General features: G+C 39.4%; 13 protein-coding genes and 2 pseudogenes across 14 annotated transcripts; 6 read left to right on the plus strand and 9 right to left on the minus strand.

Annotated features, from left to right (window-relative positions):
* Positions 1-1,524: 1,524 nt before the first annotated feature.
* Positions 1,525-9,725, minus strand: LOC125268127. The gene is made up of 2 exons (XM_048190237.1): positions 9,616-9,725; positions 1,525-2,328 (listed from the first exon to the last, which is right to left on the minus strand). The coding sequence occupies exon 2, from the start codon at positions 2,315-2,317 to the stop codon at positions 1,634-1,636; it is 684 nt and encodes a 227-aa protein (XP_048046194.1). The 5' UTR covers positions 2,318-2,328; positions 9,616-9,725; the 3' UTR covers positions 1,525-1,633.
* Positions 9,726-14,061: 4,336 nt separating this feature from the next.
* LOC125268126 (protein FAM181A-like) lies at positions 14,062-16,432 on the plus strand. Its single transcript, XM_048190236.1, has one exon. It carries the CDS (start codon positions 15,567-15,569, stop codon positions 16,296-16,298), a length of 732 nt encoding a protein of 243 aa, XP_048046193.1. The 5' UTR covers positions 14,062-15,566; the 3' UTR covers positions 16,299-16,432.
* Positions 16,433-17,987: 1,555 nt separating this feature from the next.
* Positions 17,988-29,678, minus strand: asb2b (ankyrin repeat and SOCS box containing 2b). 2 transcript variants are annotated; one of them, XM_048190204.1, is made up of 8 exons: positions 29,418-29,678; positions 28,487-28,623; positions 28,072-28,227; positions 25,658-25,903; positions 24,293-24,464; positions 21,303-21,834; positions 19,004-19,157; positions 17,988-18,332 (listed from the first exon to the last, which is right to left on the minus strand). In XM_048190204.1, the coding sequence occupies exons 1-8, from the start codon at positions 29,540-29,542 to the stop codon at positions 18,136-18,138; spliced, it is 1,719 nt and encodes a 572-aa protein (XP_048046161.1). In that variant the 5' UTR covers positions 29,543-29,678; the 3' UTR covers positions 17,988-18,135. The 2 variants fall into 2 exon arrangements, with proteins under 2 accessions (XP_048046161.1, XP_048046162.1); XM_048190205.1 differs by lacking the exon at positions 29,418-29,678 and adding an exon at positions 29,291-29,413.
* Positions 29,679-36,307: 6,629 nt separating this feature from the next.
* si:ch1073-416d2.4 (coiled-coil domain-containing protein 42 homolog) lies at positions 36,308-44,047 on the plus strand. Its single transcript, XM_048190227.1, has 9 exons — positions 36,308-36,549; positions 36,649-36,694; positions 38,062-38,238; positions 40,041-40,198; positions 40,294-40,376; positions 40,689-40,858; positions 40,949-41,059; positions 42,916-43,032; positions 43,122-44,047. The coding sequence occupies exons 1-9, from the start codon at positions 36,446-36,448 to the stop codon at positions 43,266-43,268; spliced, it is 1,113 nt and encodes a 370-aa protein (XP_048046184.1). The 5' UTR covers positions 36,308-36,445; the 3' UTR covers positions 43,269-44,047.
* On the minus strand, positions 43,759-56,425 carry ddx24 (DEAD (Asp-Glu-Ala-Asp) box helicase 24). Its single transcript, XM_048190190.1, is given in 10 exon segments — positions 43,759-45,029; positions 45,116-45,245; positions 49,482-49,670; positions 49,743-49,818; positions 51,489-52,001; positions 52,647-52,800; positions 54,109-54,558; positions 55,703-55,865; positions 55,867-56,256; positions 56,258-56,425. Coding segments are annotated over 10 exon segments (2,454 nt in total). The 5' UTR covers positions 56,420-56,425; the 3' UTR covers positions 43,759-44,802.
* Positions 56,426-73,764: 17,339 nt separating this feature from the next.
* LOC125268108 (nuclear factor 7, ovary-like) lies at positions 73,765-78,871 on the plus strand. The gene is made up of 6 exons (XM_048190216.1): positions 73,765-74,380; positions 76,168-76,263; positions 76,499-76,729; positions 76,807-76,829; positions 76,911-77,029; positions 78,013-78,871. The coding sequence occupies exons 1-6, from the start codon at positions 73,979-73,981 to the stop codon at positions 78,504-78,506; spliced, it is 1,365 nt and encodes a 454-aa protein (XP_048046173.1). The 5' UTR covers positions 73,765-73,978; the 3' UTR covers positions 78,507-78,871.
* A 5,722-nt stretch (positions 78,872-84,593) lies between these two features.
* On the minus strand, positions 84,594-87,016 carry LOC125268102 (annotated as a pseudogene).
* Positions 87,017-92,215: 5,199 nt separating this feature from the next.
* On the plus strand, positions 92,216-116,556 carry LOC125268111 (nuclear factor 7, brain-like). Its single transcript, XM_048190218.1, has 7 exons — positions 92,216-92,394; positions 112,671-113,018; positions 114,282-114,377; positions 114,613-114,843; positions 114,921-114,943; positions 115,025-115,143; positions 115,773-116,556. The coding sequence occupies exons 1-7, from the start codon at positions 92,341-92,343 to the stop codon at positions 116,237-116,239; spliced, it is 1,338 nt and encodes a 445-aa protein (XP_048046175.1). The 5' UTR covers positions 92,216-92,340; the 3' UTR covers positions 116,240-116,556.
* A 5,960-nt stretch (positions 116,557-122,516) lies between these two features.
* Positions 122,517-138,793, plus strand: LOC125268107 (nuclear factor 7, ovary-like). The gene is made up of 6 exons (XM_048190215.1): positions 122,517-123,160; positions 130,596-130,691; positions 130,927-131,157; positions 131,235-131,257; positions 131,339-131,457; positions 136,557-138,793. Exons 1-6 carry the CDS (start codon positions 122,759-122,761, stop codon positions 137,057-137,059), a joined length of 1,374 nt encoding a protein of 457 aa, XP_048046172.1. The 5' UTR covers positions 122,517-122,758; the 3' UTR covers positions 137,060-138,793.
* Positions 138,794-148,572: 9,779 nt separating this feature from the next.
* Positions 148,573-160,132, minus strand: vash1 (vasohibin 1). Its single transcript, XM_048190223.1, is given in 9 exon segments — positions 148,573-148,933; positions 149,008-149,117; positions 153,713-154,094; positions 154,834-154,908; positions 155,781-155,837; positions 157,140-157,159; positions 157,161-157,229; positions 158,873-159,250; positions 159,891-160,132. Coding segments are annotated over 9 exon segments (1,161 nt in total). The 5' UTR covers positions 159,897-160,132; the 3' UTR covers positions 148,573-148,869.
* A 5,428-nt stretch (positions 160,133-165,560) lies between these two features.
* On the plus strand, positions 165,561-181,770 carry LOC125268101 (gamma-aminobutyric acid receptor subunit rho-1). The gene is made up of 10 exons (XM_048190212.1): positions 165,561-166,051; positions 173,132-173,182; positions 173,480-173,586; positions 174,433-174,500; positions 174,746-174,969; positions 176,116-176,198; positions 176,363-176,503; positions 179,348-179,500; positions 180,588-180,784; positions 181,283-181,770. The coding sequence occupies exons 1-10, from the start codon at positions 165,936-165,938 to the stop codon at positions 181,577-181,579; spliced, it is 1,437 nt and encodes a 478-aa protein (XP_048046169.1). The 5' UTR covers positions 165,561-165,935; the 3' UTR covers positions 181,580-181,770.
* A 5,572-nt stretch (positions 181,771-187,342) lies between these two features.
* fam98b (family with sequence similarity 98 member B) lies at positions 187,343-195,132 on the minus strand. The gene is made up of 8 exons (XM_048190228.1): positions 194,920-195,132; positions 192,240-192,388; positions 192,000-192,128; positions 191,754-191,926; positions 189,532-189,612; positions 189,294-189,410; positions 187,849-188,016; positions 187,343-187,761 (listed from the first exon to the last, which is right to left on the minus strand). Exons 1-8 carry the CDS (start codon positions 194,955-194,957, stop codon positions 187,534-187,536), a joined length of 1,083 nt encoding a protein of 360 aa, XP_048046185.1. The 5' UTR covers positions 194,958-195,132; the 3' UTR covers positions 187,343-187,533.
* A 6,572-nt stretch (positions 195,133-201,704) lies between these two features.
* spred1 (sprouty related EVH1 domain containing 1) lies at positions 201,705-233,710 on the minus strand. Its single transcript, XM_048190219.1, has 6 exons — positions 232,854-233,710; positions 215,834-216,014; positions 212,187-212,355; positions 208,143-208,192; positions 205,820-205,963; positions 201,705-204,428 (listed from the first exon to the last, which is right to left on the minus strand). The coding sequence occupies exons 1-6, from the start codon at positions 232,880-232,882 to the stop codon at positions 203,796-203,798; spliced, it is 1,206 nt and encodes a 401-aa protein (XP_048046176.1). The 5' UTR covers positions 232,883-233,710; the 3' UTR covers positions 201,705-203,795.
* A 37,428-nt stretch (positions 233,711-271,138) lies between these two features.
* Positions 271,139-273,672, minus strand: LOC125268090 (macrophage-expressed gene 1 protein-like). Its single transcript, XM_048190199.1, has 2 exons — positions 273,223-273,672; positions 271,139-272,764 (listed from the first exon to the last, which is right to left on the minus strand). Exons 1-2 carry the CDS (start codon positions 273,670-273,672, stop codon positions 271,139-271,141), a joined length of 2,076 nt encoding a protein of 691 aa, XP_048046156.1.
* Positions 273,673-284,222: 10,550 nt separating this feature from the next.
* Positions 284,223-284,339, minus strand: LOC125269426 (annotated as a pseudogene).
* Positions 284,340-288,358: the final 4,019 nt, after the last annotated feature.

Genomic DNA, 288,358 nt, shown 5'->3' on the forward strand with positions numbered 1-288,358 from the left:
CATCTTGTTTACGTTATATACTAATGAGTGTGTGTCATGTCAGGATAACAACTTTTTAATCAAATTCTCAGATGATACAGCAATATTGAGTTTACTGCACAAGAACACCACACCTCTGCAGTATTTTGATGAAGTTTCGAGGTTTGTTGGATGGTGTGATATCAATTCCTTGATTTTAAATGGAAAAAAGACTGTTGAGATGATCTTCGACCCCAGATCTGTGGGGGACCATAGCCCTGTAATAATACATGGAAATATTATTGAACAGGTTTCATCATATAAATACTTGGGCGTTTATATTGACAGTTCATTATGTTGGTCCTCCCGCATTGACAGTTTGTGTTCTAGATTGCAGAAAAGGCTATATTTTTTGCGAAGATTAAAAATATTTGGGGTAAATCAGAAGATTTTATTTTTGTTTTATCAGTCTGTTTGTGAGAGTTTGATAAGATATGGAATAACAGTATGATATGGAAACCTGACTGTCCAATCAAAATCAAAACTTGTACGACTTGTACACACGGCTCTAAAAATTGTTGGGTGTGACGAGAAACGATCTATACAGGAGCTGTATGAGATATCTATTTTAAGACAAGCTAAGAAAATTGTTGCTGATGACACACATATTTTACGTGAGGATTTTAAGATGTTACCCTCTGGGAGACGATTGAGGATTTTGAAGTGCAAATCAAATCGCTACAAAAATTATTTTGTGCCAACTGCAGTCAAACTATTTAATAGGGAATTGCTTAAATGAAAGAACAGGTTGGGTGTTGTTGGTTTATCTGGCTTGTGGTTATTAGTAAATTATTATGTTTGTACTGTTCATGTGAGTTTAATGTTGTACTGGCTTTGTCATGGTTGTCCAAGATGAATTTCCTAGCAATGGTACAATAAAGTATATTCAGTTCAATATTTCTACAGTCAACTGTGGTGATAGTACTGCGATTAATACTTGTTTTGGTGTTTGTTTGTTTTTTTGTTTTGGTTTTTTATCCTCTTTTCTTTATTTGTTCCTCCTTTTCTTTATGTTCTTAAAAATCTATCTTAACAGTCAACTTTTTTTTCTCTTCTCATAGATGACATTGGATGTATTGTTGATGCATTATGTGTTGTATGCAAAGTTGTATTTCATTAATGTCATCTCTGACTTCTTTACAAAAAAAAGCAGTCAGTAACGTTTCTTGGTAGCATTTGTCGGTGTATTACTGAGTGCAAATAAAGGTGACAGTCACAATGGACCCGGTTTCTGACCTGGAGCTTCACAGGCAAGTCCTTTTGACGTGGTGTTTGATTTTCTGCACTCCTTTTTTAATTGGAATAATAATATCACGCATCAAAAAAAGTGTTTTAAACATTGGTTTGAGTCTGATATTGTCATGCTGTATAATGGAAACACTCGCTGGAAGCAGGGCTTAAAGACTCTTTTGCTCTCTCTGATGTGCACAAATATGTGCCAGTTTTAAATGACCGTTCTGCAGAGAATTCATCATGGTATTGATGATTTTACACACAATTTAAACATTTACAGGTGCACTTTTCTGTTTATTCAAATAATATCATGTAAATACATTCAAACTAGAAGTAACATGACAATGGCAGAGTCTTGGCTAATCTTTTTTATAATTCTGCTCTACATGTTTTCAGATATGATGGAGACATAGGCTTCCACTTCACTCAGAATGTCATTGTAGGAGTCACAGAGCGGCCTCAGAACAGACAGGGCTTCTTCCACTAACTGTACGGCTTCATCCAGGCTCTTTTCTCCTGATCCACACAGAAGCTCAGTGATTCTTGCGCTGCTCTGCACTAGATCTCCCAGAGCAAGTGACAGCACAGGCTGAGGATCGTTCTGTTTCACTGGAGGCATGACACTCCCCAGAACACTGTTTGCCAGTCGAATGGTGACTACAGGACCGCAGACGTTCCCCAAGAGTCCCATGGTCTTCTGATGCAGATCCTTTATCAGCTCAGCCTTGTCCTTCAGAGACATTCCAGAGAAAGTAATCTGGTTATAAAGATCAGGTTTCTCCTTTTGGACATGTTTGTTCTCCTTCTCAGAAACGTCCAGGATCTGGAACATAACATCTCTTACCCTGGCAAAGTTTTCCTCAATGCTTTCCCTTTCATTTGCTTTGACTGCAGGAGAAGGGCTTTGATTCAGGTGAGTGTTGAGTATCTCTAACAGTCTGTTGGTGATGTTGAAGTATTTGAGCACATAGTGGTGGAGGGTCTGCGTGGACCTTATCAGTTCTTCTTTCTTGAGCTCGTCTTGCCCGCCGAAGAACATGGACAGATTTCTGATGCGACACAGCATTCTGATGCCTTCTGTTGGTCAAGAGGAAAGCACTTGCATTTAGCAGCACATTAACACAACATTTATCTGTTGCTTCCTGAATACAGCACACCATCTTATGTTAACTACTGCTTTAAAGACACTTTGATTAAAAGTTGTTTGAAAGCAAAATGGTTTTGAACTTCTGCAGTGAAAATAAGTTTCATTTTAAACAGAAAAAACAAGGAGTCTTTGTTTAATTTCTGTAAACAGTTTATTTCATTGAATTCAGAGAGACTGTAGCAGACAGATATAGATACAGCATTTAACAAACACCTGCAAGATATGAATGCATGTCTTTTATCTGAATATATAAAATATAACACTCATGACAAAAATACAACTACAGTGGTGAAATTGGAAAAACTTGCATATTTTGCTCATGGCACGCTTTTTAACATAACTGAAACAGGGATCTTTCTACATTTTCTGTTCATAGTTTAATGTCTTATTTGTCTTACTGTTCAGAAATATCTAATCAAAAAACAACACAAAACTGCCAGAGAATAAGAAAAGCCATGTATCACTTGTTAATGATTACTCAGATACGACTGTGGAGGTTACTGTTGTCTTATTGACTCCTCTCAAGTCTTAACCTGACATCCGTTATGCTGTCCTGATATTTTTCAGACACTGGCCTGAATTCTTTCAAAACCTCGTCATACTCTTTCAGGGCTCTCTCAAGTTCATCACACTCCATTGCTCCTAGAATGGCACTAATAATCATATCAATCCCTGCAAATAACAACCCAACTACTACTGTGGCTAAAGCTGTTGTTTTAATTAAACCAAATGTCAATCTCATGTTTGTCAGAATTCTTTCATTTTTAATTAGCCAACCAACTGCAAGAACGGCAGCAGAGCCCCCGACACCACAAACTGGACGAATATATCCTGAGACTCGATGATAGTCACGAGCAGAGAGAGACATGTTCTTAAGTTTCTTATAAAGTGTCGGTTCCAGCATCGCCTTCAGCTTCTCGTCAATCTTCTCCACTTCTGCCTGGATCTCACGTATGCGTTCAATGATGACGTCACAGTTCTCCTTCACGGTTGCTTTCTCGTTCAGCTTGATCGGCCTGAAGGACAAGCCTAAGTGCTCCTTGAGAGCCTCAATGAGTTGGTTGGTGGCTCTGAAGTTGTTTTTCATTAATTCTTGAATCTCTTGACTTTTGCGGATAAGCCTTTCCCTTTTTTCGGGGTTTCCAGGGAAGAAGATATCACTCCAAGACATTTTTCTTTATATTAGGGTCTTGAAATAAAAAGAGAAACAGTTATTTAGGAATTTCACCAAACACTGGCATGTTATTGTGATAAATATCAATTAATAAGACTCATAAGAAGAATTAAAAAGACTCCAGTACTACAGGGATCAATGGGGCTAGAATACATACTGTTACTTTTGGAGTAAAATAGCCCAAGCTTTAAAAGATTTATTTTAAACGAAAAAATTGTCAATCTATTTGATAATTCATAGCCAAGGTTTATTTGTTTGTACCTTTAAATTTTTCTTTTATTATTTGTTGTATTTTTTTCTCTTTCCATCCTTCTTTGTTTGTATATTTTTTTGCTGTTATTCTGTCTTTGTAATCTGTTAGAATTTTCGAATAAAACATTTTAATCAAAAAATAAATAAATAAGGGCTAGGTTTACTAAACAGGGCAATTCTCAAAAAGTGCAGATGGGTGTGAAAATTTCTGCCGGTGATATACTGACAAGGCGCGCACATACATAGAACACACATGCAAAATCTCAGTTCCATAATGACCAACAAGTCATGAATTGAGAAATTAACTTTTTCTTGAGCTTTTGATATATAAGAGTTAATCGTACTGTAAGAATATCCTGTAAGTTTAAGAACTGAAAACTTCATTGTTAGTCCAATAAAAGCTTTCATTGACACCAGACCCAGAGAACGACTGATCCTGGAATGTGTCTATAGATAGATGAAACTTAGCCTCCACAGAAGAAATCAATGCTTACTTCATCGTTATAGTGTTAGCCCCGCCCACTGGTGTGTTAGTGAGATGAGGAGGAGAGAAGAGCGATACAGGACTAAAATAACATTACCTTTCAAAGGATCCTAATGCAGGAATATGGTTATTTATTTTCAACAATGTGAATGTCTCAGTTGAGCTTTATTTATTTGTATTCGGTTCATTTCACTGTAGATTCTTTGGTAAATCAATCGCATTTCGGCGCAAACAGACTTTTACGATATGGACTCGACAGTAATGCAACAACATGTCAGTAACTGTGTTCATTCTAATGCCTGATCTGATATTAATGATTCATGTACAGTCAGATGATCTTTGTCTGTGTGTCAGTAAATCAAACCAGTGACTAAACGCTCAACTTCACCTTGTTTCTCTTAGTAGGATGAAAATAATCTGTTATTTAAATGGTGATTAAATTATATAAAGAAAGCGACCAAAGAACGCTCCCTTTACAATCACTGGAGCTGTTAATCAAACAGCATGAGTTTATCAGTGACTGAATTCTGGACTCACGCCAAAAAACTCCTGTTTTATTCAACAAATCTCTTAGTTACATCGAGTTTGCACTGTTAGTTATGATGAAAACATTCATTAGTGTGCAGAAACTGAGTTGCAATGACTACAATGACCATCAATGACTACAATGTTCATCACTGCAACCTTCCATGCCATTATCTAAATATAATACCATAGATCTAAATGTAATGCAACACTTTTCATAATTAGTCAACCTTGAGAGCTATAATAGTAAAATCGTGCTAAAAGTTTTTGATAGAGTAATAATTAGGTATTTCATATGCAAAGATGTCAGCCAATCACAGCAGTGGGCGTTTACACTGAAGTTTCACAGCAGACACGCCCCTTAAAACAGAGCGTTCAAATCAGAGGATAAAATCGAGCCCGATCACACAAAAACACGCCATAAAGTGCGTATCATATGCACACGAAAATCTGCGTACCATACGCACGCCAAAACTCATTTTGGCGTATATATTCTACGAGATTACAAACTCGTACTATTGATACGTATTCTCATGTGATCGTGTTGATAAAATCAGAGTAGAAAAATGTCTTTTATTTCTAACTTATAACCATTTTGGATGTAAAAAGCATTCTAACATTATAAGTGCATCCCAGGAAACATTATAAAACAATGAAGTTCATGACCCCTTTAAGACATGCTTTTTCTGGGCATTAAATAATGGTGCAAATCTGACCCCAAGACTCCATGCATGGACACATTAACCATACGGACAACTGCGCATCACACAAGGAATGTAATGCGTTCTCAAATATCTTTCTAGCGACAATCTGATATCAGTGGATGTTCACTCTATCTTTCCACACAATATGAATAACACATTATCATTTTTTTTTTCCTTTTACACTAACAGAGAGCTAACCCTTACCCCAAAAGAGCCACAGAGTTTAGTTCCAACCCTGCTCCAAAACACATACCTGCCATTTTCAAATAAGCCTGAAGGACTTGATTAGTTGGGTCAGGTGTGTTTAATTAGAGTTGATGTTGATCTCTGCAGGACTGTGGATCTCCATTAACAGAGTTTCACTGAGGTGAAAATGCTTCGATCATGAATGTGTAAACTGCACTTTCATGTACTTTGCAGCAGGTGGCACACAAGAAACAGGGCAGTGTGTGGACAAGTGAGGTCTGCTTTACATTCAAAACCCTTACAAAATTATATAGACAATAATAGTGTTTATTGGAAAGAAGTGTAACACTTTAGTTTATGGTCCAATTCTTACTATTTTACATCAGCTATTTATTAATAATTGTAAATACCATATTAATGTCTTATTCTGTATCCCCTAATACCCAATACCTAACCTAACCCCTTAACAACTACCTACTAACCATTAATAAACAGTAATTAGGAGTTTGAGGCAAAGTCATACTTAATAATGAGGATTGGACCCTATTCTAAAGTGTGACCTCTTGTTGTCCTGTATCAAAAAAAATAAATAAATAAGACGAGTGAATAAAGTGAAAATACGAGTGAAGCAGCTGAAAATAACAACTCAAAAAAAAAAAAAAATGGACCCACTTTATATTAAGTGGCCTTAACTACTATGCAATTACATTTAAATTTATAATTTGATACAAATGCACTTATTGTGTACATGCATGTTTTTACATCGTACTTATATTTTAAAAACAACAACTGCATGTAATTAAATCTGTAATTAATTTCTGTAATTACATTTATAATTACACTGTTGACCCATCCCTTTACCCTTACCCCTACCCTTAAACCTACCCATACCACCAAAGCTCTCCCTAACCTTACCCGGACCCCACCTCAATAGCTGCAAATGTGTTTTGCAATTCAATATGAACCCAATAAGTACATTGTACTTATTTTTGATGTAAGTACATAGTAGTTAAGGCCACTTAATATAAAGTGGGACCATAAAATTTTCTGACTTTGAAGTGGTTAATGGTTTGGATTTATAGGATGTCAATAATCTGATAGCATTGCAATATCAAACTTGATGAAAGAAACCTATTAGTGGATAGTTGTTTGTGATTGGCTAGTTTTAGTGAATTGCAAGTGCCAACAGAGGCATTACATACAATAAGGTGAATGCAGACATTGTTTACAAAAAAAAAAAAAAATGTTTTTGACCAAGTCTGACTCATATTTCAGGACAGTCATTGTTGAAGCATTTCAGTCAGTTGAAAATCTTTGGTGTTTTAAGCTCAAAACACTGTTTGGCTTTACAGTACATGACTATGTCATACATGATTTGTATGCATTGTAACATGTATGTAATTTTCACAGATTACAATGAAGAGGTAATGATTGAGGCACAGACCTCAAAACCTAGTGTGTTTGGTAACACTTCAGCATGGGGAAAACATATTCACTATTAATTATGACTTTTGCCTCAAGAAACTGCTAATTACTGCTTATTAATAGTTAGTAAGGTAGTAAAGTTTAGGTATGGGTTAGGATTAAGAGATGTAGAATAAGGCATTATTGTGTGCTTTTTGCTTTATATGTACTAATAAACAGACAATATGCAAGCTAATAAACAATTAGTTAAAAGTATGAATTGTTCCCCATACTTGAAAAATGTACACTTCCATTGTAACGAAGGCGGGACTCAGGTAGGGATCCAAATGCAAAGCTTTATCTACAGTGAGCGTTGTCATACAGGCAGGGTCAAACGGGAGCAAACGGGAACAACAAGGAACAGGCAGAATCGTAGTCAGGGTGCAGGCGATGGTCAGGACAGGCAGCAACGGGTCAACAAACAGGAAACAGGCAGGAACGGTAACACAGGACAGGCAGACAGGATATAACGCTTGGTAATGCAACACAGGGAAAACAAGACCTAGCAGTGAGGTGGTGTGTGTATGAGTCTTTTATAGTCCGTGTAATGAGCTGCAGCTGGGTGTGGTGATTAGTGATTAGTGTGAAGTGTGTGCAGGTGAGTGGCAGAGAGGATGATGGGAGATGTAGTCCGGGAACTGACAGGAACAGACGGTGATCATGACATCCATAATGTACTTAAAGTGCTTTATTTTCATGCACAAATTTTGTACTAAAAATTCTTCTTTAGTACTTCTTAAAGGTGCCCTAGAATTAAATATTGAATTTATATCGGCTTAGTTAAATAACAAGAGTTCAGTACATGGAAAAGACATACACTGAGTTTCAAACTCCATTGTTTCCTCCTTCTTATATAAATCTCATTTGTTTAAAAGACCTCCGAAGAACAGGCAAATCTCAACATAACACAGACTGTTACGTAACAGTCGGGGTGTACGCCCCCAATATTTGCATATGCCAGCCCATGATCGAGGCATTACACAAGGGCAAAATGTCTGGATGTGTATAGCTGAATCATCAGACTAGGTAAGCAAGCAAGAACAATAGCGAAAAATGGCAGATGGAGCAATAATAACTGACATGATCCATGATAACATGATATTTTTAGTGATATTTGTGAATTGTCTTTCTAAATGTTTCGTTAGCATGTTGCTAATGTACTGTTAAATGTGGTTAAAGTTACCATCGTTTCTTACTGTATTCACAGAGACAAGAGAGCCGTCGCTATTTTCATTTTTAAACACTTGCAGTCTGTATAATTCATAAACACAACTTCATTCTTTATAAATCTCTCAAACAGGGTGTAATGTTAGCTTTAGCCACGCAGCACAGCCTCAAACTCATTCAGAATCAAATGTAAACATCCAAATAAATACTATACTCACATGATCCTATCCATGCACGCAGCATGCATGACGAACATCTTGTAAAGATCCATTTTGAGGGTTATATTAGCTGTGTGAACTTTGTGTTTGCTGTTTAAGGCAAGCGTGAGCTCCGGGGTTGGGGAGCACGAGATTTAAAGGGGCCGCAACCTATATATCGGTGCATAGTTAATGATGCCCCAAAATAGGCAGTTAAAAAAATGAATTAAAAAAAATCTATGGGGTATTTTGAGCTGAAACTTCACAGACACATTCAGGGGACACCTTAGACTTATATTACATCTTTTAAAAAGAAGTTCTAGGGCACCTTTAATATAATCTTAAGAACGTCCAAGAATCTTCGAAGAAGTGTGCTATTTTGAGAACCCATGAATGTGGTGCTCTTGAACCTATCTAGTGTGTTCAAGTGGTAACTAAATACTTTTTTTAAATACAAAAATAGTATATTAAAAGCACATTTTAGTTCATATTCATGGGGTCTCAAAATAGCACAGTTGAGTACACTTAGATGTTCTTAAGATTGTCTTAAGAAGTACTAAAAAAGAATTTTAGTATATTAAGTACAAAATTACTGTGTGAAAATAGAGCACTTTAAGTACATTATGGAAGCATACTTTTTTTTTTCATCTCCAGGCTGCATTGGTCCTGCTTTATATGTTCTATTAACTTTGCTTTAGATATAGAATATATTTAAATCTGTCTTGTAACAAAAAAACGGAAAAAAAGGAAAAATGTTTGTGGTTAGCACTGGTAGACTTCACACACCTATGCATTTGATTAAATCCTAATGAATCTACACATTGTAAAGCATTCAACACTGATGTAATCATTAAACCATCATATTGTTTTATGTCCAATCCTGCGATAAGACCTGCATTCACATCTATAAAAGACCATAACCACTGTAGTCTCCAAATATCTGTTCTGCTGCACAGCCAGAGAGTGTTACTTACTGCAGTGTGCTGTTCTCAGCTTTAAAACACTTGATTTCAAGTAGGATAAAAATGAACTCAAATGCTATAAATAAATTTGTTCTTGCCTACCTGTTTTTATTTTCAAGGTCTGAAGTTTGTCTGAGGTGATTGTGATGTCTGCTGGAGGAAGATTCAGATCCTTTAGCTGCAGCTGCTTTACTGAACAGAAAGAAGCTGCTGCAAAGCTTTTATATTGCAACATTTTCAATATCACTTTCAGGATGACTGTTAATTAGAAACTGAAACTGATTTAGCTCACAAGAAGAAATTTGATTTTGCACATTCCTGCCCCTTACTGTCCATGACAAGAACTGTATATAAATAGATATCCAGTATGAAAGACGATGCTTCCAGCACAGCTCATGCACATTCTTACTCGCTGATAAACTGTAACTGGCCTGTGCAGGGGCAAAGAAGAGCAAACACCTGTTACAAGAACATACAGAGTTTTTCAGAAACTGAAAATGAAAGTAAGTAAACATCTTATGTAATTCTAGGGGGAGCGGGGACCAAGATCATCCTCATGACCCAAAAACATACCTGATATTTCTGCAGCAAAACTCTAAACTGACCCTGCTCTGAACTGGACAAAACCGGTAAATCAAGGGACTCAATCTGTTGGGACAAGGAAGGACCCCCTCCACACTATGGGACTGGACTGTGGAAACTACTGACTTATCTTCAACGACTCCCGCCGGCAAACTGACTATATGAACCTCCTTTAAATTACCCACCATAGTTGTAGGGTGAACGTCACATCCACTGTGCCAGCGTTCACCACAAGAACATAAATTACCTAGAATTATACACTTACCAAAGCACAACTTTGAAGATGATCCTGACCCCATGGTTCAAAATATTGAAAACAACTGTTGACACCACTGAACCTGTATCCACTAAGCAGGACAACCACATGGACATGAGGAGATCAAAAGGGAAACTGAGCTATGTGCGCCTACCTTACTTGAGTCAATTTCTTCCCCACCCAGGCTGTGACTCCACAACCTGGTGGGAACTAGTTTTCTGATGGAACTTTTGTTGATGTCGCAGCATTTCTCTCAATTCGCCCAACTTTGACTGCTGTGACGACCTAGCAATTCCCTAGTACTTAATATTAAATGCCATATGCTAGTGGATCTGACTGACTATGTCCACCCCCATCCCCCCCAGGCATCCCCTCTTGTTCCCATCAAACTGCTTCACCATGAACCTCTAATAATGTAGCAGTAGGCTGGCCACAAACCAACTGCACTCAAGGCACTATCAGCATGATGCACGACAAATTGGTCCCGGAACAAGGTTTCTGCATTAGGGATAACATACGGCACCCAGTTCATAACCCTTTCCAAAAGGCCCATAAGTGCAAGAGAAAATTCTAACAGTCTCAGGTGGCACCTTGAAGCGACCTTAAATAATATGACATTTAGCCCCTGGAATGCGAATTTTACCAGGGAACCCAACCAAAAACACGGATTTTACTGCCCGGAACACAATTTTTACTGGGGGACCCCTCTGAAATGTGAATGGGTTAGTTTTGAGTAGCAATTGGGTGGGTTTTGTTGTGAAAACCTGGCAACGCTTACTATAACGTTACAAGCCCTTGTAAAATCTATAGATGAAATTCAAACATAATCTTCATACAGTAATTACACTATATTGCCAAAAGTATTGGGACACTCCTCCAAATCATTGAATTCAGGTGTTTCAATCACTTCCATGGCCACAGGTGTATAAAATCAAGCACATAGGCATGCAGACTGCTTCTACAAACATTTGTGAACGAATGGGTCACTCTCAAGAGCTCAGTGAATTCAAACTTTCTGCAGAGTCAATAGCTACAGACCTCCAAACTTCGTGTGGCTTTCAGATTAGCTCAAGAACAGTACGTAGAGAGCTTCATGGAATGGGTTTCCATTCCCGAGCAGCTGCATCCAAGCCTTACATCATCAAGTGCAATGCAAAGCGTCGGATGCAGTGGTGTAAAGCACGCCGTCACTGGACTCTAGAGAGGAGATGTGTTCTCTGGAGTGACCAATCACGTTTCTCTGTCTGGCAATCTGATGGACGAGTCTGGATTTGGCGGTTGCCTGACTGCATTGTGCCAAGTGTAAAGTTTGGTGGAGGGAGATTATGATGTGGGGTTGTTTTTCAGAGGTTGGGCTTGAACCCTTAGTTCCAGTGAAAGGAACTCTTAATGCTTCAGCATACCAAGACATTTTGGACAATTTCATGCTCTCAACTTTATGGGAACAGTTTGGGGATGGCCCCTTCCTGTTCCAACATGACTGCGCACCAGTGCACAAAGCAAGGTCCATAAAGACATGAATGAGTGAGTTTGGTGTGGAGGAACTTGACTGTCCTGCACAGAGTCCTGACCTCAACCCGACAGAACACCTTTGGGATGAATTAGAGCAGAGACTGTGAGCCAGACCTTCTCGCCAACATCAGTGCCTGACCTCACAAATGTGCTTCTAGAAGAATGGTCAAAAATTCCCATAAACACACTCCTAAACCTTTTGGAAAGTCTTCCCAGAAGAAGCTGAAGCTGTTATAGCTGCAAAGGGTGGGCCAACTCCATATCAAACCCTACGGATTAAGAATGGGATGTCATTAAAGTTCATGTGCACGTAAAGGCAGGCGTCCCAAAACTTTTGGCAATTTAGTGTAAATGTACACAACTTACGGCATATAAGAAAACAGATATTTAGCTATAATGAAAACATAATACAGAAATCCTATCTTCTGATCTATTGTGAAAGATTGTAATTTGTAAATGCTGTTTTTTTCCACCACTAGCAGATGACACTTTACATTTTTGTTTGTTTGTTTTTGTACAGTTTTAGATGAAGACTGCTCTCTGAGTGTGGCCAAACATGCAGCACTCATATGAATTAATGAAAACATAGACAAATATATCATAAAAGAATTAAACTCCTTCTACATGACAGTGTTTAAAGTAAGCGTATCCATGCAGTAGCACAATATCTTAAAGCAGTGTTTCTGTAATATGAGCTCATGTGCCTGTTGTCAGTCCATCAGTTCAGTCATCCATCTTTTTCAGGCTGTCAGAGAGATGTTTGTGAGGCCGTGCTCTTCATCTCTCCTTTCACAGGCACTTCAAAAGAGCACAGCTTTTGTTTCACTGGGCTTTTCAGATGGACCTTAGAGAAGCAGAAGAAAAGCAGCATTCGAGGAAGAGGAGCAGACAAAACTAACAGCAGGTCCTGCAGCTTTTTGACTTCATTCTCCACAACGATGGACTTTTCCAGTCATTCCTGATCTACTGGATAAGGATTAAAGACAGGGATTTTACTCACAATTTCTAACCTATAAAAAATCTTGACATAACTAGAAAAATATATTCATTATAAAATGCCCATGGGGCTTCAGTAAAGGGTCTGTTCAGCCAAAAAACTAATCATGAAAAAATTATTTCATTCCAAACCTCTATGATTTTCATTCATCTGCTGAACATAAGCGAAGATATTTTGATGAATGTTGGTAAACAAACAGTTTTGGTTCCCATTGACTCCCATTATGTGGACAAAAAAGTATAATGGATATCAAATGGGAAATGAAACTGTTTGATTACCAACATTCTTCAAAATATCTTTTATGTTAAAAAGAAAGTCAAATGGTTTTGGAACGACAGGGGAGTAAATGATGACAGAATGATCAGTTTTGGGTGAACAGACCCTTTAATTTACATGACAATTAGGCTTCCTCATTTACCCAAGGGTCTTCCAGTCAGTGATGAACAATGACACTATTGTCTTTCTAGAGCTGCTTTACAGCAGAACTGAATTCTGTTTACAGCGCTGATCATTATTTTCCTGTTTATTACTGTGAAGCTGCTTTGAAACAATCTGTACTGAATAAAGTGCCATAGAATACAGCTGACTTGACAGTGGGATCCTGAGACCCCGGTTATAAAAGGCACAAATGATCAGATTTGATCCTTAATTCCATAGAGTTCATCCTACATCAAAAGTGAGGAACAAATTAGGCAAATAAAGGCAAAAACTAGCATGAAAATGAAATGTTTTTATGTCTATGGCTTTTTGAGCTTATATATACCAATAATGAATTTCATGAATTTCACCAATAATGAATCATTTTTTTGTTGTTGAATGATCTTCTTATATATATATAATATATATGTTTATATATATACATACATATATGTATATATATAAACATTAAATTTCTTTTTAATAAATGTTCACCTTTTGATTATTATTGTTGCCTTTAGTAATTATATGTTTGATTTTTAATTTCCAACATATTTTGGGTTCATTTTAAGCAAGCAATACAGTAATTTTTAAACAATAGTTGGTTCAAATTAAAATTTACAAACATTTAACCCAACCGCTGGGTTAAAACTTGGGTTGTTTTTAATGCAGTATTTTTTTAGAGTGTGTGTGTGTATGTATATATACACTTCTTCCTCTGAACCATTGAACCATAAGAGGTTCACATTGTGCTTGAATCTAAGATGAACTGTGAGTTATAAAGTTATAAAGTGGGATGCATTTTAAAATGTTTAATTTGTTCATAGAAACATTTTGGAAATTGTTATACGTCCACATTTAGGATCACTCTATGCATGTCTTTATAAATCAGGCCATGGTTTCTTTAAAAAAAAAAACAAAGACTTTTAAGTTGTTTTATATCTTAATGCTTGTTTTGTCTTATTTTAAATCATGTAAAATGCCTTAAGTTGGCTGGGAAACCACTGATCCACAGGTTTTGAGGATTGTTTGTTGTCATGACAGTTACTCTCGGCCTGACAGAAGTTGAAGTGCACACTTATGACTGTCATATGATCTAATCATCATAGCTCTGCACAGGACAGATGTCATTCTCAGGCCGTGGCTGACATGGGAATGTTTGGCGGATGCCACTCAATCCCTGCGACCAGAGCAAGGTTTGGGTTCGACGGCTCTCCCGTCTGAAGGTCCTCTGACGGGACAGGACGTGTCTCGACAGGACAGGATAGGTAGCCTTGCTCTCTTTCCCCCTCTCAATGAGGGACGGAGCTCAATTAGCATTTCACAAGCCCCTTTTTCCTTTTCTATTGCGGCCTTCCCCGCGGTGCCCGTGCTTTTTGCGGGGATTGTCCTGTTTCTGGCCCTTGTTGCCGTTGGCAGGGTGACAGTATTCGAGTGTGCAAACTTGTGCTATTGTCCCCGAGCCAGAAGGAGCCATGGAGACCCCACTAATATGACACAGGAAAATGTTTGCTGATGGCAATTCTATGGGCTTTGTCTACCTCTTTCTCTTTCATGACGACTCGATTTAAGTCTCCGAATGTTTGACTACAAATGCGAGAGTGCTATCCGGCTCCTCCGCCTTTGTCCCGTGAGGTTTGAATGAGTAATTCAGCTTTTGTGTGGCTCGATTGAGGGGGCAAACAGAAAGACAAGATTCTTGAGCGCTCAAGCCCCCTTTCCATGGTTATGCGCACATCTCTTTAGTGCTGCTCCCCCGAGCCCGCGGCTCCCAACATCAGTCTAAGGTAAAGACGGCGGCTTCGGATCAGGACGGTTAAAAGTGAGCCGAGCCGAGCTTCAGCGGCGGAGCGTGGCGCGACACCCTCGCTTGACCGTCTCTTTAGAAACTCTGTCAAATCAAAAACAGATTGCGCCTGAGGGGAATCCACTGACCGTTTCTACGGCGAAATATTGCATCTGCTTGCTATTTTCCCTTGGGGATTTCCATGACAACAATTTGGGGTGGCAAAGAATCCGACACCGGGGATCTCGGTGGCTCATTGTGAGGAAAGTGAGGTCGCTGATTGGCTCGAGGGAAGCACCATAACTACACCGAGTCTATAGTCATTGAGCTTCTTTGAGTGCTCGGGCTATTATAGAGGCCAGGCGAGCTGGACATCACTTCAGCAGCTTTTGTGTGCAAGCATGGAAAAGGGTTGATGCAAAACGCCTTGGATTCATTATTTGGACTGTTTCCCTCTAGGAATGTAACAGGAGTGAGGATGTAGAGCGCTGAGGTCCTGCTGAATGAGCGCGATGGCGAACTCTGACAGCGAGGTGAAGACGCTTCTGAACTTCGTCAACCTGGCATCGAGCGACATCAAGGCGGCGCTGGACAGATCTGCGCCCTGCAGACGCTCCGTGGACCACCGCAAATACCTGCAGAAGCAGCTGAAGCGCTTCTCGCACAGATACTCCAAGGTGCCCCGCTGCCATTCGCACAGAACAAGCGACCCCACGTGTGCTAAAGCAGGCGTGTTCGCGCGCGACGGCCCGAGCGGAAACGGGACAGAAGCGCGTCTAGCGACGGATCTGAGCCCGAATTCCGAGGACGACGCGCGGGCGGGCCACGTGCCCATGCGCAAGCGGCAGCTCCCGGCATCATTCTGGAAGGAACCGCAGTGCTCCTCGGGCAGCCGAGAGTGTCTGGAGCACTTCCTTAAAAACAACGCGAACGGGACTGTAAATGTCAGATCTCATGGCGAGAGAAGGAAGATGATTCATGATAACCCGCTGCTCTCGAGTAACGCGGAGCCGCCGAGGAGGAGCGCAGCGTGCGCGTGCTGCCCTCTTCAGTATCACGCGCTGCACAGCCGCTTCCTGCTCCCGCACGCGGACGCGGCGTACAGGAACAAAACGACTGAGACGCACAGCTTCATCGACGGACTTCACAATAACAGCTCACATGTGGTTATCAAGCCGATTCCCACGAAGCCAGCGATCTCCTCCTCCATTTTCAGCGTGTTCGGCTTTATTTAGTGTAGAGGACTACTAACCTTCAGGACTACTTCACTTCAGGTTCATGTTTTAACCGATTAATGACACGTTATGCACATGAACGAGCAGTTTTAAGCACTTAAAAGTACAGATGTAGCAAGAATAACACACACATGCATCTTTTATTGGCTTTTGTGAAGGACATCGAGATGGACAGTTTCTGTATGATCTCAGCATTTCAACAAATCATTCTGTTCTCTTGACAGCAGGTGATTTTATTTCATGTGTTTTCATTTAACAGTCTAAATCACGCCATTTCTCTGTTCCAGATTCACAGCATGATTTCACTGTGATGTAGAGATCAGTATTTATTATTATCTTTTAGTTCAGATGTTGTTCTGTCACACTAATTAATTAAGCCTGGTCATAATCCAGGTCTTGTGCTAAATTAGCTCATTAAAGCTCTTGACTGCTTTACTCTCTGCTCATTAAAGACACTGACTCACTCAAAGCAGCACATGAAGTATGGAGAGCACTTTATTCTGTGCTCATACTCTGTTTTTAGATAGTAAAACTGCATAAAAATGTGTATCAAACACACACACTTATAAAATAAAACATAAAATTGTGTATCAAACACACACTTCAAGATCATAAATTAAAAGTTATAAATAATCAACCTGAAGACAAAACACTCAATCCACAATAGAACAATTAATCTCACATCACTTGTTATTAAAGGGTTAGTTCACCTAAAAATGAAATTTCTGTCATTTATTACTCACCCTCATGTCATTCCACACCCGTAAGACCTTCGTTCATCTTCAGAACACAAAGATATTTTTGATGAAATCCGAGAGGTAGCTATCCCAGCAAACACTGGTGTGACGACAATAGTCTGGCCAAAAATTGTCACGGTAGGACAACATAAATTGGTAAAAATATGTAACATTTCCTAAAAATGCATTCAGATATGTTTGTACATGTCTACAGTTCTCCAGGGTAGCATGTATAATTGTTACTTTGACTTTTAGCTACATCTAGTTCAATATATAATTAATTAATTAATTAATTAATTAATTAATAAGATAACGTCAAACACGTCCTTTCAAATTTAATTTTGGAAGTATTTTTCAACCATGAAGTAACATGTCGGAGGTTCGTCTTTTCAACGGTCATTCAACATCCAAATGTTTATAATCAACTTTCAAGGTCCAGAAAGGTACTAAATACATCATTAAAACAGTCATGTGACTGCAGCGGTTCAACCTTAATGTTATGAAGAGACGAGAATACTTTCTGTGTGCAAAAACAAAAATAACGTCTTTATTCAACAATCTCTTCTGTGTCATTCTCATACGTTGTTTACGTTCAGCCCTTCCAAGTTCTATGTCAGACTCATTATTGGCCGGCTCCTGCGTCAGTATCACATGCAAGCATCGTGCTGATCACATGATCAGTTTTGGCCAATACTGAGCCGGCATTCGGATGTAAACATGGAAGCCTTCACTATGCTTACTGTGTAAGGATAAGGACAGGGAAGAGAAGATATTGATGAATAAAGTTATTTTTGTTTTGTTTTTGAGCACAAAATGTATTCTCATCTCTTCATAACATTAAGGTTGATCCACTGCAGTCACATGACTGTTTCAATGATGTCTTTAGTACCTTTCTGGACCTTGAAAGTGTTGATTATATTGCTGTCTATGGACGAGTCATATACCTCTCGCATTTCATCAAAAATATCTTAATTTGTGTTCTGAAGATTAATGAAGGTCTTACGGGTGTGGAACGACATGAGGGTGAGTAATTGTTGACTGAAATTTAATTTTGGGATGAACTAACCCTTTAAATACCCAGCAGAAATCTTATTTCAGCATTAATGATTGGCAGAAAGCAGTGTGTGTCCATGAGAGCACAGGTGAGGTGTTGTGTTGTGGTCGGAGCCGGTTCTGGAGCTCAGGTATCGCAGCATCGGCCCCGGCAGCGGCAGTGAGTCCACAGACCGTGGTCTCCGCGTCCCCAGCTGCTCTCGCACCTTCAGCCGGCACAGGTGCATCAGGGACCGAGGAGACGCTGGAAAGAAAGTGATTAGTTCAGAAACAGCCTTGTGCAACTCAACATCGTTCCCACTATAACTGACCGTGAGAAGCTTCAGATCAACAAAAGCCAAATAGATCAGATGAAAACTGAAAATCATGATTCCTAACTGAAATTGTCTTCTATGTAAGGAAAGCATGAAAGACAAACATAATTTATCCTATAGATAACACTTTAATGTTTAACAAATGAGACCTTATTGTAATGTATTAACTAGCATGAACTAACCATGAGCAATACATGTGTTACTGTATTAATTAATCTTTGTTAACATTAAAGGAAATACAGTTGTTCATTGTTTGTTCATGTTAGTTCACAGTGCATTAACTAATGTTAACAGGATTTTAATAATGTATTAGTAAATGTTGAAATTAACATTAACAAAGAATAATAAATGCTGCATTAGTGCAGTTCATCATTAGTTCATAATGTAGTTAACTAATGAACCTTATTGTAAAGTGTTACCGATATTATAAAAGTGTCACTGTCTCTTTAAATTTTTGTGGTTGAACTGCTCCCTCAGGCGAATAGTTACAGGTGAGAGAAAGAAATATGTGTGCATGTGTGTCATTCTACTGCTTGTAGTTTTACTGGCAAATGTGTCGAGGTTCAAAATGCAAATCGATCTGAAGTCGCGCTGCACTCACATGTTTTCTCCTTGATGCTCGGCCACTCCGGTGTGTCCCGGAGGAGCTCCGTGATTCTGCTGCACAGCTGAACGTTTCCCACACGGTCCAGCAGCAGATCAATGATGCGAGCGGCTGAATGTCTCCAGCAGGAGGACGAGATCCAGTCGCAGAACTGACAGTGAACAGAAGTTAGAAGCTTCATTTCTACAACACAATATTTCATAGAAGACTGACAGGAATAAACAGGAAAATAACAGAATCAATAGGACTGTCATGACTGATTAATCGTCTTTTGTGTGGTTATTCGTACAAATCACAATTATTTTAGATAACTGCATTTATTGTGCCTTTCAGTCACATTTTGCCATCCAAATCTGGGAAATTTAAGTGCTTAAAGAAATGCCATCAAACACGCAATATTTCGTTTCTCCATTTCCAGTGTGAGAGAAGCAGAAGTCATAATCTGACGGGGAGTAAAGAATATTACAAAAATTATTATAAAAATATAAATTTTCACAGCAATAAAGTAAATCACATAGACCTATTTTATTTTAATTTCTATAATTATTTTAATTTTTTTTTTTTATTACTATATACGATTCCAAATTATTTGTATGACAATTAATAGTCAGCATAAAATTCATGATCGTGGCAGGCCTAAGAAGTTTTGTTTTTCCAAAGTTTTGTTCTCATCTGATGACAAACTATAATCAGGTGTAAAGATAATGATTATTGCCAATAATTGGTCTAAAATATCTATGGAAGTTTGTTTCAGCCACAAAATAAAAAAGGTAATTGCGACTTTTTATCTGACTTTATAACTCATAATTGCGAATTTAAATCTCACAATTCTGAGAAAAAAAGTCATAATTGTGAAATTTAAACTCGCAATTGCGAGACATACAGTCAGAATTGTGTTATATAATATAACACCGATCAGGCATAACATTATGAGCACCTTCCTAATATTGTGTTAGACCCCCTTTTGCTGCCAAAACAGCCCTGACCCATCGAGGCATGGACTCCTCTAGACCCTGAAGGTGTGCTGTGGTATCTGCACCAAGATGTTAGCAGCAGATCCTTTAAGTCCTGTAAGTTGTGAGTTGGAGCCTCCATGGATCGGACTTGTCTGTTCAACACATCCCACAGATGCTCGATTGGATTGAGATCTGGGGAATTTGGAGTCCAAGTCAACACCTCAAACTCGTTGTTGTGCTCCTCAAACCATTCCTGAACCATTTTTGCTTTGTGGCAGGAGCATTATCCTGCTGAAAGAGACCACAGCCACCAGGGAATACCGTTTCCATGAAAGGGTGTACATGGTCTGCAACAATGCTTAGGTAGGTGGTACGTGTCAAAGTAACATCCACATGGATGGCAGGACCCAAGGTTTCCCAGCAGAACATTGCACAAAGCATCACACTGCCTCCGCCGGCTTTCCTTTTTCCCATAGTGCATCCTGGTGCCATGTGTTCCCCAGGTAAGAGACACACACACACCCGGAAAAAGAAAATGTGATTCATCAGACCAGGCCACCTTCTTCCATTGCTCCGTGGTCCAGTTCTGATGCTCACGTGTCCACTGTTGGCTCTTTCGGCGGTGGACAGGGGTCAGCATGGGCACCCTGACTGGTCTGCAGCTATGCAGCTCCATACACAACAAACTGTGATGCACTGTGTATTCTGACACCGTTCTATCAGAACCAGCATTAACTTCTGAGCAATCTTGAGCTACAGTAGCTTGTCTGTTGGATCGGACCACACGGACCAGCCTTCGCTCCAAACGTGCATCAATGAGCCTTGGCCGCCCATGACCCTGTCGCTGGTTCACCACTGTTCCTTCCTTGAAGTACTTTTGATAGATACTGACCACTGCAGACCGGGAACACCCCAAGAGCTGCAGTTTTGGAGATGCTCTGACCCAGTCGTCTAGCCATCACAATTTGGCCCTTGTCAAACTCGCTCAAATCCTTACGCTTGCCCATTTTTCCTGCTTCTAACATCAACTTTGAGGACAAAATGTTCACTTGCTGCCTAATATATCCACCCACTAACAGGTGCCATGATGAAGAGATGATCAGTGTTATTCACTTCACCTGTCAGTGCTCATAATATTATGCCTGATTGGTGTATATATATGTGTAATTCTGAGTTTTTATCACAAAATTCTGACTTGCGAGAATTGCGAGATAAAAAGTCAGAAATGCGAGATATAAACTGACTTTTTTCTCCGAATTGTGAGTTTATATCTCAAAAAAGTTTTTTTATTTTTATTCAGTGGCGGAAACAAGCCTCCATATACCTGACTGGAGCAGTACCTGTAAATCTGGTTTGGCAAGGCTCGTGTTGAAGTGTGTGTCCTCTTCACACTGATGTCTGTGGCATGTGAAGCAGGTCTGAGCGTCACAGCCGTGGTCCAGCAGACACCGCAGGATGTCCAGGTGATGTGTGTACATCAGCACCGCGGGGAAGCTGACGATCAGGCCCGGCGGGCGAGCGTCCACACGGGCTCCGTGCTCCAGCAGCAGCGCCACGCTCTTCACACAGCCCTGATGCGCCGCCAACAGCAGCGGGGCGAACGGGTCTATGTTGGGATCGGCTCCGGCATTCAGCAGGACCTCAACCGCCTGCGCGTTCCTGGCAGCAACGGCGCAGTACAGAGCCGTGACGCGGCGGTCCTGGAACGCGGACGAGCGCTGCTGCGAGAGTCTGCTGTTGACGTCACACCCGGCCTCGATCAGCAGACGCATGATGTTCTGATGGTTGTGCTCCGCGGCCAGATGGAGCGGTGAGATGCCGCTCTGCCGTAACCGCATCCGGCTGCTGATCGGCAGCAATAGGGAAACAATCCTATAGAAAAGACATGGAGCACACCGATTTTAAAGCTTAATCTTACAAACAGTCATTCTTTAAATCATCAAGACTAGACATGCGCCGATATTCGGTATATCACGATGATGAATATGCACGATATTGTTACCGTGGGCACCTCAAAATACCGTGAATAATTATTTATTAAGGATTATTCAAATTTTTTTATTACATTTTAAGAATACCAACCGTATAAAATCCACAACAAAACAAAAACCCAACGTGCATGAGAAGCACATGGCGGAACGAGTGAAGGAGACGCACTGAATGAAAGTGCACGTTCACTCTCTGACAGCAGAGGGCGCTAATGGAACTGCAGAAATGCAGCGGTTACCCCGAAAAACCCATAAACAGCTGCGATACTACAGTATTTAAAATGCTTCAAACAGCCATTCAATTGTTTTTTTTGTATTCGCAATGTTGTTCATCACAGCACCAAATACATAATACTTAAAAACTTAATAGGCTATTTATTTTCAAACTTAAACATTTTTATATTTTAATCTGGAAATGCCCTAATGATTCAAACATGCCCTAATGATTATAAATGTTCGGATTATTGTTCAGTCATACTTGATGACCTTCATTAGCTTCATTACTTAACATGTTAATTCATTATTACCAAACTGACAATGAAAAAAATACTTTTATTATAGCATTTATTAGCATTTAAAACAGCATTTATTAATCTTAGTTAATGTTAATTTCTAGTTAATGTGTATTAACATTACTAAAATCAAAAGTTGTAATTATTATTTAATGGACCAAAAACTAACAATGATCAGTTGTATTTTTAACTAATATTAAACAACAAAACACCTTCTGTAACAAACATAACAAATTCTTAATCTTAGTTAATGCATTAACTAACGTTAAATAATGAGACCTTATATAGTGTAACCTGTTGATCTTTATAATTCTTTTACACTTTAATCTGTTTGAAACATTTTACTTTATAATTTGTGTACTGCGTTATTGTATTTATATGTTCAGAGTTCTTTTTGTTATGAGAAAAAGAATTCTTAAACCAATGACAACACTTTTTTGCAACTTATTTCAATATCGTGATAATACCGTATACCGTGATAAAAGCTTAAGCAATTATTGCATGCCTAAGACACTATTAAGCTTCTTAATTTTGTGTTCTGGTCATTTTGATTATCTTTTTACTGAAAATGCTAGTTGAAGTTAGGATAGTTCACCCAAAAATGAAAATTATCCCAAGATTTACTCACCCTCAAGCCACCCTATGACTTTCTTTTTTTTTAGCCAAACACAATCATAGTAATATTACAAATATTCTGGCTCGTCCAAGCTTTGAAGCCCAAAAAAAGTGCATCATCCATCATAAAAATAATCCATGTCTCCGGGGGGTTAATAAAGGCCTTCTGAAGCAAATCAATGCATTTGTGTAAAACAAATATCCTTTTTTAAAACTTTATAATGTCATTGTGTACTACGTCATGGAAGTTAACGCTTTTTGGACGTACGTCAAATGTGTATGGCTGTCACAACGGAAGCTCCTTATTTTACTTTATAAAGATTTAAATAAGGATATTTGTCTTAAACAAAAGCATTGATTTGCTTCAGAAGGCCTTTATTAACCCCCCGGAGCTGTGTAGATTATGTTTATGATCGATGGATGCACTTTTTTGGATTTCAAAACTGCATCCTTCAATCACTCCCATTATAAAGCTTGGAAGAGCCAGGATATATTTAATATAACTCTGATTGTGTTTGGTTGAAAGAAGAAAGTCATATACACCTAGGATGGCTTGAGGGTGAGTAAATCATGGGATAATTTTTGGGTGAACTATCCCTTTTAATGTTAAAACTCACAAACTTTGCTCACACTGGGTAACTACTTCCCAAATTTTTTCCACCTTGTCACATTTGTGGTGTTTCTCAGTCAAAAATGACCAGCCTACAAAAAAAACTGACTATTATTCTGTTATTGCCACATATTGGATTCAATTGTTTGATCAGCTTGTTTTCTTTCAGCATGTTTTGTATTTCTTTTCGGAGCTGATTGATCGTAGGCCTCATTGATCTGAGCTCATGCTCCTCAGTTTAAGTGAATAAGCTCGAGTGAACTTACATAAACTCAATCAGGCCTGCGATCAATCAGCTCCAAAAGGAAACACAAAACCTGTGCTGAAAGAAAACAAGTTGATCAAAAGATTGAAGCAAATATTTGATGATAATGTAGCATAATGAGAGATTTATAAGCGATTTAAAAAGCTGGTCATTTTTGATCCAGGAACACCAAATTAGGTGAAGGATTTTGAGTGCAAAGCTGTGATGAATGACAGTTCGCTGTGTTTGTCTCAGCTGTTGTCAGCCGCAGCTGTTGAGCAGCACATGGCGTTTGCTGCAGGACACTGATCATTTGTGTAGTTTTCTAGGCCTGTATCTGTTGATTAGACTGAATTCTCACTCCTCGTGTCCATGCTGGCTGGCGATGTGCAGTGGCAGAAGGCCGGCGTTAGAGGCTTTGTTGGCGTCGGCGTGATGTTGGAGCAGAAGCTTCACGGTTTCTCTGTGACCGTGTCTGCAGGCTTCGGTTAGAGCCGTGTTTCCATCACACGTCTGGAGGTTCACGCCAGCACCTGATGGGACAAACACAGAAGCCATGCTTTAATATCTTGAAATAAATGTCTTATGAACTCAAATGATTTTCTGTTCTGTGAATCAGTTTACCACGGTGATAATTACAGTACTATCCTGTCCTGTTATTTTTTTGTGATTATTCTGAGTCTTTGTTAGCTATCATATTCATTTGTTAATGTAGATGGTAGAATATTCATTTTAAAATCTTTCCATGATTATTTTGATACTTATTAAATGTTTGCTCTCTGCTCATAAAATGTAACTTTTTATGAAGAGAGTATAAAAGAGTCAAAATAATCTTAAACTTCATGAGGTCAAAATAATTATTATATAAGCTGTTATATATATAATTTTATTGTTTTTGCGGTTATGCCAAAAAGTATGGTGAATATTTAGCTTATATTAAACTGTAACTGTTCATTTGGGACTAAACTGTGATGTTATTGATAAATTTACAATGACCTTAAATTAAAGAAAAATATTAGGTTGATATTAACTGTCTAACTGTCTACTACTATTCTATTTAACAGATTCTATTTATTTTTCACCCAAAATGAAAATAATGTCATTAATTACTCACCCTCATGTCGTTCCACAAGACCTTCATTCATCTTCAGAACACAAATTAAGATATTTTTGATGAAATCCGATGGCTCAGTGAGGCCTGCATTGACAGCAAGACAATTAACACTTTCTATGCCCAGAAAGCTACTAAAAACATATTTAAAACAGTTCATGTGATTATAGTAGTTCTACCTTAATATTATAAAGTGACGAGAATACTTTTTGTGCGCCAAAAAAAAAAATTCGTAAAGCTCCGAAGAAGTGTTTTGAAATCAGCCCATCACTTTATTGTTGAAAAGTTGTTATTTTGTTTTTTTTTTTGGCACACAAAAATATTCTTGTTGCTTTATAATATTAATATTGAATATTGCTGTACTCACATGAACTGATTTAAATGTGTTTTTAGTAACTTTATGGATCTTCTAAGAGGAAGTTGTGAATGCAGGCCTCAATGAGCCATCGGATTTAAATCAAAATAACTTAATTTGAGTTCTGAAGATGAATGAAGGTCTTACAGGTGTGGACCAACATGAGGGTGAGTAATTAATGACATTATTTTCATTTTTGGGTGAACTAACCTTTAAGTCACTGGATTTTAGAGAGAATCCAAACACATAACGTTCGGTACCGTTCTGGATCAGGTAAGCAAGTGCTTCCGTCCTTCCGTGTCGTGCGGCTTCTATTGTGGGTGTGACGTCATCAGCGTTACGGGCGTCTATGGCGGCTCTGGCCTTCAGGAGCATCTGGCAGAGCAGGACGTTGTCCCGTCTCGCGGCTTCATGCAGTGCGGTCCAGCCGCGGTGACAGCGCTGATTCACTGCCGCTCCGGACGCCAGCAGCAGCTTCACCGCGCCGATGCTCTCCTGCTCACACGCTGAACATGACCACACATGATGGACAAACATTCAGACACATTTACACCAGTGCTGGTCTGACATGAGGAGGAAAATCCCACATTTGTTCTATTGTTTTTTAATGTGAAGTTCAAAAACATGTTCCAGTTACACTTAATGTTGACATTTTTCAGGTTAAATAACGAGGAAATTAGGAAGGAAGAACGAGGAAAGAAAAGGAGGAAAGGAAGGAAGAAAAGAAAGCATGCAAAGCAAGACAAGAAATTAAGAGAAGCAAGGAAAAGAAGCATGGAAAGGAAAAGAGGAAAGGAAGCAAAGAAAGTGTGCAAAGGAAGACAGGAAAGGAAAAGGAGGAAAGGAAGAGAGGACAAAGGCGATGAAAAGAAGAGAGGAAAAGAATTGAGGAAAGGAAGAGAGGAAAAAAAGAGGAAAGACAGAGAGACAGGAAGCAATGAAAGGAAACGAAAGGAATAGAGGAAAGAAAGCGATGAAATGAAGAGAGGAAAGGAAGTGAGGTAAGGAAGCAATGAAAGAAAGTGCAAATGAAGACAGATAAGGAAACAAGGAAAGGAAGAGAAGATAAAAAAGTGATGAAAAGAGGAAAAGAAGTGAGGAAAGAGAGGAAAGAAAAAGGAAAGAAAGAGAAGAAAGAAAGCAAGGAAAGGAAACAAAAGGAAGAGAGGAAAGAAAGTGATAAAAGAAAGAAAGGTAAGGAAATGAGGTAAGGATGCAAGGAAAAGAAGAGAGGAAAGGAAGAGAGGAAAAAGTGAGGTAACGAATAAAGAAAGCGAGGAAAGTAAGAGAGGAAAGGATGTGACGAAGGGAAATGAAAGGAAGCAAGAAAAGGAAATGAAGCAAAACAAAAAGAAATGAGGAAAGAGAGGAAAGGCAATGAAAGAAAGTGAAGAAAGAAAGAGGAAAGCAAGCGAGGAAAGGAAATGTAAGGAAACGTGGAAAGGAAGAGAAGAAATAAGTGTGCAAAAGAAGACAGGAAAGGAAGAGAGGATAAAAAGCGATGAAAAGAAGAGAGGAAAGGAAGTGAGAAAAGGAAGAGAGGAAAAAGGAAGAGAGGAAAGAAAGCAAGGAAAGGAAGAGATTAAAGAAAGCGAGGAAAGAAAGAGGAAAAGATGAGAGGAAAAAGCAAGGAAAGGAAGAGAAGAAAGAAAGCAAAGAAAGGAAATGAGGAAAGGAAACAACAGGAAGCGAGGAAAGGAAAGGAAAGGAAAGGAAAGGAAAGGAAAGGAAAGGAAAGGAAAGGAAAGGAAAGGAAAGGAAAGGAAAGAAAGGAAGAGGAAATGAGGAAAGGAAAGGAAAGGAAAGGAAAGGAAAGGAAAGGAAGTGGAGAAAGGAAGAGGAAATGAAGAGAGGAAAGGAAATGAAAGGAAGCGAAGAAAGGAAAAAAATGAAAGGAAGTGAGGAAAGGAAAAGAAAAGAAAAAAGAAAGCGAGGAAAAGAAGAGAGGAAAGAAAATGAAAGGAAGCAAGGAAATGAAACAAAAGGAAACAAAAGGAAGTGAGGAAAAGAAATGAGGGAAGGAAGTGTGCGAAGGAAGACAGGAAAGGAAGAGAGGATAAAAAGCGATGAAAAGAAGAGAGGAAAGGAAGTGAGAAAAGGAAGAGAGGAAAGGAAAGGAAGAGAGGAATGAAAGCAAGGAAAGGAAGAGATAAAAGAAAGCGAGGAAAGAAAGAGAGGAAAAGATGAGAGGAAAAAGCAAGGAAAGGAAGAGAAGAAAGAAAGCAAAGAAAGGAAATGAGGAAAGGAAACAACAGGAAGCGAGGAAAGGAAAGGAAAGGAAAGGAAAGGAAAGGAAAGGAAAGGAAAGGAAAGGAAAGGAAAGGAAAGGAAAGGAAAGGAAGTGGAGAAAGGAAGAGGAAATGAAGAGAAGGAAAGGAAATGAAAGGAAGCGAAGAAAGGAAAAAAAATGAAAGGAAGTGAGGAAAGGAAAAGAAAAGAAAAAAGAAAGCGAGGAAAAGAAGAGAGGAAAGAAAATGAAAGGAAGCAAGGAAATGAAACAAAAGGAAACAAAAGGAAGTGAGGAAAAGAAATGAGGGAAGGAAGTAAGGAAAGGAAGAGAAGAAAGGAAGCAAGGAAAAAGAGAGGAAAAGATGCACAAATAAGAAATAAGATTTACTCTGGATTATCCCTAAGGAACGGCGACACACAGATAAAATTATGTGAATGAACGCACCTTTATAAAGAGGCGTCTCTTTGTTTTTGTTGCAGATATCCGGGTCGGCACCTGCTTCCAGAAGAATCCTCACACAGTCCAGGTGTCGTCCTTGAACCGCGAGCATCAGAGCCGTCTGTTCCTGAAGCGTGCGTTTGTCCACACACACACCACGAGCTGCACACACACACACACACACACACACACACTTCATTAATCAGAGCATGACCAACCATCACAAAACTCTCAGGATTACTGACCAATAATGACTAGCACAATAAAACACTTAAGAGCCGAGCCAAAACACTAGAGTGACTCAACCTGTTCAACAAGTGCATGGGTTTGTTTTGTGAAAGATTCCTCAGAAAGATTTGTGACAAAACAAGCCCTTCAAGCCCGTCTGTACGACACTGATTGAGTTTGACTTCACTCTGACCTTTCAGCAGCGCTTGAACACAGAGCGTCTGCCCGCAGAGAGCGGCTTCATGCAGAGCTGTCCAGTCATCTGCGTCACTCGCCGACGCCAGTTCACTCACACGCTGCACATCACCTCTCCTCACCGCAGAGATCACTCTGAGGAGCAGCACCAGGAAGAGAGAGATGTGCATAAACAATCAGCCATGTGATGGGGATGACCGGGGCTAGTTGTCACACATAAATGTTTGTTTTCTCCAGCAGTGCTTTTTAGAAATGTCTTAAATTTAAATATTGAATTCTATCCTCCAATATGTGAATATGTGAATTCTGTCCTCCAAACTAAATTTACAGTATAATCATAGTTTTATAATATCTGGTGAGCATCAAGTAAACAAAATTAACACTCAATGACATTAAGCCAAGAGCCTCCATATAATGAAGGCAGATTTTAATGCTTTATCTGTGTTGGTTTTGGCCAAAATAAGTTTTTTTGTATCTTTTTCCTTTTTGCATGTTTCATTAATTGTATTTCCTAGTCATTTTACTGTTCACATTTAGTCAAATATCCCTGGATATGGATTTTAACAGCAGGTTCCATTGTGACAACTTACCCCATAGGAAAAATGACTCGCTATAGCAATCTCTATGTGAACGTTTCTGAAGAAAAATGTCAAAAATCATCACCTTCTGAGAAATACTGACGGGAATGAGTGTGACAACTAGCCCCGGTCTCTCCAAAAGGTCAATAGACAGTGAGATTTGAAAGCAGAAGTAACAAAACACCCGATTTAAAATGACAGCTGAAGATCATGCAGATACAAACCTGTCACACATGTCTGTCATATTGTGATTTGACACATATGAACTGAACCATTTGAGCCTTTTCTGTTCATGCACAAACTGCCATGGTAAACAAACACACACACACACACACGGACTGAAGGACTCACTCTGACGGCTCGATGTCTCGGTCAGCTGCGCGTCCACATGATGAGCTTTTCTGCGGCGACGAGTTTCGTTTGGTGCCGTTTGTTCGAAATAAGGAGATATATTCAGCATAAGTGAATCGTGTCATTGTGCTGTCGTGTTATTGTCACACAGCGCGCGTGGACAGACAAAGGCGCGCGCGCGTGTGCGTGAGTGGACGCCAGTGAACACACACTCGAGCGCTCAGCTGTGTGTATGTGTGTGTGTGTGTGCGCTCAGCTGTTCATTCGCTGGTTTAATTTTAGGATCGTCTTGACACGTGATGACTAGAGTTTACCTTATTTGACTACTCACTCAACCAGCTCAGATAATGACAGATAATAGCAGAGCTGGCTTACAGTGGAATTACTGAGAAATGAGGGAAAATTGGTTGATCAGATGTCGAGCTGCTCTGGAGGGAAATGCTCGCGGTCTTTTGTTTAGATTCCTCTGAAAGAAAAGGAGAAGGAAATGCTACATGAGAACTGACACTTCCAGTTCAACAGAGGGTCAGATTCAGGGTTCCACATTAATGACTCTCACAGTTATGCAGTGATAAGACTATACCTGTTTGATGTCTCACTATCTGTCACTGTCATGCATCAGATGATGGCACTATTGCACGTGAACCTGTTTGCTTGTTACATATTTAGGCAAACAGGTTTTCTGCATATTATGCATACGTAACATATTATTAGGATGGATATGCATGTTTTAAAAAATCATAATGTCATAATAATGAGAAAATGATCCAGAAACTGTGGGTTTAATATCATGCATAGGTTTGCACACTTCTCAACATCTCATGCGTGTGTCTGATGTTCATATCTGCAGCTCAAGCACTGATGCCTTTTATGGACACGATGGACTCTGTTTAGCTTCACTTCCACTCACACTCATTACAGCAGTGTTTATAAAGTGCCAGGACATTATTCATCGCTGTCACTGATCACATTCCCACTACAGACACACGGGTATTTGTTAATCTAATACTGAAAATGATACGGCTCTTTATCTGACTTCAGTCTACATCAGTTTGTCATGAAAACTCTTTCTGTGCACTTCAGAGTTACGTATTAAAGACCTTTTAGCTTTTTTTGAGTTGGCGTATTTATTATGGGATTGTTTTTTATTGCGTGGCTGAGAATTATCAGACATTTTGTTATATGTAAACAGCACAAATCTGTCTGATATATGTATATCTGTCAAAACTAGCATGTATTCAGCAGAAGATATTTGAGTAAAAGTACAGATTGCTTACAGTAAAAATGACTCCATTACATGTTACAAGTCACCACATATGACTTGAGTAAAAGTCTTAAAGTGTACTTAAGTTTTTCTGAATGTTGGCTCAGAGGTGCACTAGTCCTCGACACCTGAGAGATAATAAGAAACAAAATAAAACTGAACACCTCAATACTACAATAAATCAAGGTTGACACAACAGCCTCTTAGATCTATCATGTCTCAGTTAAGCTCAAGTGCTCAAAAAGGTCATAAGTACACTAATATCCTTCATAAAGGTATTGCCAATATAGCGGATCAATAAAATAATGTAAGTAAAATGAAATAGTCAAAGTCTATGTGCTGGTTTAGGCCTCATCACTGGCTGCGGTCATGACCTTGTCTTCTAAATCAAACACCTGCGATTGGACCCGTATTCACATAAAGTATCCTTGTTGACAAGTTTGGGTGAGTAAAGGCAAAACACACATGATGTAGTGCCTTCAATGCCCTTAGATGGCGATATATCACTTCTTTATATAGAAACAAACTGCTGCAGAATAAGTTAGGTGTCATGAAAAATGTAATTTGTAATTGCATGACTCATTACAAATGTATTGGAGTAAAAAGTACATTTACTTGTTCAAATATGTAGTAAAGAGTAACAGTTGCTAATATCTTTGATACTCAGTACAACTACAAAGTAGCCAAAAAGATACTTAAGAATAGTAACTAATTACATTTGCTCAAATATTTACAGCATTTACTCTTGTGAACAATTAAAAAATGAACTTTAAAAGAAAGTCTATAATGAAACACACGTACTGTATGAAAGATATCCATAAAAAAACAGAAAAGAGACATTCCTTTTAAAACACTACAAAACACAATAGTTGCGTCCCAAATGGCACACTATACACTATGTACTTGTGCACTACGCACTCATCCATGTAGTGCGTGAATTATATAAGGTTATTTTGTCATTACACATCAGACATCCTTCTTCTCCACTACGTAATTAAAGCTGCGACAGTTGAGTGCATGAAGTGTCCAATATTTTCTGTTAATTTAGTGCATCATCCGGGTATTTAAAGTGCACTTTTTCTTTTTGGAATTTTCAGTATGAACGCACTACTTGCACTATTTATACTTAAAAACATCATAGAATAGTGCATAAGTACGCGAATTGGTACGCACCTAATGTATAATTCAAAATGCAACTGAAAAATCTATATGAAAATTCGGTAACACTTTACTTGAAGGGGTGTGCATAAGACTGACATGACACCTTCATAATCTTGACATGACACGTGTCATGAATATGAAGGAGGTTTTATGCATGTTTATGACAACTGTCATTAAATGTCATTCGCTCAATTATGTCATTTTTAATGCAAAGATGACATTGTTTGAGATGTCTTTGTTACGACAACTTGACATAAACCAATACATCATAACCTGTCAGTGTCTTTGTCATGACAACTTGACATTAGCAAAACATCATAACCTGTCATAAACATGACATAGCAGATTAATTATCAAACTTAAAAAACTACTTAGCTTTATGGGTTAACATTACATTACATTATTTTGGTAACACTTCAGTATAGGGAACACATATATAAACGATTAACTATGACTTTTCCCTCAATAAACTGCTTATTATAGTTAATTGTTAGGTTTAGGTATTGGGTAGGATTAAGAATGTAGAATAAGATCATGCAGAATAAGGCATTAATATGTGCTTTATAAGTACTAATAAACAGCCAATATTTTAGCCATATGAATGCTAATAGTAATAAGCAACTAGTTAAAAGACCCTAAAATAAAGTGTTACCATTATTTTATAACAGTGTCATATTTTTTACGAAATTTGAAATTGTCTATTATCTGACCTTCTGTTGGAGGAAACTTAAAAAAACAAAAAAACAAAAACAAAAAAAAACATGAAATGAAAAATAGTCATGACGATTTTATAAAATTATTTGTCAGAGTATTGTCACTTAATGACATTTTAATGACAAGTTCAATTTGTACCACTGTACTTGAGCTCAAGATACATATTCATGACACTGTTATAATGGCCTCATGTCAAAACCAACCACATGACAGTTTAATGCAATGTTAACCCATAAAGCTAAATGATGTCAAGTTGTCATGACAAAGACACTGACAGGTTATGATGTGTTGGTTTATGTCAAGTTGTCATAACTCGGACATCTCAAACAATGTCATCTTTGCATTAAAAATGACATAACTGAGCGAATGACATTTAATGACAGTTGTCATAAACATTCATAAAACCTCCTTCATATTCATGACACGTGTCATGTCAAGATTATGAAGGTGTCATGTCAGTCTTATGCACACCCCTTCAAGTAAAGTGTTACCGAAAATTCTTTCATATTTCAAATACTCGTGTTAGACAAGTCCGTGGTTTTCCCCCAGAATTGGGCTACTTTTACACTGTTACCGTGGGTTGTTGTTTTTCATGTCTGCGGGTTAAAGAGACCCCACATAACATGATATTTAGCCTCTGAAATGCGAATTTTACTAGGGGAACCCCACCAAAAATGTGGATTTTACATCCCGGAATGTGATTTTTATCGGGAGAGCCCCTCTGAAATGCAATAGTTTTGAGTAGCAATTGAGTGGGTTTTGTTGTATAACCTGGCAACCCTGGTGTTAGCAGCACCGATTACCTCATGCAGACTCACTGAAACTGCTCAGAAATTGTTTAGCCTTTTATGTTCAAACTGGAGTCAGACAGTGAATAAAGAAGTAACAACATGTAGAATGCAACAGGACGTTTCTGAATGGTTAGTTGATGAATTTATGTAGCTGATGTGGAGTTAACTATGTTAAAGTCATTGATTAGCATATTCTGTCTCGATAATCTATAAATCGCTCGTGTGGGAACTGTTGTAAGATCCTGCAGAGGCAGAGAATATATGCTGCATGAAGATAGAACAGGTATAGTTTAGTTTAATTACAGTTATAACTTGTCATGTTGTCATCTTGCTTTTATGACATGCTATTGCATTTGTGTTACATACTGTATTGCAATAACATGCCCTCACCCCCTTTGTGGCGTGTTCTCAAGGGCGGGGTTTATGATGTCACTAACCCAGGAAGAAGCTTGTTGTAGTCCCTACCAGCCGTTTGTTGTAGTCCTTAAAAAGCCATTTCTGTAAAAGAAAATATCTCCCTTTGCATTGAACTTTGAGCGTTGTAACTTTGCAGATGTTGTTTATGCTCAAACAGCAACATTACACACTAACTAAAGTTAAAAAAGTGAAATCATAATCAAGCAAACATTTAACACGATACTTTGGACCCAAGCTCAATGCAATCACTGAAACTGAACTGGGAGCATCTGTGAATTCCAACAGGAATAATAACAGGAGCAGAAGATCAGAAGATCAGTGAGAGTGAAGCTTGAAAACAGACGGTTCTGAGCTTCAGATCAATGCATAACATCAGCCTTTGGCACAAAACTGCAGATTTAAACTTTGCTAAAGAGCATGAAAAGAAACCTGATGAATATTGGGATCACATTCCAAGAGTGATCAAAGAATGATAAGGAAAGATGACATCTATGAACAGGAACGATCATCCAAAATGTTTAGACGGAATTGTGAAAGGTAGTATTTGTGCACACAAAGCAGATTTACATTTACAAGATAACTATTATTAATTTGAGTTGTTAATTTTAACCTGACAGGACTCCCTGTATGTTTATAGCATTAGTTTCTAATGCTATTTTATCAATCTCTAGAGCAAGTGTTAGTTCAGGCAGGTCACGTAGGCATAGCTCAGCTGTTCAATCTCTCCAATCACAGTGATTCTCCTATCAAGGTACGTGTATATACAAGCCACTATTACTCACTGTAAGCTTAGCCACCCTCCTACATATTCCATATAGCTGCACATTCTGCACCTTTGCTGTTTGTTGTTTTTCTTCTCTGTCTGTTTCAGATCACTGCATCAAGATAAGACTTCCAAGCAGTCCTCAAACATCATCTCTTTCACCACCTCCACGCATATCTTTATGCTAATCTAATCTTTATTGTAAAGCTGAACCCCCATACGGAACCATACCGGCAAACCAAAAGTTATAAATTATAACAATTAAAAACATTGTAACATTTTGTCACTAAACTTTATGAAATTCTGTTTATTACCAAATCTTATATTGTGATGTAGGCCTACATTTTTGTTTTCTTTTTTGTGCCTTTTTACATAAAATGGCTGACAAGATAACTTTCAATCAGAAGCTTGACAGAAGAAGAATATTCCAGCAATGATCCAAATCACACAAGTTTCTGAAGAAGAAGAAAGTATGTCGACTTCAGAGTGAAGACTTCACAATGACTTGACTGATTTCAATCTGACTTTTATTCTCACATAGCCAGACATTCAGACTGACGGCTGAAGGTCTGGACTCTATCGCAGCTTTCATTGGCCAAGGATCGCCCAAGAGGACGTTTGACTGACATGTAACACAGCCAATCAGAGTTTTGTTCCGCATCATGCTTAAGGGCGTGAAAATGTAAAGTTGATGTCCCTACAATAACAGACTGGTGTGCATCTAAAGAATTATTTATTCAAGAACGTTGTGCAAGTTTACTGCAACAATGGAGCCTCAAACTTCACATACTTTTGAAAATCCAGCGTTTAGTTGATCCAGGTGACCGCTCATTGTCACAGTTGTAAACAATGGCATTCTTTTTCCATGAGGGGGTTTGGCATCACGGCATTTGTTTCCAGGTGGACTGTTAAAGAACGCAACACACATATCTGCCGGACATCCTGTAAAATTCAACCAACCAGATGATGACTTCAAAACTCCTGAAGTGTTTCCAGTTAAGTGCGGTGTTGTGGTTTTCCCGCGGAATTGGGCTACTTTTCCACTGTTGCCACGGGTTGTTTTTCATGTCCGCTGGTTGAAGCAACCCCAAATAACATGATATTTAACCCCTGGAATGCAAATTTTACCAGAGGAACCCCACCAAATACACAGATTTTATCCCCTGGACCCCCCATGGGATAGTTTTGGGTTAGTTTTGACTAGAAATTGGGCTGGTTTTGTTGTGAACACCTGGCAAACCTGTTCAAGTGTGCCATATGCATCAGACATTCAGCCAGCGGCCTGTGGGCGTGACGTCTGAGGCTGAGACTATCCGACCTTTGACCTCTTTTAAAGTGAGATGTGGAGCAGCTGAAAGCAGCACCAGAGAACTGAGATACAGCTGGAGAAACAACAGATCTGAGTAATCTCTGTTCCTGTATGTTTAACATAGTAAATCTAAACTCTTCATGTTTTTCTTTACATAAGCAGATGTTGTACTGTTCAGCATTGAAGTAAGGTTTGTGAATCATGAGTAGTCCTTTTCACTTCTGCTGAATACTGATGATCTGCAAGTTTATTCACTCATGAACTAAAAGCCACAACTTTAAATTGAATTCAAGCGAGGTGCATTTTATTTTCTGTGAAGCAAATAAAATACAACTTGGATAAAGATGCATGTTTGGTCTGTGTTGATATGTAGTTCACTTGATTTTAATCAGTGACACGAGTGTCTCAGCAGCGCCCCGCTGTGGACGCGGCAGGATCTGTAACTACACCGAAGGGAGAACAAACACTTCCGCTCAGTTACCATGACACCAGCGGAGCGTCTTGTTGTGTTTCTGAGCAACAGGAGAAGCGATTTCATCGGAACAAACACGGCTCTAACACGGCTTATTCCCATCACTCTGTTTGCCTGCATTTCTCTATAAAGCACTCATGGATTCCGCGTCTCCACCTGTTCTGAGAACAGACGCAGATCTAAAGCTGAAAGTAGAAAACAGAAAGAAGAACGTGTTTGTAACGCAGTTAGAGGAGCACAGGTACAGATGCATGCATACTTCATTGTGTTTTTGCCATTGTAACCAAGTTATAAAGCTAATTCACTGCAGCGCCTTGTCTGTTAATGTTGTTTTTGACAGAGAGCAGAAGGATGAGCATATAAAGCACATCCCTGTAATAACTCAGGTGTGTATCAGAGCCACAGATACAGATACAGCACACATTCACACGGGGAATAACTTTACTCTGAAATCACTTTCACTCAGAAATAGCTCACACATAATTACAAACAAACGTTAAAGGATTAGTTCACTTTCAAATTAAAATTTCCTGATAATTTACTCACCCTCATGTCATCCAAGATGTTCATGTCGTTCTTTCTTCAGTCGAAAAGAAATTAAGGTTTTTGAGGAAAACATTGCAGGATTTTTCTCCTTATAGTGGACTTCACTGGACTCCAAACAGTTGAAGGTCAAAATTACAGTTTCAGTGCAGCTTCAAAGAGTTTTAAACGATACGAGGAATAAGGGTCTTATATAGAGAAACCATCGCTCATTTTCTAAAAAAAAAAAAAAATATTAAAAATTATATACATTTTAACCATAAATGCTCGTCTTGAACTAGTTCTCTTCTTCTTCTTCTCTATTTGAATTCCAGCAGTGTAGACACTGCTAAGTGTATTACTGCCCTCCACAGGTCAAAGTTTGAACTAACTGTTATATACTTGCACTAGCATATTGTATATGACAATTTAGTTCAAACTAGTTCAAAGCTAGTTCAAGATGAGCATTTATGGATAAAACTAAGAAAATGAGTGATGGTTTCTCTAGATAAGACCCTTATTCCTCGTCTGGGATCGTTTAAAGCCCTTTGAAGCTGCACTGAAACTGTAATTTTGACCTTCAACCGTTTGGAGGCCAGTGAAGTCCACTATATGGAGAAAAATCCTGGAATGTTTTCATCAAAAACCTTAATTTCTTTTCGACTGAAGAAAGAAGGACATGAACATCTTGGATGACATGAGGGTGAGTAAATTATCAGGAAATTTTAATTTGAAAGTGAACTAATCCTTTAAGTAACACATTGGCTTACACTGTATTTTAAGGTGTGTTACAGTGTAATTATACATGTAAGCAGTGAGTAATATTAATTAACTACATGCACTTACTATATGGTTAGGGTTAGTTGCTTGTAATTATGCGTACTTTACTGAAATTATTACAGTAATGTAAAATGTGACAACAACACTGTACAATATGTTATCATACATTGAAACATGACATTTTTAAGTAGAAAGACTAAAATAGTGTTTTCTTGTAAAACATACTCCAGTAATCTTAGTTTTATTTACAGTGTAGTGTGAAATGAATGTGCTAGTCCAGGGGTGTCCAAACAGAGTTCAGCTCATAGCCTCATCACACCTGCCTGGAAGTTTCTAGTCTGCCTATAAGAGCTTGTTTAGCTGGATCAGGTGTGCTTAATTGGGATTGAACTCTGCAGGACAGACTCCTCGAGACGGGCATGTGTGATGTGATTGATGTGATGTGATGCAGGGCTCCAGCGGGCTCCTCGAGACGGGTGTGAACACGCTGCAGTCCACACTGGTCCTGAAGAAGCGCGTGGAGGTGGACGAGCTGAACGCACAGCTGATGGACAAACGGCAGCAGGTTCACGACTGCATGAAGATCCTGCGGGAGAGACGAGCTCAGCTACAGCAGAGACAGACGGAGGTGAGCGGAGATCCGCCTCTGACAGCTCAGGGTTCCCCAAACTTCTTCACATGTTTAGGACAGTAGGGTTCAGCAGGCGTTTGAAATCACTGCAGTATAGAGTGCACTGGTGCTGCCCACTTGGTTCTGGAAGAATTTTTTTCCATTAAAGTTACAAGAAATTTTGCAATAAAATATCCAAAAACCACTAGGCCAGTGTTATATATTTTGTTCACATTGAGTACTCCAATATCCCAAATGTTTGCAACTATTTGTAAACTGTGAGAAAATTGCAATTTTACCCAAGGCTCCGGGACGTGTGAGGAGTCGCCTGTCAATTGCGTCATATGTTACCCTCGGTTTCCGGTTCGATTTTGTATAAACCATGGAAACACCAAAGACGTTTTAATATTTACATGTTTTAATAGACAAGGGAACAACTGATTTGATATATTTATAGACAGAAAACTAATTATTGTTATATAGCTCAACACGTTTAAATCTAATTTTCTTGATTTTTTGCGAGTACCATGCTTTACCATGCCTCAGAGAAAAACACTATTTTGTGAAGTAGCTAACATAGCATAATCAGATGCAGCTTTATTTTTAGTAACAGTAATACAGCATTTTCTCCATCATACAATACGTTTTTAAATTAATTGCATGCCATTTATCAACACAAGCCATCCAGTATTTAATATGATATTGTAAAATCGATCTATCTTACTGCAGTGTGTAACAGTGTCTCACAGCAGCCGCCGAGTGAACGCACAGAGTAACGTTATAACATCATTTTAACACACTCAAATGTATCTAATATGATAAACAGAGCTGTGTTACCTCATACTCATGACCGGAAAAGCGGAAGCAGTGCCGGCGACTGTGTAAGTTAATAAAAGTAAATAAAAGTTCTGCTGCTCGTGAGGCGTGTGTTGATCAATCGCTCCAGCTTCTCGTTCAGCTCCACAACACTCACTCCTGCTCTGCTTCACACTACAGTAACGTTAATAATCACATCCATGAACATGATTTCTTCCCTAGTCCTATCCCTATTCTTTTGCACTGTCCGTTGAGGTGTCCCAAGATTCCGCTCTCAAAATTGGCATCATCAAACTACGCCTTTGTTTTCAATAGGCTTCTAGCAACCTCTAGCGGACAAAATTTTTACATACTGCACCTTTAATTTCTCCCTTGGAGATTTAAAAATAGTCTTTGTTAAAGCGTTATAAGCCATGAACCAAACCAAGCAGCTACGAGGAGAATCAGCAACACAAACTTTGATTTGAAGCAAAATAGTAGGTCTGTTTGAAAACTGGACAAAAATACTGTGAACGGCTTTAGTGAGGGAAAGAACTACAATCCCATGAAGCATTGCATAATCAAATTAAAAACAATGGAGAAATATAAAACTGCCCATTGAAAAATGTTGATTATATAAAAACAATATATTTTAAGTTTATTGCAATATATTATATATAAAGTATACACACACACACACATTTTTAGTACTTTGAGGCCCCGTTTACACTAGTGCATTTTTGTTTTAAAATGCATAAATACGGTTACACCTGTCATTTACACTACTCTGGCATTTTCGACCCTCGAAAATTACTTTTGAAAATGCTGCAGACCCCATTTTAGTTTGAAAACGCCGGAGTTGCGTTTCAGTGTAAACGGACCAAAACAGAGACCATGATGGCATGGCTGCGCACGTTTCCTCTGTGTATCCCTTGACGACCGTGTAAAGAATAACATATATGGCACATTAGTGGATGAAACTGCTGTTCGATCATGTTTGTTTGAGAGTATGTCTCCTCACACAGACAAAACACAGGGCAGCAAAATTTGACAAATTTGTGGAGGAGAACGAGGTGAAACGTCGCCGTGCGCTGAAGAAATTCCAGATGGAGAAACAGCAGAATGAACTGAAGGAAAAGGAGAAAACTGAACTGTCCACACAACTCCAGGACTTACAGGCAAGGTAATATATAAAGACTTTACAGCCGTACAAGAACCAGAGCACACACAAAACCCTCATGAAGTGTTAATTCATCATCTGTTTTCTCTATTCAACAGGCGAATGTATTTAAAAGAGCGAGTGAACAAGTACAAGATATTTGAGGAGTTTCTGATGAAGACTCTTGATTTACTTCCAGACAGTAAGAACATTTGGACAGAAACAAGCTTTTATTTAGTTTATAGCCCCCTTTACACCAAGAACAATAACTATAACGATAAAGATATAGTTTTAAAAATCGTTCTAAATATAAAAGAATAGCCACACCACAACTATAACGATAACGAAACAGAGAAACGATATTATCAGAATCACTTTCAGAGTGATGTTATTCCACGATAAAAAGAGCTCAAGCATTTAAAGCTACAAACTGCAACACTTATAATAAACAGGATGCTAATATAGTTATCGTTCTTGGTGTGAACAGGCCTTTAGTCTCATCTTCCCTGTGCAGACTATCTAGGGTACAGGACGGACCTGGTGATGCCGATCATCAGACGCTACGAGACGCTGAGCATCAGCCGACAGGATCTCCTGCAGCAGTTAAACAGCTTGATGGACGAGCTGAAGACGAGCCAGAACCAGCTGGAAGCCCTCAAACACCAGCACAACACGTATAAACTGGTACAGTCAGAACATTACGGGCTCGTTACAGCGGCTCACTGGAGCCTTACACACGCGTGATGTAATGATGTGTTTTTGTCTTTGAGGCAGACGACCAACCAGGAGCTGTCCGAACGACAGATGCAGCTGGATCAGATGAATGAGAAGAACAAGCAGCTGGAAATGACGCTTCAGATGCACATGGCCCAGTCCAGAGACCAGGTCTGAACCCTCACAGCAAAACCTCTGTCTGAATACTAGAGCAGCGGCTCCCAACACTGGTCCTGGAGCCCAACGCTGTCCCTCTGGAGTCTTCATTAACGAGCTGATGAGTTTGATTAGGGACACGTGCTGGAGCTCCAGGACCACGATTAGAGCCGCTGCTCTAGAAGGTTGTGTGAAGGTTAAGGCAGATCCGTTTGCATGATGTTTGACATGCACACTGATAACTCACAAACATCAGCTTACTGGATTAACCCATCGTCCCGGTTTACACACAAACCAATGACACGGCAACACAAGTAAACCACATTTACTAGAATTTACTAATAATCAGGTTATTCCCTGGTAATGACGACAGAACCTAATCATTCGTGTATCTGACTCCATTTGTTATGCGAGATGTGATATTAAATAAGCAGTATTTTGTCTGAAATTAGCACATTTTTATCATTTTTGGGTGCAGAAAGAGTACATTTCCTACTGCCAGCTCTGTCTGGATGAGCTTCAATCCGCAGTAAAGACGCTTTCCTGTCACGCATCAAACTTCACTGAGCCACAGAACGCTGGTTAAAGGATTAGTTCACTTCAGAATTATAATTTCCTGATTTTTCTCCATATAGTGGACTTCACTGGGGTTCAACGGGTTGAAGGTCCAAATGTCAGTTTCAGTGCAGCTTCAAAGAGCTCTACATGATCCCAGACGAGGAATAAGAGTCTTATCTAGAGAAACCATCGGCCATTTTCTAAAAAAATAAAATAAAACATATATACTTTTTAACTACAAATGCTCATCTTGCACTGCTCTGTGATGAGCCACGCATTACGTAATTTCTTTGGAAAGGTCACGCCTAGTCTGCAGTAGGGAGAAAAACTCCACCTCATTTTCTCCTCTCTCCAGAAAGACATGAACATCTTGGATGACATGGGGGTGAGTAAATTATCAGGAAATTATAATTCTGAAGTGAACTAATCCTTTAATGTGTTTACATGAACGAGAAATCCAGCCTAGTCCGTCGGTTTATGCTGAAGCCCTTTATAAAGAAAAAAGGGTTAACGCATTTACATGATCACATGCACTCTTGGTTTATTAATCATAATGGGGTTAAGAAGATGCATGTAAATGTAATCAATGACTGTATATCCTGCAGAATGAAAACCTGCAGCAGTTAAATCTGTCAATCATCACATCACTTCATGAAGCAGGTTGTTCTGTGAAACTCGTGTTGCTGTCCTGATGCAGCCACGAGTCCTGCTCAAACTCATGAAAGACCCCATGCTAAACACGCTTGTGACCAATGAGAGGACAGTTTACTGACCTGTGTTAACACTAGTGTTCTCTTGTGAAAGCAAGAATGAATTCAGTTCATTGTCAGTAGTGCAGTGATGTATGAAGCACCGCTCACACAGACGTCCCTTTCACACCAATCAGCTTCTGTTGTTCAGCGCAGCAAATTCTCATTATTGACGTGAACATGAGAGAAATCTGCATGGTGAACATTTTCACCCTCATGTGAAACTCATGATGATCGTGTGGATTCTGATTGGAATGACTGGATTTCAAATCAAAATTTTACTGAGCAACAGTAAATGTGACTAGCCACTGTTAAAAGTTTGGTCCCGAGTTACGGATTCTGAAGAGTTTTAACATGTTTCAAGTTGCAGCTCGAGTCTGTATCCCATCGGTCTCGCTCCCACTTCAGTTTAACTACTGTCACATATAAGTGCAAGGAGGTGAAAGTGAATATAGAAATACAGTAAACTGAATTAAATGAGTTGTTTCCATGCTTCTAGCCATCTTAAGCAGGGCAGGTTTAGTCTGTTTGTATCGTTCATGTCTGTGATGGGTTGTTTTGTAGGTGGAGGAAGCAGGGAACATCCTGATAGCCGTGAGAAACCTTGGAGAGCAGTGTTACCTGAGCCACTACGGCCCTCTGGACAGCATGGACACGGTCACCATGATGGACATGATAAAGGTGCCGGTGCTTCAGTGACATTTAACCCACGGCACATAATCAGAAACTCAATCGCAAACATGTGTTTCTTTCTTCACATGCTTTCAAAGGAGTTTATTGTGGAGAAAGCAGACCTGGAGAGAAGAGCCACGAGACTCACAGACAACAGCGCTGCCACAGCCAAGAAAAACCTTTCCGGAAGAATCCAGCCAAAGAGCCGCAGCAGCAGATCCACTGCCAGGAAGACGCCGCAGTAGATCCATGCTGTCGCAACGAGAGCGTGTGTCTGAGTTCAGTACCAGCATTTGGGTTTAGATACGAATGACATTGCTTAACTTTTTCCCCATCATTGAATTTTCCAGCAATCAAGTTATACAGTAGGAGGCGCTATTATGCATCTTCTAGTACAAACTTTCCAGATCAAAACACAGGCGAAGAAGCAGAAACAAACGATAGATGCATTGCTGAAGCACATGTAAAATAACGTGATCATCAAACATTAAGCAGCATATAAATCAAAACTGCCTGACGTTACTCAATGAAATGAAGCATGAAGAGGAAACGACTGTGAAGCTTTGAGGTGTTGATGGACGTCTCCATCGGTTTGATCATCTCTGAATACCATCCAGACAAAGACTTTGACTAAAACTTGATTTTCTCAGCTTTTTGTTCAAAATGTTGCTTTTTATGAAGCTTACTCACATTCAAGTGTTGATAAAAAAGGCATGAAGTTAGAATAAAACATGGTTTTGTTTAAAAGCAGAGGCTCTGTTTTTTTATTGCACGTTCAGATATTAATACATCAAAATATTCTGGGGGTCATGAAACGTCTGTGAAAATGATAAAAAATGCTGTCAACTTTTTCAAAAATGTAAGCAGGGAAAGAGTTAACAGAGTCAACGTGAAACAGTTAAATGTTTCTGATGGTTCCTGCTGTTTGTGAACTTTGAAACTAAACTTTTGCTGAATAAATAAGAGACTGTTAGAGATGCTGTGCATTAAACTCAAAATGTGCATTAAAGAGATTATCAAATGATCCCATTCACGTTTTTATTATGCAACATAAACTGCTTTATCAGTAATTCATTGAAATCATTTCAGTAGTTATTGTGTGACGGTTCAGCTGAAACACTGCGTCATTATCGAGGATTAGTTTGACTAAATACTGAAGCACAAGTTTATGAGCCTCTTCAGCCTTTAACCGTCTCAGAACAAAGTCAATCATACGGGTTTGAAACGACATGAGAGTAAAACGTGTGAGGATGTTTTAAGTGAAACACTTCATCTATTAGAATGGATGTCTGGATAGGTGAAATGCCCAAAATGAGAAAATCTGATAGAATAAACAAAAAATAATTAAAATAGAGAAATATTAAGGGACATAAATGAACAATTCCCCTCAAAAGATCAATAAACTCCATCTATCCAATGATTTAAACTTTCTTTCCCTTTAAAACTGGTCTTACAGGTCAGGAAAGATCTTTAGTTCATTATTTATAAACACAATCAGTTCTGTTCACAATACATTTTTAACGGCAGTCATTTACAGATGAACGGATCAGGATCAGTCCACTGAGGTTAGAAACCACTAGACATAAAACACTGACGTTACATCCATAAAGACGCATTAAACGTGTGCCATAACAGACATGGTGTCGTCTCAGACCGTCACTGGAGCGCTGTGTTGTTCACTGCCTGCTTTCTGAAAGTGTTAAGATGTTTTAAATGTCCCATCCTTTGGTAACTGTCCATTTCCTCTTTCCTTACAAATGTACCAGCAGGACTCTGGTGTCACCGCTGCTGCGTGCCGGTCTGTCTGCCACGGCTCACGCTGGCCAGTGCCGTGTCCGCTGTGGAGATGGGCAGCTGAGGCAGGTGTAGTTTACCCATCTGTGTCGGGTACTTGGTCTTCATCTGGTTTCTGAAGACCGGCTGAGAGATCAGGTGCTTCAGCTGCTTCTTCAGGCCTTTCATCAGCCTCTGCTGCTCTCGGTCCTCATCCTCACCTTTACCACCTCCTGTAATGAACAAACCAAAGGTCACAGGGTGAAAGGTCACACTGTAAAAACTGCTCACGACACTTTAAAAGCCATAAAGCTCGTACCCATCAGCAGTTCATCGTCCACGTCGATCTCCATGGCCTCGGACGCTTGTCTGACCCAGGAGTTGTGCTGCTGCTCTCGGCTGTGGAAGAACTCCATCTTCTCGATCTTCCTGGCCAGATTCACTCGCTCCTGTTGGAGATAAACCAGCTTGTGAAGCCTTGCACTACAACACCACAAGTGCTCTAAGAACGCTAATGGACGAACTAGAGGTCACATGGGAATTAAAGTCAACATGAAACTAGGGCTGGACGATATGCCCAAAATTTATATCACGATATAATTCTTAATTTCAGTCGATACGATATAATTCCGATATCGATATGAACTATATAATAGCCTCAGAAAAACTGCCAAGAACGGCCACAACGTTTTTGTTGTTTCAACGTCAAGAAACAACAAAAACACATTGCTGGGGCAGGGACATTGTTGAGTGTTGATGACACTAGGGGTGCAATGGTTCAAATTGCTCATGGTTCGGTTCATATCACGGTTTTAGGGTCACGGTTTTGGTACAGTTCGGTACCGAACCGTACCGAAACCGTGACCCTAAAAATAAGACTACTGTCAAATAAAAAAAAAAGAAAATAAGAACAAACGATCAAACTACAAGCAAATAAGTACATCACAAATAAGTACAATAAAGCAAATATTCAAATAAAATAAACAGTGCTTTTCAGGTTTTTCAGGTATCTAACAGTAGTTTTCAGGTACAGAAAATGGATAAAGTAATCAAATATAAAATAACACTGCATATTATCTTTACTGTATAAAATAAATAAAGATGAATCATTATTGGAGTTACAAAAACTATTCAGTCAAGAGCAGTGAGTGATTTCTTTGTTATTTGTTGTTTGATTTAACATTAAAAACAGGCAGCAGGAATAGTTTTTTTCCCTTTAAGACATGCACGATCCAGTACATATACTGTTACACATGTGCCTTTCTTTCTCGACTAATATACGTTCACTTAAGACATAACCGACTATGTTTGCTAGGATACTCGCCAAGACGGGCATGTTGACTTAATTTTTGTATGAATTTGTCCGCCGAAGCGCAAGACTTGAAAGAGAAGTCAGTATTTGCGCGCTGTCTGAAATAAGCGTGTGCGCTTCTTCTCACAGCGCGTGCGAGTTCTCTTTCGCGTCTTGTTCTTGAAGGTTTAAATCAGCAAAGCTTAAATGAGTTTAGTTTAAACAGATAGCATCGTGTGCTGTTCAGGTCTCACCTGCGCTCGCGCGCTATCAACACCCGGGTGATGACGGCGTAAATGACTGGACATTAGAGCAGAGAGCACTAGCTGTTAACAGTTTACAAAGAGTGACTGTTTTGTCCACGCTTTTTGATTATCGTTGTTGTAACGTTTTGCGCATCCATCGACTGAAACATACATTATCTGAACTCTGTCTGTTTTCCATGTTGCTATTTTAAACAAACCATATTAATGCTGAGCACTGGCTGATGGCTGAGTGTCTCTGTGGTGTACGTCATCACGCCAATGGCCAATCGCGTTCTGCTCTTTCTAACGGCTGCGCCTCAAGTCAGTGAGAAATGTTGTAATGTATATATCGAAATACCGGAAATGTGTTTAAAAATCATATCACCGTTATCGAAAAAAATTATATCGCGATATATATTGATATTGAATTATTGTCCAGCCCTACATGAAACAGAAATTTTAATCTTTTTCCTCCATATTGTTCTGTATATCTAAGGATAACGGCTTTTGGAACAAGAACAAATGTAGGGCGGGGCTTGATTTTGTCCATGGGGAATTGATTGGATGGTGGTGGTTTGCTATTGGTGGATCTCACGTGAGTGACAATGCCCTCGTCATCAGAGAAGAGAAGAGAAGAGAAGAGAAGAGAAGAGAAGAGAAGAGAAGAGATTCTGATTCAAGATTACGAGGAACATGAATTTCAGCAATACTCCATAAAAAAAAAAAAAATTTTAAAAAGTCACTTTTGATCTCATGGTGACTAAGAATTAAAATGCAAAATACTAGATTGCCATTGTTAATTATTGTGAAACGGTGCTATTGGACTTCAGATATGCAACTTAGTCAGCATGAAATGAAAATGAATAATTCATATTTATTATGGAATATTGCATTTGTTTCTACATGATTTATCGGTGCACAACATTGTTGTTTAAAATTCATGTTCCTCGTAATCTTGAATCAGAATATCTTCCTCTCCCTTTTGCAGCATCTCTTCTCTTCTCTGATGATGAGGGCGGGGCAACCTGTCACTCACATAAGATCCACCAATAGCAAACCACAACCATCCAATCAATTCCCCACAGACAAAAATCAAGCCCCGCCCCACATTTGTTCTTGTTCCAGAAGCAGGCAAATGGGAACAAAGATGATATTTGGTACAATGGCGGATGCAGAAAGTGGAAGACAGGTGGGCCTCTAAAAGTGTGGGTAGGCTGGAATAATTCGCATCACTCCATGTTTTCCAACCGGCTTAATTTAGAAGAAGAAGAAAAGAAAAGGGGGTCTCTTCTCAAGCCCCCGCACAAGCTGTGTTTGTGATGTTGAGTTGGGAGAGGCGTGACGTGTGAAAGGGCCGTTTGGAAGGTTGCTTTATTTTTTAAATTCTGCTAGCCTAGGTGCCACTAGTGTCGCAGAAACAACATACTTCAACTTTAAGCACTAAAGCACCGGCTCTAATTGCGCAGTGCATTCAAATGTGAGCGGCAGCCATGTGAAAAAATGAAAAGAAAAATAAAACAAGAAAGGGAGGTGCAGGCGCGATTACTTGCAATTTTACCTGACAAAAGCAGTAACAACTTAAAATACTCCGTCATTTTTGGTCAGAGATAAGAGTAATGCATCATTTGAAAGGTCTACTTTTATTTCTGTAAACTCCCAATAACAACAAAATGTTGTGCTTTTGTAAAATAATGAAAACAAACATGATGCGCTTTCTGCAGTTTCTGTGCACTTGAATGAGTCATAAAAAATGAACCGAAACTCAATGTACACTTGCCTCAGACATGAGAAATATATCTACAGAAAGCTTGAAATATCTACTTTTAAATGAAATTAAAATTGAAAAATACTCTCTGCTTGTGTAATCTGTGTGAAAGGTGCATTTCTCTGAATAGGCACGTCCACTATACTGTGGAGTCCGCATCATCACCATCTTTGCAGCAAACACTGTCTCAGAAAACACTAGTTTATTAATAAACAATTAAAATGTCTCCTTGCTAATTTTTCATATCATTATCATTACATAATGCGTGTGCTTGAGCGTGGAAAAGGCTATATTACGCCTACATATATATATATTAAATGCTCGTTATGGTTTAATATTCTCCTCAGTATATAATTAAGTAATTACATAAATGTAAATGTGTGATTAATTGACTAATGGCTTAAATGAATGACTAACAGTCGACTAGGAAAATCTTTAGTCGGGGGCAGCCCTATGTATGTCCCTGGATCAGACAGGGTGGCCAAGCTGTCAATCTGGGGTACGTTTCTCAAAAGCATCGTTATCCAACTAACACCGCAAGTTCCGTCGTTACTTACATAGTTCAACGATTTGGTGTTTCTCGAAACCATAGTTCAAATGAACATTGCATCGTAAACTTGTGTGGTTGGAGCGACAGCTCGAGCTGTGGTTAGAAGCATAGTGTCCTGTTTTTATGACATGTGGACCTAATAAATCATTATCTTGAGCAAAATAAGCAAGATGACATTAAGTACAATGTTTTGTTTAGAATATATACAAATATTTATATATTTTAGTTTGTCAAGATATTTTAAGCATAGTTTTTGAAGAGTGCACATGTGCGTACGTGCTCTAGAACGTCAGTACAAGCATTTGACTTAATCTGGAAATAAAGCAAAATAACTGAGGAAAATGAGAATTAGTCCTCAGATGCCAGGTCAGTAATTTATAGTAAAATTTATTAGCATTAATTTGACATACAAACAGATTCATTTAAAGATGTTATTACTCCACCACCTGCGTGACGTCATTCACCAACATGGCTGAATGACAAGTTTGCGACAATACGGTTTCGGGAAACAGTCGTGACGAGCTAGTTGATTTGTACAACGATGCATCATATTATGGTAGTGAAGCAGCGAGTTACATCATTGTACAGGAAACCACCCCTGGGTGTGGCCCGGGCCCATCCTTAGATCCGCCCCTGATTTGGTATAATCTCATTCTGCAGACATTTGGCCTGCTCTAGTTTACTTCATTGCAAAAACACCCTGAAGACAAACATGTGTCAAAGCAAGTGTACAATGAGATGTTTTAATTGAGACTCTATTTGCTCCCATGTTGACCTCACACGTGTTGCTTTTGTGCATGAGTGCGTGTGTGTAATAACTGCGGCCCAGCGTACTTTAATGGCAGCCATGCACTTCTCCTGCACTGGAAACACGGGCAGATCTTCACTCTTGTCCAGGGTTCTGCAGATCTTCTTGTAGTTCATCAGGTCATCAGGGCCGATCAGGAGCAGACTGAGACCCTCTTTAGTGGCTCGGGCCGTCCGGCCGCTGCGGTGGACGTACGTCTCAGACGTGCGAGGAACCTAAAGGGGTGACAGGAAGATTACGAGATGCTCTGTGATATCAGAGCTCCACAGACGTTGACTGCTCCGTACCTGATAGTGAATCACATGCTGAACGTTGGGAATGTCCAGCCCTCGAGCGGCGACGTCAGTGGTGAGCAGGACACAACTGAGAGAGGAGAAAGAGTCAGTCACACACCCAAATACAAGAGCTGAATCCCAAATGACACACTGTGCACTCAACCATCTAGTGTATGAGGTGTAGAGGTTATTTTGTTATATTAAAGGGATAGTTCAGCCAAAAATGAAAATGTTGTCATCATTTGCTCACCCTCATGTTGTTCCAAACCTGTATGAGTTTCTTTCTTCTGCTGAACACGAAGGAAGATATTTTGAAGAATGTCAGTAACCAAACAGTTGATGGACCCCACTTGACTTCCATAGTATTTTTTTTTCCTACATTGAAGTCAAAGGCTACCGTCAGCTGACTGGTTACCAACATTCTTCAAAATATCTATCATCTTTTGTTCTCAACAGAAGAAAGAAACTCATACAGGTTTGTAACAATTTGAGGGTAAATGACAGAATTTAGATTTTTGGGTGAACTGTCCCTTTAAGAGTGGTGATTCTGGGCTAAAAACCAAACATTTAGGATGCACTTAGAAATGAAAATGACTTTTTGTTTTTAAAAATATTTAAAAATAGCTTTTTGTAAAATTGTATTTATATTAGACATTAATCAATTTCATGAATTTTAGTGATGCACCAAAATTATTTTTAACTGAAACCTAAATTAAAATTTTGATTTGGTCAAAAACCAAAACAGAAAAGGGAAAAAAAAGTTTATTTAATAATTAATTATTCAAACGTATTTAATAATTAACACTTTAATAAAAAAAAAAAAGGTTGTACAAACATTTAAATTGCAAATGAGGTAGTTTTATATCAACCTTCTAATACTTTTCTCCAATCTGTGGTTGAAATATAAACATTTAAACAGTGGCCGTCATAAACTCTTGTTTTCATGACAGATTTATTTACAAATTTATTAAATACTGCAGAAAAGGTAGAGTACAAATATAATGTATATGTAATATACTGCTTATTCAACAAATCACTCCTCTCTACAGTTATTTTTCTAGCTGACTATCGAGTTTGAATGTCTTCTGAGGTAAATGTAATGTTATGTGACAAGCCGTTTTATTGACATTTTTCTGCGGTTGAAACACTGATGGATCACGAGACATGATTCATTTCAGTAAGTTGTTCTGTATCTTTCAACATTTCTTCTGATGTTCATTCATGTTTATTTGCTGCTGTAACTAGTAGTACAAAAGAGACGATCGGTTCAACTGAGCCACCACAGTGATCTGTCAGCACACATTAAACAGACACAAAAACACATTTATTGACTGAATTTAGTGATGACGAAACTGAATTTAGAAACTGACAGAATTTGACCGTTTTGATAATTTGTTTTAAATCAAAGGTATGAAATCACAAATATTGAGATAATTGGATGGCAGGCGCTACAAATAATACTTAGTGATGTTTTGTTTTTGAAAAACAGCACAGACTAAAAGATAGACTCTTGGGTTTAAGAATCAATATCAGTACCAATTAAAATCGAGACATCGCTATTGTTAACAGCATTAACCATTTCGGCCAAAACCGAAAATTGCTGTTTTGGCCAAAAACGCTGAATATCTAAAACATCAGTGCATCATCTGTGTATTTAAAGTGCAGTATTTCTTGTTGGGATGAACACTGTTAACACTCCAGAACGGCAGTAAACAGTGCACAAGCAGGTTAAGTGGGACACTGGGTCGTTTCTCTCACCTGTCCTTCTCTGCGAAGCGCTCCAGGTTCTTCAGCCGCTGTTTCTGGTGCATGTTCGCATGCAGAGGCAAAGGACTGCAGTCCAGGATCTGCAGAAGAGCGTTTAGCCTCTTGATGCAGTCGATGCTGTTGGCGAACACCATGCTGCGGCCCGGATACTGCAGCAGGAAGTAGTACAGGAACAGGTCCTTGTCCTCCTTGGTGCAGTTGATCCGGGTCTCCGTCAGCGTCTCCACCGTGGCTTCCTTGCGTGTCAGGTCGATGACTTTGGGTTTGTCTTTAATGCCCACCTTCTCCATCAGGAGCTGCAGTTTGCTGCGCTGCTCTATCTTCGTGCGCTTCTTCTGCTGTATGCGCAGCGGCAGGCTGTGCACCATGGTCAGCGTGGCCGAGAACACGAACGTCTGCCGCTTGGGGTTGAACTGGGACGTGTTGAGCATCTCAAGCAGATTCTCCAGCTCTGCAAAGTGGCCCTTCTCCACCATGCGGTCGGCCTCGTCGATCACCAGACACCTGATGATGATGATGAAGGCAACAACAGCTCAGCAATACATCAAATATAAGCCATATTATCTTTGCTGACCTTATAAAATACTGTGAATGTCACATTAATGATAAAAGTTTCACTTATGAAGACAGTAAGCCAATCTCACGAGCAGAAGAGCATCAAAGGTTTCTATTTACAATGCGTTTAGCAGGATTGTAACCAATCACAGACATGTCTGTTGAGACCAAACAGAGGTGTTTAAATTCTTCAGATTACTCAAAACACTGGAGTTTTTGTACATCACACTCAATGATTCAGTTCTACATGCTCAAAATCATTTCTAATAACAATTATAACAATAACAATATGTAAACGATGTAAATAAGAGGTTCATTGAGCAGTATAGACAACTTCACTGATGATAAGCGGTGTTTTGGCAAGAGTGTGAACTCAAGCTGAAGTGATTGACAGCTTACTGCTTGCTTTGTTTAGAATGGTTTTATTTCTCATGCTGCTCGATACACACTGCCAAGTCTCTGGATTGACAATCTTATTTAATTGAGGGATTAAATCTGTAAATGTGATGACTGACATCTAGAGCAATAATAGTGATATATACATTGAATCTTGTCCAAATGTGTAGTAATATATTGATATCTGTCTGTTAGTACCGCAGCTGTCGCAGGTTCTGCAGGTGAGCTTGTTTCTCTTTAATCATCTCCCACAAGCGTCCCGGTGTGGCGATGACGATCTCGGGCCGCCGCATCAACATCCGCTGCTGCTTCTGCGTCGCCATCCCACCAACCACGATCGCCGTCTTAATACCTGCTCCACATCAAATCACATTATCACATCACATCTCATCATAACATTCCAACATCACATCATCCCATCCCAACCATCATCACATCACCTCATCACACCACATCCAGTGGTTCGCATAGACTTTACTTGGACGGCCGCCCAGGTATATTAACGGCCGCCCAAGTATATTTAGAGACACATTTTTGCTTTTACTATTTTTATTATCTTATACTTTTGTATCCGTCTGAGATAATGAAACCATCCACGATCACATAACTAGTGGAAAATCTCCCCTCGCCCTATGCATTTCGGACCTGTTCGTTTTGTTCACGTGAGAACTGTCTATTTAGTCCTGCTGACATTCCCACGTGCGCTGCTGCTGCAGACAGAGACGAGGTGGATATTTCACAAAGACAGGGCTCTAATGTCATAAAAAGTCTTCAATACATTAAATGGTACAACAAACGTCTTTTAAAAATGAAGACTTCTTATATTTTGAGGATGGAAAAACATAAATTGCGATACAGTCCACTGATTATTGAACTTCTTTTAAATATGTCTTTACTACCTTTCTGGCCATCTGAAAGTGTTAATTATCTTGCTGTCAATGCAGACCTTACATCGGATTTCATCAAAAATATCTTAATTTGTGTTCTGAAGATGAACGAAGGTATTACGGGTGTGGAACGAGAGTAATTAATGACAGAATTTCATTTTTGGGTGAACTAAAATATGTAATGATAACATATGTAATTAAAGTTAATTTCAATTAAAAAAAAATAATAATAAATAAAAAAAATCACATAAGTTGTTTGTCACATGTAGTAGACCATTTTTGTGCCGTGGATAGGGGGAGGATTTTCCACCTGGGCTACCACGGCAAGTATATTTCAAACCTGTGGGAAGCACTGACATCCCATGCCCACATCATCCCATCCCATCCCATCACCACACCATCACCATATCCCATTACATCACCACATCACATCACATCCAATCCAATCCATCACATCACCTCCCACCCCTACATCATCACATCCCATCCATCATCACATCGCAGCCCATCCCACCCCAGACACTTTCACCCAAAGCTTGCAAGGTAATTCTGACATTATAGCTGCTTTTATTGCAAATGCTGTGGATATTTCAGCAGTTTGCTTCATACGTTCAGTTTAACAGAATTAGGTTAAAGAGGATTACCTTTATCATTCAACTGAACCGTACAGATGCTTTTTGGACACTTTCATTATGTTCATGCTCCTTTAATGCACATCTTCGACTGAATGAGTTTTCTAGCATATAAATATATATAAATGAAGCCTCACTGACCTGTGAAGCGAGCCACGGCATCGATGTGGTGTTTGACCTGAACGGCCAGCTCTCTGGTGGGGGTCAGGATCAGGCCGAGCAGCGGCTGCTTCTGCGGTTCATTTTCTGCACAGGCATCCGGTCCAGCTTCATCAGGAGGGTTACAGTCCTCTCCCCCTCCATCCTGTGGTTCATCATCGTCACCTTCAGCGTCCCGCGGCTCATCATCCTCTCCATCATCATCCTCTCCGCCTCCATCCCGCGGCTCATCATGCTCTCCGTCATCATCCCGCGGCTCATCGCTCGTCTCTTGCGCAGGACTCGTGTCCTTCGGCAGGTACAGACTCTCCACACGTGGCTCTGCGTCATCAGGGCTCCTGAGTTCATCTGTCAGCTTGTGACTCGACGCTTCCTTCCATTCCAGAATCATGTGGATCATTGGAATACCGAAACACAGGGTCTTCCCGCTGCCTGCAGTCAGTAAGGACATGAGCTGAGAATCAATGACTGTGAACGACATGATGAACTGCTACGGTCTGCGACACGTGTGTGTGGTTGCCATGTTGTAGCGAGGGTTACAGCAGGTCACATGATATGAGAAATGATTTGTCACAAACACTCAACACTGATGTAGCATAATTAGGTCATTGACAAATAAAGCTTCAAAAAGCATGTTTAAAAATCTTTTCAAAAGTGATGTAATGCATATTTTGAGCCATGAACAAGGTTTAAAGTTTCAGTTGTTAAATAAAATTTTAAACTGTCAGGCAGTAGCTGCAGTACAAACAAATAGTTATTACAACAGTTATTGTACCACCTGACATGGAAAGTGTACCAACCTACCCATACTTGATTAGCAGTTTTTACCAGTATTTGAGAGAGATCTACAAACCTTTTCACTCTGCCACAAGTATCATTTGGGGTCCTCTAGATGATGCATTATCATGTTCACTGTTATTACCTTGTCAGCTCATAATAAAAGAGTCATGTTAGCAGATGAGCCACCCTGACATTTGAGAATATACAAACTGGACAAATGGTTTTTTTTTTTTTTTTCAATTATCTCAACAGCTTTAAAACTACTGATATTTATAAAATGTGTTTATATGAAAGGTTTCAAACCTAAAATGACACCATAGTATTTAGTTTTTAATTTCTTTACGGGTGTGGAACGACATGATGTTGAGTAATTAATGACATTATTTTCATTTTTGGGTGAACTAACCCTTTAAATAGTTCTCATCTGTTCATTTGTTCGGACAGTTGCACCACCTGACATTTTGGGAGTTTAAGATAACAAAACATAAAATACTATGTATTATTTAAATGTACTAAAAACTAATTCAAACTAAATAGGTTTAATAGTATAAAGTGATATATGTCCTGAATTTATCAGATTATTTTTAAAGGAAATAATGCACTTGGACACAAAAACATGCACGTCATGTCACTGACCCAATTATGAGATATTTGACTTATTTCCTAATTATGCAATAAAATGTCAAAATTATGGTGACATTTTATGTCAATTTTGACTTTTTATGTCATAATTAAGCTTTGCCAAGGCATGATTTTTTCCTGGTGTGACAGGATCAGGATCAGGATGTGTACTCACCGGTCTCGGCCGCTCCCAGCACGTCCAGTCGGTCTCTGATGGCCGGCGGGAGCGCCAGTGCCTGGATCGGAGTCGGCGCTGAGAACCCAAGTTCACTGAGAGCTTTTAAAACCGGCGCAGGTACGAACAGGTCCTTCCACGCCGACACGTCTGTTCCCGAACCCTCCGGATCCACGACAGGCTGCACTGCTCCAGTTCCGGCTCTTCTTCTTAGACTCAGCCGGAGCGTCTGCCTTGCCTGCAAGTGTCGTCTTCTTCTGCTGCTGCTTCTTCTTCTTCTTCTTCTTGGATATTTTTTGTTGTGTTTCTGGAGTCACGTCAGAAGACTCGTCCTGTGAGATCTGATCCTCCAAACCACTGTCTTCCACAGTTTCATCCTGGGATTCCTCATCTCGTTTGTTCTTCTTCTGCCTCTTGTTCTTCTTTTCATCAGGTATTTCTTCAGCGTCAGACTGCAGCTCCTCTTCAGCTTCTATCTCGCTGGCTTTTCTCTTCTTTTTCTTCTTCTTCTTGTCTTTCCGTGATGTTTCCCCCACAGCGACGGCCCTTTCAGGGCTCCACCAGGGAATAATCGGTCAGTTCCTCGAAACACACTAGGCCGTCGAGACCCTCTTCCGAGAACAGACCGGGATCCATATTCACCGCCTTCCACTCACCTCTCACCACGATCCCTCTCTTGGAGGAGATCAGGCGCCCACGAGACTTCTTCACCTTCATCTTCTGCTGGAGAGAGAGAGATGGAGACAGAAAGGACAGTAATGTAACACGGTACAGTCACGGTAATACCACAGTACCGCCATATGTGTGCATCCGTAGATTTTGTCGAAGTATCTTTATATTTACATGGTAATAAAAAGAGTTACGCAAAAACAACAAGGCATTATCATAACAAGGCATTATCATAAAATGTTCCACATCATTTTAAGGTGTTCTTGTTACAGTGTTGAAGTACTGAATAATGATTAATGACTTGTAGGCTACTTACAATAGGGTTAGGATTAAGATTAGGGTTAGTTACAGGTAATTAATGTATAGCATGCCAATTACTATAGAAACTACATGTAACGTGTAACAAGGAGACTGTAAAATAAAGTATTATTCATTTAAGCGCTGAGTAATATTAATAAACAACATACTTACAGAGTTAGGGTTATCGCAATAGTTGCTAGTAATTATGCATAATTTATTGTTATTACTATAGTAAGTTCACGTAAAATATATAACAAGGACACTGTAAAAAAGCGTTAAAAAGCTATGCAGAAAACAAGGTAATATCATTGTATTTGTTCTTGTAGCGCATTAAGTGTCACTGAATGTTTTCTGACAATCTTCGACTTCGGCGATCTACAACACGCACAATAGCGTTCACTTCGACACAAACTATTACATTAGACAAACATTCTCTGATAAAATGCGATTCGAATATTTTACAACATTCGTTTTACAGGTAAACAGGTAAATCTTACATGTATTTGTCTGTGTTTTGTTACGCATCCACTGCTCACACACATGCACAGCACGAGGGCGCCGCCATGATGGAGATGACGTCAGCGCGAAACCGCCAATCAGCGAGACTCTCGTCAGCGCGCGTAGGAAGAACCTCAACAAAGTGAATAAAATAAATTTTATATATAATTAATTACATGTATACATGTAAGATTTACCTGTTTACCTTTAAAACGAATATATATATATATATACATGCAAATGCAACAAAAACTCACGCATAAAAATTTTACTTTTACAAACACATTGCAGATGTTTTATTAAAAGTAAAGTCTATCCAAACTGAGCATCCAATACCATTAAATATTAATTGTCTGTGTAATATGTGTTCTTTTATGAAGTTTTAGCTCAGCTAAACAGGCCAAATAACTATCATTTATTTTAATTATGCAAATGCCATTAAAGCGTCTGTACATGTAATAAAAAAAACGATCAGAGATCAGGTCAAACCAACCACTGATCTAAATGACATTTATATAAATCATTAGGTAAAACCAGACATATAAAGATCACCTCCAGCTCTGCTTCACGTGTCTTTATGTTGTGAAGGAAAGACTATATTGAAAGGGACTAAAATCTGCACTGAATTTTATCAAGTAAACATAAGAATAACTTTGATATTGTTACTGGACTGAAGCAGCTCAGGTTTATTTGATTATCCATCTTTTTTTTTTTTTTTTTAGAAAAATCATGATGATCATCAGGGTTTTGAGGAAGGTTTATTTGTTAATTTCTCAATCATCATTGTATTGCATTGCATTATAAATTTTAAAACTACTACATACTTTTCTGAGGTAAATGTGATATTATGTAACATTGCTCTCAATCTGTTTTATTGTCCTCTTTATTGATTGATCATGCACATTCATTTCAGTAAGTTGTTCTGTATCTTCTCATGTCCATTGTTCTCATGTTCTCATGTGCTGTAACTGGTAAAGAGGAACTGATAGGAAGAGACATGCTGATAGAAATAATGGAACCATACAAAAAAAAAAAAAAAAAAAAAAAATGATCAAACTGCACATGCTGTTCCTCCTGTGTGGATTGACTCATTAACAAAAAAAGTTGTTAGTTCTCTCGGCTTTAAATATTAAGTTGATTATACTAATCGATCGAAAATTTCACTTTATCCTCTTGTTTGAGTTATCACAAACTTTTTAAAATCTTAAATAGTTTAATATACTATAAAAACAGAGTTTCCCAAACCAAATGTTTACAGTGTTTTAATGAATTGTTTCCTGGCCATCATTTTTCAGAAAGCCCCACAACTGAGGTAAAAAAAACTTTTCATGTTTGCAATAACTCTTGCAATAATTCGATATAATGCATGGTCTTCTCTTCACACAAAACTTTATATCAGAACAGGATTGCTCTATGTTATTTTGATTGTGGATTTTAGAGAGAAAAAACTGTCCCACAAAGGTTATTTCGGCGAGTGCTGTATATTGGTTTCAATTCTGTTCAAACGTTGTCTTGTGAAAAACCTCACACTGTTGTTTGCTGATACTGTCTGTCCAGGACACAAAAACTGGAGTTTGTTTTGTCTTTTTGCCTTGTCTCACTTTGGGCATGACGGTTGATTGTTAACCACCACTAACTATTTAACGCTGCAGTCCGCGATTTTTTGAAACCTGCAATTGCAGTCATATGCGGAACAGATATCTGTACGTGCGTTGTGCCTCGGCACAGCTCGTCAGCGCGGATGAATCTAATGCTTGCTGTCAGTCACCGCACCAGCTTTAAGTACTCAAACACTCCACCTACAAATCTGATACATTGTTAAAAAAAAAAAAAAAAAAAAATGCTGTAAAATTTACAGTAACTTATTGGCAATTTTGGTCTCCAGCAAGCCTGTAAATTAACAAGAGTACTGTAATACAGCTCAACTTGAAAAACTGCAAATCAAGAGCTGCTGTGAATTTACATGTAAAATTTTAGTCCGATGATGATGAAAATGATGAAGAGTTTCAATGACAAAAGGATTTATTAAACAAACAAAACTCAGATTAGTGTTTTTACTGAATACTTGAACAAATAAACTTTGTACAAATAAAGAGCAATAAATAGAATAGTATTATTATTGTGAATAATAATAATAATAATCTTCATTGTTCTTTAGTGTTTGATTCGAGGTTTTATAACATTATGTCTAAGGGGAAGTTTTAATGCAAGTTTTGTTACATAAAACTTTCCCCTGAAGAAATGTTGTTCTTTGAACCACACGTGATCATAAACTTCACCCTCTTCCAACACTTAAAGAGATTGGAAGAGATTGACTTATTATTTCTCTTTTTTTCTTTTTTTTTTTTTTTTTTTTATTAATGCCATAAACCAACAATACAGATATATTCTTTCAAAGTAAAAATGCACAGCAACTAAAATAAAATGAAATAACAACAATGCCAGAGGACAAGAACAAAATTATAACAAACAAAAGGAAAAGGGTGCTACTTTATACATCATATCTGCTTACAATGTAATAAGCTTGAATTGCCTTTTTACTTTTACAATTACACAAAACAGAATAATAAAGCTTGAAATCATTTTTAAGCAAATAAATAAAAAAATGTCTTGGAGTCAGACCAAGGAGGCTTCGTGAAACCCTGAAGCAGTTGAAGCAAATGTGCCGTAAAGGCAGGAACACACCAAGCCGACGCCGACGAACTAGTGGCGAAAGCAGACTGTGGGGTTGGCTCATGTCGGCAGCGTCTGTGTCCAAAGTTGCCCTGCCACACCAAATCGACGCTAAACAGCCGACAGCCAAGTAGCACGTCACGCCTGTTTCACACATAATCCGTCTGCAGTGCGTATGCGTTGCGTATTTTTTTACGCACCCATGTTAACGGATTAGAGCGTTCACACTGCACGCGGTTGCGGTCCGTCATTGCGTTCCAGGAGCGGTGCGTCTGCAGCAGTGCAGCGATCGTTTACGTACCGAGTGTGGGCAAAATGAACATGGATTGACCTGAAATTGTAAAAAAAAAAGGAATTTATGCACATTTAAACTACTTTGTACATTTAGTACATTACATAAAGATTTTTTTTTTTTTTTTAAGATTTAACGCCATGCCAGCAACAAGCTATATTCATGCCAAAAGGAAACATTTCAATTTCACAGTTCAGTTGTATCATTTCAAAACAATTATTTTATTTTAAAAAAATGAACAGTGTTTACTTGCATAATGCGATCAAGATATGTTTTTCCCCATCGTTGGAGGGAAACTCGCATCCCAGCAGGCAATGACGTGACAGGCGGACCTAAACCAACCTATTCGAAAACAAGGTGACATGGACAGGGCCGGATTAACATAAGGGCTAGGTGGGGCTGAAGCCCCAGGGCCCGCGGGTAGAGGGGGCCCGTGATTGGCTGGAGGAAATGAGATTGACAAGTCATAGGTGGTTGATTTGTGTATAATAAAATAACAAGAAAAAATGATTGGAAAATGTGCCTGACTGATAAATCACCGTCCAATCAAAATCACTTTACAATTCGCGCCATGACATCGGGAAACGCCTCTTTGTTATGCTATTGCATGTAGACTAGAAAATGGGAAGTTGGCCTTTATTGCTTGTTCAGCCTCGCTGGTGTTCAAAATGATAAACAAAAGTGATAGTGGTGCGCAAAAAAGGAAAAATAAGCTTGAAAGGGAAAAAAGGGATGCTAATCTTACAGCAAAAATTCCAAAACTAACTAACTACTTCGCTTCACATAAAACATCCAAGCCAGCGGAAGACCCCGCGTGCAGCGGCAGCTCACAATTATCTTCACCCACCGACACCGTCGCCGATCTGCGTGCTTTACACGTTGAAGAAGGTGAGATAGCAGCTGCAGCAAGTTATTATTCTTATAACGAGTTAAGCCCTATTCGGATGGTAATTGTTTCTCATGAAAACATAAGGTGTTTTCAACATTTACAGGGACGAGTCGATTGATTTTATTGCCGTTTGAATTCAGAATGTCAGTGTTTTTCTCAAATCATCATCACCCGTGTAAAAATCCCGAATTAACTTTCCTACTGTTTTTTGACGAACACCAATGTCGTGTGACTTGTCTCCACTATCTGCCTTTGAAGCACATTCTATCAGTTGTTGTTCTGGTGCCTCCATCCGTACAACTCGACCTCGACACATTCACATCACATGTTAATAGTGATGGCCGATTTCGAAACACTGCTTCATGAAGCTCCGAAGCTTCATGAATCTTTTTGTTTCGAATCAGTGATTCGGAGCGTGTATCAAACTGCCAAAGTCACGTGATTTTAGTAAACGAGGCTTCATTACGTCATCACTGTTTCGAAACAGTTCGAAATTTCAATGGTTCACCGATAGAGGGCGATGATAAAGTGAACCCATGAATCATGCAGATTCACTGAGAACTATTGAACAAGTGTCTAGGGCTTTACCCTATGGTTTTACCTGATCTCCGATCAGTTTTATACAGTTGTAGATGTTTTAATTATACATTAGAATAATTAAAATGAATAATGGTAGTTATTAATCTCTTATTGGCCTGTTTAGCTTGAGCCATGGAACAGAGAAACAAGCCTTTAAAATTGATAAAAGAACACAAATTATACAGACACTCTATATTTAATCTTATTAGATGATTAGTTAATTCCATTTAATTGATTTTGCTTTCAATAAAACTTTTGCAATACATTTGTTAAAGTGTATTTTTAATGCATGTTTGGCCTGAGTTTTGTTGCATTTGCACTGCTCTGACCACTAGGTGTCACCGTGGAGACGGGTGTCAGATTGTTTCGAAGCCTCGAATCATTACGGCACTTTTGATTCAGCTGCTTCAAGTGTTTCATGAAGCCTCGATCTGCCCATCACTACATGTTAACACAGCGGTAGAGTTGCTCACGGGACACCGCACTTATTTGCAATCACAAAAGTTCTTCATTTGCATGTGCTTTAAAGCCCTGCCAGTTAAACACGTCATTCGTGTGCTGTTCTGAGATGCGCTTTTTCTGACCTCATAACGTTACACCCGAAGCGTGCACACACACTTAAGCCTGTCAAACAGCACCTGACTACTGGACTTCATCGTTCGCGTCTGATTGCGCTATAATACTGTCAAATACACAAAAGGTTTAACTTACATAAACACAGTTGGCTTATGTGAGTTGAGAAAATCGGACGCGTGCAGGTCTTAAAGTGACAGCATCCTAATAGTTAGCATGCGGACCCTTGTCCTTAAAGGGATAGTTCACCCAAAAATTAAAATCCTGTCATCACATACTCACTTTCAAGTTGTTTTAAACCTGAATGAGTTTATTTCTTCTGTTGAACACAAAAGAAAATATTTTAAAGAAGGTTGGTAACCAGACAGTTGACGGCACCCACTGACTTTTTTCCTACTATGGAAGTCAATGGGTGCCGTCAACTGTCTGGTTACCAACATGTAACATGTAAGTAATGACAATTTTCATTTTTGGGTGAACTATCTCTTTAAAGTATTCATGGTAAAGTAATCATTGAGGAAGTATGACTGAAGTATGACAAATGTTTTTGCTGCTTTTTGCAACCTGTTTGTTTGGAGTTCATATCTGGAGTTAATGCATTTGTTTTTAATGTGTTAAATAGCATGGAATATTTAGTGTGCTTGTGCTTATATAAAATGATTTGATAAAATGAGATTTGTAAAAATATCAAAATAACAATAAAAAAAAAATATTGTGGTACAACACACTGTGGCATGGCAATCAGATGAAAGGGGGCCCTTGGTGTTGCTATAGCCCCAGGGCCCAATGTGTTCTTAATCCGGGCCTGGACATGGATGACACTCGTCTCATCGTTGAGGTGGAAAAACATAAAATTCTGTATGACCCGCAGAATGTATTGTACAAAGATTTGAATGCGAAGGAAAAGGGAAGCAGTTTCGTCGGCTGTTGGTGTCGACAGTAAGTTTTCAAATCTTTGTGTCATGTTTAGGTGTACTAAACTACTCCAGCAGCTGTCAATATATAAGCGTAATGAATATAACATTACGCACTGCAAACGTGTGCTGTGTGAAAGCACAATGGCCGCTTCCTGCTTCAGCGACACATACGCACTGCATACGGACCGCACACGCACTGCAGACGGATTATGTGTGAAACAGGCGTCAGTTCTGCGTCTGCGTGAGATGAAATTCCTTTCCGAACAGAGGGCGGCAGTAGCTGAACAGCCAATCAGAATGATCAGATGGCCCAACAAGCTCCTGCGCCTATTCAACATGTCGAATCGGCCGAAAAAAAGCTGACGAGGACCAACTTCAGCCGACACACTGAGAAAACTTAGTCGGCCGATGAAGAAAAACTGCCCGACGGCCGACCGTCGGCTTAAGCCGAGTTCAGACTGCACGATTTTCAAAGTAGTCGGGTCACTGTTCTTTTCACACTGCATGACTATCTTGGCCAGCATTCAGTCGCCGCTGTGTTCAAACTGCACGATGGATCGGCGACAGAAGGTTTCACACTGCATGACTTTACAATAGGAAGAATCGCCGACAACTCTGTCTGGCACGCAAACTACGTTTCACAACCAAACACACGCGAGACGTGACAAGGAAACAACGCGATATCACGCGTGCAGGACCGGAGTTATTATTATTATTATTATTATTAAAAACGCTAGCCCGCAATAAGCTTGCAATACGAGTTGCCTGTGCGCTGATTTGCAGCGAAAACAAGAAAAAGAAAAGAAGAATATGGAGGAGGAAATGGTTGGGGAGACTGTGGATTGTGTGTTCTGCAACGAGAGTTGGAGGTAAATAAATAACTTTTCAATGTGCTGCTGTTGATGGTCAAGCAAATGTTTGTTTTTTGTTTCCGTTTGATAGAATTGTAATGTTTATGTGAATGAAGCCATGCTTGCTGATGTTGTGGTCTATAACTCCTCCCCGAACTCTCCGCTGCTCTGTATCTTGCTCTCTCATTGGCTGTCGGTCATCACCGATGTAGTTTTCAGTCAGAACACTTTTCACACAGCAGGATTTTGAATCGCCGACAGGTCCAGATATTTAGCATGCCAAATATCTCACGGGCGTCGGCGATTCTCTCAGATCGCGTCTTTGCTCATTCACACTGCGTGATTGTCACTCGCGTGAACGAGCACCGATTTGCCTGTGATTTCGGGCATTTGTCGGCGATTTCTCAAAACCTGTCGGCGAGCCTAAATCGGGGCTAAAATCATGCAGTCTGAACTCGGCATTAGTGTGTTACTGCCTTAATGTGACGAGGCTTCGAACCAATCTGACACCTGTCTCCACGGTGACCCCTAGTGGTCAGAAAAATGTAAATGCAAAACTCAGGCCAAACATGCACAAAAACACCTTTTACAAATCTATTGCAAATGTTTTATTGAAAGTAAAATGTATTAAATGCAATTAACTAATCATCTAATAAGATATAAGTATCTGTTTTCAAGGCTTGTTTTGTTTGTTCCATGGCACAAGCTAAACAGGCCAAAAAGAGATTAATAACTACCATTATTCATTTTAATTTTTCTAATTTTTGATTAAAACATCTACAAATGTATAAAACTGATCAGAGATCAGGTAAAACCATAGAGTAAAGCCCACTTATTCAATTGTTCTCCGTGAATCTGCATGATTCATGGGTTCACTTTATGAAATGTTTCGAAACAGTGATGACGTAGTGAATCCTCATTTAATGAAATCACGTGACTTTGGCAATTTGACGCATCCTCCAAATCACTGCTTCAATTCATAAAGCTTCGGAGCTGGTTTCCTGAAGGGAAGTTTAATTGTCGTCTAAGAGACTTTATGGACTATGCCTTAATTTTGTGTGGTTCATCTTTCACTGTGGGGGAACCCATAGAATTTTTGGGGGGGAGGGCCAACTTCAACAAGCTCCGGTGGCAGCGGAGCTTGTACTGTTACAAGGTTCTTTGCCTTCCACCCTGATTATTGTGACCCCAATAGTCTCTTCACTTCCAAACCCAGTAATTCCCTCACCAGAGCCTGTTCACGTGATGGCTGCATCGGAGTCCGTTCCTGTATTTGCAGCCATTCCAGAACCTCGTCTCGTCTCAGCAGATCTTCCAGAGCCCTCAGCCGAGATAGCTGCCACGCCTGAGCCCTCGGAGATTGCAGCGTTGGCCATTATGGCCACAGCCATTTGGTGCGTGTGGGCTGCGCACACATCAGCTCCAGTTCCAGAGCCTGCTCCAGTCCATTAGTCCGCTCCAGAGCCCGCACCAGTCCATGAATCTGCTCCTGAGCTTGCTTCAATCTATGAGTCCATTCCTGAGTCCACCTCTGTCCTTGAGTCCAGTCCAGTGTCTGTCCCAGTCCTAGAATCCAGCCTCATGGTCATCTCTGAGTTTCCTGTCTGTCTTGACACGAGTATGGAAGTGGTCTCTGAGTTTCCTGCCTGCCTCGACACAGGCCCGTCGCCAAGGGGGGGGCATTAGGGGGCAGTGCCCCCCCAGATGACAAAACGTGCCCCCCTAATAGTCATCCAGCAAACTTCCGATTGAGAGCAAAAACCTTATCTGTGAATCTGGCTATTTACTTATTCCAGAACGAAATGTCTTCAGCAGCATTTAGCTCATAGGAAAACTCTCTCTACAACGGTAACTTTAAATAACACATTGTCTTCAGAAATATGATATAGAAATTAGGCGGAGTGTGTGTGGGCCGGCGATGGACTTGAGACTATTTTCTCACTCAAACCACTGCCTACCTGCTGCTGCTTCTGATTGCTTGTAGAGGGAACTGCACATAACTACCGGTCTAGGATCAGTTAATATTAGCATATTGGCGAAACATATTTGGCAAACGATCCATTGCGCCTCTGTGTTTGCGCTCTGAAGAACGACAATACTTTACAACGTATTCTTGGAGCGTTGAGCATTGTAGCTAGCTAATCACGAAACAATCTGTTGATTTCTGGAACGAATTATAATGAGGGAATATTTGCCAGCGTCTACAACTCAAAATCCACTCACCGCTCAAAACGAGTTCAACTACCTCTGACTTGTCATTGCGTTCCAGAAATCAACAGATTTTGGTTAACAAACAATTATGTAAATTGTTATGTAATTATGCAGTCAGTTTAATTCATTGTTACAGAACTTCTTGAGATCGCAATGAACTAAGATGAGCGAGATTTTTTACTGATTATAAAGAGAGCTCCTTTTCCGCACTCTCTGCCAAATCCCGTGTGCGTAATCTGTTAAAATTAACAGTGGTTTGTGAACGTAAACACTTTATTGACAAATAATAATTTATCAGCAGTGTTTATGTTGGAATATGTAGGTTGTGCTGTGACAAGTAAGTTAAAGCTATTTCGAGGAAATCTGTTTAAATATGTTTTTAAATGGGAATCGCATCTCTATACCCTGGAGTTGGTTCACCCTCCGTCTGATCAGATAATTAATATATAACGCATTATTACACAAAACGGAACTCGAAACATAATTAGGCCGTATTTATTAATGACTATCACTCGGAGACCTGCCGCCTTCAACTATTTTTAATGTTGAGTACACTCAAAAGTCTTTGTTACACTTAAATATGCTACAGATGTAGGCTAGCCTATTTATTGCTATTTTGGTATGTATCATTTTTATTATTGTGCTGTTCGAGGAATTGAAAAGCTTTTGTGCCTCGTGTTTGCAAAGTATATTGCCATAATGCAAAGGGGTTTCGTTTTTGGTGTAGTTTGATCTAATTAGGATCGACTATCTTGTGTTTTTGTAATATAGAACTTTATTTCATTATAGAAGTCTATTTCATTAATAATAAATATGGGACATTATTATTTTGGCGAATGACTGTTTCTCAGATTATAAAAATGTGTGCCCCCCTATGGAAACCGAATGCCCCCCCATTCTATATGTTCTGGCGACGGCCCTGCCTCGACATGACTGCAGAGGTTGTACCAGAACTGTGTTTGTCCGGACACAACCGTTACTGTTACATGTGCCCTGGGTCCGTGTTCTACTTACTTCATATAGACTCCATTTCCCACAATTCCCCACCTAGGAACCAATCATGCACTCACACCTGTTTCCCGTCAGTGACCCTTTATAAGCTGCACTCACTCACACACACACTAGCCCTGCGTTCCAATGTCCATACTATCCATCCTAAATAGTATGTGAGATTAAAATAAGTGTGTCCCAAAGCATAGTATGTTGAAAAGAGTATGCCAGAAGTCCCCGGATGGTCTACTATTTCCGGTAGATTTTCGAAGTGTGGATCCATGCACACTATAAAGGCTAATATTGCCCACAACCCATTGCGCATTGGATGAGGATTCAGTTCAGAACTACAAACACGAGTAAAAAGTGTTAAAAAACTACAAAACATGGCGGATATACGCGATCGACGCTGAGAGATTTGAGTGACTAATAATCAGTTTAACCTGATAGAAAATATATATTTAATGTTACCCGTGTTATTTTTCATCTGCAAATACCAATGTGGACTTTTATAAAGATCCGAATGACCATTAACTTTTAAATGCATCATTATGCATTAATATGAGGAGAGTTCTCCACATGAAAGACTCGCGACTGCAGATCAACGTGCAGCATTTCTCTCCGATACGGTAGGAAATTAACTAAATTAAATGTGGAGGATGTAAGATGATTGACAGGCCAGTTTACGGTGACAGGATGCGACAGAGAGAAAAGACGCGATTGTATGACGTGTTAGTATGTCCCAAAGCTTGTCTACTCTTTTGCTACACACTCAAAAGTAAGTACTTTTTGTTCACAGAAAGAGTACATACTTTTAGGGCGTAGTATAAGTAGGCGAATTGGAACGCAGCATAGGGCTGCGTCCGAAATCGCATACTTCCCTACTATATAGTATGTGAAAAACAGTATGCGAGGCGAGTAGTATGTCCGAATTCATAGTATTCGAAAAACAGTAGGCGAGAAGTACCCGGATGACCTACTGCTTCCGCCCGAATTCTGTAGTAGGCATTCGATGGACGCTGCGCTATCCCGTGATGCCACAGGAGAGGATTCTTCATATTCGAAAAAATGGCGGAAAGCGGCGATATGCAGCTCATTCAAGTCCTTAAGTACCTCAGGGAAAAACGGTGTTTATTGTGGTTAAATTGTACTTGTTTAACATTATGTAAGTAAACGGCTGACTTATTGAAAGTTTAAACAATGTAATGAGAAGATTAAGAGTCGGCTGTAAAAAGATGTTTAGCCTAATCATTATTACTGACAGCACATCAAGCTAACGAACAGGTCGAGATAACATCCGCTTGTTAACACTGTTTTATTTAACGGAGACGTTCGTTGTTAAGCAGTTTAATGAGATTAGAAAACTTAACGGACAGCAACATTCAGGCGGCAGTAGTTTATAGGGCTCACAGTTTGTAGTTTTTTTTTAGAATATGTATTATTATCATTGTATTTATTTGTAACGTTATATATTGTATATAATATTTAGGCCATGTTGTGTATTTCTCTCGCCCTCTTTGTCTATCTACACATTATTTATTTATATATAATGTATTCAAGTTTGTTTATTGATTCATGTCTTTTGTTTCTCGTGTATTTTTATATGCATTCAACAATAAATTACTTAATTTCGTTGCTTCAAATCAGCCTCTGTCGTGATATTCACAGATGTATTTTTATTCTGAGGTAAAATTTCCTAGCTAAATAGGTGATTATACTTTGACATATTTAAATTTTCGCGCTGTTGTGAGGACGCATGACAAGTGACAACATTAACATGGCGGATGTAGTACGTCCGAATTCCATTCATACTATTACTACCCATATTCATACTATATAGAACGTACTGTTTTAACGGTCGGGAAGTACGTTCAAATTCAAATGTAGTACCTACTCATGTAGTATGCGATTTCGGACGCAGCCTAGCTGTGTCCCAATTCAGGGTCCGCGCACTTCGAAGTGCATGAAAGGGGTGGGGTTTTGGAGTGGAGGGTTGCCAGGTCTGCGTAACAAAACCATCCCAAATGTTGTGTAATCACAGCACAAGTGTAAAAGTATCCCAATCCCAGACATGGCAACAATGAGCCGAGCGTCGTTACATGGCTGTCGGCTGTGTGACAGACAGCTGACAGTTGACGTTTATGTGTGCATTTTAAAGTTTATGACTTTCATTGGGTTTTGACATGCTTCACTGCCGGCGACGACGGGACACTGGACCAAAATATGTATGGTTAAACTATGTAATGTTAGTTTTATATAATTCGCAATAGTTAACCTTGTTTGTTTTTTTTTATATTAAATTATGTTAAATTTATGTTAACTGTGAAAATATATACATTCATATTTCTACATTTATTCTGTATTTAAGTCTGAATTTAAAGTACAGTACTTCAGGATTTTATTCAACTGCACTCCATCTCAGAGACAAATACTGTATTTATGAAAACCAGATATTACAGTTTGATTTAGATATTGGTGAACACGGGGCATTGCTTACATTTATGTGAATTCACACAGAACTCCTGTCGTCACTGGCGCGCAATGAACTGTGGGATAGTGTCAGGGACGGACGGGGACTAAAAAACGGCCCTGGACTTTGACTAGGCCCGGCCCAAAGCAATCGGCATGCGGAAACTCGACAACAACAACAATAACGCCTGGCATGAGTGTCACAAGACTTTAATTGTGGCTCATGATACTATACCATCCAAATTATAGCAATAGCACTGATGTTGACTAGATGTTGTGTTAAAAGCATATTAGATTATCTTGAATACTCTTATAGCAGGGGTCTCAAACTCAAATTGTCGAGGGGCCGTTTCTGTGATTGACACCTCATAGGAGGGCCATATTATCCTTCAAGTGCAAGAAAGCGCAACATTTCAGAAAATTTACTTTCCTTTGCATTATTTCTCATTTAGCCTACTTCAAATTTCATTAGGCCTACTAAAATATTTTTTATACCTATACTATAAATATCTTATTTACCATACTAAATGTAAACAGCAGTGTCTCTCTCATTGTTACAGAGTGTAATATAATTATATAATACTATTACTAATATAATACTATTAATTGAAATAGTCTGGTGCGACTTCTCACATCCAACAAGATATATGGAATAAAAAATCAGTAATTTAGGAACAAAACCAGCAACACTTGTGGCGTGGAGGGGTCAGAAATAAACAAAAAAATTGGAGCTATATATCAACTTTATTTTGCCAAAAAAATAAAAATCTCTCATTGTTACATACATTATTAGTTTTTAACATCTAGTGGAGGTATTTTCCCTTACTTTATGTTAGCTTAAATAACATTAAAATCTTGCACTGAACAACACTGTACTGAACAAATACAATCCCTGAACACATTTGTACACTCTTCTTTTTCTTGACAGACACCTGCAGCGCTTGTGCTCACACAGCTGGGCCACATTTGTCCAAGATGCCGTTTGAGCATCGGTAACGTTTAATGGCTGCATCGGACGCGTTTCGGTGGTTTAAATCGGCGCTCATGACTTAAAGTCGAGTGCTTTTACTGTAATTTAGGCAAGCGCGCTCATAATAGAAGCGATTGAGAGCGCGGCTCATGGTTGCATAGCAACGACAGACGCCACTGGAGCGAAAGCGCATTGGAAAGGAGAATGCGGCGCGATATGTGAATGCCCCATAGAACGGCGACTTTTTCTTTGTATATCAGACAGGTAGCAACTAGAGAATAATAATAATAATAATAATAATAATAATAATAATAATAATAATTTAGCGGGCCGGATTATGTTTTATTTTTTAGATCAGTTGCGGGCCGGGTAGAGGGGTGGGCGGGCCGGCAGTTTGAGACCACTGATCTAACGTCTTTGCTGCTTACTTGGCGGCCACGGCCAGTGCAGCTGGCATCCAACTTAAAGGTGCATTGCTGCCACCTACAGTACTGGAGTGTGAAACAGATTAGTGGGGGGAAAAACAGATGATGACTGCGTGCGTGGCGGGTGGTGGGCCGGCCCGCCGGCCGTCCTGGAGTACCGGCCGTTCTGTGATTCTCCAGATCACACAGATGGCCAGTCCGCCCCTGGATAGTGTAGACCGCGAAGTGTCTTGAAATCGGTGCTTCATTCCACTGGGAAACGGAGAGGGTGCACTTGAAGTCGCTCTCGAATTACGTCATCCCTCCTCGCGCCGCGGTGAATCGCACTTCAAAGTCCGCTTTCCCCCCACTTTTCCAACAGAATACAGTGCATAAAATGTGTCGATATAAATATTATTTAAATGTCACTTTGTCAATGAAACAGCCTAATTTCTGTACAGCTTATTTTTGTGATGTAAGTTAAAAATGAAATGCATAAGTTATACATTATGTTTGTAAAGTAATTTATTTGTAAATGAGCCAGAGTAATTTCTAATTACTATAATTTCTGTTCGATCATTTTTTTACGCATGTTCACGTCTGTAAATAAGAGAATTGTTCTGTTCATTGTTTATTTCTTTTATGCAACTTATAATTTTACATGAAACATTTTACATATACAACATATACAATCATTTTTTCATCATGTAAATTAAATATTTTTACATTAAAATAGGCTACATCGTTCTATACATTACATAAAGTACCTTTACAACTGTTTACAACAGAACTTAGGTTGAACATCATAAACAACGACTGAGATGGAGTGCAGTTGAATAAAATCCTAAAGTACTGTACTTTAAATTCAGACTTAAATACAGAGTAAATGTATAAATATGAATGTATATAGTTTCACAGTTAACATAAATTTAACATAAAAAGCAAACAAGGTTAACTAGTTGCTAATGATATAAAACTAACATTACATAGTTTAACCATACATATTTTGGTCCAGTGTCCCGTCGTCGCCGGCAGTGAAGCATGTCATGATGTCAAAACCCAATGAAAGTCATAAACTTTAAAATGCACACATAAACGTCAACTGTCAGCTGTCTGTCACACAACCGACATGTAACGACGCTCGGCTCATTGTTGCCAAGTCTGGGATTGGGATACTTTTACACTTGTGCTGTGATTACACTAGCATACTTTTGCGATGGTTTTGTTGCGCAGACCTGGCAACCCTCCACTCCAAAACCCCACCCCTTTCATGCACTTCGAAGTGCGCGGACCCTGAATTGGGACACAGCTAGCGTGGCTGCGTCCGAAAACTGGAAAATGCTGCCTTCTGAGGACACATTTCAAGGTAGTAAGGCATCAAGGCACGTCCGAATCCAATGTTAGCTTCACTTCCTGTCTCACACTGAAACTCAAAGCTCTTCACTACATCCCGTCAAAATAAAAGACCGTTTTTTAACTCAAAGAAATTGACTGAAATATATTATGATTGTAAAATAGAATGTACTTCTCAAAATAATAATAATAATAATAATAATAATAATGCCATTTATTTAAATATTATGTAAGGAATATAATTTTTGTCCATGCTTTAATTTAGTAAATCTCTGTTGTGCAGCACTTTGCCAAAACTTTAAAGAATAAAAAGTTAATTTCATTAACATAATTTTTGATAATATATTTGTATTAAATAATAAAAGCCAGAAGAACTAAGTCAAACTAGAATTTCTGAATTTTAATAAATTATTAAATACAAAGTTGTTAATCTAATCCATAATCATTTATTAAATTTACTTGATTGTTTTTGATTATTGAAATCTGAATAGACAAAACAAACACTTTCATTAATTTATTGGTCATTTTAACTGATGATAAAAATAATAATTGATTTTTTAATACCGTATACCATGATACCGCGATATTTGCTGAGACGGTTATCATACCATGGAAATCTCATACCATTACAACCCTAGTCTGTTCCTCGTCTTTTTTTGTTTTTTGTTTGGCTTTTGGCAAAAATTAAAGCGAATAGTTTGCCATCATTATTTAATAGACTAATGGGTCTCTAATTTTCTAAATACAGAGTATTTTTGCTTGGCTTTGGAATTAATGTAATAACTCCTTGTCTTAAAGAAATAGGAAATTCCCCCTTTTCAACAGATTTTATGAAGACGGCTAACAAAAAGGGAGCTAACTTATCTCGAAACTAACAAGTCCATCATTACCTGGAGAACGATTATCTTTAAGGTTGCCAATACGCTCTTTAACTTCATCCAATTTTAATTCACAATCACAAAACAACTTGAGATCATCATCAATAACTTTGGCCTTGTCTAGAACACTATCCAGAAAGTCATTCAGATCAGGAGATACAAAATTGGAAGTATACAGGTGTTTATAAAACTGAGTAACAAACTTTGATATTTTTTTTTTCCATCCTCTATGACTGTATTATTAATTAACAATTTACTTATAGAAGTCAATTCGCCATTTATTTTCTCCAAATTAAAGAAATACTTAGTCTTTTTTCCCCCTGTTCCAACCATTTATGCCTTGATCTGATAAAAGCACCCTCTGCTTTTTCTTGATAAATGTTATCCAATTGTACTTGTAATGATGATATATCCATCAGTTCTAATGCAAGTTTTGTTAAACTTTAACCTGAGGAAATCCTGATCTTGTTATGTGAAACGTAATCATAAACTCCACCCTCTTCCTCTTCCAACACTTACCAGGAAGAGACTGACTCATTATTTCTCTTTTCTGTCATACTGACTCTCTTCTCTCTTGACAAAAGCAGTAAAGAATCAGTGATCAGTGGAGAATGAAGAGAAACACCTTCAAGAAGGATTTCTGAGACATTTGTTTCTGAACAGACAGCAGATCGTTGTGATTCTCAAGGTGATTCATTTTTAAAACCGTCGTTCAGAAAGTGAAAGTAAAGTTTATATTGCTGGAGCTCAAACAGTGAAAATGGCTTCACTAAATGTTTCTGCTGAAGATCTTTCTTGTCCCGTGTGCTGTGAAATCTTCAAGACTCCTGTTCTTTTATCGTGTAGTCACAGTGTCTGTAAAGAGTGTCTTCAACAGTTCTGGAGAACCAAGAAAACTCAGGAGTGTCCTGTCTGCAGGAGAAGATCCTCAAAAACTGAACCTCCTCTTAATCTTGTGTTAAAAAACTTGTGTGAGTTGGTCCTGACAGAGAGAAATGAGACGCGTTCACCAGGATCTGAGGAGATCTGCAGTTTACACAGTGAGAAACTCAAACTCTTCTGTTTGGAGGACAAACAGCCTGTGTGTGTAGTGTGTATTAATTCACAAAAACACGACAATCACAAATTCAGACCCATCAGTGAAGTGGTTTCATCATATAAGGTAAGACAAATGACTCTTCTTTCACATGTAAGTGAAAGTCAATGTGACATGAGAAGGCCAAGAATGGTAACCCAATACTCGAAAATTGTCCTCTTCATTTCACCTATCCAGTTAGTGCACACATTAGGTGTATAGTAAGTAGTGAACACACACATGAAGCAGTGGGCAGCAATTTTTTGCTGTGGTGCCCCGGGGAGCAACTGGTAGTAAGTTGTTTCCTTCAGGTTAACAGTCTGACTCTCTGAACATTAGGCCACAATTTCCCTTCACAACTTTACTTTACTCTGACTTGCAAAGAACAGTAATTATTCATAAACACAGATATCACATTCATGCATTGTGATGGGATTTTGACACACTTTTCTTTCCAGAACTGATTTAGTTCAGCAACATTGGAGGATTTTCAATCATGAACTGCCTGTTTAAAGGTGCTAAAGAGGATGTTTTGTTTTATACATTTTTGCAATATTACTTGAAACTGTCTTTACTAACTGATAAAAGACTATTTATTAGGTGCACTGAAAGTAATAATATTAATATACATCATCTGTGCACGAGGTAGGGCCTTAAAAACATCAGCCAATCGTTTACGCGATCATCGTGTAAACGATTGGCCCTCTGGCTTGTCAATCACTGCCATGACGATCCATGTGAGAGACGCGCGGCTGTGCTCTCCAGTAACTTTCCACATTCCACAGGCGCCGCATGCAATGTTTTTGTCAGGAGACAGGAGTAACAACTGCAGATTATGAGTTACCTGCGGTGAGTCCGACATAATGAATCCACGGCTTTAAGTCACGCACACACTTAACGATTGTAAGGCTGATTATGAATGTAAATTGATACTTATGACTGATCGCGCTCAAATGCGTCCAGTCAGAGCCAGTTGCTTTCAGTCTGCGATTACAGTCGGTGTTCAAATTCCATGTGAAAGTATATAAATCTGCTTCCGGAGCAGGAAACTATCGCTGTATGTTGAGCATAGTCAGAATGTTTTAGTCGGTAAAAGTGTGCCCGGCTTAATAACACAGTGAATGCCGGTGGTAAACACTCGTGTTTCCGATACTCGTGCACGAGTTTTGGGAGGCGTTCCCTCTAAATGAGCTGTGAAGGAGGGGGGTTGTTCTTACCCATGCGCTCATTTCAAAAACTTCAGTCGACAAAAAGAACCTCTTTAGCACCTTTAAGGTCCTGCTACATCATTTCACTGGATTCAATTCAGGATGTTATTTCTTTTGGGAGACAATAACTTAATTTATCAGGCGCTTTCAACTTTACAACGTTGCAAACCATTTACATTCACAGACCAGCTATATTACACACTGCATGAAAGCATAATAGGGGCACTTTAAGACCTTTTAACAAACTTCATGCTGTTGAAAAAGTCCAATTTAAGTGTGATTTGATTGAACAGGGCTGCAGTGATCAGGACTGGTTGAGTTTAGTTCAGCTGAACCACATTATAAACACAATTTTTAGAGATTTGAGGAATTAGTAATTATGTGGGGCAAATACATTTTCACACAGATGTAGATAATGTTGGATAACATTTTTTGCTTTAATAAATAACATTGTCTTTTACAAACTGTTCTTTGTGTTTTCTCAGGCTGCCTTTGTTTTATATCAGGTTTTAATTTCTGAATTAATTTAGTTTGAGATGTTCACAAAAACAGAAGAAATCAGGATGAGGGCAAATACTTTTTCACAGCATTATATGATCATATCACTGTATTCTCTTCTTCTCTTCACTGTAATCTGGTGTTTTATTTGTTTTTGTTCAATTCTAGGAGGAGCTCAATACAGCACTGAAGTCCTTACAAGAGAAACTTCAACACAATGAAGAAATGAAAGGAGAGTTTGAGAAAACAGTTCAACACATCAAGGTGAGGAAACAGAATCAAGAGTAATTTTCATTACAGCTGTAGGATCACTATATACAGTTATGATCTGATATATTTAATATAATGGATTCCAGTTTATTATTTCTGTAAATGACGAGCAGCGATCTGCTTCTGGATCCGTTATATGTCGGTATCTGAGTTTATCTCTGATATGAATGATGTGAAGTGTTGATGTGTGTCGATTGAGATGATTGAAGTGAATGTGATTTGATTTCAGTCTCAAGCTGAGCACACAGAGCGTCAGATTAAACAGCAGTTTGAGAAGCTTCATCAGTTTCTCAGAGATGAAGAAGAAGCTACAATCACTGCACTGAGGGAGGAAGAGGAGCAGAAGAAGCAGATGATGAAGGAGAAGCTGGAGGAGATGAACAGACACATCTCAGCTCTTTCACACACAATCAAAGACATGGAGGAGATGATGAAAGCCAGTGACGTCTGCTTTCTGAAGGTCTGATTTCAGATCATTGGTTGATCATTGGTTCATTGATTGAGTTCTTGATGATAAATGGTGTGTTTGTTCTGCAGGAGTTTCCAGTCTCAAAGGAAAGGTGAGTGATCTGCTCCTGTCTCTGGTCTCTCTGGTTCTGATCCAAAGCCACTGCAGTTCTGACTCCTGAATGTTCTTCCAGAGTCCAGAGCTCACAGCCGGATGCACAGATGGCTTCTGGAGCTTTGATTCATGTGCCGCGTTACTTGGGCAACCTGCCGTTCAGAGTCTGGAAGAAGATGCAGGACATCGTCCAGAACAGTGAGTCTGACTGCAGAAGATCTGAGCTCTCACACACACACTGGAAATGATGGATGGGTGGAGAGATAAAGGAGCTTCATGACACAAACTGATAGATAGATAGATAGATAGATAGATAGATAGATAGATGATTGTTGTTGTTTGATGGTTGTTACGATTACAAGATTTACTCTCATAATAATAATATTAACTATGTACATTTCCTGAAGAAAATGTGAGTGGTGCTTACAGTGGCAAAAATCAGTTCTTACAGAGCCTGTTAGCCTCTTCAAATGTGATAACCCACATATTTCTACAAAATCCTTGCTCAGCTATGACCCGTCAAAGTTTGTCCCAATACAAAGTCTATATAACATTGTTCACACAATCGCTGATAACAGTCACACCTCTCCTCAATAATCCACACGATTTGACGCCTCATTCATAAATGAAATGAGTAAAATGAGCCCACCCCCTTGTCTTCTTCTGACAATCTGGAGCATTTGACGCCTCATTCATGGTCAATGACAATCGGTGCAGGACGAGTTACACGCTGAAGTTTGTACAGAAGAATAAATAATATATAAATAATAATCCACAGAATAGTGATCATGTGCTTCAGCTTTCAGACCAACAGTGAGTGAAACTCAACAGACAGTGAGAATAAACTGATTTAAATCAACACAGACTATAAGAGCCGATAACATGAAGATGATCAGATGCTGCTGAAGATCAGACACACACTTACAGTTTTTCATCTACAGCAGAAATCTCAACAGATCTCATTGATTTATTGTGATTTTAATTGATGGACACAAATGTCTGAATCACACATTTAATGTTTGTAGTTGATGATAAAATGAGTGTGAAACTAATAACAGCACTGACAGTGATCAGAGGAACATGTGTTTGATCAACAGTGTCATAATTCATAATAATCTGTGTTGGTTCACTCTTGATCATTATATGAACAATAAAAGCATCTGTTGATTGTGTCTCATCAGCTCCTGTGATTCTGGATCCAAACACTGCGAATCCACTTCTCGTCCTGTCTGATGATCTGACCAGTGTGAGATTCAGCGAGAACAATCAACCTCTTCCTGATAATCCAGAGAGATTTGACTCTTATCTCTGTGTTCTGGGTTCAGAGGGTTTTAACTCAGGAACACACTGCTGGGATGTGGAGGTTAAAGAGAGTTTAGTCTGGAGTCTTGGAGTAACTACAGCATCAAACCAGAGGAAGGGATGGATTTTCTTCAGCACTGATGTCTGGAGTGTGTCGTACAGATGGAATCCAGGTTCAGGTTTTCTTGTCAAACAGAAGCTTGATCGTGTGAGAGTGAATCTGGACTATGACAGAGGAACGGTGTCATTCTCTGATCCTGTAACTAACAAACATCTACACACATTCACACACACCTTCACTCACACACTCTTTCCATTCTTCTGGTGTAATGTTTCTTCCACTCTGAGGATCTTACCGGTCAATAGTCAGTAATCGTTACTCCTGTAGGTCTGGATCTTCCTGCTTTCATCATGTTTCCAATATTTAATCCAGATCACATGAGTAAGAGTGCTGTTGATCTGAATATCAGTACGGTGCCTGTGATTGGGCCGTGATGATCACATGACTGATATCAGCACTACAGCAACACTCACACTCTCATATTTCACATCAACAGATCAATAAACAAAAGTTTATTTAATTAGATTAGAAGAAGTTTAAAAAGCACTTTACACAATTAGATCAATTATTAGACAATTTTAAGATAATAACCATTTATCTGATTGTTATTTCAGTGAAGTTTGTCACTTTGCTAATTTTCACATAAATACATAATAAATATTTTGTTTTAAACTGAACCTAATTCTACACAGTTTCAATGAATTTGTAAATGAATAAATGTTTATTTCAGTTTAAATGATTGTTCATTTAATTTCATGGATGTAAATGATGAACACTTACAAACTCTTGATTAGTGCTGTTTACGGATCTGATCCTTAAAGGTCCCGTTTTTCGTGGTTTTTTGAAGTTTTGATTGTGTTTATAGTGTGCAATATAACATGTGTTCATGTTTCGCGTGTAAAAAAACACAGTATTTTTCACATAATTTACTTATCTGTATACCACTGTTTCCACTGTCATAAAAACGGGCTGATGACTTCCTTGTTCTATGAAGTCCCTCCTTCAGAAATACGTAACGAGTTCTGATTGTGCCAGCGGTTCCTGTGTTGTGATTCGACAGCAGTTTAGCGCATCTTGCCCGGAAAGGTCACGCCTCTTACCATAACGTGGAGATGCACGCGCTCAGTGTTAGGGTAAAATTAAAGACATGTTTACAATATCAATTTGAGCCGGAATCAGACCCGGTGATTCGACGACACGGCGACAAACACACTCTACAAACGCAACTCTTGTGTATTCCTGTGGGCGGAGGTTAGTCAAAAAACTGTTTTAGTGACGTCATTAAAGAAGGAAGTAGAGGGATGTAGTCCAAACTGGCCGTTCGATGTAGGCGACTTCTGTTAAATAAAATATCTCGCTTGGCATTGAACTTTGAGCTTTACAATTTTACAGATTTTATTTATACTCTAACAACAACATTACACACTAACTAAAGTTTGAAACATGGGATCACGAAGAACGGGACCTTTAAAAACTAAAAGTCAATGTTTCTGGGATTCACTGAAACTCTGACAAAGACTGAGTTTGATAATCCATATTTTAAAAAGTTTTAACATTTTTGAGTTACACACAGACATCAGGAATCAGCGTATGAATATGAACAATGTTGATCAACACAACGCTTCATACTGCAGTGCATGCTGGGTACGAGCTGGAACAAATCTCACCCATTACTCCCAGCATGCATTGCGGTGATAACAAATTATGCACCTGGAATGTCCCACTATTTTCTTTTATTCTTCCTCTTTACTTTTATTTTAGCTGTTGTTTTGTTGACTGTCGTAGCTTGTTCTGTGATGTTCAGAGTTGATCTGTTTATCTGAATATTCTGTTGATGGTCAGCGTTGTTGATGTTTGTATGTTGAGTGTTTATTTCTGTAAAAAACAATGAAGACGCTCCTCACTCTCTTCCATTGTAGAAAAGTGAAGCTGCCAATGTCCCAATATGACGATGACATCTTGTGCTGATTCTGTGCAGTAGTGAGCATGAAGTGGAGTCGTGCGCTATAAAGGCCCCGATCACACTCCCACAGAATCATTTTGTATATTTTACTGCAGAACAACTCATTATGTTGGTGTAAAATTAACAGTTATGGAAAGTATGGAAAAGTTAAAGCTCCAGTCTCATTCTGAAAAAAGTCGGCTGGTGCCTCAGTGAGTACTTCACTCAGAGAAGCTGTCAATCATGACGTCACATCCCTGTTTTATAGCATCAAATAACTTTAAAAAAAAAAAAAAAAAAAAAAAAAAAAAATGAACACTTGAACTTCAGTGTGATTTACATGAAATGACAGAAACCATCTTGGGAATTTTTTTTTAAGTGTAATTTAATTGTTTAGTTTGTCCCACATCCCATTTAATTACATGGAGAGGGCGGGGTTTAGGTTTATGACCTATACTGGGACCAACCACCTGGGGGCGATCAAGACGCTTTGGCTTCACTTTTCAGGACTGGTGTGGCTTGTGTGGTTTATGTCTAAGTGTCTCAATGCCTAGTTGAAAATTCCTGCATTAAAAACATTTCAGCACATTTGAGAAATAAACTCTATTTAACTAATAGTGCTAATGCGATTCAGTTTTCTGATGAAACTTATTTTTATTTATTTATTTATTACCATTTCACAGAACCTGAATTTCATTATTGATTATTTTGAATAATTAGTGTTTGAACCAGTTAATGCAGTGAATGAGATTCATAAATATTCTGATCTGTTCAGATCTCAATCTGTTTCTTCTTCAGTCTCTTTCTGTAACAATACACAAGTTGGTTCAAAAGAATGAATACTTAGCTTTGGATATAAAGCTGAAGTTATACTGTCTCAGAGGTCACTCCTAAACTTCTCCCTGGTTCTTTAGTGCAATAAAATCTGTCTTTGTGTAAGCTGTGTTTGCATTTACCTGCTTAGAAATAGCTTGAATTGAACAGGAACCGCCTGTTCTGTTTCTAAACAAGTAAATGTTTGAATTATTTGCAGTAAAAATTTGCAATATCTGCAGTAAAATGAACCACATTAATTCATTTTACTGCAGCTTTTTTGAGATTTATGGCATTGTTCCACTTCATACACCTATGAAAAAATCATTACTAATAAGTAGAAAAAAGAAAAAAAAAAAAATCAATGGCCAGTTCTTATAGGGGACGTCCCATACTATATGCACACCTCAAGTTATATTTTGATGAACAAACATTAATTTCTGTAGCATATTGTGCACTGATGAAACGTTCTTAATAAGAGCAGCAATGTGAATTTAGTCAGTTATCATTTCATGTTGACTTCAAATGTTGCTTGTAATGAGTAACTGAGCAAGTCTGTCAAGAGTTAAAAAATATATAAAACCTAAAAACCCAAAGGGGCGAGTGCTGCATTCACTGAAGAACCACTGAACCCTGTCTGCTGATTTACATGCTCATATTATCATAGACTGTATAAGCACACTGCAAAAAATCATCTTCTTCCTCAGAATATGTGTCTTGATTTCAGCACAAATATCTAAACATCCTTAAATTAAGATACATTTACTGGAGAAGAAAAATGACTGAAGATATTAAGTCTTGTTTTCTGTTAAACTGAAAGAAATAAAGTGGGTTTTTGCTTAAAAGAAGAACAAATATGTGCCCACTGGCAGATAATTATTATTTAAGCATAAACTCACTTCATTTTGATACATTTTGTCAGAAAACAAAACTTAATATTTGAAGTCATTTTGCTTCAGTAAATGTATCTTGATTTAAGAATTTTTAGATATTTGTGCTGAAAAACAAGGAGGAGAATAATTTTTCTGATCAAAGGCACTACGGACGAGCCTGTACATTAGTCTACTAGTAGAGTTAAAGGCTAACTGCACTGTATTTACAGATTAAATGTGAAATGAATATAAATATGATGCATGTTTCTAATGGTTTGAGGTGTGAGTGAGCAGAGGATCCTCTTCATGTCGAATCTCTCACACCCTGATCTGGTATCCATTCAGGGGTGAGTTTCCCGAAAGCATCGTTGGTGAACCATGGTCGTAAGTCCCATTGAACTCTATTGGTAACGACGGAACTTGCGACCATAGTTCGCTTTGGGAAACGCACCCCAGATGCGCTGCCGGCCCCGCTCTCTTCTCCACTGACAGCCTGTGGAAACAGCGCCACCTAGTGTTAGAACAGCTAGAGTTTCTGATGGTGTGTAGTGAGAGATCTGTAGGGGGGTAGACCAGGTACAGTTGGTACACTTTTTGCTTTCACCGTTACCACACCAAAATTATGGGACTGAAAAGAAGTGAAACGAAGTAATTTTTCATATGACATTTCTTTTACTTGTCTACTAAAATATTATTAATTATTAACATCCATAAGTAGGTCATATTTTTCACAATTAGCTCATAAACACAAGAAGCTTTTTTGTTCCAACTGTACCCATGTCGAAAACAGTCAGGTACAGTTGAAACAGTACCCTAGTACAGTTGAGACACCCATCCGGAATGCTGTAAAGCTGCCTAACCAATTCACTACAAATGTAAAATACCTTTAAAAATGAGAATTTAACAGTTTTTATTTCCATTTAGTATTTTATTTTATTATTTTGTTTAGTTAAAAGTAGTCCATTTGTAAAACATTGTGCAGTAATGGCAAACAGTGATACAATATTTAATTTTAGGCCATAAATGTAATATTAACAGTTGAAAAGTTGAGTAACAGTAAAAAACATTGAACAATTGCAAACAGCAATAATAAAACAGATGAAATCTATTAATTTTAATAGATTAATAGATCTTAATAGAACTTACATCGTGCAACTAAACTGCATGGGCCACAATAGGATTCTATGGTGTGGACGTGTCTCAACTGTACCCCGCTGACCACCTTGAACATTTCTCTAGATTTTACGATGACCTTGTATGACACAAAGTCATGCAATATGTCAGTGTTTAGAGCACAAAATAAGGTTTACGAAAATGTAAGTTAACTTTAACAGTCACGTAAGGATGAGAAGCTATTCAATGTGGAAGCGACGTGGTGAAGTGAAAAAATTACCTTAGAAAAAAACTTTCGCCGATATCTTCGGACTGGAGAAGCGCATGTACTTCAAATTTCACACGATTGAAGAGGGCGCTAATATGCATGTGCTAAGAAAATTTCACAGATCAGACTTGTTGCGAACGCAAGTTATTTAAGGTGTTTCACCTGTACCCTATAACCAACTGTACCTGGTCTACCCCATATCCTTCCTCTAGAGGGCGACGGAGGAGCAGCTTTACCGATCTGAAACACAACAGTAATAACTCTCATAACAGAAAATCAATCAGTTTATTGAAACTAACAATTCTTTTGTTAAGAATAATATTTGATCAGGCATTTATGGCTCATATTGTCTGATTATGTGAGAATATGAAGGAAAAACAGCTAAATTTTGTTCTGATTTATTTATGGACAAAAAAGATGAAATTCTGATGCTTGTAATGTAAATGAATGAGATGTTTATAACAGTATAGCAGATACTGCCATAAAATGCATATAAATATCAATATCTGTCAATAATATGTCTTAGTTAGATGATATTTAAATCCTTAGTTTTGTAACGACTGAGACAAATCAGACACAATTATTTGTATATTTAACAACTAATTGTTTGAAACTCACTTTGGGGTCTGTCCCCATCCCCAGAGAGATCAGTCTGTACAGGGGCCTCAGTTACAAGTTTTATTACGCTGAAGTATGTATGGAAGAACAGAGACAAAGAGACACATAGTCCTCAAAACAGACTTTCCTGCATTTCACGAGTTTGTGTGCCCATATAATCTTAGCGTAAGTGGTAAACAGATTTGGCTTGCTGTCTGCTATAGAGGGGCTCGGAAAGAATATCCTACTCGAGCTCCGATTGCCCCCCTATAACAGGCAAAAAATAAGTACAAAAGGAGGAGAAGGGGAGGAGGAGGGATGCCAAAAGAACTAACGACGGGAAGAGGTAAGATGCTGGTTTTATACCTCTGTATTAATTGGAAGATTAGATGGGCGTACTCCTCCCGAAATTACGTTTATTAACTTCAATTCATGAGTTTGTGTGCCCATATAATCTTAGCGTAAGTGGTAAACAGATTTGGCTTGCTGTCTGCTATAGAGGGGCTCGGAAAGAATATCCTACTCGAGCTCCGATTGCCCCCCAAAAATATAAATGCACAATTTAGACAGCAAGCGAGAATTATAGGATTTGAACGGATCATGATTATTGAAGGAATCAGCATGTGAATTATTTCAATAATCCAGAAGACCCCCCAAAATTGGAGAAAAGAAGGAATGGAAGATGGCACTGCAGTGGTAGTATTGAGGTAGGTAGGTCACTGTTTCAGCCGTTTTAAGTTAGGTGAGGCGCTGTGGCAGAGGCAAGGGATCAAGTGGAGCACTGCAGTGGCAGCATATGACCAGAACGGAGGAAAGTCAGGCATTTAGCTAAAAGATCAATGGTTAGAGGTTGCCTAGAATCAGGACGAGTGGGGTTGGTTTTTTGAATTCCTTTGATAAGGAGTGTGATCTGAGGGTTTGTTATGGCAGGGCATGGATGGCCATAGATTAGTTTATAGAAAAATTGAATGCCGCTAAGATAAACTTTGATAGTACTGGGTTGGATGGACTTAATCTGGTTGAGATATGAGATGAATGAAGACACTGAAAGGAGGGAAAAGTTGGGAAAAGGCTGGTTGTAGGAGGAATGGAATTGTTTGAAAGCTCTCCAAGCTGTCCAGTAGGATTGTAATGTTCTGGGTGAGATGGCGTGGAATATTGAATCAAGGGATGAGATGTGGAGATGTTTGAGAGGGTGAGTTACAGGAATATCAAGTCTGAATAAGGAGGAACTGGGGTTGGGTCTGGGTCCGCCTCCGGGGCTAATGCTCTGAATTTCTGAAACAGAAAACGAGAGAGTGCGTCAGCGATTTGGTTTTGGTGGCCTGGAATATGAACGGCTTTGAAGATGAACTGATTACAAGCGGATAACCAGGTAAGGCATCTCAAGAGGGGCATGATTTTAGGGGAATTTGACCGGCCTTTATTAATGCAGTGAACAGTGGCCAGATTATCACAGTGGAATTCTATGCTTTTAGAAGACCATTCGTGACCCCACAAAAAAGCAGCTATGACGACTGGATATAACTCAAAAAGAGCTGAGGATGCGGCACGTTGATTTGACTCAGAGAGCTCAGGAGGCCAGGTTGAAGCAAACCAATGACTCTTGTAAAAACCTCCAAAGCCAACTGAGGGAGCAGCATCTGTAAACAGAGGGAGATCACTAGAATGAGATTGAATGTCCTCGTAAAAGAAAGTAAGGCCATTCCATTGTTTAAGAAACATGATCCATAGATTCAGATCGGCGAGACAAGATGGGGTTAGAGATATGGTATTATCCAATTCCTGAATAGAAGATGCAAGAGACAGCAAGTGGGAGATGAAGAGGCGTCCTTGAGGCACTATACGCATGGCGTAGTTTAAGTGGCCTAGCAGGGATAGCAAATCTCGTTTGCTGCACTGAGGTGCTTCCAGCAGATTGGATGAGATGGCGATTATCCTGTCTATTTTGTCTTTGGGAAGGGAGGCTTGGAATTTAACAGAGTCAAGGTTAATTCCAAGGGATTCTAGGGATGTGGTAGGGCCTGATGTTTTCTCTGGGGACAGTGGAACTCCCAATTTAGAAAAAAATTTCCTGAACTGTGGAGAGGTGAGCAGCTGGAGGAAAGAAGTTTGGGGAAATGGTGAGAAAGTCATCCAGAAGATGCACCAGGTAAGGGACTGCGTAGTTGTTTTGCAGGATCCAGCAAAGTGCTTCTGACAGCATGTCAAAAATTTTGGGACTACTTTTGCAGCCAAAAGTTAAACGCACTGAAAAATAGAATTTTCCTTTCCAGCGAATGCCAAAAAGGTGCCAGAAATCTGGATGAATGGGCATGACTTTGAATGCTGAAGTGATGTCAACTTTTGCCAACCAGGCTCCGTAACCTGCATTTTTGATTAGATTGATGGCTTGGTCTATGTTATGGTAGCACAAGGAGAATTCTTCTAGCGGGATGAGGCTGTTAATACTTGGATGAGTGCTGTTATGTGGAGCAGAGAGATCAATGATCATTCGTTTTTTCCCTGAAAATTTCCTTGTGGCTACACCGATGGGACTAATCCGAAACAATTTGAAAGGCGGGGAATCAAAGGGGCCAATCATAAATCCAGACTCTAGCTCTTTGGCTATTAGGGTGTCAACTGCTTCAGGTTCGGCTATTGCAGACTGTAGGTTTTTGCAAATAAGGCTAGTGGTAGGCAAGCTTTCCAAACCAGGATTAAAACCTTCCTTTAAACCTGCAAGTAGATACTGTGTGAAGTTTTGGTCTGGGTGATGCACCAGTTTGTGCGCTAAAGAGGAGACAATGATAGGAGAAGAAAGATACTTTTTCAATTCTTTATTGGAGTTTGCTGAGGAGCGATAGACAGGGCATACAGAGCAAGCATGAGCTCCACCACAGAAATTACACACATGAAGATATTTGCAGCGTTGTCTAGTACAGCCAAACTGATTGAAATTATTACATACTTGTCTGCCTGAAGTGAACCTGAAATTGCGGCTTTTGGAATCGCCCCTGGACTGTGGTACGTAAGATGTGGAATTTACAAATTGAGAAGTGCCTGGATTATGGCCCAGATTGCTTGGAGGGGCAGGATTGAAAAGGGGGCACGTGGACGGCTCATGAGTGGCGGAATTACACAAAACGCAAGAGACGCTACGGCAACCCAGAAAAACCTTATTGTACAGCTCAAGATCGAGAGCTCCCCAATAAGGACATTGATTCCACTGGGTGACTCGAGCTGCGCATTTGGCTGAAAAAGCCTGTAATAAGTGTAGAAATGGGTACCGCCGAAGGAGTGAGACAGTTCGGCTATGATGGTTAAAAAAAATCATTCAGCTCTTTGCGCCTTGAGGGGAAGACCGAACAAATAATTGCTGTATATCTTCCAAAAGCGATACAAAATTCAGCCATGGTCAGTATACGATTTGATTTGGGACCACAGTCAAGGGTGCGATAGGGTTCACTTATTGACATAGAGGGGAGGAGAGAAGAGAGATCAATGTCCGCACCTGCTAAAATCTGGGAGCGTAGATGGGTGGAGACGGGTGGTGGATCCATGGCAACGGCATTGGAAGGAACTGGAAGAGCAGATGCAGTTGAGAGTGTATATGTTGGGAGGCGAGTAACAGTTGAAGCAGTAGCTGGATGGAATAAGGCCGGAGAATAGATTGCTTGGGGAGGCACACTTGGATCGGCTCCGACAGCGGATGAGAAAGGAAAGGGAGGGGGGGGGGCAGGACCGTTTGCGGAGGCGGCCTCACGCTTGGGTCTGCTCCAATAGCGGATGAGAAAGGAATTGGAGGGGGGGGCAGGACCGTTTGCGGAGGCAGCCTCAAATTATTTATTCCATGGCTAGATGAATTAAACTGAGACTGAAAGACAGGAGGAAGAGAAATGTTGGAAGTGTGAACAGAGGAAGACTCACCTGTGGGCGGAGGAATGGTAACAGTAACGGTCGGAGAGGACGCAGAACTATTACGAGCGGCCGCGATAGACCGGCTGGAATGAGTGGCGGACGAGGAAGCGGCGCCCGCGGCTGCCGCTGCTGATGCGGGCTGAAACTGAGGCGGGTTGGAGGCAAACCGTATAGATCGAGCCGCTGTTTGCTGGGAGGATGCGGAGAGTTTTGGTGCGAGCGCACGAGCAGATCGTGAAGCTGCACTTTTGTATTCCTCCGGGAGAAATGGATACCCGCGTTGGATAACGCTTGCCTGAGCGCGTTGACGGACCATTTCTCTACCGGAGGGACAGAAGGGGTAGCTGCTGAAGAGGATGATGATATATGATGATGATGAAGGATGAGATGCATCACGGCGAAGATCGGCCGAGCCCCGTGATGATCTAGATGGAGGAGGAGAAATTGGTCTTCTTGAGTGAGGTGTGTTGAGCTGGCTTGTGGAACGATGAGACCGGCGACCTGGGCGATCAACAGGTGAAATATGATGTGAAGGAGGATCCAACCTGTTTGGTGAAAAACGTGCAGGAGTTTCTGGCACATTAGAAAGCTCGTCGTCGGAGGGAAACAGTTCGATTTCCTGGAAGTCAGTCATGATGCGGTTTGGGCGGGCCAAATGCCAAAAGAACTAACGACGGGAAGAGGTAAGATGCTGGTTTTATACCTCTGTATTAATTGGAAGATTAGATGGGCGTACTCCTCCTGAAATTACGTTTATTAACTTCACTAATATAAAGATGAACCAATCTATAAATGAACATGCATCCCATGACATTATTATAACTGTCCTGCAAACTGTTGTGTGCATGATATCTGTTTTATGCATATTTTATGATAAGAACCAATGGTTAACGTAAACCAACATATCTAAGTTTGGTGTCGACGAGTTTGTATTTTGAAGATTTAAATTATTGTGTATATGATTCCTGTGCCACATATTATTATTACAAGAATCTTTAATAGTTTCTTCAAATCAGCTCAGCCAGTTTAATCAAGCTCACAGACAAGAGCCATAAGCTCCCCCAAAAAAGGAAGTTTCCGCTACAGACATTCCACTTTGCTCATTGGTCAGGTCCACCAGAAGAGGTGTGGCTCCTCCCAGACCTTAAGAGGAGACGCACAACTTCGCCTCGCTCACTTCGCCTCTTCTTTGGACGACTGAAGAGATCCCCTCTGCTGCAGACCTCTTCAGGCCAAGGCCTTTGACCCAGCCATGTGCTCATCTATGAGAGAGTGAAAGAACTCTTTCCCCACTAAGATTAAACTAACCATGCAAGTTTGTTATCGCTTCTTCATTCAACACAGAAGACATTGATTACAACTTCAATACCATCGGACTGAATTCTCAGGACTTTCTACGGCAGCAATATATCCAGACGCTCTTCAAAAAGGCCGAGGTCTAATGCAAGTATCGTACGATATATTAAACTGCTGCTAGTTAGATAAAGTTGTGAACCTCATTTGTTACAAGGGTGTTTTTATGATGAATACTGATGATTCTTACCCTGGTTTTTGGTTTCTTCATAGCTCCTGCTGTTTCCCACTTCCGGTTTCACTCTATCATTTATCATTTTACCCATTTATGTGTGTGTGTGTGTGTGTGTATGTATGTTTGTGTTTGTTAGTTAGCTATGTGTTCGTGATTTAGTTAATAAAACTTGTGCACAATACATATTTGGTTCTGACTCTCTGTCTGCAATAGATTGCCTCTTAAATGATCAGATCTCATTACCAGCTCTGTAAATGCTTATTACAAAGTACTGTAAAACCTAAGACAGAATCATTTTTCTGTGGCCATGAAAAATACCATTCTCTTAGAATTAATTAATAATCAATACCGAGTGTTCACAGGATGAACTGAGTTATTGATTGTAATTAATCTGATTAACTGATTCAAATATTCATAATTAATCAGAATTAACAATCATAGTGAGTTATGAATAATTATTAATATTTCCCCTTTCAGTTAATATCACTACAGTTTTATGATCAAAGCTCTGTAGTTTTCAAATATATAATGCAATACAATACAATGATGATTGAAAATGAACAAATAAACCTTCCTCAAAAGCCTGATGATCATATTGATTCTCATGATTTTCCTATAAAATGATGTCTGGATAATCAAGTAAAGCTGAGCTGCTTCAGTCCAGTAAGTGTTCAGATGTGCAGAAACAGCAGGTGATGGCGGTGTGCAGCAGTGCAGCGGCTTCTCAGTTACCGGCTCGTGTGCTACAAATCCCTTTATTAACAACAACACGAGAAACTGTGTGGTAAAGTAGAGTTTATCTGGACTTCTTAAACTCAATCATCTCTACACAGTGATTAAACCGGAGCTTAAAGCAGCGTTGGGCAGGATAAGGCTTCAGAGCACAGGAATTGATGCGCATGAAGACAGAAGAGGGGGAAGAGGGCTGTATCAGAAACCCTGCTGAATGGAGAGGTGTGGTGTCCTCTGAAGGCATCAAGAGCATCACCGACTACAGCAGGAAAGATGTTGTATGCCCTCAGGATCCAACTCTTCCTGATTCCCTGAATACATTTTATCCAGCTTTGAGACTTCAGTCAATTCCTCTCCCTGATCCGGACTCACACTCCATCCAGGTGAGCTGCCTTTAGTGTGTCCTCTGAGGATGTGAGAAGGACACTGCTGAGCATTAACACACGTGAAGCTGCAGGCCCGGATAACATCCCAGGAAGGGTCCTGAGAGACTGTGCTTATGAACTTGCTGGGGTGCTGACTGACATCTTTAACACCTCACTCTCCCAGGCTGTGGTGTCAGTGTGTCTCAAGACATCTACTATCATCCTCATTCCCAAAAGCTCGGCCGTGATGTGCAGGAATGACTACCGTCCAGTGGCTCTCACTCCGATAATCATGAAATGCTTTGAAGGGCTGGTTATGGCCACATGAAGGAGACCATTGACATTAATGTGGACCTTCATCAGTATCCTTACAGGGAGAACCGGTCTGCATCAGACGCAGTTTCATCGGTCATCCTCTCTGCTCTCACCCATCTGGAGAACAGCGACTCTTATGTCAGGATGATCTTTCTGGACTTCAGCTCTGCCTTTAATACGATTGTCCCGCAGACTCTAGTCAATAAACTGCTGCTGCTAGATTGAAACCATCACTTTGTAACTGGATCCTGGACTTTTAATGAACAGGCCACAGACTGTTAAAGTCCATGGCATTGCATCTTCGTCTATCATCCTCAACACCATCTCCCCCCAGGGATGTGTCCGGATCCCCTGCTGTACACGCTATTAACACACGACTGCTCGGCTAAATATCTGGGAAATCATATTGTGTAGTTTGCTGATGACACGGCTGTGGAGGGATTGATATCCCACAACGATGAGTCCTTCTACAGGTTGTAGACTTTAGGAGGAGAGGTTACAGCCCCTCTTCATCAGAGGAGTGGCTGTGGAAATGTTCTCCAGTTTCAAGTATCTTGAGGTACACATTTCCAATGACTGGGTCATTAACACATCCAGCATTATAAAAAAGTCCCACCAACACCTGTATTTTCTCAGGAGGTTGAAGCGGGCTGGTCTCAGCACTCTGGTTCTGCTTGCATTTTACCAGTGTGTGTTGGAGAGACACTCTCCTTTTCCATCAGTGTCTGGTACAGGAACTGTTCTGCTGCTGACAAGAAGGAGCTGCGGAGGGTGGTCAAATCTGCCCAAAATATGGAGATTGTCCTCACTGCAGAACACAAGATCCAGGGGGTGGGGTTGGATCTAGATCCAACTCCTCCCACTTTACATATACCTTAACCTACCCGACTCCACCCCTTGGATCTCGAGTGTTCTGCAGTGAGGGGCTACTGAAAAAATGACTCACAGCAGCCTCCCCTCCATTGAGGACATTTACACCAGCAGGAGCAAAGCGTCCTGAATTATGAAGGATCACACACACCAAATGAACTGTTTGACCCTCTCCCCGTACTGTAAAAACTGCAAAACAGGAGCAGCTGTGAATTTACATGTAATGTTTTAGTCCGATGATGATGATGATGATGATGATGATGAAGGGTTTCAAAACAGTTTATATAACAAAAGGATTTATTAAAAAAAACAAAACTCAGATTAGTCTTTTCACTGGATACTTGGACAAATAAACTATGCAAATAAATAAATAATAAATAAATAAAACACAAAGTATTTTTATTGTCAATATTTGCATTTTTTTTCATTGTTCATTAGTGTTTGATTCAAGGATTTATATTATATTTAAGAAGCTTTCCAATGCATGTTTTTTTTTTTTTTTTTTTTTTTACCCTTAACTTTAACCTGTTTATCTTGTTCTGTGAACCACACCTGATCATAAACTCCACCCTCTTCCAACACTTACCAGGAAGAGACTGACTCATTATTTCTCTTTTCTGCCACACTGACTCTCTTCTCTCTTGACAAAAGCAATAAAGCAATAATCAGCGATCAGTGGAGAATGAAGAGAAACACTTTCAAGAAGGATTTTTGAGTCATTTGTTTCTGAACAGACAGCAGATCGTTGTGATTCTCAAGGTGATTCATTTTTAAAACCGTCGTTCAGAAAGTGAAAGTAAAGTTTATATTGCTGGAGCTCAAACAGTGAAAATGGCTTCAATAAATGTTTCTGCTGAAGATCTTTCTTGTCCCGTGTGCTGTGAAATCTTCAAGACTCCTGTTGTTTTATCATGTAGTCACAGTGTCTGTAAAGAGTGTCTTCAACAGTTCTGGAGGATCCAAGAAAACTCAGGAGTGTCCTGTCTGCAGGAGGAAGATCCTCAAGAAGAACATCCTCCAATTAATCTTGTGTTAAAAAACTTGTGTGAGTTGGTCCTGACGGAGAGAAGGTCTGAGGAGATCTGCAGTTTACACAGTGAGAAAGTCGAAACTCTTCTGTCTGGAGGACAAACAGCCTACTGTGTTTAGTGGGCAGAGATTCACATAAACACGTCAGTCACACATTCAGACCCATCTGTGAAGTGGTTTCATCATATAAGGTAAGACAAATGTCTCTTGTTCCACATGTATAAAGTAAAGTGATGTGAAGGCCAAAAATGGTAACCCATACTCAGATTTTGTCCTTTGCACTAATGTAAATTACTGATGTAACATTAAAGTTTGTAAAACAAATCTTGCTCCATCATTCATCATTACTCAGAGTAGTAAGAACAACAGACGATCTGCATTAATGGACACAGTTTTAGGTAATAGTGGGACACAGATGATTTGCAGAAGTATTTCAGTAAGACAGTGATAATGTGAGTTAGAGAGACAATATATATATATATATATATATATATATATATATATATATATATAACACAAAACTATGTATTTTGAACACCCAGTAGAAAATATATACATCAATAATTAATCATACTTGATTCTGACGAGCTTGTTGGTCCAAATAAAGTGGGTACTGTCCCATCTTTAATTGTGTTTTGTAAATCCCATTTAGACCTCACTGAGATTTGAGAAGAAGGTTATTCTGCTGTTGTATCGCTGTGGTAATTTTAACCAATTAGTAACTATGGGTGAAAACACATTTTCACAAAGGTGCAGACAATGTTGGATAACTTTTTTGCTTCAATAAATAACTTCTTTATTAACGTCTTTTAAAAACTGTACTTTGTGTTTTCTCAGGCTGCCTTTGTTTTAATTTCTGAATCAAGTTAGTATGAGATGTTCACAAAAACAGAAGAAATCAGGATGAGGGCAAATACTTTTTCACAGCATTATATGATCATATCACTGTATTCTCTTCTTCTCTTCACTGTAATCTGGTGTTTGATGTGTTTTTGTTCAATTCTAGGAGGAGCTCAATACAGCACTGAAGTCCTTACAAGAGAAACTTCAACACAATGAAGAAATGAAAGGAGAGTTTGAGAAAACAGTTCAACACATCAAGGTGAGGAAAGAGTCAAGAGTCATTTTCATTACAGCTGTAGGATCACTATATACAGTTATGATCTGATATATTTAATATGATGGATTCCAGTTTATTATTTCTGTAAATGACGAGCAGCAATCTGCTTCTGGATCCGTTATATGTCGGTATCCGAGTTTATCTCTGATATGAATGATGTGAAGTGTTGATGTGTGTCGATTGAGATGATTGAAGTGAATGTGATTTGATTTCAGTCTCAAGCTGAGCTCACAGAGCGTCAGATTAAACAGCAGTTTGAGGAGCTTCATCAGTTTCTCAGAGATGAAGAAGAAGCTACAATCACTGCACTGAGGGAGGAAGATGAGCAGAAGAAGCAGATGATGAAGGAGAAGCTGGAGGAGATGAACAGACACATCTCAGCTCTTTCACACACAATCAAAGACATGGAGGAGATGATGAAAGCCAATGACGTCTGCTTTCTGAAGGTCTGATTTCAGATCATTGGTTGATCATTGGTTCATTGACTGAGTTCTTGATGATAAATGGTGTGTTTGTTCTCCAGGAGTTTCCAGTCTCAAAGGAAAGGTGAGTGATCTGCTCCTGTCTCTGGTCTCTCTGGTTCTGATCCAAAGCCACTGCAGTTCTGACTCCTGAATGTTCTTCCAGAGTCCAGAGCTCACAGCCGGATCCACAGATGGCTTCTGGAGCTTTGATTCATGTGCCGCGTTACTTGGGCAACCTGCCGTTCAGAGTCTGGAAGAAGATGCAGGACATCGTCCAAAACAGTGAGTCTGACTGCAGAAGATCTGAGCTCTCACACACACACTGGAAATGATGGATGGGTGGAGAGATAAAGGTGCTTCATGACACAAACACAACAGACAGTGAGAATAAACTGATTTAAATCAACACAGACTATAAGAGCCGATAACATGAAGATGATCAGATGCTGCTGAAGATCAGACACATACTTACAGTTCCCTTTCGTGGGAACTATCGACGCTACGTCAGTGACGTGATGGGAATCCTCTGCATTTTTGTGTTCGTGAAGCACTATTGTATCTAACCAATGAGAGAACGCGACGTCAGAGGCGGGTGACGTCACGGACCGGAACCTACAAAGCATGCCCGGAAACAAAGAACGCTAGCTTCTGTTGTCTTCAGTAAGCGCTATTTGTATCTTGTCTGTCTTATTTACTGTTGTTTGTCTACCATATATATAAAATGACGGAAAGCCAGCGTTTCACTAAGTGTGCACCTCCTTGCCCGCGATTCATCGTGGCGGGGGATACACATGAGATGTGTGTGAAGTGCCTGGGAGTTGAGCACGCACAGGCAGCTCTCGAGGGGGCTGTCTGTGTGCACTGTGAGAGGCTCACTCTCAGGACGCTGCGCTCACGCCGGGCGCTCTTTGAGGAGGGCGCGGCGGCGAGTGTTCCCGCGGGTCTGGTCCCACTGCTGCCGAGGCACAGCGAAGGCTGCACTCGTGGGGTTCACAAATGGATCTAGTAGAGGGGGGAGAGACGGGCTCTGCCTTATCGCTCCCCTTACCTGCTAGATCTAATGTCTCTCCGTTGGTGGTGGAAGCACGCGCTGCGGTTTCTTCCCCCCAAAGGGAGGCACCGACACTGAATATATCTTCCTCCGAGGAGGTTGATGTTGAAGGTGTTGAAGGTGTCGAGGATGGAGATGAGGGACCGTCACCCTCATCTCCAGCCCATGAGGAGCTTATGGATGTAGTGACCCGGGCAGTGGAAAAACTGAAAATAAGCTGGCCCGCGGAGGAAAGTGTTCCAAAAATAAAAAGCAAGCTAGATGAACGCTTCCTCCCAGCTAGGTCACTACCCCAGCGTCGGGGACTGCCGTTCTTTCCCGACCTCCACATCGAGGTGTCGAGGTCGTGGAATAGACCTGTGCAGTACCGTGTCTTCAGCCCACAAACGACAATGTACAGCAATATCACGGGGCTGAAGCAACACGGTTATGGGGCGATGCCTCGGGTTGAGGAGACGCTTGCGAGCTATCTCTCGCCCGAGTCTGCATCGTCCCTGAAATCCCCGACGTTGCCCACCAAACCACTAAAGCAAACATCGAGTCTGGTGGGCAAGGCTTATTCGGCAGCGGGTCAGGCTGCGGCATGTCTGCACACAATGTCCATACTGCAGGCATACCAAGCTGATCTGCTGGGGGAGATTGATGAGACTGGGGAGGCTACTTTTGAGACAATTCAAGAGTTGAGAAAAGCCACAGATCTAGCTCTCCGTGCCACCAAGGAGACGGCCAAGTCAGTAGGCCGCTCTATGGCAGCCCTGGTGGCCACGGAGAGACATCTGTGGCTCAATCTTGCAGACATCAAGGATAAAGATAAACATATCCTTATGGATGCGCCACTTTCCTCCGAGGGCCTGTTCGGCGACGCAGTTGCTACTGTCGTCGACAGGTTCGAGGAGGCGAAAAAACAGAAAGCGGCGTTCCAAAGATTCCTCCCCGAAAATCTCATCCCCCTGAGGCTGCTGGGCGGGAGCAGCCTCACCCGACAGCCGGCTCCTCGGGACACAGGTCCCAGCAAAAGGCTAGTGTGGCCGCCCGTGCTCCCCCGCGGAAAGCTTGTGGACCGGTGCACGCTGTACAGCAGAAGCCTTCTGGGGGTAGGGCGGATCTGAGGACCGTCATTATTTCACGGAAGGCTTCCCAAAAGAAATCCTGACGTTCATGGGTCAGGGTTTCTGAGGGCAGTCCCCTCCGAAGGGGTTCGACGATTGATATCTATCGTTCCCCATCGGTGCCCTCAGGGGGCTGTTCTGCCAACCCTGCCACCCAGTGTGCGACAGGGCGCAGCAGTCCCCGTCGATCCTTCGAGAAGGATCGGCCAGCACGTGATTCGCTTATCTGCCGGTGCGCCGCGCCAGATAAACGAGCCAAGTGCTCAAAAAACACCAGAGACCAGTCTCGAGAGGCTGGTTCCCTTAGTAGAATTTTTGGGGGAATGGAAACGTCTTCCGAATATTTCGAAATGGGTGCTGCTCATGGTAGAACAGGGCTACAGAATTCAGTTCGGTTTTCGTCCGCCCAGGTTCAGTGGAGTGATTCACACAGTGGTAGCTCCAGAGCAGTCTCTGGTAATGGAACAAGAGGTTACGACGCTTTTGCAAAAAGGGGCTATAGAACGGGTTCCCTCTCCCAGCAAAATGTCAGGCTTTTACAGCCGCTACTTCATTGTTCCAAAGAAGGATGGGGGGTTGCGTCCGATCATAGATCTACGTATACTAAATCGATCTGTAAAGAGGTTGAAGTTCAAAATGCTTACACTCAAATAGATTATTCCACAGATCAGATCCGAGGACTGGTTTGTGGCGATAGATCTGAAGGACGCATATTTTCACATATCCATCCATCCTTCTCACAGGAAGTTCCTCAGGTTTGCTTTCGGGGGCGAAGCATACCAATACAAGGTTCTTCCCTTCGGCCTATCATTATCACCCGCACGTTCACGAAGTGCGTGGATGCAGCCTTGGCTCCTCTGAGACTCCAGGGCATCCGCGTGCTGAACTATATCGACGATTGGTTGATTTTAGCTCAAACAGAACGTCTGGCAGCTCAACATCGAGATGTTGTGCTGTCGCACATGAAGAGGCTTGGGCTGAGGCTCAATGCCAAGAAAAGTGTGTTGGTTCCGAGTCAGGTTGCCAACTATCTCGGGGTAATCTGGGATTCGATCACGATGCGGGCGCAATTGTCTCCCGCTCGTGTGACGTCCATTCTCGGGGCTGTGAATGGGGTGAAGTTAGGCCGGTCACTCACTGTAAAACAGTTTCAGAGACTGTTGGGTCTGATGGCAGCTGCGTCCAACGTTATCACTTTTGGCCTTCTGCACATGAGACCCTTACAGTGGTGGCTCAGGACCAAGGGGTTTTCTCCGAGGGAAAATCCTTTTCGAATGATCAAAGTCACGCGGCCATGCCTTCGTGCTCTGGTCATGTGGAAAAAGCCTTGGTTCCTGTCCCAGGGACCCGTGTTGGGAACTTCATGTCGTAGCGTAATGCTTACGACAGATGCGTCCCTCACGGGCTGGGGAGCGATCATGAGTGGTCGCTCAGCTCAAGGTCTTTGGGAGGTACACCAGGTCTCCTGGCACATAAATCGGCTGGAGATGCTGGCAGTGTTTCAGGCTCTGAAGCACTTCCTCCCCGACCTGAGGGGCCACCATGTGTTGATTCAGACAGACAACACTACGGTGGTCTCCTACATAAATCACCAAGGGGGATTGCGGTCTCGTCCACTATGCAAATTAGTCAGTCGCATCCTCCTGTGGACCCAAGGGAAATTACTCTCGCTGAGGGCGGCGTATATTCTGGGGTATTTGAATATGGGGGCGGACGCTCTGTCGAGGCAGAGCGCGAGTCTGGGCGAATGGAAGCTTCACTCCGAGGTAGTGGAGCTTATATGGAAAACATTCGGTCGAGCGGAAGTCGATCTCTTTGCCACAGAGGAGTCAACTCAATGCCCTCTGTGGTACTCTCTGAGGCATCCAGCTCCTCTGGGGTTGGATGCCATGATACAGACGTGGCCGAGGCGGCGCCTGTATGCTTTTCCCCCAGTCTCTCTGCTCCCGGGAGTTCTGGACAAAGTCCGTCAGGAAGGGGTGGACTTAATATTGGTGGCTCCTTTCTGGCCAACGAGAATATGGTTTGCGGACCTAGTATCGCTTCTTCACGGCTCTCCTCTGGAGCTTCCAGTCAGACAGGATCTCCTGTCCCAAGCGGGCGGCATGATCTTACATCCCCGTCCAGGAATGTGGAAACTGTGGGCCTGGCCTCTGAGGGGGCAAGGCTCATAGAATCTGGTCTCCCAACCGAGGTTGTGGAGACCATCCTTCAGTCCAGGGCTCCATCTACAAGGAAGCTTTATATGTATAAGTGGAAGGTGTTCTCTACATGGTGTAGTCATCATAGGTTGGACCCAGTCCATTCATCTATCAGCTGTGTGCTTCAATTCCTTCAAGAAAAACTTTCAGAAGGTTTAACTCATTCCACGCTAAAAGTGTATGTTGCTGCTATTTCAGCCTATCATGTTCCTATGGGTGGTGTCTCGGTAGGTCGAGACCCCTTAGTCATTCGCTTCCTTCGTGGCGCACTCAGGCTGAGGCCTTCAGTACGCCCAAAATCTCCGACCTGGGATTTAGCCATTGTGTTACAGGGGTTGGCTGAGGCGCCCTTTGAACCTTTGGAAGATGTGTCAGATAAAATGCTTACATTGAAGACTGTGTTTTTACTGGCCATTTCATCTTTGAAAAGGATAGGGGACCTTCAAGCTCTTTCGGTTTTACCATCATGTTTAGAGTTTGCACCAGGCATGGTTAAGGCCTTTCTACATACAAGGCCTGGTTACATTCCTAAGGTCCCCACTAGGGTCCCAGGTCCTATCGTTTTGGAGGCTTTTTATCCCCCTCTGTTCATTAAACCGGATCAGGAAAGACTTAATCTGCTGTGCCCTGTGAGGGCATTGGACGCATATGTTCACAGAGCTGCCCTGTGGAGAAAATCAGACCAACTATTTGTATGTTACGGGTCCCCGAGTCGAGGGGACCCAGCGTCCAAGCAGAGGATGAGTAAATGGGTGGTTGAGGCCATCGCATTGACTTATAAAGCCCTAGGGCACCCGTGCCCTTTGGATGTCAGGGCACACTCAACGAGAGGTATGGCTGCTTCAAGAGCTCATATGTCAGGGGTTTCCTTGGCTGATATTTGTGGTGCTGCTGGATGGTCATCCCAGCACACCTTCATCAGATTTTATAATCTTAATGTGAGTAGAACTCCAGGTGCTTTGGTTTTACAAGATAGTAGCCAGGCACTCGGAGGCACAGCGTAGTTGGGACAGCGTTCCCATCACGTCACTGACGTAGCGTCGATAGTTCCCACGAAAGGGAACGTCTTGGGTTACGAGTGTAACCCTTGTTCCCTGAGTAAGGGAACGAGACGCTACGTCACGTTGCCGTACCTCCAGCATGCCTGGAGCGCTTACTTCAGACATATCACAGAAGCTAGCGTTCTTTGTTTCCGGGCATGCTTTGTAGGTTCCGGTCCGTGACGTCACCCGCCTCTGACGTCGCGTTCTCTCATTGGTTAGATACAATAGTGCTTCACGAACACAAAAATGCAGAGGATTCCCATCACGTCACTGACGTAGCGTCTCGTTCCCTTACTCAGGGAACAAGGGTTACACTCGTAACCCAAGACGTTTTTCATCTACAGCAGAAATCTCAACAGATCTCATTGATTTATTGTGATTTTAATTGATGGACACAAATGTCTGAATCACACATTTAATGTTTGTAGTTGATGATAAAATGAGTGTGAAACTAATAACAGCACTGACAGTGATCAGAGGAACATGTGTTTGATCAACAGTGTCATAATTCATAATAATCTGTGTTGGTTCACTCTTGATCATTATATTAACAATAAAAGCATCTGTTGATTGTGTCTCATCAGCTCCTGTGATTCTGGATCCAAACACTGCAGAACCACATCTCGTCCTGTCTGATGATCTGACCAGTGTGAGATTCAGCGAGAACAAACAACCTCTTCCTGATAATCCAGAGAGATTTGACCGGTGTGCCTGTGCTCTGGCTTCAGAGGGTTTTAACTCAGGAACACACTGCTGGGATGTGGAGGTTAAAGGGAGTTTAGTCTGGAGTCTTGGAGTAACTACAGCATCAAAACAGAGGAAGGGACCTGATTTCTTCAACACTGATGCCTGGAGTGTGGAATATAGTCAGTACGGATGGACTTTAGGTTCTGGTTTTCGTGTCAATCAGGATCTTGATCGTGTGAGAGTGAATCTGGACTATGACAGAGGAAGGGTGTCATTCTCTGATCCTGTAACTAACACACATCTACACACATTCACACACACCTTCACTCACACACTCTTTCCATTCTTAAGGTGTGTTTCTTCCTCTCTGAGGATCTTACCGGTCAATAGTCAGTAATCGTTACTCCTGTAGGTCTGGATCTTCCTGCTTTCATCATGTTTCCAATATTTAGTCCAGATCACATGAGTAAGAGTGCTGTTGATCAGTACGGTGGCTGTGATTGGGCCGTGATGATCACATGACTGATATCAGCACTACAGCAACACTCACACTCTCATTCTCATATTTCATATCAACAGATCAATAAACAACAAGTTAATTTCATTAGAGTTTAGAAGTTTAAAAAGCACTTTTTAAGAGAATAACCATTTACCTGATTATTATTTCAGTGAAGTTTGTCACTTTGCTAATTTTCACATAATTACATAATATATTTTGTTTTAAACTGAACTTAATTCTACTCAGTTTCAGTGAATTTGTAAATGAATAAATGTTTATTTCAGTTTAAATGATTGTTTGTTCATTTAATTTCATGGATGTAAATGATGAACACTTACAAACTCTTGATTAGTGCTGTTTACGGATCTGATCCTTAAAGTCAATGTGTTACATTTTGCACCAGTATCAATTCTGAATGGTACCTTCTGAGACAGAATTTCAATGTCTGCTGTCCATTTATCATCACTGTGCTCATGTGTTTGTGTGATATTTATGCTCAGCATCTCCTCATCTTCTGTTTCTGATTGCAGTTGCACACTGACTGTGTTTACCGATCTTTTTCGGCATACTGCCACCCAGTGGTTCGGTTTGTGACAGTATGAGCATACAGAGCCTTTTGCTGGACATTTTCCTTGATTCCACTTATGTTGTGGGTCTTTGCCGCAACTTGGACAGTTTTTTGGTCGGTTTACATGCATTTCTTTCTGCACAAATTTTGCCTGATTTTTCTGAAAGGTTTTCTTGTTTGCAGTTTGGTATTTCGTTTTCACCTTTACTGCTTGCACTTGAGATTCTTCTTCTCTGACAATTTTAATTTGCCTCTGTGACAGTTCAAACTGCTGGGTGATTTCAATTGCTTTTGGTAGCGTTAAATCTTCCCTTTTGTCTAACAGTCTCTCTTGGACGCGCTTTTCTCTGACACCCGCTATTATCGCATCGATCAACATATCATCTGGATCGCCATACTCGCAATCCATGAGCAGGAGTCTCAAATCCTTCACAAAGTGATCAAAACCTTCCGTGACTCCTTGTTTTCTTTGTTTAAAACGGTGTCTGGCTATTCTCTTATTTTCCCTCGGCCTTATATAGTTGGCGAACTTGTCCAGGACTTTAGACGGGTCATCTTTCTCACCTTCGCCCCACTGCTCACCGATCCACGTGCCCAGCCAGCCTGCACATTGCTTTGCTGTTTGCTCCGATAGCGGGCCGTCGAAGACGAATGTGACGTGGCTCCGAAATCTTTCAAACTCTTGGTACAAATCTGGAGCATCCCAGTCGATCTTAGGGTGATCAAACTGTGATGATGTCATACTTTGCTTATTATCTGTTCCTGACAGACTTCTGACACCATGTAAAATAATGCGACTGACACAGAGCTTCAGTAAGGAGACATACTCAGTTTACTGGGTACTGCAGTGCATATACAAAGTAGGAGGAGTCATAGCATCGACTATGGAGGCCGGAGTGCCACTTAAAGAAACATTGTCAAAATGACAATACATTACATAAACCAGTTTTATTGATTGCAATAAAGACGAAGCTATTGGGACTGTTTAAAAATGCCGTGTCTGTAATTAGACACACACACACACACATTTTTTCCCCAGCACTTTAAATGTTATTTTTAATGCGATGACCACAAACATAATTTGTTCATCCTTCTGAGATTGTCCCCATTGTAAAACCGAACGTTTAAAAATGTAGGAAATTTAACATTTGATAAAAAACACTTATTTAAAAATAAAAAAGACAGTAATTAGCACTTTAACCAGCAGGTGGCGGCAAAGTAGCATTTATTTGCGCACATATCAGCCATTTCCTCTAAACGTTTTTCACTTCGTTTTTGACTAAATATTAAACATTATAAAATAACTAGGCTTGAAAAAACATTTTGTCAATGTGAAGTATGAAACACTCACAAAATCTTATGAAAAACAATAACTTTTATTGTGAATTAATTACACAGAAAGCGAGCACCGCGCTCTCCCTTTTTAATCACAGCAGATGTCAGCCAGAGCAGCGCAAGATCAATGATTTCTGCACACTTGTGAAAACACACATTTTATTCAATTAATCTAACTAAAGTGCACAATAAATATTTAATTTTTGAAGCTTTTTTCACATAAAAGTGTGAAAACTAATGGTCGAATTGAATTTAGCCGAGGAGGAACATTGAGGTACGTCTTTATTTATTTATTTTCTTATTTTATTCAAAGAATGTATGCCAGGCTAATTGATGATTTATGTTTATACTAGAAAAACAAAAAGTGCTTACTTTAGGCCATGTAGCTCGGGGACATTGTAACAAATGCTACAACTGACCCTGATGTTCCAGCCATGATAAAATCTTGTATGCTAGCTTACCACACCTAAATTAGCATAGGTTGTTCATGTTAATTTTTTTTTAATCAATAACCTAGAGATAAAATGTATGTAAGTTTAAATTCACAGTCATCTAAACTATAGACAGCAGAAGAAAAATACTGTACATCCAAAAAGTTACTTTTACATTTACTTTCATTACACAAAAATCATTACCAATAAGTATAAAAAAAAAATCAATGGCCAGTTCTTATAGGGGACGTCCCATACTATATGCACACCTCATGTGAAATAATTTTACTGCAGCGTTTTGGAGAAATGTCACATCATTACACTTCAGAGGCCTATAAAGACCTCATATTTTCCATCCATCACATGAGCTCTAAACATTGTGGTCAATGCAATGAAAAACAGCACCACATATTAATAGCAGTGAACAAATTACACTTTCACCAGTGAAATGAGGCTTGGGGAAGGCTAGAGTGAATCAGTGGTAAACGTGAGTGCACATGAACACAGTCGAACGTACAGCCTTGCAAAGTATACTTAATTTGACTTGTATACATACACAGGTGTTCAAGTTACAACCCATGTACATGTCTTTATGTTCTTTCATGCTGGAGTTGTACAAACTTTCTAAACTCTTTGCACAATCTCTTGTCTTTGTAGGCCTCTATTGTCGCTGTAGCTTGCATGTGTTCTGGTCTGTTGTGAATCGTGAATCGATGGCCCCAGGGCACGGTTTCCACCTGGAGGATAAATGATTTACTGCAACAACAACAAAAATTAAATACGCATGTGAGACCTGCATGTACAAAGTACTCGTGGTTACAAAAATCCAGCGGTGCGCGTACAGTACAAGCATACTATTCTGATAACGAAATCTGTGTTGTGTGCACTGTATGCTGATCCTCGCGTACATGTAAAATGTGAAGTACACTTTGGGCTTAATTTCCATTGCTGAGTTCACCCGACATCACAGTTCTGTGAGAATATAGGTGAGATTTCTGGCACTAGAGAAGGTTTCTGAACCACTCTAATGTTCTCTATATACGCTCAGATCTGATGAAGAACATTAAACTCTTTGTGCTTCTGATTTACATTTAATACAGTTAGAAAAAAAATGTCATAAAAGTTAAAAAATGCAACTGGGAATCAAGTGAATGTCACTCAGTGTAAAAGTGAAGTAAACCATGTTCAGTGTTTTCTGTAGTAAACCGGTCTAGAGTTCTTGATGGTTTCAGGTGAAGCATCACACAATCTGTCAGATCAGACATAGGAGTCACGACATCTGACCTCAACACTTCTCTCGCTTTTAATAACTTTAACTATATATAATTATGAGCAGTTTATACATGTGTATACATATACTAGTTCTTATTATTGTTTGAGTTCTCGTCTGACACTGTAAATCATCAGAGTCACATGTGACGGAAACGGATTTCATTTGACAAAAGAATTTATTGTACATTTCAATTTCAAGTGTCACAAAAGTGTATGAATGATATTCCAGTGGAGAGGAAACATCTGTTAATCACACGCAGAGAATAAAGTCATTAAATTACGAGAAAAAAGTCATTAGATTATGAGAACAAATTCGTTAAATTATGAGAAAAAAAGTCGTTAAATTTCGAGAAAAAAAGTCGAGATAAAATGTTGAGAATAAAGTCATTAATTAATGAGTTTATTCTCAACATTTTATCTCAACCTTTTCTCGAAATTTAACAAGTTTTTTCTCATAATTTAACGAGTTTATTCTCAACATTTTATTTCGACTTTTTTCTCAAAATGTAATGAGTTTTTTCTCGTAATTTAACAACTTTAATCTCAAGATGGTTTTATTTTTGTATTATTGCTTGGCCCTAATCCTCTTCCGTACTCAGGAGACCCCAGTCAAAAAAATGATTTTTGTAACAAAATAACTGTTTTTTTTTTGTTTTTTTTTTTTAAATAAATGTAATTTTAATCTGTTTATTACTGCACTTAACATTTGTGCAGTTTGTGGAGGATTTATGATATCTTTTAAATTTATGTAAATAAATTACAAAATGTTTTTTTTTTTTAAATATGTTTTTATACAAAAACAGCTTTTTATGTAAAACTCACTTTATAAAAGACCCACATCCAGACGCCATGTCATCTGGACTAAAGAGGACAAGGACAACCCAAGTTGTTATCAGCGCTCAGTTCAGAAGCCTGCATCTCTGATGGTATGGGGTTGCATGAGTGCGTGTGGCATGGGCAGCTTACACATCTGGAAAGGCACCATCAATGCTGAAAGGTATATCCAAGTTCTAGAACAACATATGCTCCCATCCAGACGTCGTCTCTTTCAGGGAAGACCTTGCATTTTCCAACATGACAATGCCAGACCACATACTGCATAAATTACAACATCATGGCTGCGTATTAGAAGGATCAGGGTACTGAAATGGCCAGCCTGCAGTCCAGATCTTTCACCCATAGAAAACATTTGGCACCTCATAAAGAGGAAGATGCGACAAAGAAGACCTAAGACAGTTGAGCAACTAGAAGCCTGTATTAGACAAGAATGGGACAACATTCCTATTCCTAAACTTGAGCAACTTGTCTCCTCAGTCCCAAGACGTTTGCAAACGGTTATAAATAGAAGAGGGGATGCCACACAGTGGTAAACATGGCTTTGTCCCAACTTTTTTGAGATGTGTTGATGCCATGAAATTTAAAATCAACTTATTTTTCCCTTAAAATGATACATTTTCTCAGTTTAAACATTTGATATGTCATTTATGCTGTATTCTGAATAAAATATTGAAATTTTAAACTTCCACATCATTGCATTCTGTTTTTATTCACAATTTGTACAGTGTCCCAACTTTTTTGGAATCAGGTTTGTAGATGAACCTACTATCATCCTCATTCCCAAAAACTCAGCCGTGATGTGCAGGAATGACTACCATCCAGCGGCTCTCACTCCGATAATCATGAAATGCTTTGAATGGCTGGTTATGGCCACATGAAGGAGACCATTGGCATTAATGTGGACCTCCATCAGTATCCTTACAGGGAGAACCGGTCGAGTAGCATCTGCCTGCACAACCGGAGGCAGCATTTTTAGGACCGCATTTCTAGGACCCTAGATGTTTAGATACAACGCCACCTACCAAATTACAGGACCAGTGACCGCATGTTTTTCTGGAAGATGGACGATATTCAGAGTGTGAGTATCAAATATGAATCAATTTTTATTTGTTTAACATTAAAAACAATTGTGATGCATTTAATTGCGAAGTGAAGTGATCGTGAGTTGCTAAATAGTCTTGAATGCACTTTATAGCCATCATATATTAGCTTCTAATGTTGTAAAATGAATTTGTTAGCATATTCATTTAACAAAACTGTAGCACGATTGGCAAGCTTGTGTTGACTTAGTGATATGGTATGATTATTAATCCTAGCCAGTACAATAACCTATAGCACTTTGTTGTAAATTCTTGTTAGTCACTCAATGTTTTTCCATTTTAAGTAAGTTAAAATAATCTCAATGTTTTAACTGTCACATGCGTGCTCACTGTCAGCCTGCCCATGTCAAAAAATACTATAGTAAATACTATAGTGTTTTTGAGCCATACTATAGTAAATTGTAGTATACTGTATAAATTATAGTATTTACAACACTTTGTTAATGAATGCTACAGTGTAACAGTTCTGTCACATTAGTCCCAGTAGATTACCTAATGTTATAGCTAACCCAATCAGTAGGGGGCGATCTGGAGTCTGAGTTGGCTGACTGCCTAAAAGGGCTAGAGAAGAAGTATTGGGCAGGAAGTAGTGTGCTAAGCACATTGGCCCTGCGTTCCATTCGGAAGGGCTCATCCCTGTGCCCTAATCCCTTCAAAGGGTTTACCCTCCGGAGTGAGAGCTTCGAAGGGATGAAGGGTGTAGGGATCAAAAAAACTCTTCTTTTGGAACGCACTTCAGCGTCATCTTAACGAGACAATCAAAGAGGATAGATTGTGCAAGCTGCACCCTTTGTTTAACGTTAGTTTATTTATTTATTTACTTTAGGTTTATCGCATGTAGGCTATATTGTATCTATGCATTTTAAACATTTGAATGGACTGATAAAGGGAGCTGTAAAGTATATTTGTTGAAGTACAATGTCGTTTTGACCATAATAATGTACCAAATCTAACTCGTATAAATATTACAGTAGTATAGAAAAATACTATACATACATAGTTAAACTCTGAGTTACATAGTTAAACTCTGAGCCTCCTGTACCCATTCTGTGATGTCAAACTTCCCTGTGCAAAGGATCATGGGGGCCCGAAGTGTCCATCAGTTGTTCCCTTCGAAATCCTTCATTCCGAAGGGCCCTTTGAAGTGGCCAGTTTTGAGCACTTCGGTTTGGAACGACCCTTCAATATGGCGGCCATGATTATTTTCACTCCGAAGTGCCCTTCGGAGGGCGATATATCCCGTTTGGAACGCACCGTGGATGTCTTCTCACCTTTGTTTGCTGTCCTTTGTTGGTGCCCTGATTTGAGGAACAACTTGTTCCTATTCTCAAATCAGGGGCGTTTCCTCCGAGTAGGCAAGGGAGGCAGTGCCTCCTCAAAAAAATAGGATGAGAAAATAATCCATATTACATATAAAACAACACAAATATTACAAATTATGACATTAAAAAGAACGCAAGGCACGCGTATTTCTTAAGGAACACTGCCCAACAGCGATACCCGCAGGTAAAGTTACACAGAGGAGTCATGCTTTACAGTCTATGGAGTCATGCCTCCCTTTCCTCTCATAGGAAACCATATAAAATCATCAGACCCCCGGCGTGCGGTGGGTTTTGTGGGGGGTAATTGAGAATGAATGGAGGAAAGTCACGTGAGAGGAGGCAACGTCTCCATCGCGCTATGATTGGATGTAATTGGTTATGATTGGATATGATTGGTTTGTGCGATAAATCCCGCCTCTTGTTGGCCTGCGCGTTTCGCACGTAGGTTTGACTGAACAAGTGATGGCGTCAATCGGAAGACTAATTGAAAAGTAAGTAAACAGATCACAGTTAGATATCACCGCTTTATGTCACGTCAAAATCAAACTTGAAATGGACTGAAAGCATGATGACTGCGGGGGTTTTAGTGCAATCAGTTTGGTGAAATTAAAAATGCAATTCGTGTCTGTGACAGACGGTGTTTACAGAGCATGACTGATGATCCAAAATATCCTAGGTTGACAATTAAAAAGAAAAACCGCAATACATAAATAAAATATATTGTTTAAATTATTATTGCCTTTAGTTATTATTTTGGAATTAATGTAGAAATGCTTAAAACACTAACTTGATGAGATTGACTTGTTTTGATAAATAGAATATTACATTGTTAATGTAAAATTACAACATAGAATTGTATTTTGTTTCTTTTTTTCTTTTTTTGATGTACTGTAAAGTAATGTTCATTTAACAAGGAAGATGTGTCAACTTAAAGAGTAATGCACATTAATTTACATTGATTCATAAAAAAAAAAAAAAAATGTGCCTCCTCATTTCAGAACACCACTGCACGCCACTGTCTCAAATGTAAGAAAGCATCTGTCTATGTATGTATGTATGTATGTAGGATCTGTAAATATGATTTTGTTAAGGCTTAGCATCAGACACATGTTTGTTTATTGTTTGTTTATATGCAGAGGGTTTCTTGTGTGCAAGGATCAGCTCAATTTCAAACAGGACCTAGACCAAAGGGACTAATTGTCTTCGTTCATCTAACAACCATCTGCTAACCATCTCATTGACTGTGGTCAACGACTGATGAATTTGCTGATATGGATTTATTTCACTTCACTTAAGGACTTTTGTCTCACACATTCACCTCTGAAGACTGATCTGTGGCTGGATACTACTTATTGCTGTACCTATGAACTGATGGACTTTCCAACTGATGGTGTTTCTTAGACTGTGGTGCTGGAATAGACTTGTTGATGCTGATGTATTGCTCGCAATATGCATTGAATACACATGGGTCGTAGAAAGGTAGCAGTCTGTGTGATCCCTCAGTTTATTTATGTAGCATCAAAAAGTTAGGTGTTACAACAGCATACTGTAGTATTAACTACAGTGAACTGATAAACTGTAATAAATACTGTAATATACTTTAGTTTTTACTACAGTAAATTGTAGTGTATATTGTAGTATAATATACCTTGTAGAAAAATTACCACAACAAATTCAAGTACTTTACTTTTGTATGGTTAAAAAATATATATATATATATTAGTAATTACTATAAATTACTTTACTATTTTTTTCACCGGGGGATGTTTACCCTACAATACATGTTATGAGCATGTCTCTTCATGTTGACATTTTTTTTATAATGTTTATTGAGGCATTTGACATTTTAATAGTCAGACGTAACAGAGAGGCCATCATAATAATTGACTGTTAAAATACCACGTGTTATATTGTGTCATGTACTGTGTTCTCTATAAGTGATTTCAGTGCAGGCAATATATGACAAAAGAATAATAAATAAATTGGTCAAGTACTAGGCTTAGGCCTAATTTATGTCTGTTTATTTATATGAAATGAACTTAAAATGTTTTATTTGACCAATTGGACTCTCTCTTTTTCAAGAAACACATAACAATCCAAGAAGGGAGATCCTTTCCTGGACTATAGAGATGCACCACATGCTGCAAGGAGTTCCTCTGCCTGCAGTTCTGCTTTGTTTCACCCAACAAAGTTGAGCAAAGTGAAATCCCATTTGGAGAGCCATTTCAAACACACAGTTCTCTATATAACATTTGCAAACATTATTTTGGGAAATGCAGTGTTATGATTAATTTAATTTGACCTCAATTCCTAGATCTGTGTATTTTACAATGAACAACTTTCTTTTGATAGACCATCATATATGGCCTGGCTGGGCTGCAGAATTTGTCTGTGCAGGATGCTGAGGAGGCCTTCTTCTCTGTTCCGGATTATCATCACAGGTAAGAGTAGAACATTTTTTTTTTTTTACACAGTGTTCAATGTATCATTTTTTTTAAGCATTAACAGCATTTCTGTTAACCCAGCAGTGATTATGTTATCCATTTACTATTTCAGTGATGTGGAAGAATTTAATAGAGTGATAGAGAAATAACTGAGAAAAGAGGGGAGGACATCCATCCATTGGTGCTGCTTGTAATGACTCATCACTCGACATGGGATCCATTTAGCAAGCTTTAATAAAGTACTCGTGGTCGTACAGGCAGGGGTCAGAACCAGCAAACACAGCAATGGAGAACAGGCAGAATCGTAGTCAGGAACAAGCAGGAGATCAGGGTCACAGGCAAGAATCACAGTCCAAGGAACAGGCAGAGGGTCAATAGGTAGGCAGCAATGGGTCGAGGAACGATAAACAGACAAATATGGCAACGGGAAATCAAACAGGGTATAAACGCTCAGTAATGACAGCCGGGGCAATGATCAAGACTTCGTTGAGTCTGTGTATGATGGCCGCTTAAATAACAGTACAAACTAGCTGCAGCTGAAGGGTGATCAGAGTCCAAGGAACGGGGCTTGTGGGAAATGTAGTGTGAGTCAGTATAGGTGAGTGAATGGATGCGTGTGTGTCAGTATTCTGGGGATGGAGCCCTCTGCTGGCCAGTGGAGGGAATCACGGGGTTCATCTCCGTGACACTGCTGCATACTTCACAATCTGTGCGTTAAATATTTAAAGGTCAGGAAAAGTCATGTCAATAACATGTTATTTCTATTCTATATTTCTTGTGTCTCTCTCTCTCATTCATTCATTCATTCATTCTGTTCAGATGGGCTTTATTACATGAAAGTTTTATTTTCTTGAGAACCTTTGTTCCCACAGCATCAAAATAAATTTTTTATCAAAATAAATTGTAAGTTTTCCTGTAGCTCAGTGGTTAGAGCATGGCACTAGCAATGCCAAGATCATGGGTTCGATCCCAGGGATTGCACATACTCAGATACAAATGTATAGTATAATGCAATGTAAGTTACTTTGGATAAAAGCATCTGCCAAATATGTAAATGTAAATTGTTTCCAAATCTTTGAACAGTATGCAATAACAGTAATATAATTATTTTTGTATCATATATAATGTGTGTGCTCTGTCGTCACTAAGATCTTTTAAATATGAAATTTAAAATTAGAGTTGAACAAGTTCAACTAAATGTTCCTTATTTCATTCTCTCTCTCTCTCTCTCTCTCTCTCTCTCTCTCTCTCTCTCTCTCTCTCTCTCTCTCAGGAGTCAGTGAAGATGTTGTCGCTAAAGTTCTTTCTGTGTGGTTCACGTCACGAACAAATTTGTTTTTGTGTGTTTAACTGTTGTAATATATTATTTTATAAAAATATACACAATCTTAAATCTACCCCCAGAGTCATCCTTGTGTTTTCCCTCTGTACTTGAAAATGTGGTTGATCTGACGGAAAAGGCTATACCATGATTCCTTATTTATTTTACTTAATGAATTATTATATTATGCTAGTTAGTTACAATAATTACTCAACATTCAGCTCTTAGCAACCAGTTTTAATTGCAAGAATGAAAGTAGTAATTGGGTGGAAATAGTGCCTTGGTGGCACTTTTCGGTTCTCCAATACTAGAGTCCTGGAAATGCGGTCCTGGCACTGCGGTTCTCCGATTCAGTAGGTGGCACTGTCACAAAAAAACTAGGGTCCTAGGAATGCGGTCCTGAAAGTGCAGCCTCCGGTATTGCAGACGGATAATATTGAACCGGTCTTTCATCGGTCATCCTCTCTGCTCTCACCCATCTGGAGAACAGGGACTCTTATGTTGGGTTCTGCTAACATTTTACTGGTGTGTGTTGGAGAGACACTCTCCTTTTCCATCACTGTCTGGTACGGGAACTGTTCTGCTGCTGACAAGAAGGAGCTGCAGAGGGTGGTCAAATCTGCCCAAAAAATTACTCCATGCAGTATATTATTTATTTTTTATATAGTACACTGCTGGACCCGAGTACATATGTCATTCTCATGTGTCAACATAACAATAAAATACCTTGAACAAGAGCAGCTGTTTTTACCTTTTAGTCCAGTGATGATGAATTCAAAATGGTTTAAATAAAATGATTTATTAAACAAACAAAACTCAGATTAGTCTTTTCACTGGAAACTATGTATAAATAAAAATAAATAAATAAAATAGTATTTTTATTGTCAATATTTGCTTTTTTCACTGTTCTTTAGTGTTTGATTCAAGGTTTTTTTTTAGCATTATAATAAAGCAAGTTTCAGTGCAAGTTTTGTTAAACTTTAACCTGAAAAAATCCTGATGTTGTTCTTTGAACCAAAGGTAATCATAAACTTTTCCAACACTCACCAGGAAGAGACTGACTTATTATTTCTCTTTTCTGTCATACTGACTCTCTTCTCTCTTGACAAAAGCAATAAAGAATCAGCGATCAGTGGAGAATGAAGAGAAACACTTTCAAGAAGGATTTTTGAAACATTTGTTTCTGAACAGACAGCAGATTGTTGTGATTCTCAAGGTGATTCATTTTTAAAACCGTCGTTCAGAAAGTGAAAGTAAAGTTTATATTGCTGGAGCTCAAACAGTGAAAATGGCTGAAGATCCCGTGAGATTGTCCCGTGTGCTGTGAAATCTTCAAGACTCCTGTTATTTTATCATGTAGTCACAGTGTCTGTAAAGAGTGTCTTCAACAGTTCTGGAGAACCAAGAAAACTCAGGAGTGTCCTGTCTGCAGGAGGAGATCCTCAAAAGAGTTTCCTCCAATTAATCTTGTGTTAAAAAACTTATGTGAGTCGTTCCTGATGGAGAGAAATGAGACGCGTTCATCAGGATCTGAGGAGATCTGCAGTTTACACAGTGAGAAACTCAAACTCTTCTGTCTGGAGGACAAACAGCCTGTGTGTTTAGTGTGCAGAGATTCACAGAAACACGTCAGTCACACATTCAGACCCATCAGTGAAGTGGTCTCATCATATAAGGTAAGACAAATGACTCTTGTTTCACATGTAATTGAAAGTCAATGTGACATGTGAAGGCCAAGAATGGTAACCCAATACTCGGAAATTGTCCTCTTCATTTCACCTCTCCAGTTAGTGCACACATTAGGTGTATAGTAAGTAGTGAACACACACATGAAGCAGTGGGCAGCTATTTTTGCTGTGGAGCAAATGGGAGTAAGTTGTTTACTTCAGGTTACCAGTCTGACTCTCTGAACATTAGACCACAATTTCCCTTCACAACTTTACTTTACTCTGACTTGCAAAGAACAGTAATTATTCATAAACACAGATATCACATTCATGCACTCAATATTTCTCTCTGCCATTTTACTCAACTTCATATTTACTGTGTTGTTAAAAAGTATTTGCCCCATCCTGATGTCTTCTGTTTTTGTGTCTCATACTAATTCAAATCATTTTAAATTTAAATTTTAAAACCTGAGAAAATAAAGAATAAAGTTTTTAACACATATCACCCATGTGAAAAACTAATAACTGCAGCCGAATGCTTGTGATAACTGGAGATCAGTCTTTCACAGTGCTGTGGGGGATTTTGACCCAATTTCTTTCCAGAACTGATTTAGTTCAGCAACACTGGAGGATTTTCAAGCATGAACTGCCTGTTTAAGGTCCTGCGACATAATCTCAATGGGGTTCAAGTCAGGACGTTATTTCTTTTGGGAGACAATAACTTTATTTATCATACGCTTTCGATTTTACAACTTTGCAAACCATTTACATTCACAGACAGCTATATTACACACTGCATGAAAGGTAATATTTGAAAAAGCATAATGGGGTCACTTTAAGACCTTTTAACAAACTTCATGCTGTTGAAAAAGTCCTATTTAAGTGTGATTTGATTGAACAGGGCTGCAGTGATCAGGACTGGTTGTGTTTAGTCCAGCTGAACTACATTATAAATACAGTTTCAGAGATTTGAGGAATTAGTAACTATGAGAGCAAACACATTTTCACACAGATGCAGATAATATTGGATAAGTTATTTTCCTTCAATAAATAACATTGTGTTTTAAAAACTGTTCTTTGTGTTTTCTCAGGCTGCCTTTGTTTTATAGCAGGTTTTAATTTCTGAATCAATTTAGTATGAGATGTTCATAAAAACAGAAGAAATCAGGATGAGGGCAAATACTTTTCCACAGCATTATATGATCATATCACTGTATTCTCTTCTTCTCTTCACTGTAATCTGGTGTTTTATGTGTTTTTGTTCAATTCTAGGAGGAGCTCAATACAGCACTGAAGTCCTTACAAGAGAAACTTCAACACAATGAAGAAATGAAAGGAGAGTTTGAGAAAACAGTTCAACACATCAAGGTGAGGAAACAGAATCGAGAGTCATTTTCATTACAGCTGTAGGATCACTATATACAGTTATGATCTGATATATTTAATATAATGGATTCCATTTTATTATTTCTGTAAATGATGAGCAGCGAACTGCTTCTGGATCTGTTATATGTCGGTATCCGAGTTTATCTATGATATGAATGATGTGAAGTGTTGATGTGTGTCGATTGAGATGATTGAAGTGAATGTGATTTGATTTCAGTCTCAAGCTGAGCACACAGAGCGTCAGATTAAACAGCAGTTTGAGAAGCTTCATCAGTTTCTCAGAGATGAAGAAGAAGCTACAATCACTGCACTGAGGGAGGAAGAGGAGCAGAAGAAGCAGATGATGAAGGAAAAGCTGGAGGAGATGAACAGACACATCTCAGCTCTTTCACACACAATCAAAGACATGGAGGAGATGATGAAAGCCAATGACGTCTGCTTTCTGAAGGTCTGATTTCAGATCATTGGTTGATCATTGGTTCATTGATTGAGTTCTTGATGATAAATGGTGTGTTTGTTCTGCAGGAGTTTCCAGTCTCAAAGGAAAGGTGAGTGATCTGCTCCTGTCTCTGGTCTCTCTGGTTCTGATCCAAAGCCACTGCAGTTCTGACTCCTGAATGTTCTTCCAGAGTCCAGAGCTCACAGCCGGATCCACAGATGGCTTCTGGAGCTTTGATTCATGTGCCGCGTTACTTGGGCAACCTGCAGTTCAGAGTCTGGAAGAAGATGCAGGACATCGTCCAAAACAGTGAGTCTGACTGCAGAAGATCTGAGCTCTCACACACACACTGGAAATGATGGATGAGTGGAGAGATAAAGGTGCTTCATGACACAAACTGATAGATATAATAATATATACCAAAATAATACCTTTATTTTATATAGTGTCTTTAAAAGTGGCTTTCTCAAAGCGCTTTACAAGAAAACATAACAGAGAAAACAACACGTTTAAATACAAAAAAATACACATCAAAGAAATAGAAAAAATAAAATGATTAATCAAGTAAAAGCAATCCTAATATAGAATGTTTTGAGAAGAGATTTAAAAGTCACTAATGTATTTGCTTCCCTGATGTCAGCTGGGACAGAGTTCCAAAGCTTAGGAGCATAATAAGAAAATGCTCTATCACCCCTGGAGCGAAGCTGTGTCTTAGGAACAATTGAATTAACGATTTTAATTGATGGACACAAATGTCTGAATCACACATTTAATGTTTGTAGTTGATGATAAAATGAGTGTGAAACTAATAACAGCACTGACAGTGATCAGAGGAACATGTGTTTGATCAACAGTGTCATAATTCTTAATAATCTGTGTTGGGTCACTCTTGATCATTATATGAACAATAAAAGCATCTGTTGATTGTGTCTCATCAGCTCCTGTGATTCTGGATCCAAACACTGCGAATCCATATCTCGTCCTGTCTGATGATCTGACCAGTGTGAGAAACAGCGAGAACAAACAACCTCTTCCTGATAATCCAGAGAGATTTGACATCTATCCCTGTGCTCTGGGTTCAGAGGGTTTTAACTCAGGAACACACTGCTGGGATGTGGAGGTTAAAGGAGTAACTACAGCAACAAACCAGAGGAAGGAACATGTTTTCTTCAACACTGATGTCTGGAGTGTGACGTACGGATATATTGTTGGTTCTAGTTTTCGTGTCAATCAGGATCTTGATTGTGTGAGAGTGAATTTGGACTATGACAGAGGAACGGTGTCATTCTCTGATCCTGTAACTAACACACATCTACACACATTCACACACACCTTCACTCACACACTCTTTCCATTCTTCTGGTGTTGTGACTCTCTGAGGATCTTACCGGTCAATAGTCAGTAATCGTTACTCCTGTAGGTCTGGATCTTCCTGCTTTCATCATGTTTCCAATATTTAATCCAGATCACATGAGTAAGAGTGCTGTTGATCTGAATATCAGTACGGTGGCTGTGATTGGGCTGTGATGATCACATGACTGATAGCACTACAGCAACACTCACACTCTCATATTTCATATCAACAGATCAATAAACAACAAGTTTATTTAATTAGAGTTTAGATGAAGTTTAAAAAACATTTTACACAATAAGACCAATTATTAGACCATTTTAGAATACCCACTATGGTAACACTTTACAATAAGGTTGTATTAGTTAACATTAGTTAATGCATTAGTTAACATTAAATATAAGTCTAAGAATAAATAATTCTTGATCCAACTCGTGACTCATGATCCGTTCTTGCTTATGAAATTTCTCTGTACTGTACAATACGTGTTGGTAGCCATTAAAGAAAATGTAGTTTCATATATATGTTTAAATAGTCCTATGTTATGTTTTAAATTCATTTACTTGATTATGAAAAGTGAACACCATGAGTAAGATGCATCATAAGATGCGCAATATATCGGGAGTCATGGAGTGGGTCAGACATGATTTTGACCACTTCATTAAGTTTTGTTTTATAGAAAGCCTCTCTTTAAAGTGAATTTCGTTTTGTAAAAATTGTATCTTAATTTTAATCAATGTTTCATCAACCAATTGCCTGGATTTAATAAATAAGAAGCAAATATAGCAGACAATATAATCATGACAGGCGCGGGCGCATGAACTGGAGCGCGTCTTATAGGCTAAATGAACCGAAACTCAGCATATAGGCTGCTTGCCTCGCAGACATGAGAAAGCTCGCATGCTCTGACACACACACACACACACACACACCAGAGAAAAATCTTTGCAGGTCCTATGAGAGAGAGAGCTTCCTCGGATGAAAACCAGTGAGCTCAATTATAGTAATGCGGCATTTTTTTTGCCAGTAACGGTAACGGCGTTGTAATGGGAGAAAAAGTAATTTGTTTGATTACTCGTTACTGAAAAAAGTAACAGCGTTAGTAACGCCGTTTATTTATAATGCAGTTATTCCCATCACTGGTGGTGGCCAGCCATGGGGTTGTACATCATATCTCTACATCTGGACTGCCGGTTCATGCCCGGGTCCGTCATTTAGATCCAGTGAAACTTGCAGTTGCCAAGGCCAAGTTTGCTAACATGGAAAAACTGGGTATAGTACAATGCTCTGACAGTCCTTGGGCCTCGCCCCTCCACATAGTCCCCAAAGCGGATGGCGGTTACCACCCATGTGGAGATTATCGTCGACTCAATGACATCACCACACCTGACCGATACCCAGTTCCACACATTCAGGATTTTTTGGCCCGACTGGCTGGGAAAACTATTTTTTCGAAAGTGGACCTTATTCAAGGTTACCATCAGGTGCCAGTCTTCAAGGAGGACATCCCAAAAACAGCTGTGATAACACCATTTGGGCTTTTTTAATTTTTGCGGATGCCTTTTGGGCTCAAAAATGCAGCGCAAACCTTTCAGTGCATGATGGACTCCATCCTACCAGACCTGGATTTTTTATTTGTGTACTTGGATGACATTTTAGTCGCCAGTGCCTCCAGAAGAGAGCACCTGACTCATCTACAATTGCTGTTTGCTCGCCTTGGCCAACATGGCTTGATAATTAACCCCGCCAAGTGTCAGTTTGGTCTGGCTGCTATTGACTTTCTTGGTCACCGGATCACAAGCGGCACAAGGGGCAGTTCCCCTACCAGACAAAGTCGATGCTATTACAAAGTTCCCTGTTCCCCACACAACCAAAGCACTGCAAGAGTTTTTGGGATGGTGAATTTCTATCACCGTTTCATTCCTCGAGCAGCTGAGCTCATGCACCCTTTTTACAGGGCCCTCAAAGGGATTATCTGGTCAGAGGAGATGACTAAGTCATTTGAGGATGCTAAACTCGCCTTAGCACAGGCAACCATGCTGTCTCATCCAATTCCAGATGCCCCCATTGCTATCACTACTGATGACTCAGATTGTGCGGTGGGTGCTGTACACGAACAGCTGGTAGATGGTGTTTGGCAATCCCTTGCATTTTTCAGTTGGCAGCTCCGCCCAAATGAGCAGAAGTACAGCACTTTTGACAGAGAGTTGCTTGTGCTCTACCTGGCAGTAAGACACTTTCGTTTCTTTTTGGAGGGACGTGTTTTCACAGCATTTGTGGATCATAAACCCTTGATTTATGCTATGTCCAAAGTTTCTGAGCCCTGGTCATCACGACAACAACGTCACCTGACCTTCATATTCGAGTTCACAACGGATATCAAGCACATCGATGGAAAAAGCAACGTCATGAAAGATAGGGCTGGGGGATATATCGCATGTGATTGTCACGCGCATTTTGTCAGTAAAGCCAGTTCCCTGATTATCGCTAAATCGCCATCACCTGCTTTCAAATGGAGCGGCATTTAATAGACAGAGCCGTAGTTCACTGACAAGCCACGCAATATCGCGATACTGCGTGTATCAGAGCCGTTTTTGACAAGGTCCACAGTTTGTCACACCCTGGACGGAAAGCTTCACAGAAACTGATCTTGTCAAAGTTTGTGTGGCGTGGATTGAAAAAGGATGTTCAGATCTGGGTTTCAGCATGTGTGGCATGTCAGCGGGCTAAAGTGCAAAGACACATCAAAGCGCCACTGGAAACTTTTGAGGTACCAGAACGACGCTTTGATCATGTTAACATTGACCTGGTTGGTCCACTGCCACCCTCCGTGGGGTTTACTCACCTTCTGACTATGGTGGATCAAACCACCAGGTGGCCGGAAGCAGTACCATTGGCCTCAACGACAATGGCGGATTTAGCCTTCTTCGACACTTGGATTGCGCGTTTCGCACTCCATCTGACATATCTTCTGACCGTGGCCCTCAATTTACTTCTGAGTTGTGGACGGAGGTGGCTCGAATCCTAGGTGTGCAGCTTCACCATACTACCACCTTTCACCCACAGGCCAATGGGCTATGTGAACGATTTCATTGCTCTCTCAAAACTGCACTGAAGGCCAGTCTGACAGATGACAGATGGATTGAGCGGCTACCCTGGGTCCTCCTGGGCCTGGAAACGGCTCCCAAGGAGGATCTACAAACTTCCTCTGCAGAGTTGGTGTACGGTCAGACTCTGACCGGACTCCCGGGAGATTTCATTCCAGACAGCACAAGGCCCTGTAGTCTATCTTCTGAACACTCTGCCCTCCTGGACAGAATCAATACTTTCAAACCTGTTCCTACCTCTCAGCATGGACTGGCGGTAGCTTGGATGCCTAAAGACCTCTCTGCGGCTGAGTTTGTTTTCATCCGTCATGATGCTCACCGACATTCTTTGCGGCCTCCGTACGATGGCCCATTTCGAGTTCTGAAGGCTGGAGTCAAAACTTTCCTGGTCGACGTCGGTGGCCATCCAGAACGAGTCACTGTTGATCGACTTAAACCAGCTCATGGAGAGCTAGGTCAGCCGATAGTTCCTGTGCTGGCTCCTAGGAGGGGTCGTCCAGCCACCAACAAGGGGACAGACCCCAGGGAGAAATCTCAAGCTGTCAAAGAGGTTCAACCTGCTGCAGACTCAAGTCACTGCACGTGTTCAGGGAGACAAGTTCGAGCTCCAAGCAAGCTGATGTTGCCCGTGTGGGTGAATTCTGGGGGGGCCTGTGTAGGGGCACAATAGCAATAGATACAAGCAATCCACACATCACTGATCCATAATTGACACATCACCGGCATACACACACACATGCATATAAGTTACAGCATTGTTGGACATTCAGCAGATCAACAGCCTTGAGCAAACCATCAGTTTAGTTTTAACAGGCCCTTCTTTAAAAGGGGTAAGGATACTCAATGTATCAAATAATGAGACTAAGTTTGATACTTGCATGTCTCTCCAAGTTGAATTAAAACTGTCCTGATGCAATTTGTGGAGGCTTCTGTTGAACCTTTGCTGATATTGTCTTGATGAAAGAGAACCAGTTGGATTCAGAGGATCTTTGGTGAATGGAAGGTCTAGGCCGAGGCCTGGCACAAGCTTGAGGTTCCTTAGAAGCTTCTAGCTTCTTAAAGCGTCATGTTGACGTCAGCATTTGTCAGTACAAGGGAAGAAGAGGAGGAAGAGCAGGAAGAGAAGAGTTTGATCTTGTGATCAGTGAATATAAGGGGTGAAGATGTCACACCCTCTTAAGGTGTCTGAGCCAATAAGGAGTTTCCCATTCAGAGGGAAGTTTTACGAGTCTTTGTTCTGTAGCAAGATATTAGCATAAGACACTGGATTGGATGAATGAGAGAATAACCTTCTAGATTCTTAGAATACTAACATGTCACAAAGTTAGTAACATGTAACATAAATTACCAAATAGGAAATGAAAGTTGGAGTCCGTAGATACCAAACATGCTGCCAATGTGATCTCAGTCAACTATACATTTGCAACTATGGAACATTAATACCAAAATAGTTCAAAAGAGAGAATTAATACATAGAAGAAAGCCTATAAAAGGAAAGTCATGAGATGGGAAAATTGGATACATGTTTATACATTTCCCAAGTGGTTATATAGAGAATACATAGGATTAAGAGAGTTTATTTGTCCTTCTCAGGAAGAATGAGTCACTAGTCTCTACAGAATTCTTCCGGATCATAAAAGTACCATATATCTGTAACAGGACACCTAGGTTGGCCTGGGATGCTGGTTGCAGTTTTAGGGGGATGGGTTCACAAAACTTTGATAAAGTGAGTTCATAGGTAATTCATTAAATATATTGAATAATTTTGTGTGCCTGATTGGTCCAGACACTACATAGCTTATAAGCTACAACGTTACATTAAAAAATATATTTAAAACAAGGCACCATCTCTCTTGTGGGTATTCTGTGATTGTTTCGGATCAGCCCTAAAACGTGATATATAGCATTGAAGTAGCCTTATGTAATATAAATAAAATCTGCTGAAGTTTTTCATAGTGTCTTGACTTGGTGCCATGATGGATATTGAAATCTTGTTATTTATTTTTTTAATTTTAAACAGTATAGATTACTTTGTGGTAATGCAACATTTGTGAACACAATTGTGTATGTCAGGCCATAAATATCCAAAAAAATATGCATTGCTTGCTTTGGTGTTGCCACCCCTCATAGACCTCATGCCACTCCTTTGCCACCCTATAAATAATTTTCTAGATCCACCCCTGATGTGAACCCCCATCACTCTAGTCAATAAACTGCTGCTGCTTGGATTGAAACCATCACCATCATTAACACGGTCAGCATTATAAAAAAGATAACAACACCTGTATTTTCTCAGGAGGTTAAAGCGGGCTGGTCTCAGCACTCCGGTTCTGCTAACATTTTACCGGTGTGTGTGGTGGAGAAACACTCTCCTTTTCCATCACTGTCTGGTACAGGAATTGTTCTGCTGCTGACAAGAAGGAGCTGCAGAGGGTGGTCAAATCTGCCCAAAAAATGACTCCCCTCCACTGAGGACATTTACACCAACAGGAGCAGAAGCAGAGCGTCCTGTATTATGAAGAATCACACCCACCCGGCAAACGAACTGTTCGACCCTCTTCCCTGCTTTGTCATAATGTTGCTCTGGTTTAATACGATAATATGATACACTGCTAGTACAATACGTTATTTTAGATTTAGACCATTAAAATATTGCATAATTGTATATTACTTATTTTTTATAAGTACATGTTTCATTCTCATGTGACAACATGTACAGAATGACAATAAAATACCTTGAACCTTCCTACCTATATGGTAAAAAAAATTGCTGTAAAATTTACAGTAACGTACTGGCAATTTTGGTCACCAGCAAGCCTGTAAATTAACAAGAGTACTGTAAATCAACTTCAACTGTACTGTACTGTACTACAAAGAGCAGCTGTGAATTTACGTTTCAGTCCAATGATGAAGAGTTTCAAAATGGTGTAAATAACAAAAGGATTTATTAAACAAACAAAACTCAGATTAGTCTTTTCACTGAATACTTGAACAAATAAACTTTGTACAAATAAAGAAGAATAATTTAAACAAAAATAAAGTATCTGAGTATTTTTATTGTCAATATTTGTGCTTTTTCATTGTTCATTAGTGTTTGATTCAAGGTTTTATAGCATTATACTTGAAAAAGTTTCAGTGCAAGTTTTGTTAAACTTTACCCTGAAGAAATCATGATGTTCTGTGAACCACACATGATCATAAACTCCACCCACACTTACAACACTTACCAGGAAGAGACTGACTTATTATTTCTCTTTTCTGTCATACTGACTCTCTTCTCTCTTGACAAAAGCAATAAAGAATCAGCGATCAGTGGAGAATGAAGAGAAACACTTTCAAGAAGGATTTTTGAGACATTTGTTTCTGAACAGACAGCAGATCGTTGTGATTCTCAAGGTGATTCATTTTGAACTGTCGTTCAGAAAGTGAAAGTAAAGTTTATACTGCTGGAGCTCAAACAGTGAAAATGGCTTCACTAAATGTTTCTGCTGAAGATCTTTCTTGTCCCGTGTGCTGTGAAATCTTCAAGACTCCTGTTCTTTTATCATGTAGTCACAGTGTCTGTAAAGAGTGTCTTCAACAGTTCTGGAGGATCAAGAAAACTCAGGAGTGTCCTGTCTGCAGGAGGAGATCCTCAAGAGAACATCCTCCAATTAATCTTGTGTTAAAAAACTTGTGTGAGTTGGCCCTGACGGAGAGAAATGAGACGAGTTCATCAGGATCTGAGGAGATCTGCAGTTTACACAGTGAGAAACTCAAACTCTTCTGTCTGGAGGACAAACAACCTGCGTGTTTAGTGTGCAGAGATTCACAGAAACACGTCAGTCACACATTCAGACCCATCAGTGAAGTGGTCTCATCATATAAGGTAAGACAAATGACTCTTGTTTCACATGTAAGTGAAGTGAGGTGAAGGCCAAGTATAGTAACCCATACTCAGAATTACTGCACATCTAGGACTTTTGAGTAGTGAACATACACACACAGAGCAGTGGGCAGAGATTCACTGTGGCACCCGATGAGTGATTGAGGTTCAGTCATTTCCTGCCGAGATTGAGAATTGACCCCGCGTCCTTCGGGTTACCAGTCTGACTCTCTAACCGTTAGGTCACAACTTCCCATCATGACTTCCCTTTACTTCGACTTGTAAAGAACAATAATTAGTCATAAACACAGATATCACATTCAAGCACTCTGGCATTTTACTCAACTTCATATGACATTTGCATCTATATTTAAAACTTTATTAACTATCAAAGGAAGGCCCCTCATTCACTGCCATTATAAAGCTTGGAAGAGCCAGGATATTTTTAAAATAACTCAGATTGTGTTTGTAGTCATATACACCTTGGATGGCTTGAGGGTGAGTAAATCATGGGGTAAATTTTCATTTTTGGGTGACCATTAACACCTATCACCCAAAAACTAACTAATTCCCCCCTTTAGCAGCAATAACTGCAGCCGAATGCTTGTGATAACTGGAGATCAGTCTTTCACAGCGCTGTGGGGGATTTTGACCCACTTTTCTTTGCAGAACTGCTTTAGTTCAGCCACACTGGAGTGGATTCAAGCATGAACTGCCTGTTTAAGGTCCTGCCACATCATTTTAATTGGGTTCAAGTCAGGACTTTCCAAAACTTTGAGTTTTTTGAGCTGTTCAGAGGTGGATTTACTCCTTTGCTTTGAATCATCGACTCGCTGCTTGAGCTCATCCGAAGATTCAGTCTCTCTAACCCCTCCTTTCCAAGAGGCCCATTCTGATGAGAATGGTATAGCTGCAGCTAGTGATGTGTCGTTCATGAACTACTCATTCGTTTTGAACAAATCTTTAATGTGACACAGGAACGAGTTGTCTCAGAGAGTGATTCATTTACAGATAACAGAAATGATTAAAGGAAACAGAAATGATTAGTTCTCCTCTCGAGTCGTTCATTCATCAAGTCCCACACCCATAGGAAGGGCTGTGCAGTCTGTACCTGAAAAAAGAAATTATGAGTTCACCTCTCGAGTCTTCAGGTTCGAGCCAGTCGTTCATCACATCACAGCCCCATAGGCTGAAGACAGAAACATAAATGATCATCAGTTCATCTCTTGAGTCTTCAGTTCTGAGTCCTTCATTCTTTTTTCATGTGACGTGGCAGCCGTATTGGATACAGAAATTAGTTAATAATTCAGAACCTTCCTTACAAACAGCAGCGTAGTTCATTTTTTTAGTTTAGTTTAGTGTTTTGTTTCTTAGCTAGTATAATAATTGATTTTCCTATGAAGACTGGACATATTGGTCTAATATTTGTATAAAAAGATTGGTCAGAAGGGACATAGTGGCATAACATAAATGTTTATTGCACATATCTTTTGACAATTATGATAATTCTTAAAATATAATACAACATACAGTCAATAGTAAGATGTATGTAGAATGTAAAGAATGTAATGTTGTATTTGTTGCGAGACACTGAGGAAACGGTCACACAACAAACATACGAAAGACTCGAAAGGATCTGAAGACTCGAAAGATGAACTAATCATTTCTGTTTCCGCTACTGCACCCCACAGCTGATTTTAAAGATATTAATAGTCATGTCAACCACAGAGCTGATTTCCTACAATGCTATGCTACAACAAATTCGAAACCTACCCTACACCCTTAATCAGTGAAATTGACTGCAAAGGCGGGATTTGCGCTAAATAGTGTGCTAAAAATAATGGCAGTTCAGGAGATAAGCAGATCGTGTGATATGAGATCACTGAGCGGGCCGTCCATAACTTCGCAACTGGGCCTCACTGGACATTGGCACATTTTTAGTTGCACCCAGCGTCATATTTAATTATATAAGCATATTTATTTATATAGCATATTTTATAACTTTTTTGTTCTACTATCAACTAGAAACAATGTTTAATTTCCAAACATTTATTTTGAAATGTAAGTCAATGACAGTTAAGCCAGAGCAAATAGCAAAAGTCTTTGCACTTGGAGACCCTGCCCCCTTTTGGAGGTTCTGCCCCATTTTGTAGATCTCCAGTCTGCAGTTATACCTACTTGGATGTGATTGGTCTACTCTGCTCTGATTGGCCAGATGGCCCAGTCTGTTGTGATTGGTCGACTGCTTGCAGCGCCTGTTGGAAACGAAACGCCTATCACCATAACTGTACTTGAGCTCCTGAGGCCTCAGCGATCGTACACACTGTAAAGACAGTAATAACGGCATCGATTATACCATATCAATCCGAGTGCGAGTCCAATAATATAACCTTAAAAGAACTAGTTATTCAACCCGAACCTCCATCGCAAGGATGACTTGAGCAGGACTTTTCTCAGTGACAGGCTACTCAGTTTGACGTTCATCATGAGATGTTGTAACTGTAATTCCTCACCATCAGCATTAACAAGTGTAGGTCCATCAACAAACTGATGTGTATATTTAATGCAGCGCACATGTTGGAATTGCATCATTAACAATAACAGTGTATACTGAATGACTAATGTAACATTAAAGTTTGTAAAACAAATCTTGCTCCATCCTTTATCATTACTCAGAGTAGTAAGAACGACAGAAAATCTGCATTAATGGACACACATTTAGGTAATAGTGGGCCACAGCTGATTAGCAGAACTATTTCATTAAGACAGTAATAATGTGAGTTAGCCGGAGACCTACACAATATAAAAACAAAACTATGTATTCTGAACATATATATATATATATATATATATATATATATATATATATATATATATATATATATATATATATATATATATATACTGTATACTGTACTTACGGGATGTGATTCTGAGGAGCAAGTTGGTCCAAATAAAGTGGGTACTGTCCCATCTTTGATGAATAAGCATTTTGTTAATCCCATTTAGACCTTGCAGAGATTTGAGAAGCAATTGTCAGAAGATTATACTGCTGTTGTATCGTTGTGGTAATTTTAACCACTGACTCTTTACATCCTCATCCTTTGGAAGTGTTTACAAAGAGAATTTTCTTTTGCAGAGCAGAAAACAGCATCTTCTTGACATGTACACAACACGAAGAGCTACAGTGTTTGAAGGTCAGAGTACACGTTGTTCGCAGGCAGCCAATGAAGACCATAGGCCGGCATTATTCAAATGTGTAACCATCTTACGTATGCAGGTCACGAAAGTGAGACTGGAATTCCTGACAACTCGTTTAGGTGGTTCAGTGATGATTCTTTCTTTTGAGAGACAATAGCTTTATTAATTCTGCACTTTCAGCTTCACACCTTTGCAGATTGTTTATATTCTCTTCGCTCTCTAAGGCAGAAGTATTCAAACTCATTTCCAATCACCCTACTACCTGTCCGTTTGATCCTATCCCCACTCATCTTCTTCAGGCCATCTCTTCTTTAATTGTACCTGCACTCACTCACATTATTAATACTTCTCTTCACACTGGTACATTTCCCACAACATTTAAGTAGGATAGGATTACCCCAATGCTCAAGAAACCCACTCTAAATCCAGCACTTTTAGAAAACTACAGACTGGTCTCCCTTCTTCCATTCATTGCAAAGACACTTGAGAGAGTTTTGTTCAACAAACTGTCTACTTATCTCACACAGAACAACCTCCTTGACAACAACCAGTCTGGTTTCAAGAGTGGCCACTCAACCGAGACTGCCTTGCTCTCAGTTACTGAAGCCCTGAGACTGGCACAAGCAACTTCAAAATCATCAGTACTCATCTTGCTGGATCTGTCTGCTGCTTTTGACACAGTTAACCACCAGATCCTCCTGTCAACCCTTTTGATAAAGGGCATCTCATGAACCACACTCTAGTGGTTCAAGTCTTATCTCTCAGGTAGGTCCTTCAGGGTATCTTAGAGGGCTGAGGTGTCTTAGTCACATCATCTTGTTACTGGGGTACCTCAGGGCTCAGTGCTTGGACCACTTCTCTTCTCCATCTACATGTCATCATTAGGATCTGTCATTCATAAACATGTTTTTTCCTATCACTGCTATGCTGATGACACACAACTCTACCTCTCATTCCAACCAGATGATCCAACGGTTGCTGCTCGTATTGCAGCCTGCCTGACAGCCATTTCTGCCAGGATGAAGGACCACCACCTTCAACTCAACCTTGCAAAGGCAGAACTGCTTGTGGTCGGTGCCAATCCAACACTTCAACATAACCTCTCCATCCTCTCCAACCTCTCCATTCTCTAATACATAAAATATGTAAGCTTGACCAGAGTTCTTGTGGGGAGAAGAATTTATTGAAGGTAGTAGTGTAGTACAGTTCTTCAGCATCGATGTCAGCATCTCAGCCTTCAAAATATCTTAACTCAAAGTTCTGTCTGTGGGACAGAACTTTATACATGAAGACAAAAGGGCTACAAACAAAAGAAAAGTGTTAGGACCTCCCACAGGAGATCAATCTACCCTGCAATCTACTCTGAGCAATGCTGTTTCTTTGTCATTCACACCGATCAGTTTCTGTGGGCCATACGTCTGTATGGGCCATTTGGTTCACACCTTTACAAACACAGAGTTGATTGCATCTGAGGCACAGTCACAATGTAAATGCATCTAACTAAAGATAATGAAAATACACATAATCTTTCACCAGGAACCTTGGAGTTGTGATGGATGATCGTTTAAGCTTCACAGATCATATTGCGACAATGGCCCGGTCCTGCAGATTTGCCTTGTACAACATTAGGAAGATTGGACCCTTCCTATCAGAGTATTCCACACAAATTCTCGTCCAAGGTATTGTTCTATCCAGACTGGACTATTATAATGCTCTCTTGGCAGGCCTTCCAGCATGCGCTGTCAAGCCTCTACAACTGATCCAGAATGCGGCAGCAAGAGTGGTCTTTAATGAGCCGAAGAGAGCACACGGCACACCTCTCTTCATCAGTTTGCACTGGCTGCCAATAGCCGCTCCCAACAAAATCAAGGCTCTAATGTTTGCCTACAAGACAACCACTGGCTCTGCACCACAATACATAAACTCACTACGTAAGAGTTATGCGCCTTCCAGAAGCTTGCGTTCTGCAAGTGAACAGCACCTTGTTGTAAGAATTAACTCGGATCAATTATAACTCAAAGGTAATTAAATTACAGTGAATAAGAACCAAATTAAACTGTAAATGATTCAGAATTAATATTTAACACTTTATCAATTATTTGTCCACCGAAAAATTGAGGTAAGGGTATTTCACCAATTCTGGACAATATTATCCCGTGGCCAAGGGTAATAATATAAAGTTATGATTACTGATATGAGCCAGGTAGCAAAATCTAGAAAGTTTAAGGCAGTAATTTGTCAAGCACACAGCACAAGACACTTGTATATATGAAAAATCAAACAAGACTTTATTGAATTACTCTAATACACACAAACTAATCTAATGAAAAAACAACAAGTCCCAATTGTCTAGCTTTAAACAATATTCTTTGACCATAACCTGAGATAATTAATATACTAGCAATTCAACCATAGTTTTGTTTGCTTAATAAAAATTGCACCAGCTCAGCAAAATTAAGAGGCTGCGTTACTTGCGTTTGGATGCTCCTGTAAGCATGTGTTCCCTTCGTGACATAGTTGACGAAATCTTTGCGGTGCTGCTCTGCTGGAGGTCGTTCAAGAGTTCTGTGGGACAGCATTCGATGTTGAGTGGAGTTATTGGCTTTGCAGGAAGGAATCTTCAGATGTCGGTTGCCGGTTACGTGTTGTTTCTCTGCGTCTCAATGATTTGCTGGAAACAACGGACTTGGAGCGAGTTTTCTTCTGCAAAGTTCAATGAAGGTTCTTGCAGGAAGGTGATGAGTTTTAATGAGCTTTTGAAGAGGTTTTAACGTGCAAGTAGGACAATGGTCAGTCCGCACGGGTCAGCAAAACCAAGGCTAAAAGCGCAGACGCAAGCAAAGACGAAGAACAATGCGGGGCATTGAGTTTTGAACGGTTTGTTGGTTCCACCCTTTCAAGTGTTTCCACCAGTCTGGTGTGGTTTTGGGCGGGTCCTACGCCCAGTTCTCCTGTTCTTGTATGTAATTAGTAGGGATGGGAAGATTAACCGATATGTATCGATACGCGGTCATGCGCGTGCACGATGCGAGTGCATCGGTAGAGCAGCAGAGGATGAATGAAATTTTGGAAGCATATCGAGATGCATCGGTTTTTGCGAGATGCATTGGTTTTTCTGAGATACAGCTTATCCTTTTAATACAGAATGTATTTCTTTATTTATTAACAAGTGTTGTCAACCTGTTTTTTTGCGCATAATTTAATCGACCTACATAAAGTAGGCCTAAGCAACGGACTTGCGGATGTGTGTACACTACAACTCAATGTATCAGCTGCACGGATGAAGCCAGTGATGCGCCCAAAGGTAGTTGTCAGGAAGCGCAAGGAGTAAGCAAAACAAACATGTCGGACGCCGAGATAATTTATCCTCCACTGAATTTTAAATCTAAAATTTGGGAACACTATGGATTTTACAAGAAAGACGGACGACTTGACAAGACTGATGCAATTTCTATAAAATACACGGGCAGTACGACTAATCTGATATCTCACTTGAAAAGCCAGTTTGTAAAAAAAGTATTGGTTTTACTTGGTTAATAAATAATCAAACTAATTCAATGGCACCGCATCCTCTTTCACATCACCACATAATCTTGATCTAATTAGCTAGTGCTGAATTATCGCATCGTATCGTGATATGGGTGTGAATCGTATCGTATTGCATCGCAAAATGGCACACGTATCGTTAATATATCGGATCGTATACTTTTGTATCGAGATGCGTATCGGATCAGCATTATACCTTAGACGCCCAACCCTAGTAATTAGCATAATGTCCTTACGGTCTTTTGTGTCCAAACTTTATGGAGTTTGGTCAGCACTTCGAAGAAATAAGTTTATAATAAGGTGGGTTGAATCTCTTTGATCTTTGGGATGTGAAGTTGTGTTAATTTGGTGGGCTTTGTTAATGAATAATCCTACATTGTGGTGGATACAAAATCACTCTCACTGACCTTCTTCTGGTCTGTTCCCGGCTGGTGGAATGACATGCCTAGCTCTATCGGTGCAGCTGAGTCTTTAGCCATTTTCAAAAAACTGTTAAAGACTTATCTTCTTCGTCAACATTTGACACAGGAATATTAACACTTACTTTTTCTTTTTTTTCTTTCTATTTTCTCTCTCTATTTAATAATAATAATCATTATATGATCATTATATAATTATATGATCATATCACTGTATTCTCTTCTTCTCTTCACTGTAATCTGGAGTTTTTTGTATTTTTGTTCAATTCTAGGAGGAGCTCAATACAGCACTGAAGTCCTTACAAGATAAACTTCAACAAAATGAAAACATTAAAGGAGAGTTTGAGAAAACAGTTCAACACATCAAGGTGAGGAAACAGAATCAAGAGTCATTTTCATTACAGCTGTAGGATCACTATATACAGTTATGATCTGATATATTTAATATAATGGATTCCAGTTTATTATTTCTGTAAATGACGAGCAGCGATCTGCTTCTGGATCCGTTATATGTCGGTATCCGAGTTTATCTCTGATATGAATGATGTGAAGTGTTGATGTGTGTCGATTGAGATGATTGAAGTGAATGTGATTTGATTTCAGTCTCAAGTTGAGCACACAGAGCGTCAGATTAAACAGCAGTTTGAGAAGCTTCATCAGTTTCTCAGAGATGAAGAAGAAGCTACAATCACTGCACTGAGGGAGGAAGAGGAGCAGAAGAAGCAGATGATGAAGGAGAAGCTGGAGGAGATGAACAGACACATCTCAGCTCTTTCACACACAATCAAAGACATGGAGGAGATGATGAAAGCCAATGACGTCTGCTTTCTGAAGGTCTGATTTCAGATCATTGTTTGATCATTGGTTCACTGGTTGAGTTCTTGATGATAAATGGTGTGTTTGTTCTACAGAAGTTTCCAGTCTCAATGGAAAGGTGAGTGATTTGCTCCTGTCTCTGGTCTCTCTGGTTCTGATCCAAAGCCACTGCAGTTCTGACTCCTGAATGTTCTTCCAGAGTCCAGAGCTCACAGCCGGATCCACAGATGGCTTCTGGAGCTTTGATTCATGTGCCGCGTTACTTGGGCAACCTGCCGTTTAGAGTCTGGAAGAAGATGCAGGACATTGTCCAAAACAGTGAGTCTGACTGCTGAAGACCTGAGCTCTCACACATATACTGGAAATGATGGATGGGTGGAGAGTTGAAGGTGCTTCATGACTTTACCAGCTCACAAGGTGCATAAAAGCAGACAATATTAAAAGTGCAAAAAGGAAACCAACAACACTTGTGGTAAGAGGAACTTTAATAAACTCTAAAAATTACCAACATGTTTCAGCATAAGAGCCTTCTTCAGGGTATTCAACAGACACAATGCATGAACATTTTAAGAAAACTTACATACTGAGTTACTAATACAAAGAAAATTAACAAAAGCTGACAAGCTCCTCTCAAGACATCACACTAATTGGTTAAAAGGTTAATGATCAAAATGAAACAAACACCCAATCAGAAAACATCCTCATCAAATCGGCATGTTTTACCATTTTCTACATTATAAAAAAATAAGTCATCAAACAAGGTCACATCTACCATTTAAAAAACAAAAACAACAACAATCATACAATAAACAATATCAAATAAACTCTTTAAGGCAAAGCTATGTTGGTAATATTTAGAGTTTATTAAAGCCTCCCTTACCACAAGTGTTGCTGAATTACCTTTTGCACTTTTTATATTTTAATTTTTGTCAGTTGGATTTTGAATGGTTTTGGCTCATTTGAACATTCCGTCAATGACAGTCTGTGGGATTTTTCAGAGTTTTGATAATCATTTTTAGGAAAACCGTAAATCTGATCATTTATAAAAGTTAAAGTAACCTGAGTCAGAATGGTCTGAAGGTCTGAGCAGAGTTTGGTGGTTGTTAGTTACCATTAGAACATTTAGACTCATAATAATAATAATAATTTCTCAAGCCAACATAATTAGTTAGTTAATAAGTGAAACACAACAGACAGTAAGAATAAACTATTTTAAAGCAATAAAATGAAGATGATCAGATGTTGCTGAAGATCAGACACACACTTACAGTTCCCTTTTCAAAAGGGAACTCGCACTGCGTCTTGAGACGCTTTGGGGAATGCCTCCGCGTGACTGGTATCTGAAGCATTTGTTAAATCACAGCAATCCTATTGGTTGCCGGCAGCCTACGACATCATACTATTGCAACCAGGAAGTATGTAAGGAGCGCCTAGAGAACATGTCATCCTTGAATCATGTCATCCTTTTTGTCTTCAGGGACTGTTTATTTGAAGCGCGTTGTTCAAATGAAGGTAAAAATGGCTTGTTAAACATTTCAAGCTGTGTGCATGATCCATGTCATTAATATTTGTCACACATTACTTGTGCGTTCTTTGTTAGAGCATGCATGCTCAGTTCTTGAAGGAGCTGTTGGCGTGCATTGTGAGCTCCGCTCTCATTTGTCTCTCTTCTCGTGGGAAGAGGTACAGGCTTCTGGGAACAGTGGCTCAGGTCCTGCTTGTGCTGAGGCGGAGAGGAGACTGAGATCATAAGACTCACAGAGGTAGCTCGCTGAAGAGTTTGAAAGAGGTGTTAATCTTTCGCATGCTTCAGCGGCTGATGAGAGTGTTTTGCTGAGTGAGGATGCATTTTCTCTTGCATCTTCAGGATCAGCAGACAGTACTCTGTTGGTTAACATGCAAAAAGAGCAAAAGATGGCTGTTGAGGGCAAAGAAGGCAAGACATCTGCGTGCTTGCAGCCGCTCTGCGTGCTTCATGCAGACTTCAGCTGTTATGAGAGTGCGTTATTGAAGAGACCACTCATGCAAGTTTGAAAACACAAACGGTTTCTTTCCGGCCATAACCCTCCGTCTTCTGTGAGCTCTCCATTCTTTCCTGATCTCCACACTGAGATCGAGAGGGTATGCGCTCATAATATCAGGCTTGAGGCTGGGCCATTGATGAGTTGTTCCATTATTGGAACCCTTCTGAGAGTCTGGCGCTGGGCTTGGTAGTGAGTGCATCCTTTCAGGCTGTAAAAGTATGGCAGGTCCCATTTACATTAAAGCCTCCACTCTTTGAAGTCACAGGTTGAGCTTTGTAGATCGCCTCACCTTCCCATTATTAGGGAAGGTTATCGTGACACCCTTACTATGTGCCTCCTCTCCTCTAAGACTAATTTTTAGGTCAAATCTCCAGTCAAATCTCCAGGTCCATCTCTTAGTCAAATCTCCAGGTCCCAGGAGTTTAACTTTATTGACAAGCAACAAAGTGAGATGCCAGCTCCACATCTGAATCTCTCTAGCCAGGGCACAGTTTTTATAATTTTTTCTTATCTGTTAAAACAGTGTAAGTTATTTTCCATGATCTCATTTACAGGTGCTCTCCTCCCTTTCTCTTCCTGGATTCTCCCAAATACTCCCCAACATTTTTACCTCAGTCACTTCACCAATTAAACTGCAGGTGTTGCTTATGCAAGAGATAATTCTCTTTGTAAGTGTGGCTGACTGCCAACTAGTCTACATCTTTTTACTTAATATCTCGTGGTGGAATTCTGCCAATTAATGGTCAACCCTTTCTCATAGGCAAAATGAAACATTGTATCAAAAACAATCAACACTCCCCAGAGGCAAGAAGCCTTCACATGACACCCTTAATAATGATCTTATTAATTTCACATCCTCTTGTTGTCTGGTGGAAAACTACCAGCAAAATATGCTTAGTGGCCAAGCTAACTTCTCAGATACATCTGACCCTTACAGTCACGTAGGCCAAGAGGCCTCAAAACTCTTCTGGCTTTTATAGTAAGCAAACTAATTCTACAATTGTTTTCTATAAGATAGATAAAATACTCTGTCAGTACCATTAAGAACGAATATCACCTATAGTGAATGGCTTGGCTGCCTCTCAATTGGAGATTCGTTTTGAAACCAAGGCTGCCGCTCATCTGAGCTCCAGATCATTTATATTTTAAGTGGCCTCTGGGGGCCACCTTGATAATCATTCTGTTCTGAGTGAGTTGTCTTCCTCTTGTTTAGAGGGACTTTCTAAAAAACCTGAAGCCACCACTCTACTAAGCTCCAGACAAGATCATGATTTCAAGTGTATGTCACTCTGTAGAGTGGTTTCCTCTTGCTAAGGGAGTGTAAGGCACTATGCTGAAGCCTCCGCTCCCCCAAGCTCCAGTTATATCATGACTCTGTGGGCCGCCTTGACAATCACCATGTGGCAAGTGAACTAGCTTCCTCTCGCCTGAGAGTCACTACGTTAAAGCCGCTATTCTAATGAGCTCTAGGTAGATGATGTCTTAAGTGTTGGCCTATTGTAAGGCCACCCCGACAACCACCCTGTGGTGAGTGTGTTGGCTTCCTCTCATTTAGAGAGGATTATTCTGAAGTCACTGCTTCACAGAGCTCCAGGTGGACAGTTGTCCTGTAGTGAATGAGTCGGCCTCCTCTTTCCTTGAAAGTTATTAGAAAGTTGTCACTCCACTGAGCTCCAAGAAGGTCATGAATGAGTGTTGTTAGGCTTCCTCTCATTTAGAGAGTAAATAGCACTATACTGGAGCCTCTGCTTTCTGGAGCTTTGGTTAGTATCAATATCTAGCTTGTGGCCTTTTAGAGCAGGCTCTTCTGTGAAAGCTCCTTAATTGTAACCATCAATTTGTGGGGCTGAGTGTCCTAGACCTCTTCTGTGGAACTTCATTACTCCAGAGCTTACCTCAGACAGCAACCCGTGTTAGAGCGAGAGTCATTATTTGTTCAGGTCTCCACCCTTAAGCTTTGTATCAAGTCAAGCTGATATTAATTCCCCTTGCTCAGGGTCCTCTTAGAGCGCTTAGCTCCCAGAGCTCTGTGCCCCTTGTGTTTACACCAATGATGCTCAGGTCAAGCAGACTAAGTACTCCTCCTATTCAGGATGGCTGCGTTGAGTACGCTCCCTTAGAGCTCAAGCATTAGCCCTGAGTACATGCCCATGATATTCTGGAGTAATAGGCTCTATTTTGAGGCCTCTTGACAGTCTGGTTGCATGAGATCCCCCTGGTGGCTATCTCTGTTAGACTAGTATCCAAGTAGTTGGCCCTCCTCAGACCACCTTGATGGTGATTCTCTGGGTCGAGCTACATTCCTAGTACTTCTAGCTAGTTTGAGTGTCCTGGCTCCCCAGAGTAAACAGATTAAATTCATGTTGCAGGCTCTGTAGGAGCCTCCCTGATTCTAGCCCCAGAGCTTGGTTGATACTCTACTTGGTCGAGATAGGTCCAGGGTTGAGCAGATTGACTCCCCTCGTTTGCAAGGGTTGGAAAGCGCTATGCTCCCCAGGATACCCGTCTCTTTGTCTGGTGTGAGCTGGTTACTGCCTTTTCTGCAGTTTCTCTCATCTTGTTACCTCTCATGAAGCAAGTATGGCAAGACCAGATTAGCCTCCCTGGTGGTTCTGGGGGATGACACAATTTCCCCCTAAAAGTGACTAGCCAGGGCTCCTTTCAGCCCCTGACCATATTCCCTTAAAGGAACCCTTCCAAGTGAAGATGCTGGTTCCAAGCCCTTGAGCGGCCTTTTGACAAGTCCTTCTCTTACTACATGAAGGTACTTCCTAATTGAGGCTTGAAAGCTCAGGCAGTGGCTGTAGGGAATACTGTCACTGACAGGCTAGTTTGTGACCAGAAGGGGTGAATGGTTTTTGGCATTTCTGTTGAAACTGCCATTATTTGTGCTTAGTCAGCAATTTCTTGGCATGCACTCCCCTCAGCATGGCGGCATGGGTATTTTGTTCCCCAAAGCGTCTCAGGACACAGTGCGAGTTCCAATTCGAAAGGGAACGTCTCGGTTATGACTGTAACCCTGGTTCCCTGAGAACAGGGAACGAGACACTGCGTCCTGAGATGCTTTGTGGATCTCAGGTAACATGGTTACAGTTTTAACCTGAGACGTTTTTTCATCTACAGCATAAATCTCTACAGATCTCATTGATTTATTGTTATTTTAACTATTCCAAAGTGTCATTTTCTCTTGATGGCCACAAATGTCTGAATCACATATTTAATGTTTGCAGTTGATGATAAAAATGAGTGTGAAACTAATAACAGCACTGACAGTGATCAGAGGAACATGTGTTTGATCAACAGTGTCATAATTCATAATAATCTGTGTTGGGTTCACTCTTGATCATTATGTGAACATCAGAATAAAAGCATCTGTTGATTGTGTCTCATCAGCTCCTGTGATTCTGGATCCAAACACTGCTTATCCATATCTCGTCCTGTCTGATGATCTGACCAGTGTGAGAAACAGCGGGAACAAACAACCTCTTCCTGATAATCCAGAGAGATTTGACAGGTCTCTCTGTGTTCTGGGTTCAGAGGGTTTTAACTCAGGAACACACTGCTGGGATGTGGAGGTTAAAGAGAGTCAATACTGGAGTCTTGGAGTAACTACAGCATCAAACCAGAGGAAGGGATATGATTTCTTCAACACTGATGTCTGGAGAGTGTCGTACAGACTGTCTTCAGGTTTTTGTGTTAAACAGAAGCTTGATCGTGTGAGAGTGAATCTGGACTATGACAGAGGAACGGTGTCATTCTCTGATCCTGTAACTAACACACATCTACACACATTCACACACACCTTCACTCACACACTCTTTCCATTCTTCTGGTGTAATGGGTCTTTCTCTCTGAGGATCTTACCAGTAAATAGTCAGCAAACGTTACTCCTGTAGGTCTGGATCTTCCTGCTTTCATCATGTTTCCAATATTTAATCCAGATTACATGACTAAGAGTTGATCTGAATATCAGTACGGTGGCTGTGATTGGACCATGACTGATATCAGCACTATAGCAACTTTCTAACACTCTCACATTTCATATCAACGGATAAATAAACAAGAAGTTTATTTAATCAGGGTATAGAAGTTTATAAAGCACTTTACACAATAAGTTATTAAACAATTTTAGGATAATAACAATTTACCTGATAATTATTTCAGTGAAGTTTGTCACTTTGCTAATTTTCACATAATGGCCTAGACTATAATTTTTCTAGAAACTAAATCTAATTCTACACATGCACAATTTCAATAAATTTGTAAACGAATAATTGTTTATTTCAGTTTAAATGATCATTTGTTCACTTAAGTTCATGGATGTAAACAATAAACACTTGATTAGTGGCGTTTACGGATCTGATTCTAAAAAACAAAGAGTCAATGGGTCTCATTCACTAATAATTCCGTACACTATTTGTATACGCACATTTGAAGTTCACACGAAAACTTTCTTCCTAATTAACAACACATGCGTACGCACATATTTTATAAACATCGTTTTAATGTTGATGAATTCGGAATATTCTAAATTAGTGACAGAGTGCCTGAGGTAAGTAATTTACATAAAACACGCACAAACCATATCTATATAGGGCATTCCACACTCCCTTTTCTTTCGCCACTCTCAGCAAACATGACGCTCTCTAAAGACACATTCTCGCCTGAGAGCAGCGGAGCGAGATCTTCAAGCAATGCCAAGAGTGCCATCCTCAAAGCAATTTGAAACGCAATAAACACATTTTATACAGACATTACAGACCTCTGATTAGCTAGCTGTACATGCGCATATCTGCACCTTTATGCAGAGATACTTTGCAGCTTGAGCTATGATGCAGCTTTTATTAGTTTAGACATATATATGATGAAATATAACCTATTTAAGGTCTATAATTTTAAAATTTCATAGTAACATGTTTATAAGGTCACCAAGAGTGTGTAATTTTTCTTACGAGCGGTTTTATTTCCTACATTTCAGTTGCTACAGAGACATCAAGAATCAGCATATGAATCTGAACAATGGTGACAATCAACAGCGTGCATGCTGGGTACCAGCTGGTACAAAACTCACCCATGGCATGCATTGCAATGTGAATAAATTATGCAACTTGTTTTGTTGACTGTGTCATAGTTCTGTGATGTTCAGAGTTGATCTGTTTATCTGAATGTTGATTGTCACTATTCTTAAGGTTTGTATGAGTGTTGATGTCTAAGAGTGTCTCAATGTCTAGTTTAAAATTACTGAATTAAAATAACATTTCAGCACATTTGAGAAATAATCTCTGTTTAAATAATAGTGCTGATATGATTCAATCAGCTTTCTGATGAAACTTATTTTTATTACATTTTTTTTTACCGTTTTATAGAACCTAAATTTTATTATTGTTTGTTTTGAATAATTAGTGTTTGAACCAGTTAAATTAGAGTTTATTCTGTCATAAATAGTCATAAATATTCTGATCTGTTCCAAACTGCCGGCTGCTAGTGTTTTTAGTAAAATTCTCTTGCAATTGTTGAAAAATAAATTATTTAACAGAAGTCAAGGGTCAAGAGCCCAAATAAATAAAACATCAACATTTAAACCTCTGTTAATTCTCAACAAGAGCTTCTGTAGATGTATGACAGAAATAAAATCAACTGGTCAGTAATAAGTGAAGCTGGTAAAGCTGTTTGTGGAGTTATTTAATCAGATCTTGAGAGATTTAATGTATTTTATCTTCAGTTGATTTAATCTAAGGCTGTGGCTGAAGTCAGGTGTAGTTTCTGTTCTTGTTGTTTCTCTTTTCTTCAGTGATTCATTTTGTTAACAGCAGGTGTTCATTACTAAAGCTCAATCATCCCTTGATTTGTTCATTTAACTCTTGTTCATTTGTTTGATTGTGGTTGGAGGGCACTGGTTTAGGGTGCTGTTTGGGACAATCCCTGCGTTCCATTCAGAAGGGCTCATCCCTAAGCCCTAATCCCTTCAAAGGGTTTACCCTCCGGAGTGAGAGCTTTGAAGTGATGAAACTCTTTTTTTGGAACGCACTTCTGTGTCATCTTAACGAGACAATCAAGGAGGCACCTTCATCGCACATTTTGTACGCTTCAGCCTTCACCTGATACTGCTATTTGTTTTGTGTTACCCAGTTTTCCATCTGCAACATCTCTGTGTGACGACGCTTGGCAGTCTGCCTTTGTTGGACTTTTTTCAGAACTGTTAATAAACTCTGTTTGATTGCTCCTTCACTTCTGGGTCATCTGCTGCACACAACACAAGGCCTTTTACGTTAAATATAATGCATTGAGTGCATGTATTTGAAACATTTGAATGGATTGATAAAGGCAGCTGTTAAGTATTTTTGTTGAAGTACAATGTCGTTTTGACCATAATAGTGTACCAAATCTAACTCGTATAAATATTACAGTAGTATAGAAAAATACTAAAAATACTAAGAAAAAAAAAAAAAAAAAAAAAAAAAAAAAAAAAAAAAAAAAATCGAACTCCGAGCCTCCTGTACCCATTCTGTGATGCCAAACAACTTCCCTAGGAAGTTGCAAAGGATCATGGGGGCCCGACGTGTCCAACAGTTGTACCCTTCGAAATCCTTCATTCTGAACGACCCTTCAATATGGTGGCCATGATTGTTTTCACTCTGAAGTCCCCTTCAGAGATCGACATATCCCGTTTGGAATGCACACGAGGGCCATTGTTTCACAATCATCTCTTCTTCTATCTTCCATCTGTACAGCACAATCACTCCCTCTGCTGCCTGACAACATCTACTGCACTGTAACTTCACTGTATCTGTGATGGAAAGAGATTCTTTGCTCTGACTGCAACAAAAACTTTACCTCCAGGAAATGTTTAAAATTTGATATTGTTCTTTTACTTCCACACATACTCTAATTCAGATGGACTACAGTATCATGTAACAGGTTAGTACATGATCAGGTGATGATTTCTGTGTTGATGATGTAATCATCATGTAGTCTCTGAACTCACTGATCTCATCCAGTTTTTAACTCCTTATTAAGAGTACGTTTACACGACAATGATATGCTTCCGCGTACAGGTAATACCATTGTCAAAACAATCCCCATTCATATGAATCCATGAAAATTACTAAAAATGCTATATTCTGCTGGCAGGCCATTAGATGGTGATGAAACACTATAGACTGAACATGTAATACGCATGTGCATGATGCCATCTTTTTCACAAATTCACATTTTTGTTGTTTACACGGAGACCATTTTCAAAAACTTGCACTTTGAAACCTGTTTTCAAAAGTTTGCATTTTCAGGCCATCAAAACACCGTTGTCATGTAAATGAACAGACAAAACGCATAAATAGGGACACAAGGGGTAAAACCAGCATGGGGCAAAATACACATATCATTTATACAAACACTTTAGATAAAATTATGTTTTAATGTCTATGTTAATACTTGTTCAAACTTGTTCACTTTAGCAAAGTTTGCATTGCTATTTTCTGTTTATTTTGATAAATAAAAAGAATGTATTTTTGTTCAAAAAATATACTGTCATTAAAATATGTTCATTTTAAAATTACAGAAACAAAATTATTTTAAAAAGTAAAGATTCTGAAAGCATCAAATGAGATCACATAATTTAATGAAGCTTTAGAGTAGTAACAAATAAATGTATTTTATTATGATATAATATTTTTTTCCATATTCTTCTGTTATTGAAAAACTGTTGCTTTAATTACCATGAACAAAACTGAAAATCACTAAGACGACCTTAATTGTCTAAAAAAAATATAGACAATAATTTTATCAATTCTCACTTGCTACTTAAATCTACAACATTTTTTAAAACATTAAATATTAGATCAAATTAGCACATAATCAACTTTTCGTTGCTGTCCGGGTTCACGTCAAGGATCAGCCAAATTTCCATGTGCATCTTGAAAAGCAGATGTTAAGAAAATTACTGAGTTGAATTTGTGACATCTAGTGGTTTCAAAGAGAATAAAGTCAAATGCGCCTTTTACCCCTTTTAGTGACAATGGAGGCCTACATAGATGAGAGGCTGTGTGAAGAGTTTAGAAAGTACCCTCATTTGTACAACTAACTGGGTGCATACATGAGCATATGCTTAAAAAATTATATTGTTCTACTAACTAATGTAGTCTCACACTGTGTGAGTGAATTTAACCATTTCAGTACAGATCACTTGGTTGTAGTATAAAACAGTCAATAAATTCTGTTGTTTTCAGCCAATAATTCAGTTGAGTTGGTTAAAAAGAATGAACAAGCAGCTTTGGATATAGAGGTGAAGTTAAATCCTGATTCAGCATTCACTAAAATTCTCCCTGGTTCTTTACAGTGCAATAAAATCTGCCTTTGTGTATGTGTTTGCATTTACTTGGTTAGAAATAGCTTGAATTGAACAGGAACCATCACCAGGGCCGCGTTATCCTAATGGGCAACATGGGCTGCAGCCCAGGGCCCCGAACACTGGGGGGGCCCCAAGACAATCCTCTTTTGCGTTTTAAAACGCATTGTCGTCACACCCGAAGGCGCAGCGGACACGCACGCAGGAATACAACCAGGACAGTAGCGTAGCGTCTGGGTATGCACGTTGGTTGCCCGCTATTACGGGCTCAACACCAAGGTATACTTCGGACGTTCGCATCGCGCAATTTTCGTCATCAGGAGGGTTCGCGGACGTCCGCGTGCAGCCCAATTTTTGTGATGGCACGGACCGTATGTGTACTGTACAATAGCCCATGCGAAAGTGAATTGAGTGCTTGAAAACAAAAGTCCACTAGATAGTGCAGTGCACATGCCGAACGCATCTTTCCACAGCCAAATACTTTTAAATGCTCGCACGCGCGTCTGTGCGCGAGACAGAAGCTGTGTACATATGTTCATAAAAAGTATAATAGAAATAATGTTGTCAAAAACTTGCTAAAGCCTATCTATGTTAAATGTTACTACTAAAATCATTAAGAAGCTGAATAAATGGACAAAGAAAGGGTTCATGCCATGTCTTAACGAAGATTTGACCGTCATTTTTAAAGTGGCTTTCTGAAACTTATGCATGCAGTAATGCCAGTAGTACAGAACTTTAAATGAGTCATATTGGTTTTCTGGAAAAAAAAAAAAAAACAAACAAACAAAAAAAAAAAGGCTACGTCTGCACATTTTAAGATACTGCACGAGATGTGAATAAATGTAACTCGTACACTCGTTGGAGTGGATACTTTTTATTCAACGAAATAATGCACATAAAACGTGATGGAAATTGCGTGATGGATTCCAAAGCCAGAGTCGAATCGGTCGAATTTAAACTGGGACTTGTTAAAAAGCCTTTTTTTAATTTTAATTTTAATTTTTTTACATTTTATAGATCGGCAATGCAAAGTCATAACGATGGAGGAGCGCATATGATCCTACTGTAGTAGGCAACTGTTGTTGTCAGTCCTAGAAATGTTTTTACTATTTTTGTCTGCATGTTTTAAATTGATAATATCTTATTAAAATCTTGGGACTCATTCGCATAAGACGCGCGATTATGGATGTCCAGGGGGAGGGGGGCCTTTGCGTTCGTTAGCCCAGGGCCCCGTGAAGGCTTAACGTGGCACTGACCATCACTATCAAACATTGTTTGTATACTCAAGCTCCACTCCTTGGCTTGATGACGTTTACTTTGTTATCCTTATTTATACGTGCAGTGTCTTTGACAGTTGTGTATTACTTTGAATAATTTTATTTCTTTAAAGGACACATTTTCAAGACTATTTTATTTAGATGTGTATACAGCATAATTATTTGCAAAAAGCACATAAATTAAAGTTTAGTGTTTCTAAATAACTCTTTTTGAATGATAGCTAAATGCTTTTGTTACTCTCACTACATACTGTACTACAGAATTAGTTATTCTTGCATATAATGTCCCATAGCCTACCTCATATGAAACCATTTCACTGCAGCACTTTAGAGATTTATGACATTATTTCACTTTATACACCTATAAAAACCTCATTACTAATAAGTAGGGAAAGGGAAAAAAGAAAAAAGAAAAAAAAAAAGCCAGTTCTTATAGTATACGTCACATATTATATTTCAGTCAGGATCACTTAAGTCAAAAATTACAAGAGACAAAATTTAGTCAATTTTTTATTGGCATATTTTGCTAAAGTTACAATTTGGCGGTATGGCTCTGTTCTAAATTCCCCATCCTTTCATGAGCTCCATGAAAGCCAAGACCGGGAACAGCAGTAGCTTCTGGGGACAACCTCCCATTTTTTAACTGGGACAGCAGCAGAAAATCCTCCTAGTGAGAACAGAGCATGCATCAATGACAACAGAATGACACTGATTAAGTTAAACACAAGTTTAAGGAGGAGCTGGGGAGGAGGTGGGTTGCAAGCAGCGTGCAGTGGAAGCAGCCAAGCAGGCAGAGAGACGGAAGCTGCGTTTAAGTAATGCACCTTATTTTAGAGTTGCCAATGGAGTCCATAGAAATTGGATCAGCTGATAGCAGAGCTTGACTACGAGGCCTGCCTGAACTAACGCTGACACTTAATGCATGTGAAAACGTTTTACTGCAGCATTTTGGAGATATATGACATTTTTCAACTTCAGAGGCCTATGAAGAACTAATTTTTTAATCAGCAGAGAGGGGAAAAAAAAAAAAAAAAAAAGGATCAATGGCCAGTTCTTATAGGGGACGTCCCATACTATATGCACTCATATTAAATCATTTTACTGCAGTGTTTTGGAGAAATGTCACATCATTACACTTCAGAGGCCTATAAAGACCTCATTTGACTCCATCCATCACATGAGCTCTAAACATATTGGTCATTGCAATAAAATACAGTCCAGCATATTAATAGCAATGAAGAAATAACACTCTCAGCAGTGAAATGAGGTTTGGGGAAGGTCAAAAGTGAAACAGCAGTATAATGTTCTCTGTGGGACACTTAATATTCAACAATATTATTGACACCTTTGGATGGAGAACGGAACTGAGCTGGACGATGACATGTTTTCCGCAGAACTGCTTAGATAAAACAATTAATTTAATAATTTATGATCTTTGCAATGGAACTTTGTTTCTTTTAGATTTCTGCACTGCTCTAATTTTCTCTATATAAGCTCAGATCTGAAGAATAACATTAAACCACCACAGCAGTGGAGATAAGCTTGAAGACCTCCATGGCGGAGCAGACGACCACTACAGTAGTGCAGACAGTCTTGAAAATTCCCACGGTGGATCTGGCAGGGTTAGATCAGGCAAGAGGGATACAAGAAGTTTGTGAATGACCTGTCAATGTACTTTTCAAGAGACCAATTAGGATCATGCAAAGGGATGATCAAACTGAGTGGCTCAGATAGTCCTCCTTGGAAAAATAATATTAGGCATACCTCATCCATGGTGGTTTTATATGCCAAATCAATAAAGTTCTCACATATTCCTCAATCGGGTCAGAGACGCGTTATCTATGCAGCTGGATTCATTTTGGTCAGTCATTCTGTTACAAATGTTGAGAGATGAAGCAGAGAGATGGAATCCACTTGCACGCACAACTTTAATAAAACATCCAGAAACTTGAGACATGAACAAGGTAACAGCAAACAACTGACAAAGCACAAGAGAAACACAAGGGCTATATATACACACACACAAGGAAACAAGCTGTAGTGAACAGCACATTCTAGGGCCCAGTTTATGGCCAGGCCCCTCTCGGTCCGTAACAGCGGACAAAGGTTTGCTACATTTTGATTGGATCTTGGTGGACTAACACAAACACACTGTCCAACGCCATCAGATAAAGATGTAAGGACAACATCCAGACCTCTCTTAGAGGGCAAGAGGAAGACCTCTTGTACCAAGCCTGGAAAGGACAGGACTTCTCATTGGTCCACAGGCAGTTTCTGCCCTTCACCCATCTAGAGACTACTTCCTAAGGTTGGCCACAGACCCGCTATAAAAATTCCTCGGGACCTTAGCAGAAATGGGTGAAACAAAGATCAATCCAAATCCATTCAAAACTATGTTTGAAAACCTTAGAACTGATGCAAACTACACATTCATTTCATACTTATTCACAGAAATAAGTATTCTCAGTGACAGCCATTTGTAGTGCAACATCTGATACAAATTCAGCTGTTAATGTACAATTGAATGACAGTTCAAACTTTTTCCATCATGTTTAGTCTCTATTTGTTTAGAATATTGCCAAAGGTATTCTGGTGGTGGTTTGGAAAGTGAGAAATGCATTGGTAAACTTTAAAGACACTGTAAAGACTTCCAACTTTGTGCTTTATGCAAATGAGTTCCACAGGAGAAAGAAGGGTGGGTCACACTATGTGTCCCCTCTGATGCCAGCAGCCAATCACAACACTCGAATGGAGACGCGCCAAAATGCAATCTCCTCCTCATCTGAAAAGGTACCCTTTTAACAGACACTCCTTGTTCTGAGTCTGCCCGTCAAAGGGGAAAGACACAACAGATACACCGTTCTGAGTCTGTCCTGCACGAGGATAGACATTAACGGATACACCGTTCTGAGTCTCTCACTTTCCAGAGACCTTGGCATTGTTGTATATTACCAGTATATAATTTCCTAATTTCCATTAGATGTAATATAGCTGATGTTAGTTAATAACAAATAATCTTTCGTTTATTTGTTTGGTGCATAATAAGGTTCTCCACCTTATTTTCAGAGAAACAGTTTATCTTTCCATAAGATAGCGTAACTCTTCCATAGCCACGCCCAACTTAATCACTTGTATTCTATGTAGCTTATGCACTTTATTCCTTTATCATTCATAGTATTCATTTAGTCGTTGTGTTAGTTATTCTTGTTTATCTTTTTGTTAATAAAATGTATTTTATTACACTTGTGTCTTCCTTGTGTTGATAATACAGAAGAGGTTCTACAAGTTAGCAATATCACCAATCTTTCAGATAAATCAGCTGACCACTTTACATTAATTCTAAATGAATGAAAGCCCCTGTTGGGAGTGTTCTCATACTGCCAAGGTAACAGACCTTGACTGGTGCCCTGAACTAGGAAAAAAGGGGAAAGTGGTCATCTGATGTACTCATAACCACACCTTAAGAGACATGTGATCCAAAAATCACAACGTCAGCGGTGACGTGAGTACCAATCCCTATTTTACTTTGTGTCCTTTGATGGACAAAGTAAAAATCACTACAAAGCTAAACAAGATAACAAGAGGGGCTGGTTAATAGGAAACACCTGGAGAAACTAATCAACATGGAAACAATGAAAAAATTTGCTCTTTTCAGGAAAAATAAGCTCTGTTTGCTCACCTGACAGATGGCGGCAGGGGATGTGCTGAAACAGGTGCTCTCGGACACTAAAGATGGCTCATGAGCAGCGCGCTGATCAGGCTGCTTGCAGAGAGGCGATCAACTAAAGCAGAGCAGGCCCTGTAAACGGCGTGTGAGGTGTGTAAATGTTGAGAAGGCTTCGAGTCTCGTAGTGCAGCGAAGAGAAGATCGTCGTCACTGAAGGAGAATAGATCTGAGATCCTATGCCGAGATGCCCGCTTATATAGATGACCCTGCCCATTTTGGTGGGCTCTTGCGGGCTTTTATCGCCATAGGCTTGTGCAGCTCCACTGCCTCGTCATTGGTTTGTTTCATTACAACTGCACAAACCAATGGCCGTGCAGTTTCACTGCATGATTGAAAATGGCTTCAGTAATCGGAGAAAAAGGAGTTTTCCCCACTGCGTCTAGCAGACGCAGTACGAGTGAGGTATCGAAAGGGAACTAATGGAGCCTTATTGTAAAGTGTTACCATATCAATATTGTTATATCTTATTCTAATTGAATATTTATTACATATAAAAATTTGACATTGACATTTAATAGTTAGAAAACAAATTCTTTAAAAGGTAAAAAAACTGCAACTGGGAATCGACTGAATGTCACTCAGTGTAAAAGTGAAGTAAATCCACGTTTATTGTTTTCTGTAGTAAACAGGTCTAGTGTTCTTGATGGTTTTAGGATGAAGCGTCACACAAAATTTCAGATCAGACACAGAGTCAGAGTCTGATCGGTCACAACCTCTGACCTCAACACTTCTCTCACTTTTAATAACTTTAACTATATGAGTAGTTCACTATTTTGTGATGTGTATACATGTGAAGTTCCTAAACGTAATTTAGGGAGGAGCGAGCCCATCTAATCTTCCAATCAACAGCCAGAGTATATAAGCAGCTGCTTACCTCTCTTCAGTCTCAGCTGTTTCAGCATCCCTCCACCTCCCCAAACTCCACCTTCATCTCAGGTACCTTGCCCTATGTAATCATATCCTATATTTATTCACTGGGGGGTGTATCAGAGCTCGAGTTGAAGATGCTTCATCGAGCCCCTCCTCAGTGGACAGCAAGCCAAATTAGCTAACCTAATACCCTAAAGATTATATGGGCAAACAAACTCGTTAAATACTAGTTATTATTGTGTGAGTTCTCATCTGACACTGTAAATCATCAGCATATCATCATGTCACATGTGACGGAAACAACATTTCATTTGACAAAAGAATTTATTGTACATTTCAATTTCAAGTGTCACAAAAGTGTATGAATGACATTCCAGTGATGAGGAAACATCTGTTAATCACACGCAGGTAATTAATCATGTGGCAGGAATCAAGTGTTTCTAATGCATCATGGGAACATGAGACAGACGACGAGAAGAAGATTTAACAGCACCAGCATCATCATCATCATCAGTGTCTCCTTCAGGTATCAGTGCGCTTCAGTTTGGCTTCAGTGTGTAAAGGTGTGTGTTCATGTTCATGTTCTGTAGGAGAATCTCATCTGATGAAACAGACTGTCGCTCAAACTGCATCATGATCCTCTTAAAGTCAACATGAAATGATCTTCACATCCACAGCTCATTATTTCTCCAGTCAAGTGCCTTGTTTAACAGAGAAAACGGGTGATGATCTGATGACATCAGCTAAAAGAGAAAGACGTTTCAGAAGTGGAGCAAGTTATATTTTGATGAACAAACATTAATTTATGTAGCATATTGTGCACTGATGAAATGTTCTTAATGAAAGCAGCAATGTGAATTTAGTCAGTTATCATTTCATGTTGACTTCAAATGTTGCTTGTAATGTGTAACCGTCTTTCAAGAGTTAAAAAAATATAAAACCTAAAAACCCAAAGGGGCGAGTGCTGCATTCACTGAAGAACCACTGAACCTTGTCTGCTGATTTACATGCTCATATTATCACAGACTGTATAAGCACACTGCAAAAAAATCATCTTCTTCCTCTGAATATCTGTCTTGATTTCAGCACAAATATCTAAACATCCTTAAATTAAGATACATTTACTGGAGAAGAACAAGTTTATTTTTCTGACCTTATTGGCAGATAATGATTCTTCTTTCTTTTTTCTTTTTTTACACGCAAACTCACTTCATTTTGATACAAACAAGACTTAATATTTGAAGCCATTTTACTTCAGTAAATGTATCTTGAATTTAAGAATGTTTAGATATTTGTGCTGGAAAACAAGGAGGAGAATCATTTTTCTGATCAAAGGCACTACAGACGAGCCTGTACATTAGTCTACTAGTAGTTAAAGGCTAACTGCACTGTATTTACAGATTAAATGTGAAATGAATATAAATATGATGCATGTTTCTAATGGTTTGAGGTGTGAGTGAGCAGAGGATCCTCTTCATGTCGAATCTCTCACACCCTGATCTGGTATCCGTTCAGATCCGCTGCCGGCCCCGCTCTCTTCTCCATTGACAGCCTGTGGAAACAGCGCCACCTAGTGTTAGAACAGCTAGAGTTTCTGATGGTGTGTAGTGAGAGATCTGTAGGTACCGTCTGTCGCTGTGGCTGTTCTTGCGCATCGGGCTGCCCGGGTTCCTCAGAGGAGATCCCATATCCTTCCTCCGGTCTCTAGAGGGTGATGGAGGAGCAGCTTTACCGATCTGAAACACAACAGTTACATCTCACATCACAGGCAGAAATAGAACAGTCTCAGAAATCGAACAGTCTATTGACACTAAAAATTCTTTTATTAAGTATAATATTTGATACATCCAGCCTTTCTAGCTCATACAGTCTGATATTGTGAGAATATGAAGGAAAAAACAGCTCAATTTGAATCTCAAACTGAGCAAGAATATGCAATTTGGTGCAGAAGCTGATATTTATATGGACAAAAAGTAAGATGGAATTCTTTGTAATGCAAATCAATGAGATCTTTATAACAGTTTGATCTAAGCTCTGTAGTTTTAAAACATACACTGATCAGGCATGACATTATGATCACTGACAGGTGAAGTGAATAACACTGATCATCTCTTCATCACGGCACCTGTTAGTGGGTGGATATATTAGGCAGCAAGTGAACATTTTGTCCTCATAGTTGACGTTTTAGAAGCAGGAAAAATGGGCAAGCATAAGGATTTGAGCGAGTTTGACAAGGGCCAAATTGTGATGGCTAAACGACTGGGTCAGAGCATCTCCAAAACTGCAGCTCTTGTGGGGTGTTCCCGGTCTGCAGTGGTCAGTATCTATCAAAAGTGCTCCAGGGAAGGAACAGAGGTGAACTGGCGACAGGGTCATGGGCGGCCAAGGCTCAGTGATGGCTGGTCCATGTGGTCCGATCCAACAGATGAGCTACTATAGCTCAGATTGCTCAAGAAGTTAATGCTGGTTCTGATAGAAAGGTGTCAGAATACACAGTGCATCACAGTTTGTTGCGTATGGGGCTGCATAGCTTGTCACATGTGCCCATGCTGACCCCTGTCCACCGCCGAAAGTGCCAACAGTGGGCACGTGAGCACCAGAACTGGACCACGGAGCAATGGAAGAAGGTGGCCTGGTCTGATGAATCGCGTTTTCTTTTACATCACGTGGATGGCCGGGTCCATGTGCGTCACTTACTGAGGAACACATGGCACCAGGATGCAATATGGGAAGAAGGTGAGCCGGCGGAGGCATTGTGATGCTTTGGGCAATGATCTGCTGGGAAACCTTGGGTCCTGCCATCCATGTGGATGTTACTTTGACATGTACCACCTACCTAAGCATTGTTGCAGACCATGTACTCCCTTTCATGGAAATGGTATTCCCTGGTGGCTGTGGTCTCTTTCAGCAGGATAATGCTCCTGCCACAAAGCAAAAATGGTTCAGAAATGGTTTGAGGAGCACAACAACGAGTTTGAGGTGTTGACTTGGCCTCCAAATTCCCCAGATCTCAATCCAATTGAGCGTCTGTGGGATGTGCTGAACAAACAAGTCCGATCCATGGAGGCTCCAACTCACAACTTACAGGACTAAAGGATCTGCTGCTAACATCTTGATCCAGATACCACAGCACACCTTCAGGGGTCTAGAGGAGTCCATGCCTTGATGGGTCAGGGCTGTTTTGGCAGCAAAAGGGGAACCAACACAATATTAGGAAGGTGGTCATAATGTTATGCCTGATCGGTGTATAATGCAATGCAATACAATACAATGATGACTTGAGAGATAAACAAATAAACCTTCCTCAAAAGCCTGATGATCATATTTGATTCTCATGATTTTTCTATAAAATGATGTCTGGATAATCAAGTAAACTGAAGCTGCTTTAGTCCAGTAAGTGTTCATCTTATTACTAACAACACCAAAGTTATTCTTATGTTTACTTGATAAAAATGAGTAAAGATTTCACAGCAAAAAGACACGTGAAGCTCAAGCTGAAGGTGGACGTTTGTACAATTATACTAAAAGACTTTTACTTGCCCAGAAACCTATTGCCAACCTTTTGAAGTTCACAAAGAGCACACATTATTACCACGGTTTGTAAAACAGCATATTATTGTGATTAAAAAAATGCATTGGTGCGTTTGTTACAGTTTTTCACAGGCATCAAACATTTGCTTCTCAACAGATAAGGCTAGTCAAGACACCTTGTTTCCACCAGGCAGAACTATGAGATATAAACTTGCAATTGTGAGAAAAAGTCGCAATTACCTTTTTCATGTTTTATCCCCTGGGGGAAACAAGCTTTCATAAGGCAGAGTGATAGAATTGTTTGGGAAACAAAACTTTTCCAAAAAATTCCATTGGGTGCAGGAATTACAATTACAATTACAAGCTTCAGATTTAATGGTACTCTGTGACTTTTTTTATTATTTGAAAATAACAAAATATAAATATTGAGCAAGTACATCATAAAACCATCTTCCAAACTATGTTTTTGTTTTACCCTAAATCACTGTCACATTTATGTTCAGTTAGTTTAATTTTCATGGACTCTTAGTTGTTTGTCTTCAGTCACGTTGGTACTGTTTGTATGGGTTTTTTTTTTTTTTGTTTGTTTGTTTAGGTTTTGGCTTGTAGGATTAACAAAGAACTTTTATTTTGGAATTACCTCATCTACGTTCTTTTCCCTTGGACTAAGCGTTACTGAACAACGGACTGAAAAGATTAAATTAATTTTTTGCAGAATTTTTATTTGTTATTTCTTGTTTTATTGTTCCTCTCACTATGTACCTGGCCTCCATACAACTCCTGGGCCAGTAGCAGATGGACTGTTCGCTGGGGGAATGTACCCAGGACTTTTTAGATCTGGCGTGCCTTACACACTATGAGGACCACTCACTCAGTGTCTTCTACCACACCGGCCTAAGCGATCGGTCCCCGTGAGGACTTCGCTGCCTATGTGGAGTGGGTGCTTGTGCATAATGTACTGGATTTCATCATTGACCCCGAGGAGGACACCAGCCCCACTCCTATCCCAGAGTCCAGCTATACACCACCGCGTGAGATGGAAATGACGCCTGAGCCCACCGCAGACAGAAAGCCAGTGCCAGAAGGAGCGACTGAGTACACGTTTGACCAGGTGTGTGAGCCAGCCATATCATGCATTGTTGTGGGAGTTTTAGTATTGATCGAGGGAATAGAGTTGTCCCCGCCCATACACCCCCCACTGTGAGTGAGTTGTTGTTGGACTCGACTGTTATTTCGATTTTGCCCCAAACAAACCCTCTCCCGCCCCCTCTCCAGACCTTAGCCTGTCCTTCTACCCAGTCTCCACTCAGCCCCTCTGTTCCCCAGCCTCCTCACAGTGCCTCAGCCTCCTCTGGTCTTCCATGAGCCAGCTAACACTGGGCAAGTGGATCCCCTGGCTCTGCTCCCAGCCACTGATCCCATCACTCCACCTCTGCCCATTGCCCTAACTCCTCCAGCTTCGCTTCTTCCTCCCTTGCCTTCAACAGGGACCATCAGGGTTAAGGCTCCACCGGGCTCCCTCGGCCTGCCGGCTTCACCTCTGGTCAGCCTCTCTGTGACTATGCCACAGACCTACGAGACGTCTAATGAGTTCCATCTCTCCACCGCTACGGCTCTGTCTATCTCCGCCCTACCCCCAGCTTCGCATTCCACCTGGCTTCCCCTGCTCCGGGCTTCTCCTTCTTCTCCTTCTCCTTCTTCCTCCCACCATCTTGTTATAATAAGTAGGAAGTCCACAGTAAAGGCCTTTGCACACTGACTCCGAAATTCGCATGCGAAACTTTCGCACGTTAAAAAATAAATTCGACCTCACGTTATGTCAATCGCGTTTGCACACTGCATCCGAAACTTTTGTCCGTCAAAAAAATATTCGGGTCAGGTTCGATTTTCTGCGTTTTTCGCATCCGAGGCACGCATTTTGAGAGACGTTTTGACAATTCAGAGCCACCGTATGCGAACGCAAAAATCCAGAATGCCATCTGACAAGTTGATCCACGTCTTCTACAGCACAAAACAGCAGCACTTAATGACAAACAACGTGCGGAATACAAAGATACAGAATATAAAGACAGATTGTGCCAGTAGTAAAGCATCAAACTGGGGCACTGACATCCTGAAGTAAACTTTGAAACGCTCGGGATAATCCCGCAGCTCCTTGATGAGGTGAACTCTACTTTTTCTCTATGCAATCTCGGGATTGAATGGACCCAATATTTCCTCTTTTTTTTCTTTTTTAAAGAAGAGACGACAACTAAATCGTGGTCACTGCTTGAAGACTTAATTTTGTATTGTTTCGCGATTTTTTTTGCAACGCATTAATTTTTACGCCTCGGACTCAGTGTGCAAGGTCTCTGTGCGTGACGATTTTTTAGGTTTACGAATACGAAAAAACGCATGCAAAAATTTTGGACTCAGTGTGCAAAGGCCTTAACTTAACTTAAATTTTCCTCTAACGTGATTCTTTTGTTTATATGCATCAGTATGTTTGACTCAGACAAGTGAGTTGAGAGAGACGGCATCTTTGTCTCGAGTGGGCGTGGTTTCAGAGCAGACAGCGGACACGCCCCCAGCATTTAAGAGCAGAGAATACTGCTTATTTTTTCAAGATTTTGATAACTTATTTCATTTACTTGCCATTTTTTTAATCATTCAAATTTGGCTGGGTGGTTAATAACACATTTTTTTGTGGTGTGACAAACTCAGAACACATTTTAATATTGATTTACACAGACTTTAACTTTTAAATTTTACAAAACAATGTATTAGCAATACGCTTTAATTGTAAGCGTATCATCCATACCTTCAGCCTCATATCCCGGGTGTGTCTCTCCAGCTCTTTCCTCAGCTCTTCTTTGGACAGCTTGTCCACATCCAGTACCGAATGCTTCCACTCTATCTGCTCCACACTGTGGGGATCATGTGACACATAATGACCGATCTTGACCTTGCACAGCGTGTGCCAGTAGCCCCGATAGGCCGCCTGAAACTCTTGCAGGAGGTCGCTGAGGGTTTTGTACTCCAGCGGTTTGTACATCAGGTCCTCACGGCGACTGATGCCCAGAGCACCGAAGCGGCCCCCGCTGTGTACGCCCAGCACAATGTGACGGAAATGACTCCCTGAGAACTGTGTTTTAAAGCTGAGAGGAAACCGCTCGACGCTCGGCATGCTGTTGGTGAGGTAACTGACAGGTCAGCTGCGTTAAGTGTTATATTCGACAGACAGCTGCGTACATTAATGAAATGAAAATTCATCTTCTTTCTAAATGCATGATTTATCCTTGTATACACTACTTACAATAATTACGTTTTGTATGTTAATGATAAATTAAAACAGCTGTTTTCTATATGAATAAATAGTAAAATGTAACTTGAAAAATTTGATCAAATCTGAATTTTAAGCATCATTACTGCATCCTACATCCATTACTCCATCCTCTTGTTGCCTACATTCCTTTCTGTCACTAAAATGTTTAAACATTACTTTGAACATTACTGGATGACTAAACTGGATTCTGAATTTATTTTGAGCATCCAGCAGCATAAAATAATTATAGACCCTTCTCAAATCCTCAATTTATGCCAGAAATTTAGAGTTTAAATCAGTATTTAGGCCATGGCACAAAGACTGCGCTTGTCAGAGTTACAAGTTGCTTTTTTCTAGTACTATTGGATTGTAGTGCCTCCTTTGACACCAAAGATCATGTCATTCCCTTCGACAGATTAGATTTGTGGATAAGCATTAAGATGGTTTGGATCTGTCTGGCTGCTACCACTTTGTTTGTGTTAAAGTGGAAGTCAAATCACAAATGGAGTATGGATTATGGAGTGCCACAAGGCTCTGTATTAGGTCCTCTGTTGTTTTCATTGTATATGCTTAATATATTCAATCCATGTTTCAGTAAATTCCAAAGTGAAGGATACATTCCGAGGATAACGGCTTCCAAACATTTGATTGGTAGAGATTCTCTTGTCATTTCCTTGGCAATGTCCATTAATCTGAGGAACAAATTGAAGGTAATAATGTAATAAGAGTCTGAATGCAAGTAAATAACTATTTTTAAAGCATCTGATGATGGCAATTTTCTGTTTTTCAAACATTCAAAATCATAATGATTATTGTGCAGGTACAGAAATATAGTCTAACAGGCTTATTTACAATTAGCTGTAACGTTTCTATCACTGTCATAGTAAAATAAGATTTTCTTTATCTGATATCATTATTAAAGCCATATCAACCTCTGCTGCTTCCTGCTACTCTGAGCTATGAGTTTCTCATCAAATCATAGTTACTTTTGACTAATTATGCCCTGATATGTATAATACATTTGTTTAACGTATTGCTCTAGACTACGTTCAACACTGTCAATACAATCAACAGTCATAACCAATTTTAATTTTTCCACCACAAAATGTCCACCATATTGATTATAATTAGGTCAAAATTATTTTAATCTACTGATTATATAATTTATTGTGTCAGTTAGAGTATTCTAGAAATTGACATGCTCTTCCAGGTTTATTTACAAAAGTTAATTTGTCAAATGTACTTAATAGAATTAAACACAAATGTCTATGTGTGGCATTTCAAATATTGATTATTAATAATATGTTTCTGGAAATATAAGTTTTGCGTATGTTTATGGGTAAATTATATGGAAAATTACATATATTTTTGGAATATCATTCCACTTTTTATTTCTATTTCCTTAAATTTAAATTACAATGATGCATCCTTTTGGCTACCGAAATTCAAATTCAATTGAATTGAAATGTAAACGTCTCTCCGAGTTAAATTCTGCATGACTCTCATGGCTTTTATTTCAAGGATGAAATTAAAAGAAGGGGGCAGATGTGTGAACTGGACTTACGCTGTGAGCGGCCTGCTCTTCTTGATCTCAAAGAACTGTGTTCCAGTGTGATTGTATCTGACAGACAATGTTAAGCACAGAACACAAACAATCTGCTGTATCACCAGAGTTTACAGAGAATAGCCTATATTAAGAGACAAAAACAATGTATCATGAAAGTGTATCTATTGCTTAACTAAACATGATCTTTTGACAAAATAACATATTAATAATCATATGACAAATAGCTGTGACATACATTGGGTCAAAATCACATTCAATCACAGACTGCCTGTAACGCTGAGTCAGAAACGAGGGAGAGCTGGATCCAAATACAGCATGTTATTTATTTACAAAAACACAAACTAACTTAAAATATCAGAGAAACATGGAACATCAGGAGCAGAACTGAAAACATGGAGCAATGTGGAATTTGTATATTGAAGCACATGATAAATGAGAACCAATGGTGTTTAAGCATCTTTAGCTGCATCCAAATTTAACTTGTGTGTAAAGCAGCGTTTCATCCCATGTGTTCAAGAGAACAAAATCATCACTTCCTGGGAAACTGGTGTAAAATATCAGTAACAAAAATGGAAGTTACTGCAATTGGGATCTTTTTTCCTCCATTCTGATGACAGAGTTTGACTCGTTTCAGTCAATTGATGTTTCAGAACCACCAAACCAACTTTTGAGATGCTGTGATGCGATTGGTCCGCTGGATAAGTCCAGTTATCCAATAACAGCCTCTGTTGAGGCAAAGTCACATGAGTTTATTGTTGCGCATTGCGGGATTTATTCAGTAAATGAATCATATTTTTATGTGCATTTTATAGAAGTGCATCTAAGCATTTCCATTCAGTATTTTTATGCATTATCCCTAAATTCACATACAAATATGTGGATGGAAACATTTTGCTATAGGAATCATATCTGGTCTGACAAGAGTTCGAACTCAACACATTATAAAAGGACAACTGAGATTACATTTCAGTCTGTTTCTCACACAAAACACTTGGACTATGAAGGAAAGTTATACTTTAATACTTATTTGCTCTATGATTTTTGTCCTTTTTGGAGTTTGCAAGCATAAACCCTATTCCTTTAACTGAATTTAGCTACAACTTCTGATCCAGACTTTATCATGCATGTTGGTCAGGTATCAGGGAACTCTTCACTGACATGTCAGTTTGTGCTTAAAACGACAACAAATATCTGCCAACGGAGTCTGAAAAATAAACCCTTTGAATAAAGTTTATTTTTCTGACCCATTGACGAATATTTGTTCTTGTTTTAAGTACAAACTCACTTAAATTTGGCAAAAATACTGAGTTAGAGCATGATTTTCAGCAGTGTATGGCAGTGAGTGTGAAAGGATACTGCAAGTCCCTGATGTATCTTCTGAATGGCTTCCAGGCGATGAGGAATGCTGCTGCTGGCCGGGAATGTAGGCACACTTGGTACTGGAATCTACAGAGTCACGGAAGAGTAAAAGCAATCATCTGGAGAACGATATCACATTACTGTGACTAATAAGAGACCGCAGGCCAGGCTGATCAGTCAATGTCAACAGATAATAAACATTTAAGGTTTTCAGTATTTACTGTTGTGCTGTTTATATCCGGCACTGAACCAGTAACAGTGTGACTGTGCAGCTCCACTCACTGGATACTGATTAGATGCGTAGGATTCGATCAATCCACAAGGGATGGATTAAAGGAATAAAGTCACAAAGACAAATGGAAACCAGTCTACAAACTGCTGATACATTACTGATACCACTATACAGTGCTGCAGGAATGGTGTGTTTCTGTCGGCCAAAACACATGAACAAGTTGCAAATTTCAATAGGATTTTGGTTAAACCCCTGAAATAAGGTCTGTGGTGAAAAGCTCATGATATTCTGACGTTTTATTCTATGACAAAAAATACATAATTGATACCCTCTTGTGATTGTTTTAAAGCCTTTACTTGTCTTGAAAAAGTCTAAATGGGACTAGAGGTTGTGAAGGACATTAAACATCAACCGAAACTCATCTACTCACTAGTCGCTTTCACAGTTAATAATCAAGCTCTAGCCAAACTATTTTTACTCAAAGTTTCAGGGAAATTATACAATGTTTATCATGCAATTATGACTTTTTTTCACAGAATTCAAAGTTTATATTTCATCATTTTGTTTTGTTTTTTCACACCATGAAAAAAAAAAAAAAAAAGTAATAGAGTGCAACAGTCGGTTCCAGAAAAAAACTCAAAAAACATTAATTTTCTCCATAGGGAAATTGATTTTTAATGATAACTTGTAAGCCTTTAAGAATAGCCCTACACAAGGTTGTAAATCGATAGTATTTGCTTCTGTTGAAAGCATCAGCCCACATTATTTCAGCTTATTTTTAAAATAATTGTGTTTAACAGTGGAATTAGTGGTGAAAATCTACATTATCCATGATGCTGTACAGAAAGTTACACAAATCAGAGAGTTGGAACAAGCAAAACACGCCAAAAGAGATGTAATGATGTTATTAAGTCAGTCTCCCTATACGCTCTCAAAATACTTATGTTTGCATATGCATTTTGCATTAAACTTAAAACATATTGTTTTATATATATAATCAATATTTTTAAATAAGTAGTTGTATATTTCTTCATATTCATCATTTTTCATTTAGCATCATATTATGCTGTTTGCAATGCTTCATGGGATTGTAGTTCTTTCATTCACTAAAGCTGTTAAGTTCACAGTCTTGTATTTTTGTCTGATTTTCAAATATTTTTGGGCTTCAAATCAAAGTTTGTATTGTTGATTCTCCTCATAGCTGCTTGGTTTGGTTCATGGATTATAACTCTTTAACAAAGACTTTTTGAAATTCCTATGGGAGAAATGAGTGGAAGAAAATACTTCTGGAACCAAGTGGACGGCACTAATGCACTCTACTAACTTTTTTCTCGCAATTGCAAGTTTATATCTCACAATTCTGACTTTTATTCTCATAATTTTGAATATAATTCACTTTTTTTATTCTGTGGCCTTAACCCTACACGTGTGTTTTGCTGATTCAGAAGAAAATTGACAGGATGTTTTGACATTGTTTTGGTGGCTGTGAAAGCTCTACCTTGGGCAGGTCGCTGGTTCCCCGTATCCTCCTGCCCAGCGCTTCTCCATCCGGGTGGATGCGGGCCACGTGCTGCCACATCTTCTCCCAGGTCTCCTCATTTACGGGCAGACCACCCCTATTAATGATGAACGGGATCCCACCATCCCTCTGATCTTCTCCATCATCCTCTTGTTCCTCGTCCCGCTCCTCGACTCCCTCCAAACTGAAAGCAGTCCGCAGCATCTTCAGCCCAACAGAAGCACGCGGTTGGCTCAAACAAGTCCTGATTCCTGCCTGGCTGTGGACGATTCTCCTCGGAGAGGAGCCGTGATGGAGCGCCCCGCAGCAGGACACCGGCATGGACAGGCAATGGCACACGGTCGTAACCCTCACCTTCTTAAAAGTACAGTTTAGAAACGGTTGGAGGCCTGACCCGGCTAACAAAATAGATTCTAAGAACGTTTTGTTGACATACGCATTACATTATATAATGAAAACATTGAATCTGAATGTTCTCTGAATGTTTTACAAACATTACTTTCTATAATGCAAACATTACAGGAATGTTGCTTTTGAATGTTCTCTGAATGTTCTGAAACAAGTAGTAGCATTTAAAAACATTTTAGAAAAAAGTCTCCATGAATGATATAAATAACACTTTTGTGCTAATGTTTTCAGAACGTTATTACTCTGAACGTTCTATTAACGTTACTGGAAGGACGTGAGAGAACCTTTAGAGAACGTTCTGAGAACCTCCTCACCTCACCGGGATGGCTGGGGTGTCCGAACAAACACTGACCCCCAGCCAAAACTCTGTCAACATATGTCAACCAGCATACTAGTTCGATTAACCTACAAATGCGAAACCTTTTGCAGTTAATCAGTCCTGAAATCCCATTATACTGACTATTTGCTGATCACAGACTGATCTTGTACAGAAAACATCGTGTTAGAAGAGAAATAAACAGCATTTCATCTTAAATTCAAGAATTAATTGTAATACGGAGAACACAAGTCTCGTGGATGCGTTAAATACCGGCATTGAGCAGCATTACAGACAATGAGGCTACAGACGCTCCTCTGACGTCACTATACCGCTGTCCGGGGCGTCAGTCTCTGTCCTTCAGGCATTTAAACACAACACGATGCAGTACAGTCGTTTTCCATGTTCAGCTTCATTCTTCTTCGGTTTGCTGTCCGAGCCATCGCCCTGTCAGATCACAGATCCCGTTATACGGCACTGATTGTGATGGCCGATTCTTGAACGATTCGTTTTGAACCGTTTCCTTTTAATGATTCGAACGAACCGATTCGCGAATCGTTTGTAGATATCGCTTTGTGTAGGTTAGAGTAAAACTGAGATTAAAACAATATTGTTACATTTGGAAATAATACTGTTAATAATTAACATATGTTTAATTGGTTATGAATTATTATTGATGTTCATAATGTTGTTGTTATTAATATTGTTGTTGGATAACACAACATTGGGCGCTTCAGTATAACAAAATAATGAACACGTAGTGTTAAACAACAAATTTACATCAACACGAAAGTAAAATTAGACGCGGAAACTTCTGTGAACTGTTTAGAGTGATGACTCGGTTGGGAACCAGTTCATTGAAACGAACCGTCCGAGCGAACCGATTGGCTAAAATGATTCGGTTTTTCCAGCGCTGAAGACGTGATCGACTCTCCCCAAGCCCTGTTTGATGCGCATGCGCACAAAGATAATATCTGGTATGGAGTCAATTCCATGCCACATACCTGCAAAACAATCAAGTTTTGCAAAAGAAAAATAAAGTATCGAGCAAAACAAGTAGGTTTTTTTTTCAGACAAAAATAAAGAATTGCAAAATTAAAAATAAAATAGAGCAAAAATGAAGATAAAATTAATTGCAAAAATCAATGAATGCTGTAAATGCATCTTTGATCCTATTTTATCTGCAACAAATGTATTATTATGCAACACATTTTCCATGTGACATACTAGTACATTGCAAGGCTCCTTTTTTTTCTGCGTTTCAGTCAAGTGTGAGCTCGCGATACCGTTTTCACTTTGCGCTTTACTTTTCTGTGCGTTTCACTTTTGGCATTGTTTTGACATGAGGGTGGAGTCAAGGGACTGGGGTGTATACAGCAGGCCTGGCCACGCCTCCCTCGAAGTAACATCATCATCTTGAGACGCACCATGGCTGAGCAGAGGCGTGCAGGTTGATCGTTTCCTTTTATTCACTACCATTAAAATGTGTATGGTTTCATTTTGTTAGCGATATGTGTATTAACAGCATTTGCTTAAATTAAAGAAGTTAGAGACCAGTTAAGTGTGTTAGTTCACCCCAAAATGAAATTTCTATCAGAGAGGAGCAAATCTATTGCCAGGGAGATGGACACCGCAAAGATGGATGCTGAAACTTTTGCAGCTGTCACTGTTGTCTTGCTTTAACAATGCTTTTAGTCTTAATTAAGTATCACATATAGCACAAAACTGAATAGATACTCTGATTAAAATATAATTTGCCATAATTATTACATACATTAATTCATATTACATGCATACATTTCAAATATTTTTTTAATGTGTCAGCTTTCAAAATGCTAGTAGCCTATATAGCATATGACTTATGACTTAAGAGTTTTTATCAAATGAGGCTAAATGAAATTATGTTGTTATAGAAATGTCACATATATATCACTGTGCCATAACATGTTCTCAAAATAATCGGGTAACCTTTTAATTTACACTCTGTGTAAAGCAATATTATATATGTGTTCTGAGTTTGTCGCACCACAGAAAAATGGTTTGAAGCCATGGATGATGAGACCATACCCAAGTACACAACTGGATAACAACAAGCGAATCTTTAACTACAGGCTTTCTCGTGTACGTCGTTGTGTTGAGAATGTTTTTGGAGTCTTGGCAAATAGTTTTTTGACAAGGACAAAGGCAGCTTGTGTCCTTCACAATACCTGAGAACTGAATCCCTCTGTTACACCTACATGTCTCCAAGTCTGGTGGATCAGGACGACACAGACACTGGTCGACTAATTCATGGAGCTTGGTGGGAAGAACCAGAATGCATGTACCTGATTGCAGCTTCCTCAGACAGAAATTCATCTTTGCAGGCAAAACAAGTGAGAGAGGAGTACTGCAGCTACTTCAACACAAATGGAGCAGTAAGCTGGCAAAAGAACGTAATATCTTGACTTCTTATTCATCCTCCACACTGCCATACCCTCTACCAATCTGTTTAAAGGATTAGTTCACTTTCAAATAAAATTTTCCTGATAATTTACTCACTCCCATGTCATCCAAGATGTTCATGTCTAAGAAAGACATGCAGAAAGAATCTTCAGTCGAAAAGAAATGAAGGTTTTTGATGAAAACATTCCAGGATTATTCTCCTTATAGCGGACTTCAATGGCCTCCAAACAGTTGAAGGTCAGAATTACAGTTTCAGTGCAGCTTCAAAGGGCTTTAAACGATACCAGACGAGGAATAAGAGTCTAATCTAGAGAAACGATTGCTCATTTTTGGTCATTTTTGTATAAGTTTTATATAAACAAATGATCGCCTTGCAGGTCCTTCCGCTTTCCGTATTCTTCAAAAAGCTTATGCTGTATGTAGGGATGGGTATCGTTAAGGTTTTAACGGTATTACTACTCTTACCGATACTGCTTATCGATCCGGTACTTTAACGGTATTCTTATCGGTACTTTTTGTTTTATATATATATATATATATATATATATATATATATATATATATGTGTGTGTGTGTGTGTGTGTGTATATTATATATATATAAAGAGCTGAATTAACATTGCTTTATATTATATAGTGTCCGGCATTTTTGGTGTTTTATGTAAGATACAGTAAGAACATGAACAAAGAAAGTAAAACAAACTGACAAATACAATAAAACAAAGATACAAATGAAATAAAGTGCTTTCATTTGTTCATGTGTTCAGGTAATATAGACCTAGCCTATAAAAGAAATCTAAGTAAAGTAACCAAATGTAAAATAACACTGCATGGTTTTCACAGTATAAATTAATAGATTAATGCTTATTAAAGATAACTATATCCAGAAGAAGCGCTGTGAGTGATTTTAATCACCATTAAACAGGGCTTTCATGCGAGCGGCTGCGCGCGCTGTAACTGCGTGAGCGCGATCTCTCTTCTGGATTGCGAAAGCAAAAATGCACCATAGAAAAATGTCCTAATATTATTGCATACAGACACAGCTGGCGAGATAGTATTCGCAGGATAATGTCTATATAGCAATAATATATGTACGTGTATTTTTTTCATAATTTCTCCAGTACCGATAGCAGAACCGTTAACGTCACAGCTTATCGATACACCGGTCTTTCAAAATTTAGCCCCGGGGCCAATTTAATACCGGGTTTCGGTACCCATCCCTAGCTGTATGTCATACGCCTTCCATATACTAACGGAAAAAATGGAACTGGCGCTGAGTTCGTTCCGTACTTCCGAAGGCGTAGGAAGTACAGCGTAAGCGTTTTGAAGAATACAAAAGCACAGTTTTGGCGGAAACACTTGGAAGACTTGTTTATATAAAGCATATACATTTACATTTTTTTCTAAAATGAGCGATGGTTTCTCAAGATAAGACCCTTATTCCTCATCTATTATCGCTTAAAGCCCTTTGAAGCTGCACTGAAACTGTAATTTTGATCTTCAACCGACTGGAGTCCAGTGAAGTCCACTATATGGAGAAAAATCCTGGAATGTTTTCATCAAAAACCTTCATTTCTTTTCGACTGAAGAAAGAAAGACATGAACATCTTGGATGACATGGGGGTGAGTAAATTATCAGGAAAATTTTATTTGAAAGTGAACTAATCCTTTAAGATGCAAAATACAAAAAGATGATAATAAATTAAATGCTACATTAAAATACATTTTGTTTTGTTTTTAATTGTCAGATCAGCCACCCTGGCAAATGCAAAATATAAAATACACAATGAAATAATTTAAATTACTATTAATTTTAAATTACAGATATACATACTACACCTCATCATGGACAGTGTGAGCCAACTCAGTTATCTGCCATTTCAGCTCCTTCGCCTTGTTGTCTGGCAGGCTTTATAGACAACTTTGATGTAATGTAAAAACTCATTCTCTGATTCTCTGTTCTTGGGGGACTGTGATGTTAAGTGAGTAGCCAAAACTGTTGTCAGGACTGTCATCAGGGGTGCAGGGGTTGTGGAGAAAGGACAGGGTGTGGTAATACTTCCACTTGGGGAGGTAAATACAAGCGAGAACGGTGTACCAGTTCTAACGCCATGGCAAAAGCTGAAACAAAGCATGCTATCTGTTCTGTCGTTGCTGCACAGACGAGCACTGAACACTATTTAGAGTCTCGTTAGCTTGGATAGCCTGAAGTTGACCCTGACAAGCTTGATTGCTAAAAAAAGTAGCGTTTCTGTCCAAGCGATATGGATTCTGAAAAACATTCAATGGAAACTGCTGTATGTTATTTTATTGAGCCAGTAAGGTCAAAACTAGACAAGGTTGTAGATGTTGTGTTCCTTGATCTACAGAAGGCATCTGATACAGTAAATCATTACATACTCTTATCTAAATTATCTTATTTCAATTTTCAGCCAATACAATGAAATGGATTGAATCTTACATCTAGTAAACAGTGCACTCGGATTGAAGCGCATATATCTTCCCCAAGAGATTAATCCATGGAGGTTCCTCAGGGGTCTACACTTGGGCCTCTACTTTTTAGTTTGTACTTGAATGACCACATTTAAATGTACGCAGATGACACTATTTATGATTTATGTATTTATGTCATGTACACGATTTATGTACATGACAAAACGAAAGAACAGGTTGCATATAAATAATCATTTGCAATGTCTGAAATTTCTGGTTGGCTTACTCAGTGCTACTTAACATTAAACATTCAGAAAACTGCATGCATGTATTTAAATTAAAAAGAAGGAAGAGGTCCAACCAGATATCCTAGTTAATGACAAAAAAAAGCATGTTAAAAATAATTTGTGCAGTGACACTTCATCTTAGACATTTCAAATTTATACAGAGTCATCTTCCAACAGAAGCCGTGAGAGTGTTTTTGCCAAATAGATATCACCATTGTCATATAATTAAAAACTTTTTTTTTTTTTTAACTTTTGTCAATTTTGTTATATTTCACATTTGTTGTTTAATGTACAAGATTAATAATCTTGCACCACCACCCCTAAAAGAATTTGTCTTTTGTGTGCTGAAAACCCAAGACAATAACAATAGCTTCTTCAAGATGTGATTGTGAAGTGCATTTTAGAGCTACTGATTTTGGTTGTTCAGCCTTTTCTGTAAGAGCTGTTATATATATTTTTTTGTGCTATATTATTTGGATCGCTTTTTCAATTCTTAGATGAGGAATTTTATTGTATATGTTCTTGTTGATGACTGTCTTAGATATGTTATGTGTTTTAGTTTCTCCTACCCGGGCACTGCAGATGAAATTTAGCTCTGTAGCTAATTCTGGGGCAGTCATTGACTGTCCATTGTTCCTGTTTAATAAAATAATTTTAAAAAAGGTTCTAAATATGAAGCGCCTGATGGAACCCTTTTCAGTTGTATAACAAAACTTTTTCTTAGGATGTCTGTTCTGGGAATGTTTAGGGATCCAGGCGTTGTTAGCTGGGCGTGTTGTTTAGATGCAGATGTACACAGACTGGATGAGGCTCGAATGTCTCTCTCTGTATCTGTCTGTCTGTCTGCACAGCCTCCTCACGACTGACCCCGCCAGAGAAATGCAGAGCACAGTATCATTAGGAGAATTGGTTTGGGGCGGCGCATGGCAAACAGAGCGCGTCCGCCACTGCAGGGATCAAATCTGTGCCATCTGACGCTCAAGGATTTATGGGTTTAGTCGAAATTGCTTTTCCCAGTGTGGAGATTAAGCCGTGTGTGATGTTGACAGCACAGACCTCCATGTTGGTTCAGGCTGCAGCACTGAAGAACCGATGTCCGCAGGCGAAGCGCTGAGGCTGGCTGGGCTTGCAGAGCGCTGGGAATGTGAGCGTTGAGTATGTGCAGCATGCAGCTGGATACTGTGCTCGTGTTCATCTGCGTCTGTCAGCTGGGCGCCGCCGGGAGATCGGCCCACAAAAGAGGTCACAAACTGGAGACCTACAAGCAAAGCAGGTAATAATCCTGTTGTCAATCGTGCAAAGGAAGGAAATGAACTCTGATGGATTGCTTTGTACTTTCACCCATCATAAGGTGTAACATAGAAAATGATGATGTTCTATTGTTGTTTTAAATGCAGAACTTTCTCATGAAGTGCTGATGTGTTCCCCTTCCTGTACTTTTATCGTTGTGTGTGTGAAATATTCTGCCAGTGCAATGCAGGATTTCATATCAGTGTCTGAAGCTTGAGTTTCACCCTTGTGTGTCCAGAAGGCACTAGAAAGGCATCATCCCTTAAGATGTAATCAGACAGCATATGGTGATTTCCTGTGAGTTTCTTATCAGCGATCATCATCTAGTTCAGTGGCTGTAAACCTTTTAATTTGGCTTGATGGAAAAGCAGCTTTCATCAACACTGAAGCTTCGAGCATCTTACTTTCAATCATCCTCATCTCAGTTAAACATGTCTCGTTTTACACACACAGGTTCCAAAAGGGGGTTTTCACAGCAATGCGACAAGCATTTTGGCCCCACAAAGAGCCTTTCAGTGACCTGTTCTTAAAGAATAGTTTTTTTCTTAATGTGAAGAACATTTTGATATTCTAAAGAACCTTTCGTGCAATAGAACAGGGTCAATGCGGTTCTATATAGAACTCTAGGGTTCTTGACTAAATTTTAAAGATCTCTTTATGCCAGAAAGGTTCTATATAAAGAGAAATGTCTATATTGATTCATAATACTTCCATGTTTAACAGGTAATTTAATTTTTTTTTTCTAGTGATAAAGTATGTTTACGAGCTGTTTAAAAAAAATTAATTAATTAAAACTAAATCCAATGTTTACATGATGGGTTCTATAGATTCTAAAAAGAAACAACAAACAAACATCTGCCAACGGGGTCTGAAAAATCAACATAATTCAAAGGAAAAACAAGATTATTTGAAAGATATGTGTTCTTGTTTTAAGCATAAAACCCTTATTTTTAGGAAGTGTGTGATCTCCCTGCACCATTTCAAGCAGGAACAGATGATGGCAGATCAGTGTTGTGTCGTGGCAGTGGAGGAGATGCTGCTGGTTTGTTCTGGGGAACAGAGAGGATTTCTGCTGAGCGGATTATTAACCAGCTGCTGGTGAGCGACCGCAGCCGCTCGCTCTCAAACAGTAACATCACGTCAAACATCACAGCCTGCTTCTGCTGCTCTATTCTTCAGCTGTCGTTTGCACATGACAATAAGGATGATGCGCTTGATTTGAGCTGAAAAACAAAGATGCTTCAAAAATAGTTCAGATACATGTGATGCATATAAGGAAATTATGCTGTACAACACAAGCTGGAATTGATTGAAAAAGCACAAATGGCTGCTATCACAAACTTACAATAAAGACAATTAATATGTATTGTAAGACACTTTTATTTTATTTCCAAAACTTGTCATACACTGATAACTACTACTGATAATTCAAGTGTGCATACAAATGAAAGTAACAATATATATATATATATATATATATATATATATATATATATATACTCATTAAAATATATACTCATTTCTATAAATGAGAAATGAGGAAAAACATAATGTGTAAATGTGTGTTGACAAATATAAACACACATATAGAAAAAAAGCTATGCAAACATACTAGTTTCACATCATTTGAAACGGCTACAGTTGCAGAAAAGAATCATGTGCATTAATTTGCTTTATTTTTTAACAATATGTTTTTTATCTAAAACCTTCCCCATTCAGATGGTAATACACAAACATGGACATCCACATTAGAATATTTCATACAATGGGCTTAAACAGCTCACCCACAACTAACAGTCATGACCCACACTTCCATTTACAATAAAAACATCTTAAAATTCTGCATTAGTAACTTACTTTTTACACCATTCGTCGCACACGCACTCAAGCTCCGAGGATCTCCTGTTCTCGGCTCATTTTGAGTCAGACTTGTGAATTCAATGAGTCGTTAACTGAAGATTCGCTCAGAACGGTTAATTTGAATCAGTGATTTGTTGACTCGAGAACCGATGCAGTCGGATCAGTCCAATTATGAATGAATCGTTCAGTGCGATTTGCAAACCGATTTAGCAGGTTCATTGAAAAGAATTAGCTTGTTCATGAATCATACACCGTTGTTGCGTCTCTGAGTGGGTGGCGTTCCCTTTCGAAGGAACTTGTGCTGCATCCAAAGATGCTATGGGGAACACCTCTGAGTGACTGCATCTGAAGCATTTGTGCAACAACTCCAATCTTGATTGGTGCTGTGTCACATGACAGCATACCGCAGAAGCTTACCAGGTTACCTGGAACAAAGTAGAATCAGCTTCTGTTCTTTAGCAAGAGCTCTGTGTAAACTTTCAGTCTTATTTGGTGTTGTTTGTCCCCTTTAAAATAAGAAAACGGCGAGTGATAAGCAGTTTAGTTTGCGTGTGCCTCCTTGGCTTCGTAACATCATAGGAGGGGACGCACATGATCTCTGTGTGAGCTGCTTGGGAGCGGAGCATGCATGGTCAGCTCTCAAGGGGGCTGGCTGTGCACACTGTGAACAGCTTCTGCTAAGGATGCTCCGCTCCCGTCTAGCCAATTTTGATGAAAATGGCCAGACTCACACCCCTCGCAGTTCGGGTCCCGCATATACGGAGCGTTTCGGATCATGGGGGTCTCAAATGGAGCTGTGGAGGACTTTGAGATTGCTTTGGCCCTTTCTCAGCTCTCAGTTGCTTACTTCAGTGCCTTTGCTCTGGATCTTGAAGCTTCTTTTGCCCCAGGCAAGAGTTCGATGTTGGCACTGTCTAGCTCTGAGGAGGTAGATGTGATCAGCATCGAGGCAGGGGATTTGGAAGATTTGCCACTCCTGTCCCCAGGTTATGAGGATCTCTAAGAGTTTGTGAATTGTGCTGCGGCCAAGTTGAATATCGAATGGACGACCGAGAAGCAGGAAGGAGCAAGCTAGACGAGTGCTTCCTGCAGAGCAAATCACAACCTCCATGTTGGGTCTGCAATAGAGTTGTCAAGATCCTGGAACAAGCCATTCTCCTCTCGAGTTTCAGCCCCACTATTTCATATTACACATCGATTATGGAGGTGAGAGAAAATGGCTATGGGACGATACCTAGGGTTGAAGAGACACTAGGATACTATCTCCCACAGTGATGCTACATCATCCCTAAAGTCCCAAACCGTGCCCAGCAAACTGTGCAGAATTACATCGTCCCTGGTAGGCAAGGATTGTATGGCGGCAGGTTAAGCGGGTGCTTGCTTGAATACAATGGCAATCTTGCAAGCCCACCAAGCCGACCTGCTTAGGGAACTGGACGAAGGGGGAGAGGTCGGGCCCAACTCTATTAAAAAGCTATGTCAGGCCACGGACCTGTGTCTCCATGCCATTAAGGAGACGGCCCATGCAGTCGGCCACTCAATGTCAGCCCTGGTGGCTACAGAGAGACATCTTTGGCTTAATCTATCTAGCATCAAGGAGAGGGACAATACATTCGTCCTTGATGCTCTTTGGTGCCACTTTGGTGAGGCTGTAAGCTCAGTTGTCGAGAGGCTTCAGTCGGCAGTCTTTATTCCCTGCTGTTCTCAGGCCCAGGGGCTGGCAGCCATCAATATCAGGCTCCTCACATTGTCAACAGCAAAAGGAGAGTTTTTCCTCTCTAAACCACCCCCCCACCCCTCGCAGATGTCGGGCCCACTCTTGGCTGAAGCCTTCCTAAGAGAAGACTGATCTGAGGAGCATCCTTCTCTCTGGTAAGGCTTTACCTGAGGCCTTTACCTTTACCTGGTTCCCCTAGTAGATTATCTGGCAGTCTGGAAGCATCTGGCAAATGCGTTTTAGTGGGACCGGCGTACACTGGGAAAAGGATATAGAATCTAGTTTGGTTCTCACCCAACAAGGTTCAACGGAGAGTTGACTAATATGGTGGGCTCCTAGCAGGCTCAGGTAGATTGCTCAGGCAATCTCTCTTGGCGAAGGAGGCCATAAAAAATATTCTTACTTCCGAGAGAGAGTACAGGTTTTACAGCTGGTATTTCATAGTTCATTGCGGTTGCGTCCCATTATAGATCTGCGTTAGTTAAACCAAGCGTATCAGTATCGTGTTCTTCCATTTTCCATTTGGCCCAGCATTATCCCCTCGCACATTTACGAATTACATGGATGCAGCACAGGCTGCTCTGTGACCCCAGGGTATCCATGTACTCAATTATATTGATGAATGGCTGAATCTAGTGCAGTCTCAGGAGATGCTGTTTTTTGGCCTCAAGATGTTGTCATCGCCCATATAAGGCAGTTGAGGTAGAGACTAAACTCCAAGAAAAGTATGCAATCCCCAGTTCAGAGGACAACTTTTATGGGAGTAATTTGGGACTCGGTTAAGATGCATACACGACAGTCTCCTGCTCATATCGAGTCGATTCTAGCGGCAGTGTCCAGAATCAAGCTAGGCCAGGCCATCAGAGTAAAGCAGTTTCAGAGACTGTTGGGGCTCATGGCAGCTACGTCTAACATGATAAGATTTTGCCTGCTGTACATGTGACTATTATAGTGGTGGCTCAGAACCAAGGGTTTTTTTCCGAAAGGCAGTGCTTTCCACATGACCAAGGTTATGTGCAGATTCCTTCGTACTTTGGTGATGTGGAAGAAACCTTGCTTTCTGTCCCAGGGACCTGTAGAGGGTCTGTGGAGAGGGCATCATCTCTTGTGGCACATAAATAGCCTGGAGATGATGGCTGTTTTTCTAGCTCTGAAATACTTCCTCCCAGACCTCAGGGGCTTCCATGTTCCTGTTCAAACAGCCAATACTTCAGTAGTTTCATATTGAAAATCATCAGGGGGGTATGTGGTTGCACCCTCTATGCAAGATATACCAGATCCTCCTGTGGTCCTGCTTTCCCTCAGAGCAGTTTACATCCCTGGGCACCTCAATGTGGGAACAGATATTCTGTCGAGGCAGGGGCTGAGGCTCGGGGAGTGTAGACTTCACCTGAAATGGTGAAGTTTATATGGAGAAAGTTCGGCCAGGCGAAAGTGGATCTGCATCACAAGAGTCGACCCACTGTCTGCTCTGGTTTTCCCTCACACATCCAGTTCCTCTTGGACTGGGTGCCATAGTTCAGACATGGCCAAGGCAACATCTGTACACTTTTTTTAAACAGAATTCACCAGAACTACTCCTAGTAGCCCCTTTCTGGCCAGCTCGAGTATGGTTCTTCTAGGGAGATTCCCATCAGGGACCTTCTGTCACAAGCCAAGGGCACAATATATCACCCCCAGCCACAGATGTGGAAACTGTGGGTCTGGCCAGTGCTGGAGTTCCTTCAGGATCGTTTCTCTGCTGGTCTAAACCCCGACACTTAAGGTCTATGTGGCAGTAATAGCTGCCTTCCAAGCACCATTAAGCGATGGGTCTTTGGGAAGACACCAGTTGATAACTCGTTTCCTTCGTGGTATTCTGAGGATGAGGCCTGCCTCCTGAGAGAGTTCCAGCCTGGGATTTGGCTGTGGTTTTACAGGGGCTGTCCCTGGCACACTTCGAACATATAGACTCTGTCTCTAAGAAATTTCTCTCTTTGAAGATGGCATTTTTGTTGGCTATCACTTCTCTTAAAGACTCTGTGGTGAAAATTTTAATTAATTTTTTGGTGAAGTTTATATGTCTATGTGTGTTTTAATATGCATAAGAAAAACCATGTGTAAATTCATAAGTCAACACCATTGCTGAGTATTTTCTCCTTAAAACTGCAGTGAACAGTCTCAAAAACACAATTTGAAATTGCAAGTGTTTCTTACGTCACAATCTACCTTTTAACCAATCACATCATCTTGCGGGTGGACTTTAGCATATCATTAACTATGCTCTGAAGCACGGGAGTCAGAGAAGTCACGTAATCACAGTATATTTTTCTGTTGATATGAAAATTTGTGTACATTTAGCATTATATCGGGTGAATTATGTATATGATCTATATTACAATGTTATGATGAACTATATGCTTTTCTCCACTGACATTCTAAGTTGTTCAAAGCGTTTCTAAGGATACTGATTTTTAGAAGCCAGACTGAGATGGCAAATGGGAACATGGTTTGTGTAACATTACCAACACATTATTAGCTGTTTGATAAGGGCAAGTGTGTACAAGCGTGTAGTTACATTCAGGCTATTTTAAGGCATGAAGTATTTTTTTAACACGAAAAATAATTAAATATGTCATTTAGGTGAACAAAGATGAGTATTAAAGGATAAAATTATTGACTACAGGGGGACTTTAAGAGGGTAGGAGGTTTGCAGGCCCTATCAGTTGCCTCGTCCTGCTTAGAGTTTGCTCTGGGTAGGGTGAAGGATATTCTTCACCTTAGACCGGGCTAGGTGCCTAAGGTACTATTTAATACAGTACATTCTACAATTCTGCAGGCCTTCCATCCTCCTTCTTTTGTGTTGATGGACCAAGAGAGGCTACACTCACTTTGCCCTCTGAGGGCTCCTGAGATTTATGTTCAAAGAACCTCCCGATGGTGGAAGTCTGACCAGTTATTGGTATGCTTTGGGTCCTCCAAGAAAGGGTCCTCAGCTTCTAAGCAGACTATTAGTAAATTAATTGTGGAAGCAGTTTCTGTTGCCTGTGAGGTGCGTGACATGCCCTAGCATCTGTGGGTAAGAGCCCATTCTACCAGGAGTATGACCACTTCGAAAGCTTTATTGTCGGGGGTCTCCCTTCAAGAAGTCTGTGATGATGCTGTGGGCTGGTCTTCCCTGCACACATTTATAATGACATATGATGTGTTTTTATGAAATATAGTGAAATAAAAAGTATGATGTTGTGCTTTGGAATGTAGTGAAGGAAAGGTAAAAGTTTCCCAAAATAAAAATACTCTAACAGACACTTGAAAATGTAGATACTTAAGTACAGTAAGGAAGTATTTTTACATCCAAGTATTTTTTATCAAATGAGACCAATATGAGTGCAGTGCAACTCCATTTAACACATTAGTCATGTTGTTTACATCCACGCTGCTGAATCACTGCAGATGTGCAGATTCTGTTGATATAGCAGAATTTCATTTAATTCTCTTCCCTTACAGATTACGGAGAGAAACAACACGAGTGGATGGAGGAAGCCACAAGTCTGGCAGGTGCAATATCATTCAATATGGATTTTTTATAGTGATCTTTAGGAATCAACAACTATAATGTATCATTTTTGTGCTAACATTTTAAGAACATTATTAAAGACCAATTAACTTTGAACAAACATTCTATTAATGTTACTGGAAGAATGTTTGTTCATAACTTTGAGAGAACCTTGCCAAAGTTCTAAGAACATTTCCTGTCAGCTGGGATGTTGCTTTTGAAGCATTTAATTTAGTCCCTCGTCCGCACAGAGCTTCAGCTCACAGCTTTGTCTAATAGTTTTACTCTTATCATTTTAGCCCGATCTTCAGAAGAAGTCCAGACATGACAAAGTCTCCTATGACCAAATCAGAGCAGCTGTTGAGGATAGATGACCATGATTTTACAATGAGACCAGCGTTTGGAGGTGAGCATGAGCTGCTTATAATATCCAGATTGAAATGAGATATCTGCGCACAAACACTGGATGCTGGAACGCTGCACGCTGTATTGGTCATGCTTGAATTTGTGTTGCACATGGATTTGTGGTTAACACTTAATATGTTTTATATTTATGGATGGTTTTAATTATTTAGTCCATGTTATACAGTCCAATCCTATCTATGTTGCAAAAAATTATTTTTGTCTTGTTTTCCCAGTAAAGGCTATATTTCCCAGTGTAGATATAATGTTTAGATATTTGTACTGGAAAACAAGACAAAAATACAAATAAAGAAAATCATTTTTTTAGTGCAAAACACTGGACACACGTGTATGCAATTGGCAGAACCTTCAGTTAATTTTTATCCATTTTTCATCCCATGGGAATCTAACCCACAGCACTGGTGCTGTTTGAGGAACATGTTAAAATACCGCTTTCTACTGCAGAGAAGAGCATCTGTTTCATAACTCGAGTTATAATGGTTGATACCATTACACCACTTTCATGAACTTTTTGGCTTTGGCATGTGTAGAATATTCTGGCACTAGGGAAAAGGAAAACAGACGTGGAAAGTGTCCAGATGTGAGACAGTCGGTCAGCAGCACTGTGATCGCTCGTGACCCACTTGCATTTGAGTGCTTGTGTCACTGAGCTAAAATAGGCCACAAACACTGCGGTGTTAAATCCTGTCTGCTCACAGAAACTGCATTACTGTAGGCACAATGGATATATTTTCTAGAATTAAATATTTTATGATAATGCTTTCATTGTAATCTATAAAAAAATGATACTAGCACAAGTGAGAAGTGAAAACAGTTTTCTCTTCAACAGGACCTCCAATTCCAGTAGGTGTGGATGTTCAGGTTGAAAGTCTCGACACTATCTCTGAGGTTGATATGGTGAGTGTTTGAGTGATGAGCAATCATGTTGAAAATGCTGATGAATGTTTCCTACAGTACTGTGTAGCTTGTTGGTTATTAATCATTAAATGTAACACTGATGTCAATAATCATATTGCTTCGTGTCGTACGTAAGATCGCCCATTCGCCTATGGCAAATCACTGTAAAGCACATCCTTCAACTGTTGGTTTTAATGTTTTCAATTCTTTGCAAATAACTCAGTACATCTGATGTTTCCCATCAGGATTTTACAATGACACTGTATTTGAGGCATTACTGGAAAGATGAGCGCTTATCTTTTCCAAGCACCAACAATCAAAGCATGACATTTGACAGCCGGCTGGTGAAGAAGATTTGGGTGCCCGACATGTTCTTTGTTCATTCCAAAAGATCTTTCATCCATGACACAACGACAGACAATGTGATGTTACGAGTGTATCCAGATGGCAACGTCCTCTACAGTCTGAGGTGAACATGTTAGAAACCCTATAATCATCTCATTTCTTAATTTAACTTCAAATTGGAATATGGCATAAAACATTTGCAAATAAAGCAGCGTTTCCATCCCATGTGTTCAAGAGAACAATATCATCACTTCCTGGGAAATTAGTGCAAAATATCAGTAATAAAAATGGAAGTTGCTACAATCTGGCTCTTTTTTTCCCCCATCATAAGTGAGATGCGTCTCAGAGCGTCAGACGAAACACAATAACCGCTGTCATGTTCTCTTGCGTTCAGATGCTGGTGTTTGGGAATACAATCATGTGAGGCGCTTCTGGAGGGAATTAAACCAAATTAGGCGTTTCAGAATATTTGAGATGCTGCGATGCAATTGGTCCGCTGGTTAGTCCAGCTATCCAATCACAGCCTGTGCTGAGGCAAAGTCACGTGAGGTTTTAAGGGGTTTCTTTGGAAAATGTGTTTTCATTGTAGTTTATGCGCATGTCTTCTTATCAGATAAAACAATGATCTGCGTCAGTTAAGTGCATCTTTTTATGCACATTTTTAGAAATTTTGCACATCCTGAAGTTTCCATACAGCATTTTTATGTGATATCCCAAAATTCAAAATAGGTGGTTGGAAACATGGCAAATCAGCTCAAACTATTCAATTTGCAAAGACCATAAAAAAAAAAAACTAAATAGATTTCTACAGAGCTCAAAACTCTTGAAATGCAAAAATTAAGGCCCGATATACTCAGAGTGAAGGTTTTTTTTCCTTTTCATTCTTTGCTAAGGGGTAAAAAAAGTTTGAAATACCTTTGCAGTGATATACCCGTTTAGATGAATATGTAAATATGTGTTGCATGCTTTCCTCTCAATAACAAAATAAATTGTTAACACATTATTGTTAGCAATCTGGTTTTGTTGTGGGCAAACCCCTATCCATCGAGACCAGACTAAAAACACAGCAGATCAGGCTGAATGAATAACAGCAGCAAAACTCTTCCATAACATGATACTTCAACATTAAACAATGTGCAAATAACAGAAGATGAACTAGTCCATTCCAGTCTGCTATGCAATCCACTTCTGATGCATGTCAGCTCACATCATGAATCATCCTGATCTAACCTGTCTGAACTAACGTTTGATGTCTTATGTGTTGTTGTAGAGTGACCGTCACTGCAATGTGTAACATGGACCTGAGTCGATTTCCACTGGACACACAGACATGCTCACTAGAGATCGAGAGCTGTAAGTTCACAAACACATCACACATGTCATCTTCACTTACGTCCATGTGAATGTTGTTTTGTTTAACTGAAGAATTAAGATGCATGTGGGGCTGGTCATTGAAAATATGCCGAGACAAAACCCTGTTTATGTGATGATGTGGATTACATGTGTTGTTTTCTCAGATGCGTACACTGACGATGACCTCATGCTTTACTGGAAAAAGGGCAACGAGTCACTGAACACCGATGACAGGATTTCTCTGTCTCAGTTTCTCATCCAGAAGTTCCACACCACAACTAAGCTTGCTTTCTACAGCAGCACAGGTGACAGCTTTCACGATGTCTAAAATGTTTTAAAGGGGACCTATAATGCCCCTTTTACAAGATGTAAAATAAGTCTCTGGTGTCTCCAGAATGTGTCTGTGAAGTTTCAGCTCAAAATACCCTACAGATCATTTATTATAGCTTGTCAAATTTGCCCCTATTTGGGTGTGAGCAAAAACATGTTTTTGTGTGTGTCTCTTTAAATGCAAATGAGCTCCTGCTCCTGGCCCGCTTTCCAGAAAAAGGCGGAGCATTAACAGCTCCCACTTTTGCTCAACAACAACAAAGCCAGAGAATCTCATGCAGCAAAAATGAGGATTGTCAGTAACGGTGTTCAGCCTTACATTGTTCAAACTGGAATCGGACACTGATGGAGAGACTCAGCTTTTAGAATGAAACAACATTTCTAAATGGTTAGTGGATATATTTATGTAGCTGCTGTGGAGTTGATTCGACTAGCATGTGCCATCATGTTAAACTTTTGTGCAAATTCAGCATTGAATTGACCCTCATTTGTGAAGCAGTCCGGTGTAAAATGACGGCATGTCAACAACACTCTACTACAACAACTCTTCCTCTTCTCTAAAGCAACCCCTTTGTTGCGCACATTTCACGCACAAATTTGTGCGTAGGCATGCTTATTGAATGAGACCCATTGTTCTCATAATACTTGCAAAATGATAAAACATTTGCATAACCAAGAAAATATGTTTTAAAACATTTCATGAGTTCACACTTACATATAATTAGATAGAGTAAAGGTTATGCGTATTTGGCGTGCTGTCCAGGGGGAGGGCTCCGAGCTCGGAAATTTGGCCCAAACCCAGCGTACTCCCCCCAGTTGTAAACTGGAAGTGAGGAGATAGGGTGGTGGAGGGAATGGATGCTGATAAACTGTCAACAAACAGAGGTAAGACTGCTGTATATATAACTCTTATCATTAATTAGGTTGATTAACTGGATGCACTCCTCTCATTGTCACGGTTTGAGTTTGTTTTTGTTATTTTCCTAGTGTTTCGTCGTGTTTTTGGTTAGTTTACTTGTGACCTAGTTTTCCCCAGTATGTGTAATTAGTAATCATTTTCCTCACCTGTGTCTTGTTAATTATCTTGTTAAAGTCCTTTGTTTGTCTCATGTATATATACCCTGTGTTCTCCCTCAGTCTCTGTCAGTTCTCGTTGATTGTAATGTGGTTTCTCCTGTGTTTTTCCTGGTTCCTGAGTGTTTGATGATTAAAGAATTATTCCTCGTCATGACTATTTCTAAGTACCACGTTACATAACAGAAGAACCAACCAGTACCGAAAGATGGATCTCACGTCACTGCCAATTCCATAGTCTTTTCCCGTCATAGCCGCCATTCCAGAGTTCGTCCCGTCATGGCCGCCATTCCAGAGTCTCATACCGTCATGGCCGCCATTCCAGAGTTCGTCCTGTCCATGGCTGCCATTCCAGAGTCTCATACCGTCATGGCCGCTGCACCTGAGCCCTCAGCCAATATGGCCGCCGTGCATGTACCCCTAAGAGTACTGGTTGAGTATGAGGGGATGTCTTGGTGCCCAGAAATGGCTTCAGCCCCTGAGTCTGCTCCAGCCCCTGAGTCCGCTCCAGTGTCATATGCCCGTGGCCAAAATCTGTTTTTTAAGGGGGGTGGGGGGGGGCATATGCCCATGGCCATAGTGGCCGAACCTGGGGTCCAGGAGAAGGCCATGAAGGCCCATCCTAATAGGCCCCATGAATTGCCGGCTCCGCAGTGTTTTTTTAAAGTTTTCATAACATAATGGAAATGTTAATAAAATATTTTTAGAACATATTTTTGTTTGCTGGGTATATTATATATTGTAAAATACGCATGTTTTCAGAACTAGTGCTTTTGTTGGCACACTTATCACTGTGCTTTTCTCAGTTGTTTTTAGTGCTCTTCGACATTGCATTTGCTGTTACACTAAGTTAGTTCCGGTCCTCGAGCAGTGTACAGTTACAGTTTAATAGCACTGGGTTATTCTCACTCTGGCAGTTTCAGAGTGGAGGTTCAGCGTTCATCAGCCCTATCCTAACTTCTGGTCTGAGATTGCTGGCCCTGCAGCTGGACAGATGGTCAGCCTGTGCATTAGTGCTGAGGATTTAACAGTGACTCACTGAATCATTCATTTGGAACTATATTAATTGGCGTTGCAAACACAAACCAATGATATTGTGTCTAAAATGTAAGTTACTCCAATCATAACAGACTGGGCCATCTGACCAATCAGAGCAGGTTTTTGGAAAAGCTGGGTTTAGAGAGACCGAATCCTTTTCACACTGTTAGAAAAGAGCTGATGCTGCAATGGATATTATGAGAAGATTAAAGTGTTTTTTTTTTGTTTTTTTTTACCTTGGACGCATGTTAACCTGTTGTCGGAGACTCCAAAACAAAATTAGGAACCTTTAAAATAGCATAATAGGGGCTCTTTAACCTGAAGTTTATTGAAATATATCCAGCAACATCTCAGAAACTGTCCAAGCTGTAGTTCTAATGTGGTGTTTTTGAGTCATAAACAGACACTAGCAAATGAAAAGAAGTCTACAAAACAATTGTATGTGGATCCAATACCAGCTACACTTTACATCCAAGCCCTCTTTCCATATGCTTTAACGTTTCCCATGTTATGTTGTTATATACTTAAATGTCTGGCATAACGACTTCTACAGCAATTGCAAGTCTTGTAGAGATGTTTGAAATGATCTGGCTGTTTCTTTGAGTGACAGTACATTAATGATATTGTAAAAATCCAATAACAACATAACTCACCTGCGAACACTGCCGTATCATCGCAGCACTTTAATCCAGATTTGTCTTTTCCAGGCTGGTATAATCGGCTCTACATTCACTTCACTCTTCGTCGACACATCTTCTTCTTCCTGCTGCAAACGTACTTCCCGGCAACGCTGATGGTCATGCTGTCCTGGGTGTCGTTCTGGATCGACCGCAGAGCTGTGCCTGCGAGAGTTCCTCTTGGTACAATAAAACTCATCAAACTGTGATGATAAATATGATTAGACATTCTTTAAGCATTCAGTAATTATTGGTGTGCAAGAGATTATTCAGTTTTATGGAGATCATCTTAAAAATCAGGTTGTAACAATGATGAGTACTCAACACTGCAAAAATGAATTGCTTACTTTATACTTTTGTCTTATTTTCCAGTAAAATATCTAAACATTCTTAAATCAAGCAAAATGACCAGATATTAAGTCTTGCTTTCTGAAAAATGTATTAAAATGGAGTTTATGCTTAAAACAAGAACAAATATCTGCCAGTGGGAAAGAAAAATAATCTTGTTTTTCCTTTGAATTATTTTTTTTTTTTTCTTGTTTCACACTAAACTCACAAAATGCTGATACATTTTTCAGTAAACAAGACTTAAAGGATTAGTTTACTTCAGAATTAAAATTTCCTGATAATTTACTCACCCTCATGTCATCCCAGATGTTTATGTCTTTCTTTCTTCAATCGAAGAAGAAAAAAAAAAGGTTTTTGAGGAAAACATTCCAGGATTTTTCTCCATATAGTGGACTTCACTGGGGTTCAACGGGTTGAAGGTCCAAATGTCAGTTTCAGTGCAGCTTCAAAGAGCTCTACATGATCCCAGATGAGGAATAAGGGTCTTAAGAAACGATCGGTCATTTTCTAAAAAATAAATAAATAAAAATTATATACTTTTTAACCACAATTGCTCATCTTGCACAGCTCTGTGATGCTCCACGCATTACGTAATCACATTGGAAAGGTCACGCGTGACGTATAGGCGGAAGTACCGATCCAGTGTTTACAAAGCGAATGTGCAAAGACTAAATCAAACGTCTTTTACAAATAAAGGTAAAACAACGATTTTGAATGAGATGGAGTTTTTCGCCCTACTGCTGTACTTCCACCTACTTCACATGAATAGACACAGAATAGACTGTCAATGGAGGTACATGTTTAGATATTAGATATTTGTGCTGGAAAACAAGACTACTTGCTACCTACTAACAAGACTAAATACTGAGGAAGAAAATCGTTTTTTTGCAGTGAAAATCATATGAATGCTGCTTTCACACAGGCATCACAACAGTTCTTACGATGTCCACCATCATCACCGGAGTCAACGCCTCCATGCCCAGAGTCTCCTACATCAAAGCTGTGGACATTTACCTGTGGGTCAGCTTCGTCTTCGTCTTCCTCTCTGTTATCGAGTACGCAGCCGTCAATTACCTGACCACCGTACAGGAGCGCAGAGAGAGGAAACTCAGGAATCAAGTAAGACGCCACTCTCTGCTTTGCCAAAATAATGACTGTCTGATGCTGGTAGACAAACATGACAAGAAGAAGAGTGTGATACAGAGAAAAGAAAAAAATTCCCATTTAGAGCCAAAGTATGGGGTCAAACCCCTGACAGCAACATAGTCCAGATGTAATCCACATGTACCAGGTGTGGGCCGGACCTGGGCCACACTATATTGCTGTCTAGGACACCAGTGGTGGACAGAAACAAATTAGTTTTACTCAGTTACTGTAATTAAGTAGATTTTCAAGTATCTGTGCTTTATCAGAATATTTGTCTGTTGGGAAATGTTTACTTCACTACATTCCAAAGCATAGTATCACTCTTTTTTTCTCCATTTCATTTTTATTAAAAACATATCGTTCCTCATTATTTCGAATTGAAGAAATACCCAAAAAGAAATAGACCTCTTGCGTTCTCTTGTGTTCTTCTAACATGTCTGTCTCTCTTGTGTTTATGGCTTAATGTTGCAGTTGCCTTGCACATGTGGAATAGCAAACCCAGATGAGGACATGATGATGACCACATGCTACAGCGACGTGGATCCCAACACAACGGGGACTTACGGGATGCCTGAGAACGGCGGGAGGCAGGAGAGGATCCTGGCCCAGCTGACCCTCGCCGACGGTCAGAGTCAAAGTCGGGTCAAAACCTCACGGGGATACGTCAACATCTGGATAGACACTCATGCCATAGACAAGTACTCACGAGTGATCTTTCCCGGTGCGTACACCCTCTTTAACATCATCTACTGGTCCATCTACTCCTAACTGGATCAGTCCAATCAAGCGGCTCCGAGAACGACTGTGACTGTGTCTCTCTGCCTTCTTGATCCAGTATTTTGAACTCTTCGCTTTTTTTGTGTGTTGTATGTTTTTGTTATTTTACGACAGTAACTTTTTGAGGATATATTTGTTCAAATAATCTGTTATTCTTCACAAATAAAAAAAAGAAGGAAATGTCTCGCAATCAGAGAACTGATCTGGGAAAAGCTGCCCTTCAAAGGCCCTGATATACTCTGTGTGATTAGATGAATATGTAAATATGTGCTGCACACTTTCCTCTCAATAACAAAATAAACACAACAAAACCACAGCGGTGAGAAAACAGCAGTTCAGAAAGCATCTGATCATAGTGATGTGGATATGTTTGCTTCAGCTTCAGTCACGTCATGTTTATTTATACAGCACTTTATACAAAAGATTGATTTAAAGCAGAATCTTTACAGTATTAAACATGAAAAACAGTGTCAGTGTGTCTTTCAGTCAGTTTCTACTATAAAGCGGCTCTCCAGTGTGTTCATGTTTTTACTCACATCTGACCTCGATGGACTGAACAGAAGAAATGAACCAGAGAAGATTTACACCTCAGAGAAGGCGGAGCCTCAGAGCCACACCCACCTATTACATCATCACCATATGGACCAATGGGAGTTCAGAGGTGTTTACCAGCCAGAGCAAACTTTTCCAGATTCACTTTGACAAGCTGTTTCGAACTACAAACAAAATTCATTTTGGCCTGATTTTGTTTGAAATGACATCACACTAGTTAATTCTTCAGTTTCACTTGAAGTATATTGGGGCCTTTAGAAAGCCACAAATATCACTACCCAGCTAACAAAAATATGTTCTAAGAACATTTCCATTAAGTTATGACAACATGTCGTTTATGTCTTTCTTTCTTCAATCAAAAAGAAATGAAGGTTTTTACGGAAGAGGATTAGGGCCAAGCAATAATAAAAAAATAAAACCATCTCGAGATTAAAGTTGTTAAATTTCGAGAAAAAACTAGTTAAATTTCGAGAAAAAAAGTCGAAATATAATGTTGAGAATAATCTCATTAATTTACGAGAAAAAACTTGTTAAATTTCGAGAAAAAAGTCGCGATAAAATGTTGAGAATAAACTCGTTAAACTACGAGAAAAAAGTCATTAAATTTCGAGAAAAAAGTCGAGATAAAATGTTGAGAATAAAGTCATTAAATTTTGAGAAAAAAAGTCGTTAAATTTCGAGAAAAAAGTCGAGATAAAATGTTGAGAATAAAGTCATTAAATTACGAGAAAAAAGTCGTTAAATTTCGAGAAAAAAGTCGAGATAAAATGTTGAGAATGAAGTCATTAAATTACGAGAAAAAAGTCATTAAATTACGAGAATAAACTTGTTAAATAATGAGAAAAATGTCGTTAAATTTCGAGAAAAAAGTCGAGATAAAATGTTGAGAATAAAGTCATCAAATTACGAGAAAAAAGTCGTTAAATTACGAGAATAAACTCGTTAAATAATGAGAAAAAAGTCGAGATAAAATGTTGAGAATAAAGTCATTACATTACGAGAAAAAAGTCGTTAAATTACGAGAACAAATTCGTTAAATTATGAGAATAAAGTCATTAAATTACGAGAAAAAAGTCGTTAAATTATGAGAACAAATTCATAATTTAATGAGGTTATTCTCAACATTTTATTTCGACTTTTTTCTCTAAATTTAACGAGTTTTTTCTCGAAATTTAACAACTTTAATCTCAAGATGGTTTTATTTTTTTATTATTGCTTGGCCCTAATCCTCTTCCGTAGGTTTTTGAGGAAAACATTCCAGGATTGTTCTCCATATAGTGGACTTCACTGGGGTTCAACGGGTTGAAGGTCCAAATGTCAGTTTCAGTGCAGCTTCAAGGAGCTCTACATGATCCCAGACGAGGAATAAGAGTCTTATCTAGAGAAACCATTGGCCATTTTCTACAAAAAAAAAAAAATATATATATATATATATATATATATATATATATATATATATATATATATATATATATACATATAATTTTTTTTTAACCACAAATCTTCTTGCACTGTTCTGCGATGCACCCCGAATTACGTAATCACGTTGGAAAGGTCACGTGTGACGTAGGCAGAAGTACCGATCCAATGTCTACAAAGCAAACATGCAAAGACAAAGTCAAACAGCCTTTACAAAAAAAAATAAAACAACAATGTCGAATGATTTTTAAGTTGGAGGGGAAAATGCTAACATTTTGAGAGTGCTATTGAATACCAGATAACTTTAAACTAACATTCTGTTAATGTTACCTTAAGAACATTTTGTTCATAACTTTGAGAGAACCTTGCCAGAATGTTCTGAGAACGAGAGCCTGTTAGCCGGGGACCATCTGTACTACAGCTATCCTACTTTTCCAAGAATGAGCAAACATTAGTCAATTTAATGCATGACATATTTTTGAATTTTTGGCTATGTCAGTGTGTGTTGATGTGGAGACGCTCTCTGTGTAAATGTAGCAGCAGCTCATCACAAAACAAGAGACTCTGTAACACAAAGACAATGTCATAATTCAGTCAGAAAACAAGTTTCCTCACACTCCATGGACTTAAGCTGCAGTCCTCTGCTGGTGATCACATGAACCTTTGCAAGATTTTGATATTTTATAGCCACATGTTGAAGATAAAACCTTAATAACATAACATTACTACATCTATCTTTACTAAAATGATAAATGCTTTTTTTATAATGTAATGCAATTTTTCATGTTTACTATTACAAACTGTGCTGTGTTGCATATTAGGTATGATAAAAAGCATAGTTTATTTTTATGTTTATTTTTATTCAACAGAAGACAAACAATTCATGTTGTTTTATTCTGCATTGTGCATTACTCTTCTGAACATATGGATGGTTTTAAACCTTTGTTTTAATCCTTCTGAAACATACATGACCTTTGTTCTTTTTATAGATGGTCTAGTAATCTGCTGCGGTCCGCTAATGGACGCTTCTCACTGGACTCTCTGAGTGTTACCAGCTGTAGATATATTTATTATTCGTGTCATGACTCTTAGGATTATATTTCCTGTTTTAGCTCATGGTTTACACTTTTTACAATTGTTGTAGAATTTTATACAAACCCAAAAATCATATAGACTCTCACACTGTATCCTCTCTTAACTCTTTAAAACTCAAATGATTTCAAACCTGTGACTTTTCATCACACTAGACATAAATAAACAATGTTTTCTTAGGTTTCTTGTTTCATGTTTTTTCATTTTGGTTGCGGTAGTAAGTGCTATTTCTTAAACTCTTAAAAGCGTCATTATTGGCATCAATGGTTCCACAAAGAACATCCATGGAATCAATTGCAGCAAGAAAACAGCCAGTCGTGTGAAACATCTCGACTTGGATAAAAAGATCATGAACAATATGAAGAATTAAAAGTTTCCACAGCAAGAAGCAGCTTGAGAGGACTGATGAAGAGAGCAAACATGCTGAGCATAAAATCAAAATATATAAGGCTAATAACAATAATAGCTGATGCATTAATGTGTCAGTGATGTCACGAGACAGCTTATATAATACATACTATAAATATAAATACTGTTATTAGATGTTGCATTTGAACACGTGGAATATGATGACATGCTGTGCATTATTTTCCATGTTTAAGTGGTTTAATCAAGTCACTGGTGCATCTACCAACCCAGAAAACGTGAAAAAGCACAACCCAGTAACTTTGTTTTTGCAAGCCTTCCTCTGCAAGCATGTGAAAAAACGAGCCACTCAGATTTCTCTCCTCTAGTGATGTAGGAAGGGGATCTTATTATAATATTACTGCCCCTTAATCTGCATGTTTCCACCCACGGCGCCCCCATTTTGTTTTCACAAGTGACAACGGTGAACCAGTTCTAACGCCAAGACAAAAGTTCAAGCAAAGCATGCTAACTGTTCTGTCGTTGCTGCACAGACGAGCACTGAACACTATTTGGAGTCTCGTTAGCTTGGATAGCCTGAAGTTGATCCTGACAAGCTAAAAAAGGAGCGTTTCTGTCCAAGCAATATTTTTGAAAAACTATTTGACCATTCACAGCACAAAAGATTCATAACGCTCCGAAGCTTCCTGAAGCAGTGTTTTGAAATCGGCCATCACTAAATAAGTCATTATGTTGTTTTTTTTGGTGCACAAAAAATATTCTCGTCGCTTTATAATATTAATATTGAACCACTGTACTCACATGAACTGATTTAAATATGTTTTTAGTACATTAATGGATCTTGAGAGAGGAAATGTCATTGCTGGCTATGCAGGCCTCACGGAGCCATCGGATTTCGTCAAAAATATCTTAATTTGTGTTCTGAAGATGAACGAAGGTCTTACGGGTGTGGAACGACATGAGGGTGAGTAATTAATGACATTATTTTCATTTTTGGGTGAACGTAACCGTATTAAGGACTCAAACACAGGACTGACAACCATATTCTGCTGCTGTGTGAACATGGCCATGACTATCTGTAAATTCATGTGGCCCTCTAGAAGCTGAGGCATAAACTGCAAGTAACTTACGGAGGAACAATATTTTGGTAATTCTGTCGAGTTGTGCTTCGGCTCCGCTCTTCAGAGCGGATGAATATGATGGTTTGATTTTAAGCCCAATCTCGCCCAAACTCCAAACTTGCACCAGCTAAAAAATAAAAGACAACTTAAAAACAAATAAATAAAAAATGAAAAATGTCATGTTGATTCATTAAAAACAATTATTTTAACTTTCAAATGTTAAATAAACACTGACATTTGAGTTGTCATAACTATTGCCAGATATCTCACCTGAATTTCATGAATCAATCAATCAAATTAATTTTGATTGAAAATTTTGATTTAGATTTTTTTTTTTAAAAAAGGGAGAGAAATCCTTAATGCATCATTAAAGTGAAACAGAATATTCATTGCTTGCTAGGACACTCATCTCTGATACAGCTGTTATATAATGATGAAGCTTTTAATGTGTTCATCAATCCTCATTCATAGGCAATACTTGGTCATCATTTATACCTATTTATTTTATAGTTAATCTTACCTGGTTACCCACTAAAATCTGTGATGAAATAGAAAAGCTGCTTAAAGGGATAGTTCACCCAAAAATGAAAATGATCCCATGATTTACTCACTCTAAAGCCATTCTTGGTGTATATGACTATCTTCTTTCAGACGAACACAATCGGAGATATATTTGAAAATATCCTGTCTTCAAGCTTTATAATGGGAGTGAATGGGGGACCCGATTTTAAAGTGCGTCCATCCGTTGTAAAATTAATCCATGGATATGGATATTTTTCTTACAAAAATGCATCGCTTCCTTTCAGAAGGCCTTTATTAACCCCTCCGTATGGAACCGTATGGATTATATTTGTGATGGTTGCACTATTTTTGGCTTCAAAATCAGGTCCCGTTCACTACCATTATAAAGCTTGGAGGAGCCAGGATATTTTTAAATATATCTCCGATTGTGTTTGTCTGACAGAAGATACACCTAGGATGGCTTGAGGCAGAGTAAATCATGGGATAATTTTCATTTTTGGGTGAACTATCCCTTTAACATCAAGAACAACATGAAAGCAGCTGAATGAAGGTGATCCTTCAGTTTGAGATCCAGCGGGACCAGAATGCAAAGCACACGGCCAACAACACTGACTTGAGTCCATTTATACAAAACAAGAAGAAAGTATCAAATCAAAGACAGAAAACAACAACGGTTCAAATGTCATGTACATTTCATAAGGGTTTTCAACGGCTTTATTCTTTACCATGATGTCTCAGTAATCTCACAGGTATTTGCACAGGCTGATCATGCAGCTCAAGGAAACACTAGTTTAAAAGAGAGGAAATGACAATCTCCTCACAGGGCACACGTTAATGCGCTTCACTGTCACTCATATGTCCATCATAACACTGTCAGTGATAGTACTGCCCCCCTCGACCTCCTTTACTCCATCTGCCTCCTCTCCATCCATCTCCTCCGGAGCGCCAACCACCTCTAGATCCGCCTCCTCCCCAGTTCCCGCCGTATCCTCCTCCTCGGCCTCCGCCATCAGATCTCTTCTGCCAGGCGGGCATCTCGGGCAGAGGCGCTTCGATCTCAGACGGCCGTCCGCCGCGATCAGGAACTCTTCCCATCAGGATCTGATGATGCCATGACACACAAATCATCAGCAACGATCAAACGTCAACCAGAATCTGACAAACCAAGTAACCCTAAGCTGTACGTACTCTGTTTACGGCGCAGGCGGTTTTCTCTCGGCACGAGCCGCTGCTTGTTTTCACCATGTTGCAGATGTCCTCTCGTGCAGCGAGCAGATGAGCCACGCTCACCGAGGACTTCAGTGACAGAGAGTATCTCTTGGGCTGATACGCCCTGGCCATTCTGTCAATCTTCACCTGAAAAATAAAAAATACACAAATAAACTCATAGCTTTGCTTTCCTAACACTCAACAACACGTGCATATGTCTGCCATTTATATAAGGGAACAGATGTAAGTAACGCAAGCTGCTCGCCGTAGGATGAAAAACAGTGTCAGTGTGTCTTTCAGTTAGAATTACAGCTTCAGTTTCTACTATAAAGCGGCTCTCCAGTGTGTTCATGTTTTAATTGGATGTAACCTCGACTGACTGAACAGAAGAAATGAGCCGGAGAAGATTTACACCTCAGAGAAGGTGGAGCCTCAGAGCCACACCTACCTATTACATCATCAACACGGACCAATGGGACCTGGTCGCTACTTTTTTCTTTGTAATTCCAAATTTATATCTCACAATTCTGACTTTTTTCTTTATGATTCCAAGTTCTAGCAATTGACTTTTTTTCTTCTCAATTCTGAATTTATATCTGGTAATTCTGACTTTTTCCTTCTTAATTGAGAATTTATATCTCATAATTCAGATTTTTGTTCTTCGCAATTCGGAGTTTCTTGCAATTCTAAATTTTTTCTTCTTAATTACGGATTTACATCTCATAATTTTGACTTTACACGCTGCAATTCTGCCTTTTTTTCTTTGCAATTCCAAATTTCTCACAATTCTGAATTTCTTTACAATTTCAAATTTATATATCATAACTTTTCCCTTCTTAATTGAGAATTTATATCTCATAATTCTTCCATTTTTCTTTGCAATTATGAATTTCTGTCTCACAATTCTGACTTTTTTCTTAATTCCAAATTTACATCTCATAATTCTGACTTTACGTTGCAATTCTGACTTTTTTCTTTGCAATTCTGAATTTCTCACAATTCCGAATTTTTTCTTTGCAATTCCAACTTTGTTTTGTAATTTTTTTCTTCTTCCCAATTTCAAATTTATATCTGAATTATGAGATATAAATTCTTCTTAATTGAGAATTTATATCTCATAATTCAGATTTCTTTTCTTTGCAATTCTGACTTTTTTCTTTGCAGTTCTGAATTTATATCTCGCAATTCTGACTTTTTTCTTCTTAATTCCGAATTTACAGCTAATAATTCTGACTTTACACTTTACAAATATGCTTCTAGAAAGCTGTGACTTTTTAAGTGAACACAGTGTCCCGTATGTTCTGTCAGTTGTTAATAATTTATGTTATTTCAATATAATGTATTAATTTGTTTAAAAATAAGATGGAAAATGGTTTTTAAAAATGTCAAAACATAAAGCAGTGAATAAAGTGTTTCCCACATGCCTTGGCTCTGTCAGACCAGCTGAAGGACTGCACCGTCACATCCAGCCGTTTGATCAGCATTCGCCGCCGACACTCGTACTCCGCTGACAGAACGCCGTTGATCTTCTCCAACTCGCTCTGAATAAACACACATCACACTTCATTCACTAATGACATAGACATTTTTAACACTTTATACAGCTCATCTGTAATGAAACATCTAGTGAAACTCTTCTCCAGAGATAAGAATGACTCTCACCCATTTGTCAGGATGGAGGGAGCTCTTGAATGCAGGATCTCCGATGTGCGTCTCTGGAAGCTGCTTCAGCAAAACATTCACCTGCACCACAAAAACAGAGAAATATACAAGTTGAAATCATACTAAAAGAGAGCTAAAGGAGTCAATGTCATGAGGAATCATTGTGCTTAAAAAAAAATAAAATAAAATACTGCAAACTTCCTTTCCAGTCCATAAAGAGAGTTTATTGTTTCCACTCTGCAAAAACGACTGTGGTGTTCATTTGAATATCCTGGTCGATTTTCTCGTTTTTAATTGATTCTCACTTTGATGAACCGACGTTGATTAGAATAGATTATAATCGGTGCTGTTTTCAGCTGATGTGTGAACAAAACATCACTAAACATTATTTGACTCCTGCCATCCAGTAATCTTTTTGCTTTGAATTTGAAAGCTGATACTTTGTTTTATATCAATTAGAGATGCACTGATATACCAGCCAATAATCGGTATTGGCCGATAAAAGCTAATTTTCACACTATGGGCTATCAGCCGATAGTTTAAAAACAGTCGATAGTCAGGGCCGATATATCCTCCCAATTAAAAGAGAGCAGGAAAATGCACTGAATTTGTGCTTTGTATAAAGAAAATGTTAAGAAACTGTTTGATATTCAATACTAACAGTAATTATACTACCAGTCAAAAGTTTGGAAAAATTACTATATTTAATGTTTTTGAAAGACGTCTCTTATGCTCATCAAGCCTGAATTTATTTGATCAAAAATACAGAAAAAAAAACTGTAAATATTATTACAATTGAAAATAATGGTTTTCTATTATAATATACTTTAAAATATAATTTATTTCTGTGATTCAGCATCATTACTCCAGTCTTCAGTGTCACATGATCCTTCAGAAATCATTCTAATATGATGATTTATTATCAATGTTGGAAACAGTTGTGCTGCTTAATATTATTTTATAACCTGTGATACTTTTTCAGGATTTTTGATGAATAAAAAGTAAAAAAAAGTGCAGCATTTATTTAAATTAAATCTTTTGTAACAATGTACACTACAGTTTGGGGTCAGTATATTTTTTTTTCCTTTCTTTTTGTTTGGAAGAAATTAATACTTTTTTTCAGCACAGATGTGTTAAATTGATTAAAAAGTGATAGTAAAATATTTATATTGTTAGAAAATATCTTCTATTTTGAATAAATGTTGTTCTTTTTGACTTTTTATTCATCAATGAATCCTGAAAAAAGTATCACAGTTTCCAAAAAAATATAAAGCAACACAACTGTTTCCAACTTTGATAATAACTATCAAATCATCATATTACAATGATTTCTGAAGGATCATGTGACACTGAAGACTGGATTTAATGATGCTGAAAATTCAGCTTTGATCACAGAAATAAATTATATTTTAAAGTATATTAAAATAGAAAACAATTATTTTAAATTGTAACAATATTTCACAATATTACAGTATTATTATTTTCACAATATTATTATTTTTTTTCTGCATTTTTGATCAAATAAATGCAGGCTTGATGAGTAGAAGAGACTTCTTTGAAAACATCAAAAATAGTAATGTTTCCAAACTTTTGAATGGTAGTGTATATGAATTAATAACATTCAGAAAGTTAAGAAGTATTAATTTAATCTTCAGAATTTAATTATTAATTTGAGTAATGTGTTTATCTTTATAACTGATACCAGTTACTTTGAAACAAGTTGAGGAAATGGAGAGAATAAAGTTATTATCCAAAGAATATAATGATTCATTATTAATTATAATGAAATTATCATTAAAAAGCAGACCCCCCAAACTATTGGTATCGGCAGATCTCACTCTGAATAATCGGCTCTGTATCAGTGGAGAAATTTAGTATCGATGCACCTCTAATATCAATAGTATCAGTCAATAAATGTGTTTTTGTGTCTGTTTAATGTGTGGCTGAACCAATCGTCTCTTCCTCTTTACTATGAGTTTACTACAGCACCAAATAAACATAATGAACATCAGAAGGACTGTTGAAAGATACAGAACAACTTACTGAAATTAATCAAGTCTCATGTAATCAATCAATCAGTGTTTCAACTGCAGAAAGATGCCAATAAAACGCCTTGAGAACAATGTCATGTGACGTCACAGGTTGATGAGCGGTCCCTACGATGACTGAGAATCACTGGCTGTTTTACGATTAGAGCAAAACACATGAAGTGAATGCCACACCTGCTGCTGGACGGCACTGAAGGCATCTCTGGCATCTCGTCCGGCCGGATCTGGCAGCTTCAGCGTTTCACATATGATCCTGAGATCCTGGAGAGGCGCGTCCAGCTCCTCCACCTCACACCTGGGTTTACTGGCCTCGATCTCGGCCGCTTGAAGCTCCGACGCCAAGAACACTGAGCGACGAAACTCTCGGTCAACATGGAGAAGAACACGATCACCACAAACATGAATGTGCAAACCACTCACAGATGATCTTCAGATGGTCCTTCGTGTCTTTGACCTCCCCGTTCACTAATCGTGACGCCAGTCCTTCATATGGACAACACAGGTCCTTCAGCAGCCTGCCGATGTCCAGAGCGCATCTGTCGGGATCTTCTACACACACAAACATCAACCACATCAGCTGCTGTTTACTGTGCAACTCCTGTTATTGAAAAGCTGAACGAATGCATATTGTTTTCCTCACATGCCGTGTGTGTGTGTCACCTGTGATGAGCGCCTCCTGTGTGTGTGAATCAGTGATGCGTGAGAGTCTGGAGGAGAGCCACATCATCAGACTGACATATTCAGATGAGCTGAAGCCCCGCCCACACGCCGCCAGCAGACACGCCTCCTCTGACAGCGGCCCCTCATACCTGCCCATCATCACACACCAGATTTGCATGTTTATGCACATTTTCGTAGATTTGCAGAAGGGAAGGCGCATGTTGTAGGCGATGCGACGGGTCGGACTTCGGTTTTATATTCGCACATTCAGACTTCCGCGTTTAAGATTTTTCTAATTATATGTGCATTAAAGTTAATGTTTGCAAATTCAAAGCAGAGGCATGATATTGACAACCAACTATTCTCAACCTAGTACATTTTTCACAATCGAGCAAATGGCCATATATTTATTTATTTATGATTTAATGCCATAAATGGCTATATTCATGGCAATCAGCAGCATCACTTCAATACATTGTTTACAATACAAATGGCCATATATTGTTTTAATCGCATACTTACTTGCAGAATGTCTACTGAATGTCCAATGTAGTGCGGTAAACCACATAAACCACTTTTTTTTTTGTGCAAACAACTGTAAAGTGTTCATCCAGGTGTCAGCTATGATGCATAGCTTTCATATTTTTGATATTTATTAAAATAAACTGTCAAATCATGTGTAAAAATGGCTATTTTTCACTACTGCATATTGGCTCATACATTAATATGCCATAATTTAAAGCTCAATAACATTTGATGGAAATAATTTACAGTCATAAAACCAACTGTAAAGTGTTCATCTACATGTTAGCTATGATGCACACTAGGGCTGGGTAAAAAATATCGATTTCTCGATTTGAATCGATTCTCATTTTTACGAACCGATATCGATTCTTAAATCCCAAGAATCGATTAGTCTAGTCTGTTTTCAGTTGATGAATGAGCAGAATATGTAGCGCCTCCCATCCAATAAATCGTAATAATCTTTGTGCTTTGTTACTTTTGATATGAAGAAAAGTCTGATTTCAAATGACGTCCATCTTATTATGAGATTAAAAAAATAAACACCGTTTTGGCGCTGTTTAATGTGGCGTGACAGATCGCTTTAGCGCCTCAGTTAAAGAGAAGCATGTGATCATCCTCTCCTCTGCTTTAATACCAGTTACAGCTAAATAAACATGCATGAACATCTGAAGGTATGTTAAAATATACAGTACAACTTACTGAAATCCGTATCATGTCTCGTGTAATCGCTCAATCAGTGTTTCAACTTCGGAAAGACGTCAATAAAACAGCTTGTGAACAATGTCACGTAACGTCACATTTAAACATATTCAGTGACCATAAACTCATTAGTTAGCTAGAAAAGTGAAAGCAAAGCAACATTCTGATAAATATAGCTATGCACCGTTACATATTCATTATAATTTTTAATGTTCTTCAATATTTAATGCATGTTTGAATAAAAAAAGTTATAACAGCCGCGATTTAAATGTTTATATTTCAAAAAAACGAATTGGAGTAGAAATATGATTATGTAATTCTTAACTGTATTTATAATAAAAACATCATTGAGTGTAATTTAAGTATTTGTATATAAATAAGTTAATTTAACCTTCAATATTATTATAGTAGTACCAACTGACTCCTACTGTACTGAAACTGAAATACTACATCCAAAATAATCGATATTGAATCGAAATCGTAATCGAATCGAATCGTGAAAATTGTATCGATACCCAGCCCTAATGCACACCTTTTATATTTTTGATATTTATTAAAATAAACTGTCAAATCACGTGTAAATCATGTGTGTTCCTATTACTTATTATTTACTTATTTATTAATATGCCATAATTTAAAGCTCACTAACATTTGAAGGGAATAATTTAGTCATAAATCCAGCTGTAAAGTGTTCATCTACATGTCAGCTATGATGCACATCTTTTATAATTTTGATATTTATTAAAATAAACTGTCAAATCATGTGTAAAAATGGCTATTTTTCACTACTGCTGTTCTTTCAAGATTTATATTCATCTTTCTTGTCTTCATTAGTTCATTTCTAATGGGTTGGCGAAAACTATGGAAGCTTAATAAACCAATTAAAAAGGCAATTGCGACTTTTTATCTCAAGTTTACATTTAGTAATTCTGTTGTTTTTTTTGTTTGTTTTTTTTTGTTTTTTTTTACCACCATGGAATAACAAAATTAAAAATGGTATTTGGGCCTTTTTTGTGTTATTTCTTATGCATTTCTATCTTCTTCCTGCTCATTAGCAAAATGTAAAAGCCAAATCACTCCACATGAATAAATGACTTATGGCAAATATCAATGACTTCAATTATTTATTAATTTTTAACGTTACTTGGGATATTTTGTGAATTCATTTTTGAAGGAGATGATGCCAATATATTTATCGTGTCACAGAAACATGTAAAAATCAGTCAAAATACATATATGAAATTGCTACTTGCTTTTCCCCCATAAACACAACACTTGAATAACCACTTTATGACAATATCAGAGAAAAAAAAAAAACCTTTCTAAATTTACCTTAACCGCTCATAACTGTCCATCAAATAAATACATCCGACAATTAAACATTATCATTTAATCACTGTTTCTGATCATCGTCATCATTAAAAAACATATTTTATGCGATCGATCTGCTGCTTACCCAACCTGATCCAGGATGTCGAGTATATCGCTTTCCATCTTAAACACATCCAGATATGATTAAATAATGAATATTAGCATTTCATTTCAATCTCTGAGAGGAATTCATCCGCACGCGCGTCTGCTGCAGTGCGTCACTCAAACGAGACCGTGAAGAAACGACAACAAAACTAGAGTTCCTATGGCAACATGGTTTTGTGTCCTCTTGTCTTACTTCGGTCGCTAGAGATCCCTAAAGTATGTTTAATAGTAACTATAAAAATGGTCACAGAGGTCACAGAGCATTCAGTCAACTGTATATTGTAAAACTAAATATAAGATGCACAATGTTATGGATTTTAAAGCTTTAACATTGCTGGAGATTGATATTGTATCCAAGTAATACTTAAAATCTTTACAAAATATAATAAACAAGGGCTTTATGGACAAAAAAATGCACTTATGTATAAAAAATGTATTAGCCCAAAGTACTATTTCAGTCTTCAGCTGTCGGCGTGACGTAACTTTCGTCATCAGGAGGGTCCTCGTGCAACTGCGCATGCGCAAACTTTGAGGCAGAAGAGTCCACTAGGTGGCAATAAGCACAGCATCTTCTTCATTCATTTCTGGAACCTTAATCATACTCAACCCAGACATTTATCAACTTTTGACTTTTTTTTTTTTTCAAACACAGATTTAAAAAAAAAAATTAACTGTTCAAATGCCTTGTAGATTTTATTTTTTTTTTTTTTTTTTTTTTTTTACCAGACCCAAACCTTTCATTTAAAAATATCAAAATTCATCACATAAACACAAATCATTCAATTATTGGGGAAATTACACTTACATTTTCAGTAAAACTTTACAACGAGGTTCCATTTGTCAACATTAGTTCAATACATTAGTTAACATGAAATAATGAACAATACACAACAGCATTTATTAATCCTATTATTGTTAATCTCAACATATACAGTGCTCAGCGTAAATGAGTACACCCCCTTTGAAAAGTAACATTTTAAACAAAATCTCAATGAACACAAAAACAATTTCCAAAATGTTGACAAGACTAAGTTTAATATAACATCTGTTTAACTTATAACATGAAAGTAAGGTTAATATAATTTAGATTACACATTTTTTTCAGTTTTACTCAAATTAGGGTGATGTAAAAATGAGTACACCCCACAACAAAAACTACATCATCTAGTACTTTGTATGGCCTCCATGATTTTTAATGACAGCACCAAATCTTCTAGACATGGAATGAGCAAGTTGGCGACATTTTGCATCATCTATCTTTTCCATTCTTCAAGAATGAGCTCTTTTAGAGACTGGTTGCTGGATGGAGAGTGATGCTCAACTTGTCTCTTCTGAATTCCCCATAGGTGTTCGATTGGGTTCAGATCAGGAGCCACTGAATCACTTTCACCCTGTTCTTCTTCAGAAATCCAACAGTGGCCTTAGATGTGTGTTTAGGATCATTGTCATGTTGGAAAAGTGCATGACGACTAAAGGCATGGAGTGATGGTAGCATCTTCTCTTTCAGTATAGAGCAGTACATCTGTGAATTCATGATGCCATCAATGAAATGCAGCTCCCGACACCAGCAGCACTCATGCAGCCCCACATAAGGACACTGCCACCACCATGTTTCACTGTAGGCACCATGCATTTTTCTTTGTATTCCTCACCTTTGTGATGCCATCAGTTCCAAAAACATTTATCTTGGTCTCATCACTCCAGAGTATAGAGTCCCAGTAGTCTTCATCTTTGTCGGCATGGGTCCTGGCAAACTCTAGGTGGGCTTTTTTGTGCCTGGGCTTTAGGAGAGGCTTCTTTCGTGGACGGCACCCATGCATGCCATTCCTCTGCAGTGTACGCCATATTTTGTCACGGGAAATAGTCACCCCAGTTGGGCTTTCTACTTCTTTAGATAACTGCAGTGAACTTGCATGCCGATTTTCTTCAAGTCTTCTCATCAGAAGACGCTCCTATCGAGGTGTTAACTTCCATGGATGACCTGAACGTCTCTGTGAGATGGTTGCAGTTCCATCTTTTTTTAAATTTTTGTACCACTTTTGCTACAGTATTCTGACAGATAAGTAAAGCTTTGCTGATCTTCTTGTAGCCTTCACCTTTCTGGTGTAAAGAAATTATTTTCTTTCTCAGGTCTTGTGACATTTCTCTTCCATGTGGTGCCATTGCTGACGGCATGAAATGGGAAGGGGTTTAACACCCTTTTATATTCAACTGTCTGCTGGACAGCTGTGTAATGAATAATTAGACTCACCTGTGAGTCCTAACACAATCATGTGCGATGCTTCTAAAAGAAATTAAACCAAATCATTCTGATGACAGACTTTGACTCAGGCATTTCAGAACCACCAAACCAACATTTGAGATCCAATTACAGCCTCTGATGGGGCAAAGTTTATAAAGTGGGTGGAAACGTGAGCTGCATTAATACTCAGTCATCTGATTTTCTATGGATTCATATACCAGCATACAGGTTTGGAATAACATGAGAGTAAAGGATGGCAAAACTGTCAGTTCAAGGGGAATGTTTCTCTGAAGCTTGAAGATCAAAGACTTTTCAATTTGACTGATACTGTAAAAATATTGTGTGAATGTTGGTGCAGATCAGATGATACTTGGATGTTCTTATTTGACCAGAGATGATCTTTGGCTTTGAGCACTTTGAGAACCTTTCTAGAGACTGTCTATGATAACAACATAAGTGAAAGTGTTTTTAAATGTTATAATGTTTAAATGTTGAGTTGGATTCTAATAAGTAATGAGAAACTTTTACAGGTGTGGAATGGGCTTACAAATACTATAAGCACACATGAACAGAAAAATAGCACACTTGAACATTTTAAAGGGTTAGTTCATCCAAAAATGAAAATTATCCCATGATTTACTCCCCCTCAAGCCATCCTAGGTGTTTATGAATATCTTCTTTCAGACGAACACAATTGGAGAAAAAAAAAATAGCCTTAGTTATTTAAAAGCTATTTTAGCTATTTAAAAATAGCCTTAGTCCTCCAAGGTTTATAATGGTTGTGAATGGGGGCCCGTGTTTTGAAGCCAAAAATAATGCATCCATTCATAAAAAAAAGTAATCCATATGACTCCAGGGGGTTAATAAAGGTCTTCTGAAGTGAAGCGATGCATTTTTGTAAGAAAAATATCCATATTTAAAACTTTATAAATTCAAATAACTAGCTTCCAGTGGACGACCATACGCATATATCTATTATTAAATATATCTCTGATTGTGTTCATCTGAAAGAAGATAGTCATAAACACCTAGGATGGCTTGAAGGTGAGTAAATCATGGGGTAATTTTCATTTTAAAGTGAACTATCCCTTTAAGAAAAATAGTTCCCTTTCGATGCAGTTCACTCGCATTGAGTCAGTTTTGCTGATGCTTATGGGGAAACTCCTGTTTTTTCAGAATCATAAAGCCTGATTGGTTCATGTGGTGCAGTTGCACAGAGAAATGGCATTTCAGCCTGTATATACAGAAATTCCACAACATCAGAATCATTCTCCTTCAGCGCGGAGTCCATCTCCTCAATGACTCTGAATGCAACACATAAGCCTTTCTATTCTCTGTCGAAGCAAGCCTCTGCAGCGGACCATCAGCGCCTCGCAGCTTGCACCTGACTCTGCACTCTCCCCTGCGGCTTTCCAGCAAAAGCACAGAAAGAGCAATTTCCATCTAAAAGAGCAGCGACTTTTGATGCAAAATGTTGTGTCCAGACTGTAGCTCGGACGAGCACCCCAACTGCATCACTTGCCTGGGATGCACCTACGCTGTGGCTGCACTAACTGAGACCAGCTGCTCACGCTGCGAGAACGAGAATGACGCTGGCAGCCCTGCAGCAGAGTACAGCGCTGACAAATCAGCAGCTGAGGATGATGCTTCTCCCCTGTATCTTTTCGCCTGGCATTTCCTTAAAAATGCTGCACTTATGAAGAAGAAACAATGGAGTCGCAGGGCTGAGCGGACGGGACTAAGTAAGCTCACGCCGGTCCACATGCCGCGCATTTCACTCTCCCTGCAGCCAGGGGATTCCCAAGCCCGAGCTGCTAGCACTGCAAGAGCGACAACTGCACTGACATCACTGCAGCTGATAATGACGTTCTCCCTGTGACTATCAAGCAAAACTCAGAGCATATTTCATATTTTCTCCAAGGCCGCCTCTGCGTTACATAAAATGGTGGTGCTTCAAGTTTATCAGGACAAGCTTCTCCATGAGGAGAATGGGTGAGATGCCATGAGATGGCCAACCTAGTAGTGCTGAAGCGTCACTATAGCTCAATCTCACTGAGATTAAGGAGAAGCAGTCCTGATGGCTCAGGACGTAGGAGAAAGGGTTCAAGTCCCACCGAGCCTGGACCACCCTTAAAGTGTGCCCGTCTTCCAGTCCCCTCTTCAGCTTAGGGCACTGGAGATGATATGTTTGGTGCTGGTTCTGGGCCTGCCCCATTAGTCTGCGCACCCAAACCCATTCTCACTGTTATAGCGAACTAAACAAAATTTTTACATTCTCATGAAAAGAGCATTTCTCCTCCTCTCAATGCAGTAACAGGTGTTGTTCTCCCGCTTCAGCACAAGACGCGTCCTGTAGTACTTCAACCATTTGCCACTCAACTCAGGGCATGGGAGGCCATTCCCGGAGTATCAAGCTGGAATTTGGGGATAATAGAAAGAGGCTACTTGCTCCAATTTTCTTGCAGACCACCCGCTTCATGGGTGTAATTCACACTTCGGTCTCGAGGCTTAGTCTCTGCTGAAAAAAGGTGCCATGGAGAAGTTCCCACGGAACGCAGTGAGTTAGGCTTTTAGAGCAACTACTTCTTCGTCCCCCTTCTCATGGTGGCCTCAGGCCCATCCTGAATCTGAGATGACTGAATCGTGCCCTCATGAGATGGCTGTTCAGAATGTTAACTATGAAACAAATCCTCACGCAAATTCAACCCGGAGATTTGTTTATATCAGTGCATCTGAAAGATGCTTACTTTCATATCCAGATAGCCCCATCACAGACCGTTGTTCAGATTTACATTCGAGAGTGTAGCATACCATTTTACAGTCCTTCCATTCGGACTCTCTCAAGCTCTTGCATCATCTACTTTTGTGTAGATGCATCTCTCTTCCCTCTGAGATAGACCAGAATCCAGCTTGACAATTGGCTCCTTATAGTTCAGTCGAAACAGGAGCTATGTGCCCACAGACCCCTGCTCAGTCATCTGGAGAGCCTGGGATTCAGCGTCAACTTTGGTAAGAGCTTGGTGCTCCCCAGCCAACAAATTTTGTTTCTGAGGGATGTATTTGACTCAGCTCAAATGCAGGCTTGGTTCACAAAAGAGCGCACCCCTGAAAATCAGGTGCATAGGGGCCTCGTCTCTTCTCCCCCTTCAAGAGGTTTCAAAAACTGCTGGGCTTCATGGCAGCAACATGCTCCATATGCGACCACTCCAGCTTTGGTTGAAAGGCCATGTCCTACCTCATGTGTGGCACACAGGCTGACGCATGCTCAAAGTGACCCACGGCTGCATCAAGGCCTTGGTCCCTTGGAAATCATCCCGCTTTTATCAGAACAGGATAACACTGGGCACAGTTCCAGGAGGAACATGGTCATGACAGACGCCTCCAAGATGGACTGGGGTGCCCTGTGCAACATCAGAATAGCCTTTGGCTCATGGGCAACTCCTATAATGAAACAACACATCAACTGTCTATAAACGTTGGTGGTAATTCTGGCCTTCAAGGAGTTCCTGGCGGAACTTATCCTGGTCCGCTTGGACAACAGGACAGTGGTTGCTTTTATAAAACACCAAGGAGGTATCAGGTCAAGCCCTCTGCACAGACTAGCGAACAGTCTTCTCCTATGGGGACAGAAGAACGCTCAGTCAGGGCGGTTCACGTCCCTCACACTCAAAGTGTATGTGGCAGCTATCGTTGGCGAACCATGCCCCGATATCTGGCCAACTAGATGGGAAACATGACCTGGTCGTTAAGTTTCTCAGAGGGGCTAGAAGGTTGCCCCATCCTTGCTCAGTAAGACGTGCTGAGCTCCTCGAATGTAGGAGTAGACATGCTGTCACACAACAGACTACCCTGGGTGAATGGAGACTCCACCCCCAGGTGGTCAACACAATATGGAGCACCTCAGATTTGATTCTGTCAGTCTGAAACGTTTATGGACTGTTTAGCAGGCTCTGACCGCAGTCTGAGCCTCTCCTTAAGCAGCTCATCTTGGGTCCCTCAATCGATCTCCCCTAAGGTGTCGGCTCATAGAACGTCTTCCGCTCTGCACTTGTAGCACAGCGCTATTGGATTAAGTTCCTCATAAGCGTCAGCAAAACTGATGCAATGATTACACGTGTAACCCTGGTTCCCTGAGCTAACAGGAACGAGCATTGCGAGGCTTGCCATGCTAGCCGCGCTGTTTTGGCATTTCTTTGTGACTTATATAGGCAGTCAACCCCACCCTTTTTGGCAGGCTGAAATGACATTTGCACAGACTTCAGGATACTGAGAAAACAGGAGTTTCCCCATAAGCATCAGAAAAAACGATGCAATGCTCGTTCCCGTTATCTCAGGGAACCGAGGTTATGTGAGTAACCATAACATTCCTTTACTTAAATATCATTTTCACCAATGAAGACACACACACACTCTCTCTCTCACACATACAAGCTCGCTCTCCCTCTCACACACAAACACACACACACACACACACACACACTAACTCACACAAACTCTCACAGACACATTCACACACAAAGCACTATTTTATATTCTCCTTTTATTTTTTATGGTAATGTTAACTGATGTAATAAGTGTATGGTGTAACAAAAACAGTTACAAACATTTGTATGCATATTTACATTGTATATTTATGAAAGTAACAAGCTACATCTGTATACAGAAAATACAACTATGACATGAGTTACTGAACTATAAATATTACATCATATATTTAGTATTTTCAAACCATGATAGAAATACCTATACATAGATATAAACTAATAGAACCAGAGCGTGAGCATTACGGTTTCTATGACAGATGTGAGGCACTTTTTCAGGGTGGTCAAGAATGAAGCCAATGGCACTAAAACTAAAGGAGTTCACAGGCTCAGAATAAACCACTGATACACTGCAAGAATCAAGAACACGATGTCTGCACTACTGCAAGCGAACTACATGAGCCCACACCACTGAACTGCTTTACACTGGCATTTCATCACCTAGAAAAAGTCAAGAGCGTACATTAAATGTTATGCATTCCAGAGTTATATTTCCATGAAAAAAGAAGAACACGAAAAAAAACAAAAAAACAATAGCAGCACGTGATTAAACTGGTAGTCACATAAACGCGACGGATGCGTCACACAAGAAAAGCCGTTGCATATTCCGCAAGATCGTAGAAATCGACTCTCGTAAATCGAGTGATTCAGGAGAAAAAGCAACACAAACAGACGCCTCAGAGAAAGCGTGGTCAAGGTTAAATGATATAACTAGATCGTGTTTAACAGTCATCCATAGAGGAATGAAACTCTTGCGATGCAGTTAGTGATTGTTTCTAGCAGCTTCATACAACGAGCTTCACAAACCTTTCATCTTTCGGCGATACAAAACTAGAGAGAATCTCGATTAAAACCTCGGACGTCATTTATTATCATCATCTCCACTACTTTTCAATGTGAAACAGTATTAACAGGTGATCTATGTACATAATGCTGTCAAATCAAACCACGATACGTACCGTCAGCAGCGATCACGAATGCAGGAATAATGTTCAGTATTTACAGCGAGTGTTGTGGCCGTCTTGTAAAGGTGCATTTACTGTTTCTCGGTGAAATTCTGCGGCTGAAATACTGTCATTCCAAATAGAACCCGTGCGTGAGGGAGAAAAAGGTCGCCGCGCAGACCAACAGAAAGTCGATTGGTTTGAAAGTGACTTCTGTGTGAGCGGTGCTTCATACATCGCTACACTACTGACAATAGACTTTTTTTTCATGCGAAATTTCCCTGAAATCCGGCTAATGTGACGCAAGGGGACTGGTGTGCAGAGGTCAGAGAGAGTCTCGTGGAAATACTTGCATAGAAAGTAAACCGTGACAGGATTTCGACTTTCTTTCCCACAACACGTTTCAAATACATTTGTCAACTAACAGATCATCTTTGCACAATACGGCAGAAATCTTCAAAAACATCTGGTTATTAGTCAAAACAAGGTCGATTTAAAACAGAAAACAGCTTTAAACATGCATGTAAAATAAACACTTATATTCCACTGTAAGAATAATGTCAGGCTGGACGACATTTTCTCCATTTTCTCATTCTTCAGGGTTTTAAACCGTCTGCGGTTAAAGTCTCAAACAGAAGCTTCAGAAAGGAGCTTCTCTAAGTGAAGTGCTTTGACCTTTGAAGTGCCTGTTTGATTAATGATTGACAGAATCAAAGAAAACATCCGGAATACATTTTACAGCTGCTTGATGCAGGGGCAAAACAAGAGCACAAAGAGTCTTAGTGACCGTACCACTGTCATTAATGCTCAACAACATATTTAGTGCATCTGTCTGTCTAGTAATGATAGCGTCAAAAAGAAAAGGCCACGGTTAATAACTCACGAAAAAGCCAAGAGCGAAAATCGTCGTGTTAGAATCACTGTACAAGACACAATATTATTTCTTCACATAGTTACACGCGATGTGTTGTTGGCGTGTGCGTTCTCTCCGTGTCCATGCGACGAGGACGTTCCTCCTCACGTCGATGCCGCTCCGGCAACGCCTGCGGTTGGACGCTCTCTCCACAAGCGTTGAGCGACGCTCCGCCCATCTAGGGCCAGTGAAAATCAGACCCCGGCAAGGGCCGGCTCAGCCCGCGGCCTTGTGCTTTCCGCCGCAGCAGCGACACGCCTCTCCGCAGCGGTGGCAGGCGCGCAGCGGCGGGTAGCAGCACATGCAGGGCGCCAGCACAGACAGACCCAGCAGTGCCAGCCAGCGCACGCAGAACTGCTCCTCGCTGGCGTCGCAGGAGCACGGGTCCGAGAAGTCGCCCTCCGAGTCGGACATGCAGTGGTACAGCATGCTCTCGGCACACAGCATGCAGCTCACCTTGTAGATGCACTGCTTGATGGGGTCAGGTGCGTCCTGGCACTGACCCCGCCGGTTGTCCTCGTGGTTGAACATCTCGCGGCAGTAGATGCAGCGCGAGCGCTCGCCGTCCTCGCGACGCCTGCGGGACGCCTTGGCCGACGGCTGCTGGGTCTTCACAGAGTCTTTGTGCCGCTCTGGAGCATCTGCGTACAGATACTCGCACTTCTTGCCATCGGGCTTGGAGAAGGTGGTGGAGGAGTCCGGTTCCTCACGCTCAGTGTCCCGTTTCCACAGCACTGGGTGCCGGTAGTCCTCGTAGCCTCGGATAAGCACGTCCTTCCGCGGGTTGATGCGGACTATCTCCTCTTCGTCCATGTGAAAGCTCACGTGACGTCTGGTATTGAAGGAAACCTGCAAAGGCGTCGACACACAAAAACAAGTCACGAGGAAGTTCCTCTCTGTCTTAAAGAGACAGTTCACCCAAAAATTTTAATTCTGTCATTACACTTACGGTCTCTTTATGAACCTTTCAAAGTGTCAAAACGGTAGTTGTGTAGCTGTTAGTGGAGGGACAGAAAGCTCTCAGATTTCATCAAAAAGATCTTCATTTGTGTTCTGAAGATGAACGAAAGTCTTACAGGATTGGAACAACATGAGGGTGGAGTGAGTAATGACAGAATTTTTATTTTTGGGTGAACTAACCCTTTAATGCCACATCAACAAGCTCAAAAAATTGTAAATATCTGCTGTCAACCATCTGAAATAGAGAACTGCAGGAATAAGTCCTAAAACCCGGAGACAGAGTTCATATTTTTGCTCTGGGTTTCTTTAAAAACAATGACATTTGATCATTCATCAGACCTGTTGGCTGAAACATCAAGTTAAATTTATGTTCGAAGAGTATTGCACTTTTTTCTTGAGTTTGATTATTTTTAAATGTCTACAGTTGGTTGAACACCTGCTTTTTAATTTGTGCATGTCTTATTATATGACATTCTATATGTGAGTAAAACCCCTTTGTGGTTGTTTTAAAGCTTTTACTTTCTTCAAAAAGGCGAACAAGGGTCTAAATGAGACTACAGAGGTTGTCTGCAGTGTTTGGCAAAGCTACTTTTAAAAGTAATGCATTATAATAGTGCGGTACTCCCTAAAAAAGTAACTAATTATGTTAGTTACTTTTTATAGAAAGTAATGCCTTGTGTTACTTTCGCATTCATTTTTCTGGCTTTCATTTTAAATGTTACGGCTGAGGCGCTCTCTCTTTCAGGCCTTGAAGGTGTTTTTTTGTTTTCTTTTCTTTTTTGTACGCGTTTTAAAACAATAATGCTTTTAACAACACAGCCTGTATAAAATACACATTAATATCAACATTAGGGTTTATATAATAATAATAATAATAATAATACATTTTATTTATAATGCGCTTTTCTAGAACCCAAAGCGCTATATAACCTACTGTATAATTTTTTCTATTGATTTAATTTAACAAGTTATAAGTAACGCATTTTGTTACTTTTGTACTTTTTGTCTGTTGCCGCACATACAAGAGTGCGCATGTCTAAGTGACTATGTTATGGAGAAGAGATTTTAATTTAGTATAAGTATTATGTATAAGCAAATTAATTAAACTGAAAAATAATGTGCATTATTAAAAAAAAAAAAAAAGTTTTAAAAGGTAATGTGTTATTTACTCATTACATCAAAAAAAATAAGCTGATTACATAATGCAGGTCTGAAGTGAGTGTGTGTGTGTGTGTGTGTGTGTGTGTGTGTGTGTGTGTGTGTGTGTGTGTGTGTTGTACCTGTGGAGGCAGGAACCGCTGGTTTGCAGTGAGAGCCTCGTCGAAGGGCTGCACTCGCACATAAGAGCCACGGAAGTGTTCGCTGGACACAACGGCACGAGGACAGAAGACGTCTCTCACGGGCGTGCCGACAGACACGCTGTCCTGTCAATCACAGAAAACTCCTTCATCAGCATGACATTAACACATTTGGTAAGATTCATTATGATGTACCTCAAACACAATTACAGATTACAGAAGCTTTTGCAGCTTTGATGGGCTCATATTATTTGAAAGTTGGAGCAAAGCATGTTAACTGTTCTGTCGTTGCTGCACAGACGAGCACTGAACACTATTTAGAGTCTCGCTAGCTTGGATAGCCTGAAGTTGACCTTGACAAGCTCGATTGATAAAAAAGGAGCGTTTCTGTCCGAGTGATATTTTGGAAAAAATATTAGACCATTAACAGCATTTGATAGCAATCATAAACGTTAGCGTCCATACAGGTTTTGTTCAAGAGATGAACATGACGGCACATGCTAGTGGATGAGTTGAATCAACTCCACAGAAACTACATCAATTTATCCACTAACCATTCAGAAACGTCCAGTTTCATTCTAAAAGTTGTAACTTCTTCCTGAGTCTCTCCATCAGTGTCGACTCCGGTTTGAACAATGTAAGGCTGAACACCGTTACTGACAATCCTCATTTTGGCTGCGTGAGATTCTCCAGCTTTGTTGTTATTGAGTTGTTAAAGCTCCGCCCTCTTCTGGAAAGGGGGCGGGAGCAGCAGCTCATTTGCATTTAAAGGGATACACACAAAACAATGTGTTTTTGCTCAGGAGCAAATTTGACAAGCTATAATAAATGATCTGTGGCGTATTTTGAGCTGAAACTTCACAGACACATTCTGAAGACACCAGAGACTTATATTACATCTTGTGAAAAGGGGAGTAATAGGTTCCCTTTAAATTAATTTCAACACCTTTTTTAATTCATGAATGAATCAGTGCTTTTAAGCGTATTATGAACGGTTTATTGATGACTCACTCACAAAGACAGTCCCTTGCCACCACCTACTGGCGTAACGATGTAACTGCACTGACTGACAGCCTGTCAAGCATACAGAGATACTGCTGAAATATCGGCACTTTTGGAAAGCCTCTTGTCCAGTCAGATTCAAGAATCAGAACTGTTATAAATATAATAACAATAGCCCAATGAGCTTATTTATATAGCAATATAATAAAAATAATATGGTGACACTGAGCCACTCAAAAATGTCAAACGTCTTTGCAGTCAAAGTTTATCACACACGTCACACGCATGACGCTAATCGCTGCCGTTCACACCTGTGAAGCATTAATGCGGCGTCTAGAGGAGCTGCAGTGCGTCACGCTCTTCACATCAGCAAACTGTGGCCTGAGATCATGTGACACACGTCTGACGAGCTCAGATGCCGGCCGCATCATAAGAAACAGAAAGAGGAAATCTCACACCGACACTGAATAATGCTGTGTGTGAGAGTCACATGAGTGGAAGCTTGTGTCCAGGTCTGTTTATATCTGCTTTGCTCCAGTAATGAACACTTCCTGTGACTACAGTCTCCTGTCAGTACTTCACACACACACTCTCACACACTCAGTGAGGCGCTCAGAGGAGGTTCACACTGAAACAGCATGATGTACAGCCACAGACATGGCAGCACTCCCAGCATCCCCTGCATCGGATCAGCTTCACTGTAACATACATGAAACGGACGTCCTCACGCTGCAGTCGCTCACCTGATGCACTATGATGACTGACTATGGCTCTGAATCACCATGGCGACACACTCGCCTGCTGCCTAGCAACAGCCGTGTGATTGGGTCTGCCGCTGAACACGGCTGATCTACACGGCAACGCACTCAATGCTCTTAATCTATGAATGAATCAAACGAGAGGCAATCGCCACACTTCCTGTGACTCACTGAACCACAGGAAACTGACAGTGTTACTATTAATATACTTCTACAGTATATTATCATTAATATACTAATTTTATTTTATTAATGTTATTAATATACTACTATTAAATCATATTTTTTTATATATATATATAAACATTTATTTATTTTTGTAATGTTGTTGAGCTTGTATCATTTCTATTGGTTTTGATCTTTTTAAATATTACCATTTAGGTTAAATTTATTTGATCAGTTTTAGTTTTTATTTATGTCCAGTTAGTAATTTCAGTACTTCAATAGCTAAAGGCAACATGTCACATTTCATCTAGATTAGATTTTCATCACATGTCTGTGTGTGTGTGTGTGTGTGTGTGTGTGTGTGTGTGCGTGCGTCTCACCTGTGATGATGCGTCCTCCGGTGTGTCCGTGTCGCTGTTCTGTGGGCCGCCTGCAGGGGAACATCAGCACATTCAGATCAAACACCAGCTGCAGTTCTACAAGCATCTCTAGCACTGTTGATAAACACTGATAATCACTGAGACACATTAAACAGCAGCAACAGCAGCGATGTGGCCTCAGACAGCGGCTCCACGAGGCTCTTCAGCACGACCAGGACAGCTGAGAAGGGGTTTTTTTTTCTGTTGGGCTTATATGGGGATTCTGCACATTTTTTAAAGTCAAATTTAAGGCTTTTTAAGACCTTTTTAAGACCTGAAGAAATAACTATACATTAGGGGTGTGCAATATGTGACAAAAAATGGTTCTCTCGATAAGTCATTTCAAAAGCAATATTTGCCACCTTAAATTGATTTCCAGGTGCATTATTACCTACATAATGGCATTTATCTAAACTTATTAGATGTATGCATCACCTTTTAGGTCGAAATCTAACATTCAAATTAAATTCTATTACAATAATAGCACAGTACAGGGCTGTTATTTCCAATCAAATTAAATCATTATCAACAAAATCCATCTTTGCAATGCAGAGGTGACACAGAATGAGAAGCGGCATTAATATATTTACACAGCATTTACAATTTGTCTACATAAATTTAATTCAATATTTAAATTTGTAATTATTTCTAATTTTAACTTAATTAATTAAAATGTACTTTAAATATTAAACTAAACTGCCAGTAGGTGGCAGCAAGTCACTGTCTTAATGAGTGAGTCATTCATTCAACCGATTTGTTCAAATGAACGAAGCAAGTGAATCATTGAATCGTTAGTAAAACTTATATACTGATTCAGTCAGTATATAAAATAAACATTTCTGTCTGTTGCACAGAGACTGTTCTGCTGTTCTTCATTTTTAAATTTTCGTTGGCGAAATGAAAAAACAAAACAAAACAATACTGACAATATTGTGTCTAAAATGTAACTCAGTGTTAACTTATTATTCATTTAACTGTTGTATAATATATATATATATCACATTTGCAATCATTCTAATTTGGGGAAAATGGCACTCTTGCTCATGTGATATTGTATAACTACATTTCACATGATATAATGATAAGATAAAAACTCATCGGGGAAAAAAATGCCTGTGTATCTTGAATTTTCAGGACATATAACTGCATACATCATGCAATGAAAGCATGAGTGACAAACTCAATGTCACATCATTAAACATAATTACTATATCATCATAGAAAATACTTAATCACACACCCCTACACAAATAAAGAATGAACTCACAACGGTTACTGAACTGACATTTACACATTTTCCTCTGCTCTCTTCTTTTCGCATGCAGGAGACCGTAGCCTATGTTGATGCCTGGAGCCTGAAGTAAATGCCACGAGGCCCACAAATTGTCACGAGAACAAGCAAATCCACAAAGAAAAATAAAATTAAAATAATATGTACGCTAATTAGATAGTTTTAATTTGGTAAATAATTTAGATGTCTGAGTCAAATCATCGTCTAAAATTTAAGACCTCTCATGAGTAAAAATAAGACTTTTTAAGACTCTTTAAGGATCCATGGGAACCCTGTGACAAGTGTCATAAATGGGACTTTTATTTTGACATCACTGAGAACCCAGAGTAAATGCACATGAGCTCTTCAACCTGAACGCACACTGACTCATGGGGTCACCGTGGGGACCTAAATTGAGGTCCCCATGAGGAAACAAGCTTATAAATCTTGCAGAATGGTGTTTTTTGAAAGTGTAAAGTGTTTCCTGTGATGGGCAGGTTTAGGTTCAGGGGTAGTGTAGGGGGAGAGAATGTACAGTTAGTACAGTATAAAAACCATTACGCCTATGGAGAGTCCTCACTAAGATGTCAAAAACCTGTGTGTGAGTGTGTGTGGTCAGAGGTTTGCTCTGTGAGGGCCGCATCAGTCGCCGTGACGCCTCCAGCAGCTCGGGGCCGCCAGCGCTGTGTGCCCGGTTGCCACAGAAACAAGGCTCTTCAGAGCCGACACGCTGCGGTCTGGAGTCATGCGGGAGGAATACTGAAGACCTGCGCTGCGTTACACAACAGAGACTGGAAAATTCCACACAAACGAACGAGCGCGAGGACAGCGGTGACGTCATGACGCGATGATAACCCGTGATGTCATCATGTAGACCCGAACGAGCGGCAGAACAATAACCTGGACTTCTGCGGGATCCGAACTTAAGCACGCTCCGTCAGTAGCGGTTCAGCAGACGTGTCGAGCCACTAAAGCCGCACTTCTTTACACACTGCAATACCTTCAACACATAACAAGTACTAGAATTGACTGTAAAGCAGGAGTCACTATACAGCGCTTTATACAATACAGATCGCTTCAGAGCAGCTTCACAGTAAAAACAAGAAAATCATGTTGCAAAAAGCAAAATTCATCATTTATAAAGCAAATTGAGTTTTAGCTATAAGCAGCTCTTCAGAAGACAACAGAGTCATCAAATCAGTTCAAATGTTGAGGAGAAAAACAAAAAAAAATATCGTTAGACTGATTATCCGGCAAACGCAAGGATAAAGTGATGTGTTTAATGAATATGTCTGTCACTGTGTTTCTGACTAAAGTGCAAATGTCATGGATGAAAACACTCCAAACTCATCAAGAGTAACATTAAACGAGATATTATATCACACACATTTAACATTTGTGATGTGATCTGCAAAAACCCATCACATGGTGAAATTTTACACAATACCATATGAAAGCTGGATTCGAGGATTCCCTTTTCTGTTTGTACTTCATTCATAGCTTGTCTGTAACTAAAGTTATGGTTCGGCTGACCGCTCTGATTTTCAGGAACAGAATTCTGAGAAAAACGGGTTTGAATAACTGCCAACCTCTTTTTTTCACATTGACATGAAAATGAAAAATCTAAACATAAATAATTGTAATTCAAGAATGTTTTTAAATATAGCCCTAAGGTTGGTCTTGGTTTAAAGAAGACACTTGTCAGATTATTGTAGAAGTGAAATAAATTAAGAAAGTTAAATAAAAAAAAAGTTATAGAAGTTTAAGTTTATGAAAATATAATTGTTTATAGTTTATAATAATATATTAAAGCACGTTTTACTCTTAAACTGCAAGAAAATAAGAGCCAAAAATGTCAACATTCCAAATTTTAGGTTGATATTTTAAAAATTAGCTTTCAGTAAGATTTTGTTTGGGCGCAGTACCAAACTTTTTCACTAGATGAGACCAAAGCTCCATTACTGAACATGTAAGGGCGCCTCCATTTATTTGAGGGATCTGAACCATATATTTCTATATTTCCAAACATTTTATGAACTAGACATCCTATTCATAAGTAGTATGGGTAGTTTGGCAGTATTTGATATGAATTGAACCTCTAATAAACATAATTTGAACATGTGTGTTCATTATAGCTCTGTTGTTCTCTTGTGCTCCGCCTTCTCACAATAACGTTGTATTGGAAAAAAATCTTTGCGTGCCGTAGTTTATACAGGACTGGAGGGAAATTAGCATTAATGCACCTTCATTCTACATGCTATGTGGTTTATTTTGATAGGTGAACTGTCTTTGTAGTGTTAAGAGAGGATGTGTTCTGAAACAGTAACGTTAGAGAAAGACAGCCTTGACACTATAAATCGCTATTTTTCTGCACTTATCAGGCGAATTTTGCGAAGATATTTTCAGAGATGATAGACAAGATGTTATAGAATGATAATTTAATGAAAACCCAATTTTGACAAAAAAAATGACATTCGATTAATTTTTTTTACTTTCATCGCGACATCCGACAGGTTTTCCCAGATCGCATCACATTTTTTTCAAGCATTTCCGTTCATGTTTTCAGACCTTCTGAGTGAGATCTATGATAAATGTGTCTGCGCTGCACGAGGTGTCTGTGACCAATGAGAGTGAACACAGCATAGACTGACGTCACACTGATGGTTCAGATTCAGACAGAAGCTTCTTGTTTTTGCACGCAGTGACGACACTAAACGCTCACAGTTGGAGCTCACCTTGTTTAATGTCCTCCATCGCCCGCCGTATCCCTCGGTCAAAGGCCCTGGCGTCCGCTGGGCTTTGGAAGGTCAGTCCAAACTTCATGTTTCCGATCCTCCAGTGGTGGAAGATGGGATTGACTTTATTATACACCAGATCCCTCCTGATGCAGCAGTCCAGCAGCACCTGAGGACGAGATGAAGGTCTCTGTTACACAATCAACCTCACGCATGTCTGAGCCATCTTATCAAATCAGCATCAGCTCGCTGTGGTTCAACATGAGTGATGCCTTCCTCAAACACTGAAAAACTAAAACCATAAAAAAAACAAATCATTATTGGAAATAAACATTAAAGGCACAATATGTAGTTTTTCGCCACTAGAGGTCGCCTATTCAAAACAAAGGTGTAGCTTGATGACAAGATTGAGCATGGAATCATGGGAGATGTGGTCTTCATCTCACAGCCGGTGGAATAGAATCGGGACGGGACTCGGGCAGAAATCATGTTCATGATTAATAATTATTAACGTTACTGTAGTATGAAGCAGAGCAGGTCGAGTGAACTTTTATTATGACACAGTCGCTGCTTCCGCTTTTCCAGTCACGAGTATGAGGTAATGCAGCTCTGTTTATCATATTAGATACATTTGAGTGTTGAATATAATGTTAACGTTACTCTGTGCGTTCACTCGGCGGCTGCTGTGAGACGCTGTTACACACTGCAGTAAGATAGATCGATTTTACAATATCATATTAAATGCTGGATGGCTTGTGTTGATAAATGGCATGCAATTAATTTAAAAACGTATGAAGGAGAAAATGCTGTATTACTGTTACTAAAAATAAAGCTGCATCTGATTATGCTATGTTAGCTACTTCACAAAATAGTGTTTTTCTCTGAGGCATGGTAAAGCATGGTACTCACAAATAAATCAAGAAAATTTGATTTAAACAATAAGACTAAACGTGTTGAGCTATATAACAATAATTAGTTTTCTGTCTATAAATATATCAAAAATTAAAGCGTCTTTAGGGTTTCCATGGTTTCTACAAAATAAAACAGGAAATCGAGGGTATCGCGGGTATGATGTCATTGATAGGAGGAGCACAGATACGTTCCATGTCCTGGTAAAAATTGCTTATTTCTCTGGATTTAAACATTCTTGGAAACATTTGGGATAATATAAGTACACAAGTCATAAAAAAATATATAACACCGTGTCCTAACCAGACGCGACGTGACACCGCGACACACGATAAAAGGTATCTTTCCATGTTAATTGGAGTTTTTGTCCTAACCATCCACGATGGCGACACGCGACAATTCTATTTTAGAAACGGTTTCTATTTCTCTGTGACGTCACGGCTGGAACAGCAACACAAAGTATGGCAGTGATCAGTGTTGGGGGTAACGCATTACAAGTAACTTAAGTTACGTAATCAGATTACTTTTTCAAGTAACTAGTAAAGTAACGCATTACTTTTTCAATTTACAACAAAATATCTAAGTTACTTTTTCAAATAAGTAACGCAAGTTACTTTTTCACATTTATTGACTGACATGTTGTCCCCATGTTGAGAGAGTTCTATGTGAATGTGAACATGCATTTACTCATCTCACTTGCACGAAATTATTCAGTATTCCTCAAAATGAATAAAAACAGTGAAATGCAATCTCAGAATTTTTGCAAACCTGTAATAATTCACTATATTAAATTACACAAATATACTTTATGTATTTAATCTCAATTATTAACCAATGTCTTTGCTGCTGACCTTCAATATATCTAATTCAACCATACTAATAAAGCTTCCTAGAACTTCCTTCTCCTGTAATTCTTCTTAAATCCAGAACGGCAGCACATCTGAAAGGTTTGTTTGAGCTGCGCCCTCTACTGTACAGGTGTAAATATGCTAGCCTGAGGCTTATTGATTTCACTTTTGGTGTGAAAGGGCCTTTTTTGCCAAAATAGAACTTTTTTGTTGTTATTAAAAAAACTGAGAAAAAGTGAAAATAAATAAATTACTTTTCATAAAAAGGGCACAAGAACGTTTAAACTGTCAACTCAATGCGAATTTAATGTTAAAAGCGTCTAATGTCAGTTTGAATATCGTTCTGTGTTGCTTTTTAAGTGTATTCTATAACAAAGATTGGTTCAGTCACTCTGTATGTACTTTAAATAATGTTTAAATGATGTAACATTTATGAATTTTACTATGTACTTGCCGAGAGAACCTGCCCACACTCTCTTCTGATTGGCTGTTTTTGACTGATTTTATCGCTTCTCATTTTCGCATCACGTCTAGTGTGGACAGTCAAATTGTTAGTCGCTGGAATCTTATTGCAGCACGATTGGTTAGGACACGGTGTAACACTGTTCTAGTGTTTTTTGGATATTTTATTCTTACAAAATCTTACATATTGTGCCTTTAAATAAAATAATAAAAATAAAATAATTTTAAAATCAAGACCAAGGCAACATTTCTTATTTTCATTTAGTTTAACTACGTACAAAAAAAAAAAAAAAAACTTAATGAAAAGTATGAAAAAAGATAATTAAAAAAAAAAAAAAAATGAAAACTTCAACTAAAAATGAAAACAGTAAATATACAAAAAAAAATCCAAAATATTTATAAAAGTGACATTAGTAAAATAACTAAAAGTTAAAAAAGTTAAAACTAAAATCATAAAAAAAAAATATTTGAAATAAAATAAACGATAAAGGAAATAAAAGTGAAGAAAAAATAATGACTTTATTTCATCTAGCTGCTAAGGGAACATTTTTATTTTCATTTAGTTTACTATCGTTTAGTACTAGTTGTACTAAACCAAAACTAAACTGACATAAAAATTAATACATAAAAATAATAATAATGAAAATGCACAACTAAAAGTATACATTTTTAGTTTTAGTCAGAAGAGAAAAAAAAAGACATTATAAAACTACTTCAAAATATTAATAAAAATTATATAGAAAATAAAACTGCATCAAGTTGCAGTCAGCATGAAGAGGAAATTGTGAGGCATTTCTGAGTGACATGAAAAAGAAATCAGAAGCATCTGTCGGCTGACTTTATATTGTAATCCTCGAGCTGCTGCTGCAGATCAACTTCTCTGATGCTCAATGACGCACTGACTTCCAGTTTTTAGTTTCAATATGCCTCAATCTGTTCAAATGATCTTCATTTAGGGGCTTTTCTCAACCTGACTGGTTGACATAACTGCATTTAAAATTTTGGTCCTACTTTATATTAGGTGGCGTAAACTACTATATACTTACATTTAAAGTAATCATTTGATACAATGCACTTATTGTGTACATACATGTTTTATGTTGTACTTTCATTTTAAAAAATACCTGCATGTAATTACATTTATAATTACACTGTTGACCCATCCCTTACACATTAACCCACCCCATAACACCAAACCTGTCCTAACCTTACCCGTATCCACCTTAACAGCAGCACAAGTGTTTTGCAATACAATATGAACACAATACTTATTTATTGTACTTATTTTGTGATGCAAGTACACAGTAGTTAAGGCCACCTAATATAATGTGGGACCAAATTTTTGCTACTGCAGTTTGGTGGAGTGAAAACAAGCAGCCACACTTCCTGTGAGAGTGCGTGCTGTGAAGACGATGATGTCACCGTTACCGATTTGTCTTTGAGCCGCTCTCCGTGGATGAGGAAATCCGCCGCACTGGTGCCATCAGGCTCCGTCCGGCTGATCTTGTGTACGGTGACGCAGCTGAGGCCGCCGGCGCCCAGAGGAAGCCATCCGCCGCTGGAGTCATCGCGAGTCATTACCACTGCTCTCACACGCGCGAAACTCTCACTGCCGACACAAGAGCACAACACGCGCGTCAGACCCTTCACTTCATAAACACATGATCACATTAACAAATGTCATTTCCAGCACATCTCCAACCACCATCCCTTCTGTGCCGGTAATGACACTTCAGACAAGGCTGAAATAAATAAGCCCACTCATTTGTCTGCCTGAGATCATCATCTCCACACTTTCTGTGGAATCTGAGACCATTACAGCTTCAGTGGGAATGACACACAAAAAATATCCTGTTGATATTTGGGTGAATCTCACAAAACAGTCAAGCGAACCATAAAAGGAGCTCAATGGCAAACATCTTGTTTATGAAAAAAAAAAAAACTTCATTTAGAGCAGATTGTGTTGGCTGTGGTGCAAATAACACCATGAAGGAGGGAAAAGTGTAGTTTACCTTAAAAAACAAAACAAAATAATGCTTCACACTTTATATTAGGAGTCCTTAAAGTTGGCTGTTGTTCCCTGTTGTGAAGCTTAAAGATTACAAGCGCACATGGATTAAAAAAAAATAAAATAAAGATGAGCACAGATAAATCATTCACAAACACTGCTATATTCCATAAAAAACAAGAATGGGAACAACGCCCACGGATCGTTGGCTGAACATCTAATGCATAAAAAAAGTGATAGTTAACCCAAAAATGAAAATTATCCCATGATTTACTCTCCCTCAAGCCATCCTAGGTGTATATGACCATCTCTTTCAGACGAACACAATCGGATATATATTAATAAATATTCTGGCTTTACCAGGCTTTATAATGGTAGTGAACAAGTGGCGTGTTTTGAAGCCCCTCCCCCAAAAATGCAACCATCTATCATAAATATAATCCATACGACTCCAGGGGGATAATAAAGGCCTTCTGAAATGAAGCGATGGGTTTTTATAAGAAAAATATACATATTTTTCCTCCTTTGCTATATTCAATTTGACCATCAGTTTTCACACTTTTATGTGAAAAAAGCTTCAAAAATTAAATATTTATTGTGCACTTTAGTTAGATTAATAAAATGTGTGTTTTCACAAGTGTGCTGAAATCATTGATCTTGTGCTGCACTGACTGACAGCTGCTGTGATTATAAAGAGAGAGAGCGGTGCTCGCTTTCATTCACAAGAAAAGTTATTGTTTTTCATGAGATTTTGAGAGTACTTCATACTTCACATTGACAAAATGTTTAAACCTAGTTATTTTATAATGTTCAATATTTAGTCAAAAACAAAAGTGAAAAACGATTATAGGAAATGGCTGATATATCTGCAAATAAATGCTACTCTGCCGCCACCTGCTGGTTAAAGTGGTAATTATTGCCTTTTTTATTTTTAAATAAGTGTTTTCTATCAAATGTTGAATTTCCTACATTTTGAAACGTTCGGTTTTACAATGGGGACAATCTCAGAAGGATGAACAAATAATGTTTGTGGTCATCACATTAAAAATAACATTTGAAGTGCTGGGGAAAAATGCGTGTGCGTGTCTAATTACAGACAGCGTTTTTAAAGGTGCCCAAGAATGCTTTTTCACAAGATGTAATATAAGTCTAAGGTGTCCCCTGAATGTGTCTGTGAAGTTTCAGCTCAAAATACCCCATAGATTTTTTTTAATTATTTTTTTTAACTGCCTATTTTGGGGCATCATTAACTATGCACTGATTTTTTCAGCGCGCTGCCCCTTTAATTTGCGTGCTCCCTGCCACACGAGCTCTCAATTATATTACAGCACATTTACAAAGTTCACACAGCTAATATAACCCTCAAATGGATCTTTACAAGATGTTCGTCATGCATGCTTCAAATTATGTGAGTAAAGTATTTATTTTGATGTTTATATTTGATTCTCTATGAGTTTGAGGCTGTGCTCCGTGGCTAACGGCTAATGCTACACTGTTGGAGAGATTTATAAAGAATGAAGTTGTGTTTATGAATTATACAGACAGCAAGTGTTTAAAAATGAAAATAGCGACGGCTCTTGTCTCCGTGAATACAGTAAGAAACGATGGTAACTTTAACCTCATTTAACAGTACATTAGCAACATGCTAATGAAACATTTAGATAGGCAATTTACAAATATCACTAAAAATATCATGCTATCATGGATCATGTCAGTTATTATTGCTCCATCTGCCATTTTCGCTGTTGTTTTTGCTTACCTAGTCTGTTGATTCACCTGTGCACATCCAGACGTTACTGCCTGCCCTTGTCTAATGCCTTTTATAATGTTGGGAACATGGGCTGGCATATGCAAATATTGGGGCGTACACCCCGACAGTTACGTAACAGTCGGTGTTATGTTGAGATCCGCGTGTTTTCCGTAAGTCTTTTAAACAAATGAGATTTACATAAGAAAGAGAAAGCAATGGAGTTTGAAACTCAATGTATGTCTTTTCCATGTACTGAACTCTTGTTATTCAACTATGCCAAGGTAAATTCAAATTTTGAATCTAGGGCACCTTTAAACGGTCCCAATAGCTTCATCTTTATTGCAATCAATAAAACTGGTTAATTGGCAAATTAAGTAAATGTGATAACTGCATTAAAATATGAATACAACATTAAAAGGTAAACCACTGATGGTTTTGTGTCGATGTACAGGGACTACAGAATGAACAGCTAACAGTTCACCGGAAATGCCCGAGCTGGCTTAACCACAACCAGAAAGTAACTGTGCATATAGTCTATAGTGCAAAACAAAATACCATTCACGAATTAGAATTCTAAAACAATCATTTTTAAAGAGAAATGTCAGAAGATTTCGATATAAGAGAAGCTTGAGCTTGAGTTAGTTGCCCAGCCCCATTTGTTTGAACCGTGAGAGGCTAAACTTACGATACTTACGATAGTCATACATCGCGTCATTTGGTAACTCTTGAGGCGCAAGTCTTAACTTGTGCAGTATGCGTACGGTCGTCTGGCGGAAGCTAGTTATTTAGTTTATAAAGTTTTAAACATATTTTTCTTACAAAAACCCATTGTTTCGTTTTAGAAGGCTATTATTAACCCCCTGGAGCCAATATTTATGATGGATTGATGGATGCATTTTATTGGGCGGCTTCAAAACATGCCCCTTGTTCACTACCATTATAAAGCTTGGAAAAGCCAGGATATTTCCAAATACATCTCCAATTGTGTTTGTCTGAAAGAAGATAGTCATATACACTTAGGTTGGCTTGAGGGTGAGTAAATCATGGGATAATTTTTATTTTTGGGTGAACTACCCCTTTAACTGGAAACTTCAGGATTTTTGAAGAAGTCGTCATCTGGTTGGTTGAATTTTACAGGATGTCCAGGAGATGTGTGTGTCACGTTCTTTAACAGTCCGCATGGAAACAAATGCCGTGACCCAAACCCCCTAGTGGAAGAAGAACACTGTTGTATTTACAACCGTGACAACGAGCGCCAAATCAAATAAATGCTGGATTTTCAGAAGTATGTGAAGTTCGCGGCTCCATTGTCGCAGTAAACTTGCACAACTTTCTTAAATTAATAATTTATTAGATACACGCCTGTCTGTTATTGTAGAGACATCAACTTTACATTTTCACGCCCCTAAACATGATGAGGAACCAAACAACTGTGATTGGTTGCGTTACATGTCAGTCAACCATCCTCTTGGGCAATCCTTGGCCAATGAAAGCTGCGATAGAGTCCAGACCTATCTGCCGTCACTCTGAATGTCTGGCTATGTGAGACTAACCATTTCATACAATATACTCTATGAAAGTAATGTGTGTCAAAATTGCATTTAATGTATTTGCATTTAATAAACGTTAGTAGTTACACTGTTAACTTTACCCCTAACCCCATCTTTACTCCTACACCTAACCAAACCTCAAACTCATTAGCAGTAAACATGAGAATTTTCCAGAATAACATGTAGTTACACAGTAAATCCATAGTAGTTTAGGCCACCTGATATAAAGTGTGACTCGGTGTACATCATTTCCAGAAAATAAACATTATTTTACTTTGTTTAGATCATCGCCACAAAAAAAATTGCAAAAATCCATGGCAAAAAGTCTCTGAGGCAGCTTTTAAGTGTTGATTTATTGAAAGGAAACTAAAGTGTGTTATGGTTATGGTTCATGAATCAGTTACTGACTAACCAGACACACCGGCTGAATTCACAGAATCATACTACCGTTTTCTCAGGCCTGTGTCAGTGATAGCATGAGTAGCATGTTAGTGTGCAGTCGTGAATCCAGTCAGAGTGATGATAACCTGTACAGTCATGCAGTTAAAGAGGGAAAACTCGCTCATATTCACGTTGCATCCATCTGATAATGATTTCATCAGACACATCCGTATGAGGCCGGAAACAACAGGGGTCAAAGGACACCATGGTCATTTATTAAGCCCAGGGAGGTTAGGAAAGGGAAGCAGCTATGAATATTTCAGAGGAAACTGAAAGAACAACCCACATATGTCCTGTGCTTTTGTACGAGTAATATTTTATCAGCTCAAGAAGAGTCAAAGTCAACTGCAGTTTAGCCAGTTCAACATTAATTTCAGAAGGTCGGGCGAAGCCACATTTGCCCAGGACACGGTAAATCAACACGAGAAATGTCCAGGCGCATCTTGTCCAAGTAACAAAAACAGAAGAAATTGACTTATTTGACTTATTTACAGTGGTGTTTTCAAAAATTATGACATTGATACGATACCTGACTAAAATACCTCGATACTGAATCGATACCATGGCAAAAACAAAAACAGTAAAAGCAATTGAATATTATGACAGAAACTAAAAACTAAGTTGCTTTTTGACCACTCCCTCCTCTTTATTTTTAAAAATAATAATTACATGCCACAGAGAGTGTGAAAATCCTTACAGAGATGTTTGCAACAATCACATAATTCACTGAACTTTCACAGTTCTGGTTGGGATAAGGGTGGGTGATAGGAGTAATTTTATTTTTTTCTATTGCAATTTTATATCAAATATAGTTATTTAGTTTTTTTTATTTAATTGATGTAATTAGAAATAAGCAAAGATGCAAATTTTGGTAGGGATACGATATATCGGCCATCATATCGGTATCGGCTGATATATGATCATCAGGTTATTGGCCAGATAAGAACATTTGGCCGATATATTAAAGCCGATAAATGATGGATTATTTCCTTCAGATGAAACATCAGATTGTCGCACTGTCCACCAGGATGGTTTTGAATTGCTTGAAATATGATTGAAATCACTTCAAGAAGGAAAATACAGTTAAGTTCAACATGTGCAGCGCAAAAAAATTATAATAAGAACATTATAATTGTGTGATTGGGACATTTTAATGATGAAACTTGCTTTTGTAATCAGGCTCTCAAAAATTATATATAAATCTAAGTGAAACATTTTTGGCCAATATATCGATTATCGGCTTTCAAATATAAAGAATTATCGGTTATCATATCAGCCAAAATTTTCATGTCGAAGCATCCCTAAATTACAGACAAAATGACAAATATAATATAAGAAAGATTCAAATGAAATAAACAGTGCTGTTAATTTTTCAGGTAGGCTACACTAGGTCTATTTAACAGTAGCATTCAAGTGAGAAATTAAATGTAAAAATATATAGTCTTCACTATAAAATGAACATTGATTCTGTATAAATATTTTTAATAAATATATTAAAGGGTTAGTTCACCCAAAAATGATAAAAATGTCATTAATTACTCACCTTCATGTTGTTCTACACCCATAAGACCTTCGTTCATCTTCAGAACACAAATTAAGATATTGTTGATGAAATCCGATGGCTCAGAGAGGCCTCTATTGAGAGCAATGACATTCAAACTCTCAAGGTCCATAAAAGGTACTAAAAAGTTCAGTGGTTCTATGTTAATATAATAAAGCGACAAGAGTATGTTTTGTTTCACCAAAAAAACAAAATAAAGACCTTATTAAACAATATTTATATGGGCCGATTTCAAAACACTGCTTCAGAGCTTTACGAATCGAATCAGTGACTTGGATCTCCTATCAAATGGCTAAACTGCTGAAATCATGTGACTTTGGCGCTCCAATTCACTGATTCAATTCGTAAAGCTCCGAAGCAGTGTTTTGAAATCGGCCCATATAGATATCGTTGAAAAGTCGTTATTTTGTTTTTTTGGCGCACCAAAAATATTCTCGTCGCTTTATAATATTAAGGTTGAACCATTGAACTCACATGAACTGATTTAAATATGTTTTAGTAAATTAATGGATCTTGAGAGTTTGAATGGCTTTGCTTTCAATAGAGGCCTCACTGAGCCATCGGATTTCATCAAAAATATCTTAATTTGTGTTCTGAAGATAAACGAAGGCCTTGTGGGTGTAGAACAACATGAGGGTGAGTAATAAATGACAGAATTTTCATTTTTGGGTGAACAAACCCAAAAAAACATTTTCTTTTGTGTTTGATTAACATTAATGGCACAGACAGCAGCAGGTTTATTACGCTGTTGTCACTTTAAGACTGAATGCACAGATCCAATATAATGACACACATCCACTTTCTTTCTCAACTGTTTACGTTCAGTAAAGACAGCATCGTTTTTCACTGCATGACTATTGTGTTAACATGAATACTCGACATGATGTGCATTTTGACATTTTTGACCATTCAAGTGCAATGGGCTTTCTGTGAGTGCTTCAGGTCCGAGCCTGAAAGAGTCTCTTCTGCTCACCAAGGCTGCATATATTTGATCAAAAATACAGTAAAAACTGTGAAATTTTATTATTTAAAACAGCTGTTTTCTATGTGAATATATAGTAAAATGTAATTTATTCCTGTGATCAAAGCTGAATTTTCAGCATCAGTACTCCAGTCTTCAGTGTCACAGCAGGTGCCGATGTTTGCCAACCACCATTAAAAGGAAAAGCAGCTCATATGTTAATGCACCACAAAACGCATGTGAAGAACTTCAAACATGTTCACAGCATGTAGTAACAAAGGCTGCAGCGGTACGTGTTCGTACTGAACTGAATGGATACAAGGCTTTCGCTTCAGTACACACTTAGCTATGTTTCCCTCCTGTTGCCTTTGGTTTGCTTAGTTGGGGACACTATACATTTAATATTCAACAGTGCTTTGATCTTCCTGCATTGACAATATTCTTTTACAGCTGCTGTGCAGCCAAAATTATATACCAGTTATCAATGTAAAGCTGCTTTGACACTATTTGCATTGTAAAAAGCGCTATATAAATAAAGATGACAACCTATTTTTATGCGAATTCTGAGATATTAAAAATAAATGCAAAAAAAAAAAAAAAAAAAAATGTATGCACTAATTTGAGATGGATAATTTCTTTATCTAATAAGACATGTATATAAACTACGATAGAAACGCATTTACTGAATAATTCCTTCAATAATACTTTGCCTCATCAGAGGCTGTGATTGGATAACTGGAATAACCAGCGGACCAATCACATCACAGCATCTCAAATGTTAGCTTGGTTGTTCTGAAAGTCAAAGACTCATCAGAATGATTTGGTTTAATTCCCTCCAGAAGCGTCTCACACGATTGTGTTCACAAACACCAGCATCTGAAGGCAAGAGAACATGATAGCGTTTATTGTGTTTCGTCTGACGCTCCGAGACAAACTCATTTATGATCGGGAAAAAAGAGCCCGATTGCAGCAACTTCCATTTTTAATACTGATATTTTGCAGCAGTTTGCAAGGAAGTTATGATTTTGTTCTCTTGAACACATGGAAACGCCATTTTATTTGCAAATGTTTTTTGCCATATTTTCAATTTGTTAGCAGAATGTTCCTCATGTGAAGTGCACAGGTGTATTTCTCCTCCTGCTCATCTGAACACCAGCAGAAACTCGTCAAGTTGAGCGTTAAGGTTATCTATATGCTAGTGAGCTCCAAAACAATGACAAAATTCTCATTTAGAAAATATTCTACACAGGATGCTGTATTTTAAAACACAATGGAGGAGATCAAGCATCATAAATGGTTAGACATCCTCGGTATTATAAACAGCAGTGAGGAGAAGAGATAAGACCGGTGCAGTGATGCTTGTTTCAATCAGAAAAAAAACAGTCCTTGAGATACTCAGTTCCTCTAATCAGAACTATTAATAATGTTTTATTCAGCCAAGATTAGGCTACATAACTAAACACCAATGACTGTTAATTTAGTCACTCAACTGCAAAACTAGCAGTGAAATGACTCAAAGTGAGACATCAAACTTCACACATACATATATATATATATATATATATATATATATATATATATACACACACACACACACACGCCTCGACCCTTCCTGCTTTCATAGTTTGTCAGCTCTCACACACACACACACACACGCTTCAGGCCGTCCACGTGCGCTTGCTTCACTCCTACAGCACACAGTCAGACACTTCAGGAGCTTCTGTGAGATTATCTAATGAGTGCATTTCGAAAATGCATTGCAAAATCCAACTTTTTCTTGACCCAAGAAATTATCAAAATTGTTCTTATCTTGTGCAGGTGAAGTAGAAGCAGTTTAGTCAAAATACTGCTTATTAATTTTGCATCACATCTCACATAACAAATGGAGTCAAATACACAAATGATTAGGATTTGATGCATTTCATTGACAGGTGTGTCCATTCAATTCTGTCCTGCCCCAGGTTAACTCCAAACAAAGTGTAGAAACATCTCAAAGACGATCCAGTGAAACTCCCGAGCTAAATATCAAGTGTCCCAGAAAAGGGTATGAATACTTTCAGTTTCCATTTTCACTAAAGTTATCACAAATCTGTGTTTTTTGTTGTTGTTTTGCTTTGTCATTATCAGGTGTGGAGTGTAGACTGATGTGAGAAAAGGTCATTTAAAGCAGTTTATCATAAGGCTGCAACATAACGTGAAAAATATAAGGCTATGAACACTTTCGCAAGGCCCTGTTAGGGGTGTGTGCAATATTGACAGATCTCTTCTGGGATTTTAATGATAACAATAATTAATTTTTATCTTTGTATGGCCAGGTGTCTGTTAGATCACACACTGGAGTGGAGAGAAGCATGAACTGGCATCACACACACACACACACACACACACACACACACACAGTGACTGGAATTTTCACATGATCATATTATAGATCTGAAACACTGATGACTTTTTCAGCCCTAAAATACTTTAAGGAAGTGAGAAAACAGCTTCCACGTCACAGACAAAAGCAGCTCACTGACGTACAGGAGTTCACACATTCGTTATCCAGCACTGATGAGAAACAGAAACCAGCCATCTGACGGAGAGAAAGATCTAGGCGTTAATCACACCTAAAGCGGTCATGGCATTTTCTTTGATCTTCTGAGGTCATGGTCCAAAATAACACTACTGAAAGTTTCAGACCTCAAACATTCATCCGTTTGCTGAAACTCTGAACATCACTGGTGAGCTGTAATGACATTCACCAACACCTCCAGTCTAAAAGGAGATGAAGCACCAATAGGGTTGTAACGGTGTGATGGAGTATCACGGCATGGACATGTACGACCATATCGCGCACATCTGCTGATCTATGGTGTCAGATGGTGAATCTCACCTGTGCATACACAACTTCTTTCCACCTCAGACAAAGAGGCTGTTAGAAATAATTCATTGTTCAATACCATATTCTGTAGGGATGTTAATTTCATTTTTTTTTTTCCTGATCGACAACAGACGATCATTACCCATTAAGATTGTTAATCAGAATTAAATTAGATTAAGTGTCTGTGACCCATTAAAAATACAAAAATACTAGGCTTGCTGCGATAGTTGGTGTTGACGATGTTAACGGCGTAACGTAAATCATTTTGATTTTTTATAATAATAAAAATAATTTAGTTCAGTTAGGAAACAGACACTACAATTAAAAACTGAACACGTGCTCACTTCAGCGTGAGCCGAATGAGAGTCGCAGCACAGACCAGCAGCAGGATTGCATTTATCATGAGAGTGAGGAGCTGATGGATGATGGCAGAAGATTTTTGAATTTTTGCAATATTTTGGATATAAACACAGTGCTAATAGGGAACCCGCAAAGGATTAGTTGTGTTTTCTAGCTGTTGTTTTTCATTAAGAATAATAACCCAACATTCAAGCATTGCCGCCCCCAAATTGCCGCTAATTTGAAAGCAAAAGTAAAATCCGCACAGGCAGTCATGGTCTTTTGGTGAGGAGCGTTTTCAGTTCATTTCTATGGAAGCTCAACTTCCACAGGAATTAATTTAAAATGCTCTCTCTGCACCGTTGTGATGCCTGTGCACTGCCTTAGCAATTTAAAAGCGATGTGCAAGCGATTCTTAGTGCTATTATGAAAATCACAAAGGCTGCGATTATTTTTTTTTATGCGCAGCTTGTCAATGAAGTATGGCTCCAAATGCTAATCCATCTGAAAGCACTGCGAGTTTGAATCACTTATAATGTACATTTGAAAAAGCAACACGCGTCAAACATCTTTCCAGCAGTGTTAATTTTGACTGAAAATTTTTCTGTCATCGGAAGTTTTAGTTTTAGTCATCGGAAATTGTCTTAGTTTTAGTCGACTAAATCCACAGTAGGATAATAAAATGACTATAACAGGTTATTAGAGTGAATGTTTGTTTCTGCAGAACATTCCTTACTTGTCAAGACTGAGTTAGTGTTTTTTATTTTTCTTTAATATCTTTATTATTATCTTAATTTTTAATGTAGGTCTTTTTGCTTTATAGCTCTTTTGCATATATCATATATGCACTAAATATGTTTTCATAGCATTCAGTTGGCACGTTTGTTTGAAGGACAGCATTGGGCAGGATGTGGAATAGGGTGTGTTTTGTAAATAAAAAAGAAAATTGAGCTTTTTATCCGATTAATCGAAGAAATAATCGGATCGATCGATTATCAATATAATCGTTAGTTACAGTCCTACTAAATATGCATTGTTAAGAATAGCTAAATAAATATTACATGATACATCGAAGGCTTCAAATAGACCCACGGGTTATAGTATTTATTTCAGCCTGCTTCCATTTTCTGTTTATTTAAATTATATAAATGAGTATCTGCTGAATGCTGACGGTAGATGAAAATCATACATTACTGTTACTAATATTATATATAAAATATAAAAAATAATAAATTGTACAGATTACTACTTTGTTCATCAGTTCCATCTAAAAACATATCAGACTGAGACGGTAAACTAATGAAGACGGGGAATGGGAGTGTGCTCATGTGCTGGCTTTCACAACAGCATCAAAATAAAAGTCCCGCTTCCAACACGTCGGCCAAACAGAGAAACTTATTGGCTGATGCCAGTAATTAAAAAACTTAAAAATATAGGCCGATATATTGGTCGACCACTAGTTAGCACCAAGCGGCAACCTCCCCCAGTTTCTCTTGAAGCCAAACTTAAACTGCGATTCATCGACTGGCCGCTAGGGACAGGCTCCAAAAGAGAGCAGAATCTCATTGAGTCCCATGTTAAAATGGCCAACTTTACAGCAGAAAAAAACATGTTTACAGCCTGGATCAAATTGTGCCCTAGTGAAAAAAAAGTATACTTTATTGTATTTTAAATATACTCCCTTTTTCTATAGTACACTGCAAATATACTAACAAAAAATTTACTATCATTAAATATATAAAAAGTATATTAGTATCATATTTTCACAATGCAACTTTTAACACACTTTAAAATAATTGTACTTTAGTATATTTTCTAAAAATATATTTTAGAAAAATATACTTGAAGTGTAAGTTCAGTTTATTTTTTAAAAGTGTATTTATTTGCACTTTATAAAAATATATTTGAGGTATATTTTAACAGTGTGCTGAAAATGATCATTGTAACAATGCACTGAAAGTATATTTAAAAAAAAATACATTATTTAATATCCTGAAGTTGTAGTGTATCTAATGTTAAATTTGAGTATATTTTTTAAGTTTACTTCTTAATCCTTGAAATTCATTATATTACTTGTGCTATTTATTTCAGTATGAATGCATTAAAAGCCCATTTAGTATATGCAGTGTAGCCTATGCAATTTCCAAATATGTGTAAATGTTTATTAAGTTTACAGTGGCAGAATCATTTTACAATCGTACACACAAATCTATATTAAACAACACACCAGCAGCACAAGTAATGCGAAAAAATATGTTGAGTGGTTAAACTTATCGGAATTCAAATGTCTCTTCAACTTGGTCTGTGACCAATCAGATTTTGTTGCTCACTGCCTTCAGCCAATCAGAGCTGCTGACGTCACAGTCGTCGTCTGAATCCCCTCGTTCAGTCACTCAGGTGAAGTATAATGTCGCAATGTATAATTTATTTAATAAAACACTGAAAGCGCAATACATCGCTCAATCTTGGGGATTCTGACCAGTTCAATCAAGTGACATCGCAGCCTGACCGTGATGGCGACGACAACCGGCTAATCTAATGGCCTACGCGATCCTGAAAGAACCGGAGAAAAGTGCTGCTATTGGGAGGTGAGTTGTAGTCTACCAGTTAACAAACTTTATTTTATTTTCTTTAACAAACGGAGAGCGATATTTCGGCTTGATATCTCCTTTTTGAGTTTTTGTGTGGTGGTTTATGGCACATGTTTGTATGCAGCACCAAAACATTCATATGATTGGTCAAATCGGCCCGTATTCTGTACGATATTAATTCATAAAATGTTTTATGCTTGACTATGTATCGAAAACAATATCAACATGCCATTCTGATACAGTTCCCTGCTGCTAATCCTCATTTACTGTTCAAAAATAGTATTGGTTCAATGTAGGATTTAGACAGACTATTGTAAACGTGAAAAAAGAGTTGAACATGCTGTCTTATATCTTTGGTATATTCTGTCAACAGATGCTGTTCTTCACGAGTCTCTGCGATCATCATTGTGCCATCAGAGACAATGAGAAGCTCATCAGAAAATGGAATATAATGTGTAATTTGTATTTGTGTACAGAGGGTCACCATGGTCCAATATTTTTTTTCTTTAATGAAAAACATGGTAAGTTTTGCTGAATCTATATTAAGTTTAAATAAAAACCATTGGATTTGTCAATGAAATATGTCTCTTCATTAGTGATGTTGTTACATTTTATTTAATTTAGTGGCCTTGAAAACAAATGCATTCAACTTTGGGAAAATGTGTTAAACTGTATTTAAATAGTAGCACAACTGTATTGTGTGAGATTATGTAATTCAAAGTACAGTAGTCAACATTTGAAGTGGATCAAAAAAGTTAGGACAACTTTGATTAAAGGTTTTGATCCGCTTCAAATGTTGACTATATTATACAAAGTAGAAGTAATAACAAAGTGTATAGTTATTGACTGCAAAGTGTGTAATGTTTAATATTTGGAATAAGCCAAAGGTACTGAGCATACAGTATATACTATAATATATTCAGTGTATTTTGCTTGTGTTTTGTAATGTACTTAAATCACAAATAAAGTGTACTTATAATACAAAGTGTACTCATAACAGAAATAAAGTATACTGATAACACAAATAAAAGTATACTTATAACAGAAATAAAGTATACTTATAATACAACGTATATTATAACAAAAAATATACTTTTAACACAAATGAAGTATACTTATAACACAAATTAAGTACACTTTAATATCACTAATCAAGCATGTAATTAGTCCCTACACAGACATATACTTAAAGTGTACTAAGTATACTTGAAGTTGTTCCAATTTAGTACACATAAGTATACTAAATATACTTAAAGTTGTATTTTAATACTACTTAATTTCAACTTAAATATACTTAGTACAAAATTAGTTGTTTCAAAATAGCACACTTTAAATGAACTAATCATTAACACACTTGAAATATACTAATAATTAGTCTTGCTGCAAGTATACTTAGTATACTTTTTTTTCACTTGGGTGGTTTTGGTCTATACTGCTAATTTTGCCCTTCATGGCAACTCTGAGGGGGGTGATTTTTTTTATAACTCATCCATTTAAATTATATTAAGCCTTTAAAAGTTCTGCATAATTAAGGGCGTGGTCACTTGAGTGACAGGTGGTTTGTCGCTGCTGTCTGTGAGCCATCACTTTACCTCAGCTAATTCCAGCCGCTGAATTTGGCATCTCTGCCATGTTTGTGCTTTTTTTCTGGATTATTTTATTTTATTTATGTATTGCCGTACCATGGGTGCAGCAGGCGCAATGATATTACACAGCGTCTCTCACAAACGTCTTCATGGTTGCAAGGCACGCTCCCTGTACAAACGGCGTCACAGGTGCTGCGTAATATCATTGCACCTGCTGCACTCATGGTACGGCAGCAAAGTTCCTTGATTATTACGCCTCAATGAGAGTATAGTTCCTAGCCATATCGGCCTAGAAAATCACAACTTTTCATTTTCCGTCGGTCTTAGTACACGATGTAACTACAGAAGAGTCAAGTTTTAAATAGGAAAAATATTGAAACTCTTTGGTCATTTTTGAACGAGATGCTAACGGTCTAATCAGATTCAATGAACTATGCTAAGCTATGCTAAAAGTGGTACCGCCAGACCCGGAGATCAGCTGAATGGATTCGAAAACGGTAAAACTCAACTGTTTAACTCTAGGGGAGTTGGAAATGAGCCTATTTTCAAAAAAAGTGGAGTGTTCCTTTAAATAGTTCATTCAGCCAATTCGTTCAAAAGTCAAAGAAAAGTCGAAGAAAAACACAGATGTGAACACTTTTGTCATTGATAATTACAGACACTATTGAAAAATGAACTAACAAAACAGACTATGGCTAAATTGCAATGGATTAGCTAGCTAAATTATATGTGGAGTGTATTACACAGCATTGCTCATACCTCCTTCTCAGTATGCTTTATTCTTTTTAACGTCCCTCTTTGACCAGCAGTTTAATGTATTTGGCTGGGCATTTTTGGTGCTACCCGTGCTCTCCCATTCAAACAGTAGAGCTCCACTCGCGTTGTTTTGGTGAAAGTGCGTCGCGCATTGGTTGGGCGTTACCAATCGGTTCAATGGAGGGGGGAGTATTTTTTTGTCTAATTTGACAAACTCATATATGACAAACTCATATTTGATTAGAAACAAAATTATTGTTACAAAATAAATGAATTCTACGTATTTTTCATTTGATCTACTGTGATTTTCATGTTTAAATATTAGGGGGGGGATGTAACTGATGGATTTGAATAAAGAGGGAAAAAAAAAGTTAAAGATGAACTTGACTGATAGCACTATTATTATTATTAAAATTTTCTCTAGATGATATGATAATATTCACAATATTTTGGCAACGATAACAGCCCAAATCCTAAACGCTTTTGCTGAATAAAACATGTCAAATGATCATTTATCTCGTTCACATCGTTCATTTTAATCACACTGTCCAAATAAAAGTCAATGTGAAGAAAGAAAACAGTTTTTCACAGCGTTGTAAATTGAGTGTACTAGGGATGGATAACACAATTATTAGGGATATAACACAATTCCTCTACAACATTTTTTAAACTTAATGTAAATTTCGACATTTACTAATAACAATACATTATTAAAATCAAAAGTTGTTTAGTTACTATAAGTTAATGCACTGTAAACTAATGAGAACAAACTATGAAGAAATGATATTTTAATTAACATTAACAAAAGCTGCTGTAATACATATACACATATACATATATACTATATATATATATATATATATATATACACATATATATACATATATATATATCTCGCTGTTACTTCATGTTAACTATGCATTAACTAATGTAAACAAACTAGACTTTATTGTAAAGTGTTACCTGGATGTTTATGATTTACCTAGGATCAATTATCGTTTAATAAATTAAGTTTTCTGAAAGTGCATCAAGCAATTTTAGGATAAATATGTTAATTAGTGACGCATTGGTTAATCAGTGTTGGCCAATAACAGTAATTTCGGCCAATTTCTTGATAATGATAATGAAAATGGAAGTTGAAATGGCAAGAAACTGTGCAGTGACGAAAATGTGTCTGGCTTTACAGAAAATATGTGATTTATGACACTGAAAAATGTATTATATTTTATATGACATTACAATGACAATTGACATCTCCAGTGTACTGCAGCACTGAGGTTATGTCGCGTGTGTGTGAATGGACACGCGGGTTCTTTATGAATGGAGGCGGGTCACGTGATCAGCGCAGCTCTGTCTCTCTCGCGCTGGGCTTCAAAAGGGAACATAATCACAAAAATTGCTCATAAACGTGAAAACAGCGACCAATATACAGCCAATTAGCCTCAATGCGTCCGTTGTCAAATCTCATGTTTGGGACATTTTTATGAATGAGGATCGCGATGATTGAGAAAACATGGCGCCCTGCTCTCCGAGGCCGCGTGTCAAACCCGCTCGCGCGTCCTGCGTTCTCCGCGCGCGCCTCGCGCCTGTCACGCGCAAAAATGCTGTCTAGATAGGTGACTAACTAGGGTTTGAGACGCGGCCTGACACTGCGCTAATGGCATCACAGTAAATAACATTAAACACATCGATATAAACACAGATATAAAGATCTGACGAGATCAGGACGAGTGCTGTATTTACTACAAATACATGACATGATTTTAAAATCATATTTATTTCCAAATAAATGTTTTTATGTGAGATGGAATAACGCAAATTGACATCTTGCCAACTGTTCATTTTGGTCAGAAGCTATTATTCCAATGGTAATAAATGTGTTATGATTGTGCGATCAGACGTCTTGAGTTTAGAAATAAATAAACATATTTATAGCATATATCTATAGACTATATAGGCCTCCTCAGCAGCAGAAATACATATCACAGAGACTGTATATTCAGTGTTATGCACATTTGTGTTTGTGTACACACACTTACTCGTTGTTTGGATTTGATTCTTCGCTCATTTTTTTCTCACGGGGATCCAAATCCTGGAAATATCATCGAGCTCGCACTCAAAGCGGGGAAATAAAGCGCAAATATCTCCATTTTCTGCGTGAAATCCCCACGAAAGGCCATTATTGACAGAAAGCGATCCGATCTGCGGTCGATCATGCTGCACGAGACGCCAAAACAGCGGATTCAGATCGGGAACGGTGTGTGGAAGCAATGAAAGCAACACTTCGATCCATCTGCACTATAAATCACATCCAGAGACGAAACCTTCGGCGTCTTACTCATCCTGGTCGGTCAAAAATCCCAAAATCCCAGCGAAAGCGAGTTTGGAAAATCCACACGAAGCGATCATAGACAACTTCACACACGGCAGTATTTCAGCAATGAAACGAAAAGCTCGGGGATTTAAGCTCGCTCGACGCACACCGGGAGGCTGGAGCTGGACGAAAGTCTCGGGTTGGAGTGGAAAGTGTCACAGGAACGTGCCGAATGATTGTGATTCTTCATGGGAAGTTTGGGGGATCTGCTTTACGCGAACTCCATTTTCAGCGCAGACGAATCACATTGGAAAACTGGGCGGAAGAGCGGACGGCCTGCGCGCGCATCACGGATCCCTCCGCCGCTCCTAGAGCAGCCGCGCATTCCAGATCCCGCTTCTGACGCCTGACGCATCGTGTGGAGTTCAGAAGATCGATGGTGTTTTTGACATGATCCACTCAGTGATATTCTTCACCATCTGAACGACGTTATCCGAGGAGAGTCAGTTATGAAAGCCACTTGTCTTAAATAGAGACACCAAACATCATTAAAGTCACCATGAAATCAAAATTGACAATTATTTTTGTATGGAATATTGCAGCATTTATTATAAATGATTTATCCGTGCCCATTGTAATTCATGTGCCTCATAGTTGTTTATCAAAATAACTTGCAGCATCTCTTCTCTGATAACGAGGGCGGGGCAACCTGTCATTCACATGAGATCCACCAATAGCAAACCACAACCATCCAATCAATTCCCCATGGACAAAATCAAGCCCCACCCTATGTTTGTTCTTGTTTGCGAAGCGTTTCACTCGGTATACGGCACAATAGGGAAGAAAAGATTAGAGCAACTTCACTTTTAAAGGATTAGTTCACTTTCAAATTAAAATTTCCTGATAATTTACTCACCCCCATGTCATCCAAGATGTTCATGTCTTTCTTTCTTCAGTCGAAAAGAAATGAAGAGGAAAACATTCCAGGATTATTCTCCTTATAGTGGACCTTCAATCGTTTGGAGGCCATTGAAGTCCACTATATGGAGAATAATCCTGGAATGCTTTCCTCAAAAACCTTCATTTCTTTTCAACTGAAGAAAGAAAGACATGAACATCTTGGATGACATGCATGGGGGTGAGTAAATTATCAGGAAAATTTAATTTGAAAGTGAACTAATCCTTTAAGTTTCACTTTGTTTTCCAGATCATTTTGCAATGAGACTCCCTTTCAAGGAAAGTCTGTTCACTCGGCGGACATATTTACAACGCCTCTGGGCAGCTATTTCGGGCATCCGAATGGGGGAATCCTGAAATCTCAAAAACATTATTTCAAATCAGCAAAAAAAAAAAAAATATCTGATATGAACTGTCCGATAAATGTTGTTTCTTAAGCTCAAATAGCGTTAAAATGATTATTTTTCAGGCTAGACAAGCCATTGCGCATGTGCAGTCCTAAGCACGAACCTCAGGTTTCTATGGGAACCGGTGTCATGATAAATCGGGTCCTCCCTCAAAATCGGGTCTCCCCAAACTGTCAGTTAATGATTATAAGTATATATGAACGATATTAATTTAAAATACCCATAGAGCTTACTATATAATGCGTAAGAAAACAAATGAGTGCATAATAAAACCAACTGATCGTAATTTCTTACACTTGATTAATTAATAAATAATAATTAATAAATTAATTAATAAATAATAATTATAATAGCCTGTTAAATTAATAATTGAACATCATTTATTTGTTTTATTTATAACTGAAATATTTGGACATTTAACACTTAATTTAACACATAATTACATTAAAGATGATTATACATAGGGTAAGTGCAAATGCGTGTATAAACTAAACTATCACATTGTGTCCTAACCAGACACGATGCGATAAGATTCCAGCGACGAGCAATTTGACTGTCCACACTAGACGCAATGTGAAAATGAGAAGCGATAAAATCAATCAAAAACCACAGGCAATCAGAAGAGAGTGTGGGCGGGCTTTCTCGGCAAGAGCATGCGGACACAATGAAATGGGCAAGTACTTAGTAAAATTCATAAATATTACACAATTTAAACATTATTTAAAGTACATACGGACATTACAGAGTGACTGAACCAATCTTTGTTATAGAATACATTTGTTTGTTCGCATTCAGTTAACATTTTAAACGTTCTTGTGCCCATTTATTTATTTTCAAGATCTGAGGTGAATTAGCCAGCGTTGTTTTCATCACAGCTAAAAAGCTTTGAACACAGAATGATATTCAAACTCACGTTAGATGCTTTTAACATTAAATAAAGCACATAAACAGTACCTGAGATTATCATTGCCATACTTTGTGTTGCTGTTTCAGCTGCGACGTCGCAGAGAAATAGAAACCGTTCGCGAATATTCGCGTGTCGCCGTCGCGGCTGGTTAGGACAAAAACTCAGATTAACATGGAAATGATATCTTTTATCGCTTGTTACAGCGTTGCGTCGCGTCTAGTTTGGACATGTTGTCAGGCTAATCGCTTATCTGTATGCTAGTACATAAGCTAACTAATAAAGACATAAATTATAATGTAGTCGAAACAACATTTATCAAAACATGATTTGTAGGAATTGTAAACAGGTGCTAAAAAGAGTGCGTAGCTATTTGAACCAATGAGATCACGTGAGGTCCTAATGAAGATCCGATTCCGATTCCGATCAGCCAATTTGGCTGAATACCAAATGGCACACTTCTATGCACTTTCGGTCTTGTGGACTTACAATGGCTGCCATAGGGTGTCCCATGCATCATTTCAGGTTTCAAAAGGGTACTCGCAAGCGCCCCCTTTGCGGCCCCTCAAAGCGCCATTACGTCATGAAATTGCAGACCTAGGCTGCGTTCCAGTTCGCTTTTTTATGCCCTTCCCTCGCTAACTTCCCTCATTCTCATTGACTCGGGCTGAATCCTAAATGTCACCCTAAACCTTCACGGTCTTCTTCTGAGTCCGCACTTTCGTGACGTAATGCCGCTTTGACTGCCGGATAAAGTCCTCTGCGTTGTTCACACACTTGCGAGCTCAGCTGAAGTGCGCATCGAGGGCGCATAGCAGCCACAAAGGGGGTGCTCGCGAAACCTGAAATGATGAATGAGACACGTGCACACAGCAGTCATTGTAAGTCCACATAACCGAAAGTGCATAAAAGTGTGCCATTTGGGATTCAGCTGAGGATGTACATCCTTGCTTACGTTGGATGAGAGCCCACTACTGGCGGAAGGCTTGCAATGGGCTGAATTGGAACGCCCTTGTAAGCATGCAGCTATGGAGTTAAATAAAAAAATAATAATTCCTTACATTTATATAGCGCTTTTTTTGGACAATCAAAGCACTTTACATATTGAAGGGGGAATCTCCTCAACCACCACCAATGTGCAGCATCCACCTGGATGATGGACGGCAGCCATATTGCGCCAGAACGCCCACCACACACCAGCAGTTGATTTATTATTTACATTTTTCTCCTTACAAAACTGTTTAATGAAGCATTCCATATGTATGTAGCTGTGTTTGGGTTGTTTTAGATATTTAAAAAAAAAAAAAAAAATTAATATATCATATAGCATTGTTTGTGGTGGGGTAAATTAAACGCGATATGCGGTGACGTCACAATCGTATTGCATTGTGGTATATGGCGCTGCCTGAAGTGTACATATGAAGTAGACTCACCCCTCGGTCTGCCCATATAAACTTCCCTCGTCCACTTCACGAAGCGGAGCACACTTCAGAATGCTGACAGGGAAGCGCTTAGGGAAGTTTGCGAGTGCGTGTCTAAAACTGGAGTGGGACGCAGCCCGGGCCTTTGTCACTACATCAGAGCATCTAACAGCAGCTGCATTGATGCAAATAACATTATCAATCAGTGATTGGCTGTTTTACTTAGAAGGCGGGGCATATTCCGCCATATTCACACACACAAACGAGACGTGCGTTGCAGTTTGACAAGAAAAACTTCTGAGGATTCTGTCCTTTTTATTCATAACTAATAGGAGTGAACTGTCTTTCTATATGTATAATCTTTGTCTCTTTTCAATGCCACGGACCCCCAAATATGTGTATATCATCCTAGTGAGGGCCCCATCCTAAGATTTAAAACGAATTAATGGGAAATGTGTAAATTTTACAGCTCGCTTAGAGGGGAGCAAATGTAAAAAGTGTCTCACTTTACCCCACTCTCCCCTATATGGAGCTATACATTTTCAAGACAAAATTTCTACAGTGAAAATCAAATTCTATCATAATGTGTGAAATAGTATTTGGAAGATATTTAATTTCTATAATGTTACATTATTACCTATTTTCTATTACTACTGTGGTGTACTGTACATTATTACCTATTTTCTATTACTACTGATGTATTGTTTATTCAAATGTATTATTTATTTTTTTAAATCAGTATTATTTCAGATAAGATTGAAGGGAATGTAAAGCACATTAAATATGAAATCAGTAGGTACTGTATGTGGATTTATTTGCCATGTGTTTTTACAGTGTCCAAATCGTTTGCCTTCAAGTCAAAGTCAAATGTGAATCAAATACCGATCTGAGTGAAAATTCAAATGTCTAGTCATATACGCTTGGCAGATTATGTAAGAGTTTCATTTTAGAAAGAGCTTGATTTTTCTTGGTTGTCATAGTGACAGTATGTTATTTAAGAAGTGTTTCTCAGTCCTTAATAATCTTCACAACATCTTTCTTTCAATTTTATTGTGATTCTTAAAGGGACAGTTCACCCAAAACTGCTCATCAGAATGAGACACCTTATACCTTAAAACAGTATATTGTCCATGATGTAATTTGTTTCTCACACTTTCTAGAATGGTGAACGTGCATCTTTATAATTGTAATATAATAATCTCTATAATAACATCCTAATATTTGTGATTTATTCAAAATTGCCCCAGCTGCTTCTCTAAAAGCCAATCCAAATTGATCCGAGTTTTAATCATTTTTCACAAACTTTGATTTTTTTTTTTTTCAATATGAAAAGTAATTGAAAAGCAGAAAAAAGATAAGACTGTGAGGAACTGAAACCTTGCAAATGACACAACAGAAACTGTTGACTTATTCATGCTGAATATAAAACATATAAGTTGTTTGGCACATATTATGTTTCATTGGTATCAGACACTTGGTGAATCTCTCTTCAGGTTGGGCCTGAGTTTTCTACTGTTTATGTCATCACCATCACCGCCAGTTGAATAGCCTTCGAGATATGAATATGATCCCTGGACTAGGTTTTATCAGCTGGCAAGTTTAAAAGCACATTTAAGAGTGCAAATGATGATGGGTTAAAAACAACCCAAGTTGGGTTGAAAATGGACAAACCCAGCAATTGGGTTGTCTTACCCAACTATTGTTAAAAATTGTTTTTTGCTTAAAAAGAACCCCAAATAGGTGGAAATTTACATTTATGTTTAAATATAATAATTGAACAATAAACACTTAAATAGTTTTTAATAAATGATCACCTTTTGATTATTATTGTTGCCTCTATAATTGTGTCTGTTTTTAATTTCAATCTATTTTGGGTCATTTCAAGCCAGCCATATAGTAATTTTTAAACATGTGAGTTAAATAAAACTACCCAGCAAGTTGGGCAAACATTTAACCCAACTGTGGGTTAAAACACCCAATCCATTTTCAACCCAACTTTGGTTGTTTTTAACCCAGCATCTTTCCATTATTGTAACAATAATGGAAAGATGAGGCTTATCAGATGTCACAATATAACCCCGTTTGGACTTTATTTTCTGTTTTTCTGTAGTTTTTCTGTGATTTCCTGCCATTTCATTATATTTATGCATTTAAATCACTAACTGAAATTCGATTCAATATCAGTTATTTTGGATATAGCTACATAACTCTCAAGAAAAAAAAAAAAAAACTGTTAAATGGGAATCAGTTTTCATAATATTGAAGGTTAAAATGAAGTGATTTGTATACAAATTTAAACTACACTTGAGGAATTTTTTTGTAAAAATAAAGAGGCCTACTAACTTTAAAATTATCCAATTCGTTTTTTGAAATATAAATGGTGGCTGTCAACTTGAGATTTTATTCAAACATTCATTAGCTATTGAAGAACTTAAAAATTATGATTAGGCCTAATATGTAATGTGCAATATTTAGTGAATGCTCCTCTCTAGAGTTCACTTTTCTAGCTGACTAATGAGTTTATGGTCACTGAATATGTTTGTTCTGAGGTAAATGTGACGTTACGTGAATTGTTTACAAGCTGTTATAATGTCTTTCCGCAGTTAAAACACTGATTACGCGAATACACGAGACATGATATGGATTTAGTTAAGTTGTTCTGTATATTTTAACATAACGTTACCTTCGGAGGTTCATTCATGTTTATTTCGCGCTGTAACTGGTATTAAAGCAGAGAAGAGGATCAGTTCACGGGCGCTTCATGCTGCCGCTTCTCTTGAACTGATGAGGCGCTACAGCGGTCACGACACATTGAAGAGCGCCAAAACGGTATTTATGTTTTTTTTATTTCGTAGTAAAATGGCCAGAATTTGAAATATGAGACTACGTTTCATGTCAAAAGCAACAAACCACAAATCATATTGTGATTTATTGGATGGTTACGTATCCTCGCGCTTTTTAAGTGGGTATACGGAAATCCTTGACCTTTCCTAGTGGGTATACAGCGTATACCTGCGTATCACGTAGACTACACCACTGGGCACATATTATGTTTCATTGGTATCAGATTGGTGAATTCTCTTCAGGTTGGGCAGTAGATATTCACCGGGAGTAAGACACTATTCTCGTGGAGATATGAAAGGGAATTTCACTGTTTTGTTTTTTTGTTGTTGTTTTGTTTGTTTTTCTCTGACAGTCAGTCATGTGACCTTCAGTCACTGATCCGTTCATGACGCTTGAATATTTCAGTCTTGACGGCTTCTCAGTTCAGTTTTAATACTCTGTTGGATGTTTTCTTATAGAAGCCAGGCTTTGAGACTTACATCCCCAAACCTGCACACATGACACCGCCGCCACATGACAACATCTGCTGCTGACCAGAAAAACTCATCTTTATTTTTCCACAGTTTTTGAGAATCAATTTTAAGGCTTGTATGCTGCGGAATTTTTGGCCCATTTTCAGTAAAAAATAAATGCAAATACCACCATCAGTTTTGTAACCAAGCTTTGTTACATTGTTCAGAATCAAACACAAACATGCAATAGCAAATTCCATTTTTTTCTTATAATGTTGCTTTTATAAAAATGCACAAGTTCCCCTTTTGGTCTTTACAGGTCAGATTCATCTTTTCACCCCTCAAGCACAAACCCATGACAACAGAAAGCTCTACGGCTCTTTCTTCAACACCTGGAACCGATCTGCATCTTTGGGAGGAATGGATTTGTTGTGATTGACTGATGTGCAAAGTATACATGGAGATCTCAACAATAGATGCTAAAAATGCTAAAAAATAAATACTAAAAGCTCTACACCATTAATTTTATAAAATGACAGAATAAGTTTTAATAACAATCATTATAGCAAAGTGACTGAAATCAGGAAAATGGGAGTCATGTGCTGTAATACAGCTGTGATATTATTCTGACAGAACAGCGTTGATAGAGACGACATCTGTCAATCTCTGAAAAGAACAAAAAACAAACAGGGTTAGTTCACCCAAAAGTGGAATTTCTGGCATTAATTACGTGCATCTTCAGAACACAAATATAGATATTTTTGATGAAATCTGAGAGGTATATGACTCCTCCATATAGACAGCAATATAATCAACACTTTCAAGGTCCAGAAAGGTACTAAAGACATTTTTAAAACAGTCATGTGACTGCAGTGGTTCAACCTTAATGTTATGAAGAGACGAGAATACTTGGAAACAAGGTATTCCGAAGATGAACGAAGGTCTTACGGGTGTGGAACAACGTGAGGGTGAGTAACTAATGACAGAAATTTCATTTTTGAGTGAACTAACCCTTTAAGGCTACTACATTATACCAATTCACATCTTTATGCACTAATCTTAATCTATATGCTGTTTTGTTATTAGTGTTTACAGTGAAAATTCCAAAAAGGAAAAGTTGCACTTTAAAAGGGCTATATGTAATTTTTTTCAAGAATTAATCAGCATTTCTTTGAACAGCTTGTATCATATCTTAAAGGGGTGGTTGATTTTGATTTCACTTTAGTTAGTTAGTTAGTGTGTAATGTTGCTGTTTGATAATAAACAACATCTGCAAAGTTATGACGCTCAAAGTTCAATGCAAAGAGAGATATTTACTTTTAAAGAATTCGCTGTTTAAGGACTACAACAAACGGCTTGGTAGGGACTACAATGATCTTCTTCTCTGGTTGGTGACATCACTAACCTTAAAATAGACCCTTTTCACATGACGTCAGTAACTTCCGCCTATCAGCAAAGCAGTGTATCAGTTGTTCCGTCTTACCTTCGCGCCGGCGACTTCTCTGGAAAATGCTTTAATAACTTTAAATGCGAACGGTTTATGTCAAGGATTTACACAGTCGGCTTCTTCTGGTAATGATATTTATTATTTCCTTTCTGTAACTGCCTTGGTTAGGGTTTCCACGAGCAGAAACTTTAGCAATGTTGTCTTGAATTGAGTTTTATCACAACGATTTTGTCCACACAAATCTGTTAGCTATTTGGAATAACAAGAATATTGTCTTTAAAAAAATCTTTATTTTTAGAAATTGGTAGGCTATATGATGAGGCATATTGTTCTTGTGAGATTTATTTACAAATAATGGACATCTGGAAGTAACACGTCCACATTTAATACTCCGAAGAATTAATGGTGTTAAGATTTTAGATAATTTTACTCATACCAGTTTAAACTGAACTCCGCCCTATATTAAGATTGTATAATTTGTAATAAGTGTATTGAAAATACAAAACGGAAGTAGCCTATGTGTTCATTTAATGTTATTCCCTGGAGAAAAAATTTGATTTTGTTCATTTGCTGCTATACCAATGAGTACTGTTGTAAATCCTCTATATATATTTTTGTATGCGACGATCTTGTTCTGCAATAAAGGACGAATGACAATGTTTTTTTTACATGGTAAAAATGCCATGTACAAGAGTCAGTTTTTACAACATTAACAGTCTTCATGTAGAAATAGTATTATATTAAACACAATTTGTATTATTATGTATGCCATATTTATCGAAATAAAAGTATAAAAATAGACTTTGATATTTAAAAAGAATAAGCTTATGTTGATCTTCATTGTACATAGGCCTGTAGTAGGCACTGAAATAAGTTAGTGCATTAAGGTTTTAATTAATAGTTTTTTACTGCACGTAAATGTTGGAAAAATGCGTTTATTTCACAAATATATATAAACAGCTTCATCTGCAATAAAGACAGCAAAGTGTATGTATGGCTTCAGTACGTATTCAACTCCTCCGACTTTAAGCAGCAAATCGCGCCGATCGGTAAGTTTTTTTTTAGATCTGCGGCTGCCAAATACCTCACCTTGAATTTACATGAAATTGGGCACTACAGTCTCCTTTAACCACATTTGTGGCATATGTACAAATATTGAGTGCACTTCATTCGAGTCGCGCTAGTATTCCACTTGCTGATGGAAGTGAGGATACATCTTGAGTCCTAACGAAGCTGTGTGAGTCATGGAAAAGGGTCATTTACATTTACGGTTTGAACAATGTAAGGCTGATCACCGTTACTGACAATCCTATTTTGGCTGCGTGAGATTCTCCAGCTTTGTTGTTGTTGAGCTGTTAAAGCTCCGCCCTCTTCTGGAAAGGGGGCGGGAGCAGCAGCTCATTTGCATTTAAAGGGACACACACAAAAATGGCGTGTTTTTGCTCACACCCAAATAGAGGCAAATTTGACAAGCTATAATAAATGATCTGTGGGGGATTTTGAGCTGAAACTTCACAGACACATTCTGGGGACACCAGAGACTTATATTACATCTTGTGAAAGGGGCATTATAGGTCCCCTTTATTAAAAGAATGTAACGGTTACAGAGAATAAAAAAAGAACTTGGCCGTGAGTATATCGGGGCCTTGAATGACATTTAGTCTCTTGTACGTTATGAGTACGAGCAGTAAGTTGCTCCTGCAATTCACTTAACGGCCACCGGTGTCGCTAATAACAAGGTTTTCTGAATTCCACATACAGCCCTTTTAAATACACAAATGATGAACACTTCATGATTGGCTGGATTAGTTCCACCTTGTATTTGCATCACACACACTTCAAGATCATGTGGCAATAATATCAAACAGGTTTGAACATCTGTGACCTCGAGACAGTCTCGGATCACATCGCTGACCTGCTCATGATTAATGAGCATCGATTTGGCTGCAATCCAGAGGTTTTGTCGCAAACCCTGGAGATCTGTCTGAGACAGCAAAATCCAGCCAAAAGTCTTTATTTGCTTGCTTTAATCACTTTCACTTTTATTCTCGGGCACTCTCATCTGCTAAGCTGAGCAGCCAATCAGAATTCTCTCTCTCAATGATGATGCCAACGGATGCCAATTCAACAGGCCCAAAAACCCTGACGATGTCCAGCTAGTGCCAGTGTGCAGAACACACCGAAAACACCGGGCCGCATTAAACACATTTGTAATCTCTTCCAAATACATGCTCACTTTCACTTTCACCTTCAACATCAGCTGTATCTTTCACATATCGTAAGATCGTAAGATCTGCTTGGTTAATAAACATTGTTCCAAATATCTTCCTTTGTGTACAGCAGAACAAAAAAAAAAAAATGTATACAGGTTTGGAACAACTTGATGGGGAGTAAATGATGACAGAATTTAGATTTTTGGGTGAACTATCCCTTTAATGGCTGAAGAAGCAGCACGAGACATAATGAATCTGGATGAGCTCAGGCCGATTCAAGAAACAAGGAATCAAGAAACATTTACTGGACCTCAGATATAAAGAACAAATATCTGCCAATATTCACAGAAAAATAAACAATTCAAAATGAAAATTATTTTTCTCACCTAACTTAGGCCCTGTTTACACTAGTGCATTTTCATTTTAAAACCCTGTTGAAAAAAACAGCATATGCTGGTATGGTAGGTTTTGAAGCTGGTATGCTGGTTTGAGCTGGTTTATGCTGGTCCAGGACCATTTTAGGACCAGCATAGGACCAGCATAAGATCAGCATAAACCAGCTCAAATCAGCATACCAGCTTCAAAACCTACCTTACCAGCATATGCTGTTAAGGTAACAGGAAAAGCATACATTTTGCTACAGTTCGGACCCATCATTTACAGTCCTGCAGTAACAATACTGCAGCTGCCTATATGCGCAAGAGGCAACTGTTTACACTTGTACATGCATACCCAGTGTGCATAAACGGTAATGTGAAATGCGTTTTCGCTTGTGTAGTGTAGATGGAGATAATTTCTGAAACGCTGTGGAAACGCCAGTGTAGACGAGGATCGTTTTCATTTTAAAACGCCGTTTTTAAACAAAAACGCACCAGTGTAAACGGGGCCTGACAGATATTTGTTCTTTTTTTTAAGCACAAACTCACTTCACTTTGATGCATTTTGTCAGAAACAAGACTTAATATCTTCAGTCTTTTTGCTTCTCCAGTAAATGTACCTTGATTTAAGAATGTTTAGATATTTGTACTGGAAAACAAGACAGATATTCTGAGGAAGAACATCATTTTTTGCAGTGCATTTACTAATAATATTACCCTCTCAATACAGATGACCTTTAGACATAAATCACGTCAGGTTGGATGTCAGTGAAATCAGATGTCAAGGGCTTTTGTGTCTGATCATCAATACTCCTCAAACCTGATGTTACACATCTAAAGAGGCTTATATTTTATTCTGATCCTCACACAAAGCTTGAAAAGACCTGCAATTCAGTGCAGGACTCATACTGGACTACATCTACAGTGATTTCAAGCTGTTTTTGTCAGTGGTTGTATTGAAAAGACCTGCTTGAAAATTCTTCAAAAGTTCTGCTTCTGTATTCAACTGAAGAAATGGCAGGTTTGAAACGGCACAAGGATGAATGAATGACGGCTGTCTGTCTGATTGACAGTTGGCTGATTTCTCAGTAGCGCTCTGTGTTTCTGGAAGCCTCGCTGGAGGATCATGATGGAAACTCCTGAAGTCAAGTGTCTCAGCAGGTCTGTGTGGCGTTCATACACTGCCGGACACAATGTGGACACGAGAGCGGAGACGGCATGAGAACTTCATGCAGATGTGAGTGGAGGTGGAAGCAGAGGGAGTCCAAGCATGACGGAGAGGTGAAGCTGAGCTGGTGGAGAAGAATGGCTCTGATTCAGGCCTTTCATGTCTGCAGGCCCATGCGTGTCCAATAGCCTGTGTGTGTGTGTGTGTGTGTGTGTGTGTGTGTGTGTGTGTGTGTGTGTGTGTGTGTGTGTGTGTGTGTGTGTGTGAAGGGGAAGCAGCTCAACATGTTGAATGGAGCTTTTGTTCTGGGCCGGCTGTGGCTTTTTTACATTCTGCAGTGCTGCAGATGGAAGTGAAGCGGCCCGCATGAGACGAGCATTGAAATGAGCTCCTCCTCCCGCCATGATCCGAGCGTCACTCCTCCTCCGTCCTGCAGGAGTGAGTCACCGGAGCACACGGCCCGGAACACTCCGTCTAGACTCCTGATCTCCTCTCCTGACGGCCGATTGCGCTTGGGTTTTCAAACTGGATCTGGGTCCCTCAGGGGCCGCAAGGGAATGATGATAGGGGCTCAGTGGAAACATTTAGAGAAAAACTGTGTAAAAATGGAAAAATAAATAACAAAAAGATTGAAATGAATAATTAAATAAAATATTAAAGTAAATAAATAAAATAAAATTAGATAAACAAGTAAAAAATAAAAATGTTTAAAATAACAAATATTTAAATATAAATATATAAAAATTGATTTAAATAAATAAATAAAAAGATTAAAATGAATAATAAAATATATTAAAATGAATTAAAATAAATGAATTAAACAATTTGATTAAAATATATAATAGAAATGAGATTAATATAGATTAGATGAAGTAAACAATAAAACTTTAAAATAAAATAAATATAAAATTAGATTAAAAATGCACAAATTATTGATTTAAATAAATAAGATTAAAATAAATAAAGATAAATACATTTAAAATTTTATTAAAATAATAATATAAATTAATATAGATTAGATGAATAAGGAAACAATAAAAAATTATTTAAAATAAACAATAAATACAAAAATGGATTAAAATAAATAAGCAATACAAATTGATGTAAATAAATAATAAAAATAATAAAAATGATTAAATAAATGGAGTTAACTGGTTAACTGAGGTTCGGGAGCAGGGCCACACCTCAACCAATCACCTGACTTCTCATATCGGGCCGCCCCCTACAGTTCTGTTTATCTCGTTCTCTCGAACCCTCCCTTTCCCTCCCTCTCTCATCCAATCAACATCCTTACCATCCCTGTTCTCTTCTCTTCCAGGTTGTATCAGGGGTCCTAATCACTCGGCCTACATCTAACTGAGACGATGCCCCCACTCTGAGTCTCCCGGCCACCAACACTAGACGCCCGGATCAACCTGATTACCATCCCCTTCCTCTTCATCCCTAACTTTCTTTAATAAATCATTCTCCAACATTTATGGTTGTGGCGTGGTCCTTGCTCATGAAATATATAAAAATAAATTTACATAAATGAAATAAAATAAAAATGTCATTAAAAAAATAATACAAATGAGATTGGATTACATGAATGAGTAATCAATCAAAATGTTTCAAATAAAAAAATAAATAAAAAAAACTTTAAAAAAATAAATCAATTATATTTTAAAATTTTAAATAAATAAATAATGAATTTACAGTACATTGAGTACTATTGAGTAAAAGAATAAACTTGAACAATACTAAATATTTTCCAAATGATACTTTAAAATACAATTCAAATGAGCATAAATTGGGACTTTATATATGAAAATATATAGCCGTCTTTTAAATTTCATGATGGGGATCCCTCGCATGAGGAGAATCATTTTTAGTGGTCTGTGTATGGAAGTAATTTAATGCCAAATGTTTTTGAAATAAAAAGCTTGTTGAATTGCACTAATTGAAAAAAAATATGCATTACATGAGCTGTGCTTGCATTTAGATGCACTGTATTTTTAAGGCTTGCATTTTTATGGGCTTAAGTTCAACATGGTCGTATATTTAAGCTGTGAATATTTCAATTAAAAATATTTCACCCACATTTTCATTATTAAAAATTCAATAATTCATATTCACCTTTCAGATTTCACTTCCAAAATATTCATTCTGTTTAAAAATACAACCTATAAAATTCGACTAGCAATTTTCAGTCCATTTTATTTCGCTTTTCAAATTCGCTTCTACAAATTCAGTGGTTTAAATTCGGCAGAAAATTCAACATTTCACATCCGGGAACTGCAGGAAAAGCAGTAGAGTGCCGATGTATGATATCCATCTGCTGTTAGTCTTCTTCACCAGCAGGTGCCGCTAGCGGCTGTTTACAAAGACGAGCAACGGCTAGTAAGTCATCATTCATTCATAAAAACGGATTTACAGAATTAGAGCAGAATGTGTGATGATTATCAGGGCCAGTATACATGCAGAAAAGCTGATAAAGACACAAAAGTTCTCTACAGATTATAACGTTATTGCCCGATGCTGGTGTACAGATCAAACGTTAAATCGGAGGTAGACATATATTTCTCTCTGTTGTTTAGTTTCCTTAACTTTATAACGCGGCGCTGTGTTGTAATACTAGGGTTTCCCTCATTCGTCATAGGATTCCCCTGCCATCAGGACATATAAAACACTTAACACATCTTAATGGACTCGTACAGTGATATAAAAGACCAAACTCGCACCTAATTTTTTATTTAAGTTATACTATAGAGGCTCCAAGAAAGCAGATACTGGAATAAAGTTAGTTTGACGCTGAACGTTTGATATTCGCAAATTTAGGGACCGTCTCTAAAGATACGACATTGGTATTCACGTTTCTACCTTCAATGGCGTTTAAAGAGAATGACTTAGTCACGAAACCAACTGTAAATTGTTCATCTAGGTGTCAGGTATAATGCAAACATTTTAGATTTTTGATGTTTATTCAAATAAAAGGTAACACTTTATATTAACTAGTTAATATGAACTGCACTTCTACAGAACTTATTAATCTTTGTTAATGTTAATTTCAGCATTTACTAATACATTATTAAAATCAAGAGTTGTATTTGTTAACGTTAGTTAATGCACTGTGAACTAACATGATCAATGAACTGCTGTATGATTATTAACGTTAACAAAGATTAACAAATACAGTAACAAATGTATTGCTCATGGATAGTTCACGTTAGTTAATACATTATGAATCTTACTGTAAAGTGTTTCCAAATAAACTGTCAAGTAATATGTAAATATTGCTATGTATTTCACTACTGTATGGGATCATACAAAAAAAATGCCATAATTTAAAGCTCAATAGCATGTGATGAGAATGACTTACAGTCACAAAACCAACTGTTAAGTGTTCATCTAGGTGTCAGGTCCAACAGTGATGCGACCTACTCTCTCTCTCTCTCTCTCTCTCTCTCACACACACACACACACACACACACACACACATTCAAACACACACAACTCAAAGTACATGCACATATGCTTTTTTTTTTTTTTTTTTTTTTTTTTTTACACATTCATCACACAATTAGTTCTGCTTAGATAATTTTATTTTTCCTGCTCATATAAATGCTTTGGCAACACAATGTAACATTTGTATAAGCAGGATAATATATGATCAGGTAAAATAAAAATGAAAAAGTAGAACGAATTGTGTGATGCACGTGTAAAAAAAAAGAAAGAAGAGAAATAGTATGGATGTACTTTGAGTGAGGTGTGTTTGAATATGTATATGTGCATGTGTGTACAAGAGTTTGGTAGAAGGTAGAAACGTGAATACCAATGTCGTAACTTTAGAGACGGTCCCTAAATTTGCGAATATCAAACGTTCAGCGTCAAACTAACTTTATTCCAGTATCTGCTTTCTTGGAGCCTCTATAGTATAACCTACATCACAAATGAGGTGCGAGTTTGGTCTTTTATTTCACTGTACGAGTCCATTAAGATGTGTTAAGTGTTTTATATGTCCTGATGGCAGGGGAATCCTATGACGAATGAGGGAAACCCTAGTATTACAACACAGCGCCGCGATATAAAGTTAAGGAAACTAAACAACAGAGAGAAATATATGTCTACCTCCGATTTAACGTTTGATCTGTACACCAGCATCGGGCAATAACGTTATAATCTGTAGAGAAAGCTTTAGCCTACACAGGGAAATTAACCGTAAAGACACTGAATTAAACATAAATGCAGCTTTTGTGTCTTTATCAGCTTTTCTGCACGTATACTGGCCCTGATAATCATCACACATTCACTTACCGCTTGCTCTAATTCTGTAAATCCATTTTATGAATGAATGAATGAATGATGACTTACTAGCCTTTGCTCGTCTTTGTAAACAGCCGCTAGCGGCACCTGCTGGTGAAGAAGACTAACAGCAGATGGATATCATACATCGGCACTCTACTGCTTTTCCTGCAGTTCCCGGATGTGAAATGTTGAATTTTCTGCCGAATTTAAACCACTGAATTTGTGGAAGCGAATTTGAAAAGCGAAATAAAATGGACTGAAAATTGCTAGTCGAATTTTATAGGTTGTATTTTTAAACAGAATGAATATTTGAAATCTGAAAGGTGAATATGAATTATTGAATTTTTAATAATGAAAATGTGGGTGAAATATTTTTAATTGAAATATTCACAGCTTAAATATACGACCATGTTGAATTTCAGCCCATAAAAATGCAAGCCTTAAAAATACAGTGTATCAAAATGCAAGCACAGCTCATGTAATGCATATTTTTTTTCAATTAGTGCAATTCAACAAGCTTTTTATTTCAAAAACATTTGGCATTAAATTACTTCCATATTCTGTGCCTCAAAAAGACTCCTGATTTCCCTACTTCCCTACTTGTGCTAGATGGGCATGTCCAAGGACTACTGAACCATTCTGGAGTACATGTGCATCTAATGGTTCAAACACTAAATGTGGTGTCATGCAAAACTGGTGACAGAGTGGCCTGATGAACGTGAAAGTGAACCTGAACATCTCCCATGGCTTAATAAAACATAGTTTGTTAAGAGCATGACACAAACATGCCACTATGGTCTTATTCAAGTTATTTGTATCCATTCCGCATCTCCCACATATGTGTGCCTTAGCAAGGTGGTCTGTGTTGTAAGTTGGTGAATGAAGATGCAAGTTACTTGTCACTACTCTGCTTTATTAATTTATCCAGGGTAAAACCCGGACACCACCACACAAATGTGGCTTTTTGTTAATGATTGTCCTACTACAGGATTTAATACAGAGTAACAGTTCAATACCAGTTACAAAAGACACTGGAACTGGTCTGTCGCAGGCAATTCTAGTTGCATTTTTCTGTTAATTTCTTAAATTATCCCCTGACTATGTTCTGGCTTGCCATCTAGTGGCGAAATTGTTTTTTTGGCCCGATGCCAAACTTAAAGGTGCCCTTGAATGAAAAATTGAATTTATCTTGGCATAGTCAAATAACAAGTGTTCAGTACATGGAAATGACATACAGTGAGTCTCAAACTCCATTGTTTCCTCCTTCTTATGTAAATCTCATTTGTTTAAAAGACCTCTGAAGAACAGGCCAATCTCAACATAACACCGACTGTTACGTAACAGTCGGGATCATTAATATGTACGCCCCCAATATTTGCATATGCCAGCCCATGTTCAAGACATTAGACAAGAGCAGCCAGTAACGTCTGGATCTGCACAGCTGAATCTCATCAGACTAGGTAAGCAAGCAAGAACAACAGCGAAAAATGGCAGATGGAGCGATAATAACTGACATGATTCATGATAACATGATATTTTGAGTGATATTAGTAAATTGTCTTTATAAATGTTTCGTTAGCATGTTGCTAATGTACTGTTAAATGTGGTTAAAGTTGCCATCGTTTCTTACTGTATTCACGGAGACAAGAGCCGTCACTATTTTCATTATTAAACACTTGCAGTCTGTATAATGCATAAACAACTTCATTCTTTATAAATCTCTCCAACAGTGTAGCATTAGCCGTTAGCCACAGAGCATAGCCTCAAACTCATAGAGAATCAAATGTAAACAATATAACAGTATACAATACTCACATAATCCGACGCATGCATGCATGACGAACAGTTTGTAAAGATCATTTGAGGGTTATATTAGCTGTGTAAACTTTGTTTATGCACTGTTCAAGGCAAGCACGAGCTCCGTGGGCGTGGAGCACGAGAATTAAAGGGCCAGTAGCCCTGAATTGGCTCATTTATAATGATGCCCCAAAATAGGCAGTTAAAAAAATGATTTAAAAAAATCTATAGGGTATTTTGAGCTGAAACTTCACAGACACATTCAAGGGACACCTTAGACTTATATTACATCTTTTTAAAAAAAGTTCTAGGGCTATGGAAGTAATTTAATGCCAAATGTTTTTGAAATAAAAAGCTTGTTGAATTGCACTAATTGAAAAAAAATATGCATTACATGAGCTGTGCTTGCATTTTGATACACTGTATTTTTAAGGCTTGCATTTTTATGGGCTGAAATTCAACATGGTCGTATATTTAAGCTGTGAATATTTCAATTAAAAATATTTCACCCACATTTTCATTATTAAAAATTCAATAATTCATATTCACCTTTCAGATTTCAAATATTCATTCTGTTTAAAAATACAACCTATAAAATTCGACTAGCAATTTTCAGTCCATTTTATTTCGCTTTTCAAATTCGCTTCCACAAATTCAGTGGTTTAAATTCGGCAGAAAATTCAACATTTCACATCCGGGAACTGCAGGAAAAGCAGTAGAGTGCCGATGTATGATATCCATCTGCTGTTAGTCTTCTTCACCAGCAGGTGCCGCTAGCGGCTGTTTACAAAGACGAGCAAAGGCTAGTAAGTCATCATTCATTCATTCATTCATAAAATGGATTTACAGAATTAGAGCAAGCGGTAAGTGAATGTGTGATGATTATCAGGGCCAGTATACGTGCAGAAAAGCTGATAAAGACACAAAAGCTGCATTTATGTTTAATTCAGTGTCTTTACGGTTAATTTCCCTGTGTAGGCTAAAGCTTTCTCTACAGATTATAACGTTATTGCCCGATGCTGGTGTACAGATCAAACGTTAAATCGGAGGTAGACATATATTTCTCTCTGTTGTTTAGTTTCCTTAACTTTATATCGCGGCGCTGTGTTGTAATACTAGGGTTTCCCTCATTCGTCATAGGATTCCCCTGCCATCAGGACATATAAAACACTTAACACATCTTAATGGACTCGTACAGTGAAATAAAAGACCAAACTCGCACCTCATTTGTGATGTAGGTTATACTATAGAGGCTCCAAGAAAGCAGATACTGGAATAAAGTTAGTTTGACGCTGAACGTTTGATATTCGCAAATTTAGGGACCGTCTCTAAAGTTACGACATTGGTATTCACGTTTCTACCTTCTACCAAACTCTTGTACACACATGCACATATACATATTCAAACACACCTCACTCAAAGTACATCCATACTATTTCTCTTCTTTCTTTTTTTTTACACGTGCATCACACAATTCGTTCTACTTTTTCATTTTTATTTTACCTGATCATATATTATCCTGCTTATACAAATGTTACATTGTGTTGCCAAAGCATTTATATGAGCAGGAAAAATAAAATTATCTAAGCAGAACTAATTGTGTGATGAATGTGTAAAAAAAAAAAAAAAAAAAAAAAAAGCATATGTGCATGTACTTTGAGTTGTGTGTGTTTGAATGTGTGTGTGTGTGTGTGTGTGTGTGTGTGTGTGAGAGAGAGAGAGAGAGAGAGAGAGAGTAGGTCGCATCACTGTTGGACCTGACACCTAGATGAACACTTAACAGTTGGTTTTGTGACTGTAAGTCATTCTCATCACATGCTATTGAGCTTTAAATTATGGCATTTTTTTTGTATGATCCCATACAGTAGTGAAATACATAGCAATATTTACATATTACTTGACAGTTTATTTGGAAACACTTTACAGTAAGATTCATAATGTATTAACTAACGTGAACTATCCATGAGCAATACATTTGTTACTGTATTTGTTAATCTTTGTTAACGTTAATAATCATACAGCAGTTCATTGATCATGTTAGTTCACAGTGCATTAACTAACGTTAACAAATACAACTCTTGATTTTAATAATGTATTAGTAAATGCTGAAATTAACATTAACAAAGATTAATAAGTTCTGTAGAAGTGCAGTTCATATTAACTAGTTAATATAAAGTGTTACCTTTTATTTGAATAAACATCAAAAATCTAAAATGTTTGCATTATACCTGACACCTAGATGAACAATTTACAGTTGGTTTCGTGACTAAGTCATTCTCTTTAAACGCCATTGAAGGTAGAAACGTGAATACCAATGTCGTATCTTTAGAGACGGTCCCTAAATTTGCGAATATCAAACGTTCAGCGTCAAACTAACTTTATTCCAGTATCTGCTTTCTTGGAGCCTCTATAGTATAACTTAAATAAAAAATTAGGTGCGAGTTTGGTCTTTTATATCACTGTACGAGTCCATTAAGATGTGTTAAGTGTTTTATATGTCCTGATGGCAGGGGAATCCTATGACGAATGAGGGAAACCCTAGTATTACAACACAGCGCCGCGTTATAAAGTTAAGGAAACTAAACAACAGAGAGAAATATATGTCTACCTCCGATTTAACGTTTGATCTGTACACCAGCATCGGGCAATAACGTTATAATCTGTAGAGAACTTTTGTGTCTTTATCAGCTTTTCTGCATGTATACTGGCCCTGATAATCATCACACATTCTGCTCTAATTCTGTAAATCCGTTTTTATGAATGAATGATGACTTACTAGCCGTTGCTCGTCTTTGTAAACAGCCGCTAGCGGCACCTGCTGGTGAAGAAGACTAACAGCAGATGGATATCATACATCGGCACTCTACTGCTTTTCCTGCAGTTCCCGGATGTGAAATGTTGAATTTTCTGCCGAATTTAAACCACTGAATTTGTAGAAGCGAATTTGAAAAGCGAAATAAAATGGACTGAAAATTGCTAGTCGAATTTTATAGGTTGTATTTTTAAACAGAATGAATATTTTGGAAGTGAAATCTGAAAGGTGAATATGAATTATTGAATTTTTAATAATGAAAATGTGGGTGAAATATTTTTAATTGAAATATTCACAGCTTAAATATACGACCATGTTGAACTTAAGCCCATAAAAATGCAAGCCTTAAAAATACAGTGCATCTAAATGCAAGCACAGCTCATGTAATGCATATTTTTTTTCAATTAGTGCAATTCAACAAGCTTTTTATTTCAAAAACATTTGGCATTAAATTACTTCCATAATAAAGTGCTAGAAAATGATTTCAATTACTGTTAAAGACACCAGACTCATGTCCCAACCTGTAAAATAAGCTCTGTGAGCAACAAAAGTTTATGACTCTTGTATAGGTTTATGACCTGTGTTGTTCATCTAGATAATCTTTACAAATTTTGAATCCTAAATTTAATCAGCAGAAGTCAAAGTCTATAAACGAACTACACCACAGTCACGTGACTTCAATGTAACAATCATTAAACTCTTTCGGTGTTCATTTAAAAAACATTTTGCCTGAAAGTTTGAATTAGAATAGTTTGCAAGAGCTCGATTATAGCAAAAAGAGTCAATCATCAATATTACACATTAGTCCCTTATGTTTGACATCACTGTATGAAGTCCCTCTCATCGACTCCACCAGAAAATATTCAAGATATTGACAACAGTGCCATCTGCTGACTCATAGAATTTACAACAGCCATAATGCCTGGAAATAAAATGCATGTTTATCAACGTAATGTCTTTCTAAACCAAGGACATTTTCCCTTTTCTAGCAGATGTGTTTTCTTAGATGAGTATAGTCACACCCTCATTAAACAGTAAACCACGAAACCATCAAAAGAAAAAGTAAATACAAACTCTTTGAACTTAAAGGGTTAGTTCACCCAAAAATGAAAATAATGTTATTTATTATTCACCCTCATGTCGTTCCACACCTGTAAGACCTTTGTTAATGTTCAGAACACAAATTAAGATATTTTTGACGAAATCCGATGGCTCGGTGAGGCCTTCATAGCCAGCAATGACATTTCCTCTCTCAAGATCCATTAATGTACTAAAAACACATCTAAATCAGTTCATGTGAGTACAGTGGTTCAATATTAATATTATAAAGCGTCGAGAATACTTTTGGTGCACCAAAAAACAAAATAACGACTTATATAGTGCTGGCCGATTTCTAAACACTGCTTCAGGAAGATTCAGAGCGTTATGAATCAGTGGTTCGGGGCGCCACTGATTCAACACAAATTCAACACTGATTCGACACAAAAGATTCATAACACTCCGAAGCTTCATGAAGCAGTGTTTTGAAATCAGCCATCACTAAATAAGTAGTTATTTTGTTTTTTTTGGCTGACCATTGACCACTGCAGAGCGGGAACACCCCACAAGAGCTGCAGTTTGGAGATGCTCTGACCCAGTCGTCTAGTCATCACAATTTGGTCCCTGTCAAACTCACTCAATCCTTACTTCCTGCTTTCCTGCTTTCCTGCTTCTCACACATCCACATGTCATTGGATTTCTGTGAAGCATTTATGGTTGGTGTTCCCCTTCTATGTCCGTTATCATGGGACAGAAGGATTATCATGCTGACTTTAAATGACAAGAGCTTCCCAAAAGCTAAGATGCATCAGTGCCTTCTAGTGGATGAGCAAGAGAGTTATATTAGTAGTTTAATTAAGTGAGTGAGACTGATGGCTTCATTGAAAGCCATTCTACTGCCCATGTTAGTCACACACCTAATGTGCATCATGTATGTTTCATTTTGTAATAGTGCTAAAACAAGCTTCATGTCTTTGTTGGGAAGTGAAAAAGAGAGAAAGAAATATTAAATTGCTCTTTGTAATCCATTTGGAAGTTTTTAAGATTTTGAAGCCCAAAAGTAATGATTAGAACTTGTAACTGCAATTAGGATTTCCCAGAAGGAATTTCCTTATTAGTAAATAATTTCATGAGTTCACACTTACAAATAAGTCAGATAAATAAATGGTATGTGTATTTGGCGTGCTGTCCGGGGAGAGGGCTCCGAGCTTGGTATTTGTGCTCATTTTTGAAGAGTGCATAAAATATGCAAGGGAACTTCTGAGTATGATGTATGAGAGAACCATGATGAATCAAGCATCAAATAAAGTAAAATGACATGGAACAAAAAGTAGTAATAAGGTGCCATGTACATTGCAGCAGCATCTCTCAGATCTTGAATAGATTAGTTAGCAGTAGTTATTACTCCTCCATCAGCATGTGTTGTCATTAAGGACAGTCCTGTATTGTTGGTTCAAATGACAGAGTTTCTCCAACGATGCATCAAACTATGGTAGTTAATCGGCAAGTTACATTATTACAAGTTACATTACACTAAGTCGGAAAAAGCTAACTCTAACAACAGAATTTATTAACTTGTTGAATTTCAACTATGGATCAAATATTACACCAAAGTTCTTTACATGATTGCAGATATTAGCTTCCAACGATCATAAATTAGAGTTAAAACCATCTAAAAAGCAACGTGGGCAAAATAAGATGACTTCTGTCTTGTTATTTAACTGAAGGGAAGTGGGAAGTTTAGTCCAGGAGCAAACAGGAATCGTGACACACATACTACCAAATTTGGTAACACTTTATTTTGATGAGCCCTCTATAGATAGTCTGCTGACTATAAGTTACTTTACAAGTGCATATCTACCCACGTAGAAGGCGATATTCTCATGACCTTGCGCAACGTTCCCTAAAAGTTCTCTAAAAGTTCTCTAAAAGTGATGAAAATTCCGAACATTCAGGATGTTCCTAAAATGTCCTCTTTTGGTAATGAAAGTGCTGCAGTTTAAGGTTCCCTATTTTTGGTTATTTTATGGTCAAAAAAGAACGTTAAGAGGACATTTGGGACATTAACAGAACTTTCCCACACGGTTCTCTGTTAGTCGTTTAATAACGTTCCCGATATGACTTTAGGGGGACGTTCTATTTTGGTTATTTTATGGTCATGCAAGAATTTTACAAAGAGGACATTTGGGAAGTTAACAGAATGTCCTACAGTAATAGTTCCCTAAACATTCCCAGAACGTCCTGAACATTCCCTGAAGGTCTACCATATACCGTCCCCCAAACCTTAAAAGAACTCCACATCGTGACCATCTCTGAACATTCTGGAAACGTTACTAGGTGACAGGTTACACCGCTAGAAATTTTATGTTCCCAGAACGTTCTCAGAACGTCCACTGGTATTAAGGACTGTAATAAGTTCAAGTTCGTAGGGAAGGAAGAGGACAGGGTCGACTTTGACTACTGACTGAGTTTTTATTTCAATAACAAGTGTCCAAACAAAAGTCTGTGCAACGCACAATAAACAATCCACATCCACAAACGGGCTTCACCTCAGTAGTGCTCTCCAGCTCAGTCCCAGTGTCTCTCAGTCAGCAGTCCCTCTCTCTCTCTCACGCACTCCTGCATCTCCTGGTGTTTTATCCTGTCTCCGTGCCAATTACTGGAATTAGAAACAGGTGTTCGTGATTTACAATTAACCCACTCACTTACCAAGCGTCTCCCGACTCTCTCTCCTGCCTGTGGACCACTTTGAACTTAAAAGGCTGTAAAGCCAGATACCAATGAGTGATCCGCGTGTTGGTATCCTTCATGCGGTGGAGCCACTGCAGGGGAACGTGATCCGAACAGAGGGTGAATTCCCATCCCAGGAGATAATAGGGTGAGGACGGCCCACCTGATGGCAAGACACTCTTTCTCCACGGTGCTGTACTTAGCTTCTCTCTTAGAGAGCTTACGGCTAATGTACAGCACCGGCCGTTCCTCCCCCTCTATCTCCTGGGACAGGACAGCACCCAGCCCCCTGTCCGACGCGTCAGTCTGCAACAAAAAAGGGAGAGAAAAATCAGGAGAGTGAAGCAATGGCCCGCCACATAGAGCAGCCTTCACCTGGGTAAAGGCCTGCTGGCACAGCTCCGTCCACTAGACCGTATCTGGTGCCTCCTTTTTAGTTAGATCAGTCAACGGGCTGGTGAGGTCCGAATAATTAGGTACAAACCTTCTATAATATCCCGCCAGCCCGAGGAACTGTCTAACCTCCTTTTTGGTCTTAGGGCGCGGACAGGTCGCAATCGCTGCTGTCTTATCAATTTGGGGACACACCTGCCCATGTCCCAAGTGGAAGCCCAGATACCTTACTTCCACACGCCCAATCGCACACTTCTTCGGGTTGGCCGTGAGCCCGGCCCCCCTCAGCGATCTCAGGACGGCCCTCAAATGCTGCATATGCCGCTGCCAGTCATTACTGAAGATAATAATATCATCCAGATAAGCAGCAGCATATGCACCATGGGGCCGCAAAATTTTATCCATGAGACGCTGAAAGCGGTGGGTCGTATCTGATAGTGCCCCGAGCGATAGAGCTCATTGCACAAGCACTTCCCCCATGAAGATCTTTCACCTGTAACTAGCCCTTTAAATTCCTGCCCCACCCTCCCAAACTTTCACCCGTCAGAGAACTGCCAGTCCTATAGAAAACACCGGCTCACCCTCCAAAAAGCCAGAAGCAGCTTCTTCTCCACGGACATCAGGTCTTGGAATCACCACGACATCCACTCCTGCTCCATCTACCACCAGCATCTCCATTAGCATCAGCTCCCCCAAAGCGCCCTCGCCTAGCCCGATGAAAAATGGGCCTAAACCTAGTGACTCCAGCAGTGGCAGCAGTGTATCTCCCGTTAGTCCCTCAGGGACTGAAACTCACAAATCGCACAAGCCGGGCTACATTCCGAAAGAAGACATTCAGAAAGAACTGAAGGAAATTGAGATGAATATGAATTTCGACACAGCATTCACCTTGCGGTAATCCACACAGAACCGAACTGAGCCGTCCGTTTTGGGAACCAAAACTATCGGGCTCGCCCAGTTACTGCTGGATTCTTCTATTACCCCCATTTCAAGCATCGCTCCTAATTCTTCCTGAACTACTTTTTTCTTGTGTTCAGGTAAGCGATATGGCCGGCTGCGAACCACCACGCCCGGCTCTGTCTCGATAGGGTGCTGAATGAGATTTGTACGACCAGGTAGGGGAGAAAACACGTCAGCAAACTCTGCCTGTAATTTGGTTAAATCAATGAGCTGGGAGGGCGAGAGATGATCTCCCCCTGGGGCCAGTGCGAGAGATTCTTTTTTTATATTCGCCTCTGGCCCAAGATCATCCTCTCCGCTAATCACCGTCGCCAGCATCACTGATTCTCCCTCATTCCATTTTTTAAGGAGACTGAGGTGGTAAATTTGACGTGCTCCCCTCCTATCTGAGCGTATTACCTCATAATCGAGCTCTCCAACTTGCCGTGTGACCTCAAATGGTCCTTGCCACTTTGCAAGTAATTTTGAACTTGACGTTGGGAGCAATACAAGCACTTTATCTCCCGGTGCAAATTTACGCAAATTGGTCCCTATGTTATACAGCCGGCTCTGTTTGTCCTGGGCCTGTAACAAATTCTCCATAGAAAGCCACCCCAAAGTGTGGAGTTTTGTTCTCAGGTCCAGCACATACTGAATTTCATTTTTTGATTGAGACGGTCCGTCCTCCCAAGCCTCTCTTATGACGTCTAACACCCCTCTAGGCTGACGACCATAGAGAAGCTCGAAGGGGGAAAACCCCGTGGAGGCTTGCGGGACCTCTCGCACAGCGAACAACAGAGGTTCCAACCATTTATCCCAATTTTTGGCGTCTTCCTGTACGAATTTACGAATCATTGTTTTAAGCGTGCGATTAAAACGTTCGACCAGCCCGTCCGTTTGTGGGTGGAAGACGCTGGTACGAATCGATTTAATGGCCAATAATTCATAAAGTTCGCGTAACGTCCGTGACATAAACACCGTGCCCTGATCAGTGAGGATTTCCTTGGGAATCCCCACTCGGGAGATTAAAGAAAACAATGCGTCAGCAACACTCTTAGCGGAAATGTTGCGGAGAGCCACTGCTTCGGGATATCGTGTTGCATAATCCACAATGACTAATGCAAAACGATGTCCTCGTGCTGATCGCTCTAATGGCCCGATGAGGTCCATGCCAATTCTCTCGAAGGGGACCTGCATTAATGGGAGGGGGCGCAAAGGCGCTTTTGGGGTGGCCGGTGGGTTTACCAACTGACATTCACGACAAGCCACGCACCACCTGCGCACATTCTCGTGAATGCCCGGCCAAAAAAAATCGGGTCATGAGGCGATTTAGTGTCGTCAATAAAGGAAATCTTTAATGAATGCCTGGATGACCCGTTGCCTCAATGGGAGTTGGAGGGGCTTCAGATCCTGGATTTTTGGGGCTTTGTCAATTATCTCTCCCACAGAAGCCATTGGGCAATACCAGCTCAGCCAAAGCCCACTCCAGCCCTTGAGTCCGCTCCAGAGCCCGCTCCAGCCCGTGAGTCCACTCCAAAGCCAGCTCCAGCCCGTGAGTCCGCTCCAGAGGCCGCTCCAACCTGTGAGTTCGCTCCAGAACCCACAGAGGAGGTGGACACAGAGTCACCGGCTCAGCCACGTAAAAGGAGGAAGAGGAGGAGGAAGGCTTCCCTCATCCCTCAAGGCCTGGAGGCCTTCCCAGAGTCCGCTCCAGCCAGGGAGTCCGCTCCAGAGCCCGTGAGTCGTTCCAGAGGCCGCTCCAGCCCGTGAGTCCGCTCCAGAGGCCGCTCCAGCCCGTGAGTCCGCTCCAGAGCCCGCTCCAGCCCGTGAGTCCGCTCCAGAGCCCGCTCCAGCCCGTGAGTCCGCTCCAGCCCATGAGTCCGCTCCAGAGCCCGCTCCAGCCTGTGAGTTCGCTTCGGTGCCTACAGAGGAGGTAGGCACAGAGCCACCGCCTCACCCTCATAAGAGGAGGAAGAAGAGGAGAAGGGCTTCCTCCATCCCTCAAGGCCCGGAGGGTTTCCCAGAGCCCGCTGTAGGCCCAGAGGCCTTCCCAGAGCCCGTGGTAGGCCCGGAGACCACCCCAGAGGTCGTTCTTTGGCTTCCCAAGCATCTTGCACTGCCGCCGCCGCCCAGGCCGTCTGCCCTGCCGCTGCCGCCACCACCCAGGCTGTCTGCCCTTCCGTCGCCGCCGCCGCCCAGGCCATCTGCCCTGCCGCCGCCACCGCCCAGGCAGTCTGCCCTGTCGCCGCCCCCCAGGCCGTCTTCTCTGCCGCCGCCGCCCCCAGGCCATCTGCCCTGCCGCCGCCACCCAGGCCGTCTGTACCTCCAGCGCCACCCTGGGAATCAGCCAGGACTAATAATAACTAATAATAACTGGCACCATAGGATATTCCACCACATCCCCGTGCACACACCGCACCCTAACCATGCGGCTTGTATCCAATGCCCCGGACGAAATCAGGCTTTGATGAACGGAGGTTTGGTTACAACCTGAGTCCACCAAAGCCTGATATGTACCCCCTTGATACTCACAGTTATTTGGTACCGGCCAGCTTGACCAGGGGCAGTCTGCGGGTCGTCCGGGACCCGGATCATTGTCCCCACCTCAATGACAGGAGACCTGTCCACAAAATGCTCCGGGTCCCCGCAACGGCAACAGACCGGCCCAGACCTACCCGCCGCTCTCGTGGCAGAGAGTGGGTTAAATTGTTGGCGCGGAGAGAGGGGAGAAACAGGAGTGGGGTCCAGCCCGACAGCAGACAGTCCCGCCCCCCTGGGCAGGGCTCTAGATCCTAGTTCAGTTCCGCCCCGCCCCCGTTTTCTTCGGAAGCCGAGTGGTAAACTGTTCCAGTACCACCCGATTGATGACTTGCTCCACGTCTCTTCCGTCGGCCAGCAGCCATTTACGGCAGGAGTCCCGGAGCTGTTGGGCCATCAGGAATGGCCGGCCGGACTCCCCCAGCCCCAATGAGCGGAAGCGCTGGCGATGTTGTTCCGGGGTCCGGCCGACGCGCTGTAGGATGGCCCGCTTGAGATCGTCGAAGACCAGCTCCGGAACCTCTCACGGTCTTCCTGCTGGACCTGTATGATGGCCTCAAAGCGGCGCTCCTGATCCGTACGCAGGTCCAGCAGGGCTTGATGATGTTCCTGTTGCATGACCTTGCGAGGGATGAGATGATCTCCGCAAGCGGCTGGGCAGAGGTCAAGTGCATGGCAGCGGCTCCCTTCTTCCTTCCCGGGTTTCGGCACCAGTGTAATAAGTTCAAGTTCGTAGGGAAGGAAGAGGACAGGGTCGACTTTGACTGCTGACTGAGTTTTTATTTCAATAACAAGATGTCCAAACAAAAGTCTGTGCAACGCACGATAAACAATCCACATCCACAGATGGGCTTCACTCCAGTAGTGCTCTCCAGCTCAGTCCCAGTGTCTCTCAGTCATCAGTCCCTCTCTCTCTCACACACTCCTGCTTCTCCTGGTGTTTTATCCTGTCTCCGTGCCAATTACTGGAATTAGAAACAGGTGTTCGTGATTTACAATTAACCCACTCACTTACCAAGCGTCTCCCGACTCTCTCTCCTGCTGCAGACTTCACTGAACCACGCCCTCCCTGCCACAAGGACGTTGTCTAGTAATGTTCAGAAACAGTCACGATGTGGAGTTCTTTTAAGGTTTGGGGAACGTTTGTCATGACCGGCTCACAGCCGTGACAAATGAAAATGGAGGACATAGTCAGATGGTTTGGTTACAACAAAAGATTTATTTAACATAAATTGAAAAATATATAAAACAAGAAATCAACAAAACCAAACAATTTCTGTCAGACAGAACTAATTTCAAATTAATAACGACATCAAAATAATCAAACCAAAATCAAGAAAAATGCAACAAGGAGCAGGTTTTCCTCACACCAAACAAAGTCTAAACTTTATAGGGGAAGAACAGATGGAAATACTTCTGTTGATGAGTCTCCCAGCCACACCCACCGGCCGGCCACAGCAGGAAGAACGAGAGACTCGTCACGTGTTATTTGCTGGACCTTCAGGGAATGTTCAGGACGTTCTGGGAATGTTTAGTTCGCAAATGTCCTCTTTGTAACGTTCTTGCGTGACCATAAAATAACCAAAATAGTATGCCCCCCTGTCATGATCATTACTGGGAGTGCCCTTGTCTGCCACTAGAGGGGACTCCAACCTGGACTTTTGGTTTTTATCACTCGGACTACATTACCCATAACACACCTCCTGGACTCATTAGCACTTCATTGCACCCAGCTGTTTTGTATTATGTTATTAGTGTTTGTCTATTTATACTGAGTTTGTTTCTGTTTTTGGTTATGGTGTTTTAATGCATGGATGTTCCTGGTTTCTCTGTTTTGGTTTTCTTTGTGTTTTTCTTGTTTTGTGTACGAACTGTTTCTGTGGGTTTTGACCCTTGCCTGTTTCTGGATTTGCGCTTTGGATTGCCCCATTAAAATGCTGCACATGGATCTTACCTTCTTGTCTTTGTGCATCCGTGACAGAAAACACCATCACTACTAGATCCAGCAGCATGAGCTTCCGGATTCTTCCTCCAGCCCCCATTGGGGAGCGAATGGCTCGATTTCGAGCATTGAGGGCCCTACGACAAAAGGGATGGGAGGTAGGGTGTTTTGCCAGTCATTTTGGACTATGACGGTGGGGCTGGGTTATAATGATGAGGCAATAAAGGAAATCTTTAATGAATACCTGGATGACCCGTTGCCTCAATGGGAGTTGGAGGGGCTTCAGATCCTGGATTTTTGGGGCTTTGTCAATTATCTCTCCCACAGAAGCCATTGGGCAATACCAGCTCAGCCAAAGCCCGCTCCAGCCCTTGAGTCCGCTCCAGAGCCCGCTCCAGCCCGTGAGTCCACTCCAAAGCCAGCTCCAGCCCGTGAGTCCGCTCCAGAGGCCGCTCCAACCTGTGAGTTCGCTCCAGAACCCACAGAGGAGGTGGACACAGAGTCACCGGCTCAGCCACGTAAAAGGAGGAAGAGGAGGAGGAAGGCTTTCCTCATCCCTCAAGGCCTGGAGGCCTTCCCAGAGTCCGCTCCAGCCAGGGAGTCCGCTCCAGAGCCCGTGAGTCGTTCCAGAGGCCGCTCCAGCCCGTGAGTCCGCTCCAGAGGCCACTCCAGCCCGTGAGTCCGCTCCAGAGCCCGCTCCAGCCCGTGAGTCCGCTCCAGAGCCCGCTCCAGCCCATGAGTCCGCTCCAGAGCCCGCTCCAGCCTGTGAGTTCGCTTCGGTGCCTACAGAGGAGGTAGGCACAGAGCCACCGCCTCACTCTCATAAGAGGAGGAAGAAGAGGAGAAGGGCTTCCTCCATCCCTCAAGGCCCGGAGGGTTTCCCAGAGCCCGCTGTAGGCCCAGAGGCCTTCCCAGAGCCCGTGGTAGGCCCGGAGACCACCCCAGAGGTCGTTCTTTGGCTTCCCAAGCATCTTGCCCTGCCGCCGCCGCCTAGGCCGTCTGCCCTGCCGCTGCCGCCACCGCCCAGGCTGTCTGCCCTTCCGTCGCCGCCGCCACCCAGGCCATCTGCCCTGCCGCCACCACCGCCCAGGCAGTCTGCCCTGCCGCCGCCCCCCAGGCCGTCTTCTCTGCCGCGGCCGCCCCCCAGGCCATCTGCCCTGCCGCCGCCACCCAGGCCGTCTGTACCTCCAGCGCCACCCTGGCAATCAGCCAGGACTCCAGACCCTCTGAAGCCCGCCTGGTCAGTTCCTCCAGCACCGCCCTGGCACTCAGCCAGGACTCCAGACCCGCTGGAACCCGCCTGGTCAGTTCAGCCTGCACCGCCCTGGTATCAGTCGGGACCCTGGACTTGGCCCGCCATCCCTCCCCCTGATGCTCCTCCAGTCCACCTCCCTCCTGAGTTTTTGTGTTTTTTTTTGTTTTTTTTTGTCTGCTGGAGCGTCTGGTAGCTGCTTCTTTTGAGGGGGGGTAATTTCATGATCATTACTGGGAGTGCCCTTGTCTGCCACTAGAGGGCACTCCAACCCGGACTCTTGTTACCCCTTGGACTTCATTTCCCATAACCCACTTCCCGGACTCATTATCCCGTTCATTGCACCCAGCTGTTTTGTGTTTCATCATTAGTGTCTGCCTATTTGTACCCGGTTTGTTTTCTGCTTTGGTTATGGTGTTTTCATGCATGGATGTTCCTGGTTTCTCTGTTTTGGTTTTCTTTGTGTTTTTCTTGTTTTTGTGTATGGACTGTTTCTGTGGATTTTGACCCTTGCCTGTTTCTGGATTTGCACTTTGGATTGCCCCATTAAAATGCTGCACATGGATCTTACCTTCTTGTCTTTGTGCATCCGTGACACCCCCTAAACTCATATCGGGAATGACCAACAGAGGACCATGTGGGAACGTTCTGTTAATGTCCCAAATATCCTCATTGTAATGTTCTTATGTGACCATAAATTTAACCAAATTGGAACGTCCTCCTAAAGTCATGTAAGAAACCTTGAACTGCAGCACTTTCCTTATCAAAAGAGGACGTTTTATGTCCCAAATGTTCTGTAAAATGTCAGAATTTTTGACATTTTTAGAGAACTTTTAGGCAAAGTTGCGCAAGGTCATGATGAGAACGTCGCCTTCTGCGTGGGTGTTTTATAGAAAATAATAAAGTTTGAAGTCACCGTTATGCAGGTGAGCATTTGCTTTGGATGGGCTCTTGATTCTTGACATTTAGTGATTCAATCATCATGGAGTGTCCTGATTCACTGATCATCACCAGAGTCTAAACTATGAGTGTATTAACTGTTATGCATTAATTTTTTTTTTTTTTCTGACTTTTTTTTTTTTAATTATACAGAGTTTTGAGCAGTGTCTCTTAGACTCACACAGACATCATGAATCAGCGTATGATCCTCAACAGTGGTGACACTAAACAAAAATCTTTTTTGTGATTTAGTAGCATGTTTTGTGATACTCAGAGTTAATCGGTTTATCTGAAAATTGTCACCATTGTTGAGGATCATACGCAGAATTTTGATGTCTGTGACACCTCAGTAAGAAGATTTGTGTGAAAGAAACAAAGTCAGAGTGGTTTGTAATAGGTGAAGATGCAGCGATCTAGAGAGATCGGTTAGTGTTTAATGTTGTTTCTGTTATCTGAATTTTGTGTGTCACCATTGTGCTGGAGAGTAGAGCCTGTGCTTCAGTCAGTGATGATCCAGAAACACTGATGATCTGCAGCATGTTGCTTTATTTAAAGACAGTAACTGTGTAGTTGTTGATGCAGTGATACAGCAGTTACATTAGCTCATGCATGTGCTGTTTTTTGTGTGTGTGTGTGTGTGTGTGTGTGTGTGTGTGTGTGTGTGTGTGTGTGTGTGTGTGTGTGTGTGTGTGTGTGTAAGACAATTTCTTTTGCAATGAATGCTTTAAAAACACAATTGCAACAATTGGGAGAAAAATAGTCAAAATGTTAAGGGTCAGGAGCCCAACTAAAACAAGCGCTTACCTCCATAACTGTAACGAAGGCAGGACTCAGAGTAAGATCCACATGCAAAGCTTTATTAAATGTTGAGCGTGGTCGTACAGGCATGGTCAAACGGGGCGAACAGGAACATAAGAGACAGGCAGGATCATAGTCAGAGAACAGACAGTAGTCAAAAGACAGGCAGCTATCAATCACAGAACAGTAGAACCAGACAGGGATCAGTAATAGGAACCAGACAGGGAGACAGGAGAAACGCTTGGAAATGTTACACTCAGGACAACAAGACCTAGCCCTGAGGCGATGTGTGTAAGAGTCTTTTATAGTCCTGGTAATGAGCTGCAGCTGGGTGTGGTGATTAGTGATACTGATTGAGTGAGTGAGTGCAGGTGATTGTCCGGGAGGATTGTGGGAAATGGAGTCCTGAACTGACAGAGTTCATGACAATAACGGTGACATTTATAAATTTGATAAAACATCAACACCTCATTAAGAAAATTTGTATGAAAGAAACAAAGTCAGAGTGGTTTGTAATAGGTGAAGATGCAGAGATCTAGAGAGGTTTGTTAGTGTTTAATGTTGTTTCTGTTATCTGAATTGTGTGTGTCACCATTGTGCCATTTTGTGTGAAACACTGATGATCTGCTGCATGTTGCTTTATTTAAAGACAGTAACTGTGTAGTTGCTGATGCAGTGATACAGTATTTACATTAGCTCATGCATGTGTTGTTGTCAGCTAATGACTTACTGCAAGAGATTTGCGTTTTAAAGAAAAGTCACTTTTGTTAGTCAATTTAGCTCTAATTTTCAATTCAATATTTTGACAAAGGCAGCAGGGACGTTCTGAGAACATTTCCAAATAAAGTATGGTTCCCTAAACGTTCAGAGAATGTCTTGAATGTTCCCTGAAGGTCCACCAAATAACGTCCCCCAAATCGTAAAAGAACTCCACATCGTGACCGTCTGTGAACGTACTGGGAACATTACTAGGCAACATCCTTAACACCAGTGGGGAAGTTCTGAGAATGTTCTGGAAAGGTAAAACTTCTAACGGAGTACTTAATCTCATCAGGATAGCATCTGTAGATAGTCTATTAAATGTTTTGTAACATGCATTACACTGTAAGTAACATGTAAAAAGCTATTAAACAGTCTGTCAGTAAAGTGTTACCAATTTGTTATCCATTTAGGTTGTAGAGGTTCAACAGCGTATTAGCAGACATGCAACAAATCCTCAACAAGTTTTCAGTACTCTAAAGTAGAGCAAAGTAAGAGCTTTTAAGTAGTCAGTCTATTTGTCTGGTGTTCAGTGAGAGCTGTGAGTGGAGGGAGGAGAGTGTTGAGTTCAGCTCTGTGTTTTTCTGAATGTGTTTCTTGAGCTGTTTGTTTGTATTGTTTTGCTCTAGGCTGTATAGTTGTGCTCTGCAGTGTTCAGTGTCAAACTACAAAATTATTTAAATTTAAATTTCTAAAAAAAAAAATGCTATTATTTTATATGAAAAAAAAGAATTATTGTATTTTATTGACAAAATATTTTAGTTTGTCATGTATATTTTTTTAATTAAGTCAGATAAAATTTTTAGCTGTCATATGGTCGTTACAACATGCCCCATCACATGATACAATGTGCTCCACCTATGGGGCATGTTGTCACATTTCAGTTCCCTTCTTTCAGGGTAAATAAAGAAAAAATTATACAGTGTATTAATGAAACAAAGCCACATATTTGTACCAGACGTGTGAAATTAATGTGGAACAAAAGAAATTCACTGAACACAAAGTAGATTTACACAAACTGAGAAAGACAAGGCAAGGCAAGGCAATTTTATTTGTATAGCACATTTCATACACAATGGTAATTCAAAGTGCTTTACATAAAGAAGAATAATAAAAATAGAACATAAGGAATAGAAATAACAGTAATAAATAACACTATTTTGCTATCTGGATGGAAGAGCTAGGAAGTCTTAGGGAGTTTTGTTGTTGTTGTTGTTGTTGTTGTTGTCCGTCAGAGTGGATCTAAACGGATCTATCCATCAGAGCGGATCTAAATGGATCTTCCTCACATGACAGGACTGCTACCTGTTAAGGCACTTCAAACTGATACACAAAGTTTCAATCTCCCCTTTTGCCAAGACACCTCAAACTGCACCACACAGCCCTAATCCCCCCTTCCGGAGATATCTTATCTATGCAACACAGTTCAAATTTCCCCTTTGGAAAGTGTCCTGACTGTAATCCAGAGATATCTTAACCATGCACCACAGCTCAAATTTCCCCATGGTTTGTACCAAATTTTAACCTAATCACAAATGCTTTCTTCCTAATTCTCCCAGCTCTTTCAACCAGACAGCAATATTTAAAATGCATTAAAAGTCAGAAAACAAGATGATACGTAAAAGATATAAAATACATTAAAAATGAAATAAAAACAGGAAAAGGAATTAAAAGAATAAAAAGATAATACGTATAAAATAAAATGCAAACAGTTCGGACATAGCACAGTGCTCAGTCAGCAAATGCATAGATAAAAAGATGTGTTTTGAGTCTGGATTTGAATGTGGCTACTGTTGGAGCACACCTGATCTCTTCTGGAAGCTGGTTCCAGCTGCGGCTGGCGTAACAGCTAAAAGCAGACTCTCCTTGCTTTGAATGAACCCTTGGTATTTCTAAATGACTTGATCCTGATGATCTGAGTGATCTGTTAGGTTTATATTCTATGAGCATATATGCAATATATTGAGGTCCTAGGCCATTGATTGATTTATAAACAAGTAACAGTACTTTAAAATCAATTCTAAATGCAACTGGAAGCCAGTGTGTCACGGATCCCTTGTCTCCAGAACTCCAATTCCCATGATCCTCCTGTTCTCCTCACCTGCACTCACTTCCCTCGTCATCTCCCTATCATCACTCATCGTCATCACCTGGACTTCCTTGTTAGCACTCCCTTATATATGGACTCACTCCCTTCACTCCTTGTCTGTTCTAAATGTTATCTTATATGTGTTGGTTGTTCGTTTTGCGCCTGTGTTCATTAAAGACCCATTAATTGTGGATTTCCGTTTCCGTTTCCGTCTCGTCTCTGCAACCAGCACCCGTAACACAGTGCAAGGACCTGAGGACTGGTGTGATGTGTTCATGTTTTCTGGTTCTGCTCAGAATCCTGGCAGCAGCGTTCTGTACGAGCTGCAGCTGTCTTATGGTCTTTTTGGGAAGACCAGTGAGGAACCCATTACAATAAAAGTCAAAAAGCGTTAGGTTTTGGCCCGCTCTCCCCTATTTTCGTACAAGGTTATATATTCATCTCGAAACAAAAATTTAACCTGCAATATGCTCTTTAAATTGTATTTGTACAGTATGAGCTTTACATGTAGTAGGCGATGCTTTACTGATCTTGTACAAGCATAAATAAAGTGTTAACCTGATATGATGACTCTGAAGACTTTAAACTTTATAATCATTTTATTGATTACAGACATTAGCCACAACCTGATGACAAAACTAAAACAAATCAAGTGACCAACAGATTCATCAAATAGAATAGTGAATGTTAGCTAAATGGTCACGTTATAGATTGTGAGTGGATTTAGATTGCTTTGGAGCTCTTTACAACGGGCTAGCAAGCATATTCACACAAATGAAACGTTAAACAACTGCTAGTTTACAACAATACACTTCATATACAAGATATTTTTTCTTTTCGGGAATCTCCCACTCAATTTGAGCAAATCAGGTTAAAGAGGTTGAAAAATGCCAATTTCAGTTTGAAAAAACCTTAAATTTGGGAAACGCCCCTTTTTGTTCCACAGAGACCTCATACTCTTTAAGACTGATAGTTGTTTTAGTAAAAAGGTGCCACACCCACTTCAAACGTTCTGGCATACCGTCACGTCAACTTTTTTCCCCTTTAAAGGCACAATATTTTTGTTTGAACATCCTAACAATTACAATAGGGTTTTTCCCTAATAATTTAGAATGAACAAATTTAATTGAATTCCACATTCCACAACAATTGTGACCAATTTGGTTCTTGTTAACTGATTGACTTTTTCAAGAAAAATACTTGTAAAATTTAAAAATGTATGAAATGTAAAACTTATTACCATTTAGATATTTCAACAAACACCATGTCAAACAATAGAATAATAATCACTGATTCATGAGAATAAACCTTTACTTACTGTTTATTTTTATTATAATTCTGCCGATTACAAACATGAATCGCAATGGTACTTCTTTAAAGGTACACAAATCACTAAGTAAAAAATAATTATTTAGAAAAGATCATTAGTTGTTATGCCAGTGGTGTTTTAATTAATGTTCCTCATACTGTTCTCTCTTGTTCCCTCTACACTGCCTAATTTGGCCTCACTTTAAAGTTCTTGATAACCTCCGGTCACCCTGAGGCCAGAAGATCGCCTTTTTTTCATTAAAAACACAGTTCCTGCAACCACAAGAGCAATGAGAACCATCACACCAACAGCTACACCAGCTATTTCTCCTCCAGACATTTGAGAAGATGACATGTCAGACTCGGACACTATATCCATTCGGTTAACCTCACCAGGCTTTGCCAGTCGCCACTTCTTATTTTCTCCATCTCTCACCCAAGAACGATCACCTTCTGTCATTACAGTTACAGTATTTGTCGCATTCATGCCAACCAGTGGTTTTCTTATGAATGGTGGGAGACGGATTGGATTTAACTGACCCTCAGTGAACGCACCAGACTGGACACAGTACAGCACCTCACAGCCATCACTAATGGCAGCAAGATGTTGGCTGAACTGAGGTGGACAGCGAGATTGACCATTGGAGAGAGGGTTTCCAGACTGGCAGCTGAAGAAACCACCAAATGGCACAGAGAATCTTGTTCCGGCCTCATAATCTTTGCTCAGACAAACCATCATGCCATTAGACAAGAACTTTAGAGCAAAGTAGTTTGGAGGACAGCTATTGGATTTGGTCAGAGGGTTTTGTAAAGATGGTCCAAACAGACCTCCAAACAGATATCCAGAGTACTCAGGGATTTTTCCATTTGAGAAACACCAGTAGGTGTTAACTTGTGCACGACGGACATGATAAACATCATTACATTCTGTCTGCGTACAACTTGACAACCCAAAGAACCCACAACTTTCATAATATGTGTAGCACTCACGACGAGTATAATCTTTTTCTACTCTTTCAGAGCGTAATAAAGTGGGATAGTAAAAAGGAGGGCAAGAATAACCACCAGTAGCTGGATTTGTCTGTGCTGTCTCACCACAGATAGTATCTCCATCTGTCAGTGAAGTGCATTGTTGGTAAATTCCACCAAAGCTAAGATTGGTGACTGGACCCTCACAGGAAGCATCATCTATGTTTGCCTGAAAGTTAAAATTTGGGGAATCTGGAATTACACACCCTGGACGTTTGTTTATCCTATAGTATTTCAGTGCAGCCTGCTGAACTGATGAAGCCATTTTATTAACTGTTAGTGCTGGGAGGTCTGGGAATGTGGATGGATTAAGAAAATAGTGCAGCGGCAGTCCAGAGCGGTCAATAGCCACCAGATTATTGAGCGTACTCAATTGCCACTTCTGCAGAGTCATGCCTGGGTAGAATAAAGCTCCACCATGGCTCTGAATTAAAGAATATGCAATGTTACTCTGATACCCCTGAGTTTGTGAACTTTCTTGGGATTCCTTGCTGCTAATATCAAACTTAAGTTTGTGGAAAAAGTTCAAGCCTGCTGATGCAGAAACAGAAGACATATCGGACTGACTGCTGGAGACAAAAGACTTTTTTAAATAATCCTCTTGCACCAAAGTAGCACCAGCATCAACACTTGTAATGACATGGGTACCATAATCAAGTATGAGTTTCTCTGACAGGTAAGTTGCAAGATGGGTTTGATTGTTCTCAATAGCATCTGCGATTTCCACCGCCTGTTGAGCGAAGCGGGAGTCCAGAGTGAAGTCAGGATACGCCTTTACTGTGTACAGCCGGTTACGGATCTGGAAAAAAAGAAAAAAGAAAAGAAATGTCTATGTGTGTGTGTGTGTATATATATATATATATATATATATATATATATATATATATATATGACATTTTTGATGACATTTAATGATGACTCAGTTTGAAAAAAAGTTCTTATGAATCTTTTCTGCACAGTCATAATAATAATAATGATAAATGTAAGATTATACTCTATTGAATATCATCATTCAAACAAAAGTATACTTTGAGAGTGTTTTGTTTATATGTAGCAGAAGATGTTTCAAAGTACTGAAGGAGGGTAATTATGGTTATCAGGTACTGAATCATACTGCACATATGAAATAAAAACACACTTTTTAATAATAAAATAATAAACATTAAAAAATGTAAAGTTCTAACAAATTTATCTTCAGCAAATATAAAAGATTAAATGTACAATAGCTGAATGTGCATTATTGTGGTTTTGACTTACTTGAACCCGTGATGTTACAGAATTATCTTTCACTTGGTGGGTTTTCATGCGTTTGTTTTCTTCAGAGTATTTTCCGTTAAGCGCAGAAAGGAAAGAACCATCAGCATTAATGGAGCTTGACGTAGAGCTTGTCTGGTTCAGCCATGACATGATGATCTCTGAGTGTGTTTCCACTCCGCTCACCTTCTGTGGTATGACAAAAACTTCATCTGGAATGAGATAGACACCGTCTTCTGTGGTCTGACACTGGGAATAGCTCAGATTCATCACCCGTCCCATGTCTATGTTGCGCAGGTTATCCCAGCCTCCACCTGGTAGAACCTCCAGCGCTGTCAAACTTGAGTTTTTACGACACACACCAAGTCCATTACTGGGATGAATGAGCGGATGAAGGTTGCAGACATCGATAAAACAGCAGAGCATCAGCAGACACAATGCTCTAGACTCCATGATTGCCATGTGTGTTCTATGAGAATGCAGTGATCGTCAGAATGCTTTATTCATCAAACTCACAGGGGGTGTGGACTTCAGAAAGCTAGCTGGCAAAAGTTCACATTAATGCTGAAGACGTCATTTTGAAATAGTTCCCTTTTTTAGTCTTGAAAGGCACAAGGCAGTGATATATTTCTCAACACCATTTAAAAGCTTACAGCCATAAGGAATATCGCACTTGTAGCTGTGCGATATAGCTGTATATCAGCACGCCTGTGATTCGGTCATAGGCAAGTGGCCGCAGGCCGAGTGCTGTAGTAATAATCACAGCGTGATATTGTGTTTATAGAACAATCTGATGGCACAAGTGTGTAAATAAATAAGAATCAACAACAGTGTCTATTTGGACAGAACAGACAGTCTTTGCTGCCATTAATGGTGAATTAATGTAACTTTCACTAGTCGAAGTCGAAATCCCAATCACTAACGGACTCTTTCTCAATAACAAATACTGTAATTTTATTTATATAAATATTTATTGAAAAATAATATTTAAATATACTTTTATAATGGCTTATATTGTATTAGAAGTTAGTATAATAGGAAATAAAAAAGCAAACAGTTCAGTCAAACATACAAAAGCAGCGCTCTAGTTTGTATAGGATTTAATTTCAATGTAAATATAAAGTTATGAAACTTATAGCCCTTAAGCCATATCTGTTAGCTCTGGAACAAGTAATAGATTAATAAGACCAAAGATTGCGTGTTTGATATGCCCAAAATGCATTATACCTCATGTTTAAACACTGATGAAGATGAAGCTGTTCTCTGTGGGTACATGAGAGCTGGATGCTCGCTGACGGCCTTGTTTAGAGCATCTAAACAAATTGTCAAATAGGTGCTGTGGTTATATATACTGCATATATTTGAGGTCTAAATAACTGCATTCTTATCTAAAAAACTTTTAAACTACATTCCGTGACACAACAACAGTAGTGTTTGTAAAATTATGGTGTTAGTTGGTCGGCCATGGCGCTCACTGTGAGAAATGCTGCAAGTGGAGAGATACAAACAATGTGAAACAGTTCCCATGGTGATACTGGTAACACCCGCGAACCTGACAGTGAGTTGACACACAAATTTGCCTTGTTTCATTTGCTCCAGATGAATATTGTTGGTGTTGCAGGGCTTGAAATTCAGCATAGGATTGTACGTATTGCACATAATGTTACTCAGTCCTGCAGATAATGTGCTCACACCCAAAGTGTGCACACATAAATCTGCCTCTAAGTACTAAATTGAGTTCTTTTTTGCTGCTTATATATTGTGCTTAAACAGTACATACAAAATGTCAAAATGCTGGTCCTGGCTAGTATTCATGTAAACACAGTCAGTTATGATTTAAGTGAATATAAAAAATTGAGAAAAAAAATGCTGTCACAGATCCCTTGTTCCCTGGACTCCATTTCCCATGATCCTCTTGTCTCCACACCTGCACTCACTTCCCTCGTCTTCTCCCCATCATCACGGATCACCTTCACCTGGACCTGATCATCTGCACTCCCTATTTATATGGACTCACTCCCTTCACTCCTTGTCCGTTCTCTGTTGTGTTAAGTGTTAGTTTGGTGTTCTCTGCCTATGTTTATTAAAGTACTTCTATTATTGTGGAAATCCGTATCTGCCTCGTCTCTGCACCAGCAACACGTAACAGAAGAACGGACCAATACCGCTGGATATCCACAAAAGAATGGACTCTTTCTTCATTTCCCTGACTCCAGCTTCTCCCATGCCTCCTACTTCCATGACGGCCGGCGATCGCCTCATCGGGCTCCTACAGGTTGGTCGTTCGCTGGAGAGGTATGTGGAGGAGTTTGTTGAGCTCGCTTTTTTAACTGACTGGCCAGACGCTAATTTGATCGCCCTGTTTCTGGATGGACTGGACGACGACACTATCCGTTTTGATGAACCTGATTATCGTTTCTCCCTAAGCAAAACTATCAATTTAATTTTGTGGTTGAATGGCTCTAAATTCCTAGTTGAAAAGGTTCAGGATAAGTGTTTGTTTCGTCCAGTCCGTCCAGAAACACGGTTGGCCAGGCCAGTTGGTCAGTCTCCGTCTGCCTCCACATACCTCTCCAGCAAACTCCCTGCCTGTCCCATGCTGGACCCACACTCCTCTGCTGGGTCCAGAAGACGGAGGAATAAAAGAAAGCCCAAGCAATCTCCAGTCTCCGCTGAGCCCTCTCCAGTCTCCGCCGAGCCCGCTCCCGTTCCTACGGGAATTTTGATTGTATTTGAGGGGATGGACTGGCCCTCTGCTCCAGCCGCCGAGCTATTATCTCCAGTCTCGGCCGCCGAGCCAGCAGCGCCAGCAGCACCTGACCCTCCATGGCCGCCCGCGGCACCTGACCCTCCATGGCCGCCCGCGGCACCTGACCCTCCATGGCCGCCCGCGGCACCTGACCCTCCATGGCCGCCCGCGGCACCTGACCCTCCATGGCCGCCCGCGGCACCTGACCCTCCATGGCCGCCCGCGGCACCTGACCCTCCATGGCCGCCCGCGGCACCTGACCCTCCATGGCCGCCCGCGGCACCTGACCCTCCATGGCCGCCCGCGGCACCTGACCCTCCATGGCCGCCCGCGGCACCTGACCCTCCATGGCCGCCCGCGGCACCTGACCCTCCATGGCCGCCCGCGGCACCTGACCCTCCATGGCCGCCCGCGGCACCTGACCCTCCATGGCCGCCCGCGGCACCTGACCCTCCATGGCCGCCCGCGGCACCTGACCCTCCATGGCCGCCCGCGGCACCTGACCCTCCATGGCCGCCCGCGGCACCTGACCCTCCATGGCCGCCCGCGGCACCTGACCCTCCATGGCCGCCCGCGGCACCTGACCCTCCATGGTTCATGGATCCACCCTGGAGACCTCCACTCCAGTCCGCTCCTCTCCCTGCACCTGCTTAAGGTCTCCAGGGCGCCTAATGTCACAGATCCCTTGTTCCCTGGACTCCATTTCCCATGATCCTCCTGTCTCCACACCTGCACTCACTTCCCTCGTCTTCTCCCCATCATCACGGATCACCTTCACCTGGACCTGATCATCTGCACTCCCTATTTATATGGACTCACTCCCTTCATTCCTTGTCCGTTCTCTGTTGTGTTAAGTGTTAGTTTGGTGTTCTCTGCCTATGTTTATTAAAGTACTTCTATTATTGTGGAAATCCGTATCTGCCTCGTCTCTGCACCAGCAACACGTAACAAATGCATGTGTAACAGTATAAAGGATCTGTGTGTCTGGTCTTAAAATGACAGATGCCAAATTATGACATAATATTAATATCTGTATGGCAGTTTTCCCCTATGGTAGCAATATCAAAATTGTGGCCAGTGAAAATGTAACTTTGGAAAACCACTGGCAACAGTGGCTGGTGAGCAAAAAAAGTTAATGTTAAGCCCTGACTGGTAGTATATCGCATGGCTGGAAAAAGCTCTCAGCCAATCAGAATCAAAAACCAGAACAAAGTGTTGTATAAAAAACTTAATATCTAAAATTATTAAAAAAAAATTATATGTCATAGGCACATTTTAATTACTTGAGTACTCATTGTATCACCCAGACCAGGAGAAACTGATCTATCGGCCACAGTTTATGTGGTACATTGGAATCAGTGTGTTATACTTGTACACTACTTTGAATTGTTAGTCAACCATTTGTATACATACAATATGAAGTTTAAGCTGTTTTGGTTAATGTGTAAGCTCTTAACTCTTTTAGAGGTCTCAATCAGAAAATTCACTATGATGTGGACGATATTTTATGGCAAAATGTTGAAAATAGGCTTAATGTTAAAGGAATAGTTCACCCAAAAATTAAATTTATCCCATAATGTACTCAAGCCATCCTAGGTGTATATGACATATCTTCTTTTAGATGAATACAATTGGAGATATATTTTAAAATATCCTTGCTCTCCAAAGATTTATAATGGCAGTGAACAGGGGCCTGTTTTGAAACCAAAAATAAATGCATCCATCTATGGGTGTAAAGTGGAGCCAATATCTGTATCTGTATTTGTAACAATCTCAAAATTATTCATATCTGTATTTGTATTTGGATAAAACCGGAAGAAGGTGGTGCTTTACTCTGAAGTTCGTACGATTACTTGAAAAGATGTTATGTCTACGGAATTACAGCTTATATATCTGTTTTCTTCGTAGATATGACTAAAATATGCCTTGTATGACAAAAAAAAAAAAAAAAAATGAACATTTATTTAAATATCTTCTAACTTTATGTATCACGCTATGATCCCCTGGCTCATCTGTTATCCAGGAAACAAGAGGAGTGAATGTTTCAGTCTCAGACGAATATTAGATCTCGTTTTGAAGCCATTATCCATGCCTTTCCGAAAAAGGTATTCGGCTTTGAGCACACCCCTACATCCATCCATCATAAAAAATAAACCATACGGCTCCAGGGAGTTAATAAAGGCCTTCTGATGCGAACCAATGCTGTTTTGCAAGAAAAATATCCATATTTAAAACATTGTAAATTAAAATATCTAGCTTCTGGCGCAGGTGACACTCATTAGCAATCACACCACCGGCCTCGCCGCGCTCACGGCTTTTTGCCTCGTCCTGCCCGCCACACTATGAAACTTGCAGGATGTTTCAGTGGTACCTCTTATATGTCAAAAAATGTATATTTTGAGGAATTGCAGGGTAATTGCAAACATATCCACATCATTATGATCAGATGCTTCATTAACTGCTATGTTCTTGTTTCTGTCTTTGTATGTGTGTGTGTTTTTGTGTTCTACAGACTACAGAGAGTGGTAGCATCAAAGTGTTTAAAAACCCTGATCAACTTGAGAAAATGAACTAGACAAAAATGTATGCAATGCCAGTTCGCTAATATCAGCTGTGGCTCTCGTGAGTGTTGTGTGACCTGCCACTATCTGACAGAACATCCCTTTTCCAGACCTGGAAATACTGACGTTTACTGAAGTGTCAGTCACATGGCTCTCACAAGATTTAGACTCTAATAGGGTATGAATGGGCACAGGCATCTGAGTGAGACTTTCACATCCCAGTAGTGCCATATAATGTTAGCATGAGTGACATTGCTAACATTGCTAGTCCAGTTTGCAAATAAAGAGCTCAGGAGCAACTTCTGTGTTTCCTGACTTTTAAAGATGTCTATCAAACAAAGATGTGTACATTATACTGTAAATGAATTTTCCTAATAATTTTGGAAATCTCCCATTAGGAAGTGATACAAATGCGCCTGAGTGTGGTTTAACTTGCTCTGATGTCATCAGAGCAAGTTAAACCACACTCAGGCGCATTTGTATCACTTCCTAATGGGAGATGTTTAAAGGCATGATGGCAACCCAGCCAACAGGTAACATTCTCGCGTAAACACAGTTTGCTTTGTTGGAATCCCACTGCAACCAGCCTTTGCCATGTACTAAGTGCACTACTTTATCGCAATTTTATTTTCTGTTCAATTAGTGATCTTTAGGTTCATTACAAAACTGTGGCGAGACAGTTTAAACCATGGTGGGTCATCTTTGTAATTAAATAAGAAATAGACTTTTGGTATAAAGTGCAATAAAGCAGGATAAGTGCTCAATTTTAAAAAAAGTATATTATTCACCTCCTTTAAGTCTCTGACATAAGCCCTATTCGGACGGGATTAGTTTTACATGGGGAGGTGGAGTAAAGTAATTTTACCTCAGTACGTCTGTAATATTAATTGGCCAATTTGCACGGGAAAAGACATCTCAGTAAAACTAGCAGAAGTGGGAGGGGTGATATACTGAACCTGTAGCCTGATATACCGAACCTGTACTCATCCATGACTTCAAAACCAAGGTACGTACCGAACCGTCAGTTTTGTGTACCATTACACCCCTACCTTAGTGTTCCCATTTTAGATTGGGGTGGCTTCAACATTCTTCTGAGGGTAACTCGATTTACACACCGCCGTCACCGCCCTGTCGTCATGTGGGTATATGATGCTTCCTGATACCATGTGCACAAACACATAATCTAAATATATAAACTATATATAACAGTTAGGTCCGATTTATTAATTAAATTCTGACTGGATTGTGATGGTAATAGGCACTTAGCTAAAGATAAAATTAGTTTTGTGCCTCTGACAATTGCTTCAATCTTCTTTTTGCTCTAAATGGTATGTAGAAAATACTTGAGGTTTGCCACATATTTGTCCCACCACCTACAACACAACTGAATGTTTCTTCAAGTGCTTCCATGCTTGAAAAATGTTTTTAAACAGGAAATGACAGAATTTTACCGTACATATTTACAGCAGGTCTATTCGAACAGGATTAGTATTACCTGAGGTAATTTTTCCGGACCTTTTTACAGAAGGTAAAAGTCGCCGTAATCTTTACTGACATTGTCCGTAATGATTACTGAGATGGCACATTCGGACGGGACTAAAATCACTGAGAAGCTCTGGTAATGATTACTTTACCCCCACCTCCCCATGTAAAACTAATCCTGTCCGAATAGGGCTATAGACAGTGTTTTAATCTCTGGATTCCTTAACATACAGATGATTCAAGTGAAATATCCACTCATGTACAACCTTTCCGACAATCTCCTGTCGGTTGACAGACAGTAAAGCTGCAAGATGCGTTATATAATAACATATGGAGGTAATGAGCAAATTAAGTTTGTGATCTAGAAAGAAGATGCTGTGCTGCTTCATTGCATTTATAGGCTTGTTACTCTTCAGAACACAAACAGAATGTAACTTTTGGTCACGCTACACTGCTACTTGCTGGAAAAAGTAGTGTACTACTATAATAATAATAATTTGTTACATTTATATAGCACTTTTCATATTGAAGGGGGAATCTTCTCAACCACCACCAATGTGCAGCATCCACCTGGATGATGCGACGGCAGCCATATTGCTTATTGGTGGAGAGGAGACAGAGTGATGAAGCCAATCAGTGTGTGGGGATGATTAGGAGGCCATGATGGACAGAGGCCAATTGGGAAAATTTGGATTTTAAGGACCACAGAGAGTCAGGACTTCAGTTTAACATGCTTTTTGACAGTATAGTGTCCCCATCACTATACTGAGGCATTAGGACCCACACAGACCACAAGGTGAGCACCCCCTGCTGGCCTCACTAACACCTAAATGAGTCTAGTCCTCAAGGTTATGACTATCGACACAATCCTCGACAGAAAGGCAAAGGGGGAGGTGTTGCTGTAATTTATAGTAATATATTCAGAATCATTCAAAAGAATTTCAAATATAACTCCTTTGAAGTGATGGTGCTTTATGTAACATTATGTAAGTTGACATTTGTGCTGGCTACTGTATACAGGCCACCAGGGCACCATACTGACTTTATCAAAGAATTTGCTGATTTTCTATCAGAGTTAGTACTGGCTGCGGATAAAGTCCTTGTTGTTGGTGATTTTAATATCCATGTAGATAATAATAAAGACGCATTTGGATTGGCATTTGCAGACATTTTAAACTCTATTGGAGTTAGACAACACGTGTCAGGACCCACTCATTGTCGTAATCATACCTTAGATCTAATACTGTCGCATGGAATTGATATTGATGCTGTTGAAATTCTACAGCAGAGCGATGATATATCAGATCATTATTTAGTGTCGTGTATAATACAGTTAGCCAAGGCTACAAAACCACCACCCAGCCATAAATATGGTAGAACCATCACTTCTACCACTAAAGATTGCTTTATAAATAATCTCCCCGAGCAGTTTCATCGCCTTAGTACACCTGACAACTTAGAAGAACTCGATGCTGCAACAGAAACTATTGGCTCTCTCTTTTCCAGCACATTAGATGCAGTCGCTCCTTTACGTCTAAAGAAGATTAAGGAAACTAATCCAACGCCGTGGTATGATGAGCACACTCGGGCTCTAAACGAGCTGTGAGAAAAGCTGAACGTAGTTGGAAGAAAACAAAACTAGAAGTTTTTCGCCTTTCGTGGAAAGAAAAAAATGATTGAGTACAGAACGGCTATAAGAAATGCTAGATCTACTTATTTTTCAAATCTCTTAATAGAAAACAAACATAATCCTAGGTACTTATTGACACAGTGGCTAAATTAACTAGAAACAGAGATTCAACTGCTGACGTTTCCAAAGAGCACAGCAGTAATGACTTTATGAACTTCTTTACTTGCAAGATTGACAATATTAGAGAGAAAATTATAAACATGCAACCGTCTACAGTTTCGCTTCAGACAGTGCACTGTAGTGTCCCTGAGGTAAAACTAGAATCATTCGCCGCTATAGGAGAGGAAGAATTATCTAAACTTATCAAATCATCAAAATCAACAACATGTATGTTAGACCCAATGCCGACTAAACTACTGAAAGAAATGCTTCCAGAGGTCGTAGGTCCACTTCTTGATATAATTAATTCATCGTTAACACTAGGATACGTGCCAAAAACTTTTAAGCAGGCTATTATTAAACCTCTTATTAAAAAACCTCAACTAGATCCGAGAGATTTAGTAAATTACAGGCCAATCTCGAATCTACCTTTTCTGTCAAAGATACTAGAAAAGGCAGTTTCAACACAACTGTGCTCCTTCTTAGAAAGAAATGGAATCTGTGAGGATTTCCAGTCAGGATTTAGACCATACCATAGTACTGAGACTGCTCTCGTTAGAGTTACAAACGATCTACTCTTATCATCCGATCGTGGCTGTATTTCTCTATTAGTGTTATTAGATCTCAGTGCTGCTTTTGACACTATCGATCACAACATTCTTTTAAAAAGACTTGAAAACTATATTGGCATTAGTGGAATTGCTTTGGCATGGTTCAAATCTTACTTATCTGACCGTTATCAGTCTGTAGTAGTTAATGAAGAGATGTCGTATCGATCACAAGTTCAATATGGAGTACCACAAGGCTCAGTACTAGGACCGTTGCTTTTCACTCTGTACATGCTGCCCTTAGGAGAGATAATTAGGAAGCATGGTGTTAGTTTTCACTGCTACGCTGACGATACTCAGCTCTATATTTCCTCGCGCCCTGGCGAAACCTACAAATTCACAAAACTAACAGAATGCATAGCTGACATTAAAAACTGGATGACAAGAAATTTCTTATTATTAAATTCAGAAAAAACTGATATCCTAATCTTTGGACCAAAAACTTCCTCACGAAAAAACCTTGAATACTCTCTAACACTTGACGGGTGCTCCATTAAATCTTCGTCCTCAGTTAGGAACCTGGGTGTGCTCTTTGATACCAATCTTTCATTTGAAAGTCATGTTTCTAGTATCTGTAAAACCGCCTTCTTCCATCTAAAAAATATATCTAAATTACGACATATGCTCTCAATGACAAATGCGGAACAGTTGGTTCATGCATTCATGACCTCAAGACTAGATTACTGTAACGCTCTACTGGGTGGTTGTTCTGCTCGGCTTTTAAACAGACTACAGTTGGTCCAAAATGCGGCAGCTAGAGTTCTTACTAGAACCAGAAAGTATGACCATATTAGCCCAGTTCTGTCAACATTACATTGGCTCCCTATTAAACATCGTATAGACTTTAAAATCTTGCTACTTACTTATAAAGCTCTAAATGGTTTAGCTCCCCAATATCTAAGCGAGCTCTTGGTGCATTATAGTCCTTCACGTCTATTGCGATCTCAGAATTCAGGCCAGTTGATAATACCCAGAATATCAAAATCAACTGAAGGCGGCAGATCCTTTTCCTATTTAGCACCTAAACTCTGGAACAATCTTCCTAGCATTGTTCGGGAAGCAGACACACTCTGTCAGTTTAAATCTAGACTAAAAACACATCTCTTTGCTCTTGCATACACATAACACATTATCAATACATTAACATTTTTCAAATCCGTTAAAGGATTGTTACGCTGCAATAATTAGGTCGGCCGGAACCGAGAACATTTCCTATAACACTAGATATACCTGTACATCAGAATAAGAATGGCATCTACGCTAATATCTGTCTCTCTGCTTATCCTGAGGTTTTCCGGGTGCTGGATCCAGGCCGTATCCAGATCAGATGGAGAACCTGTGTCTGGACCTGACTACAACGTAGCCCAGGAGACAATGGGCCTACAGATCCAGTTCTGGCTGCATCTATAATTCAGATTTTTAAATCTCCGTATCCGCTTACATATATTTATATATAATCTATTTTTAATCTCTATAATAAAAATGTATAATTCAGATTTTGATCTCCATATCCATTTACATATATTATATATATCTTCCAAGGGGTTTTTTCCCTCCTAGGACTTTTTTCCCAGTGCTAGCACGCTGGGTTTTTCTCCTAGGGGGTTTTTTCCACCCCTGGGAGTCAGCCGACATTGGCTTAATGTAGCACCATCTTGTATATGTTACATATTACCACGCTTGCTTGTACAGCTTATTTTTAACCATTTCTCTTTTTTCTGTGCTCCTAATATGTAAAGCTGCTTTGAAACAATTACAAATTGTAAAAAGCGCTATATAAATAAATTTGACTTGACTTGACTTGACTTGACCTCTTCCAGCAGCAATCTAGTTTTCCCAGGAGGTCTCCCATCCAGGTACTAACCAGGCTCAGCCCTGCTTAGCTTCAGTGGGTAACCAGTATTGGGTTACAGGGTGATATGGCTACTGGAAAAGCTACACTGTTTTAAAAGTAACTGATCCACTGAAAAGCTGCTGAAAAATGTAGTTAAGCTATTAGCATCGCTACTTGTAGCTGGCTACTCCCCAACACTGCCCTGCTATACCGAACCATGACTTCAAAACCAAGGTACGTACCTAACCATCAGTTTTGTCTACTGTTACACTTCTACCTTAGGGTTCCCATTTTAGATTGGGGTGGCTTCAACATTCTTCTGTGCAGATTCAGCCACTCTTAACAAACATCACACCACAGGAAAATCTGATGCAATAATCTGTAGAACCATCAAAATAATCTGGACTTTACCCAGTGCATGCTGAAAGGGGAGAAATCGGTCCAAGATCGGCCTGAGTATCATGTAGTGTGTGGCAGCCTTTAGATTCATTGTTGCATACAATGTCAAACAATTTTTTATATATATTTTCCCTTGTCAGACATTGTGGGAGTAGGTCTTTTTGAATTTTGTTGCAAAATGCTATATTATGGTGTGGTGTTAAGAAAAATCAATATGTCTTAAGCATGATGCCTTGAAGGTACTTTTTCATATGAAAAGCCAACATATTAAAATGCTATGATCGAGGAAAATATATCATCCAGGGGCGCATCTGGTACTCACAAACAAAACTACGGAGAACACTAGAAGGGGGACAAAATATCAAAAATAGTAAGTGGATTCTGTTGTGAAGCACGAAAATCCACATCCAAGCACTTGCATAGTTTGAAAGGTTTGGTGGGGACATTATATCATTCTTTTTTTCTCGGGCAGTGAGAAAGAATTGCTGGAGTTCTATGGTTATATCAACTCAAGTAATTTGGAATATGATAAGTCTGAGATTAAATCCCATTTTTGGGATTTAACCATCAGAAAGGATACACATGGGAATCTACATACTTCTATCTATAGGAAACCTACTGATTAGAACACTCCTCTACATGGAGAAAGCTTTCATCCTCCATGGTTAATTAAGAACATTCTGTATATTCAGTTTCAGAGATTGAGACAAATATAGTTTGTCAATATTAAAATAAGCTTCTGCTAAAGCCCAGTCATTGAAGAGGGATGAACTTTTGAACAAAAAAACAGAAATTAAATACAGGTCCTATTAACAAGTTACATTTTGTCACAAGATACTGTAAAGAAGTGACACAAATCAGATTGTTCAACAGAATTGGAATATTTTACAAGTTGATGAGACTTTAAGGGAGTTTTCTTCCAGCTTCAAGATGAGAAACTTTGCTTAGAGGACCAAAAGGAAATTTTAGCTGTGGCAATTGTAATTATTGTATTAAAGCAGAACTAAGTAACTTTTTTTACCTTCATAAATAGTTTTCTAAGTCCTTACGATGGTTAATTGACTTGTAGTGGTGTATTTGAGGTGAGCACTAACCCCCTCTGGCACGTCTACGCCAGAATACAGCACTTGCAACTTGAGCTGCACCAACCCGAAACAATCTCGCCTCGTGTTCACGTTCACGCGAGTGACAAAATGCTTTACGGTAATTCAAAAACAATGTATATATTATGACTTTATAAGACAATTTCGAAAATTACCCACCTCCATCGAGTGTACTGTATTTGCAAATTACCCACCTCCTCTTTCTTGTACTGTATTTGCAAAACTACTGCGCTGGTGAGCGTTGTAGTCGTTGTAGTCCAGAGCTGCACTTAAAGTATTTACAACAGTGTGATTCACTGAAGGAAACTGTAGGTGGAGCTTCGCAAATCTTACTGAGTTCTGCTTTAACATGGTCCGCACAAATACATTTGAGGACAAAAGTCACAAGAAGAATTTCAAGATCACAGACTGCACACTGCAATTCCACTCATGCCATTTACAGACTGGAATGGTTTCTATGTGGGACTCACTAAGAGGAGGCTACTTGATAGAGTGGCTGAACATAGATATGCAATACGGACTGGTAAAATGAATTATCCGATGGGGAAACATTTTATACAGGCCAAACATGGTAGTGATAGCAACTTGAAGGTCATTGGAATAGAACGTGACAATGAATATCAGAGGTGGAGATAGACGTAGGAGGTTAAAACAATGATAAACCTATTGGATACATACAGGTGCTGGTCATATAATTAGAATATCATCAAAAAGTTGATTTATTTCACTAATTCCATTCAAAAAGTGAAACTTGTACATTATATTCATTCATTACACACAGACTGATATATTTCAAATGTTTATTTCTTTTAATTTTGATGATTATAACTGACACCTAAGGAAAATCCCAAATTCATTATATCAGAAAATTAGAATATTACTTAAGACCAATACAAAGAATGGATTTTTAGAAATCTTGGCCAACTGAAAAGTATGAATATGAAAAGTATGAGCATGTACAGCACTCAATACTTAGTTGGGCCTCCTTTTGCCTGAATTACTGCAGCAATGCGTCATGGCATGGAGTCGATCAGTCTGTGGCACTGCTCAGGTATTATGAGAGCCCAGGTTGCTCTGATAGTGGCCTTCAGCTCTTCTGCATTGTTGGGTCTGGCATATCGCATCTTCCTCTTCACAATACCCCATAGATTTTCTATGGGGTTAAGGTCAGGCGAGTTTACTGGCCAATTAAGAACAGGGATACCATGGTCCTTAAACCAGGTACTGGTAGCTTTGGCACTGTGTGCAGGTGCCAAGTCCTGTTGGAAAATGATATCTGCATCTCCATAAAGTTGGTCAGCAGCAGGAAGCATGAAGTGCTCTAAAACATCCTGGTATATGGCTGTGTTGACCTTGGACCTCAGAAAACACAGTGGACCAACACCAGCAGATGACATGGCACCCCAAACCATCACTGACTGTGGAAACTTTACACTGGACCTCAAGCAACGTGGATTATGTGCCTCTCCTCTCTTCCTCCAGACTCTGGGACCCTGATTTCCAAAGGAAATGCAAAATTTACTTTCATCAGAGAACATAACTTTGGACCACTCAGCAGCAGTCCAGTCCTTTTTGTCTTTAGCCCAGGCGAGACGCTTCTGACGCTGTCTGTTGTTCAAGAGTGGCTTGACACAAGGAATGCGACAGCTGAAACCCATGTCTTGCATATGTCTGTGCGTAGTGGTTCTTGAAGCACTGACTCCAGCTGCAGTCCACTCTTTGTGAATCTCCCCCACATTTTTGAATGGGTTTTGTTTCACAATCCTCTCCAGGGTGCAGTTATCCCTATTGCTTGTACACTTTTTTTCTACCACATCTTTTCCTTCCCTTCGCCTCTCTATTAATGTGCTTGGACACAGAGCTCTGTGAACAGCCAGCCTCTTTTGCAATGACCTTTTGTGTCTTGCCCTCCTTGTGCAAGGTGTTGTCTTTTGGACAACCATTGTCAAGTCAGCAGTCTTCCCCATGATTGTGTAGCTTACAGAACTAGACTGAGAGACCATTTAAAGGCCTTTGCAGGTGTTTTGAGTTAATTAGCTGATTAGAGTGTAGCACCAGGTGTCTTCAATATTGAACCTTTTCACAATATTCTCATTTTCTGAGATACTGAATTTGGGATTTTCCTTAGTTGTCAGTTATAATCATCAAAATGAAAAGAAATAAACATTTGAAATATATCAGTCTGTGTGTAATGAATGAATATAATATACAAGTTTCACGTTTTGAATGGAATTAGTGAAATAAATCAACTTTTTGATGATATTCTAATTATATGACTAGCACCTGTACACTGAATGCTCTTGCATATCCTGGGCTTAAAGGATTAGTTCACCTAAAAATGAAAAATATGTCATTTTGTTACTCACCCTCATGTCGTTCCATACCTGTAAGACCTTTGTTCATCTTCGGAACACAAATGAAGGTATTTTTGATAAAATCCGATGGCTTAGTGAGGCCTCTATTGCCAGCAAGATTATTTACTTTTTCAATGTCCAGAAAGCTACTAAAGACATAGCCTATCTAAAAAAGGTAATATGAGTACAGTGGTTCAACCTTAATATTATAAAGCAATGAGAATACTTTTTGCGTATTCTCGACAACATTTTTCCAACAA

The sequence above is a fragment of the Megalobrama amblycephala genome, linkage group LG5, assembly GCF_018812025.1.
Source record: "Megalobrama amblycephala isolate DHTTF-2021 linkage group LG5, ASM1881202v1, whole genome shotgun sequence".
In the NCBI taxonomy this organism is placed as follows: Eukaryota; Metazoa; Chordata; class Actinopteri; order Cypriniformes; family Xenocyprididae; genus Megalobrama; species Megalobrama amblycephala.

What these genes read in the sequence shown, in the direction of transcription:
- LOC125268126 (XM_048190236.1), top strand. Translation starts at nt 15,567, where the DNA reads ATGAGCGCGATGGCGAACTCTGACAGCGAGGTGAAGACGCTTCTGAAC.
- LOC125268108 (XM_048190216.1), top strand. Translation starts at nt 73,979, where the DNA reads ATGGCTTCACTAAATGTTTCTGCTGAAGATCTTTCTTGTCCCGTGTGC. An exon ending in GTGACGTCTGCTTTCTGAAG is followed by an intron (nt 76,730 to 76,806) that starts GTCTGATTTCAG and finishes TTTGTTCTGCAG; the next exon opens with GAGTTTCCAGTCTCAAAGGA. An exon ending in TTTCCAGTCTCAAAGGAAAG is followed by an intron (nt 76,830 to 76,910) that starts GTGAGTGATCTG and finishes ATGTTCTTCCAG; the next exon opens with AGTCCAGAGCTCACAGCCGG.
- fam98b (XM_048190228.1), bottom strand. Translation starts at nt 194,957, where the DNA reads ATGGAAAGCGATATACTCGACATCCTGGATCAGGTTGG. An exon ending in GCTGGTCTGACAGAGCCAAG is followed by an intron (nt 188,017 to 189,293) that starts GCATGTGGGAAA and finishes TTTATTTTTCAG; the next exon opens with GTGAAGATTGACAGAATGGC. An exon ending in CCGCCTGCGCCGTAAACAGA is followed by an intron (nt 187,762 to 187,848) that starts GTACGTACAGCT and finishes TGGCATCATCAG; the next exon opens with ATCCTGATGGGAAGAGTTCC.
- LOC125268127 (XM_048190237.1), bottom strand. Translation starts at nt 2,317, where the DNA reads ATGCTGTGTCGCATCAGAAATCTGTCCATGTTCTTCGGCGGGCAAGAC.
- LOC125268101 (XM_048190212.1), top strand. Translation starts at nt 165,936, where the DNA reads ATGTGCAGCATGCAGCTGGATACTGTGCTCGTGTTCATCTGCGTCTGT. An exon ending in AATGAGACCAGCGTTTGGAG is followed by an intron (nt 173,587 to 174,432) that starts GTGAGCATGAGC and finishes TCTCTTCAACAG; the next exon opens with GACCTCCAATTCCAGTAGGT. An exon ending in AACGTCCTCTACAGTCTGAG is followed by an intron (nt 174,970 to 176,115) that starts GTGAACATGTTA and finishes GTGTTGTTGTAG; the next exon opens with AGTGACCGTCACTGCAATGT.
- si:ch1073-416d2.4 (XM_048190227.1), top strand. Translation starts at nt 36,446, where the DNA reads ATGGATTCCGCGTCTCCACCTGTTCTGAGAACAGACGCAGATCTAAAG. An exon ending in ACGCAGTTAGAGGAGCACAG is followed by an intron (nt 36,550 to 36,648) that starts GTACAGATGCAT and finishes TGTTTTTGACAG; the next exon opens with AGAGCAGAAGGATGAGCATA. An exon ending in AGCACAACACGTATAAACTG is followed by an intron (nt 40,859 to 40,948) that starts GTACAGTCAGAA and finishes TCTTTGAGGCAG; the next exon opens with ACGACCAACCAGGAGCTGTC.
- LOC125268111 (XM_048190218.1), top strand. Translation starts at nt 92,341, where the DNA reads ATGGCTTCAATAAATGTTTCTGCTGAAGATCTTTCTTGTCCCGTGTGC. An exon ending in AAGTGGTCTCATCATATAAG is followed by an intron (nt 113,019 to 114,281) that starts GTAAGACAAATG and finishes GTTCAATTCTAG; the next exon opens with GAGGAGCTCAATACAGCACT. An exon ending in AAACAGTTCAACACATCAAG is followed by an intron (nt 114,378 to 114,612) that starts GTGAGGAAACAG and finishes ATTTGATTTCAG; the next exon opens with TCTCAAGCTGAGCACACAGA.
- spred1 (XM_048190219.1), bottom strand. Translation starts at nt 232,882, where the DNA reads ATGAGCGAAGAATCAAATCCAAACAACGA. An exon ending in GAATCAAATCCAAACAACGA is followed by an intron (nt 216,015 to 232,853) that starts GTAAGTGTGTGT and finishes TTGTGTCGGCAG; the next exon opens with TGAGAGTTTCGCGCGTGTGA. An exon ending in AGCGGTTCCTGCCTCCACAG is followed by an intron (nt 204,429 to 205,819) that starts GTACAACACACA and finishes ACGCCTTTGCAG; the next exon opens with GTTTCCTTCAATACCAGACG.
- LOC125268090 (XM_048190199.1), bottom strand. Translation starts at nt 273,672, where the DNA reads ATGGAGTCTAGAGCATTGTGTCTGCTGATGCTCTGCTGTTTTATCGAT. An exon ending in CTGTAACATCACGGGTTCAA is followed by an intron (nt 272,765 to 273,222) that starts GTAAGTCAAAAC and finishes CTTTTTTTCCAG; the next exon opens with ATCCGTAACCGGCTGTACAC.
- asb2b (XM_048190204.1), bottom strand. Translation starts at nt 29,542, where the DNA reads ATGACACGATTCACTTATGCTGAATATATCTCCTTATTTCGAACAAAC. An exon ending in TGCTTACCTGATCCAGAACG is followed by an intron (nt 24,465 to 25,657) that starts GTACCGAACGTT and finishes TTGTCCCATCAG; the next exon opens with GTGCTGGCGTGAACCTCCAG. An exon ending in GAGCATCAAGGAGAAAACAT is followed by an intron (nt 18,333 to 19,003) that starts GTGAGTGCAGCG and finishes CTTTCTTTCCAG; the next exon opens with CGTCTCCTCGGTCCCTGATG.
- LOC125268107 (XM_048190215.1), top strand. Translation starts at nt 122,759, where the DNA reads ATGGCTTCACTAAATGTTTCTGCTGAAGATCTTTCTTGTCCCGTGTGC. An exon ending in TTTCCAGTCTCAATGGAAAG is followed by an intron (nt 131,258 to 131,338) that starts GTGAGTGATTTG and finishes ATGTTCTTCCAG; the next exon opens with AGTCCAGAGCTCACAGCCGG. An exon ending in GCAGGACATTGTCCAAAACA is followed by an intron (nt 131,458 to 136,556) that starts GTGAGTCTGACT and finishes GTGTCTCATCAG; the next exon opens with CTCCTGTGATTCTGGATCCA.